This window comes from Euleptes europaea, chromosome 2, assembly GCF_029931775.1.
Source record: "Euleptes europaea isolate rEulEur1 chromosome 2, rEulEur1.hap1, whole genome shotgun sequence".
NCBI classification, from domain to species: domain Eukaryota; kingdom Metazoa; phylum Chordata; class Lepidosauria; order Squamata; family Sphaerodactylidae; genus Euleptes; species Euleptes europaea.
In genome coordinates, this window is record NC_079313.1 from 131,179,152 (window position 1) to 131,467,509 (window position 288,358).

Below are 288,358 nucleotides of genomic sequence, written 5' to 3' on the forward strand. Positions count from 1 at the left end.
ATTAGAAAGGAAAGACCCGTTGGTACATGTGATCTTGTATTACTTTTGACATCAGTGTTTCCAAATGGCAGAGATTCCTTACTGCCCATGGGGTCTGTGAAGGCCACAAAGAGTATATGAGCACATTAAGCTGCCTTATACTGAATCAGAGCCTTGGTCCATCAAAGTCAGTATTGTCTATTCAGACCGGCAGCAGCTCTCCAGGGTCTCCGGCAGGGGTCTTTCACATCACCTACTTGCCTAGTCCCTTTAACTGGAGATGCCGGGGATTGAGCCTGGTACCTTCTGCATGCCAAGCAGATGCTCTGCCACTGGGCCATGGCCTTTCTATCTAGTGGGAATCAGGAACTTGCAAGCCTGGGAGGAAATCTTCGGTTCATTTTGTAGACAGAAGCTTAACTGGTTTACTCTGGACCTTAGTTATCATCTTCAATTTCCTTTCCAGCAGAAACAAGCTACTGAGATTCTGCTCCATCTGCTTTTGTTTCGCACCTCTTCTGGTGCTTCTGAAAATAACATTGTTTCCCTTGCAGCACATTCCTCATTTTCCTAATGAACAAGCTGTTTACCCTTGTAAATCCCTGCCTTCATCGTAGACAAGAACAAGAAGAAGAGTTGGTTTTTATATGCCGACTTTCTCTACCACTTAAGGGAGAATCAAACCCGTTTACAATCTCCTTCTCCTCCCCTCCCAACAACAGACACCCTGTGAGGTAGCTGGGGCTGAGAGAGCTCAAACAGGTGCCCAAATTCATCAGACAAGCAGTGTGAGTCCCCTAAGTTTCCAGAAATGGCTTGTGTCATACACACCATTTCTGATCAAACACTTACCATTGCCATCCTGCAGGTGGGGCCTGGAAATGTCCTGGGATTGCATTTGATCTCCAGACTACAGAGATCAGTTCCCTTGGAGAAAATGGCTGCTTTGGAGGGTGGGCCCTTTGACGTTATACCCTGCTGAGGTCCCTCCCCTCCCCAGATCCCACCCTTCCCAGGCTCTACCCCCAAATCTCCAAGAATTTCCCAACCTGCAGTTGGCCATCATTTTAAAGTACATGAGGGGGAAAGGCCCTCATTTTGCTTTCCAAGTTGATTGGTAGGGCTGCCAACCTCCACTGGTGGCTGGAGATCTCCCACTATTACAACTGATCTCCAGGTAACAGATAATAGTTCACCTGGAGAAAATAGCTGCTTTGGAAGGTGGGACTCTATGGTATTATACTCCATTGAAGTCCCTCCCCTCCCCAAACCTCGGCCTTCCCAGGCCCCATCCCCCAAAATCGGCAGGTATGCCCCAACCCAGAGCTGACAGCCAAATTGATTGGGTACATTTCTTTCTGTTCTTTTTCCTTTGTGCCTCTGTTTGATACATATTGGGGGTAGATGTAGATTAGGGTTGCCAGGTCCCTCCTCTCCATTGGCAGGAAGCTTCTGGGTCACGCTGGGATGCTTCAACACTCAAACTCCCCAAAAGCTAGCGTTCGGGGGGTTTGAGTGCTAAAGTGTCCTGTCACTAGGATTGCCAGGTCCCTCTTCACCACCGGTGGGAGGTTTTTGGGGCAGAGCCTGAGGAGGGCGGGGTTTGGGGAGGGGAGGGACTTCAATGGCATAGAGCCCAATTGCAAAGTGGCCATTTTCTCCAATTGAACTGATCTCTATCAGCTGCAGATCAATTGTATTAGCAGGAGATTTCCAGCTACTACCTGGAGGTTGGCAACCCTACCTGTCACGATGTGGCGCTTCCAGGGGTAAACCTGAAAGTTACATAACCGCATTGTGCATGGCCGCAGGCATAATTGCCACTCCGAGGAGCCTGGTGGGTTGGCGGGCAATTGCCCGCCATTCCCAGCAACCTGGCAGCCCTAATGTACAAAGAAAACTTTTCTGAAGAATACAAAAAGTGAACATTCTCCAAAAACTAGAGACTGCTCTTGCCGGAGTGCTATCAGGACAGTATTGCTTCAAAGAAGACAGTAAACAACGTTTTCTCTTCAGGTCAAACTTTTCGTAAGCCTCTAATGAAAACTTCCCCTATCGAAGGCATCTCCGTCTGGAGACAGCCACAGCCCATTAAAGCTTCCTTTTCTTTGCACAGATGGCAATATACGAAGCTGAATTCAGCCCCGGGGCTGGGCGGAGAAGACGGAGGTGAGTTTAATTGAATGCAAAGCAGTTCAATAAACCTTCCTTACATTCTCAGCATTATTTAAGAATGGAAAGGCAGCCATTTGTGTGCAAATGAGGAGTTTCGATTTGGGGGCTTTATGAATCCCTTCGGTGATGGAAGACCAAGAGCAGATAACAGCATTTTGCATTTGTTTAGCCTTTTGCCTGGAAAACATCAGCAGCAATTGGGAAGGATTTAACCATGAGCAGACCATGCCTAAAGGCAACTTTGGTCGTTTATGCATGGGTACTTTCACTCACATTCGCCCCCGGTCTGTCTCTGTTGTTCCTTGGAGTTATGCATGAGTTTTGCCTCCATAAGAGATGACCTCGCTTCCAGCCCTCACAAAACCCCAGACCTTCCAGTTCCTCGGTTAATTCTTCCCTCTTCCCTGAGCTCAGCCCGGGTGAAATCCCTATGCATAAGGCAAAGTGCGGGACACCCAAGGTTGGTTTCTATCACAGAAAGCGTGCAGCCAATTACAAAGCAGAGTGTAAAAAGGCAGGGATTCAAATGCTTTCTGCTTCCTGAGAGCTCTTTCTGAGCAGATGAAAGGCTTTTTAAAACCAAGGCTTAGATTTCTCCCTCCCCTCTACTTTCAGATTGCTCTGTGTTTTGTTTTTCTCTTCTGGAAATGCTTTTTTATTTGGCAGTTGGGTTTTGGAGGATTTTCTCTCACAGTAAGTTCTACAAAGCAAGCCAATTACAAAGCAGCATTTAAAGGATTGTGGACTTGATTTGAGCTTAGAGACTACTGTGAAGGCATTTTTGGAGATGGAGTTCCCAAATTTTCAGGGTAACCTCAAGGGACCCTCCTTGCATTAACCCCAAAGTTTGGTGAAGATTGGGTCTTGGGGTCTGATTTTATGGGGTCCCAAAGGGGTCATCCCCCTCCTCCATAGAGAAGCAGTTTACACTGCTTCTCTATGGAGGAGGGGGGCAACCCGTTCTGTTTGAGTCTCCTTAAAGGTAAAGAAAATTGGGGTATAAAAACTAACTCTTCTTCTTCTACTACTACTACTACTGCTACTACATTTTAAAGGACTATTATTTTCTATGGGAGTAATGTGTTGTTCTTGTTTTGCTTCAGCAGTGTCCCAGTTATCCCAAGTCTCCTTCATATATTGTGCTAGCCATTTCCCTGTGGTGCAGTAGACCCACATCACTGAAAACCACTGTGATATAGTGGTGAGCATGTGAGAAGAGGCCCTCAAAGATCTCTGTTCAAATTCCCACTTAGCTGTCAAGCTCACTTGGGGGCCTCGGGCCAATCCCTCTGTCGTCTTGTACCACCTGTGAAGATAAAATGGAGGATTGTACAGGGCCCTAAACTCCTTGCAAAAACAGTGGAATGATAATACCATAGGAGTTCCATCCACATGGGTGGGGATAATTAATTTGCATTTACTTACCTGATCAATAGGGCTGCCAACCTCCAGGTACTAGCTGGAGATCTCCTGCTATTCCACCTCCAGCCGATAGAGATCAGTTCACCTGGAGAAAATGGCCGCTTTGACAATCGGACTCTAGGGCATTGAAGACCCTCTCCTTCCCAAACCCCCGCCCTCCTCAGGCTCGGCCCCCAAAACCTCCCACCGGTGGCAAAGAGGGACCTGCAACCCTACTGATCGAATCAGCTCTCTTTGTCACGCACTAAAAAGCCAGTGCTATCAATTCTTAAGGAGAAGACTGAGAGGGGATATGATAACCATCTTCAAGTACTTGAAGGGCTGTCATATAGAGGATAGTGCCGAGTTGTTTTCTGTTGCCCCAGAGGGTCGGACCAGAACCAACGGGTTAAAATTAAATCAGAAGAGTTTCCATCTAGACATTAGGAAGATTTTTCTAACAGTTAGTGCGGTTCCTCTGTGGAACAGGCTTCTTCGGGAGGTGGTGAGCTCTCCTTCCCTGGAGGTTTTTAAGCAGAGGCTAGATGGCCATCTGTCAGCAATGCTGATTCTATGAACTTAGGCAGTTCATGAGAGGGAGGGCATCTTGGCCATCTTCTGGTCACTGGGGTGTGTGGGGGAGGTAGTTGTGAATTTCCTGCATTGTGCATGGGGTTGGACTAGATGACCCTGGTGGTCCCTTCCAACTCTATGATTCTATGATTCTATAAGTCTGTTCCCAGGGCTAGAACATTCAGACAGACAGTGCACACCGGTATATGGGGATGTGTGTGAAGACAATTTTTTAAGTTCCAGGGAGGCAGAGAGCTTTTGGTATGGGAGAGAATGGGGGGAAAATTCACTGCAAGTTCCTAAGGGCCAGCCTTGGATACATTTAAGATTAAATTGCAAAACATACACAATGAAAAAGTATTTTAAGAACCAATTATACCACATAATAACATGTTCCTGAGAAGAAATCATATGTGCTCTGAAAAACAGGTGAGGGAAAACCACCTGCTCTACACACCCTCAAATGGTGTGATTTCAGTGAGACAGAAATTGAGCAACTTTGCATAGGACTGCGCTCTTGATGCTGGTTAATTGCTACTGGGTTATGCTTATTGAATTCCAGGCACACGTCTCAAACTCCGAAACGTTTTCAGCCTGCAGATCTGGAGGATCTGACCACTAAGTGGCACTGTTGGCAGCCTTCAACAAAACGGGCAATCTGAACTCTCAAGCACTGTCAAAGAGAAATCTGAAATGGCATTTCGGGAGGGTAAAACAAAAGTGTGATGACATTATAGGAAATGTCCTGCGTACCGTTGAATGCTATAAATCACCAACCCAGCCTGGAACAAAAGCATGCCCAGTTCCTTTGCTTGTCTGTCCATCACTCACGCACATATACAGAGTCACACATACTGGCTTGGATCCAGCGACGCGCTGGCAAAAACACAGACTTAGTGCCGCTCCACTTCCCCAAGATCTTGCGCTACTCTTAGCACTTTCCTCACTATATAGTATAATGGCCAACAAATGGTTGCACAAGATTTTACACAAACGGTAACCCAACTGGTCCTTTTAACTAGAGATACTGGGGATCGAACCTGGGACCTTCTGCATACAAAGCAGAGGGTCTTCCACTGAGCCACAGCCCCTCTCCTGCATTGAGAGCCAGCGTGGTGTAGTAGTTGAGCGGTGGATTCTAATGTGGAGAACTGGGTTTTATAGAATCACAGCAACATAGAATCATAGAGTTGGAAGGGACCACCAGAGTCATCTAGTCCAACCCCCTGCATGATGCAGGAAATTCACAACTACCTCCCCTCCACACCCCGAGTGACCCCTACTCCACGCCCAGAAGATGGCCAAGATGCCCTCCCTCTCATGATCTGCCTAAGTTCATAGACTCCGCATTGCTGACAGATGGCCATCTAGCCTCTGCTTCAAAACCTCCAGGGAAGGAGAGCTCACCCCCTCCCGAGGAAGCCTGTTCCATTGAGGAACTGCTCTGTTAGAAAATTCTTCCTAATGTCTGGATGGAAACTCTTTTCATTTAATTTCAACCGGTTGGTTCTGGTTGGTTCTGGCTTTGATTCCCCACTCCTCCACATGACTGGCAGACTCTAATCTGGTGAACCAGGTTTGTTTCCCCACTCCTCCACATGAAGCCAGCTGGGTGACCTTGGGCTAGTCACAGCTCTTAGAGCTCTCTCAGCCCCACCTACCTCACAGGATGTCTGTTGTGAGGAGGGGAAGGGAAGGCGATTGTAAGCCGGTTTAATTCTCCTTAAAAGGTAGAGAAAATTGGCATATAAAAGCCAACTCTTCTACTGCTGCTGCATTTATTTATTCTTGCTGACTGACTGTGTCATTTTCTCACAGTTTACAAGATTGGGTTCTGAGCAATGCACAGAGACAACCAGTCTGTGGGGGAAAGGAGGGGAGTAGAACTCCCAGGACTCTGCATGGATGCATATGCATGGAACAATGTGGTACACTGTACTGTACTATAATGTTTGAATACATGAAAGTAAAGGTAAAGTGAGCTGTCAAGTTGAAGCCAATTTATGGCGACCCCTTCGTGGGGTTTTCAAGGCAGGAGATTAGCAGAGGTGGTTTGCCATTGCCTGCCTCTGGAGAGCAACTGTGTTCTTCCTTGGTGGTCTCCCATTCAAGTACTAACCAGAAGGTCAGACCAGAACCAACGGGTTGAAATTAAATCAAAAGAGTTTCCATCTAGACATTAGGAAGTATTTTCTAACAGAGCAGTTCCTTGGTGGAACAGGCTTCCGCGGGAGGTGGTGAGCTCTCCTTCCCTGGAGGTTTTTAAGAAGAGGTTAGATGGCCATATGTTAGCAATGCTGATTCGATTACCTTAAGCAGATGATGAGGGGGAGGGCATCTTGGCCATCTTCTGGGCATGGAATAGGGGTCACTGGGTGTGTGTGGGAGGAGGTAGTTGTTAGTTTCCTGCATTGTGTAGGGGGTTGGACTAGCTGACCCTGGTGGTACCTTCCAACTCTATGATTCTATGAGGGCCAACCCTGCTGAGCTTCCAACCTCTGATGAGATCAGGCTAATCTGGGCTATCGAGGCTGATGAACACAAGCAAAGTTACCCAATGAAAAAGCTCTGTTTGCGAACAGCTCAACTGATAGACAACAATTTGACTCTTTGAGACCCATGAGCAGCTCTGAGCCCAGCCAGCAGATGTTCACGTGTGGTGTGTGTGTAAAGTGCCGTCAAGTCGTAACTGACTCATGGCAACCCCATAGGGTTTTCAAGGCAAGTGTTAAAGCAGAGGTGGTTTCCCATCGCCTTCCTCTAGTGCAACGTCTTCTTTAGTGACCTCCCAACCAAGTACCAACCCTGCTTAGTTTCCGAGATCCGACAAGATCAGGCTATACAATATTATTCCACATACCAGCTGTTCATACCACATACCAGCTGTATAATAGGGTTGCCAACCTCCAGGTATTAGCTAGAGAACTCCTGCTATTACAACCGATCTCCAGCCGATAGAGATCAGTTCCCCTGGAGAAAATAGCTGCTTTGGCCATTAGACTCTATGGCATTGAAGTCCCTCCCATCCCCAAACCCTGCCTTCCCCTGGCTCCGCCCCCCCAAATCTCCAGGTATTTCCCAACCCAGAGCTGGCAACCCTATTAACTAAAAGGGCTGTTTGCAGAAGCCTCTGGTATTTTAAAAAAATGTTTATGTTGGCAAAGAGGGACCTGGCAACGCTATGGTATAAAAACTATATAAGAACAGATGCTTGAATGTCTCCTGGTTTAGCTTACATTCTGTTCCCTAGTTGTGAACAAGAAGCCAGGGTTTTTTCCCCCTGCCAAAACAGTTAGGCTGCTGGTCATCAGTTCTAGCCTGTTTGCTTGCTTACTTTTCATATGTTCGGACTGAACAGTAGATTACAGCACAATTTGCATAATTTGATACATGTGCATTCTCATACGGCCCTATGGGAGCCCTGTTTTCTCCACTTCTCCATAGACCTCTTATTACTGCTCAGCGAACAATCATATAAATAAACAATGAAGCCAATCCACCAGTGATTATAAACACTATATTTTACGAAGTCTTACCATTTGGTGTTTAAGAAAGATATTTGGCGCCTGCCCATTTTTTCACAGCCTCGTTTGAGTAATAGTACCCCAATACATTGTTTCATTCCCTCATCTGACTATCCACAACCCTGGGGGAAAAGAAGAAGAAGAAGAAGAAGAAGAAGAAGAAGAAGAGGAAGAGGAGGAGGAGGAGGAGGAGGAGTTGTTTTTTATATGCCGATTTTCTCTACCACTTAAGGAAGAGTCAAACCGGCTCGAAATCACCTTCCCTTCCCATCCCCACAACAGACACCCTGTAAGGTAGGTGGGGCTGAAGGAGTGTGACAAGGTCACCCAGCTGGCTTCATGTGTAGGATTGGGAAAACTAATCCAGTTCACCAGATTAGCCTCCGCCGCTCATGTGCAGTAGTGGGAAATCAAACCCGGTTCTCCAAATCTTAGATGTTAAAAAAGAGGGAGGAGACTTTGAGTGAACTTCTCAAGCAACTGTGGTTTCTCCCAAGTTGTTGCATTTATTCGGCAAGGTTGTGAAAGTTTTAAGCATACAGCAGAAACTTTCCTTGGTAAGAATATGTTTCCATTAATGTCGTACGTGCCAAACAAACCAGGTCCATTTTAACCAATACCTTTGAAACACTGCAATAAACAACCGAATGCAGCATACTGCGAAAGCCCTTCTTTAATTTTTCACACATCTCTCTTAGCACAGAGGCCATTTATAAGCAGGAATACCATAGCACCGCCAAGAATGCTATTACCATGTTGGCTATTTGCACAGTACCCTGAAGCAAGACTGCGACTACGCTCCAGCAATTTGGAGCTGGAAATGGAAGATGTCGACCAAACAATTTGTTTGAATGAGAATAAATCACTCGATGGGGTCTTGTGTTTAGGAAATTTGTCAAGAGCTGGCCTACAGGCAGCTGCGTCCATGGAAAAGGTTACCCTTCTAAGGGATTACTTTATATCTCGAGGCTTCAGATTCCCGTGAAGTTCCCCGCCAAGGGAAATCAACGAACAGTTGCATTAACTGGAATAAAATGTTCCAGATTGCACCGCATGAGGGTATGACAAAGGTATGTTTTACTGGCATTCAGTAAGCTTCTCCCTAAGGTTCCAAGCGAATCTTTGTTTAAACCCTACAGAAGAGTTAATAGGGACGGTCTTTCTGGTGACATTTTTCTAAAGGATTTATGCCAATGTAACATTTGAGATTGGCTTATTCTCCATCGGAGAGATTCTTTTTTTTAAGCTCCAGATATATATGCACCTGAAAAGTCAAGCTAAGCGCAAAGGTCACAGAGGTTAGAAAAAAAATAGCATGGATTATGTATTGCAGTGGAAGTTAGAAAAAGTGAAGAACTCTTGATTATGTTTTCTCAGACTTGACGGAAGCATGACCTCGTGTTTTGAAGGGTTTGGGGGAAGAAAGACCTTTGACATTTTTGAATCCCTCAAGTAAAACTGTTCATTAGCTCTTGCTTTTCCTGTTTTAGTGTTCTTCTGTGTCAGAAGAAACCTGCCCATAATTTTAACAGGTGAAAGTTATTTGAGTTGGATCCTACTAGCTTTCTGGCTGGCAAGAAAAGGGAAGAGGGGACCTTTTTGACCTCTGAAAAGTCTACGCTGGAAATTGTGGGACATGCATGGACAAAAGCCATAGGGGACAGGGACTATAGTGAGGCAGTGAATGGGGAGGAATCGAGCGGAAAAGTTGGTAGGATCCAACCTTTTATGTTGGAAGGCCTTAAGAGGGGAGTGGATATGTTCACGGAGGAGGGGGCTATTCATGGCTACTAGTCCAAATGGATACTAGTCATGATATATAAACAAGCCCTTATGGCAGCAAGTACAGCGTTCATGATCCTACTAGTTGTGGCTCAGTGGAAGAGCATCTGCTTGGCATGCAGAAGGTCCCAGGTTCAATCCCCGGCATCTCCAGTTAAAGGGACTAGACAAGTAGGTGATGTGAAAGAGCTCTGCCTAAGACCCTGGAGAGCCGCTGCCGGTCAGAGTAGACAAGACTGACTTTGATGGACCAAGGGTCTGATTCAATAGAAGGCAGCTTCATGTGTTCATGTGTGTTCATGATCTAAAACCACATGCCAAATGCATTTTATCCCCCACCAGGCCTTCTTCAGTGGTCTAGTACTTTTACTCACCATGGCTAGTAGCCTCTGGTGGACCATTCCTCTATAAATCTAACTCCCTTTTAAAGCCAGTTATGCTTGCGGCCATAATTACATCCACTACTTCTACTGGCTGTTACTGTGTGTGTGTGTGTGTGTGTGTGTGTGTGTTAAGTGCCGTCAAGTTGCTTCTGACGCACAGCGACCCTATGAATGAAAGTCCTCCAAAATGTCCTATCTTTGACAGCCTTGCTCAGCTCTTGCAAATTGTGGGCTGTGTCTTCCTTTATTGAGTCCATCCATCTCTTCTTGGGTCTTCCTCTTTTCCTGCTGCCCTCAACTTTTCCTAGTGTGATTGTCTTTTCCAGGGACTCTTATCTTCTCATGATGTGACCAAAATATAATAGCCTCAGTTTAGTCATTTTAGCTTCTATGGTCATTTCAGGCTGTTACTACATCCACTTTATTCCATTCAGTTCAATATACACAAGCATAGCAATAATGTAGAGTAGGGTTTTCAACACTCAGAAAGCAAAAATCTAGCAAGGGACAGGTCAGCCTATGACTCACCCCCAAAGGAAGCAGGACCAATAGGGTTGCCAGCTCCTGGTTGAGAAATACCTGGAGATTTTGGGTGTGCAGTCTGAGGAGGGTGGGGTTTGGTGAGGGGAGGGAGTTCAAAGCCACTGAGTCCAATTGCCAAAGTGAACATTTTCTCCAGGGGTACTGATTTCTGTCACCTGGAGATCAGTTGTAATAGCAGGAGATTTCCAGCCACCACCTAGAGGTTGGCTATCCTAAGGACTAATGGGGTAAAGAGGTGGAGCTTAGGGCTTTTGGGGGGTGGAGCCCATGTGCCTAGGGTCAGAAATGAGGGGTCAAATGATCAAAAGGAAAGCCAACAGAATATACTAATTGTTCTAAGGTTCACAGCACTCTCTGGCTGAGGAGACATCAGGAGGAAAAGAGAACCTGGAAAAGCACCCAAAGACAGCTGCCGTGTTAAGACAAGCTGCTTCTGGGGCACAAAAAAATCTGGGCTGAAAATAAAAGTTGAAGTTGGCTGCTGCAAAAGTTTCAAAGCATGGTGCAGCAAATGCCTTTCCTTGTAAGACATTAATAAGGTTGCCAACCTCCAGGTACTAGCTGGAGATCTCCTGCTATTACAACTGATCTCCAGCCAATATAAATCAGTTCACGTGGAGAAAATGGCCGCTTTGGCAATTGGACTGTATGGCATCGAAGTCCCTCCACTCCTTAAACCCCACCCTCCTTAGGCTCTGCCCCAAAAACCTCTGTGACCTTAGGCAGATGATGAGAGGGAGGGCATCTTGGCCATCTTCTGGGCATGCACTAAGGGTCACTGGGTGTGTGTGTGGGGGGGAGGTAGTTGTGAATTTCCTGCATTGTGCAGGGGGTTGGACTAGATGACCCTGGTGGTCCCTTCCAACTCTATGATTCTATGATTCTATTATCCTATGATTCTATGGATGTTTTTGCCACCCTTCAGATTAGCATGGGATCAGGGGAGGTTGTTGTAACTGGGGGACCCATTTGGCAAGGCTCTGAGACCCTAGTCCTGCACCACCAGGGAAATACCAAAATTGCCTTGCAGTTAGAGAAGAAATGAGTACATAAGAACATAAGAAAAGCCCTGCTGGATCAGACCAAGGCCCATCAAGAGGTGTGTGGGGGGGAGGTAGTTGCGAATTCCCTGCATTGTGGAGGGTTGGAATTGACCCTGGTGGTCCCTTCCAACTCTATGATTCCATGATTCTATGATTCCATGATCCTGCCTCACTTTTATGGGATGCGCGACTCAAGAGAAAGTGGACAATGTGGGCAAGTTAAGTTTGATTTTTGTTTTTGTCTTTGCTGAGCAAGGCCACCAGAGGGAACCCCACCTACTTGTTAACACCAGTGAACAACAGTACAGGGGGTAATTTCAGAGGAGACCACCAGTGGGCGCCCACCTCAGAGATGTTGATGGGGTCCTGCCAACATTCAGCTGACCATTGGAGGTACAGATCCAAATGCTGGTATGGAGTGTCAGCTTGGGGTGGTTCTCAGCGTTCAGAGGTGACCCCTTAGGGCCTCAGATAGGGTGAGGCGACGATCACTGTGGCGAAGGGAAAAACAGGGTGAGCGAAGCCAGAGGGAGAATGAGAGGAGAAGGGTGTGGTTGGAAGGAGGAGAAGCCCAGAGGAAGGGGGTCGCAGACAGCAGCTAAGGTTGCCAACCTACAGGTGAGACCTGGAGTCCTCTTGGAATTTTGACTGAGTCCCCAGATTCACATCCACTCATCCAGGGCTCATCAGAAGAAGACTGAGACTGGGAAGGGCAGCCATGAAGGAGCTGTAAAAGATTCTGAAGTGTAAGGATGTGTCACTGGCCACCAAGATCAAGTTAATTCGTGCCATAGTATTCCCCATTACTATGTATGGGTGTGAAAGCTGGACAATGGAGAAAGCTGATAGGCAGAAAGTAGATTCCTTTGAAATGTGGTGTTGGAGGAGAGTGTTACAGATACCATGGACTGCCTCCAAAAACAAATCAGTGGGCTATAGATCAAATCAAGCTTGAACTGACCCTAGAAGCTAAAATGACTAAACTGAGGCTATCGTCCTTTGGTCACATTATGAGAAGACAAGAGTCACTGGGAAAGACAATCCCGCTAGGAAAAGTGGAAGGCAGCAGCCCTCAATTTGCAAGATCTGAGAAAGGCTCATGATGCATCCCTAGTCTCTCCAGGATCAGAGGAGTATGCCGAATATATTAGGTGCACTGGAACACAGGCAGGACAAGTCATCTTGCTTGTGGGCTTCCTAGAGGCACCTGGTTGGCCACTATGTGAACAGACTGATGAACTTGATGGACCTTGGTCTGATCCAGCAGGGCCTTTCTTATGTTCTGTGATTAGCAGAGAATTTATTCTGGATGCAACCCAACGGTTGCAACAAGTCAAGGGTCTAGACCCTGGTCCAGGGGCTCTTTTGCATCATGCACTGGTCAACCCCAACTGGCATAAACAGATCGGGGGGGGGGGGGGGAAATAAGCAGCGGAAGGGATGATCTCCTTCTCTGAGCTGATAAAGGAAAACATTCCACCAGGAATTTCCCTCCCTGTCACTGAGAATAGAAACACCAGCCAAAGCTGCAATGACCCTCCTTCTAGCCGACGGCCACGTCTGCTGCATGAAATTATCCAGCGAGAAAGAACCTCTGCTCTGAGCACCTTCTTTCTTCCAAATTCTCTGCAAGTCAGGAGCTGAATCGGGGATGCTGAGCGCTGCCTGGGGAGAAAGTCAACAATCCTGCCAGAAGAGGGGCGAGAGGGTAAGCAGAGCGTGAAAAGACTCAGCGGACGGGGCTGGGTCCTCCTTTGCCAGCAGTGCCAGGAAAGGTAGACAAACACTACGAGGCAATTTAGACCAGAGGCAGCCTTTCACATGAACCCATGAAGCTGCCTTATACTGAATCAGACCCTTGGTCCATCAAAGTCAGTATTGTCTACGCAGACTGGCAGCGGCTCTCCGGGGGTTTCAGGCAGAGGTCTTTCACATCACCTCTTTGCCTGGTCCCTTTAACTGGAGATGCCGGGGATTGAACCTGGGACCTTCCACATGCCGAGCAGAGGCACTAACACTGAGCCACAGCCCCTTCCCTTTCCAAACAGTGGAAACCAGATGGGCCTTAATCTCTGGCTTGGTCTCAATGCAAAAAAGTTTTCTGCCAGGCACTCATGGATAGGCCCAGCCAGCCATGATGGTTATTTGCACTTATTCTGCTGAAGTGTTTGAACACAACAGATGCTTTGTTTATGTCGACACAGGAACATCTGCAGATTTCCTGCTACCATCGTAACTGTCTCATGGCCCTGGCCTTCTTGATTTTACTACTGAATCAGTATCCGTATTTCTAGGGTTGCCAGCTCTGGGTTGGGGAATACCTGGAGTTTTGGGGGTGGAGCCTGAGGAAGGCGGGGTTTGGAGAGGGGAGGGACTTCACTGCCATAGAGTGCAGTTGCCAAAGCATCCATTTTCTCCAGGGGGACGGATCTCTGTCTGTAATAGCGGGAGATCTCCAGCCACCACCTGGAGGTTGACAACCCTACTTATTTCCCATGACATTAATCCAGGGAATTTGATCAGACAGGGTTCCCAACTCTGGGATGGGAAATATCTGGCGATTTGGGGGTGGAGCCTGAGGAGGGAGGGGAGGGACTTCAGAAGGGTATAATTCCATAAAGTTCATTCTCCAGACCAGTCATTTTCTCCAGAAGAACTGATCTCCAGATCCCACCTGGAGTTGGGCAGTCCTATTGGTCAAGGAGAATCTTCCAGATTATTGTGATAATGCTGAAGGTCTCAGCATGTCCATGGCTAGGATTACCAGCCTCCAGGTGGAGCCCAGAGTTTTCCTGGAATGACAAAGGATTTCCAGACTACAGATATCAGTTCTCCTGAATGAAATGGTAGCTTTGGAGGTTGGACTCTATGATATCACATCCCCACTGAGCACCCTTCCTGACACTGAGTGCCCTTCCTGACAGAGTGGTTCCTGAGTGGAACAGTTCCTTAGGGAGGTGGTGAGCTCTCCTTCCCTGGAAGTTTTTAAGCAGAAGCTAGATGGCCATCTGTCAGCAACACTGATTCTATGACCTTAGGCAGATCATGAGAGGGAAGGCATCTTGGCCATCTTCTGGGCATGGAGTAGGGGTCACTGGGTGTGTGTGGGGAAGGTAGTTGTGAATTTCCTGCATTGTGCAGGGGGTTGGACTAGATGACCCTGGTAGTCCCTTGCAACTCTGTGGTTCTATTATTCTAACTCTGCCCTCCCTAGGCACTGTCCACAAATTTTCAGAAATCGCCCAAGCCAAATCTGGCAACCCTACAATATTGCTGAACGCATTCAGCTCCACTGGGGTAAAAAAAAAAAGGGGGGGGGAAACTACAGCCCATTTATTTGCTCATTTATTTCATTCCCTAGTGCAACCACTGAAAGTTTGCTAATGTGAATTTTAGGGTTTCGGGCAAAGTATCTAGGAAAGCTTGAAGAGTTTTAGTAACTAACAGTAGTGTAATGTATTTAGTGGTGCAAGGACTATATGCTGAACTATTGAGCTACTGAACTGTTGAACTCAGCTGTGCTGAACTGTGTTGAGCTTGAGGCTCTGCTCCAGGCTCCGTCGTCTGTTTCTCGTATTGGACGGTGGACTTTGGCTGTCCAGTCACGGACTTGGGGGTGGTGGCTCCGGGTGGTTGGGAACTGTATATAGGTTGGGGTGTTTTGCAGTTAAGTTAGTTCTCTCTTCCCTGTTAACTGAATAAAGTGGTTGCTGTTGAAACACTGTCTCCGGCCTCGTGTGTAACCTACGCATATCATAAGTTGTAACAGTAGTACATTTTCTCTGAGAAGCATGAGCTGCTCTGGGGTTTCAGTGGATTTTGCCGAAAACAAGTCGAATTGGGAAGCCTCTCCTCAAGCACAATATCAGAAGAATTGGATGAGGAGAAGATAAAGTTCTGCTGACCCACAAAATTCCACAAGAGGATTAGGGGGGGGGGGAAATGAACATGTAGTGGGGGTTGGACTAGATGACCCTGGTGGTACCTTCCAACTCCATGATTCTATGAATATCCTTGGTCATTTATGCATGGAAGTTTTACCTGAGGTCGTTGCTCGCTGGACTCACACTTTCCTGTTGGGAGTCTCCAAGCTCAGATTAGGAAGTATTTGAATCCCCGCCCCTTGAAATGCTGCTTCAAAACTGGCTGTAGTGAGAGAAAAGTTCTCTCCTCCCCCAAACCCAATTGTTGCATAAAAAAGCATTTTAAGAACATAAAACAAAAAACGTAGCAGTCTGAAAAGAAGGGGGGGAGAAATCCAACCCTCGGTTTTTTAAAGGCCTTTCCTCTGCTCAGAAAGAGCTCCGAGGAAGCAGGAAGTATTTGAATTTCCACCTCTGGACATGCTGCTTTGTAACTGGCTGTGAGAGAAACCAAGCTTGCATGTCCTGTGCTTTAACTTATACATGGGGATTTCACCAGGGCTGAGCTCAGGGAGAGGGAAGAATCGGGTTAACAGAGGAATGGGAAGGTGCAGGATTTGTGAGGGCAGGCAGCGAGGTCATCTCTAATGTAGGGAAAACTCATGCATAACTCCAAGGAACAACTGAGACATGGGAAATCAAATAAAATGTATTTGAATGTTCCCGCAACCTCCCCTCAACATTTTGCTACTTCTCCAGGTCTGGAGCGTGGAAACATTTTCTTCCGAGTCAGACAAAGTGACCTTAGAACAACTCAATATGGGAGGCTAATTTTCTTCTTCTCTATTGCAGCTGCAGGGCTGAGGCTGGGAAAGACTGGTTTGCCTAAGCAAGTCCTCGGGTGAATTCACAGAGAGATAAGTTGAGCACCACCCTGACCTGGATGGCCCAGGCTAGCTTGATCTCGTCAGATCTCAGAAGCTAAGCAGGGTCAGCCCTGGTTAGTATTTTGATGGGAGACCACCAAGGAAGTCCAGGGTTGCTGTGCAGAGGAAGGCACTGGCAAACCACCTCTGTTAGTCTCTTGCCATGAAAACCCCAAAAAGGGGTCGCCATAAGTTGGCTGCGACTTGACAGCATTTTACACACACGTGCAAGTTGAGCACCAGGAACCTTTCCCAGCTCCTAACCCCACTGCACAATCTCTCTTAGGGATCTGATCCTTTCTTATCCCCCAAATCCACCTGACAGCAAACATGAAAAACCCTGATCCAGGGAGATATCATCTAGAAAAATGTTTACTGGGGTACAATACTATACCATTCACCAACCTGTTTCTGCAACTCCAGTTTGACAAATTCCTGGAGACTTGGGGGTGAAGCCTAAGGAGGGTTGTGTTATACCCTCAGCAGGGTATAAAACCCTACAGCCCACCCTCCGAAGGAGCCATTTTCTCCAGGGGAACTGAATTCTTTACTCTGGGGATCAGTTGCAATTCCAGGAGATCTCCAGGCCCCACCTGGAGGTTGGCAACCCTATTTCTGCTGCATGACCTTTCCAAGTAAAGCAGGGAAACCCTAACTGTTGCCCAAGAAGGTCGGACCAGAACCAATGGGTTGAAATTAAATCAAAAGAGTTTCCGTCTAGACATTAGGAAGAATTTTCTAACAGAGTGATTCCTCTGTGGAACAGGCTTCCTCGGGAGGGGGTGAGCTTTCCTTCCCTGGAAGTTTTTAAGAAGAGGTTAGATGGCCATCTGTCAGCAATGCTGATTCTATGACCCTAGGCAGATCATGAGAGGGAGAGCATCTTGGCCATCTTCTGGGCATGGAGTAGGGGTCACTGGGTATGTGTGGGGAAGGTAGTTGTGAATTTCCTGCATTGTGCAGGGGGTTGGACTAGATGACCCTGGTGGTCCCTTCCAACTCTATGATTCTATGAGTCTTTCCTAACCTTAGTCACATACAGCTGATATATTGGAGTACAGATTTTTTTTTGAGCGATCCACCCTAAAAACGTTCAATCCTGCCGAGACTCTAGCGATGCAAACCCTTTCCAAGCACCTCTGCCTGAGATGGACAGAGAAATGTTAAAGTGGGGATGTGTGTGTTTCTGAACCTAGGGAACAAAAGGATGCATAAAAACCTAAGTAAGATTTTAAGAACATTATCCTTATTTCGCCAGTAGGCATGTGATGTACACAGTGTTGGGTGCAGAACTGCCAATTCTCCATCACTCTCTCTCATCCTGGGGAATGAGAGAGAGGGAGGGAGAGACGGAGAGAGAGATTACTGTCCTGCTAAACCACATTAGCGCTCTTCACATCTGGAGAGTGCAGAAGCCGAAAGAATGAAACACACACAAAGAGCACGGGGGGCTGGGGAGGGAAGGCAGGCAAAAAAAGGATGCAGGAGCCGCTCGCTCGCTGCTTAGAGCTGCACTCGCCACCCAAAAGCGCTGTGTGTTTTTGCTGAAGATGCGCTGAAGCCAGGCAGCTTGAAATTATTCTTCTCTTTCTGTCTCTTACACACACACAGAGAGAGTCAGAGAGAGAGAGAGAGAGAAGCTCGACTGCAGGCTCCTCCTCCCCCTTGTTTGCAAAGGAGGACAAGTTTCCACTTTTCACTCGCCCTGCCTGGCAGCAGCAGCAGGGTGCCGGTCACACCCTCCACTCAGCCGACTGCTTTCAGGCAGTCTTCTCCCAAGCCTGGTACCCACCGAAGCTGGAGCATCCTTAAGGAAGCGTCCTCGGCAGCGCTGGAGGAAGCTTTCTGTCTGGCTTGGGGGAAGACACCATGCACCCGAACACAACTTCTTCCCTGTTCCCGCTGGAATCCCTGATGTCCCAGTTCTACTTCCAGCCCACCGACTACACGCTTCCCGCCACCGGGAACACCTCCAATGGCTCAGACCTCGGGGCCAGGGTGCCGGACGAGGAGGACCTGGACGTGAACACGGACGTCTACTCCAAAGTGATGGTCACCATCGTCTACCTGGTGCTTTTTGTGGTGGGGACAGTGGGCAACTCCATCACCGCCTACACCCTGGTGCGGAAGAAGTCCCTGCAGAACCTGCAGAGCACCGTCCATTATCACCTGGCCAGCCTGGCCTTCTCCGACCTGCTGATCTTTCTCCTCTGCATGCCCATTGAACTGTACAACTTCATCTGGGTCCACCACCCCTGGGCTTTTGGCAACGACATCTGCAAGGGCTACTACTTCTTGCGGGATGCCTGCACGTACGCCACGGCCCTCAACATCGCCAGCCTCAGCGTGGAGAGGTACATGGCCATCTGCCACCCCTTCAAAGCCAAGAGCATCATGTCCCGCAGCAGGACCAAGAAATTCATCAGCGGCATCTGGGTGGCTTCTTTCCTGCTGGCCATCCCCATGATCTTCACCATGGGGGAGGTCTACAAGTCGCCCCAGGACCCCGACTCCCTGATCTGCACCAGCGTGGTGGACACCCCCACGCTGAAGACCGTCATCCAGGTGAGTCCCTGTGCCCGATTCCTTGTCTGTTTCTGCGGCAGCTTGTCGAAACGGTGCCCGGAGGGCTCGAGCAGTATTTAATACCCAGAGATTGGGGATTAGTTAGCGACTCAAAACAAAGCATGGCGAGCAGACGCTTTTTTCCTCCCCCTTCTGTGGCCATAAGCTTTCCGCTGTCACAGCAGATGACAGCCGATCTCGAGAGCACGCTGAGTTCCTCGTGTCTCTCGGCTCTTCGGAGCCCTTGCGTGCTGCTTCTCCCAAATGACCAAAGCCAGCTTGGTTGAACTTTTGCAAAGGAACAGTTTGCATGGGGAGAAATGCAGCCGTCGCACGTTCCTAGTTTTAGGGTCACCCCTCGGAGTTTTTAAGCGGATGACTAGAGCAAGGCGAAAGGTGTAAGTGGCGGTCGTGTGGAGCGTACCGGTGTATCTGCGAGAGTGCCGGGCTGGTCTGTTGCTCCTTTTCCAAGTGTATGTCCTGTTCAAAGCTAGAATTGTTGCTTCGTAATGTGCGAATGTAACCTGGGGTCATAAGCAAGGGTGCGGTTTGTCCGCATTAAAAGAGATGTAGATGCTTTGCCAGGAAAAGCTGGATTCTGTCATCTGTATCAATTATACAAATTATGCACAGGTGCATGTTTTTTCTTCTTTTGGTTAATTTATTCCCTAATTTGGGCTTAATTGCACAATGCGCTCTGTTTTTTGCTGAGCGAGGGGGGCATAAATCATGCAGGGTTCTGGAATCCCACCTTCTGACTGTTGGAGATCTTATTCAGAAACTTACTGGGTTTCTGACATTTCACCAGGTTTTGCCCACACACAGTTAAGGACATCTTCCCTGTCAAAAGGCTAGAGACTTGCTTTCTAAACAGAAGATTCTCAAGAAGTTGCCTTTGGTGGTCAAAGTCAGACTGAGTACTTCGTACATGCTTGTGTCAAAGCAGTATGTACCTGTAAGCTCTGGTTAAAAGTCCTGGGTGTTGTTGATAGGTGTGAAAACACATTTGAAGTATTCGTTATTGTTGCATAGAAACACATTTATAGGATGTGGAATGGTATAGCATAGCCAGAGCTTGTAGGATCTTGGAAGCTAAGCAGGGTCGCTACTTGGATGAGAGACCACCAAGGAAGACTTTGTAGAGGAAGGCAATGGCAAACCACCTCTGCTTAATCACTTGCCTTGAGGGAGGGGCCGTGGCTCAGTGGTCGAGCATCTGCTTGGTGTGCAGAAGGTCCCAGGTTCAATCCCCGGCATCTCCAATTAAAGGGACTAGGCAAGTTGGTGATGTGAAAGACCTCTGCCTGAGATCCTGGGGAGCCGCTGCCAATCTGAGTAGACAGTACTGACTTTGATGGACCAAGAGTCTGATTCAGTATAAGGCAGCTTCATGCATTCATGTGCTTGGCGTGCAGAAGGTCCCAGGTTCAATCCCCAGCATCTCCAGTTAAAGGGACTAGGCACGTAGGGGATATGGAAGACCTGTGCCTGCGATCCCGGAGAGCTGCTGCTGATATGAGAAGACAGTACTGACCTTGATGGACCAAGGGTCTGATTCAGTATAAGGCAGCTTCATGTGTTCATGTGTTCAACCCTATAGGGTCTCCCTAAGTCGGCGGTGACTTGAGTGCTCTGTATACACACAAGCATTAATAGAACGCTGTAGCTTTGTCTTGGAAGGGTAAAAAGACATTATTTGTCTTCTGCTATTTTTCATGGACATGATCAGAGTCCAATACCACTTTCTAGACTGACAAGATGTCCAGGGTATAAGCTTTTGAGAGTCCAAGCTTTCTTCATCAGATACAAGTAGGAATAGCTACTTCCCACTTGTATCTGATAAAAGGAGATTGGATTCTCAAAAGTGTGTACCCTGGGCATCTTGTTGTTCTTCAAGCCCTTCAAATACTTGCTGTCTTTAACTATTTGAAGGACTGTCACTTAGAGAAGGGCAGGGAGCTATTCCTGTTGGCAGCAAAGGAGAGGATTTGCAATAATGGGTGTAAATTGCGGGAGGAAAGGTACCGGCTGTATATTAGGAAAAACGTGTTTTCATAAGAGTTGTTCAGTGGATTCAGCTACCTAGGGGTGTGGTGAGCCCCCCCCCCCACTGGCAGTCTTTAAGCAGAGGCTGGACAAGCACTTGTCAGGGACGCTCTAGGCTGATCCTGCATTAAGCAGGGGGTTGGACTAGATGGCCTGTGTGGTCCCTTCCAACTCTATGATTCTATGATTCTATGCTACTGGATTCGAATCCTGATGTTCTACTGCAGACCAACACAGGTACACATCTGAAACTTTCATGGGCATGTTATATCAGAAGGATAAACACACACGTGGAGGGGTTATTTTGAGTTACACTGTGAAATTCTACACTGACAAATTCTTGCAGGGCTGCTTTTCAGTAAGGTATATAATCGTATTCCCTATTACTATGTATGGGTGTGAAAGCTGGACAGTGAAGAAAGCTGATAGGAAGAAAATAGATTCCTTTGAAATGTGATGTTGGAGGAGAGTGTTACGGATTCCGTGGACTGCCAAAAAAACAAATCAGTGGGTTATTGATCAAATCAAGCCTGAACTGACCCTAGAAGCTAAAATGACTAAACTGAGGCTGTCGTATTTTGGTCACATTATGAGAAGACAAGAGTCACTGGAAAAGACAGTCATGCTAGGAAATGTTGAGGGAAGCAGGAAAAGAGGAAGACCCAACAAGAGATGGATGGACTCCATAAAGGAAGCCACAGCCCTCAATTTGCAAAGACAGGACATTTTGGAGGACACTGATTCAAAGGGTCACCATGAGTCGGAAGCGACTTGATGGCACTTAACACACACACACATATAATTATAAGTGACACACAAGCACCCAAATGCACGCCTTGAAGTACAGTGAAAGCACAGCTTACTTAAGAAAAACTGCAGGCTTTGGATTGAGCGGCCAATGGATGTCTGGGTCCAGTTTTCATCCACAAACTTTATTACTTGGAGTTCAATCTCAATGCACCCCAATCTGATGTAGGTGGACTTTCAAGTACAGTCCCGTTGAGCTCAATGGCACTTACTCACAGGTAAGCAAGTGCAGGATCAGAGCAGAGGGTTGGACGAGCACAAGCATTGTCAGGGATGCTCTAGGCTGATCCTGCACTAAGCAGGGGGTTGGACTAGATGGCCTCTATGGCCCCTTCCAACTCTATTATTCCATAATTTTATGCTACTGGATTCGAATCCTGCTGTTCTACTGCAGTCCAACACAGGTACACATCTCAGCGCACCCCAATCTGATGTAGATGGACTTTCAAGAACAGTCCCGCTGAGCTCAATGGCACTCACTCACAGGTAAGCAAGTGCAGGATCAGAGTCTTACATTCTCCATTCTGTGCACCTTTACTCGAAACAAAGGCTAAATGGGACAAAACATAGGGAGACTGCTGCATGAATCTATTTCAAGTTTTTCAAAGGCAAACAGTGCAGTCCTATGAGAAGTGACGCCAGTCTAAGCTTGTTGACTTCAATGGGCTTAGACTGGAGCAATTCACCCTAGGATTGCACTAAAAAATTGTCGCCTTTTATGTTTTCTTAAATGCTGAGCTGATCCATTCACATATCACCCGGCACCTTAATCAGTTTGGCCCTAAATCCCCACTAATTCTTTGGTAGAATTTACTCCCAGACAAGTGTACACAGAACTATAGCCCTACATCCTCGCTCGGTGCAAAAGGAAGACCGAAAGCATTCATGCGCTTGCAGGCTTAGCCTTGTGGATATCCAGTGAGCTTTCTCTTCCATTCCTAGGGCTGCACATCTGACAAGATTCAAGCCGTTTGTGGGTCGCACTGTGCCCCCGAGCTTCACAGAGTTGTGCGGGTTTTTTTCCCCTCAGTCCTCACATCAACTCTCGCCAATCTGCACGGTGCACTTCCAGGCCACGCAGAGCTGTTGCATAGGAAATCGATGGCTCGATCCGCTAAGCGGTTGAACCACAGTCCTCTTGGACTGAAGAGCATTGAATCCCCTGGAAGCCCTGCTCTTGAATCGGTTTGGGATGCAGGCCCAGAAGGAGGGGGAATTCGAGAACATCTTTGAAGATCACGCTTGACAGAAAGGACAAATCTTGCAGAAGTTTGCTTGTGTCATTCGAGTTTACTGAGGTGTGAACTTAAGTGCACGTAAAGTTTGAATCGATATCAGTGTCAGATGAGTCGAATCGCTTTTAGCTAGCGGGGGGGAAATGCATAGGCAGGCGGTGTCTCTAAAAGTAAGCACTTTATAGCTAAATGCTTGCAGATCTGTGGAAAACAAAGGCATTCCTCTATTCTGGCAATATACCCAAGGCCCAGGGAAGATGCCAAGAGAACACGAGGAAGTAACACCCCTCTCTTCAGGCCGAGGGAACCGAGCTGTTCCCAAGTGGTCAACCACATGAGAAGCAAATACGTACCATTCCTGCATCCACACACCTTTGGGTTATTGTGCTATTGTTGCACTACAGTAATAAATCACAGCTGGATTTTCCCCTAGGGCTGTTAAAAACTTTTTTGGTAAAATTCGGATTCGGCAAAATTCGGCCCGTTTTTATTCGGGAAATGCCAAAGTCCGAACTCTCCCACTTTGGGTCCGTGCAATTCAGCATGAGATCCGGAGTTCGGGGGAAAATTCGGCCAAATAAAGCCATTTCCACGGCTCTGGGGGAGGGGCATTTTTGGGGGTAGAGGTCCCAAATTTTCAGCGTAGCTTGAGGGGACCCTTCTTGCAAGAACCCCCAGGTTTTGTGAAGATTGGGTCGGGGGGGATGAGATATGGGCCCAGAAAGGGATCCCCCCTCCTTAATGTGCATCTCTGACAATGGGGGTTTGCAATTAGCAGAGCTTGCCGCCCACTCCCGAAGCTCCCAGTCCCGACAAACAGCTGAGCTGGGTGAAACAAGGGCGGGGCAGGTGCGAAGAAGTTTGCAAACCATGCAAAGCAACATGTTTGCAACCATGCAAACCATGCAAAGCAACACGTTTGCAACCATGCAAAGCAACATGTGATGCCTGGGAGTTTGCAAACCATGGAAAGGGACAGAAACACGCTAGCTAAGCATAAGGAGCAGGAGGGGTGGAATTTTCCCTTTTGCATCGGACTCGGGACCAGGCAGATGCATTCTTTAAGTCACAATTTGAAAACCAGTTTTGAGCAAGCATCAAAATAGACCTAACCGATCTTATGAATGAGGGAAAACCTGAGGACACACAACTGAAGCCCCCCCCCTCAAACCAGGGAGAGAGAGACTCAAGGGGGCACCCCCCCAGGCAGAACGGGCGAAAGCCCCCTTTGGCTTCCCCACCCACCCACAGAAACTGCTCCCTCCCCACACACACACAGACTCTGCTTCCCCCACACACAGAGAAAGAAAAATTATAGAGAAAAGCCCCAAAATGGGTCTTACTGTGGATGTCTTGTGTTCTATCTTTTTCGCACCTGCTCCGCCCTTGCTCCCCGCAGCTCAGCTGTTTGTCGGGGCTGGGAGCTTTGGGCGATGCACATTAAGGGTGGGGGGACCCCTTCCCAGCCCCATATTTCGCCCCCCCGATCCAATCTTTACAAAACTTGCGGGTTCTTGCAAGAAGGGTCCTCTGAAGCTCCGCTGAAAGTTTGGGGGCTCTACCCCCAAAAATGCGCCCCCTGCAGCCATGGAATGGCTCGAATGTGCACACGCTCCCCCCCAAGGGGGATCTCTCTCACACTCACAAACAGATACTCTCTCTTTCTCTCCCAGGGCCGCGCAGCAGCTGGGCTCATGCACTCAGTCGCGACTGATTGGCCAGCTTGGCCACTGATTGGCCGCGGGAGAATGCTGCTTACTAACTGACGGTTATGCTGCTGCGCCGAACCCTGAATTTGCCAAATTTATTCCCCGAACACCCCGAACTCGCTGAATTCGGCTCCCCATTTTCCCGCCTTTTTTGAGTTCAGTTCCATCCGAACTAAAAACCGCCGAATGAGGGGAAATTCGGCTGTTTTTCGGTTCGGGACAAACCGAATTGACAGCCCTATTTTCCCCATGTGGGCAAGACAATCCAGTTGCAAATGATTTCTGTGAAGCAGTGACAGTGAACATTAACCAACAGAGTGCCGGTGTGGCCCAAATCACCATCACAGAGTAATAAAAGGTTGAATTCTACCCAGGGTCGTTGCTACCATTAGGCGAACTAAGCGGTAACCTAGGGCGCAGACCTCAGAGGGGCACAGAACTGGCCTGAGGGGCACAGTTTTAAACAGGTTAGTTTCTTGAAAAAATGCAACTGATTATATATATATATATATATATATATATATATATATATATATATATATATATATATATAAATTTTAAGATAAGTACCACAACAGTGCTATGGAATATAATTAACTATAATGTCTTATACAACGTTTTGTAGGAATGCATCTGGCTTTTATTTTTTCTACAAGACATCTGTTTTTGAAAATTGGTTAGCAATGGGGGGCACAAGTAGTTAGCCTTGCCTAGGGCACAAAAAGCCCTGACCTGGATGGCCCAGGCTAGCCTGATCTTGTCAGATCTCAGAAGCTAAGCAGGGTCAGCCCTGGATGGGAGACCACCAAGGAATACCAGGGTTGCTGTGCAGAGGAAGTCACTGGTAAACCACCTCTGTTAGTCTCTTGCCATGAAAACCCCAAAAGGGGTCACCATAAGTCGGCTGCGACTTGACGGCACTTTATATACCCAGGGCACAAAAAAGACTGGCACTGGCCCTGATTCTACCACCCTTTTCAAGAACTCATAACAGGGATTCCAATCTATGTTAGTGCCTTAGGGAGCTACCACTTTATGAGAAACAATATAGGAGGTGTCGTGGCTAAGTGGTAGCGCATCCACTTTCCACACAGAAGGTTCCAGGTTCAATCCCCAGCAGCTCCAGTTAAAATGATCATAGAATCATAGTCATAGAGTTGGAAGGGGCCATAAGGGCCATCGAGTCCAATCCCCTGGCTCAATGCAGGATCAGCTTCAAGCATCCCTGACAAGTGTTCATCCAGCCTCTGCTTGAAGACTGCCAAGTGAGGGGGAGCTCACCACCTCCCTAGGCAGCTGATTCCACTGCTGAATTACTCTCATTGTAAAAAAAAAAAAATCCTAATATGTAGCTGGCATAGGGGTTGCCAACCTCCAGGTACTAGCTGGAGATCTCCTTCTCTTACAACTGATCTCCAGCTGATAGAGATCAGTTCCCCTGGAGAAAATGGCCACTTTGGCAATTGGACTCTATGGCATTGAAGCTCCTCCTCTCCCCAAAACCTACTCTTCTTCTTCGTATCTGTCGCCTGGAGATTAGTCATAATAGCGGGAGATCTCCAGCCACCACCTGGAGTGTAAGAGAATGGTGTTTATTTTTGGTTGCTTACTCACCACCTGGAGTGTGGCAACCCTAAGAAGAAGGCCTTTCTCTTCCATTCTCCCCAGAATGAAAGGAAGAGGAGGAGCAGACTTGGTCTGGGGCTAGGGGCACCTTTCGGGACTGCCACTTGCCACAACAGACTCCATGCTGTGGGGAGCCATCAGGAGGTGGGCAGGGGCAATAGGGTTGGTTGCTGCCCTTCCACCTCTGGCACCTAGGTGATCACCTAGATGTACCTGGTGGATGGGCTGGCCCTGAACGTGGCTCGCCATGAGCTGCAGAGTGAGTACCCTACTATAAAATAATCCAATGAAATAGCATTGCCAAGTCCCTCGTCAACACCGGCGGGAGGTTTTGGGGGCAGAGCCTGAGGAGGGTGGGGTTTGGGGAGGGGAGGGGAGGGACTTCAATGCCATAGAGTACAATTGCCAAAGTGGCCATTTTCTCCAGGTGAACTGATCTTTATCAGCTGGAGATCAGTTGTAATAGCAGGAGATCTCCAGCTATGACACTGGATCTCCAGCCAATAGAGATCAGTTCCCCTGGAGAAAATGGCCACCCTGGCAATTGGACAATGCATTATTGAAGTCCCGCTCCTTGCCAAACCCCCTCCGTTCTCAGGCTCTGCCCCAAAACCTCCCGCAGGTAGTGAAGAGGGACCTGGTAACCCTAGTTGGCAACCCTACAGTGAAATGAGACATGAAGCCAAGAAACCAAGCGGGATGAAAACACTCGCAACCAATATGGATGGAACAACAAGAAATGACAAAAATGCCATATTGTGTGTCCCTGTGCTGAGTGGAAGTAATTATTTGCTCAGCCTCTACCCACCTTAGCACCACAGAGATAGCCAAAAGGGGATCTTTTCCCACCAGCCCGAGTAAACGTTAGTGGCAGATTTACTCCAGGAGGAAACACACTGAATGTTTGTCCTGCAATGAAATTCCCTCGGGAACCTTTACAAGAAGTTCAGTAAGAAGCCTTTGCTATAGTTTGCGATGCTCCAGGAATTGCTTTATTGCAGGAGGTGTCTGAACAAACCTGACCTAGAGGTATTTTGTGCTATGAAACGGCAGTGCAATCCCAGTCCCAAAAATGACACAGCCAAGATAAGGGCAGCTGTGGAAGAAATCAGGGGATGAGGCTGGGATGAGGTCTTCTGGACTTAGGGTTGCCAACCTCCAGGTAATGAAGCGAAATAAAGGCGCCACTGTGCCTATGCCTTATAGGTTTGGAAATCAGCACAGTCAAGGCACAAAGTTACAAAATTGTATAATAGTAGTAGGATAATATATGTTGTTGTGTTGCACTTCTTGTAATTTGTCTTAATCACTAATAATCAATTTTGTAACTTTGTGCCTTGGCTGTGCTGATTTCCAAACCTCCAGGTAATAGCTAGAGATCTCCTGCTATTACAACTGATCTTCAGCCGATAGAGATCAGTTCACCTGAAGAAAATGCCCGCTTGGGCAATTGGACTTTATGGCATTGAAGTCCCTCCCCTCCCCAAACCCCACCCTCCTTAGGCTCCACCCCAAAAACCTCCAGCCGGTGGCGAAGAGGGACCCGGCAACCCTATCTAGACTACTAGGAGGGGCTGGTGGAGCCAGGAAAGTGAACGAAGAGATGTTTGAGAATGATTTTTTTTTTACTGTATTTTACTTCATTTATACCCTGCCTTTCTCCCTAGTGGGGACCCCAAGTGGCTTACATTGTTCTCCTCTCCTCCATTTTATCCTCACAACAATCCTGTGAGGTTGGTTAGGCTGAGGATGATTGGCTCGAGGTCACCCAGTGAGCTTCCATGGCAGAGTGGGGATTCGAACCTGGCCTTCCCAGATCCTAGTCTGACACTTTAACCACTAGACCACACTGGCTGTCAAAGGTCTTTTATGCATGGCTGTTTCACTCACTGTCACCCCTCCACCTGGGGTTGCCAACCTCCAGGTACTAACTGGAGGTCTCCTGCTATTACAACTGATCCCCAGTGAGCAAAACACGGGGAAACGCAGGGGGAGAGTGAGGTGACCTCTGACGGTCAGAAACAGTGTGCATAATAATCAACACAAAGACCTGAAGTCGTCAGAGGGGTGACCGCGAGTGAAACAGGCATGCGCAAAAGACCAAAGACGTCAAAGAGTGTCTCGAGGCAGGACTTTAAATTTATTTTATGTACTTCATTTATACCCCTCCTCTCTCCCCAGTGGGGACCCAGGGTGACTTAAATCATTCCCTCTCTTCCATTTTGTCACCGGGACGACCTCCTGTGGTAGGTGAGGCTGAGAGTGAGTAAGGGTAAAGTCACCAAGCAAGTTAGGGGACATGTTCTTAGAGGAGAAGGGTATTCGTGGCTACTAGTCAAAATGGATACTAGTCATGATGCATACCTATTCTCTCCAGGATCAGAGGAGCAGCATGCCTATTATAGGAGGTGCTGTGGAACACAGGCAGGATGGTGCTGCTGCAGCTGTCTTGTTTGTGGGCTTCGTTTGTGGGCACCTGGTTGGCCACTGTGGGAACAGACTGCTGGACTTGATGGGTCTTGGTCTGATCCAGCATGACCTTTCTTATCTTCTCATGTCCTTAAGTTTCCATGGCAGAGTGGAGATTCAAACACAGCCACTCAAATCTGAACGGGAGCCTTATGTGTCTGCTATTGCCCTTTAAGAACATCAAGAAGATCTATTCCCATATCCCCCAGGGGCATATCTGTGTCAGCTGTCAGTAGCCTGACCCTTCCTGGGGGCAAAATAGCATCCTTTTGTGTCAAATCAGTGTCATTTTGAATGCTGAGACAATGAGACGTTCCTCCAGGTGGAATACTGCTTTACCAAAACACACCCGGATTTGCTTTATGAAATTAGTAACAGCTGCAAGTTGCACAGATAAGTGCACTTTAAATGTCCAACATCAGGACAGAGATGAGAAGAGCTTGGGACATAAGGGCTAGAAACTTGAAATACCAAGCTGATCAGCAATGAGACAGGGAGCTTATGGAACCTATGAAGAGGGGTCATGCTGTCATAGCAATAAGACCCATGAGCTCATCAATGCTATCCTAAAAGAGCTGTCATGCTCAGATTTGAATGGAGGAGAGTCAGCACCCTACAAATTAGGGTGCTCTTGCTTAAATTGGATTTGATTGTGTGTGTGTGTGTGTGTGTGTGGTTGTGTGTCACTGTGTGTGTGTGTGAAGTGTCATTGAGTCACTCCAGACTTATGGCGACCCTATGAATGAATGACCTCCAGAACATCCTGTTGTTAACCACCTTGCTCAGGTCTTGCAAACGGAAGGCCGTGGCTTCCGTGATGGAGTCAATATCTCTCATGTTGGGTCTTCCTCTTTTCCTGATGCCTACAACTTTTCCTGGCATGACTGTCTTTTCCAGTGAGTCTTGTCTTCTCATAATGTGACCAAAGTACAATAAACTCACTTTAGTCATTTTAGCTTCTAGGGAGAGTACAGGCTTGATTTGATCTACAACTGACTGATTTGTCTTTTTGGTGGTCCACGGTATCCATAAAACTCTCCTCCAAATCCACACTTCAAATAAATCAACTTTCTTTCTGGTTTGGCAGTAGCATGTAGTTTTCCTGGGTGAGTCTGTCTGTCTGTCTGTCTGTCTGTCTCTCCTCCTCCTCCTCCTCCTCTACTTCTTCTTCTTCTTTATCTCCTGCCCTCCCTCCTTGCTTCCTCATCAGCTTGGAAAGTTTTCATGTCACAGCTTAAAGTATATGTTACTCAGAGTTCAGTGATTCTTTCATCTGCTTTCCTTCTGCTTTTATTTGTTGGTTTGGTTATCCAGAGCATCCTGCAGCAGGCTGTGTCACCAGAGACAAAAATCACGTGGCGAATTGCTGTCGAACCCTTTTCTCTCCGGTTCTTTTTTAGTTCAACATCTCCTTCTTCGGGGGTCTTTTTTTTTATAACCCGGGAGGGGAAATTTCTGGGTTTCCCAAATCTTCCCTCCACCCAAATCCATGCAGGTGAAAAGGACACCTGAGAAGTGTCATTTTGAGCTGGGAAAGGATGGGGCAGCCCTGGTCTCTGCAGACATTGTCTTCTTCTGCTTAATAGATCTGCACTGATAGGTCAGCCCTGGCTACCTACGGGGTTGGCATGTCCCCTCTACCCACTGGCAGGGGATGTAGGGATGGGGTTGCCAGATCCAGGCTGGGAAACTCCTGGAGATTTAGGGATTGAGCCCGGGGAGGACAGGGACCTCAGTGGGGTACAATGCCACAGAGCCCACCCTCCAAAGCATCCATTTTCTCCAGGGGAGCTGATCTCAGTAGTCTGGAGATGAGCTGTATTTCCGGGAGATCCCCAGGCCCCACCTTGAGGCTGGCCTCCCTAGTACCCATTTGTATCCGGGCACAATTCAAAGTTCTGGTTCTTACCTTTAAGGCCCCAAATGGCTTGGGGCCAGGGCAATTTATGTACCATCTCCTTCCATAATATCCAGCCCACCAGTTAAGGTCTGTAACCTTCTCTGTACGCTCCAGTTACTCCTGATTTTCTTGGGAGTTAATCCACAAGAACTGGAATCGGTTTGGGTGGGGTTCTTCCATACATCTGCCCCCCTGTGCATTTTTACAGTTATGGTGTTTTCAAAGGGGGTTTCTGTTGTCGTCGGTGTCATTATTAGTGGGGTCAGAGCACCCCCTCCCTAATTTTTTTAAATGGCCCTAATTGAAATAAAGCATCTTGCGGGGTAGAGGGTGTGGTTTAATGATGACGAGAGTCCAATCATTGAAAAGTGGGCTGGAGGTGGGCGGGGCGAAGAAAACCAATAGAAACCCATAACATCAAGGTAAAATTGATTGCAAAAAAGACGAGGGGGGGATCAGGGAGAGAGAAAACGGAAGAGAAAATTAAAGGCACAAAAATGCATGTGAAAATCAGGGAATAAGCAGAAGCAGTATGGGGCCAGAACAAATTGGGGGGGGGGACCATGTGGACAAGCCCTGCATCTTGAGCCTTGCTCTCTGCCCCCACCTTCAGAGGTGAAGCAGGTGGCAAGTAGAGATAGGGCCTTATTAGCAGTGGCCCTTCTCATTTAGAATTCTCTCCCCCTAAAGGTGCATCTGGCAGCAACGTTACTCTATATTACATTAGAGAGCCAGTGTTGTGTAGTGGTTATGAGTGGTGGTTTGAAGTGGCGGACTCTAATCTGGAGAACTGGGTTTGATTCCCTACTCCTCCACGTGAGCGGCGGACTCTAATCTGGTGAACCGGGTTAGTTTCCCCATTCCTCCACATGAAGCCAGCTGGGTGACCTTGGGCTAGTCACAGTTCACTCTGAACTCTCTCAACTCCACCTACCTCACAGAGTGTCTGTTGTGGGGAGGGGAAGATGATTGTAAGCCAGTTTGATTCTTCCGTAAGTGGCAGAAAAAGTCGGCATATAAAAACCAACTGTTCTCTTCCTCCTCCTTCTCTTTTAGATGTCCGACAAATTTCTGTTTACCCTGACTTGTAATAAGGGTGTTTTATCTATCCAGCTTTTTCAGGATCTGCTGCTGGACTGGTGTTAATTTTCATGGCTTGTTTGTCTTTTAAATATTGATTTTTTTAAAAAATTCAATTGCCACCTTGAGCAGGAGTCTGGTTGGGGTACCATAAAAATATTTGAGATAAATAAATGAATAAATTTTATGTAACCAGATGTGGGGCAAAGAAGCATAGAGCATTTGTGCAGAATGCCATGTGAGCATCAATACCGTCTTGTAAAAACTATTTTCAAAAAATAGGTTTGAACACAGAGTGATTCAAAGGTACTTCTTACAATGTCTGTTCTATAAGGCGTATAATGTCTTGCCAACTTAAATCTACAAAAGAGAACTCTTTTTGCAAGCTACTACCCTCCCATTCCCCTCTACATTTTCTCTGCTGGCACTTCAGGTGCTGTTGGACAATAAACCAGGTTGCTAGGGGGTCTCCCACTATAGTGGGAGACCTGGCAACTTAGGGTTGCCAGCTCCGGGTTGGGAAAAAGCTGGAAATTTTGGGGGTGGAGCCTGAGGAGGGCAGGGTTTGGGGAGGGGAGGGACTTCAATGCCATAGAGTCCAATTGCCAAAGAGGCCATTTACTCCAGGTGAACCGATCTCTATCAGCTGGAGATCAGTTGTAATAGCAGGAGATCTCCAGCTGGTACCTGGTGGTTGGCAACCCTAAACTAAAGGTGTCCCCCAGCAACCGGTATTCAGTGGCATGCTCCTCTGAACATAGACAGTCAGCCCTCCTGGCAAATAGCCATTGATGGGGAGAGGCCATGGCTCAGTGGTAAAGCATCTACTTGGCATGCAGAAGGTCCCAGGTTCAATCCCCGGCATCTCCAGTTAAAGGGACTAGGCGAGTAGGTGATGTGAAAGACCTCTGCCCTGGAGAGCTGCTGCCGGTCTGAGTAGACAATACTGACTTCGATGGACCAAAGGTCTGATTCAGTATAAGGCAGCTTCATGTGTTCAAGTGTGTTCATGTGATAAACATATCCTCCATGTCAAAAGTGTTTCCCGGGCACTTCTCTTCTGTCCGACCTCATGAATCTTGCATGATACTGGCTTCTCTTTCAAGAGACAATTACAGCTGTGAGAAGGCCCACCTGCTTTCCCCACTCCCTCATCTTCCTTCTGTTTTGAAAATGTCAAGAGCTGTCAGGTTAAACAAGCATCCGACTTCCTTCCTTCCTTCCCATCTTGGAAAAAAAACATATCTGCCTTACTTTGTCGGCTTTCTTCTCTATGGCAACAGACCACCATCTCACAAAAGAAAAGAAAAATTAATGAGTTACAGAAGGCAACGTAAAGTTTAAAATCAACCGAGTAAAAGGGTTTACTTCATCTCCAGAGCCCTGTCGAAAGGGAATTCATCCTTTTGGGAAACTCACATCTGTTTTACCTTCAGGAGACACTGAAGTGTGAAAACACTAGACACAAACGGATCATATTTAAAGTCTGCGTATCAACAGTTTCCAAGCTGTACACAAGAAAGAACAGCGCACCAGCCCTAAATAAAGTGAGGCTCTTCTAAATCCACTGAAACAGTATACCATAACCTCTTCTTAGGATATTGCACCATTAGTTAACTAACAGGTAAAAGGACACACCGCACCTGTGGTGTCCCTGTAAGATTAACTGTTCCAACGTTGCCTTCTTTCCCAGGGAAGGTAGTTGTGTCTCTAAATCAGGTGTGATCACAAAGCGACGAAACAAACAAAATCCTGGTCATGAAATGGTAACAGGATAGATTGAGCCTGAATTTGTAAACCGCTTAGACACCTGTGACGCTGGAGTCCCCGACTCGGTGGATCATATCCTATTGGACTGCTCATTCCACAGCAGATCTCGCCATTTAATGTTTAGCCACCTGCCAGATTCTCGAAGTACAAGACCAAGAAGTGATCTAATCCGCTTCCTCTTAGCAGACCAGGACAGGAATCTCACTGCTTCAGTAGCCTCCTTTTTGGCTACAGCCCTCACTGAGAGAATCTCCAAAGATCATTTGATTCAAGAGAGCTCAAACACACCACAAACTTTTAACTCCAATTGATAAACTATCTTTTTTAATGAATAATGATTTTATCCTATTCTTTTATGCTGGCTGTATGGCTTGTTTTACTATGCCAATAAAGGTATTGTATTTTTGTTGTTGGTAACAGGATAGGATTGCCAACTGGGAAATTGCTGGAGGTTTTTTTAAAAAAAAAAAATCTCCCAGACTTTGGGGAACTAGTATTTTTTTAAAAAAATATTATGTATTATTGTTATGGTTAAGCTCAAGACCTTTGGTCAAAGGAGCTAGTAAATAAATGGAATGGTATTTTTTTAAATGTGTTCACAACTGGTTTCATTTCCACACTTCAACCGTCAGAGTCTTCTGTTGATGAATGAAATGATATGCGTCTTCACGTGGTTGGGTGGTTGTTGTTTTTAATCTTCTGCTAAATTAAATAGTTTTACATTTTACCTGCAGGTATTGTTTTAATTTTGTTTAGTGCTGTTAGCTGTATTGCTTTTTAAAAATGGATTATGGTTTATTATTTTTAGCTTGGCACAGTATCTCAAGAGACTGAGTGCTACGAAGTAAGATATAACTTGTGTGGGGTGGGGAGCATCCCTCTTTTTCCATTTCTCTGCTCCTTTCTGGGTTAGCTTGTAGAAGAGAGCAATAACAATGCAATAATGAGAGAAGAATTTGAGATTGCAACCCACACGCTTGGCCAGTAGTAAATAAGCAGAGGTTCAAATGGAAACGCTAGCAACTTATATGACACTACTGTTCTAAGTCTCTTAGACGAGCTACCCTGTGTGCATGTTAAGTGCTGTCACGTTGCTTCCGACTCATGGAGACCCTATGGATCAATGTCCTCCAAAACGTCCTATCTTTAACAGCCTTGCTCAGGTCTTGCAAATTAAGGGCCGCCAGCCTCTTCCTTTATTGAGTCAATCCACCTCTTGTTGGGTCTTCCTCTTTTCCAGCCGTCTTTAACTTTTCCTAGCATGATTGTCTTTCCCAGAGACTCTTGTCTTCTCATAATGTGACCAAAGTACAACAGCCTCGGTTTAGTCATTTTAGCTTCTAGGGTCAGTTCAGGTTTGATTTGATCTGAAATCCACTGATATATATATATATATTGGCAGTCCACGGTATCTGATACACTCTCCTCCAACACCACATTCCAAAGGAATCTACTTCTTCCTATCAGGTTTCTTCATTGTCCAGCTTTCACACCCATACATAGTAATAGGGAATATGATGGCATGAATTAACTTGATCTTGTTTGCCAGTGACACATCTTTACACTTAAGAATCTTTTCTAGTCCTTTCACGGCTGCCCTTCCCAGTCTCAATCTCCTTCTGATTTCTTGGCTGCAGTCTCCCTTTTGGTTGATGATGGAGCCAAGGAATAGAAGAATGGTGAAAGGGGGGAATGGAGCAAGAAAGGTTGAGAACCACTGTTAAAAGGAGAACCAAACCGGCTTACAATCACCTTCCCTTCCCCTCCCCACAACGAACACCCTGTGAGGTAGGTGGGGCTGAGAGAGAGTGACTAGCCCAAGGTCACCCAGCTGGCTTCATGTGTAAGAGTGGGGAAACAAATCCAGTTCACCAGATTAGCCTCCGCCGCTCATGTGGAGGAGTGGATAATCAAACCCGGTTCTCCAGATCAGATTCCGCTGCTCCAAACCACTGCTCTTAACCACTACACCACTCTGGCTCTTAGCAAAGACTTAGCAAAGATTGTCAAAAGATTTTCTCTCAACTTTTTTTTTAAAAAAAAGCTTTTATTTCATAGTTTTTCCCACTCTCTGTGCTACTTTGCTTATTTTCGGGTGCTTTTCTTATAACAGGCTTTGTTTCTAGGACAGAAACCATGCTACACCATGCCGCCTTCTGTCCCCCACCTGGATTCTACTCAGATGTTTGAAACAATGGAAGGCTGTGATCACTGATCTCTTAGTATCCCACATTGAGTGAGCCTTGTTGGGGTGTATAAGGTAAAGTGTAAGATAGGGAATCTCTAAAAAATTGTTTCTAAGAAACAAAAACAAAGTAGCATGCCAGATGGGGGTCACTCAGGGTATTTCTCATTACGCGGAGTAGCTCTCATTCCAGGCCACCGAGCGAACATCCCAGCTGCATGTGCGTTATGGGTTGCCTCTTCCAATGCACAACCTCCGCTGCATTGGTTGCCTTGCGAATGGTATGCAAGTGTTTATTCTCTCCACGTGAGCCATAAAAAACCTGTTCCAAACCTATTAAAAATCATATTGAGGGTCAAAGCAGATGAGATACAGGAAGAGGCGTGATTAGATCTTCTCAACATTTTAAAAAATGCTAATAGAAGCCGTGTCCCAATTAGGAATGGGACCACACCAAGAGAAGAGGGGGGTTAAGTCTTGGGGAGTTCATCTTTTTTTTTCTCTTTGAAGATCTGATAAACATGGAAGGTAATGGTTTTGTTCAGTGAAACCACACTGAGGAACAGTTAAAATCCCTGCACAGCCCCAATCCAAGCCAGGCTCAACCTGGATTCTGTGTGTGTGTAAAGTGCTGCCAAGTTGTAGCCGATTTACGTTGACCCCAGCAAGGGGCTTCCAAGACAAGTGGGAAGCTGAGGTGGTTTGCCATTGCCTTCCTCCACAGAATCTTCCTTGGTTGTCTCCCTTCCAAGTAGTGACCCTGCTTAACTTCTGAGATCTGACAAGATCTACACCATGCCGCCTTCTCTCTTAGCATCCCATATTGAGTGAGCCTTGTTGGGGTGTATAAGGTAAAATGTAAGATAGGGAATCTCTAAAAATCCCTAGAAACTTATTAGGGGATCTTCCATTACACGACCAGAAATGGTGAGCAAACATCACTGAAAGAGGCAATGGTGAGGAAACATCATTGAAAGAAGCAAGCTTGGCTCCCACTACTGATTAGGTAAAAGTAATCCCCTGTGCAAGCACCATGGTGTAGTGTGTTAAGAGCTCTGGACTCTGATCTAGAGAACCGGGTTTGATTCCCCACTCCTCCACATGAGCGGCGGAGGCTAATCTGGCGAACTGGATTTGTTTCCCCACTCCTCCACATGTAGCCAGCTGGGTGACCTTGGGCTAGTCACAGTTCTCTCAGCCTCACCTACCTCACAGGGTGTCTGTTGTGGGGAGGGGAAGGGAAGGTGATTGTAAGCCGGTTTGATTCTTCCTTAAGTGGTAGAGAAAGTTGGCATATAAAAACCAACTGTTCTTCTTCATTACTGACCCATGGGTTGACACCACATTACAACGTTTATTAGGCAGACTATGGGAGTTTCCGCACTAATTGTTTATCATGTTTAATGAAACATCATATCTTTTTGTGTCTGCACCCTTTTCTCTCCATTTGGTCTTGGAAACTTTTGCCAAGCATTTAATGTTTGTGTTATCAACAAATGCTTATACTGCAAGACATTTACTTAGTTTCAAAGATGACTATCCCCGGGGTGTGGATGCTGGCCCTGGCTCCATGTTATTTTGGATGCATGCCAGGCCCCACTCTGTGTTCACTCAAGACAAGAATAAGACTCATTAAACCTTTCCAGTGTTGTATAACAACCTATACCTACCCACCCCAAATCTGCAATATACAGGGGTTCTGCAGCAAAGAGTGGCAAAGGTTCCTGGGTGGACCACTCAATCTTGAAAGAGTTCCCAGGTGGTAGAAAGTCTGAAAGCCATCAAGGGAAGCTGAAAGGTCACACCTAATCCAAGGACATTCAGTGATGCTACAGGGACTGTGCACTTATAAAGTTTTGGCTCTCTGGATAGGGATCCTAACAAACCAGTCAAAGATAGACAAATGGGAGAAAGCACAGAGCTGTGCCTCTGAGCAAAGGCGAATAGCCGAAACCTGAAAAAGCCGAGTATCTTTCGACTTTTAGGGGAATCTCCTATTAGGCTTTGGGCAGATTCCCAGGTTTTGGTATTCAGTCAACCAAAAACCCAAATATTGCCGAAACAGCTAATTTCAGGTTTATTTTTGGTTCAGGTATATCGATAAGCACAACCCTAGTGGTGGATGGAGATGTCCGGGGATTACAAGTGCTCTCCAGGCAACAGAGATCAGTTCACCTGGAGAAAATGGCAGCTTCAGAAGGTAGACTCTGTGGCATTATACCCTGTTGAGATCCCTCCCTTCCCCAAACTCCACCCCCCCAAATCTCCAGGTATTTCTCAATGCAGAGCTGGCAACCCTATCTCCGGACCACCATTTCCTCAGACTGTCAATGGCTCCTTAGAGTCTCAGGCAGAACTTTTCTCACCTTGGACTACCTTTAACATGATTTACATACACAAGTGAATGAGAAAGGGATATGGTGGCCAAGATGATAAGATGTATTGCGGTGCTTCACATTGTACCCAACTGAGGTCCCTGTCCTCCCCAGGCACCCCTCCCAAATCTCCAGGAGTTTCCCAACCTGGATCTGGCAACCCTACATCCCCTGTCCTCCACTGGTGGCCAGGGGAGGGGCCTGGCAACCCTACCTCATGGTCTGTCTTATCCAGCATCCTGTTTCATATAGTGCCCAGCAGTTGCCCTGAAAGGCCAACAAGCAGGGTACAGAAGCCAGGCATGGAGTCCAAGGCCTTCTACTGGTGTTGCTTCCTAGCACTCATATTCAGAAGTTTGTTGCCTCTAAATGTGGAGGTTCCCTTCAGTCACCATGGCTAGTAGCTAAGGGGAAGCTCCACTTTCAGATTAGGACTCAGGACTTTCTGACTTTTGATAGATTCCACAGTCTCCACCAAGGAAAACAGCACTGACTTTGTCAAAGGCTGAAGTGAACCTGCTGTTCTATCAGTAGGGTTGCCAGCTCAGGGTTGGGAAATACCTGGAGATTTTGGGGGGTAGAGTCTGAGGAGGGCGTGGTTTGAAGAGGGGAGGGACTTCAATGCCATAGAGTCAAAGCAGCCATTTTCTCCAGGGGAACTGATTTCTATCACCTAGAGATCAGTTGTAATAGCGGGAGATCTCCAGCCACCACCTGGAGGCTAGCAACCCTAGCTGCCAGTTATATAACTATCAAAGCTAATGAATATACTCTAAAGTTCTATTGACCTCCACGAATCTGCAGAGGTAGATCATTTTTTAAAATACAATTTTTATTATTTCAAATAACAACAACACGCACACAACGTTACAATATCATATTCATATGTGGCTCCTTATCTAAAACATATCTAGAACAAGATCTTTATTTGCATCCCAATGAGCAAAAATACTGTATTTTATAACATCATATCCCCCCTTATACAAAATTAACCATGTGACGCTTCATTTTTAATACTTTGAATTATATCAGCTACTACATAGGCTGATCCTTCTTAATTAATTCATGGCCCCTAAGGGTCTAGAGGATACCAATATCTATACAATGACCGGATCATGGGACTCATCTTAGTTCAGTACCCCATAATGAGCAGAACGCAAAAGTGCTTCAGTGTCTTGTTCCAGATGTTTTGTACTTGCATAGTCTGTGATTCCACAAGTACTTGCTCTTTGGAAAAAAACAGTAAGTGAAGGAGATGTTATCTGATTAATAGAAAAGCAAGTTTCAACGATTCGGCTGTCGAGTTGATGAATATCCAAGTGCTAATGTAATAGTCATCAAGTCTACTCTCAAGCATGAATATGGACTTTGCAAATATATGGGTTTTTAAAAAACGATTTTATTATATTAGTTTTTATTTCGTGGGACTACCTTGAGCCGATCCTTAAAGAGTTGGCTTATTAATTTCCTTAGTAAATAAATATGAACTCATGAGCTTCAACGAAGCCTAACTTTGGGGAAATAATCAAATTTGTTACTACCTAATTTCCCTTAATGGAAATTGAATTTAGTTCATGAATCCCAAATGTCTTCCTTTGCTTCAATCCTAATTACACAGATTCGTACTAATAAAGACACTAAATTTGCTAAATTTTCATTGGGAAGCATTTTCTTCTAATACATTTTGTTTGATTGTTTGCCCGTTTGGGAGAGAGGAAACACAGATTCGTTTTGCTATTTCCTCATTGTTCCAATTCCTCTGTGATCTTTCTATCCAGGCTTAAACTGGAGGGGTTCTGCACAATCCTCTCCTTGCTCGAAGGAGTCATCCATCTTGCACAAGCCCCAGGAGGAATAGAAATAAAGCTTCCGTTGATTGAAGCTCACATTGATGTTCCCTCAGTGCTGTAGAGAGAATCCACAATTTTGCATTAGCTTCCAGGGTCCCCCTTGGCTACGGGTTTGTTGTGTTTATGAGCATTGTCAGCCATCTGGAGTACTTGGAGGCAAGATAGAAATGGATGAAATAAAATAATGACCCTTCATACCCAGTGAGCTGACGTGGGAAGAAAAAAATGGAGCCTAGCCTTTCAGGCAAGGAATAGCAGGACATTGCATGGCATGGGTGCCATTCTCAGAAGGGAGACAAGAAATCAAAACAGGGATGTTTCAAGTTGAAACAGCAGGGGAAAGAAATTCAGAATCGTCCCTGCTCACATGGATTGGATCTGGCCTCAAGGGGAATTCGTAGGAAGTCCAAACATGCAACCCCTCAAATAGACCTCAAGCATCAGTTGATCTTGATATTCAAAATGCTTGTCATGACCAAGGTGTGTTTGAAAAAATGCACTTTCAATCCACTTTCAATGCACTTTAACAATCATTTGCAAGTGGATTTTTGCCAGTTCACACAGTAAAATTCAGCTGCAAAGTGCACTTAAAGTGGATTGAAAGTGTATCATTCCACATGTGTGAAAGGGTCCTATGTCACTAGGATGGTTGGCACATCCCCCCCTACTGCATGGCTATCCCCTACTGCAGAAAGCGTAGTTGTTAAGAGCAGTGGACTTTAATCTGGAGAACTGGGTTCGATTCCCCACTCCATAGAATCAATCCATCTCTTTTTGGGTCTTCCTCTTTTCCTACTGACTTCAACTTTTCCTAACACGATTGTGTTTCCCAGTGACTCTTGTCTTCTCATGATGAGATCAAAGTACGACAGCCTCAGCTGAGTTATTTTAGCTTCTAGGGCCAGTCCAGGCTTGATTTGATCTATAACCCACTGATATTTTGTTTTTGGCAGTCCATGGTATCCGTAACACTCTCCTCCAACACCACATTTCAAAGGAATCTACTTTCTTCCTATCAACTTTCTTCAATGTCCAGCTTTCACACCCATACATAGTAATAGGGAATACGATGGCATGAATTAACTTGATCTTGGTGGCCAGTGACACATCCTTACACTTCGGAATCTTTTCCAGCTCCTTTGTGACTGCCCTTCCCAGCCCCAAACTCCTTCTGATGAGCCCTGGATGAGTGGATGTGAATTCTTTCTTATGGCATAATGCTTTCGTTAAAGGAAAGGCCGTGTGATGTCACATCCCGCATGGACGGCAGCTGATCTCGGGAAACGTGCACAGCAATGCCCGTGAATGACTAATCCCGGCCTCTTTGCACCAAAGCCAGTCTCGCCGGCTGGATCAAAATGAAATAAGTCCTTTGCTTTCACTGCTTTACATAACCACTTGGCTTACCGAGCTTGGACGGGTCTTACGTAATCTTGAGTATGGGTCCGTTGATGATAATTTATTCAAGTCTTCTCGAGGACTGTCCGTGGCCTGGAGTAAAAAGAGCAAGGGTGTTGGTGGTGGGGAGGGGCCACAGAGTGGATCCTTTCGTCTGCTTTCTGTGGAAGTTTGCAAAAAACAAACAATCAGGAGAGGAAGTTATTTTTGCTGGTGCTGCTTCATGCAGGAAAACGAAGCGTGGCTTTAATCGTGAAAATGGCCGCTTAATTGTCTTGCTTTATTTCTCCGAGGCTTTGTTAGGGGTGTTCTTTAGAAGCCACCCCCGGTTTCACAGACGCTGCATTTTTCCAATGTGCTCTCCCATACAGCTGGAAACTGCTGGGACTAATGTGACCGTGTGAGTCGATCACATTTCATGCAGCAAAAGGAGCTGAAGTCTGTAACTGAGCACCTGAGCAATTCAAATTCTGCGCCGAGAAAAGCTGGATTGTGAGATCTGCATGAATCATGCAAATCACTGTGCCTAATATTTTTGACTTCCTTTCATTTAGAATCATAGAATCATAGAATGATAGAGTTGGACAGGACCACCAGGGTCATCTAGTTTAACCACCTGCACAATGCAGGAAATTCACAACTACCCTCCCCCCACACACCCAGTGACCCCTACTCCATGGCCAGAAGATGGCCAAGGTGCCCTCCCTCTCGTCATCTGCTTAAGGTCATAGTATCAGCCTTGCTGACAGATGGCCATCTAGCCTCTGCTTCAAAACCTCCAGGGAAGGAGAGCTCACCACCTCCCGAGGGAGCCTGTCCCACTGAGGAACCACTCTAACTGTTAGAAAGTTCTTCCTAATGTTTAGACGGAAACTCTTTTGATTTAATTTCAACCCATTGGTTCTGGTCCAACCTTCTGGGGCAACGGAAAACAACTCAGCACCCTCTTCTATATGACAGCCCTTCAAGTACTTGAAGATGGTTATCATATCCTCTCTCAGTCTTCTCTTCAGGCTAAACATACCCAGCTCTTTCAACCTTTCCTCATAGGACTTGGTCTCCAGACCCCTCGCCATCTTTGTTGCCCTCCTTTATTCTGATTTTGCTAGTTATGGTGGTGGTGGAAAGTGTCATCAAGTCACAGCTAACTTATGATGACCCTGTAGGGTTTTCAAGCCAAGATACTAACAGAGGTGGTTTGCCACTGCCTTCCTCTGCAGAGTCACCCTGGACTTCCATGTTGGTCTCCAGTACTAACCAGGGGCAAACCTGCTTAGCTCCTGAGATCTGATTAGATCGAGCTAGCCTAGGCCAACCAGGCCAGGGCCAGCTAGTTACAGGAAGGAATATATGACATAATCTGGATGCCCAGGGTAGCCTGATCTTGTCAGATCTTGAAAGCTAAGCAGGTTCAACCTTGGTTAGTTCTTGGATGGGAAACCACCAAAGATGACTGGGGTTGCTACACAGAGGCAGGCAGTGGCAAACCATTTCTGTTCATCTAGGGATGCCAGCCTCAAGGTGGAACCTGGGGATCCCCCGGAATTACAGCTTATCTGCAGACTACAGAGATCAGTTCCCCTGGAGAAAATGGATGCTTTGGAGGGTGAACTCTATGGCATTGTACCCCACTGAGGTCCCAGTCCTCCCCAGGTTCCATCCCCAAATTTCCAGGAGTTTCCCAACCTGCAAATGGCAACCCTACCCCTATCCCCCACCGGTGGCCAGGGGGAACCTGGCAACCCTACCATCTCTTGCCTTGAAAACCCTATGGGGTCGCCATAAGTCATCTGCAACTTAAGAACATAAGAAAAGCCATGCTGGATCAGACCAAGGTCCATCAAGTCCAGAAATCTGTTCACACAGTGGCCAACCAGGGGCCTCTAGGAAGCCCACAAACAAGACAACTGCAGCAGCACCATCCTGCCTGTATTCCACAGCAACTAATATAATCGGCATGCTCGTTTGATACTGGAGAGAACAGGTGTGCATCATGACTAGAATTCATTTTGACTGATAACCATGGATAGCCCTATCTTCCATGACCATGTCCACTCCCCTTTTAAAGCCTTCCAGGTTGGCAGCCATCACCACCTCCTGGGGCAGGGAGCTCCACAATTTAACTATGTGTTATATGTTGTCTGTTTTGAAACTTGTTGATGGCACTTTCCACCACCAGGGAGGAACATGCAGGAAGCTGAAGAATCCCACCCTATCTCTAGTTTCAGCAAACAATGCCTGTATGCTTTCATGCTTATCTCTGCAATCATAAGAACCAGAAACTTTTTTTAAAAAAGCTATAATTCTCAGAAAGGTGAATTCAGTGGCCAGTGGCATGCTATGTGCATTGCCTGTGCTCCTGGAATCACAGCCCTGACTGTGTAACGTGCCTCTAACATGCCCACTCCTCTGGAATTCATCTTTCCAACAAAATCCTCGGGAGTATTCCCAACAAAATATTGGGGAGGGGCTGTGGCTCAGCGTTAGAGCCTCTGCTTGGCATGCAGAAGGTCCCAGGTTCAACCCCCGGCATCTCCAGTTAAAGGGACTAGGCAAGTAGGTGCTGTGAAAGACCTCTGCCTGAGATCCCGGAGAACCGCTGCCGGTCTGAGTAGACAGTACTGACTTTGATGGATCAAGAGTATTATTCAGTATAAGGCAGCTTCATGTGTTCAGGTGTACTGCTGTGCTCTCTTCGGTCCTAACACTAGGGATGATTTCAAAGGTGTGACCAAAGCGAGTTCATCTCACTGCTTCTCCTTCAAGGCAGTCTGGGTTTAAAAGAGCTTTAAAAAAAAATCATCTTCTTGGGGTGAAGGATGCCAAGCTTGCCAGAGACCTTTCAGCTTTTAGCATGTCTTGCTCCTGACAGTCTTTTCCCTTGGTTCCACGTGCCTTCTCCGTTGCCCCCCTGTGAACGCCTCGCCTGCATTCTGCTTGCTCAGAATGCTGCCTCTCAAAAGGCCAGAACGAAAAGGAGGCCAGAGCAGCCTGAGGACTCGCTCTGAAAAAGGCAGCGCGCCATCGAGGCTGGCGTAAACTTCAACGACGACCTCCCGCATCTCTCTAGATCACACTAGGGGCTGGCTCTCTTCAGCAACCAGGAAATTAGGGGACCAAAGGACAGCCTGGATCGATGTAGAATCACCCGTGCATAAGCAAGGAGTCAGATCCAGCCATCCTGCAGCAGCAGAATAGCTGGTTTTTATAAGCTGACTTTTTCAACCACTTAAAGGAGAATCAAACCGGCTTGCAATCACCTTCCCTTCCCCTCCCCACAACAGACACCCTGTGAGGTAGGTAGAGCTGAGAGAGTGTGACTAGCACAAGATCACCCAGCTGTTGAGAAAGTTGGCATATAAAAACAGACTCTTCTTCTATAACAACACAGAATATCCTGGGACATGGCTGTCTACTCATGTGTCATACAAGTATGCATGCATTTCACCATTATTTGTTTATATCCGATCTTTCGGTGTAGTATATTGTTTGGACTTGAGTTGCTTTGAACATCATTCTCCCCCCTCCATTTTTCACAACAACCATCCTGTGAGGTAAGCCAGGGTGAGATTTTGTAACAGGCCCCAGGTCACCCAGTGACCTTCCATGGTAGAAGTGGGGATTCGAACCCAGGACTCCCAGGATTCTAGTCTGACCCTCTGGGCACTATATCATGCCAGCTCTTGAAGTAGCTACTGGAGATGTTTAGAGTTCTAGCTGTCTACGAGAAAGTGTGACACTTCTACTGCAGTACACACACACACACACACACACACAGTCTCATACATTTTTATTATTTTTATTGCTTTGCTCTCTCCCATCTTTCTTCCATTATGGAACTGTAAATGTCATATATTGGATTCCCAATGAGTCCCATTAAGACACTGGCCAGACCCAGATCTGCTTAGCTTCAAGAAGGTGACATGTACCCTCCATCCCATACCCTTGCGCTCTACATGGTGCGGCTGGCCTCTTGCAAAACCCTCACTTGACAGGTTGGCCATGAATGATTGCATATGGAATCCTGGCAGGAAAAGAAATAGGAGAGAAATGCCTCTCCCTGTTGGCCTATTAAAAAAAACCCTGCAGGAAACAAAGAGAGGCACTTCGTTTTACGTTGAAAAATTTGTTTGGAAAATAACACAGTCATCATCAAAAATGTATCGCCATACCATTTGATCTGATCGTAATGGTGAATTACTGGAGAGAAGGGAGACCATTCACCAAAAAGCTGTCAGAGTGAGACCTGGAACATTAAAGTTCAATATCCCGGAACTCCCAGGTTGTCTCTGAAATTCTTTGGAGAACCAAATAAAAGGTATCAGACAAAGAAAGGTTTCACCTATACATCAGCTCGGTGAGGGAAGGTGGCGTGGTAGTGCCTGATCTCGTTGGATCTCGGATGCTAAGCAGAGTCGGTCCTTGGAAGGAAGACTCTGCAGGGGAAGGCAATGGCAAACCCACCTCTGCTTCTGACTTGCCGTGAAAGCCCCTTGCTTTCTGTCGCTGTCCAGGGAAGTCGGCTGCAACTTGACAGCACTTTAAACACACATGCATCAGCTTGAATTGTTGCTATCCAAATGCCTATTTTAAACATAGATCATTTATGCATGGATGCTTGGGCCCCGTCTGACTCGGTTGTTCCTTGGAGTTCTGCACGAGTTTTCCATTCATTAGAAATGACCTCGCTGCCAGCCCTCGCAATGTCTGGGTCTTCCCATTCCTCTGTTAACCCTACTCTTCTCTCTCCCCTGAGCTCAGCCTGGCTGAAATCTCTGTGTAGAAGGCAAAGCACTGGACACAGAAGCTTGCTTTCTCTCTCAGCCAATCGTAATGCAGCATGTAAAGAGGCAGGGATTCAAATGCTTCCTGCTTCCTCGGGGCTCTTTCTAAGCAAAAGAAAGGCTTTTTAAAACCGAGGCTTGGATTTCTTCCCCACCCCCACTTCCTTTCAGATTGCTCCAATTTTTGTTTTTTTGTTCTTAAAATTATTTTTTATGCAGCAATTGGGTTTGGGGAGGATTTTCTCTCACAGTAAGCACTGCAAAGTTAGTCAATTACAAAGCAGCATTTAAAGGAGCGGGGACTTGATTTGAGTTTGGAGACTGCTGGTGCATAGATTCCCAACAGGAAATCTAGGTCCAGCCAGCAACGAACCTCAGGTGAAATTCCCATGCATAAATGACCATAGTGAGGGAGAGAGCACTATGGTAGGGGGATCATATGCAAGCATACCTCAGAGATATTGTGGGTTCCGTTCCAGACCACCGCAATAAAGCGAATCACTCAAATTCTTTGGTTTCCCAGGGCATATAAAAGTTATGTTTACACTAAATGATAGTCTACTAAGTGTGCAATAGCAATATGTCTTTAAAAAAAAAACAATGTACTGTTATAATAATGAAAAAAGTTTGAAATATTGCAAAAATTACCAAAATGTGATGCAGAATCATGAAGTGAGGACATGCTGTTGGGGAAATGGTGGCAACAGACTTGCTCGAAAACAAACTTTACAATGCTTCTCCATGGAGGAGGGGGATGACCCCTTCAGGACCCTATAAAATTGGGGCCCTGACACAATCGTCACCAAACTTTGGGGGTCATGCAAGGAGAGTCCATTGAAGCTACCATGAAAATTTGGGAACTCTGCCTCCAAAAATGCCTCCCCCAGAGCTCATCAAACAATTCCCATAGGGGAAAGCCTGGGGAAAGCTGAAGCCGAAAAAAGCCGAATACCTATTCGGCCGATTCGGAGATCAGCTATCAGGCTTCGGCTTTATTCCCAGTTTTAATATTCAGCTTTAATTAAACCCGAAAGAAGCCGTAAAGGCCTTTTTCAGGTTTATTTTAAGGTTTGGGTTTATCGATATGTGCAACCCTACCCACTATTATAGAGGATCTCCAGATGACCAAGGTCAGTTCCCCTGGAGAAAATAGCAGGTTTGGAGGGTGGATTCTATGCCATGATACCCTGCTGAGGTCCCTCCCCTCCCCAAGCTCCCTTCCCAAGCTCCACCCCTAAAATCTCCAGGAATTTCCCAACCCAGAGCTAGCAACCCTAGTCTCCCTGTGTCATGTGCATCATGATGTCACTTCCTGTCAAACCCCCTCTTTCCCCAGTGTTGTGGTTCTGTCTGAGATCATCCATCAGCTGCTTTTCAAAGCCCTGTTCGTTCGTTCGTTCGTTCGTTCGTTCCTTCCTTCCTTCCTTCCTTCCTTCCTTCCTTCCTTCCTTCATTCATTCATTCATTCATTCATTCATTCATTCATTTTTGTTTTGAACATTTGTTAGCTACCTTTCTACCTTGGGGAACTCAAGGTGGCTAACAATGTAAAAAAAAAACCATTGCATGTCTGAATTTCCAGTCTCCAGGCAAATTGCTGCAAGGAACTAGTCTCATAGGTCAGAGGCCACCACAGAGAAAGCCCTGCCTGCACTCATCTCTCCTCAGACAAAGGAGGCGTACAAAACATGGTTTCAGATGATAACGTTTATATGTGGGCAAGTTTGTAAAGGAAATTATTACCTCCACGTGTCAGGCTTTAATGAAGCAGACTGTTACTCCGGGTAGTCCTGCACCTTTTCATCCCACTCTCTTGAAACGGAAAGGAGTGTCTGTCATTTGACAAAGAGAGCCAGAAGGAGAAGATGAAAGGTTTCCTCACATCAGGGGCATCCATTTGAGGCACTTCCTTTGCTTCAACAGTACCTCATGAAAGTCACAGGGCTGGGCGACGGCAGCTCCTGTTCTGAAGAGACACATTGGCCCAGACACGTTGCATCTCCGATTGTTATCGGAGCTCAGTTTCCATCTGGGAAGTAAAATTTGTCTCGGCTCCGAGTTCCTGGCATTAGATAGAATCTGTGAGAAACCAAGCTATGGTGTGTAGTTTGGAGGAAAGAGCGGCACATTTAATGGTGTCTTCCCCGAGGCTCTCTCATGCCTCCCTGCCTTCCTTGAAGTAAAAATCCACCCCTTCCTTCCAGCTTTTCCTTCATAAGAAAGACAACCTGTCTCCCTGACGTTTCCATTGTCCATTTCTGGGGTTTATAATCAGCTCTACAGTTTTGCCTCATGGTTAGGGAAAACCATCCCTGAGAGCCAGTGTGGTGTAGTGAGAGCCAGCGTGGTGTAGTGGTTAAGACTGGTGGTTTGGAGTGGTGAACTCTGATCTGGAGAACCGGGTTTGATTCCCCACTCCTCCACATGAGCGGCGGAAACTAATCTGGTGAACTGGATTTGTTTCCTCACTCCTCCACATGAAGCCAGCTGGGTGACCTTGGGCTAGTCACAGCTCTCTCAGCCCCACCTACCTCAAAGGGTGTCTGTTGTGGGGAGGGGAAGGGAAGGTGATTGTAAGCCGGTTTGAGTCTCCCTTAAGTGGTAGAGAAAGTCGGCATATAAAAACAAACTCATCTTCCTCCTCCTCCTCCTCCTCCTCTTCTTCTTCTCCTTCTTCTTCATCTAGTGAAAAATAAACATAAATGGTTTGGATCATAAGGATAAGTAAGGGAGCTTGGCAACCAGCAGGAGATAGGGAGGGGGCAGGGAAGTGATGTCAGTACCAAGCCATAGTTGGCAACCCTAGCTCCACAGCAGAGGAAATCTAGCACACATAGAACACACATGAACACATGAATCTGCCTTATACTGAATCTGACCCTGGGTCCATCAAAGTCAGTATTGTCTGCACAGACCGGCAGCAGCTCTCCAGGGTCTCAGGCAGAGGTCTTTCACATCACCTACTTGCTTAGTCCCTTTAACTGGAGATGCCGGGGATTGAACCTGGGACCTTCTGCATGCCAAGCAGATGCTCTACCACTGAGCCACAGTCCCTTCTACACATGGAACTCATTCATAGAATCCAAGCCTGTCAGGGTTGCCAGCCCACTGTGGGGGCAGGGGGTACCCTTCCCTCAGCTGCCATTTCCTGCCGCCTCTGCGAGCAATGACAAGAGATATATTTTTTTTTATTTTAAAAAATGGCTCTTGGGTCTATGGCATGATGACACTTACAGGGAAAACCTGGAAGTGACAGTATACCACTCTAGGAATTGTGGGAAACTCTGTGGTTAAACCATAGCCGGTCAACTGTCATACCCTCATGTCCCCACCCTCCTGGTTTGCCAATGGTTGGGCCTGGCAACCTAATCCAATGACTGTCCTGGTAGAGTTGCCCCTCAGTTGGCAACCTCTTGGAGTCTGGGGGGTGGAGACTTACCAAAATTGGGCTCTATGATGCTGTGACATTACATCCGGTTGAGGAACTGGAAGCGGCATCACCGTGTTGTGAGGTGTTCTAGGGTTTCCCTGAAACCCAATGGTTAGGGACGCCAGTTTATGCCTGGCAACCTGTGAGAGGCTTGGCGGTGGGGACATGGAGGGCATGACGTCACGTGCATCTTTTTGCAACTTCCAGTGAAAACCCAGAAGTGATGTAGTGTAGCTATAAGTAAAATCATAGAATGGCCAGAGATTCCTAGAGGTACCCACCATCACTTCTGGGTTTTCACCAGAAGTGACATAATGGCCCTTGCAATGTCTCCAGGTTTTTAACATTTTCCCCCCACCAATACCAGTGGAGTGGTGGGCAACAGGGTTGGCGACCCTAGCTGTTCACGGCTCTTGGAAATGACGCATTTGTTGAGACTGCAGCTGTTAGACCCCACATAGGGTCCCATCACAACTGAGCGTTCCTTGCTTCAGAAAATGCTCTCTCCGCAGGGTGCCCTTTTCTTTACTTTTGCCCAAGGAACAAATGATACTTTGGAGCTGTCTATTTGTCCACTTTTCATGTTTGAAATTTGGACGCATTTTGGAGGGGGAGGGGCGGGTGATGCAGTTCTGAGGTGTTCAGGCCCAAATGCACTTAACTCAGCTGGCGTGATAGGCTGGAAGGAAAGAAAACTGCTGTGTGGGATCTTCCCGCAAGTGGGGAGGGGTAGGCAGGGGCACCTTCCCTCCTTTTGCCTCCCACTGCAGTGTGGGGAGTAGGGACAGGGTTGCCAACCTCCAGGTATTAGCTGGAGATCTCCTGCTATTACAACTGATCTTCAGTTGTCACCAGAAGTGACGTTATCGCATCGGCGCGTGTGTGCCATCCTCCTCCTCAGCCTCCCACCCCAAAAACCTCCTGTCAGTGACAAAGAGGGACCCTGGCAACCCTACTGATCCTGCATTCAGCAGGGGGTTGGACTAGATGGCCTGTATGGCCCCTTCCAACTCTATGATTCTATGATCCAGCCCTCACCTGGAGGTTGGCAACCCTAACAAAATCACATGAGCAGCCATAACCAATAGCATTAAAGGTAAAGGTCCCCTGTGCAAGCACCGGGTCATTCCTGACCCATCGGGTGACATCACATCTCGACATTTCCAAGGCAGACTTTGTTTGCGGGGTGGTTTGCCAGTGCCTTCCCCAGTCATCTTCCCTTTGCCCCCAGCAAGCTGAGTCCTCATTTTACCGACCTGGGAAGGATGGAAGGCTGAGTCAACCTTGAGCCGGCTACCTGAAACCGACTTCCGTCGGGATCGAACTCAGGTCGTGCGCAGAGCTTTGGATTGCAGTACTGCAGCTTAACACTCTGCGCCACGGGGCTCCTAACCAACAGCATTATATCCATGTAAACAAGCAGGGCCTTGGACAATGAGCTTGGCTAAAAAGCCAAAACCAACACCAAAGCAAACTACATTCAGATAGCCCAAATGTGCTGATGAGTGCCCAAAGTCACTGAAAACGGGGATGTTTTTTCAATATTGGTGACCAACAGAAAAGATACAAAACAAGGTAGGCCATCTTTTTGTTGAGCTCTGTCGGTGTGTGTGAGTGTGTGTGTGTTTTAACACATCCCCTTCGGAGCTTAGCGCAGAAGCCAAGTTGTTACGTGCTTTTTTCGCAAGGAGAGCGGCCGTTGAGTTGAAGCACTGAAATGGGTTTGTCCTCTTGACCTCAGCCACAGGTTTGCTTGCAGAACTCATATTCTCATTTTATTTTAAATAAACACCAACTCCTCTTTGCTTTAAGCAAACTGCTGGGGACATTAAAATCTCATCAAGTTCAAGGAGACGTAGAGCTTACCTTGGTGTCCTGCAATTAAGCTAGCGCTACTTTCTTCCATGATACGGGCATAAGGTGACTTGTCAGGTGAAGCTTCGTGAGTCGTTGAAATGATGGTTGGAGTCCATTAAAAACTTTTCCGCTGAACTGTCCTCCCATCGCCCCTTAATTAATTGGTCACATGGAGTGCTCTGCTCCATCTTTATTTCAACACACAATTACATAAAGTTTGCTACCACTCTTTAACCATTTTGAGATACTTTTCAAAGATCCCACCAAAATCCCCAGAGTATGGAGTAATCAAGGCAATAATGTTCGGTTGCCTGCTTCCCTCTGGTAATGGGCAGACTCTAGAGATGGGCTAAATCCTAGTGTGTCAGTGACATCACTTCTGGGTTTTTGCCAGAAGTGATGGTGTCACATACAAAAATGTCTTCCCCTCCATTTTCTGCCCTCTACTCATTTGAGTAGTGGATGAGTTGGCAAGTCTAACCACAGATGGTCAAATGTGGTGAGGGGACTGAAACACCATGTATGATGCCAACACCTCTTCCCTCCTTGACAGCCAGTGTGGTGCCATGGTTAGGAGTGGTGGACTAATCCAGAGAACCGGGTTTCATTCCCCACATGAGCGGCGGACTCTAATCTGGAGAACAGGGTTTGATTTCTCACTCCTCCACATGAGCAGTGGACTCTAATCTGGAAAACCAGGTTTGTTTCCCCACTCCTCCAAACCTGTTGGGTGACCTTGGGCCAGTCACAGTTCTCTCTGAACTCTCTCATTACTTGGTAGTCTCCAAACAAAATCCTAACCCTGCTTAGCCTCCAAGATCTAGATGAGATCAGGCTATTCAGGGACATCCAAGTTGGAGCAGATGAACAGAGGTGGTTTGCCATTGCCTGCCTCTGCATTGCAGCCCTGGACTTCCTTGGTGGTCTCCCATCCAAGTACTAACCAGGGCTGACCCTGCTTAGCTTCTGAGATCTGATGAGATCAGGCTAGCCTGGGCCATCCAGGTTAGGGTGGCCACAAGCATAGAGTGCTTTAAAAGGGAGTTATACAGATTCACAGAGGATAGGACCTGCCCATCAATGGCTTCTGGCACTCATGACTGATCTCCCACTACTACAACTGATCTCCAGCCAACAGAGATCAGTTCACCTGGAGAAAATCGCCACTTTGGCAATTGGACTCTATGGCATTCAAGTCCCTCCCCTCCCCAAACCCCCCTCCTCAGGTTCTGCCCCAAAAATCTCCCGCCGGTGGAGAAGAGGGACCTGGCAACCTTGCAAGCAATGGCAAAATTCTGCTTTTTAGCCATTAAGAGAAACGAACTCACAAGTAAGGAGGTGGATTAACAGTACCAACTTATATTGTAGCTGAATTTCGCATAATTCACTTATGGCAGCTATATAGTTATCCTCAGTTTATTTATTCAATCAAGGTTTTTAGTTTTTGGCTTTATACAGTTTTTCCTCTTTTTATAACCATTGCAATTTGTATATATGCTGGTCTTTGACTGTAACAATAAAGATTTAGATCGAGATATGTTTTTATCTGCCCGGCTGCATCCTGACTCTCCATCTTGGCTTGTAATATATTTGTGGAGCTTGCCAGGAAAGGGGGAGCTTTATTACACCTCACGCACAATTCAGGCCTTCATAGGGAGACTATAATCCTTTTTTAATTCCTCCGCGCCAGACGAGGAATAAATGGAGGCTTTCTCCAACTGGCCATCCACACAGCAGCGCACGGTGTGAGAGGCCCATGTTCAACTCCATTACTAACCACTACGGTAATTGTACTGGAGGGCTTTTCTTTCATTTTGGCCACTTTCATTCATACTCATTTCGGGGGTGTTGCGAAGTCTCACACTGAGCCGGCTTTTGGCTGGCTGGAATCCCAGCGGGAGACCTGTTTACACTTCTAGCTTTGCCTCTGACATTTTTAAATTTGCCGCAGCAGTGGTTTTTAGAGGCCGCCATATAGTTTGAGAGGGGGAAAAAATCGAAGCAGCATTTCAACAAATGGCTTGTTGGGGTGATCACCCCACCCCTCTAAACTGGTTTGTACATTTTCAGCAAATATTTACTTATTTATTGACAGTAGTCATGTCCCACCTTTCCTGTCGGGTGGCACCAAAAATACATGAAAAGCAAATGGATTTTTTTTCCATTTCACAAGGGCTGCATTTGCACGCCCAGTTTAATGGCTAGGGTCACCAGCTCCGGGTTGGGAAATCCCTGGATATTTTGGGGGTGGAGTAGGGTTGCCAGGTCCCTCTTCAGCACCGGCAGGAGGTTTTTGGGATGGAGCCTGAGGAGGGTGGGGTTTGGGAAGGGACTTCCATGCCATAGAGTCCAATTGCCAAAGTGGCCATTTTCTCCAGGTGAACTGATCTATATCGGCTGGAGAGCAGTTGAAATACCAGGAGATCTCCTGCTACTACCTGGCAGTTAATTGACAAAGTCAGCACGTAGGTGCTACCTGGCAGTTGGCAACCCTAATACTTAGGGTTGCCAGGTCCCTCTTCGCCACCAGCAGGAGGTTTTTTGGGGTGGAGCCTGAGGAGGATGGGGTTTGGGGAGGGGATGGACTTCAATAGGGTATAATGCCATAAAGTCCACCTTCCAAAGCAGCCATTTTCATCAGGTGAACTGATCTCTATCACCTGGAGATCACTTGTAATCCAATTTTTAAAAAAAAAAAAAAATTTTTTTAATCTAGCCTGCCCTCCCCAGCCGAGGCCAGGCTCAGGGCGGGTAACAACAATAAAATCCCAGTCACACACACACACACACACACACACAATTAAAAAGTTTGAAACAATAAAATATAACAAATTTACAAAGCATTAAAGCCGTAGATGGCACACGATTCTTGCAGCACCTGCTGTGTCAAAAAGGCAGGCGGGCCAACCTCCTCTAGTACAATTGTACTAAATACCAGAAAAGAGGGGGAGGGAAATAGGGAGGCCAGCATTGATAGAACCTGCGGCTGTCCTCAGCTGGCCTGGTGGAATAGCTCTAGGGTTGCCAGGTTGCTTGGATTGACGGGCAATCCATCTCTTGTCTCAGGAGTGGGGATTGCATGCACATGCTACTGCACCAGCAAATTGTGGGCCATGGCTTCCTTTATAGAGGCAATCCATCTCTTGTTGGGTCTTCCTCTTCTCCTGCTGCCTTCCACTTTTCCTAGCATGATTGTCTTTTCCAGTGACTCGTGTCTTGGACACATGAACACAGGAAGCTGCCTTATACTGAATCAGACCCTTGGACCATCAAGGTCAGTATTGGTCTACTCAGACCGGCAGCGGCTCTCCAGGGTCTCAGGCAGGGGTCTTTCACATCACCTACTTGCCTAGTCCCTTTAACTGGAGATGCCGGGGATTGAACCTGGGACCTTCTGCATGCCAGACAGATGCTCTACCACTGAGCCACAGCCCGTCCCCTATGTTCACATAATGTGACCAAAGTATGACAGCCTCAGTTTAGTCATTTTAGCTTCTCGGGACATTTCAAGCTTAATTTGATCTAGAACCCACTTATTAGGGTTTTTTTGGCCATTCACGGTATTTGCAACACTCTCTTCCAACACCACATTTCAAAGGAATCTACTTTATTCCTGTCATCTTTCTATAGTTTGTCTACGGTACCAAAAAAACTTTGAGCCAGTAAATTTGGACTTGTGGGTCACCATTACCAAAACGATGGGAACAGCTGTACTACATCAAAGTTCTTTCTTTTAGCCCACATACCCCCCTCTCCCGCCCCACTGTGTTCAGTGTAGCTTGTTCACCAAACATTTCTACAGGGGGGAAATCCATTTTTCTTTCACATCGTGGCTAATCTCTTACAGCTGCCTTAGGAAAGTCAGAACATAAATATTTTGAGTGCACAAAATCACACAGTTAATTACTTCCTTATCACTTTCCCCACTGGGTATACGGCCAATGCCTGCATTACAGTGCACAGAGTTGAATAATAACATTTTTTTGTACTGCTTTGCATGTCAATAGGGGCCGTCGTATTTTTTTCATGCATATAAAAATATGTACAGAGCGCATAAAAATAAGTACTTACTAGGGAAGCCATGTACTGTGACTCACTGTGGGCTGGTATTTTTTGCATTCTTCACACACTGTATCATTCAGTTTGTGGTTTGCATCAGATGTTGATCTTGTGATGTATTCCTGTGTGACGTGCATGTATTAGATGTAAAGGTAATAATTCTACTTGAGGTTCTTGGTGTACCACAGAAAGAGTAAAAGGGACGAGTAGGAAGGACTTCAGTGAAAGCCAGTGTGGCACAGTGTAGGGATTAGAAGGTTGGGCTAGGATCTAGGAGGTCTGGGTTCAAATCTCCATTCTGCCATAAGCTTCCTGGGTGATCTTGGCCCAGTCATTCTCTTCTCTACCTGGCAGGGTTCTTGTGAGGAACAAATGGAGAACTATGTCTGCTTCTTTGAGCTCCTTGGAAAGAGGACAGAATAAAAAAATGCACTAGATAGATAAAGTCAAGGAGGATGGTCAGGTCAAAGCAGACTAGCCACCGAGAGTTCCATGTGTAGAGCTCCCCAGACTTGTTTTCTTCAAATAGCCAGCACACAGGGATATTTTAGGGTGAGAGAACAGTGTAGGTGGACAGCTAAAATCCCCCCAGCACCACCATCCCAATCCCAACTGGGAACCCACACTAAATGAACACATGATGCTGCTTTATACTGAATCAGACCCTTGGTCCATCAAGGTCAGTATTGTCTACTCAAGACTGTCATTGGTTCTCCAGGGTCTGGGGTCTTTTATAGAGCTGTGACCATTCCCCCTCCCCCCTCCCCCCCCCTGGTATTTTTCGGGTTTGGCTTTAATAGACTCGGAAATTTTTGAAAAATCCCAAAAAGCTAAATTGCAATATCGGCTTTTCCTGAAATTTGAAAATTTGAAAATTTTCAGGTTTATTAAATTTGAAAATTTTCAGGTTTATTAAACCAGAACCCAAAAAATACACAACACAGAGCGGAATGCCGGGCTTGGCTAAGCCCAGCGTTCAGTTCCACAACACTGCCTCCGAAGTCCACATGGCCACCGCAGACCCAGCCAGTAGGCAAGTGAGGGGGAGAAGGAGGGAGGGAGGAGGAGAGGGGTTAAAAATGGTGGCAGGGCCAAAGCAGCCGCAAATATTGCTGAAAATATCAGCATTGTTCGATATCCAATTTTCAGCTCCCTTATAGTGCTGCCATTTTCGGTTAACCCCCCCCCCCCCAAAAAATACCGATAAGGTATTGTTTGGGGTTTTATTGGTTCAGCTTTAGCCAAATGCACACCCTAGTCTTTTATATCGCCTAGTACTTGGTCCTTTCAACTGGAGATGCTGGGACCTTCTGCATGCGAGCAGATTCTCTACCACTCAACTGCAGGCCTTCCCGTTATCTAAAAGAAAAGTGCTCCCATCTTCTCAGCTGGTTTGGCCCTTAAGGTGATCAGTGGGCTATGGAAGACAAGAATCTTGTTCCTTATCCTTTTGTAGAATCGAAGTGCGGAGCGTCTCATGTCACAGAGAGCAGGGCTGAGAAATGCTATTGCACCTTCCCACGTTGCATTTTCTTGATTCTGCTGCTTTTGATGATGCAATGATTAGTCTGCAATGTATTGACTTGGGTTTTTATTGCAGCTTTTCCCACTATTTATGCCATGTACAGAGCAATACTAAGCAGGTCTACTCAAAGTCACGCTGAAGTCTACCCAATGGGACTTACTTCCAGGAAAGTTTGCTTAGGATTGCATTGTTGCCTTTTGGTTGTTTATGCTTTTTATTTTGGGACCCATTATTCAATGCTGTTTTATTGTTGTTCTTTTTTATTATAATGCATTTTGCATTTAAAAAAACTTTGTGAGCTGCTCAGAGTGCTGTTTTGGTGGAAGGAATTTTTAAAATCATCATCATCAAAATGAATAATAAATAATAATAATAAACTCGCAGCCAACCTATGGTGACCACATAGGGTTTTCAAGGCAAGAGATGTTCAGAGATGGTTTGCCATTGCCTGATTGCCTGCATCTTCATAGTTGCCCTGGACTTCCTTTGTGTTTCCCATCCAAGTACTGACCAGGGCCAACCCTGCTTAACTTCTGAAATCTGACCAGATCAGGCTAGTCTAGGCTATCCAGGTCAGGGCAATGATTATTGTTAGTGGCTTCCTAGAGGCACCTGGTTGGCCACTGTGTAAACAGACTGCTGGACTTGATGGGCCTTGGTCTGATCCAGCAGGGGCTTTCTTATGTTCTTATGTTCTTATTATTCTTTACATAAAAATAAGAAATTAAATTATTATTATTTAAAGAAAAATTATTATTATTTAAAGAAAAATAAGAAAAGGTTTTGTTCTGCCCTTGAAAACATGAAAACGCTTTCCACACCAGCAGATGGGATGACGAATTGAAAGAGCTTCACCATTTCATCTCCCATCATCTGCTCTGACTGTAAATACAGAGTGGTCGCAACTAATTTATTTCGAGTGTGCACTTATATGGTTAATGTGGTTGCAATCGAGAGGCACTCGGTAGCACAGAGGACACATTTTCTCTTATGCAAAAGCGGCTGTGACATAAATTGATGGTGTTGATTTAATCCAAAGCCCCCATAATTAGCATCATGATAAAATATGTTCTGGGCCTGGGAATGCACCTTGGGAGGAATTTGTTTATAACCTCTGTTTGATTCACAGTCAGCACTGACTACACAATCTAAGCATCAGCCTTGCTGAAGATTAATATCCCTGCAGGGAAAGACACAAAAAATGGAAGCGGAAACCTACTGATTCAGACCAAAGGTCCGTCTAGTCCAGCCTCCTGTTTCCCACAAAGGCCAATCAGATGCCCTCAGGAAGTCCAAAAGCAAAGCAGGAAGGGAACAGCCTTCCCACACAGCCACACAGATGCACACACACCGTCCTAGGTTTCTCAGCAATTGGTGTTGAGTTGTATCCAACTGCTGTTGAGTTGTATGAGAGCCAGCGTGGTGTAGTGGTTAAAAGCGATGGTTTGGTGGACTCTGATCTGGAGAACCGGGTTTGATTCCCCACTCCTCCACATGAGCGGTGGAGGCTAATCTAGGTGAACTGGGTTGGTTTCCCCACACCTCCCCATGATGCCAGCTGGGTGACCTTGGGCTAATCACACTCTCTCAGCCCCACCTATCTCACAGGGTGTCTGTTGTGGGAAGGGGAAGGGAACACATGAAGCTGCCTGATACTGAATCAGACCCTTGGTCCATCAAAGTGAAAGGGCCAGTCAGTATGTGATGTGAAAGGCCTTGATGGATCAATGCTGGGATTCAGTATAAGGCAGCTTTGTGTATGTGAGACGGAGAACCTGTAGGGTTTTCAAGGCAAGAGATGAATAGAGGTGATTTGCCAACCTGTCTCTGTCCCTGGACTTCCTTGGTGGTCTCCCATCCAAGTACTAACCAGGGTTGACCATGTTTAGCTTCCAAGATCTACTGACATTGGTCTAGTGTGGGTGACTGACTACTTCACTGCCGGGTCAGGGAATGTAATAATATATGCACGCATACAATTGAGAACTCCTCAATTCCTACTTTTCCTCAGTTTTTTCTCATGAGGGAAGTGGTGCTCAACATGACATAAACAGAACATGCGATGAGGGAAGGGATTGGCAGCCTAGAATTGGCATTGGGGTAGTGCACAAACACCTGGTTTCTTTAAATGAAACAAAATCCTCTGGGCCAGATGAATTGCACCCAAGGGTACTCAAAGAACTTGCAGATGTAATTTCGGAACCTCTGTCCATTATTTTTGAAAAGTCTTGGCAAACAGGTGAGGTGCCAGAAGATTGGAGGCGGGCAAATGTTATCCCCATCTTCAAGAAGGGGAAAAAGGAGGATCCAGGTAACTACCGACCCATCAGCTTGACTTCTATACCAGGAAAAGTGTTGGAACAAATCATCAAACAGTCTGTCCTTGAGAATTTAGAAAGGATGGATCTGATCACTAAGAGCCAGCACAGGTTTCTCAAGAATAAGTCATGTCAGACTAATCTTATCTCCTTTTTTGAGAAAGTTACTACCTTGCTGGATCAGGGGAATGCTGTAGACATAGTTTATCTAGATTTCAGTAAGGCTTTTGATAAGGTTCCACAAAGTATTCTAGTTGACAAGTTGGGAAAATGTGGGTTAGATCCTATTATTGTTAGATGGATCTGCAACTGGTTGACAGATCGTACCCAAAGAGAAGTGACTAGTGGAGTTCCTCAGGGATCTGCGCTGGGCCCTGTGTTGTTCAACCTCTTTATAAATGATTTGGATGAAGGAATAGAGGGGATGCTTATTAAATTTGCAGATGATACTAAATTGGGAGGGGTAGCAAATACGGTAGAAGACAGAGCCAAGATGCAGGATGATCTTGACAGGCTGGAGAAATGTGCTAGAACTAATAAAATGCACTTCAACAAAGACAAATGTAAAGTTCTGCATTTAGGTAGGAAAAATCAAATGCATAATTATAGGATGGGGGAGACTTGTTTGAGCAGTAGTGTGTGTGAAAAGGATCTTGGGGTCTTAGTAGACCAAACACTGAACATGAGTCAGCAGTGTGATGCTGTAACTAAAAAGGCAAATGCAGTCTTGGGTTGCATCAACAGAAGTATAGTGTCCAGATCACGCGAAGTGATGGTATCACTTTACTCTGCTCTGGTTAGACCTCAACTAGAGTACTGTGTTCAGTTTTGGGCACCACAATTTAAGAAAGATGTAGACAAGCTGGAACGTGTCCAGAGAAGGGCAACAAAGATGGTGAGGGGTCTGGAGACCAAGTCCTATGAGGAAAGGTTGAAGGAGCTGGGTATGTTTAGCCTGAAGAGAAGACTGAGAGGGGATATGATAACCATGTTCAAGTACTTGAAGGGCTGTCATAAAGAGGAGGGTGCCGAGTTGTTTCCTGTTGCTCAGGAAGGTCGGACCAGAACCAACAGGTTGAAATTAAATCAAAAGAGTTTCCGTCTAGACATTAGGAAGAATTTTCTAACAGTTAGAGCGGTTCCTCAGTGGAACAGGCTTCCTCGGGAGGTGGTAAGCTCTCCTTCCCTGGAGGTTTTTAAGAAGAGGTTAGATGGCCATCTGTCAGCAATGCTGATTCTGTGACCTTAGGCAGATGATGAGAGGGAGGGCATCTTGGCCAGCTTCTGGTCACTAGGGGTGTGGAGGGGGGAAGTAGTTGTGAATTTCCTGCATTGTGCAGGGGGTTGGACTTGATGGCCCTGGTGGTCCCTTCCAACTCTATGATTCTATGATTCTATTCTATGATTTTGTAATCAGATGATCTAAACGTGCCTGCCTTGATCCCCCATCAGAACAAACAAAGAGGAACACATATGAAGCTGCCTTATATTGAATCAAACCCTTGGTCCATCAAAGTCAGAATTGTCTACTCAGACCGGCAGAGGCTCTCCAGGATCTCAGGCAGAGGCCTTTCACATCACCTACTTGCCTAGTCCCTTTAACTGGAGATGCCAGGGATTGAACCTGGAACCTTCTGCATGCCAAGCAGATGCTCTACCACTGATTCACAGCCCCTCGCCAAAGATGATTGAAAGCCGGTTTAATTCTTCCTTAACAGGTAGAGAAAGTCGGCATATAAAAACCAAGTAGGGTTGCCAGCTCTGGCTGGGGAAATACCTGGAGGTTTGGGGGTTGGCAGGGTTTGGGGAGGGGAGGGACATCAGTAGGGAACGATGCCATAGAGCCCATCCTCCAAAACAGCCATTTTGTCCCGGGGAACTGATCTCTGTAATCTGGAGATTAGTTGTAATAGCGGGAGATCTCCAGGCCCCACCTGGAGGTTGGCAACCCTACCTGCAAGTCATTTCAAGTGCCAAAACAGCTCCCCTCACAGCATTTTTAAAGAATTAATTTTGTTCTTTACTCTCTCTCTCTCTCTCTCTCCTCCAATAGCAATCCTTTCATATGAATACATGAAGCTGCTTTATACTGTATCAATCAAGGTCATTGTTGTCTGTTCATACTGGAAGCTGGTCTCTATGGTCTCAGGTTGAGGTTTTTCGTGTCATTTACTACCTGATCCTTTTAACTGGAGATGCCAGGGATTGAACCTGGGTCTTTCTGCATGCAAAGCTGATGCTCTACCACTGAGCCACCGGCCCTTCTCCATGGCTCTCCAGGGTCTCAGGCAGAGGTCTTCGCCTACTTGCCTGGTCCTTTCAACTGGAGATGCCAGGGATTGAACCTAGGGCCTTCTGCATGTCTACCAGATGTTCTATCACTGAGTCACCACCCCCTCTGTTCTTTGGAATCTAATGGTTTGACTGCCTCCCCAGCTAGTTCCCCTCTTTTGATACACCCATACTTCTTTGTTAATTTTTGTCTTAATATTTTTAGCAACTTGGTCCTCAGATATGTAATATGATTTCTGCTTGACTTATTGTTAGCTCACAATACGGCTTACCTCTGCTGTGTTTCTCTGTAACCACTTGCTCTTCTGTGAAGGTTTGCGGAGAACGTTATCTCCCTGACGGTTTTATTTTCTTATGCACTGAATGAAAAAGAAACATTATATTGCGAGAGCTTCCTAGGCATGATAAAGAGAACAATGGGCGCAACTTAGAGCAGGAAACTGGGAATATTAAACAGATGGATATTGTGCCTTTAATCACTCCAAGTAGTAAATGTCACATATCCACACGTAGCAATGTCATAAAAACTGAGTCAAGTTGAAATACTGGAGCTATAATGAATTCAGCAAGGGCACAGAGGACTTCAAAATGGTACAGTTGCCCCTTTGCACAGGAGTGAAAGCCTCATCTCTTCCCATCGATAGTAACATCAGGAAGCAGTCACTGCATCAAAGGTAACATCAGGAAGCAGCCACTGTTGAGGCTGTATCTGCTAAATGAGCCTGCTCAGTTGTTGAATGCATGGGTGGTCAGACTACATTAAGAATACCCCAAGCACAGGGGGAAGAGAGCCTACCTGAGGTATGTGTAGACTACCTGGGCTGATTACAGCATAAGCCCTTTCAAGATATTCTAACTGTGGAGAATGACCCTGCATGGGAGAGAGCGTGGAACACAGCAGCAAGATCTATCTCAGACTGAGGGGCATTCGTTGCAATGCATGTATAGTCATGGGGCTCACACTTGATGCACTTTTATATGTGTTATGTTATGTATGTATATCTGGTATGTTTTTATGCTGGTCTTGGACCGTATTAAACTCTCTTCGTACTTTGCATGTATAGCCTGAGTATGTTCACATGTATATGGTTCTCTCCACACAATGAAAATCCTGGCTTTTTCATGGTTGCCAATTCTGCGGTGTGAACCCAACGTGGGTGCACTTTTATATGGGTCGGAGTCTATATGCACATTCCACTGAACACGCTAAGTCATCTGTAGTGGCGATCCGACTCCTCCCCACCACGAGCATTCATTCTGGCCAGTTAGGACATCTGAACAAGGTGGCAGAGTTCCACCTTCTCTCCCGCCATCTTCTCCTGTGCTGTTCTGTGGCCTGCTCTTCAGCTCAGCCAATGAAAATCAAGACCAACCCAAGCACAGGGGCTACATAGATACAGAAGTGGCTCCAGCGTGAGAGCCAGCGTGGTGTAGTGGTTAAGAGCGGTGGACTCTAAGCAGGTTTGCTTCCCCACTCCTCCACATGAGCAGCGTACTCTAATCTGGTGAACCGGGTTGGTTTCCCCACTCCTCCACATAAAGCCAGCTGGGTGACCTTGGGCTAGTCACGGTTCTCTCCGAACTCTCTCAGCCCCACCTACCTCACAAGGCGTCTGTTGTGGGGAGGGGAAGGGAAGGTGATTGTAAGCCGCTTTGAGACTCCTTAAAGGTAGAGAGAAGCGGGGTATAAAAACCAACTCTTCTTCTTCTTCCAGGGATGGCCTTAACCAATGGGCAACAAGAGCAGCTGCCCTGGGCCCCACAGTTGGTTGGGCCCCAACTGCCCAGAACCCAGGGATGCCAGCCTCCAGGTGGGACCCGAGTATCCCCTAGAATTACAGCTCATCTCCAGACTACAGAGATCTGGAGATTTTTAAAGATAATGCTTCTCATACTGGGGTCTGAGGCCCCGAGAGATCTGTAAAAATATCCCACAAATCCTTTGTAAGGGATACTGAGTGAGCCCTTCTTGCATCCATCTAGCTCACTGGTTCCCAACCAGGGGTCCATGGACCCCCAGGGGTCCGCGAGAACTAAATTAAGGTCCGCGAAACAAAGTTATAAACCCATAATAAATTAATATTTTCAATTAAAAGTTCTCTATTATAAAAATATATTCAAATATTATTCTAAGTTTAATGTTTAACTAACAGTTATGATTAAAGTTTATTTTCAAATTCTCTGAATTTTTATTTTGAACCTTGGGGTCTCTGCACCGAACAAAAAGTCCTAGTGGTCCCTGGTCAAAAAAAGGTTGGGAACCACTGATCTAGCTAATGTGGAAAAAAAGGCCTCTCTGATGCCTTGGAACAGGAGCAGGGAACGTCCACCACATGGGAAGAGGACAGAATCATCTTACCTCTCTTTCAATGGGCAAGATTTCATACAGCTGCTGCCCCCTGCAGTCACCTACGTTACAGGCCACCTCAGAGCACTCATTAGAATACACTCTGATTGGTTCACTGTGAACCAACAACTCACTTTGATGAAGTCTGGTTAGCAGAGCATTATCAATAAGGAGGGTTGCCAACCTCCAGGTACTAGCTGGAGATCTCCTGCTATTACAACTGATCTCCAGCTGATAGAGATCAGTCCACCTGGAGAAAATGGCTGCTTTGACAATTGGACCCTCTCTTCCTCAAACCCCACCCTCCTCAGGCTCCGCTCCCAAAATCTCCAGGTATTTCCCAAACCGCAGATGGAAACCCTATCCATGAAGGAGGAAAGATAGGGTACAAATAGGGTTTCCAACCTACAGGTGGGCCCTGGAGATCTCCTTGAATTATGACTAATCTCCAGATGACAGAGATCAGTTTAGGGGAGGGGCTGTGACTCAGTGGTAGAACATCTGCTTGACATGCAGAAGGTCCCAGGTTCAATCCCCAGCATCTCCAGTTAAAAGGACTAGGCAAGTAGGTGATGTGAAAGGCCTCTGCCTGAGACCCTGGAGAGCCGCTGCCAGTCTGAGTAGACAATACTGACTTTGATGGACCCAGGGTCTGATTCAGTATAAGGCAGCTTCATGGGTTCATGTGTTCCCTGGAGAACATGGCTAATTTGGAGGGCGGGCTCTTTGGCACTATATTCTGCTGAGGCCCCTCCCCTCCCCAAAGCCCACCCTCCCCAGGCTCCAGCCCCCAAATCTCCAGGAATTTTCCAACTTGGAGTTGGCAACCTGCAGATAGAAATGTAATCACTATATCCATCCCCCAAGACTACAAATTGCAAGCAGCCAAACTTAACTTGAGTGGAATAAGAGCTACTGGCTTCAAGCCCGAGCACAGTTTAGGCTGTTTAAGTCCCATGGGCTGTGCACAACATTGCTGTCATGAACTCTGAAAAGAAAGAAGGAAACTGTCTTATCTTCCTCAGTACAGAACTGATTGCCTCTAGCAAAAAAACCCAAACCTAAGCCAAATAAGCTTCGAGGTTGGGGCGTGTGTCTGTTGGCTCCGTGTATGGTTCTTCCCGCCCCCGCCGGTTATTTAAAACTCTTTCTTTGACATGCTATTAAGGTGAACAAATGAGAAGTATCTGGAACCATCTTATCGGTTCTGCGCTCCAAAAACTCACTGTTCAAATAAACAAACATCACGTCTCCAGTTCCCTATTATTAGGCTGTGTTTGGGCATACTTGAAATGTCTGGTGGCGCAGAAGAATTAATGATGTACTCCTTTATTTTGTGGGCTGGATTTTTTTAAAGATAATAACTCCCCCCCCCTCCTTCTGCGAACTGGATCACAGCGCCTCGACTCTTGAAACAGCGGGCAAATCCCTTCTCATTTTTGAAAGCGGGGATTTGTCAGCGTCAGTAGAAGAATGCTCCCCTACCCACGCAGACCCGAAATGTGAACCGGGCGAAATAAGAATCCGCAGCGTGATGCATATTAATTGTGGACAGGCAAAGGGAACAAGAGGAAACTTTTGGAGTAGAGCCGCCGCTTATTTACTTATTCATGTGCCACCGAAGTGGCGCCTGATGCGATGTACAGCCAAATACATCACCAGCCTTCAAAAGTAAACCTCCAGCCTACAAACCTAATGAAGCCAGAAAAATATCAGCAAATTTCCAGTGACAAAAGGGGGGGGAAACACCTTCCAAAACACCTTCCAAAACACCTTCCAAAACTCCTTTACTCTGCTCTGGTTAGACCTCACCTGGAGTATTGCACTCTGGGCACTGCAATTCATGAAAGATGTAGACAAGCTGGAAGGTGTCCAGGGGAGAGCAACAAAGATGGTGAGGGGTCTGGAGACCAAGTCCTATGAGGAAAGGTTGAAGGAGCTGGGTATGTTTAGCCTGGAGAGGAGAAGACTGAGAGGTGATTCAATAACCATCTTCAAGTAGGGCTGTCAATTTGGTTCGTTCTGAACCGAAAAACCGCTGAATTTCCCCCAATTTGGCAGTTTCCGGTTTGGGACGAACCGAATTTAAAAAAAGGCGGGAAACGGGGGGAGCCGAATTCCCCGACTTCGGGGTGTTCAAACAATAAATTTGGCAAATTCGGGGTTCAGCTCCCGCCCCCCGCGCACCTTCACGGGGCTTCCCTGAAGGCACGCGGGGGCCCTTTAAACAGATCTGCGCCTAACCGCTGTTAGGCACAGATCTGTTCCCCCCGCGAGGAACAGATCTGTTCCGTGAGGAACAGAGGGGCTTGACAACCCACCGCCCCTCTTCCCAGGACTCCTGGGAAGAGGGGAGGGGTCTTTAAACCCCTCTGTGCTGCCTGCGCAGACAGTGCAGAGGGGCTTGACAACCCACCGCCCCTCTTCCCGGGACTCCCGGGAAGAGGGGCGGGGGTCTTTAAACACCTCTGCGCTGCCTGCGCAGACAGCGCAGAGGGGCTTGACAACCCACCGCCCGCCTTCCCAGGACTTTAAACCCCTCTGCCCCCCACGCGCCTTCAGGGGGCTTCCCTGTAGGCGCACAGGGGGCCCTTTAAACAGATCTGCGCCTTCCAGCTGGAAGGGTCAGATCTGTTTAACGAGCCCCCCACATGCCTTCATGGAAGCCCCGTGAAGGCCCGCGGGGGGCCGAATTTTCCCCCGAACTCCGGATCTTGCCCGAATTTCGGGGATCCGAAGCAGGGGAGTTCAGACTTCGCCACAGCCCTAATTTAAAAGGGCCGAATTTTGCCGAAGCCAAACTTTCCAGAATTTTTTTTTCAACAGCCCTATCTTCAAGTACTTGAAGGGCTGTCATATAGAGGAGGGTGCTGAGTTGTTTTCTGTTGCTCAACAGACCAGAACCAACAGGTTGAAATTAAATCAAAAGAGTTTCCGTCTAGACATTAGGAAGAATTTTCTAACAGTTAGAGCGGTTCCTCAGTGGAAGAGGCTTCCTCAGGAGGCGTTAAGTGCTCCTTCCCTGGAGGTTTTTAAGCAGAGGCTCAATGGCCATCTGTCAGCAATGCTGATTCTGTGACCTTAGGCAGATGATGAGAGGGTGGGCATCTTGGCCATCTTCTGGGCATGGAGTAGGGGGTCACTGGGGGTGTTGAGGGGAGGTAGTTGTGAATTTCCTGCATTGTGCAGGGGGTTGGATTAGATGACCTTGGTGGTCCCTTCCAATTCTATGATTCTATGATTCTGTTCTATTATTCCAGTGACAAAAGGGGAAAAAACCAACCAGCACAAAATGCCTTCCCAACATATCATGGGTTAACCACAGATAACCAGATTCCCGGTGCTCCATTGTCTTACAGTACTAGAATGTCATTCTTTCCTAAGCTTCACTCCTCTGGAATTTGGGTTTAGTTGGGAGAATTTCGTCAATTCCAGGATTTGAGCATGGAGAGATGACCACAGATTCCCTTTCGTTTCAATTTTTTCTACCCCTCCATTTTGTCTTGCCCCCGTTTTAACCCCCTCCCCCCAACACCTCCTTCCAGCCACCTATGGGATTGTCAGAGGATGGCAGGAATCAGCCTGACTAGGGTTGCCCGCTCTGGGTTTGGAAATACCTGCACATTTCGGGGGCGGAGCCTGAGGAGGGTGGGGTTTGGAGAGGGGAGGAATCTCAGCAGGGAATAACGCCATAGAGTCTACCCTCTAAAGCAGCCATTTTCTCCAGGTGAACTGATCTCTGTCATCTGGAGATCAGTTGTAATAGCGGGACATCTGCAGCTGCCTCCTGTTAGGGTTGCCAGCCTCCAGGTGGTAGCTGGAGATCTCTCGCTATTACAACTGATTTCCAGGTGTTTAGAGTTGCCAACCTCCAGGTGGTGGCTGGAGATTGCCCGCTATTACAACTCATCTCCAGGCGACAGAGATCAGTTCCCCAGGAGAAAATAATGATAATTAAAGGAAAATTTTCTTTTTTTTGCATTGTTTTAACAGTGCGCCAATTGTGGGGGGAGAGGCATGAAAGGCACAAGTGAATGGAACTCTATGGCAAAAAGGAACATGTTCACTTTTAACTATTTTAACTTTTATTGTAAGCTGCCTTGTTCATTTTTAATTATTTAACTATTATTGTAAGCCACCTTGAACTAATGGAAAAGTGGGATATAAAAGTTTTAATAAAATGAAACATAATAAATATTTAAAAAAAAAACAACTTCTGGAAATAATAAAAGGAACAGTAGAGATAAAATACAATAAATATATTTTAAAAACTGCTGGAAATAATAAATGGAGCAATAGAAAATCCCTACACCATCTGTTTCACTTTAGAATCAAGATCAGACAGTTTGGACTCTATGGCATTGCAGTCCCTCCCCTCCCCAAACCCTGCCCTCCTCAGGCTCTGCCCCCAAAATATCCAGGTATTTCCCAACATGGACCTGGCAACCCTAATTCTACCACCTGAGGATTCTACTGCCCTATTCTGCTGCATTATAGACTAAGCCTAAGGATTCTACTGCCCTATTCTGCTGCATTATAAACTAAGACTAAGTTCCAGCAAATTGACTCAATGTGTAAGGTTGCCAGCTCCAGGCTGGGAAATACCTGGAGACCTTTTGGGTGGAGCATGAGGAAGGTGGGGTATGGGGAGGGGAAGGACTTCAATGGGGTGTAATGCCACAGAGTCCACCTTCCAAAGTGGCCGTTTTCTCCAGGCGAACTGATCTCTGTAGCCTGGAGGTCAGTTGTAAAAGAAGGAGATCTCCAGCTACCATTTGGAGGCTGGCAACCCTACTCATGAGCCCAACTCAACTGGCAACCCTACTTATGAGCCCAACTCAACTGGCAACCCTACTTACGAGCCCAACTCAACTGGCAACCCTACTCATGAGCCCAACTCAACTGCCACCATCCTAAGAGCTGGGCTGCTTATTTTCATGAAGTGTCTGATTGAAAAGCAATTACTACACGGGGAAGTGGAAATGGATTACAGTGGAACACAACAATAGCTTCTTCTCTTAATTCCCACTTAATTAAAGTATTATCATTTAATCCACTGGGATATGAGTCGAACGAAGGGAAGAAAAGGCATTTCTGCGAGGAGAACCAGAAACTTTTAGAGATGAGTAATTTGGAACAGAAACTTGGGAAGAAGTAAAACATTAACCCAACCGTCTTTTCTCTCTCTCCTTACACTGGTTTTTCTGCAGCTTGGATGTTAAACAGCAAAACAAAAGACAAAGAGGATTCGCACCCACAGCGTGTAATAAACTCATTCACTGAGTTCACTTCCATGGAACAAAGGGTAGAATGTCTTCTTTGGCCTCAATCCCAAACTCTGTTATGGGCAAGAAATTCAAATGCATGCAACAAGGGATTTCCCTCACCATCTTTCATGTGGGGTGGGGGGAGAGAGAAGGAAAGGAAACTTTTCCTAGCCTTTCCCTCACAGTGGCTTGTAGGCTATTTTTAACCCCTTCCTGTAGTTTAAATTTATTTTTAAAAATGGCATGTGATTGAACAATCACAGGATTACTCAGCATAATCCCTGTTTATTCATACGTGACAGCCATTTTCTCATCGATTGCTCACATGTGCTTTGGCAGTCCTTATTTACTAGGAAGTAGGATTGCCAACCTCCAGGTACCAGCTGGAGATCTCTCGCTATTACAACTGATCTCCAGCTAGAGTTGCCAGGTCCCTCTTCTCAACCGGCGGGAGATTTTTGGGGCGGAGCCTGAAGAGGGCAGGATTTGGGGGGGGGAGGGACTTCAGTGCCATAGAGTTCAATTGCCAAAGCCGCCATTTTTCTCCAGGTGATCTGATCTCTATAGGCTGGAGATCAGTTGAATGAGCTGGAGATCTCCTGCTGCTACCTGGCAGTTGGCAACCCTAGATCTCCAGCTGATAGAGATCAGTCCACCTGGAGAAAATGGCCACTTTGGCAACTGGATTCTATGGCATTGAAGTCCCTCCCCTCCCCAAACCCCACCCTCCTCACTCTCCACCTCAAAAACCTCCCGCTGGTGGAGAAGAGGGACCTGGCAACTCTACTAGGAAGTCAGGGTCTAGGCAAGCCTGACCTCAGCAGTTATTGGAAGCTAAGCAGGGTTACTTGGCCCTGTCCCTGGGACACCACTGAGGAAGCCCAGGGTCGCTACACAGAGTCAGTAGGGTTGCCAGCTCTGGGTTGGAAAATACCTGGAGATTTTAGGGGTGGAACCTGAAGAGGGTGGGGTTGGGAGAGACTTCAATGCCATAGAGTCCAGATGCAAAAGTGGCCATTTTTTCCAGGTGAACAAGGGTTGCCAACCTCCAGGTTGGAGATCTCCTGCTATTACAACTGATCTCCAGCCAACAGAGATCAGTTCACCTGGAGAAAATGTCCACTTTGCCAACGGGACTCTATGGCATTGAAGTCCCCCCTCCCTAAACCCCCCTCCTCTGGCTCTGCCCTAAAACCCTCCCGCCGGTGGTGAAGAGGGACCTGGCGACCCTACCTCCTAGCTGCAAACAGAGGCCAGAGCTGTTGGGTAAAGGGTTGCAGATGGTGCAGGGAACTGAGCACTGACAGTCAGAGGGCTTGCAAACAGGGGAAGGGCACACAAACAGGTGGGGGCCGGGCATGCAAGTATGGGGGGTGGAAAGGAAGGCCCTGGAGATATGTAGATCAGGGCCCCTGGGCTCTGTCTGCCCAGGGCCCCAAAAAACCCAGAACTGGCCCCACAGGAGAAATAAGCTGATACCTTCCTACCTTCCCTGTATTTATTTACAGCAACTCTCAAGAAGACTAAGGGCAAAACCGATGCAATCAAATAACAAAAAACGTATCCTCTCAGCTTCGTCTTTGGGCTCTCTTGGGAGCCCGAGAGATGACTGATATGTTGAAAGTAGTATGTCCCCCTTGAATTCGAAATCCTCGCCCACTGACGGAAGACGATAGAGGGAGACAGATGGCGGTTGTGGGTTTTTGTTATGGTGGCTGTGGGTTTGGGTTTGGAACGGTTTTGACGAATCGTCTTTCTTTCCCCTTTTTAAATATTTATCATGTTTCTTGCAAAGAAAGGTGGGCAGTTTCGTGGTGTAAAAGAAAACGGAGCTGTCTGACCACAAAATTCCCCAAGAGAACATTGTAAATTAGGATGAGCTGCTGCCAGACCTAAAATAGTAGTAGCAGCTGCCTATATGCACCGCTAAAATAGAGGGGAAAGCACTGTGTACCACCCAGCTAGAGTGGTAATTAATTCAGTTAAATTTAATTCCTTTAAAACCTGAATTTGTAAATTTAGAATTTAGATGAAGTTTTAGTGACCGTTGAGTCCATGCATTTGCACGCACGCACTAACCCGTTTCAAGTTTGAAAAATCACTATTCTGTCTTTGTTTTTGCTTTAGACTGAAGGGATGGGACAACATCTTATGTGATAGTTCAATACAATAATAAATATTACAATTAGGGGTGGGCAAAATGGAAATCTTGAGCTGAAAATATATGCGGAAATAGCTATTTCAGTAGGGTTACTAGGTCCCTCTTCTCAACCGGCAGGAGATTTCGGGGGCGGAGCCTGAGGAGGGTGGGGTTTGGGAAGGGGAGGGACTTCAATGCCATAGAGTTCAATTGCCAAAGCGGCCATTTTTCTCCAGGTGATCTGATCTCTATCTGCTGGAGATCAGTTGAATTAGCTGGAGATCTCCTGCTACTACCTGGCAGTTGATTTCGGGGGCGGAGCCTGAAGAGGGTGGGGTTTGGGGAGGGGAAGGACTTCAGTGCCATAGAGTCCAATTGCCAAAGTGGCCATTTTCTCCAGGGGAACTGATCTCCTCGGCTGGAGATCAGTTGTAATAGCAGATCTCCTGCCACCACCTGGGGGTTGGCAACCCTGGCCATGCTGGATCAGACCAAGGTCCATGAAGTCCAGCATTCTGTTCACACAGTGGCCAACCAGGTGCCTCTAGGAAGCCCACAAACAAGACGACTATGATATAATACATACCGTTGCTGTCCACAACATTTGACAATGTAAGGAATGTCTCCAGTTTTCACTTTGGTCACCTTTTCATTTCAAGGTAATTCAAACTACTGTTGGTTGGTCATTGCCGGGGACAAAGTGCTTCCAGGGGAAGATGGGAGGTGGGACTTCGTCCCCAGCGAGGGCAGAGATGCATTTATCTCTTCTTCACCTCTGCATGTCCCAGGAGGTTGCCAGGCGACAGCTGTAGCACTTTCACAAAGCTCAGAAGCTGCCTTGTCCTCAGCCAGCCCTTTGACCGAGTCGGGAATAGGGTTGCCAGCTCCGGACTGAAAAATTCCTGGAGATTTGGGGGGTGGAACCTGGGGAGAGGAGAGTTTGGGAGGGGAGCAACCTCAGTGGTATACAATGCCATAGAGTCCACCTTCCAAAACAGGGATTTTCTCCAGGGAAACTGATCTCTATAGCCTGGAGATCTCCAGCCGCCACCTGGAGGTTGGCAGCCCTACCCCTGGCTAATCAGGAGCTGGTCATCCTACCTTGGCTCCATCAGGTCCCTCCATCAGGTGTAATGGGTAGAGTTGCCAACCTCCAGGTAATTAGCACAGAGCCAAGAGAATATAAATATATATAGTGCTACAATATATATACAAATATATCGAGTGCTACAAAATTACAACTATATACAAAATGTCTCTTGTTACAGTTATATACACACAATCCTGTATGATATATATGTCATTCAAGTTTTGTTCATATGTAACATTCAGTTATTGAAGTCCAATGCCGGTACCAGAAGAAATAGAAGAGGATATGGCTGTTTCGATTCTTCAGTTCTTCAGCAGTCCCACTTCCAATAATAAATCTCAATTTTGTAGTTCATATGTACACATTCTTCCAATAATGGATTCGAATATCAGGACAATTAACAGTTCCCCAAGGGGGTATAGTTGTAGTAAAATTATTTATCTATCCTGGTATATCAAGAGGAGTTAGCCAGTTCCCAAAAGGGATACAAAGTGTAGCACTCAATATATTCACACTTTGTTATATTCTCTTGGCTCTGTGCTAATTTCCAAACCTCTTTGGTACAAGTACAGAGGTGTTTGTTTATTTTAAGCTGTTTATTTTAAACCTCCAGGTAATAGCGGAAGATCTCCTGCTATTGCAACTGATCTCCAGCCAATAGAGATCCGTTCACCTGGAGAAAATGGCTGCTTTGGCAATCGGACTCTATGGCATTGAAGTCCCTCCCCTCCCCAAACCCTGCCCTCCTCAGGCTCTGCCCCCAAAACCTCCAGGTATTTCCCAACCTGGAGCTGGCAACCCTAACAGTAGCTCAAATCCCTGGGCAGTTAAACCGAAGCCTTTCCACGTTTCGCCCATTGCCCTTCGGGGTGTTTCTGAAGCCCTGAAGCAAACATGCTTCCATATCATTTTATTTTTAGAGAGCTTCGGTTACCTGAGGTCAAAGAGGAGCCGAGCCTCGGCATCTCGGCATCGGGAAGAGCTGTCATCCCACTTCCAGTCTAGCAGGAGTAACACACTGACTTATTTATGAGAGGAGCCGGCCTCTCTTGTTGTCTGCTATCCCATTGCGGAGCAAATAGGGATGTCGTTTAGCGATGCTCAAGTCTGCAGAGATAGGCTCGTGGGGTGGGGGACCGGGACTGCCTGTGCGAATCCTGCATATAAATGCAACCCTGAAAGCATGTGAGGACTTCAAGTGGTCCACTTAGCAGTATCAGGCATTTATGCATTTGCATTTATTTATTATATCCCACTTTCCTCCCCAGCTAGGGTTGCCAGGTCCCTCTTCACCACCGGTGGGAGGTTTTTGGGGCGGAGCCTGAGGAGGGCGGGGTTTGGGGAGGGGAGGGACTTCGATGCCATAGAGTCCAGTTTGCCAAAGCAGCCATTTTCTCCAGGTGAACTGATGTCTATCGGCTGGAGATCAGCTGTAATAGCAGGAGATCTCCAGGTACTACCTGAAGGTTGGCAACCCTACTTCAATGCCATAGAGTCCAATTGCCAAAGCAGCCATTTTCTCCAGGGGAACTGATCTCTATGGCTGGAGATCAGTTGTAAAAGCAGGAGATTTCCAGCCACCACCTGGAGGTTTAAAAATAGAATAGTAATACCTATAATGTATGTCTAGGGTTGCCAGTTCCCTCTTCACCACCAGTGGGAGGTTTTTGGGGCAGAGTCTGAGGAGGGCAGGGCTTGGGGAGGGGTTGGACTTCAATGCCGTAGAGTCCAATTGCCAAAGCGGCTATTTTCTCCGGGGGAACTGATCTCTATTGGCTGGAGATCAGTTGTAATAGCAGGAGATCTCCAGCTATTACCTGGAGGTTGGCAACCTTATCCCCAGCTGGGAGGGGAAAGTGGGATATAATATATTATAAAAGCACCCCAACCTGGCAGGCTTCACAGGTGTCTGGTTGCATATGTACCAGCCTGCGGTGACGATGAATGTATTTAGAGGAATGTGAGGGTTCCCAACCTCCCTGTGCAAACTCCATAAAATCACTTGCTCAGACGGTGATGCAGAAACAAGAAACTTTATTGGAAGCTTCAGAGAAGTATAGGCCTTACACTGGTAAAGTTGCAAGTGCTCACGATTTCACAAAGACAGAATTATAACCCCTACAGGGAAACAGGTGTCAAACGTATGTTATGGGAATCTACGAGATAATTGTGCATGGTACAAAAACATCAAAGACCTCAGAGAGCTTGTTAGTGCTATCTACCCACCAAGGCCATAGCTGGTGGGAGGGAGTCAGTGAGAGCAAGGGAGGTGGACGTGGGAAGAGGGAAGAGACATTCCAACCTGGGGCCTGTCAGACGCAGCGCCTGAACCAAGGAAAGGCAAAAGGCCTGGACTGCTTTTACGAGTCCGGGGGGGGGGGGAACACACCAGGCAAAGGCATACAGACCCTCACATTCTGCCCCCCTTAAGGCCCCCCTCCTCCGAGTCCGGGAGCACGAGGCTTGTCCAGATAGGCAGAGTGAAATTCTTGAACCAGGCGGGGAGCCGCCACATGGGGAGCGGCCACCCATTCATCATGGGCGGATCCCAGGTGCTTCCAGCGGATCAAATAGAACAGTTTTCCCTTTTTCAGCTTAGAGTCCAACACTTTAGAAACTTCAAGATGCATTTCCCCCCACACACACACACAACCGTAGGAATTTCGGACTTAGGGAGGGGGTGGAACTGAGGGGCAGCAACATACGGTTTAAGTAGGCTGATGTGGAACACCGGATGCACCCCTCGGAGAGACTTGGGAAGTTCCAACTCTACCGTGACGTCATTGATCACACGGGTGATCGGGAAAGGACCTACATACTTGTCACTAAGCTTTTTGCAAGGCCGAAGTGAACGTAGGTTCTTTGTGGAAAGGTAAACCTGCCCTCCCACCTTGAGTTCCCACCCCGGAGACCGATGTTTATCGGCCTGGTCTTTGTACTTGCGCTTGGCCCTTTCTAGGTTTTTTTGCAGCCAGGGCCAAGTGGTCTGCACTACTTGTACCCAATCCTGGACCTCCTGCACCCCTTCAAGTTCAGGAGTGATGTTAGGAGAACCAAAGGGCCCAAAGTCCTTTCCATAAACCACATGAAAAGGACTGAAACCTGTGGAGGAATGGGGGGCATTATTATAGGCATATTCAGCAAAAGGCAGTAGGTCCACCCAATCGTCCTGGTGGTAATTGACATAATACCTTAGATAGCATTCTACTACAGCATTGACACTTTCGGTCTGACCGTCGGTCTGGGGGTGGTAGGCTGAAGAGAGTCCTTGCTCTTCCACCCCCATGACTTTCAGGAAGGCCCTCCAAAATTTGGCAACGAATTGGGCCCCTCTGTCGGAGAGGACCTTCCTTGGGATCGAATGATGTTTCACCACGTGATTAATAAACAGCTTAGCCAACTTCTGGGCCAATGGTAGCCCCGCACAAGGAACAAAATGAACCTGTTTAGAGAATAAGTCTGTTATCACCCACAGTACAGTTTTTCCCCGACTTGGGGGCAAATCAGTGATAAAATCCATGGCGATCACTTCCCAGGGCATAGTCGGGGTTTCCAGAGGCTTTAAAAGTCCGGGGGGCTTTCCCATCCGTTTTTTGGCCGTGGCGCAGATGGGGCAGCTGCGCACGTACAACTCCACATCGGCTCTCATACCTGGCCACCAAAATTGACGCCGCAATAAATGCAAAGTCTTTACAAACCCAAAATGCCCCGCAAGTTTGGCCCCGTGAACCATTCCCAGCACCTCTTTTCGGAGTACTTCGGGGACATAAAGCCTACCCCCCTGCAACCACAAGGAGCCCTGTTGGTCGAGATGGGCGGGAAGAATCTGCTGATCCGCCTCCCTCAGAGAAGCGTCCCGGAGCCGCTGTTGAAAAGCCTCCGGGATTCCCTTGAGGGGAGGAACATCCTGGCGGTGGGACTGGGACCGGGTGGTTACTGCAAGTCCCGAGACTTCCCCTCTCTGTTCAGGGGTAAACAAGGAATCCACCGGCCTGTCAAAGTCATTGCAGTATTGGGGGAGTCTAGAAAGAGCATCCGCTAACGCATTGTCCTTCCCTGGCACATGTTTCAGGACAAAGCGGAATTTGGCAAAAAACTGTGCCCAACGAACCTGTTTCGCGGTGAGCTTTCTAGCCCCTTTTAAGGCCTCTAGGTTCTTGTGATCACTGCAAACCTCAAAAGGGATCTCTGCCCCCTCCAGAAAATGCCTCCAAATGGTGAGGGCATGTTTGACAGCAGCGGCTTCCTTCTCCCAAATGGCCCAGTTGATTTCGGATTGGGAGAACTTTTTAGAAAAATAGGCACAAGGTTTCAGTTGACCGTTCTCGTCCCGTTGCAAGAGGGGCCCCTCCCATGGCAACGTCAGAGGCATCGACCTGGACCACGAAAGGTTTTTCACAATCAGGGTGCGCGAGAACGGGTTCGGACGAGAAAAGCAGCTTGAGCGTATCGAAAGCCTGCTGGCAGTCCGAAGTCCATTGCAGCCTAGCAGAGGGCATGGCGGCTCCTGCCCCTTTCCCTTTTGTGCGCAGGAGCGAAGTGAGAGGGAGCGCTACCTGGGCAAAGTTAGGGATGAAGTTTCGGTAGAAGTTAGCAAAACCCAAAAACTGCTGTAAATGTCTGCGTGTGATGGGGGGGTCCCACTCCATTACCGCCCGAACCTTCTCGGGATCCATTTCTAAGCCTTGATGGGAAATCACATAGCCCAGGAAGGTGATGGAGGGTTGATGGAAATCACATTTAGAAACCTTAGCAAACAGTTTGTGCTCGCGCAGCCGCTGCAGGACCTCGCGCACCAGTTGTACGTGCTCCTTCATGGTTTTGGTATAAATGAGGATATCGTCCAAGAAAACCACCATCCCACGGAACAATAAATCATGAAGCACTTCATTAATTAATTGCATGAACACACTCGGAGCCCCCAAAAGTCCGAACGGCATCACTAAATACTCAAACATTCCAAAACAACTGGAGAAGGCAGTCTTTGGTTCGTCCCCTTCTCGTATGCGGACTCGATGGTAAGCCTCCACCAAATCCAATTTGGTGAAGATTCGGCCCTCTTTCAATTGTGCGAGAAGGTCTGGAATGAGAGGGAGGGGGTATGCATTAGACTGAGTGACAGCATTCAGTCTACAGAAATCAATACACAGTCTTAAGTCTCCCGTCTTTTTCTTGACAAAGAAGGCGGGGGCGGAGTATGGAGCCTTAGACGGGCGGATAAAGCCCCGCGCCAAATTGGTGTCCAAATAGTCTCGCAACACCGCCTTTTCATTAGGACTCATGGGGTAGACCTTCCCCTTGGATAATTTGCCATCCCCCACTATCTCGGTAGCACAGTCCGTTTCCCGGTGGGGGGGTAGTTCGTCGCATTCCCGCACGTCAAACACATCAGCAAACTGGGAATACTCGCTGGGAAGCTGGGGCAGAGGAATCCCGATAGAAGGGGCCCCTACGAGGGCGGCTGCGGGAGTGTGCAGTACTCGGTCTTTATCATGAAGTTCATACTGATTGCGGGGAAAGGTGAGCATCCGCTCAACCCAGTCTATGGAGGGATTGTGCCCCAGCGACCAATTCATCCCTAACACAATGGGTGCGGTGATGGGGGCAATGGTAAAATAAAGTCGTTCCCAATGCTCCCCTATAGCCATGACGACCGCGGCGGTGCGGTGAGTTACAGGTCCTTTTTTAAAGTCACTGCCATCCATCTGGGAAAAGCGGATGGGTTCAGGTAGCCGCTTTCGCTTAACGCGCAATTGTCGGGCAGCCTCTTCGCTTATCAGGGTGCGGGCACAACCCGAGTCAACTAGGGCCGTAAATTCTAACGTGGGCCCCCCTTTAGGCAGTGAGAGATTGACCTTTACATACACATTGTCTTCTTGAGCGCTTACCATCAGTGGAGCTCCTTGCACAACGTTCGGAGCGGTCTGCTGAGGAGCCCCCTTTACAGCAGACCGACGGCGTTTTTTGCCAGCATGTCCCAGTCCTCCTCCTCGCTGGAGGAAGCAGCTGCGGTATTTGTAATCCATGACTCCGATGAGTCAAAGGCTTCATTTGTAATCCGTGGCCCCGATGGGCCAGGAGAGCCCGAGGCTTCGACTTCGGCGCGTGCGTGCAAGGCCGAGGGTGCGCTCCTTCGGCTTGGTGCACCGCTCCGGCGGCGAGGTTGCCCCTCGGGAGGGGGCTTCTCAGGTTCGGTCGTGGTCGGACGAGACGGTCCTGGACGTCCGGGTCGGGAAGGGCATTGAGAAGCAAAGTGTCCTTTTCCCCCGCAAACGAGACAGACCCCGCTCTCAAAGCGTTTGCGGCGTTCGGTCACGGAGGGTCCTCCCCCCGAGGGGGGACGAGAGTCCTTCGGACCGCCGGGCCTGTCTCCACGGGTCTTGGTCTCCCGTCCGGTGCGTTGTCGGGACAGGAGCAGCAGTTGCTTTCGATTTTCGATGTCAGCGGCGTGACGAACCCACCCTTCAACATCGGGAGGGTTACCTTGCATGAAAGCCCAGTGTTGCAATTCCGGGTTCAAACCTTCGCGGAAACACTGCACCCTGGTAGCTTCACTCCAGTCCAAAATTCGACTCGAGAGCGACTGAAATTCGCTTGCATACTACGTGACAGATTTAGTCCCTTGGCGCAGTTGTTGCAAGGCAGTTTTTGCTCGCTCACCCAAATGCGGGTCCTCGAAACGGTGTCGAAGAGCGATCATGAAGTCATCGAGACTTCGCAAGACCGGGGAGCGGAGCTCATACTGCTGTACCATCCAGGCGGCCGCCTCACCTTGTAGGAGGGACGCCACATATTGGACCCGGGATTCTTCCGAGGTAAAAGTCCGGGCCTGTTCGCGCATAAAAATGTCCACTTGCACCATAAAAAACGTCAGCTGGTCACTCGACCCATCATACGTGATCTTCAGATCTCGGCGGGCCGGTGGAGCAGGACGGATGGGAGGTGCGGGGACCACAGGTGGGCCTGGTTGTTGCCCTCCGTCCGCCGGGGCCACGGGTGGAGTCTGAACCTTCAGGTCGTCCATGGCTTGAGCCATGTCCAGAATCACCGCGTTCATGGCATCCATCCGGTCCAGTAACTCCTGGCGCTCTTCCTGCCAGCGCTGCCGCTCCTCATCCATCTGGTGAAGCAGTAGGGCTTCCTTTCGGGCGGGATCGTCCTCGAACCCCAAACCGTGAACCGCAGTCCGTCTTGACCGCGCATCGCTCTGTGGGAGCGACCAATGCCGGGGAGACTCCAGCCAGGTATCCAAGCGGGTGGACTTGGGCTTTGTACTCAAACCCGATCCTGAATCAGCTCCACTGGGCGTTTTCCCAGTCGACTTCCCTTCCGAAGGGGCCAAGTCGGGCTGTTTGGGTACAGCGTTGTCCTTCTTGTCGTCGTCATCCCCATTGCCTGCCATAGCTGTCCAAGAACGGTACAGGAGCAGGACAACGAGGCAGAGACTTGCAACTTAATGTGAGGGTTCCCAACCTCCCTGTGCAAACTCCATAAAATCACTTGCTCAGACGGTGATGCAGAAACAAGAAACTTTATTGGAAGCTTCAGAGAAGTATAGGCCTTACACTGGTAAAGTTGCAAGTGCTCACGATTTCACAAAGACAGAATTATAACCCCTACAGGGAAACAGGTGTCAAACGTATGTTATGGGAATCTACGAGATAATTGTGCATGGTACAAAAACATCAAAGACCTCAGAGAGCTTGTTAGTGCTATCTACCCACCAAGGCCATAGCTGGTGGGAGGGAGTCAGTGAGAGCAAGGGAGGTGGACGTGGGAAGAGGGAAGAGACATTCCAACCTGGGGCCTGTCAGACGCAGCGCCTGAACCAAGGAAAGGCAAAAGGCCTGGACTGCTTTTACGAGTCCGGGGGGGGGGGGAACACACCAGGCAAAGGCATACAGACCCTCACAAGGAATAATGTAATGAAGAAGGTATACACCAGTGGTTCCCAAACTTTTTGGGCCCCCTCGGTTTCACAAACTCAACCCCAGCGCCCCCTACCCTATCCAACAACACAAGGACTCTAGATTAGATGTTTTTTCAGAAAAGAAAATTCAGTACCTTAGATATAATTTTTATTTCTCTTATAAATCCGATGGTCTGGACAGGGGTATTAACATAAGGATATTTAGTGCACTAAACAACCAGAAGAGGTCTAAAAGCTCCCATACTATCCAAACATCAGTTTATTGATTTAAAAGTTTTTATCTTCCATATCTGGACTGGTCAGTATAATTTTTTAAAACCTACTGAAAACTAAGAGTAAAAGGCAAGTTAAAATGTAATGCAAAAGTAATTCAAAAACAGCAACACCAAACAGTCAAAAACCAACAGTTGTCCAATGGTTAAAACCTTTAGATCTACCACATTTTTATCTTGCCTCTCCCCAAAGGGACTCAAGGTGGTGTGTATGTGTTCGTCTCTCCTCCATTTTAGCCTCACTAAAGGGGTAAGTTAAGCTAAGAGAAACTGACTGGCCTACCAATAGGGTTGCCAACTGCCAGGTGGTGGCGGACAAACCTTCGCCAATCCACCTGGCTGCCCGCCAACCAACTGAGGGTCGGCAGGCAATGCATACACACACGCCTGCCTGAGGCACCACGACACTTCCGGTTGTAAACCGGAAGCGCTGCATCGCAAGGGGCCGGTTACCTAGGGTTGCCAACTGCCAGGTAGTAGCAGGAGATCTCCCGTTAATTCAACTGATCTCCAGCCGATAGAGAGCAGATCACCTGGAGAAAAATGGCCGCTTTGGCAATTGAACTCTATGGCACTGAAGTCCCTCCCCTCCCCAAACCCCACCCTCATCAGGCTCCGCCCCCAAAATCTCCCACCATTTGTGAATAGGGACCTGGCAACCCTACGGTTACCACTCAAACTCCCAGTTTGAGTGGTAAAGGCCTCGTTGTTAAGGTTGCCAGGTCCCTCTTCACAAATGGTGGGAGATTTTGGGGTGGAGCCTGAAGAGGGCGGGGTTTGGGGAGGGGAGGGACTTCAATGCCATACAGTTCTATTGCCAAAGCGGCCATTTTTCTCCAGGTGATCTGCTCTCTATAGGCTGGAGATCAGTTGAATTAGTAGATCTCCTGCTACTACCTGTCAGTTGGCAACCCTACTCATTGTGATGCAGCGCTTCCGGGTGTAAATGCATCACAAGGGGCCTTTAACCTCTCAAAATGGGAGTCTGAGTGGTAAACGACCCCTTGCAATACGTTTTACACCCAGAAGCGCTGCATAGCAATGGGCCTTTTACCACTCAAACTGCCAGTTTGAGTGGTAAAGGCCTTGTTGCGATTCAGCACTTCTGGGTCTAAACCGGAAGTGCCGCGATCGCGCTGGCGCGGCCGTGCGCATGTGCATGCAATTTCTCCTCCGCCCAAAAAACCTCTTGCCAGAGCAGAGGACCAGCCTGGTAAGCCTACCTACCAAGGTCACCCAGTGAGTGTCAAGGCAAAGTGGGGATTTGAACCTGGGCCTTCCTAGGCATAGCCCAGTGCTCAGACTACTACACAACACCATATGTGTGACTCTACACAAACAGAGTGTAACTGATTTGGAAATGAATCTAAATTGTCCGTGAGTCTTGAGTTGCCAAGGTTCTAAGCTCTTCAGGCACAGTTCTGAAATGGATGCCCGGTGCGTGTGGCTTCTTTATGCATACCGTAATCCCCCTGTTGATCTCAAGAACATGCAAATGCACCCACGCAGCATCTCACAGAGCACGGTGCAGAGGAGGAAACACTTCACAGTTCAACATCTTCTCGGCGTAATCTAAACTACCCAAGGAGACTCTGCTCCGAGGAGCCAGAGTAGGTAACTGTGCACCAAACCCCAGGCATATTTCATCAATCTTGCTCTGTGCCGTCCTCCAAACATTTTGTGCCCAGCAGGAAAAACTTAATCCATTTGCTGGAAAGCTGCTGGTTTTTAAGGATGACTAATCTTCTCGACAAGGGCGATACCTGGAAGACGAAGATCCTTCCTGAGCCCTGCGGGGAGTATATATCACAAGTGGCAACTGCTTGTCTCGGAACATAAACTGGAAGGCAATCTGTTCCTGTTCCCTCTCTTTCAGCATCAATGCGATGCCATCGAGAAGCATCAAACCACGAGGTCACCGTATTGCAAGGGACAGGCGCCGCAAGGGTTGCCCCCAGACGAGTTCCAAAGTTACAAACTGATATGTTGTATGCCCGAACAACAATGTTACTTTCCTAGGATTAGTATTGTATTAAATGACGTACATGAAAAGGGGCATTGCTAGGGTTGCCAACCTCCAGGTGCTAGCTGGAGATCTACTAATTCAACTGATCTCCAGCCGATAGAGATCAGTTCCCCTGGAGAAAATAGCCGCTTTGCCAATTGGACTCCATGGCATTGAAGTCCCTCCCCTCCCCAAACCCTCCCCTCCTCAGGCTCCGCCCCAAGTGGCCATTTTCTCCAAGGGAACTGATCTCTATCGGCTGGAGATCAGTTGTAATAGCAGAAGATCTCCAGCTAGTATCTGGAGGTTGGCAACTAGGGTTGCCAGGGCTCCCCTCTCCTCCGGCAGGTGGCTTTTGGGGCAGAGCTGAGGGATCATACACATGCATGCGGCCACGCTGGAGTGCACATCCCTTCCGGTTTACACCCAGAAGTGATGCATTGCAAGGGGCCTTTTACCACTCAAACTCCCAGTTTGAGTGGTAAAGGGCCCCTTGCGATGCGGCACTTCTGGGTGTAAACACATTGCAAGGGGCCTTTTACCACTCAAACTGGGAATTTCAGTGGTAAAAGCCCCTTGCGATGCATTTACACCTGGAAGTGCCGCATCACAAGGGGCCCTTTATCATTCAAACTCACAGTTGTAAACCAGAAGTGACATGCCTAGGCGCACACTCCATTTGCCTGCCGACCCTCAGCTGGTCAGCGGGCATGGGGGGTGGATCGGCGGGGATTTGCCCGCCACCACCAGGCGCCTGGCAACCTTATTGGCAACCCTACTAACTGCACCCCTGCCTGGTTGGCCACCCAAAAAGCCAGCTGGGCCTGCTGTTGAATCTTTAACAGGAATCAGCAGGGGAAGCTTTTCACAGCTTGGCGGGAAGGATCAGCTTCTCCTGGCTGCTCTTCAAGCTTCTGTCAAAGGCACAGCTGGGTCAAAATTTGGCAAAGCACCCTTGATTCTGCCTCTCCGACCGGCTTACCACCTGTTCCTTGTTTTTATTGCAGAAGTCTCACGGGGAAAGAGAGCCGAGCTTCCACAGCAAAAAGTGACCCGAACTGGCTATGTTATACAGACGATACATTTTAATAAAGAACTGACAGCATTTTATCACTTCAGGTGTCCTTTTTGTAGACTCGCAATATGTTCCTTCATTTAGAGTTCATTAGGTTAAATTCTGTCCCGAGGGTCGCCAGCCAGCAGCTGGCAACCAGCAGAAGTCTGGGGCGAAGGGACCTGGGGGTGCTGTCAGCGAGGTGGCGTTACATCACTTCCTGGTAGGGCTGCCAGACCCCTTCCAGGGGGGAGAGTCCTTCATCCCCCAGTCACCACCGCCCTGCCACCAATCAGCTAGCTGGCAAGGGGGGAAATGGCATGGCAAACAGGGGAAGGACTCCGGCAGCATCCAAATGGACCAACATCGCTCCCTGGGCTCCCAGATGTGACATCAGCGTATTGCCACCAATAACAAGAACATGCTGGCATTTGAGCAGAAGTCTATTGCCAAACCATAGAGTTTTGCGCAAATGCTGGAGCATCCCTGACGTCACTGGCAACAAAGTAATGTCACAGCTTGGTGGGAAGTATCAGCTTCTCCTGGCTGCTCTCTAAGCTCCTGTCAAAGGCATAGCTACCTGGGTCTTCTCTGCCGCTGCTAAGCCTACCCACGCACCCCCCGCCTCCTGCTGGTTGCCAGGAGGGATCCGGCAACCCTACTTCCAGGGAAAAGCTGCAAGTGGGGAAAACCTGGAAGTGATGTCATGCCTGCTTTGGAATTGATGGGGCTTCTGATGATTCCTGGAGAGGGTTTTCCCCAGAAGTGACATCATGCTATCACACCAACATTGATTTTTTTCCCCTTCATTTTTCTCCTGCTGACTGACAAAGGGGTGATGGGCAATGGGGGTTGCCAGCGAGAGGTCTCCCATCCTAGCGACAGACCTGGCAACCCTATCTGTACCTAGGGTTGTCCTTCCAGAGGAAGAAGAAGAAGACTTGGTTTTTATATGCCGACTTACTCTACCACTTAAGGGAGACTCAAACCGGCTTACGGTCACCTTCCCTTCCTCTCCCCACAACAGACACCCTGTGAGGTAGGTGGGACTGAGAGAGTGTGACTAGCCCAAGGTCACCCAGCTGGCTTCATGGGTAGGAGTGGGGAAACCAACCCGGTTCACCAGATTAGCCTCTGCTGCTCATGTGGAGGAGTGGGGAATCAAACCCGGCTCTCCAGAGTCCACTGCTGAAAACCACCACTCTTAACCACTACACCACGCAGGCCAACTGACAAAGAGAGGAGAATGGCAGTGAATTTCACAGACCTTCCCAGAGCAGTCTTTCCTTTACTGTTTAGGCTGGAAATATAGCCCATCGTAAAGATGTACCCCGCGCTCGTTGTTCAGAATTTGGGTTGCCAACTTTTGAAGCTGCCCCTCCAGCAGTTTGATCTGCAGCCATTCGCAGCTGATGTTTTGCTCTCTGCTATAAGTAGCTTCACATGCTAACAGCGACCCTCTTTTCAAATGGTGAAGGGGGGCAAACAATTTGGTCCTTGGGTTGTTGACTACCCCGTTTGGTATCAACTTAAGCTGCAGGTTTTGGTGTCAGATACCCTCCATGGGCTGGGCTTTTAAGGATTCATAATATGCACTGCATTCCTCCTCAGCCTTCGTAGGATGCCCCATTACTATCAGGGTCAAATCATGTTGCCAGCTCTGGGTTGAGAAATATCTGGAGATGTTGGGGGTGGAGTCGAAAGCGGGCATGGTTTGGGGAGGGGAGGGACCTCAGCAGGGTATAATGCCCTAGAGTCCACCTTCCAAAGTGGCCATTTTCTCCAGGTGAACTGATCTCTGTTGCCTGGAGATCAGATGTAATAGCAGGAGATCCCAAGCCACAACCTGGAGGTTGGTAACCCTAAGGTCAAATGAAGATAAAGTTTCTTTTATTTTTGTTTCTTTTAATCTATTTTTTTAAAATCAAAACAGCACCAATTATGCTGAAAATAGGCACCAGATAGGGCTGCCAACCTCCAGATAATAGCAGAAGATCTCCTGATATTACAACTGATCTCCAGCCGATCGAGATCAGCTCACCTGGAGAAAATGGCTCCTTTGGCAATTGGACCCAATGGCATTAAAGTCCCTCCCCTCCCCAAACCCCGCCCTCCTCAAGCTCCGCCCCAAAAACCTCCTGCCGATAGCGAAGAGGGACCTGGCAACCCTAGCACCAGATGTACTTCCAAAGTTAGCAAAAAAAAAAAAAAGGATTTATAATTCAATTTCGAATGCAAGTCTTTTCAGTCTCCTTCCTGTCTTAACACCTCTGTTGTGATTATCTGTTGAAGTGGTGACTGTGATGTTGAACTGAAAGAGAATTCAGAATCCAAGACAATATCTGGGGCTCTTATCATTGAGAAAGGAGTGAGTTTCACAGTTCCATAAAGAGACACTGTGACATTGGAATGACCGTAGCAGCCTTGTGAGCATTTCTTTGGAAGTGTGTTCAATGGCGATTATAACCAAAGGTACATGTGTCCGGCCTTTAAAACTTAGGAATTCTTGGTCACGAAAGCATCCTGAGATAATACCTTCTGAGCCTCGACTGAGCCAGTAAGCCTCATAAAATGTTACGGAGGGCAGGTACTAACCCTTGCCAGGCTGAAAGCTGAGATGAAAGGATGAGCAGAGGTGTGTAATTTATCAATTGAGGATTGTGTTGGCTAAGTGTGTGGGCAGGTGATCAAATGTCTGAATGACATAGATAGATTAGGGTTGCCAACCTCCTGGAATTAGACCCGATCACCAGACGACAGAGATCAATTTCTCTAGAGCAGTGGTTCCCAACCTTTTTTTGACCAGGGACCACTAGGAGTTTTTTGTTCAGTGCAGGGACCCCCAAGGTTCAAAATTAAAATTCTGAGAATTTGAAAATAAACTTTAATCATAACTGTTAGTTAAACAGTAAGCTTAGAATAATATTTGAATATATATATTTATAATAGAGAACTTTTAATTGAAAATATTAATTTATTATGGGTTCATAACTTTGTTTCGCGGACCTTAATTTAGTTCTCGCGGACCCCTGGGGGTCCACGGACCCCTGGTTGGGAACCAGTGCTCTAGAGAAAATGGCTGCTTTGGTGGATGAAATGTATGGCTCCATGTCCCAAATCTCCAAGAACTTCTAGAGGCAGAGTTGGGAACCCTGTAAGATAGATAGATAGATAGATAGATAGATAGATAGATAGATAGATAGATAGATAGATAGATAGATAGATAGATAGATAGATAGATAGATAGATAGATAGATAGATAGATAGATAGATAGACAACCTCTTGAAAGTAGGCTGATGGGTGAAAATATCTAATTTAAGCCAGAGATGCTAGTTTTATATATATTTGCTGTTTTGTTAGGGAAGACAACTGAGGTATTCAGAACTTCAGGGGAGGGGCTGTGGCTCAGTGATAGAGCATCTGCTTGGCATGCAGAAGGTCCCAAGTTCAACCCCCGGCATCTCCAGTTAAAGGGACTAGGCAAGTAGGTGATGTGAAAGACCTCTGCCTGAGACCCTGAAGAGCCGCTGCCGATCTGAGTAGACAATACTGACTTTGATGGACCAAGGGTCTGATTCAGTATAAGGCAGCTTCATGTGTTCATGTATTCATGTGCTCTATGTTTCTATCCTTACAGACTTTTCTCTGTTGGGCATCCAACACTTCTTTCCGTCCCGCTGCTGAGATTAAGAATATTGTAAAAACAATGTGCAAGTTGTTTAAACTGGGTAAAAGGAGATCCATAGGTCAGGGGCTGAAGTCTCCTTCTAAAAGTATTATTTCATTGTCACAGTGGCAGTTATATTAACTTGAGCTCACAAAATAGGAACAATAAAATTTTATGCTGCATCCATGTATTAGCAACTCTGTAAAGAGCAGTCGTTTTTATGGCGCTTCTTTATTGAAGACTTTATATCAACTTTTTCTTTCATGGACAAGCAAAGATATTGTGCATAGTTGCGCACAAGGTGGAACGTGCCCACTGGGTCACCCCCAGATAAGGTTCTGCACCCCTCTCCTTGAGGGTGTAGTCATTTGTGTTGCGGCCTGGTTGCGTTGTGCTTCGTACCCTTGTTCCTCGTCAAAGATTGGCAGAAATCAGTTGTATTAGGAGGAGATCTCCAGCCACCACCTGGAGGTTTTGTTGTACCACCTGGAGGTTGGCAACCCTACCCGAGGCCACCACCATGTTCAGATTAGCCCTGAGACTCCAATATCTGTGCTAGCATTAAGCGGTGTTGCATGGTCTGTTCCTTCCAACATTCCCTCTCAATGGTAGATAGGTAGGGGAAAGTTTGAGAGAGCCAGCGTGGTGTAGTTGTTAAGAGCGGTGGTTTGGAGCAGTGTACTCTGATCTGGAGAACCGGGTTCGATTCCCCACTCCTCCACATGAGCAGCGGAGGCTAATCTGGTGAACTGGATTTGTTTCCCCACTCCTACACATGAAGCCAGCTGGGTGACCTTGAGCGAGTCACACTCTCTCAGCCCCACCTACCTCACAGGGTGTCTGTTGTGTGAGGGGGAGGGAAGGTGATTGTAAGCCCATTCTCCTCTTGCATCGGGACCATGAATAATCATTTTAAAGGGCGGATTTAAAAAAGCAGCTTTGAGCGAGCATCAAAATCGGCCCTGCATGAATGGCCTCCCTGTGTAAAGAAGTATTTCCTTTTGTCTGTCTTGAATCTACTGCCCATCAGCTTCATCGGATGCCCTCGAGTTCTAGTATTTTGGGAGAGGGAGAAAAAAGTTATCTTTGTCAACTGTCTCCACCCCGTGCATAATCTTATAAACCTCTATCATGTTCCCCCGTAGACGGCGGCTTCAGGCCAAAGATGCTTATTCTGGTATTCCTTCCTTGCTTCCCTCCCTGATTCAAATTCATCCCCACAACTTGATGCAAGCATAGATGAGAATTTTCCTTTCCTTTAGGGCTAAAATTAAAATGTTGCAGTCCTTAAAGTGCCTGCTGTTAAGTGAAACCATTATTGTTATTATTATGTAGGGGAATGTGCTGCTTTGGAAGGGATTTGGCATGCTTTATTGGGGAATGAAGAAAATGGAAATTAAAGGGGCTATATGGTTTACTGGGCATGTCACTAAAATATATTGCTCAAATTGGCCTCTCTACCAAAGGACTGGAAAGTAGGAAAACTAACACATATTTTTAAAATGGGTTCAGAGGAGATCCAGAAAATGACAGGCCAGTTAGCCTAAATGTCTGTTCCAGGTAAGATGATGAAGAAGAAGAGTTGGTTTTTATATGCTAACTTTCTCTACCACTTAAGGCAGAATCAAACCGGCTTACAATCACCTTCCTTTCCCCTCCCCACAACAGACACCCTGTGAGGTAGGTGGGGCTGAGAGAGCTCTAAGAGAGCTGTGACTAACCCAAGGTCACCCAGCTGGCTTCATGTGTAGGAATGGGGAAACAAATCCAGTTCACCAGAGTAGCGTCCTCCACTCATGTGGAGGAATGAGGACTCAAACCCAGTTCTCCAGATCAGACTCCACAGCTCCAAACCACTGCTCTTAACCACTACACCATGCTGGCTCAGAAGCTGTTATTAAAAATCAAATTATGAAGCTTCTGCAAAGGGAAGGCCTACTAGAATCATAGAGTTGGAAGGGACCACCAGTGTCATCTAGTCCAACCCCCTGCAGAATGCAGGAAATTCACAACTACCTCCTCCCCCCCCGCCACAAACACACCCAGTGACCCCTATTCCATGTCCAGAAGATGGGGGGGGGGGGACTCCAGGATCCCTGGCCAATCTGGCCTAGAAGAAAATTGCTTTCCGACCCCAAAGTGGTGATTGGCATTACCCTGGGCATGTAAGAAAGGGCCACAAAAGCCAAACACTGACGCAACCCTTCAATCCTGGGTCTCCCAGATACTAGCCCGACGTTCTTAACCACTACCCGACATTGACTCTAACGCTGACTATTGTTTAGATTGGTTGATCACAAATTGTTGAGTCCAGGACTAAGTGCAAGGATCTTTCTGCATGCTTCCTACGAAGGGGGACCTCTTGCTTCTGGTCATTACTAGCTAAGGGTAGATTTCCATGTTGAAGATTTTCTGTACCTTGGCTCCATCATCCACCAAAAGGGAGACTGCAGCCAAGAAATCAGAAGGAGACTGCGACTGGGAAGGGCAGTCATGAAAGAGCTAGAAAAGATTCTGAAGTGTAAGGGTGTGTCACTGGCCACCAAGATCAAGTTAATTCATGCCATCGTATTCCCTATTACTATGAATGGGTGTAAAAGCTGGACAATGAAGAAAGCTGAAAAGAAGAAAGTCGATTCCTTTGAAATATGGTGTTGGAGAAGAGTGTTACGGATACCCTGGACTGCCAAAAAAAAAACCAAATAAATGGGTTATAGATCAAATCAAGCCTGAACTGACCCTAGAAGCTAAAATGATTAAACTGAGGCTATGGTATTTTGTAGGGCTGTCAATTCGGTTCGGCCCGAACTGAAAATCAGCCGAATTTCCCTTGATTCAGCGGTTTTTAGTTCGGGAGGAACCGAACTCAAAACTGGCGGGCAACCGGGGGGGCCGAATTCAGCGAGTTCAGGAGTTCGCGAATAAATTCGGCCAATTCGGGGCCGTCAGTAAGTAGCATAACCTTCAGTAAGCAGCATTCTCCTCCCCCGGCCAATCGGTGGCCAAGCTGGATCTTCTTCTGGCCAATCAGTCAGGATTGAGTACTGGAGGAATCAGCTGATGTGCGGCCGGCCGGGGAAAGAGATAGAGAGAGGGAAATCCTCATGTGTGTGTGAGGGGGTGCTTGTGCACATTCGCTCCTTTCCGTGGCTGCAGGAGGTGCATTTTTTGGGGTACAGACCCCAAACTTTCAGGGGATATTCAGACAAGTTTTCTTAAGAGACCACCCAAGTTTTGTAAACATTGGGTCAGGGGGTCCCGAGATATGGGTTCCCCCTTTTTTTCTTTCCATGGCTGCAGAGGGCGCATTTTTGGGTGTGCTGACCCCAAACTTTCAGCGGAGCATCAGACAAGGCTTCTTAAGATACCCCCCAAGTTTTGTAAACATTGGGTCAGGGGGTCCCGAGATATGGGCTCCACCCCTTTTTCCTCTCCCCCCTTTTCCATTTTCGTGGCTGCAGGGGGCGCTTTTTTGGGGGTGCAGCCCCCAAACTTTTATCATAGCTTCAGAGAATCCCTCTTAAGAGACCACCCAAGTTTTGTAAAGATGGGTTCAGTGGGGGCTGAAATATCGGCTCCCCCCTTTTCTCTTTCCGTGGCTGCAGGGGGCGCATTTTTGGGTGTGCCGACCCCAAACTTTCAGCGGAGCTTCAGACAAGGCTTTTTAAGAGACCACCCAAGTTTTGTAAACATTGGGTCAGGTCCCCCCGAGATATGGGCTTTCCCCTTTTCCCTATTGGGATGAATGGATCACCCTCGAGAGATGCATACATATGGATCTTATATTGGATACAAATGGAATCATATTGGATTACCCAGCCTCCCAGCCCCTCCTGCTGGAACAGAAGACAGCCACAGTAAGACCCCTTTGGGGGCTTTAATCTATAATTTTTCTTTTCTGTGTGTGTGTGGGGGGGGGAAAGCAGAGTCTGTGTGTGTGTGTGGGGAGGGAGCAGTTTCTGTGGGTGGGTGGGGGAAGCCAAAGGGGGCTTTTGCCGGTTCTGCCTGGGGTGTGTGTTCCCCCTCCAGTCTCTCTCTCCCTGGTTTGAGGGGGGGCTTCATTTTTATTCTTCAGGTTTTTCCTCATTCATAAGATCAGTTAGGTTATTTTGATGCTTGCTCAAAACTGGTTTTCAAATGGTGACTTAAAGAATGCATCTGCCTGGTCCCAAGTCCAATGCAAAAGGAGAAATTCCACCCCCTCCTGCTCATTATGCATAGCTAGCTGCCTCTGTCCCTTTCCATGGTATGCAAACTCCCAGGTGTCAGGTGTTGCTTTGCACTGTTGCAAAGGTGTTGCATTGCGTGCTTGTGTTGCTTTGCAGTTGTATTGTTTTGCAAAATTCTTCACACCTGCCCCGCCCTTTGCATGTTTGCAAAGGTGTTGCTTTTCAGTTGTGTTGCTTTGCAAAGTTCTTAGCACCTGCCCCGCCCTTGCTCTCATCAGCTGTTTGTCGGGGCTGGGAGCTTTGTGCATGGGCGGCAAGCTCTGCTGAGAGATACACATTAAGGGTGGGGGGACCCCTTTCAGGGCCCATATCTCAGCCCCCCCCCCTGACCCAATCTTTACAAAACTTGGGGAGTCTTTCAATATACGTCCTTTGAAGCTCTGCTGAAAGTTTGGGACCTCTAAGCCCAAAAATGCCCCCCCCAGAGCCGCGGAAAGGCGCGATTGTGTTTTTAATGGCTTTATTCGGCCGAATTTTTTTTCCGAACTTTGAATTCCGCCGAATTGAACGGATCCGAAGTGGGGGAGTTCGGACTTTGGCACGTACCGAACCCACAAGGGCCAAATTCGGCCGAATCCGAACTGTACCGATTTTTTTTTTTTGACAGCCCTAGTATTTTGGTCACATTGTGAGAAGACATGAGTCACTGGAAAAGACAATCATGCTAGGAAAAGTTGAGGGCAGCAGGAAAAGAGGAAGACCCAGCAAGAGATGGATTGACTCAAACAAGGAAGCCACGGCCCTCAGTTTGCAAGATCTGAGCAAGGCTGTTAAAGATAGGATGTTTTGGAGGACTTTCATTCATAGGGTCGCCATGAGTTGGAAGCGACTTGAGGGCCCTTAACACATACAGATTTCCATACCAAAGTTTGCAGTTTTTTCTATGTGTGTAATCTCCCATGGGAAGGAGCCATGGCTCAGTGGTAGAGCATCTGCTTGGCATGCAAAAGGTACAAGGTTCAATCCCCGGCATCTCCAGTTAAAGGGAATAGGCAAATAGGCGATGGGAAAGACCTCTTCCTGAGACCCTGAAGAGCCGCTGCCGGTCTGAGTAGACAATACTGACCTTGATGGACCAAGGGTCTGATTCAGTATAAGCAGCTTCATGTGTTCATGTGTTCAAATATATACATAAAGAATGCTTTTCCAACAAATTCTGGTACCATACATAGGGAGACCACTGAAGCGCAGCTACAGGGTTTTGTTTGTTTTGATGAAGATTGCATTTAATTTTGAAATTCCAAGAACCTCCACTCATTTCCCCCCCAACCAAAAGCAGTAAAAAAAAAGCTGATTCAAGCTGCTAACCAGCAAGAGATTTGTTAAAATGCTGTCAGGCAGTTGGAATGAGCCTGTGACTTGCATACCTTTCGAACATCTGTCTCCATAAAGTGCAAATTGAGTTTCTAATGAAACACTCTCTACCTCATTTCCCTGACTGATGACATTTCTGAAATTTCACATTATTGGATAATTTTCCAAGCTAATTAATTTCACTGCCGGGGCTTCTTTTTCTTCCCTCACCGAGGCAATTTGCAAAGCAGCAACGGTATTCCTTTCTGTTGATCCACAATGCATCTCTTGTCATTAAGCGGATTAATCACTTGCAAAAACAAAATACGACCTCTGTGAATCCCTTTGCCCCTTAATTGAGAAAATTGAAAAGGATCAGCTGCAAAGTCTACTGTGGCTCATCTATGGTACAACTAGTTATGAAACGTCAATGTGTGGCTGGAAGCCCAACCTCCAGTGGGCATCAACGTGTCACAGAATCACAATTTCCCCCTTCCAGCTGGAACAAGAGAGCGGGGTAGTTAGGGTTGCCAACTGCCAGGTAGTAGCAGGAGATCTCCTGCTCATTCAACTGATCTCCAGCTGATAGAGATCAGATCACCTGGAGAAAAATGGCTGCTTTGGCAATTGAACTCTATCCAATTGAAGTCCCACCCCTCCCTGAAGAGCCTGAGTTATAGTATTAAGTCCCAATGACCATAACACAGGAAGAGGTTGATATTTCAAAGCAGTTTGTTTATTAAGCTTAATAATACATACCGGGTGGGAGCTTCCCAAATGCGCAGGACAGCTCGCACACCCTGGAACAAAGGATTGCCACAACATTTATAACCTCTGGTCAGGAGTGTTACAATATACGTAATATAGTGCATAGATACACAAAGACCCAATGATGGACACCTTTGGATTAGCATAGGCCTATCAGTGTGGGTTGAGGCGGGGATTTAGGTGGCTACATGATCTGGAACGAAGAAATGAAACTTAACATTTTTGGTGTCTTAAATCAAAGCTTGAGGCCCTGTTAAGGTGGCTGGCAGTACCAGGCCTGAAAGGATGATTTCACTAGCATCTGATTAATGGCTGCTAGTTTATGCTAACTCAGTGCTCACACAGGAGTGAATAGGAACCAAAGAATAATACTTGACCCCTTGGGGTATTGCCATTATATATGTGTGTGTAGAATATGGTATTGTGCTAGATGCTAACCCTTATACCCCGGGCTTAGCATCTTTATAAGTGTAAATATGCGGACTGAATATAAAAGCATATATTTCCAATACTAATGAAGATTATAGGCATTACATCCCCAAACCCCGCTCTCTTCAGGCTCCACCCCCACAATCTCCCGTTGGTTGCGAAGAGGGACCTGGCAACCGTAGGGGTAGTATTCTCTGCCTGGGAACAATGATGGAGAAATTCTCTGTAGACCCCATAGTGGAAATGTTATATTAAATTAAACCTCTTAATACTAGAACATGGGGTCATCTGCGGAAGCTGGAGCGGGAGAGATGCAAAACAGATAAAAGGAATGATTTCTTCACACAACGCATAGTAGATCAGATCAGATCAGATCTTTTATTTGCGGCCCTTGGCCAGATAAAACAAGATACATGGACTAAAATGGTCTTACCGACAAAGGTTTACAGTCCGAGTCTTAAGTCACTTAAAAATAATAATAATAATAGTAATAATAAATAAATAACATCCGAGTTACATCTGCCATTTGGACTAAGAGACTACTTGTCAGAATTAGCAAGGCTAATAACACAAGGCTAATAAGCTCCAGGTTGGGAAATATCTAGAGATTTGGGGTGGAGCCTGAGGAGAGCGGGGTTTGGGGACTTCAAGATCATAGAGTCCAACTGCCAAAGCAGCCATCTTCTCCAGAAGAACATCTCTGTCTCCTGGTGATCAGTTGTAATAGCAGGAGATCTCCAGCCACCACCTGGAGGCTGGCTACCCTGATCTTCTCTTCCACAAGGCATGAGCCTTCTCGGTAACATACATATTTAATAATCTATGAATAACAAAATGGCAGCCTTGTTTTCCTCCTGGCAGAGCGGGCTGGCCTCGCCCCCAGTTACAGGACGTGTGGCCCAGGATGTCACAGGCAATCACGCTTTCTCCCTTTCCTTCCCTAGTTTTGTCATAGCTTTTAGTCTCTTGCTTTCCTTACATGGGGAGATAAATGCGAAATGCACATTAGAGTGACAGTCGAGCCCCTCTTCCCCTTCTTGGAAGCAGACTTCTTTCGTTCTCTATCCTGAGCTTTCCGAGCCCTCTTTCTTCTACTCAGGCGGCAAATGTGGTCGGCGGAGGAGGGCAAGCGTTCTAATTCACAATGCGCCCCGGTTCAGAGGAAGCGTCAATTTCATTTAGATTTATGCAAATCAAAGAGGTTTTTTTAAAACTGCAATTTGAAACGTGAAGCGATTTGACAGGACGAGTGGGAATTTCCCCTCCCCCCCCAGTAAAAGGACTCGTTTGCGGTTTTAATTTCCTTCACAGATCAATGGAGTTAAGCATAGACGTAATTGCTTGATACCGAAACCATCCTTTTCCAAAGGAAGCAGCGGAAGCAGAACATACGCAACCCAAAATGAACAGATTTTGGAGATAGCGATGTTACTGAAGCAACAAAAAAGAGGCCCGGCCAATAAACAGGTGGTTGTAATATCTCACTTCGGTAGATTCAATTACAGTTGAAGGACAGAGAAAGGCCAAGCTGATAGGTTATCTCTGTCCTGCAATCCTGTAGCTGCCAATCAATCAAAGCAGGGCATACAACTCATCCGTCTAACATGCTAATTTAAGCCAATCAGGCCATTGTGATTGGCTTAAAGCATCCTCATCATTTCTGTATCCATTTAGAGAATCTATAAGCCACCTCTTGAGTGGTGATGGAAAGTGTCAAGTCGTAGCTATGGCTACGACTTGACACTTTCCATCACCACTCAAGAGGTTGCTTATAGATTCTCTATAAGAGTTAGGGTTGCCAGGTCCCTCTTTGCCACCGGCAGGAGGTTTTGGGGGCAGAGCCTGAGGAGAGCAGGGTTTGGGGAGGGGAGGGACTTCAGTGCCATAGAGCCAACTGCCAAAGTGGCCATGTTCTCCAGGTGAACTGATCTCTATGGGCTGGAGATCAGTTGTAATAGCAGGAGATCTCCAGCTAGTACCTGGAGGTTGGCGACCCTACACGAGGTCTCAATCAGGATCAGGCACGTGGGGCTGCTGTGCTGTAGGCTGAGGGTTTTCAGACTCCCACCTGGGAAAGGAGATCTTCTCTGGACTCCCCCCCCCCCGGTGATAATCAGCTGGACAGTGGGGAGACTTATGGGCAGCAAACCAGGCTTTGGGGGTGGACTCTAGGTCATTGTACCCTGATGAGGTCCCTTCCCTCCCCAAACCTTTCCTTCACCGGGCTCCATCCCACCCACCCCAAATCTCCAGGTATTTCCCCACCCAGCACTGGCAACCCTAACTGCACATCCTCCTCCATTCAAAAACAAAAGGATACAGTGCAAATCTGCATTGAATTGATGAATCATGCATGAACCACACCTAAAAAAGGATATTGAAGAGCTTGAGAAGGTGCAGAAAAGAGCAACCAAAATGATCAGGGGACTTCAGCAGCTGCCCTATGAGGAGCGGTTAAAACCCTTATTGCTGTTTAGCTTGGAAAGATGCCGGTTAAGGGGAGACATGATAGAGGTCTGTAAAATTATGCATGGTTTGGAGAGAGCGGACAGGGAGAAGCTTTTCTCCCTCTCTCATCATACCAGAATGTGGGGTCATCTGCTGAAGCTGAAGGGTGAGAGATTCAAATCTGATAAAAGGAAGTACTTCTTTACACAATGCATAGTTAAACTGTGGAACTCCCTGCCCCAGGATGTGGTGATGGCTGCCAACTTGGAAGGCTTTAAGAGGGGACTGGACATGTTCATGGATGACAGGGCTATTCATGGCTACAGGTCAAAAAGGAAACTAGTCATGATGCATACCTATTCCCTCCAGGATCAGAGGAGCATGCCTATTATATGAGGTGCTGTGGAACACAGGCAGGATAATGCTGCTGCAGTCGTCTTGTTTGTGGGCTTCTTAGAGACACCTGGTTGGCCACTGTGTGAACAGACTGCTGGACTTGATGGGCCTTGGTCTGATCCAGCATGGCCTTTCTTATGTTCTTATGCAAGAAACTGGCTTTGTGGTGCTTGCATAATAGAACTACAGCTTTCCCCCACGTTGCTAATATTCACAAGGATCTTCATCTAGAATGGCATCATACAGAAGAGGGGAAATCCCTAATATTTGGGCCGCCCCTCCTTTGAGGAGGAGGCCGTCTCTTCCGCGGGCGCGCATTTTATTCATTCTGATGTCCCTTTCAGTACAATCTCAGAAGACCTTACAGACGGAAGTTAGCCCGGGACTGCGGCACGAGGCAGGCAGTACATTTTTAATGACAGAAGGGTAGGCTCATGTGTTAATGGTGTGTTTCTGTGTAAATAAATCTGAGATGATGTTCCCCAGGGCGAAAGGAAGGTCTGTTTGCTTCCTTCACATCTTTATTGTTACATCCCCGCATCCCAATTACTGCTCAACTTATTCACTTTACCAAGGCAGCACATCTTTCTAGCTATGGGCAAGTCTGCAATGAGAATCACAAGACAGAATCCAGCCAATCTGCATACCGTGGGTTTAAATCGGTACAATTCCTTGGGCTTTCAACTTTCCAGGGTTGTGAGAAGTTTGGGATTCTTTGGTAAGGACTAGCGTGAGGGTGGGGATGTTGAAAGAAGCCGGGGGGGTTGATGTGGAGATGCCAGAGAAGAATAATCATGGCATGTGCCACTGAGAGACAGTTATCTGTGATAACAGAGGGCCACGCACTGGAAAATGCACTGGAGTGAGACACATAGGGTTGCCAAGTGCCCGGTGGTGGCGTTTAAAATCCCGCCAATCCACCGGGCTTCCCACCGACAAGCTGAGGGCTGGCGGGCACCACGGGCACGCACACACAACGAGCCTACGTCGATGTGGATGCTCTAGCAACTTCGGCTGAAACTCTATGGTTTCCGTAGAGTTTCAGCCGAGATTGATAGAGCGTCCGCATCACTTCTGAGTAAACCGGAAGTGACGTAGATGCGCGGGCGCATCATGCCAGGCGCACGCATGCACCGCAGGCTCCAAGAAACCTCCCGCCCATGGACCAACAGGACCTGGTAAGCCTAGTAGAGACACATAGGGTTGCCAGGTCCCTCTTCACCACTGGTAGGAGGTTTTTGGGGCGGACCCTGAGAAGGGTGGGGTTTGGGGAGATTAGGGCGGGGGGGGGGAACTGCTGTCTTAGAATCATTAACTGAAAGTCATCTGGCAACCTTATTTCAGAATAAAGCGATGTCGGAAAACTCAAATGAGAGAACTGGTCCTCTTTGAGAGTTTTGGGGAAATTAACATCCAGACATACAGATTCCCTTCCCACCCGGAGCGCCCAACTTCATATTTAGATGTCATCTTGATGTACGTTTCTTTATTGTCTCATATCTTCCCCAAATGCTCAGAGTTTAAAAATTCAGTGCATGCTAGCTGAGCTGTCAGATAAATTCCTCAGCAAGACGGACAGTGCGGCGTGTGCGAGCCAAAGAGGATGCAATTGGTAAGGAAGCCGCAGCGTTATGTGCCAAGTCGGTGCTCACCAGCAACCACTGCCCAGAAAGAGGAAACGAACATGCTCAGCCCACTGGAACAGGGCAAGCATGCTCATAGAGACAGTCCTCTGCACTGGCACAAATGAAAGGGTATTTGCTTGCAAACATAACAGTCATAGCTAGGGTTGTGCACATCAGTAATCCTGAACCAAAAATAAACCTCAAAAAGGCATTTTGGCTTTTTCCGGGTTTATTTAGGGATGAATATTGAAATAGAAAATGAAGAAGAAGAAGAAGAAGAAGAAGAGTTGGTTTTATAAGCTGACTCTCTTTCTCTTTACCGTATTTTTCGCTCTATAAGACGCACCTGACCATAAGACGCACCTATTTTTTAGAGGAGGAAAAAGAAGAAATATATTTTTCTTCTTTTTCCTCCTTTTTCCTCCTCTTTCCTCACCGCCTCCCTTCTCAACCAACTATTTTTAACTGATGTAAAGCAAATACTTTTTTTAAAAAACCATGAAGGCTACCTACTATCTGCAGGGGGTGGGGAGGCCCCTGTGAGCTGCCGGGCGCAGCGGGACCGGGCCGCCCCGGGAGCCGGCCAAGACTCCAGCCAGCTAGGGGTGGGAAGCCCCTGTGAGCTGCCGAGCGCAGCGGGGCCGGGCCGCCCCGGGAGCCGGCCAAGACTCCAGCCAGCTGGGAGTGGGAAGCCCCTGTGAGCTGCCGAGTGCAGCGGGGCCGGGCCGCCCCGGGAGCCGGCCAAGACTCCAGCCAGCTGGGGGTGGGAAGCCCCTGTGAGCTGCCGAGCACAGTGGGGCCGGGCCGCCCCGGGAGCCGGCCAAGACTCCAGCCAGCTGGGGGTGGGAGGCCCCTGTGAGCTGCTGAGCGCAGCGGGGCCAGGCCGCCCTGGGAGCCGGCCAAGACTCCTTCCAGGGAGCCGCACCAGCGAAGGAGGGAGAGGGAGAGAGCGAGGGCGCGCACGCGCCTGGAATGTCAAAGGGCCGCTGGCGCTGGAAACCTCCTGCTCCGCTTCCCCCGCCCTGGAAGGAGTCTTGGCCGGCTCCCGGGGCAGCCCGGCCCCGCTGCGCTCGGCAGCTCACAGGGGCTTCCCACCCCCAGCTGGCTGGAGTCTTGGCTGGCTCCCGGGGCGGCCCGGCCCCGCTGCGCTCGGCAGCTCACAGGGGCCTCCCACCCCAGCTGGCTGGAGTCTTGGCCGGCTCCCGGGGCAGCCCGGCCCCGCTGCCGCTGCGCTTGGTGGCTGGGAGGGGCCTCCCGCCCCCCAGGTGGCTGGCGGCTTCCTAGCCGGCTCCTGGGCGCGCCGGCTCTGCGCTGGGCTGCCACGGCCGGGCCTCTCCGCAGCTTTGCCCTTCTCCCCGGGGGCCGGATTCCCCCACATTCGCTCCATAAGATGCACAGAGATTTCCCCTCACTTTTGAGGAGGAAAAAAGTGCGTCTTATGGAGCGAAAAATACAGTATATGCTGATTTAAGGAAGAATCAAACCAGCTTACAATCACCTTCCCTTCCTCTCCCCACAACAGACACCCTGTGAGGTAGGTGAGGATGAGAGAGCTCTAAGAGAGCTGCAGCTTCATGTGTAGGAGTAGGGAAACAAATCCAGTTCACCAGATTAGCCTCCGCCGCTCATGTGGAGGAGCTGGGAATCAAACCCGGTTCTCCAGATCAGAGTCCACCACCCCAAACCACCGCTCTTAACCACTACACCACGCTGGCTCTTAAGCTAGCTAGCCAATTCAGCCTTCGGCTTTCCCAAGGCTTTTCTCTCTGAGAATTTTTTTAGGAACTCCTGTTGGGGCATTTTTAGAAATAGAGTTACTAAATTTTCAGGGGAGCTGCAAGGGATTCTCTTTGCATGAACCCCAAAGTTTGGTAAAATTTGCTTCAGGGGGTCCAATTTTATGGGCCCCCAAAGGGGTTGCCCCCTTTTCCATAGAAAAGCATTGAGGGCCCACAAATTCAGACCCCCTGACCCAAACCTTACCAAACTTCAGGGCCCATGCAAAGAGAGTCTTTTGCAGCTACCCTGAAAATCTGGAAACTCTACCTCTAAAAACTCCCATAGGCAAAAATGGACCTGAATTTTTTCTGGAAAAACTTTTTTAAAAATCTGAAATACCCATTTACCAGTGTGGGTATTTGGCTTATTTCAGGTTTCCCAAAAAAAAGAGGGTACAATAAACCCAATCCCGAAATTTACTGATTTTTGTTTTGTTTTTTGCATAACCCTAGTCATAGCTACTACCAAGTCTACAGCATGCACTACCAATAGGGTTGTTAACACCAGGTTGGGCAGTTCCTGGAGATTTGGAGGTGGAGCCTGCATGCATTTATTTTATTTTTTGCATTAATTTATTTATATCCCACTTTTCTCCCCAGTTGGGACTCAACACAGTTTAGAACATTATTCTTCCCTCCTTTTCTCACAACAACAACCCTGTGAGGTACGGCAGCCTGAGAGTCTGTGTCGGACCCGTGGTCACATGAACGCATGAAGCTGCCTTATAGTCAGTCAGACCCTTGGTCCATCAAAGTCAGTATTGTCTACTCAGACTGGCAGCGGCTCTCCAGGGTCTCAGGCAGGGGAGTCTCTTTAACTGGAGATGCCAGGGATTGAACCTGGGACCTTATGCATGACAAGCAGAGGCTCTACGACTGAGGGCTTTTGAAATAGGGTTCAAAAGCCTCTCCCCAGCGAGCTTCTGTGGTAGAAATGGGGACTCAAGGCCAGGTCACCCAGTGTCTTAGTCTCTAACCACTATACCATACTGCCTCTGGAGTGGGAAGGGTTTGGGGAAAGGAGAGACCTCAGCCAGCCATGTATAATGCCATGATTGCTCTCTTTAAGTATTTGAAGGGCTGTCACTTAGAGGAGGGCAGGGAGCTGTTCCTGTTGGCAGCAGAGGAGAGGACTCACGATAATGGGAATTTAAATTACGGAGCGGGGGGAGGTATGGGCTGGATATGGGGGGGGGGGATTTACAGCCAGAGTTGTTCAACAGTGGAATCAGCTTGCCAGAGAGGTGGTGAGCTACCCCTCACTGGCAGTCTTTAAGCAGCGGCTGGACAAACACTTGTCGATGCTCTAGGCTCATCCTGCATCGAGCAGCGGTTGGACTAGATGGCCTGTATGGCCCCTTCCAGCTCTATGATTCTATGATTCTACAGTCCACCCTCTTAAAGAGCCATTTTCTCCAGCGGGGACTGATCTCTTCATTTTTAAAATCAGTTATAATTCTGGGAGCTTTCCAGTTCCCACCGGGAGGTTGGCAGCCTTTGTCTTGGGTTCCAGAGGGAACTTGTAGTCCTGTATGTATTTCCTTGCTCACTGAAGCCCAGGAAGGAATCTGCAATGCAGGCGCTGCCTCCTTTAGAGGTTAGATTGTCTTTGACGATGGGACCCTCTATTCTCTGTTCCAGCCCAGTGTTTATGGAACTCATTAGCACTTGAGCTCCCCTCCATGCAAATGTCTGGCCCATTTGGGCTATTACGACAACTCTTTTGAAAGCAGCCTTTTAACCCCCAAGGGTGAAGGAGTTTGCTTGCAGCCGTATGGTTCTCTCAACTGTTAAGAAAATGCTGCCAATCCGTCTTTTTAAAAGCAGTTTTAATGTCTGTTGTGTGGGGGGTTAAATATCGCTTTCCGTTAAAGAGCTTGTTTAAGTTGGAAGGTGGGTTGTAAACCCTCCTCTCTCGTAAATATTCCAGGCAGATTATCCGGGCTGTCTAACCGTGGTCTTGGAATTTTCTTTCCTGACGTTTCGCCAGCAACTGTGGCAGGCATCTTCAGAGTAGTAACACTGAAGGACAGTGTCTCTCAGTGTCAAGGGTGTAGGAAGAGTAATATATAGTCAGAAAGGGGTTGGGTTTGAGCTGAGTATTGTCCTGCAAAAGTATTGTCCTGTAAGTATCAAGATAATGTGCTAATGAGGGTATGGTATGTTAATATGGAACCATTGTATCCTGAAGTGATCTGTTAATGTGTGTAATCCAAAACTAATCTGTATGGCTATTGTTGAATGTTGTCTTTGTCTGGAGGTTTTTCAGGGCAGGAAGCCAAGCCTTATTCATTCTTAAACTCTCCTCTTTTCTGTTAAAGTTGTGCTGATGTTTATGAATTTCAATGGCTTCTCTGTGCAATCTGACAAAATAGTTGGTAGAATTGTCCAGTCTTTCAGTGTCTTGGAATAAGACCCTGTGTCCTGTTTGTGTCAGTCCATGTTCAGCCACTGCTGATTTCTCAGGTTGGCCAAGTCTGCAGTATCTTTCATGTTCTTTTATCCTTGTTTGTATGCTGCGTTTTGTGGTCCCGATGTAAACTTCTCCACAGCTGCAAGGTATACGATATACTCCTGCAGAGGTGAGGGGGTCTCTTTTGTCTTTTGCTGATCGTAGCATTTGTTGTATTTTCTTGGTGGGTTTAAACACTGTTTGTAGGTTATGTTTTTTCAAAAGTTTCTCCATCCTATCAGTGACTCCTTTAATAAATGGCAAGAATACCTTTCCTATGGGAGACTGTTTTTCTTGAGTTTTCTGATTTTTGTTTGGTTCAATGGCCCTTCTGATTTCATTCTTGGAGTAGCCGTTTGCTAGCAGTGCGTGATTTAGATGGTTAGTTTCTTCCTTGAGAAACTGTGGTTCACAGATCCGTCTTGCACGGTCCATTAATGTTTTGATTATTCCTCTTTTCTGTCGGGGGTGGTGGTTGGAGTTTTTGTGTAAGTAGCGATCTGTGTGAGTTGCTCACACAGATCGCTACTTACACAAAAACTCCAACCACCACCCCCGACAGAAAAGAGGAATAATCAAAACATTAATGGACCGTGCAAGACGGATCTGTGAACCACAGTTTCTCAAGGAAGAAACTAACCATCTAAATCACGCACTGCTAGCAAACGGCTACTCCAAGAATGAAATCAGAAGGGCCATTGAACCAAACAAAAATCAGAAAACTCAAGAAAAACAGTCTCCCATAGGAAAGGTATTCTTGCCATTTATTAAAGGAGTCACTGATAGGATGGAGAAACTTTTGAAAAAACATAACCTACAAACAGTGTTTAAACCCACCAAGAAAATACAACAAATGCTACGATCAGCAAAAGACAAAAGAGACCCCCTCACCTCTGCAGGAGTATATCGTATACCTTGCAGCTGTGGAGAAGTTTACATCGGGACCACAAAACGCAGCATACAAACAAGGATAAAAGAACATGAAAGATACTGCAGACTTGGCCAACCTGAGAAATCAGCAGTGGCTGAACATGGACTGACACAAACAGGACACAGGGTCTTATTCCAAGACACTGAAAGACTGGACAATTCTACCAACTATTTTGTCAGATTGCACAGAGAAGCCATTGAAATTCATAAACATCAGCACAACTTTAACAGAAAAGAGGAGAGTTTAAGAATGAATAAGGCTTGGCTTCCTGCCCTGAAAAACCTCCAGACAAAGACAACATTCAACAATAGCCATACAGATTAGTTTTGGATTACACACATTAACAGATCACTTCAGGATACAATGGTTCCATATTAACATACCATACCCTCATTAGCACATTATCTTGATACTTACAGGACAATACTTTTGCAGGACAATACTCAGCTCAAACCCAACCCCTTTCTGACTATATATTACTCTTCCTACACCCTTGACACTGAGAGACACTGTCCTTCAGTGTTACTACTCTGAAGATGCCTGCCACAGTTGCTGGCGAAACGTCAGGAAAGAAAATTCCAAGACCACGGTTACACAGCCCGGATAACCTACAAGAACCAATGAACTCTGACCGTGAAAGCCTTCGACAATATTCCAGGCAGAATCTTGCAAAAGGGTCTGTTGAGTTTAGGGTTACCAACAAGTGGGATCCCAGGGCAGGGGATAGCCATGAACACATGAACGTATGAAGCTGCCTTCTACTGAATCATACCCTTGGTCCATCAAAGTCAGTAGTGTCTTCTCAGACCCACAGTGGCTCTCCAGGGTCTCAGGCAGAGGTCTTTCACATCACTTACTTGCCTAGTCCTTTTAACTGGAGATGCCGGAGATTGAACCTGGGACCTTCTGCATGCCAAGAAGATGCTCTACCACTGAGCCATGGCCCCTCCATCAGCAATAGTGTGACACAGCTTTTGCGGAAAAACCCAGAAGTGAGGTCGTGCCTTTCTAGGAATCACTGGAAACACTATGGTAAACCATAGACTTTTCAATGATTTCAAGGGAATAGAGGAGTGACCGCACTTCTGGGTCATTTTTTTCTCCCACTACCACTCAGAAAAGCAGTGGGAAACAGGGTTGCCAGGTCCCTCTGGCAAGTAGTGGGAGTGCGAGTACAGGAAGCAGTGGTCAGCGCACATGATGACGTTACTTCGGGTGCTGTGCAGGAGTGCTGGCAGCGCACTGGGGGGCGCTCTAGCATTTGCTCCAAAAACTCATTAGGCTCCACCCCCAAATCTCCAAGAATTTCCCAACCCAGAGCTGGCAACCCTAGTTCCAGTGTTTGGCATATGTCTGGGCCTTGCCTGGGTCCTCACTGATAGGAAGGGAATCAAAGGGACTACTTCAAGCTAGACCATCTCCAAAAGCCTCTTCCTACTTGGAGCATCAAGAAGGTTCATCAGGGTGGAAGGGTGTGAGCAGCAGGGTTTCCACCTCTGGGTTGGGAAAGTCTGAAACAACTGGGGGCGGAGCTTGGGGAGGACAGGGTCTAGGAAAAGCAGGGACCTCAGTATCAACCCGACATAGCAGCCAATTTCTCCAGGGGGAACTAATGGCTGCAGTTTGGAGATCTGTTGAAATAATGGGGGATCACCGGGACCTACCTGGAGGTTGATGCAGGCCTCATTCTTCTGGGATGCCGACGGAGCCAGTAAAGTCCGCCTAGGGTTGCCAACCTCCAGATAGTACCTGGAGATCTGCTATTACAACTGATCTCCAGCCGATAGAGATCAATTCACCTGGAGGAAATGGCTGCTTTGGCAATTGGGCTCTAGGGCACTGAAGTCCCTCCTCTCCCCAAACCCCGCCCTCCTCAGGTTCCACCCTGAAAATCTCCAGGTATTTCCCAGCTTGGAGCTGGCAACCCTAAGTACACCTCCTTTCCATGTCACCACCATGGGAACATGAGAAGCCACGAATTATGTAGAAGGAGTCTGCACTGGTGGTTTCCATATGGGGATGGTGTGGCTTCCCCATTGCTGCTGTAGCTTTCGGTACGGTACAGCAAGAATGGGACTTCCACATGGCAGGTTTCCCTGCCATTTCACTTGCCCCATTCCCCTGGCAGTGGGGGCGGGGGGGCGTGGCTCCATGGTAGAGCCTCTGCTTGGCATGCAGAAGATCCCAGGTTTAATCAACTGCATTTCCAGTTAAAAGGATCAGGTAGGAAGTGATGTGAAAAAGTGGACATGTTCATGGAGGAGAGGGGTATTCATGGCTACTAGTAAAAATGGATACTAGTCATGATGTATAACTATTCTCTCCTATGCCTATTATATTAGGTGCAGGATAATGCTGCTGCAGTTGTCTTGTTTGTGGGCTTCCTAGAGGCACCTGGTTGGCCACTGTGAACAGACTGCTGGATTTGATGGACCGTGGTCTGATCCAGCATGGCCTTTCTTATGTTCTTATATTACCTCTGCCTGAGACTCTGGAGAGCTGCTGCCAGTCAGAGTGGACAATACAGACCTTGATAGACCAGTGGCCTTTCACAGCATGGTGTAGTGGTTAAGAGTGGTGGTTTGGAGCGGTGGACTCTAATCTGGAGAACCGGGTTTGATTCCCCACTCCTCCACATGAGCGGCGGAGGCTAATCTGGTGGACTGGATTTGTTTCCCCACTCCTACACATGAAGACATCTGGGTGACCTTGGGCGAGTCACACTCTCTCAGCCCCACCTACCTCACAGGGTGTCTGTTATGGGGAGGGGAAGGGAAGGTGATTGCAAGCCGGTTTGATTATTCCTTAAGTGGTAGAGAAAATTGGCATATAAAACCAACTCTTCTTCTTCTGAGTGAAGAGAGCTGGGGGTAATTGCTGGGGGTAATTGCTGGCCCCGCCCTCTGCTGTTGGCATTGAGGGGTGGGACTGAGAGTTGTTCATTTAGAAGCCTGCGCTCGCCACAGGCGCAAGCCTTTGGCACGAGCCGAAGGGCGAGAGCACAAGGGCTCTTGGCCTGGGGGCCGTGTCTGGGGGTCTTGAAACAAAGTTTGTATTTGTAGTTTACTCTGAAACCGGGAGTGTCGTGAAGCTTTTAGTAGGGTTACCATTGAGGGAGTGTGCAGAAACCATACCATGTCTGCAATGAATCAAAGCGGAACAGCTGGTGAGAGAGTGGAGGCAGTGACTTGTAAGGTTTGTGGAATGTTTGTTTTCCTACCCGAGGGTAACTGCAATTACACATGCAGTAAGTGTAAGTTGGTGGTTCTACTGGAGGAGAAAGTAAGGGGACTTGAGGCACGCTTGTCTACACTGCGGAGTATAAAAGAGGGGGAGGAGTACATGGACCAAACTCTTGAAAACCTCTTGGGAGGGCAAGAGGAGGAGGGCCAAATAACTCAGGGAGGGGGACCCATCTCAGGAGGAGAATATGTGGAAGAGTGTTACCCGCAGAAATAGGAAAGTCAGGAGACATTCCGTTCCTCTGCTGCTTAGCAATCGGTTTCAAAACCTCCCTTTAGATGCTGAGCCTGGATCATTGGAACAAAGGTTCAGCGCCCAGTCCTCTCTGGTCTCTCAGGTTCCTGTGGATGACAAGACTCAAACTTCTGCTCCTCAATGTAGGAACAGACGACTGTTGGTTATTGGGGATTCCCTACTGAGAGGGGTAGAGGGTAAAGTGTGTCGACCGGACTTGTTGTCTCAAGAGGTGTGTTGGAGGAGAATATGTGGAAAAGTGTTACCTGCAGAAATAGGAAAGTCAGGAGACATTCCGTTCCTCTGCTGCTTAGCAATCGGTTTCAAAACCTCCCTATAGATGCTGAGCCTGGATCATTGGAACAAAGGTTCAGCGTCCAGTCCCCTCTGGTTTCTCAAGTCCCTGTGGATGACAGGACTCAAACTTCTGCTCCTTAATGTAGGAATAGACGACTGTTGGTTATTGGGGATTCCCTACTGAGAGGGGTAGAGGGTAAAGTGTGTCGACCGGACTTGTTGTCTCAAGAGGTGTGTTGTCTGCCGGGGGCGCACATCCGGGATGTGATGGAAAGTCTGGATAGACTTGTTAGAGTGGTTCTCAATCTGTGGGTCACGACCCCCAAGGGGATCGTGCCGTGTTTTCTGGGGGGTCACCACCACTGTCCTGGGACAGCCCCCATCCCGGCGAGGAACCGGCTGACCAACAGAATTGCAGAGGGTAGCACATACGCAAGGAAAGACAGTTCAAAAACTTAACAATGGGAGGGAAACAATCTTAAATAAGCTGCCAAGAGGAAGGACCTGTGGTCTAAGGTGTCTCTACACTAATGCACAGAGCATGGGAAATAAGCAGGATGAACTAGAACTGTTAATAGTACAAAGCAAATATGATATAATAGACATTACGGAAACCTGGTGGGAAGAGTCTCATGATTGGAATGTATTAATTGAAGGGTATAACCTATTTTATAGAAATAGACCAAATTGGAAGGGGGGAGGAGTAGCATTATACGTTAGGGATGATTACACCTGCGAGGAGATCCAGGTCTTAGACACTGGAACCCACTTGAAACCATCTGGGTAAAAATTAAGGGGGAGAAAAATAGTGATGTCATTGTGGGGTTATATTATAGACCCCCAAGCCAGACTGAGGAGTTAGATGATGCTTTCCTGGAACAGATGTCCAAACATTCAAAAAAGAGATGTAGTAGTAATGGGAGATTTCAGTTATCCTGACTTCTGTTGGAAGGCTAACTCTGCCAAAACGACTAGGTCCAACAAATTCCTCACTTCCCTTGCAGACAACTTCATAGACCAAAAAGTGGAAGAAGCGACAAGGGGAACAGCCATTTTGGATCTGATCTTAACCAATAATGATGACTTGGTTTATGGGGTAGAAGGTGGGAGTGACCATGTTCTCCTGGAGTTTGTTAAACAGCAGAAAGGAGAAGCAAGAAATAGTCAAACATGTATTCTAGACTTTAGGAAAGATGATTTCAATAAATTTAGGGAACTACTGGGTGTGATCCCATGGGTGATAATGGAGCAGAGGATGCAATAGGGGAATTACAGCATAGTATAGAATCTGAGATAGTACGAGAATACCTGGCTACTCTTGATGAATTCAGGTCTCCGAGGCCAGATGAACTGCATCCAAGGGTGTTAAAAGAACTGACTGAAGTGATTTCAGAACCACTGGCAATAATCTTTGAGAATTCATGGAGAACAGGAGAGGTTCCAGCAGACTGGAGGAGGGCTAATGTGGTCCCCATCTTTAAAAAGGGGAGGAAAGATATCCCAAACAATTATCACCCAGTCAGCACTTAGAAAGAAATGCCATGATCACTGACAGTCAACATGGGTTTCTCAAAAACAGGTCATGCCAAACTAATCTGTAGATGTAGTGTACCTTGATTTCAGTAAAGCCTTTGATAAAGTCCCCCATGATCTTCTTGAAACAAGGCTAGTAAAACGTAAGCTGGACTCTGCTACTGTTAGGCAGATTGGTAATTGGTTGACCAAGCGAACCCAAAGGGTGCTCATTAATGGCACAACTTCATCCTGGAGAGGAGTGACTAGTGGGGTACCACAGGGGTCTGTCCTGGGACCGGTACTATTTACTATTTTTTATAAATGACTTGGATGATGGAATAGAGAACATGCTAATCAAATTTGCAGATGACACCAAGTTAGGAGGGGTAATTAATACCCCGGAGGATAGGGTCAGAGTTCAGAATCACCTTGATAGACTGGAGAGCTGGGCCATAAGTAATAAAATGGATTTCAGTAGGGAGAAGTGTAAGGTACTTCACCTAGGCAGAAACAACATAAGGCACAGGTACAGGATGGGAGATAGTTGGCTTGACAATAGTACATGTGAACGAGATCTGGGAGTCTTAGTGGACCACAAACTGAACATGAGTCAACAGTGTGATATGGAGACTAAGAAGGCCAATGCAATTCTGGGCTGCATCAATATGAGTATTGTGTCTAGATCAAGGGAAGTAATACTACCACTGTATTCTGCATTGGTCAGACCTCACTTGGAATACTGTGTCCAGTTTTGGACTCCACAATTTAAGAAGGATGTTGACAAATTGGAGCGTGTCCAGAGGAGGGCGACCAGAATGGTCAGAGGACTGGAATCCATGCCCTATGAGGAGAGACTTAAGGAGTTGGGTTTGTTTAGTTTGGAGAAGAGAAGGTTGAGGGGAGACATGATAGCCATGTTTAAATATTTGAAGGGATGTCATGTTGATGAAGGAACTAGCTTGTTCTCTGTTGCTCCAGAGACTAAGACATGGAGTAATGGAGTTAAACTAATAGAAAATTGATTCCACCTAAACATTAGGAAGAACTTTCTGACGGTGAGGGCTGTTCGGTGGTGGAATACACTGCATTTGAGAGTGGTGGAGTCCCCGTCTTTGGAAGTCTTTAAGCAGAGGCTGGATGGCCATCTGTCGGGAGAGCTTTGATTGTGTGATCCTGCATTGCAGGGCGAGGGTTGGGGTCACTGGGGATGTGGGGGGGGGTTGTTGTTAATTTCCTGCATTGTGCAGGGGGTTGGACTAGGTGACCCTGGTGGTTCCTTCCAACTCTATGATTCTTCGGCATATGAAAACCAAGTCATTGTCGTCGTCTTCTTCTTCTTCCTCCTCCTCCTCCTCCTCCTCAGTAAGGAAGGGGTCCATTGAAGGTCTATGGGAGAGACCACACTCATTTTCCTCACTGCCGCCACCCTATGCAATATAAAACTGTGATTCTCCTCGGGTTTCCACTTGCCTGTAAATAAAAAGCATCAATGGCCCCATCAAGAGCAGTCATGTCTAATGGAACTTGTTCTCTGTTTTGGTGGCATCATTAGTGGTAAGGAGTAAAATAAATCGGTCCCCATCTCTTGGGAGTAACCTTGGCAGGCAAGATCTTCTTTTGACATGACGGCTGCCAGCTGCCGAGATTCTGTTTCATCCCTCCTCCTCTCTGCAAACACACACACACACACACAAAAGAAGGCAAGAACGATGGGAAAGAGTCACCAACTTTCCGCCTCTGAATTTTCCAAATGTCAGAAGTGCTGAGGACTGCATCGACATTCATTAAAACACCTCGAGGGAGGAAAGCGGGGACAGTTTGGTTGGGATATAGAATTAATTGTGATGGGCGATGGATGGCTGCCCTGTGGCAAAACAAAGACCAGGATTTTTTTTGGGGGGGGGGGAGGAACAAGCTTAATGCCTGGATGCATTATTGAGCCCAGATCAGCCCAATTCAGCCATCATCATGAAGGAAGGGGGGGGGGGTTGGGAAACTGTTGTGAAGGAATCGACAGCTGGTAAAAATGAAGAAGGGTTGGTTTTGATATGCCAACTTTCTCTACCACTTAAGGGAGAATCAAACCAGCTTACAATCACCTTCTTTGCTTTCTTTGAGAGAGGAAAACCATCCATGGCAAAAAGAAACTTGTCATTGAACTAGGGTTGCCAACTTCCAGGTGGTGGCTGGAGATCTCCCGCTATTACAACTGAATTCCAGGCGACAGAGATCAGTTCCCCTGGAGAAAATGGTCGCTTTGGCAATTGGACTCTATGGCCTTGAAGTCCCTCCCCTCTCCAACCCCAGTCTTCCACAATGGCCAAATAAATAGAATTTATTTTAAGATAATTACTAATAAAGATAATTCTCTGTGACCAAAAACAGAAATAGAAGTCAAAGACCTCTTACTTCGTGTCTTGCTGCCAGGGTCAGGTTCTTGTATCTTTGGTGGTATCTTACAATAAATTCTATTTGACATATTAATCATAAACACATCAGTTTTAATGATCACTGATCAGACAGAGCAGTTTCATGGCATTGTAGGGTTGCCAGCTCTGGGCTGGGAAATTCCAAGAGATTTGTGGGGGGGGGGAGCCTGGGGAGGGTGTGGTTTGGGGAGGGAAGGGACTTCAGCAGGGTATAATGCCATACAGTTCACTCTCCAAGGCAGTCATTTTCTTCAGGGGAACTGATCTCTATAGCCTGGAGATAGGGTTGCCAGGTCCCTCTTCGCCACTGGCAGGAGGGACTTCAATGCCATAAAGTCCAATTGCCAAAGCAGCCATTTTCTCCAGGTGAACTGATCTCTATAGGCTGGAGATCAATTGTAATAGCAGGAGAGCTCCAGCTACTACCTGGAGATTGGCAACCCGATCTAGAGATCAGTTGTAATTCTGGGAGATCTCCAGCCACCACTTGGAGGTTGGCAACCCTATGACCCCCCTCAACTCCCCCCTCCACACAGTACCACATTCCATCTGCAACTCATCTTTAAAATGTGGTCCTTTGGCATGCTTTGGAAAAGGCCTGATTCATGCTACAGCCGCGCCAAGTCACCTAATGGTGGAATTATTTATGAATGGTGGGAGAGCACTTCGGGCTGGGAATCACACAGGGAAACGAGGTTAAATGGTCTGTCCACGAAACCATCCATATTTATAGGGCTCAGCTGGTGGTCCGTCAAGCTGATTTCCCGACACTCTGACGGCTCTGCAGATCTCTTCGTCGGCAGGAGGGAGACGGATGCTCCACATCCGCTGTCACCAGTTGTTTCTCTCTGGCAAGCAATTATTCAAAGTATAGGCTAAGGAAGTGGAGAAATCATTTCAACAACCAAAAATAGCCCTTCCATCAGCAAGCAGGTTAATTCTGCCAGTGATCCTGCCCATGATCCTATGGTTAGGTTTAGAGATGTCAATGGAACAGAACCAACGGGTTGAAATGAAATCAAAAGAGTTTCCATCTAGACATCAGGAAGAATTTTCTAACAGAGCGGTTCCTCGGTGGAACAGGCTTCCTTGGGAGGTGGTAAGCTCTCCTTCCCTGGAGGTTTTTAAGCAGAAGCTAGATAATTACTAATAATTAGTATTATTATTATATTTTAATTAGTAATAATAATTATTAGTAATTATTATTATAATTAGTAATAATTAGTATCTGTCAGCAATGCTGATTCTTTTTTTTCTTTTTTTATTATTTAAATTTTTGTGTTTTTGCACAAATAAACATGAAAAGAACAATACATAGATTTACATAGACCAAAGGGGGAAAAAACATAACAAGACTACATAAACCAAAGAAAAAAGCCATGCATTAACTTCATTTGCTAACCCCAATGGGGGCATAACTACAGTCCATTAAATTCTCTGCTTATTGAAACACAAAATATTGGTTTACCTAATTAAATTCTTTATATTACAGTCAGAGGTTTTCCCGAAATGAAGTAACAAATTACCCCACACCTTACTAAATTCTTCCTTCACCTTACAACCTTGAATTACTCTGATATTAGAAGTAATTTTTTCCAAAATCATAAACATTTTTATTTTCTGTCGCCACCTGTCCAACGTAATATTTTCTGCCGTTTTCCAATTTGCAGCAATTACCAACCTTGCTGCTATAATCAAAAAACTTACTAATGTTTTCTGTATACAATTCCCATTTTCGTTCAAAAATAGATTCAAAAGAGCAATCTGCACTGTGGGTTCTATTTTTTCTTTGGTAATTGCCTCAATTCCCTTAAAAATTTCTTTCCAGAATTTTTGTATGACTGGACAGTCCCACCACATATGAATAAGTGTACCAATTTCCAAAGGTCCTCTCCAACAATTCCTATCTACTTCCTTATTTATAAGATGTAATTTTTGTGGGATAAAGTACCATTTCTGCAATACTTTATACCATGTTCCGGAATTTTCATGGATACCGATTTAAAAGGGGGTCTTTTAAAAATTCCCTTCCAATGTTGATTCTATGACCTTAGGCAGTTCATGAGAGGAAGGGCGTCTTGGCCATCTTTTGGACTTGTAGGGGGTCACCGGGGGTGTTGGAGGGATGTAATTGTGAATTTCCTGCATTGTGCAGGGGGATGGACTAGATGACCCTGGTGGTCCCTTCCAACTCTATGATTCTATGGTTCATTATCCATATCAAGACAATTCCCAGAAAGGACCTCGGCGATAAATCCAGGCCGACCTAGGATGCCAGAAAGCAGGGGATACCAGGGACTCTCGTCCCAGAGATTAGAGGAAAGACTACCAGCCCAACCTCAAATGCTAAGTTTCTAAGGGCATGGTAGGGATACCAGGTCCCCTCTGGCAACCAGTGGGGGACAGGGTTGGACTTACCTGGTGGTGGGGGCCCTCACCGGTGACATACTAATATCTCATACTAATATCAGCACATTGCCAGCAATGCTGGGGATGCATATGGTTTAACAATAGAGTTTTGCCCAAATGCCAGAGCACCCCCACCCCCAGTGTTGTCCAGAAATGAACTGACCTCACTTTCAGACACATGGGAAGTGACATCAGCATGTTGGGATGCTGCTGACATCCACCCCATTTTGGTGCCATAGTTAAATTGTGGAACTCCCTGCCCCAGGATGTAGTGATGGCTGCCCACTTAGAAGGCTTTAAGAGGGGAGTGGACATGTCCATGGAGGAGAGGCGTATTCATGGCTACTAGTAAAATGGCTCCTAGTCATGATGCATACCTATTCTCTCCAGGATCAGAGGAGCTGGCCTAATATATTAGGTGCTTTGGAACACAGGCAGGACAATATTGCTGCAGTCGTCTTGTTTGGGGGCTTCCTAGAGGCACCTGGTTGGCCACTGTGTGAACAGACTGCTGGACTTGATGGGCCCTGGTCTGATCCAACACGGCCTTTCCTTATGTTCTTATGTTCCCCAGGGCCTCGTAATGCTAGTGCATAGTTTAAAAAAATTTTCCTCTAACAGGGAGCATTCAAACATACAATCCCACAGCAATGATCACTATGGTCAGTGGGCTTTTCGTACAATCCTATACAGAGTTATTTCAGTTTAAATCTGTTAAAATAAATGGGCTTAGACTGAAATAATTCTGCTTAGGATGGTCCTGATAACCACTCTTGTGTAACCTATGATCCAGCTCTGAGTATCATTGTCCATTAGGAATGTGAACTCAGAAATTCCTGGCGATTTTGGGGCTGAAACCTGGGGAGGGCAGGCTTTGGGGAGGTAGGGTTGCCAACCTCCATGTACCAGCTGGAGATCTCCTGCTATTACAACTGATCTCCACCTGACAGAGATCAGTTCACCTGGAGAAAATGGCCGCTTTGGCAATTGGACTCTATGGCATTGAAGTCCGTCCCCTCCCCAAACCCCACCCTCCTCAGGCTCGGCCCCCAAACCCTCCCACCAGTGATGAAAAGGAACCTGGCAACCCTATGGGGAGGGGAGGGACCTCAGCAGGGTACAATGCCGTAGAGTCCACCCTCCAAAGCAGCTATTTCCTCCAGGTAGGGTTTCCAGGTCCCTCTTTGCCACCGGGAGGTTTTTTGGGGGAAGCCTGAGGAGGGCGGGGTTTGGAGAGGGAGGGACTTCCATAGAATCCCATTGCCATAACAGCCATTTTCTCAAGGTCGACTTATCTCTATCGGCCAGAGGTCAGTTGTGTCAAGAAGTTGAGGTCCCTCAGATTCTTGGGTTTTATCATTTCCTTGGTTCAGGCCTGGAGGCCTATGAGTTTTGTGCTGTTGGGACTTTGGAGCAGTAAAACGGTTACCCTTTGAAAGCTGCTTTAGGGGAGAGAGCCAGATAGGCATCCAGCTGTTTCTAGTTAAAGTATCCTCTCCCCTTTCTGGAATGCAAGGCTGTTATGGTAACTAATCGGTCAGCCATTATCTTAATGTTTGTAATGACATTCAGGTGTAGGGGGGTTCTGCAGGCTTCACCACCCGAATGCATTAATTAATGGGGCAACCTTCTGACCAAGCAATAACCCCAAATCACTTTCGTTTTCTGATTGGCCTTTTATGAGCTCAGGCCGTTGAGAAAACGACTATAGAGACAGCCCAGTCCTGCGAAAATCATGCTCGTGGGGGGCACAGCAAGAAGGCTGTGCAGGCGGCATCACAACCCATTTGATTTTGGCCCTAGAGGGGGGAAACTCTGGTCAACTTGACGTGCTTGGAGAAACTTTGGACAATTTGTGAAACTCTTGAATGCCGGAAGCATGTTTGGAAGTTGGTAACTGTAAACCTGATGCAAGAAATCTTTGCCAATCCTTTTGAATCAAAAAGGCTTTTGAATGTATTAGTTAGCTATGCTAAATCATTTTGTTATTTTCTTGCTTAAAACTTCATGACTTTTTCTTTCCTGTAAACCAGCATAAATCTTATAAATAAATTGTTAGCCTTTAAATGGATTGTGTGTTTTGACTCTGGGATTCCAAGCCTAAATCTAAAGTGCCTTATGTGTGAATGTGAAACCTACCAAAAACCTAAGACATTTTTTGGGAGTGTAATTTTTCCCTAGCAAGGCCTCCACCGTGCAGGGTAAGCGTTGCACTTAACTTTTGAAGTGAGATGGGAGGGGATTGCCCTTATCCTTTCCCTGGAGCTCAACCTTTAGTAAAGGGCTGGTGGCAGCTACTCATTAAAGTTGGGGTGGAGACCCGGAGCTTAATGTTTTGTCTTTTTGGGAAACTTTAGACCAAACCAAAGCAGCCCAACTGGTGGAGGCTGGTTGGAGCTCTTTGACAAGTTGTAATGGCAGGAGATCTCTAGCTAGTACCTGGAGGTTGGCAACCTTACCTCCAGGGGAACTGATTTCTATATTCTGGAGATTAACTGTAATTCTGGGAGATCTCCAGGCCCCACATGGAGGTTGGCATCCCCATCCCATCCCATCCCTGCAATAACTGCAAAAGGGTTTGAGTAATATTCTGAACTGCTGTCATGTCCAGTTATAGCACCGTAAATCTAAACAGCACAGGAGACCACTTTATTTTTAATTCTTTTAAAAAAACAAAATCTAAAACTAAACAAAAACCAATTAAGCAAGACTAAAACATCTCAATCTAAGCAATAAGCCAGAGTAGATGTACTGCATTTCCACAAACACCCTAGTAAAAAAGAGGTCGGTCACTGAATAGTGTCAACAAATCCACTGCCATAAAATGAACTTAATATTTTCTTAACAGTGAAATGCCCATTTCTGACTACGTCTTGCGGGTATAGGAGCCATGTCTATTTAAGTGAACACAAACTTGTTAGAGTTCATTTGCAGTTTCTCTGCTTAGGGCCTTTTTGGTATTGGTGCCACATCTCTGAAATCTCCTCCCTGGTGATGTTAATCCGGCACCCACGTTGCTGTTGCTTGCACAGGAGGCAAAATCCTGAGATATTGCCTGCCCTTGCTCATCAATGGTTTTGGTTCCTGCTTTTAAATGTGTTTCAGGGTGTCGATATTTGCTTGTTTGAATAGCAACGTTGATATGCGATTTTCAGTAGAAAAGCAGAATACATGTATTTTAAAGGAATAATAGATGTGATTACAGCATGCACCCAGATCTGTGTGTGGGGTAAAAGACGGGGTGGGGAGAGACAAAAATCCCCTTTTACTTTTCCTGAGTAGTACTCACAGTTTTTTTTCTCTTTTTTTTACTGGAATGAGTTATTTATGGACTCCGAATCTAAACTACAGAAAAACAACCGAGGTAAAGTATTGGGAGGGAAATTATAGGCAAAGGGAGAGCTGGCTCCCCTCCCCTCTTACCAGATACACACACTCACACCCCAAGAGAGTATATATTAAACTGTCTCCCTGACTAATATATATGGGTCTGTGATAGGGTTGCCAACAGTCCTGGAGAAAAGGGTCCCTTTAAGGGAAGTTTAATGTGTGGAAATGGGCAGCTGAAGCTTTTCATGTCATGGTGGTAAATAGCATCATCTCCTAAACCTAAACAGCATCTAGGGTTGCCTGGCAGCGCTAGGGTTGCCAGGTCCCTCTTCACCACCGGTGGTAGGGCGGAGCCTGAGGAGGGCGGGGTTTGGCAAGGGGTGGGACTTCAATGCCATAGAGTCCAATGGCCAAAGCGGCCATTTTCTCCAGGGGAACTGATCTCTGTCGGCTGAAGATCAGTTGTAATAGCAGGAAATCTCCAGCTAGTACCTGGAGGTGGTTAGGAAAAAAAACACCTATGCTATAATAATCAGTTAATGCAAACAAATAGCACAGAGCTCAAAGGTATATGCAAATTACAAATTTATATAAACACAATTATCACAAACTAATACTACAGTGTTAACTACCACCCATGTGATGAAGCCCCTAGGGGCGAAAACGCGGACGTACAATCCGGAAGCCGTTCCTATTTACCCTTTCTGGCGGAGAAGATTTTAATCTCAACAGGGTTTTTTTGCGAACTTAGCCTTATAGGCATAGAATATGTTTGCCTATCGTTAATTGAACATGAAGAATGTTATGAAGCTGCATGCTTATGTAGAAAACCCTTTGTAAATAATTTGCGTCGTTCTTAGTAATCACATGGGTGGTAGTTAACACTGTAGTATTAGTTTGTGATAATTGTGTTTATATAAATTTGTAATTTGCATATGCCTTTGAGCTCTGTGCTATTTGTTTGCAGTACCTGGAGGTGGGCAACCCTACCACACGGGGCTTGGCAGCCCTATCAGCATCCCATCAATCGTTTCTTAAAGAGACAGGGCATTTTCCTCTAGGTCTGTTGGAAACCCTCATCTGTAGGTAACACACATAGTGAGGTCCTCAGGCAGTGTCCCATTTTAAGAATTTTTGGGAAGTCGTCAGATTAATTAAGTGTGAAGGCAGACATTGTATTGTTCCGTGTGCCCCAGTTTTCTGAGCAGTGAGAAGTTCCAGGGTTAGTGTTCACCTGAGTTGGTTCTCCTTGGAGAGAGCGATGGAGACTAGTGGCATCTTTGTAGGATTTACTTAATTTCAGATTTGAAGGTAGAGCCTAGGTGGAGGCATGAAGGCACACCTGTGCTGTCAAGTCACAGCCGATTTATGGAAACCCTGTAGGGTTTTCAAGGCAAGAGACTAACAGAGGTGGGTTTGTCCTTGCCTTCCTCTGCAGAGCGACCCTTGGTATTCCTTGGTGGTCTCCCACCCCAGTGCTTAGCTTCTGAGATCTGAGGAGATCAGGCTAGCCTGGGCCATCCAGGTCAGGGCGGAGGCTCCCCTACTAGGCTGCAAATCTGCTACTTCACATTAGATTCATGGGGGTGGGTAGAGATACTGCACCTCAAAGGTGCCTCAGCCAGTTGACAACAATGGCTCTCTGCTTCTGTCCTCCAGAATCTCAGCTGTGCTTCCTTTTCCCCCCGCAAACACTTATCTGTAGGGTTGCCGATCTCCAGGTACTAGCTGGAGATCTTCTGCTATTACAACTGATCTCCAGCCGACAGAGATCAGTTCACCTGGAGAAAATGGCCGCTTTGGTGATTGGACTCTATGGCATTGAAGTCCCTCCCTGCCCCAAACCCCGCCCTCCTCAGGCTCCACCCCAAAAACCTCCCACCAGTGACAAAGAGGGACCTGGCAACCCTAGTTTCCAATCTCCAGGTGGTGGCTGGAGATCTCCCGCTATTACAGCGGATCTCCAGGCGACAGAGATCAGTTCCCCTGGAGAAAATGGCCACTTTGGCAATTGGACTCTATGACATTGAAGTCCCTCCCTTCCCCAAACCCTGCCCTCCTCAGGCTCCGCCTCCAAAATCTCCTGGTATTTCCCAACCCGGAGCTGGCAAGCCTAGCTGGGCTAGATGACCCTGGAGATCCCTTACAACTCTATGTTTCTATGATTCTGGGATTTAGTGACTTCAGTGCAGGTTTAGTGACTTCCAACAGTCCACAGCCCATGGCCAAGGACTGGCAAGCAAGTCACACTTGCTGATGGTGGCGCGAAGCGATGTGCAGAAGGAAAAAAGGAACATGTTCTCTGCCTCTTAAGAGATGCTCTTTTATCTGGACACCTCTGGATTCAAATGAATCAAACTAATCGAATCAGTGGCTACAAGAATCAAACTGCCTGAAGTTAATGAAATGAGAGTTCCCAGTGAAAGCCCAGTGGATTTTTGTATGAGATGAGTCGCTCCTGATTTATATTACCAAAAAAGAACCAGACTCTCTTAAAAGCAGAATATTTGCTGCATAATTGCAAAATCGGTTTCCGTAATGATTCCTGCCGCTGGTGGTGATGCAGGGCAAATTGGGGGGGGGGGAGAGAGCCTTTGCCATGAATTGAAGCCTGATATTATCCTCATTGGGGGGGAGAGCCAGCATGGTATAGTGGTTAAGAGCGCTGGTTTGGGCTCTGATCTGGAGAACCGGGTTTGATTCTTCACTCCTCCACATGAGCGGCGGAGGCTAATCTGGTGAACTGGATTTGTTTCCCCATTCCTACACGTGAAGCCAGCTGGGTGACCTTGGGCCAGTCACAGTTAGAGCTCTCTCACCTACCTCACTGGGTATCTGTTGTGGGGAGGGGTAGATGATTGTAAGCCGGTTTGATTCTTCCTTAAGTGGTAGAGAAAGTTGGCATATAAAAATCAACTCCTCCTCCTCCTCCTCTTCTTCACCTGCATTTCCCTGGAGGTTGGCAACCCTGGGTGTGGGAGCTATGAAGGGAAATCGCTGCCTGGGGAACCATGCTGCCTCTTTCTTAGGGTTGCCAACTTCCAGGTACCAGCTGGAGATCTCCTGCTATTACAACTGATCTCCAGCCGATCGACATCCGTTCACCTAGAGAAAATGGCTGCTTTGGCAATTGGGCCCAAACCCCGCCCTCCTCAGGCTCTGCCCCAAAAACCAGTGGCGAAAAGGCACCTGGCAACCCTACCCTTGCTAGTCCTGCGGGAGTCCACTGTAGAAGAAAAAAGAGCCCAGAGATGTCCTGAAACCAAGTGGCAACCCAGACAAGGATCATCTTTAATTTCCCTCCTTTCGCTTATTTAACGTTTGAATCCCTTCTTTTTTTAAAAAAAAAAATTCCATTTGTCGCCCATTTCCTGACTTTGCATGGCTTGCGTGTCTTGTTTCTCCCTGACATCTAAGATGATGAATTGCCACACTGTCCTCTGTAAATCTGTGTTTATTTCAAGCCATATATATATATATATAAACAAATGAACAACACATTTGTTTCTTTTAAGATTACAGAAGCATCTTGATTTTTAAGGCTAACCGGAATGTACTGCTAATAACAAGCAACGGAACTGTGAATAACCTCTCAGTGGTTCATTAGTGATACAACGTCGCCAGCTTTACAAGAAAATGTAAACTGTTTGTTCGGCTGAAGAGTGGTTATATGAGTGGATGGCCTGTGAAGGATGCCCCCGAAATCTGGGGACTCCAAAGCCCAGTATCCATTGCCTGTAAGTTGCCAACCTCCAGGTAGCACCTGGAGAGATCCCGCTATTACAATTGATCTCCGGGTGATAGAGATCAGTTCCTCGGGAGAAAATGACTGCTTTGGAGGGGGGGCCTCTATGGCACTATAGCCTGCTGAGGTCCCTCCACTCCCCAAACCCTACCCTCCCGCAGTGGATGGGGGGACCTGGCAACCCTAATTACCTGCCTGTAAAACCTGGGACTAGGGTTGCCAGCTCCGGGATGGGAAATACCTGGAGATGTTTGGGGTGGAGCCTAAGGAGGGCGGGGTTTGGGGAGGGGTGGGACTTCAATGTCATAGAGTCCAATTTGCAATGCAGCCATTTTCTCCAGGTGAACTGATCCCTATCGGCTGGAGATCCGTTGTAATAGCGGGAGATCTCCAGCCACCACCTGGAGGTTGTATTCACAAAGAGTAATTTCAACTGTGAAATTTAGGTAGTATTCAAATAACACAGTTGTAGGCTTGTTATAGTTGATAAGAACTATATTATAATATATTTACTTCATATATTATAACTCATATAGCATTAATATTACACATTATTGATTCATAATGTAATAGTTGTAATGCCTTTTGGAAAATAAAATTAAGATGCAACAGAGTGCCTAAGTTCTTCTCTTATACAATAACTTAAATAAAGAATAACTTTTCAACAGCAAAGTCCTTAATTAGTTGCCTTGTTGTCTTCTTTGGTGTAGAGATAATTTCTCTTTGAATGTCCTTGTTGATTAAGGGTAGAACAGGATGCCGGTTACTTTTGGCTGTTTCCAATTTTCTTCAGTCACCCAAAGGACATATATTCCAATAATCCACAATAATCCAATTGTCTGGGTAGTCAAAGTGTCTGGGGGTATTCCCAATTAACACTTTACTGTTGAAGTAAATATAGCTATTAATATACACAATTTAAAAAAAAACATATAGCTTATATAAGAAATTATACTTATATCATATAATACAATTTCTGACCCAGCAGCTTGTGAGGTATGGACCTGACAAGAGTCTTTCTTGTTCTTCAGTCAAATTATTATTAAGCAACTCATACTTAAATACATAGAAGTGAAGAAGTATTCCAGGTGCTGGAATCTTCACTTCTATATCTCGGGACCCCCTGACCCAATCTTTACAAAACTTGGGGGTTCGTGCAAGAAGGGTCACCTCAAGCTACGCTGAAATTTTGGGACCTCTACCTCCAAAAATGCCCCCCTAGAGCCGCGGAAAGGCACAAATGTGTTTTTAATGCCTTTATTCCTGTGGGTGATTTTTGGGGGGGACCCCTTCCGGGCCCCATATCTCGGGACCCCCTGCCCCAATCTTTACAAAACTTGGGGGTTCTTGCAAGAAGGGTCTCCTCAAGGTACGCTGAGATTTTAAGACCTCTACCTCCAAACATGCCCCCCCAGAGCTACAGAAAGGTGCAAATGTGTTTTTAATGCCTTTATTCCTGTGGGCGATTTTGGAGGGGGACCCCTTCCGGGCCCCAAATCTCGGGACCCCCTGACCAAATCTTTACAAAACTTGGGGGTTCTTGCAAGAAGGGCCCCCTCAAGCTACACTGAAATTTTGGGACCTCTACCTCCAAAAATGCCCACCCAGAGCCGTGGAAAGGCGCGAATATGTTTTTAATGGCTTTATTCAGCCGAATTTTTTCCCGAACTCAGAACTTGGCGCCGAATTCCCTGGATCCGAATCGGGCAGTTCTGACTTCGGCATTTCCTGAATCAAAACAGGTTGAATTTTGCCAAATCCGAATTTTACCGATTTTTTTTTCAACAGCCCTAGTTGCTACAGCGTGAAAACCAAGTTGCCTGCCCCCTCTCTCGCCTTCATTTTTTAAGGCAAGAGGGAAAAGACAGGCCCCAGAATGTTTCTCAAGCACAATCAGCAACGTCAGTAACTGGACTGAATGAAGCAGATTGTTAGGCTACAAGTCCTTGGGGTAAAAATGTTCTTTTTCTGCCAGCATTTGGATGGGTTTAATTTGCCAGTTGCTTCTCCTCTTGTTTTGCATGCTGAGTTTCTGGGAGTGTTGCATGATGAAGATAAGGGTACTGCTCGAGATGGTAGTGCATAGGGTTGCTGGCTCTGTGTTGGGAAATACCTGGAGATTTTGGGGGTGGAGCCTGAGGAGGGCAGGGTTTGGGGTGGGGGACTTCAATGGGGCATAATGCCATGGAGCCCTCCTTCCAAAGTGGCCATTTTCTCCAGGGGAACTGATCTCTCAGGGAGGGACTAGGAAGCAGATAATGGGACCAAGCATAGAAATAAAATACTGTGTGTGTGTGTGTGTGTGTGTGTGTTAAGTGCTGCCAAGTCGCTTCCGACTCATGAAGACCCTATGAATCAATGTTCTCCAAAACGTCCTCTCGTCCTTAACAGCTGAGATCTTGCAAATTGAGGGCTGCCCGCAGCTTCCTTGATAGAGTCAATCCATCTCTTGTTGGGTCTTCCTCTTTTCCTGCTGCCCTCAACTTTTCCTAGCATGACTGTCTTTTCCAGTGACTCTTGTCGTCTCATGAAGTGACCAAAATACAATAGCCTCAGATGAGTCATTTTAGCTGCTAGGGTCAGTTCAGGCTTGATTTCATCTATAACCCACTGATTTGTTTTGTTTTGGGTTTTTTTTGGCAGTCCAGGGTATCCGTAACACTCTCCTCCAACACCACATTTCAAAGGAATTGACTTTCTTCCTATCAGCTTTCTTCATTGTCCAGCTTTCACACCCATACATAGTAATAGGGAATACGATGGCATGAATTAACTTGATCTTGGTGGCCAGTGACACATCCTTACCCTTAAGAATCTTTCCTAGCTCCTTCACGGCTGCCCTTCCCAGTCTCAATCTCCTTTTGATTTCTTGGCTGCAGTCCCCCTTTTGGTTGATGATGGAGCCAAGGAATAGAAAGTCTTGAACATTTTCAATTTCCTCATGGTCAACCTTAAATAAAATACTAGAGTAACAAAAGCACCTTGGTTTCCAGTGTGAGTTGGGAATTTCATTGTATGTATGTATGTGATGAACAAAGTCTATGGCCATTTATGCATGGTAATTAGCAACCGTTCCAGGCTGAATTGCCCTGTATATATATATATATATATATATATATATATATATATATATATATATATATATATATATATATATATATATATATTTTACGCTGAACCGTCATTTCGGAAGTGACTGCAAAGCCAGCGCATACCTGCTTCGCATTACTTAAGAGCCCATTTAACGTGACCTTTGGTGTTTGCCCCGAAGAATCCCCTCAAGGAACAATGCAAAATAACAGCGGCGCGTTAGCTATGCACATGCTAATGCCTATGCAAACAGGAATGAAGGAGCAGGCGAGTGGGGGGTGGAATTTCTACTTTTGCGTCGGGACCTTGAATAGGCATTTTTAAAGTCACATTTTAAAAAAGAGCTTTGCGTGAGCATCAAAATTGACCATGCATAAATGGCCTTTGTTTCCTGATTTGCCTGCTAAGCAAAGTGAAGCCTATTCCTGTGTGTGTGTCAAGTGCCGTCAAGTTGCAGCTGATTTACGGCGACCCAGAAGGGTTTTCAAGGCAAGAGACGGACTAACAGACCTTGGAGAACTGCTGCCAGTCTGAGTAGACAGTACTGACCACAATGGACCGGTGGTCTGATTAAGTAGCTTCATGTATTCATGTAGATAATTCCAGGAGGGCCACCGAAGAAGTCTGTAGCAGCAAAATAAAAACTGGAACGGCACTTTAGAGATGAAGAGATGTTACTCCAACATCTGTTTTCAGGAGCCGGAGCTTGCTTCAGCAGATGTGACATGTCACTCGAGCCTTTGACTATTATTCAGAAATGTGGGGAAGGTTCTGTCCTCCTTAAGCCAAAACGGTTCAGCTCCCGCAGAGCTTTGCTAATTGGTTTCTCACTAGGAGATAATGCAGGGCTGGCAATCGCAAGGCCAAGCGAAAGAGAACTCTCTCGAAAGAATGGGAGAAACAGACGCTTAATTGGCTACGATGGAGATGGCCAGGAAAAAACACCCTCCGGATCTTTCATTTGAGAAATCTAGGGTGAGTGATTGCCCGGGGTTCTTTTCCCTTCTTCTGGCATCCCTCTGTAATGAGTTTCCCACATTTGTCATTCTCAGTTTGTCACAGTGTGAAATAACTGATAGTTTGCCAAGGTGGCCTTCAATTAGTAATCTTGGGAAAACTTTCCCCAAGTAGGGTTGCCAACCTCCTTGTACTAGCGGGAGCTCTCCTGCTATCACAACTGCTCTCCAGCCAATAAGAGATCAGTTCCCCTGGAGAAAATGGGTGCTTTGGCAACTAGACTCTATGGCCTTGACGTCCCTCCCCAAACCCGCCCTCCTCAGGCTCCACCCTAAAAACCTCTACGCATTTCTCAACCCCAAGTGAATCCAAAAGGATCAGCCTGACAAGAGAAAGAGATGGGGTGGGGGGTGTTGTTAGGGTTGTTAATTCTGAATTGGGAAAGACCTAGGGTTGCCAACTCTGGGTTCACAATACCTGGAGATTTGAGGGTGGAGCCTGGGAGAGCTGGATTTAAGGAGGGCAGGGACCTCAATAGGGTATAAAGCTATGCTGTCCACCATCCAAAGCAGTATTTGATCTCTTCTTTTGTATTCTTTCATACTTCCCTACTTTCATACTTCCCACCCTTTCATTTAATCTTTCCTCATGGAGGTGTGTGAGCAAGGTTATTCAGCTTCTACAGTAGATCCATCCCAAATCAATCCCAGTATGTATCAGAACCTCCGTACTGGGTATGAGAGCCACTGTGGTGTTGTGGTTAAGCATGGTGATTTGGAGCAGCGGACTCTGATCTGGAGAACTGGGTTTGATTCCCCACTCCACATGAGCGGCGGATGCTAATTTGGTGAGCTGGATTTGTTTCCCCACTCCTACCAGCTGGGTGGCCTTGGGCTAGTCACACTCTCTCAGCGCCACCCTACCTCACAGGGTGTCTGTTGTGGGGAAGAGAGGAGAGGGGATGGGATGGTGATTGTAAGCTGGTTTGATTCTTCCTTAAGTGGTAGAGAAAGTCGGCATATAAAAACCAACTCTTCTTCTTCTTCTTCTTTGTTTTCTCTCCCCACCATTTGACTATCTGAAGTTTTGTTTTAAATGTCCTCCAGACCTTTGAAGATATTTTCAGAGGGTAGTCATGTTGGTCTGAAGTAGAGCAGCTAGGTTTTGTGTCCAGTAGCTCCTAAGAGACCAACAAGATGTTGGGGGGTATGAGTTTTCGAGAGTCAAAGCTCCCTTTGTCAGAAACCATCAGATACGTACGGAATGAAGGAAACTTTGACTCTTGAACATTTATACCTCAAAAAAATCTTGTTGGTCTCCAATTTAACTGATCTCCAGACTTTTGGAGGGAGGAGAAAGACAAGCCATTCTTTTCAATTACACTTCTAAAATAAAGTCTTAGCTCGGGTCAGATTTCCAGCTCTGATTTGATGTTCTGTCATCCGTCTTGGTGGGGCCTGCCACCGGCCTGATAAGGCCAGCTCTGAAATTTCTGACAAAGGAAATGGGACAGCCACTCTCCAGAACCCCTTGATTTAATGAGAAAGAAAATTCACGATTTCTTCCAAGGAGATTTACGCTTTTGATCTTTGCAGCTGTCGTGCCGCTCTGACTGCACTCGCCGGTGCCAAGATAAACTTCACACCGAGTTTGATGCTTCCACCTCCTCATCTGTCTCTTCTCTTCTTATGTTTTCGATTATCTCTCAGCCCAGTTTCCTTTCAGATCAACGTTTGGTGGGCTGAGAGGGTTCCTCTGTTTTCATTGCCACCGATGAACTGCACAGGTGTGCTGTCTGCACCCAGATGATGCCATTCTATCCACCTACGACAATTTCAGAAACAGAGAGGGACCATTATGGCTTTTTCTCATCAGCCGCTTTCCCTCTCAGGAGTTTCTTCCCTTGAAGGCCTTTGGATGTCTCCTAAAAATGGAGGGAGAGAGACAGGTAGGGTTGCCAATGCCAGGTCCCTCTTCGCCACCGGCAGGAGGTTTTTGGGATGGAGCTTGAGGAGGGCAGGGGTTGGGGAGGGGAGGGACTTCAATGCCATAGAGTCTAATTGCCAAAGTGTCCATTTTCTCCAGGTAAACTGAACTCTATCGGCTAGAGATCAGTTGTAATAGCAGGAGATCTCCAGCTAGTACCTGGAGGTTGGCAATCTTAGAGACAGGCAGAGAAAGAGAGAAGTCTCCCCCGTCCCAAAGGCTTAGAGGGGCTCTTGATATTTCAGTATTTTGCCCTGCGGTTCTTGGTTTCATCCCCACCCCTATGTAGGGTTGCCAGTTCTCCCGGCCACCAGCAAGTGGGGCAGGGGACTTACTGGCAGCAGGGGGGAGGCCTGGTGTCGCAGCAACATCACTGGTGCAGCAGTGATGTCATTTCCAATGTCCACTGGAAGTGACGTCATTATGTTGTGGGAGATGCAGAACATTCTAGTATTTGGGCAAAAACTCTAAGGCAGAAGCTGTTTTTACCATACAGTTTTTGCCCCCATACCAGAGAGTCCGATGTCACCAGAGATGTGATGATGTCACTTCCGGTGCATGCCAGAAGCGATGTTGCTGCATCACCAGCAATGTCACAGCACACATTGAGCTACCCTCTCCCCACTGCCAGGAAGTCCCCCACCATCCAGCTGAGTGGCAGCAGGGGTGGCAACTGGGTGACGGTAGGGTTGCCAGCTCCAGGTTGGGAAATACCTGGAGATTTTAAGGTGGAGCCTGAAGAGGGTGAGGTTTGGGGGAGGGGAGGGATTTCAATGCCATAGAGTCCAGTTGCCAAAGCGGCCATTTTCTCCAGGGGAAGTAGAAGAAGAAGAGTTGGTTTTTATATGCTGACTTTCTCTACCACTTAAGGGAGACTCAAACCATCTTACAATCACCTTCCCCTCCCCACAACAGACACCCTGTGAGGTGGGTGGGGCTGAGAGAGCTGTGACTTGCCCGAGGCCACCCAGCTGACTTCGTATGTAGGAGTGGTGAAACAAATCCAGTTCACCAGATTAGCCTCTGCCGCTCATGTGGAGGAGTGGGGAATCAAACCGCTTCTCCGGGTCAGACTCCACCGCTCCAAACCACTGCTCTTAACCACTATACCACGCTGGCTTTCTATCGCCTGGAGATCAGTTGTAATTGCGGGAGATCTCCAGCCACCACCTGGAGGTTGGCAACCCTAGTTGGAGGGCTTGCCGCCCCTGCCCCCACCACTGCTTACTGATCCCAATCTTACAATTTATAACAGGTTTGAGGGAGGGGAGGGGACTCAGCCAGGTATAATACCATAGATTCCACTCTCCAAAGGATTCATTTCCTCCAGGGGAACTGAGTGATGTGGTCTAGAGATCAGTTAAATAGCAGGAGATCTCCAGGCCCCACCTGGAGATTGGCCACCCCACTCCCACTCCATTCTCTGCAGCTCCAGCACACAATTCCAAACACACAACCTCCGGCGAATTCCCTCTGACTCATCCTGTCTCATCTTAATCTCCACCCAAGGCCATCTCTCCTTCAATCCCAAGCGAGCGTTTCCAGTTGCAGTTGACTGCAGGCTGCAATAGATACGTCCATGATTCCTCGCTAGCATTGCCCGCTTGACTGCTGCCATCCCTTTGGGCCCAGTGAGATCATACATGGATGACTCTTCGCCTCTGAACCCTTCCACGCTAACCTTTATCTTTGGTCCTGGGCATTGTTTGCTCACCCATTTGTTCCGCAGGATTCACACGACATTCCTCCCAAATAGTTTGCAGTTCCAAATGCTCTCTGTTGTCTTCCTGTTGAGCCAGCGTGGTGTAGTGCTTAAGAGTGGTGGTTTGGAGTGGTGGACTCTAATCTCGAGAACTGGGTTTGATTCCCCACTCCTCCGCATGAGCAACGGAGGCTAATCTGGTGAAGTGGATTTGTTTCCCCACTCCTACACATGAAGCCAGCTGGGTGACCTTGGGCCAGTCACACTCTCTCAGCCCCACCTGCCTCACAGGGTGTCTGTGGTGGGGAGGGGAAGGGAAGGTGATTGGAAGCCGGTTTGAGTCTCTCTTAAGTGGTAGAGAAAGTCGGCATATGAAAACCAAGTCTTCTTCTTCTTCTTCTTCTTCTTCTTCTTCTTCTATAGAGATCAGTTCTTCTACTACTTTTAAAAAACAGTGCTAATTTGTAGTAATTTTCAGCTTCTAATGCAATTGCATTGCATGTTTTCAGAGATAAACTGGCAATGAGATATTCTCTCACCTGGTGTGGAGGAGTGAGTGTCGACAGCGTAGCCCTGTGTTGCTTATCTCCACAACCACAAATTCAGCCACCTGCTTGTGTGATAAACAAAGATTCAACCTCCCTTCAACAGGCGGAGACTTTCCATCCTCTTCTTCCTCTAGCATACATTTTAATTCCAACCTTCCCTCAAGGAATTCAGGGCAGAATGCACGTTTCACTTATCCTTTTTTTATTTTCACACCTGCGAGGTAGAGGATTGTCCCAATATGAACTTCATAGCACAGGGGGCTGTAGGTTTACCAGTCTCAAGGTGGGGCCTGGAGATCTCCTGGAATTCTAACTCGTCTCCAGGTGACAGAGATCAGTTCCCCTGGAGAAAATGGTTCTTTGGAGGATGGGCTGTATGGTATTGTACCCCAATGAGGTCTTCTGAAAACCCACCCTCTCCAGGTTCCACCCCCAAATCTTCAGGAATTTCCCATCCCAGGGGGGGCAACCCTAGTGGAGTGTTGAACCCAGATCTCCTCTGTCCAAGGCTAACGTTCTAACCACTGTACCACACTGTCTCTTCAAATTCACCTGTACTGTGTGTTTTTCGATTTCTCAATACATGTAGCTGTAGAAGCTGTTCAGTGACCTTTTTCTGCAGTGGCACAAAAATGACATTTGAAAAAGTTAATCTTAATAGTGAAACTCAACATAAGAAGTCGGTGCAAACATGGATCTGTTTTCCAGAGGGAAGAACAGAAATTAAAAATATGGATATTTGAACTGAACCGGATAGCTTTAAAAATTCAGTCTCATACCTAATACCCATCTACAAAAACTGGAAAAGGTTGCCCCTAAGCATTTCTTCCCTGCTCTAGTCAAGCCAGTTACATTTTGCAGTGTACTTTTGCTTCTTGACTCCCTTCTTTGCAACACCTTTCCCACCTTCTGACCAGTATATAAGGACTCAGAGATCTCCATTCCTGTTTGTATCTGATGAAGGGAGCTTTGACTCTTGAAAGCTTAGTCTGTAGAGCCTGTAAGGCGGAGTTGTTCGGCCAGGCCTTCCATTGAGGACGGTCAAGGCCCATTTTCTACCACCTGTTAGCAGTGCTGCCTGTTTTTACAGTAGTCGGAGATGTTGGTTGCTGGGTGCCAAATGATCATGTTTTATTCGCATGTCTGAGCTAGGATGCTATTTTATGGATTGTATTTTAAGATTTTGCAACTACGTCTTATCTCTATTGATACATTGTTTATTGAACTTCAGCCTCTCTCCTGTCTGCCTTTCTGGCCTCCCTTGCAGGATGGTTGTGATTAGTACTGGGTCAATATACGTGAAGCATGTGGAAAACTCTGAAGTGCTATATAAATGGGACTACACGTGAAAATTACTCTGAAGCGTCAGATGCCGCAGAATGCTTTCTTGTATTGTAAAGATTTTGTATGTTTTACCATTGTTGAATGATTGGTTATTGAACTGTTATGAGTAGGGTTGTATATACTGATAAACCCGAACTGAAAATAAACCAAAAATAGCCATTTTGGCAATATTCAGGTTTTGGTTTTACTGAATGCCAAAACCTGGGGATCTTCCCGAAGCCAAATAGGTTATTCCCAAACAAGCCAAATTAATATTCGGCTTCTTCAGGTTCAGCTATTCGCCTTTGCTCAAAGGCATGGCTCTGTGCTTTCTCCCCTTTTTCTATCTTTGAATGGTTTTGTTAGGGCCCCATAGTTGGGGCCCTTTTGAGGTCGGGGTCATGTAATCAGAGCCAGCTTGGTCTGACCAACCATTCAGTGGGTTGATGTGGATGAAGCATAATGGTTTCTTAAAAGATGGGGCTCACCAAGTCCCATCCAGAAGGATATACCCTCCAACTAAAAAGTGCCCGCTTCGACTGCTGCTACTACCAGGCTTCTGAAGAAGACTGCTAACCTGTGCGAATGAGCCATCTCCTTCACAAGAGTGGCCATGGTCATGACTTCGGTTGGCTCTGATTTCACACACCCACCAAAAAAACCCTGCTCTGAAACTGAAGGCCGCCCTGAGTAGAAGCTTTGTTTCCCTGCACCATGATCATCTCTTGAAATCAGATTTTTGATGACCATAATAAAGGACAGTTCACGTGATGTCATTTGCCACCAAAAGAAACGTTTTCCGTGCCTTATTTTTCTTGCATTTAAGCTGTTTTCCTCAGTTGGGAAGCTAATTTGCATGGACATCATGCTATGCGCCCCAGATATGAAGGGAGCCCCCAGACTTTGAGGCGCCAGCCTGTCAGTCAGCCCTTTCTGTCAGTCCTCGGCAACACTGAACTTCTGAACCTAAAAACCGATGGACAGCTCGGCTCGCAAATGCCTGGATGAATGGAACGCCCCCTTTGCAGGCCCATAAAGAACCCCTGTCCCAAAGTTCACCAAACTTTGGGGACCGTCTAAGGAGAGTCCCTTGCAGCCATGCAGCAAATCTGGGGACTCTGCCTCCAAAAATGCCCCCACAGGAGCTTTAAAAAAATCCCCATAGACTATAATGGAACTGAATTTTTCGGTAAACATGGTAATAAGCCGAATAACAATATTTACTGAAAAAATCAGGCCCAATAAACCCGAACCCGAAATTTACCAAATTATTATTATTATTATTATTATTTGCACAACCCTAGGTATGAGCCACCCCTAGTCCTGAGACCCAGGGGAGGAGCCGGGTATAAGTCTAAAATAAATAATTACCCCAAAAATCTTGTTGGTCTGTAAGGGGCTACTGGACTCAAATCTAGTGCAGTCCAAAGCACCTTTCTAAGGCCATTGACTTCAACAGATGCCAACTCTTAAGGGTGCCAACTCTTAGGACAGAACAGTCATTTCCTCTGAAGTAATGACCAGCTCATGGGATGAGATTCCCTTTAGAGAAGCCCCACACAGGAAGACACAGGAGAGTTTCAGCATCCGTCCCCTGGGACATAGTGATGACATCACGGTCATGCACCAGAAACGAGAAGCCAAATCTATACCTAATCCAGAGTCCGGATTAAATTCCGAGTGTCCAGCAGATGTCCAGGAAATTAATCCAGTTTTTCCCCAGATTATTTTCAGAGCAGACTCTGCAGGATCCACCCATCTCTAATTGAAATCCCATCCTCTAAAGTGTTTAACCCTTTGCTTGACTCAGTGGAACTTAACCATGAAAACCTCTCCCCCCACATGTCCCATCTAAAATAGTTGGGAGCAGAATGTAAAAAAAGGGGGGGTTAAAAAAATTAGAGTGAAATTCAAGTCCAGTAGCACCTTAGAGACCAATAAGATTTGAGGGGTATAAACTTTTGAGAGTCAAAGCTTCCTACGTCAGATTTGTCAGATATCTGATGAAGGGAGCATTGACTCTTGAAAGTTTATACCCCAAAAAAATCTTATTGGTCAGGAAGGTGCTACTTGAAACACCTTAATCTTGCTTTTCTACTGTAGATCAACATGGGTACTGTCCCATAAAATATTGCCCTCTCTAAACCTGAGAGTGGACAGGGAGAAGCTTTTCTCCCTCTCTCATTATACTAGAACACGGGGTCATCTGCTGAAGATGGAGGGCGAGAGATTCAAAACAGATAAAAGGAAGTATTTCTTCACACACCGCAGAGTTAAATTGTAGAACTCCCCGCCCCAGGATGTGGTGATGGCTGCCAACTTGGAAGGCTGTAAGAGGGGAGTGGACATGTTCATGGAGGAAAAAGCTATTCATGGCTACTTGTAAAAATGGATACTATCCATGACACATACCTATTCTCTCCAGGATCAGAGGAGCATGCCTATTATATTAGGTGCTGTGGAACACAGGCAGGACAATGCTGCTGCAGTCAAGTTGTTCATGGGCTTCCTAGAGGCACCTGGTTGGCCACTGTGTGAACAGGATGCTGGACCTGATGGACCTTCGCCTGATCCAGCATGGCCTTTCTTATGTTCTTATGATAAATAGGGTAGGTAATTTATTTAAGCAATTCAAAGCAAATAAAATGCTGAAACTTTCCATTTCTGGCTTCAGAGCAGTACCTTGAAACAAGCCTGCCAAAATGAGCACAGTTCAGCTCTCATGAAGGAGAAAGAAAATAACTTCTCTCTGTTTCTTACGATGGACGAGCCATGAGTACGAGCTGCCCCATGTAAAATGCTATTCTCTGGTCCTTTGTGCAGGAACTTCAGGCTTACTTAGGCCAAGGAGAGAGCAAAACAAAAGCCTAGCGGTTAGTTATTTCATAAGAACTGGAAATTACTCAGTTCCCAAGGAAATAATTCCATCTCACAAATGTAACCAGCGAGTCAACCGATTTGTTTTTCGGCTCCCGCTGTCACCTGCAGGGTAAAAGAGGGTTAGTGCCTCGTTCCTTCTCGCCAGCAGCAAATAAGGCACTATTGGCTTGATTCCAGTGAGGAATTTAGGACTCAGCCTTCTGACATTGACGAGCAGCCAAGACAGGATTAGCCCCATCTATTCCTGTGCTCTTCTGCTAAATGTTTCAGCTGACATTTTCACTGCAGATATGTTACTGCAGAGTGTAGAGGTGCCCAGGATTGATTGCAGTCTCACACCGAAGAAGTTGCATCCGTGTCTGTGGATTCAACCGCTGATTTAAGACCATTTCTCCTATTACAGTTTTAGCTAGACCTAAGAAAGTAGGGGATTTGCAGAAACCATCACAACCTACATGCCTCCCCTTAATGGCAAGGGGTAATACTGAGAAGAGCCCTGCTGGATCAGACCAGTGGTCCACCTAGTCCAGCATCCTGTCTCACAAAGTGGCCAACCTGTTCCTCTGCTGGTCCAACAGCAGGGCATAGAGGCCAAGCCTTCATAAGAACATCAGAAGAGCCCTGCTGGATAAGACCAGTGGTCCTTCCGGTCCAGCATCCTGTCTCACACAGTGGCCAATTGGTTCCTCTAGAGGGCCAGCAACAGGGCATAGAGGCTGAGGCCTTCATAAGAACATCAGAAGAGCTTTGCTGGATCAGAGCAGTGATATTCAGAAGTTGACCGCCTCTGAATGTGGATATTCCCTTGAGTCACCATAGGTAGCAGCCATGAATATCTAATCCCTTTTTAAAGTCATCTGTGCTGTTGGCCATCACAACATCAACTGGCAGTGAATTCCACATTTCAATAACTCATTTAGTAAAGAAGTATTTCCTTTTATCCATCCTGAATCTATTGCCTGTCAACTTCATGGAGTACCCACTAATTCTAGTATGGAAGATGGGGGGGGGGGAGAGATCTCTCTATCCATTCTCTCCACACCATGCATAATTTTATAAACTGCTGCCATGCCTATCTCCTAGGGTTGCCAGCTCCAGGTTGGGAAATACCTGGAGATTTTGGAGGTGGAGCCTGAGGATGGTGGGTTGGGAAGGGCAGGGGCTTCAATGGAGTACATTGACATAGAGTCCACCTTCCAAAGCGGCCATTTTCCCCTGGTGAACTGATCTCTATCATCTGGAGATCAGTTGTAATCCCAGGATATCTCCAGCCACCACCTGGAGGTTGGCAACCCTGATATCTCCCCTTGTGTAACGCACAAGATGCATAAAGCAACATCAAGTTGCAGCCAGTGTATGGCAACCACTCATGGGGTTTTCAACGCAAGAGATGATGGTTTACCATTGCCTGCCACTGCATGGACGTCCTTGGTGGTCTCTCATCCAAATATTGACCAGGGCCAACCCTGCCCAGCTTCCAAGATCTGATGAGATCAGGCTAGCCTGGTCCATTCAGGTCAAGGCGTAGCTCCCATTAGCCATCTTTTTTCTAGACTGAAAAGTCCCAGATTCTTCAGCCTTTCCTTATAGGGAGGATACTCCAACCCCTTAATCATCTTGGTCACCATCTTCTGTACTTTTTCCAGCTCTGCAATATCTGTTTTGAGAAAGAGTAGCCAGATCTATACACAGTATTCCAAATAAGGCTGCACCATATATCTATAAAGGGGCATTATAATGAGAGTTGTTTTCAGTCCCTTTCCTAATAATCCCTATTGGTTGAGGGTATGGTGCTCCTACCACACAAGGCCTTAGCACCAAAGATTTTATCCTCCACCAGGCACCCAGGATAGGGCTACCAGTTGTCTCAAGGCAAAGTCCAAAGGACTTGGGGAATGGAGGATCCTGACAGGTCTCTTCCTGGGACACAGACAAACATTAAAGTGGTAACCAGGCAGTACCCAGTGGGTCACTGGTTTCTGCTCATGCTTGAGCTGAATGGGAGTGGCAGCTTGGTAGCTGACAGAATTTGATGTTTCAGGCATAGTCCTTTGACGGTTTAAGAACATAAGAACATAAGAAAAGCCATGCTGGATCAGACCAAGGCCCATCAAGTCCAGCAGTCTGTTCACACAGTGGCCAACCAGGTGCCTCTAGGAAGCCCACAAACAAGACGACTGCAGCAGCATTGTCCTGCCTGTGTTCCTCAGCACCTAATATAATGGGCATGCTCCTCTGATCCTGGAGAGAATAGGCATGCATCATGACTAGTAGCCATGGATAGCCCTCTCCCCCATGAACATGTCCACTTTCCTCTTAAAACCTTCCAAGTTGGCAACCATCCCACATCGTGGGGCAATGAGCTCCACAATTTAACTATGTGTTTATCCTCCACCAGGCAACCAGGATAGAGTTTATCCTCCACCAGGCAACTAGGTTTCAATCCTGTCTACCTGACAGATGGCAGAAAATTGTCAGTGGGGAAATGGCCTCATCAGCTCGGAATGTGGACAGTTGGTAACACACTACGCCGTGAAGGACTGAGATCTTGCAGAGCCCGCAAGGTCCCCTTGCTCAAGACAGCACATGTACAGACCCAGAGGAGAACTGGATCATTCAGATGTGCATTGGCAAACAGCAGACGGGCCTGTACATGTGCTGTCTTGAGCAAGGGGACCTTGCGGGCCCTGCAAGATCTCAGTCCTTCACGGCGTAGTGTGTTACCAACTGTTTTCATGGTGACTATGGTCCCAGCTGCCCTGAGATCATTGACAAGTTCCCCCTGTGTAGTTCTGGGCTGCTTCATCACCGTTCTCATGATCATTGCAACTCCACGAGATGAGATCTTGCATGGAGCCCCAGACCGAGGGAGGTTGAGGGTTAGGGTTAGGGTTAGGATCTGGCTGGTTGATGGGGGATCAAATACTTATTTCCCTCATTATAATGCACATCAATCTCTGACTTTTGTCTTCTGGGTTTCTGGGGGTTTTCCGGTTGTTATTCTGTCTCTCACAGCTACAACAAACCTACCATTAAAATTAAGGACTGGTCATTTCTTCGTCAGAGGGCAAACGGGCAGATTTAGCAGGGGATCAAATACTTTTCCCCCTCACTGTACACATGCATGTGAAGCTGCCTAATATTGAATCAGACTGTTGGTCCATCCAGGTCAATATTGTCTATTCAGACTGGCAGCAGCTCTCCAGGGTCTCTCACATCCACTGGTACCTAATCTTTTTAACTGGAGTTGCCGGGGATTGAACCTGGAACCTTTTGCATGCAATGAAGAGGCTCTATCATTGAGCCACAGCCCTCCATGTAAGTTGGAGGAAGGCTCCTACCACCCATTATGGTGGAAGCCACAACTAGGGGGGAAATGGCAGAAATTGGATGTATATGTTGATTCACCATTAAGCAAACTGTGGATAGCAACACACATATGGCACGCAATAATGACTCAGACTGGTATAACACTGATTAGAACAGGAGACAAGACGCATAGTTGAGTCACTAGCTGATAGTAAGAACACCATGCACAAGGCAATGATTTGGATCTGCATTGCAACCACATGTCTAATTTTGAGCACGGGGTCCTGAAAATGCTAGGAGAATATGTGGGAGGTTGATAATATCTATGGAAATAAAAGGACGGGTTTCTCACGTCTGTAACTGGGTGGCAGAGCGAATAGATCAACCGGCCTGTTGCAGAGTTTGAACAGCAGTGGCAACTGCTGATTATACTGGAATATTTAGATGTGCCAGAGAGTTGACCGTTTTGGGCAAAGAAATCCGCCTGTCCATTGCAGCTTGGCCAAAATCCTGACAAGTTTTACTGCTAACAACCCCAGTTTAATGGTCTGGGAGATGCGCAGTAAATGGGCCCGATATTATAAATGTTTCCGAGTTTTAAAAACTGTGGCAAGCCTATTAATCTTCCGAGGCGCCTCTCTCCCGCAGCTTCATTTCATCTCACAGTTCTGCGGTGATCATAAACAATTCCAGCCCGGTTCTTGCTGTTTACGGCCGCTCCCAAAGCCCTCGGTTAAACGATTTCTGCACAGAGAGAACATCGCTCATCTGCCTCTGTGTTTCATAAGAAGAAACCACAGGTTCTCAAAAAAGGCTTGCAAGTATGGCAGTCAAATCAATGTATCTTATTTATTTTTATTTTTTGCTGTCAAGTCACAGCTGACATATGACTACCCCACAGGGTTTCCAAGGCAAGAGACTAACAGAGGCGGTTTGTCATTGCTTGCCTCTGCATCGCGGCACTGGACATCCTTGGTGGTCTCCCATCTAAATGCTTGCCAGGGCCGACCTTGCATACATGGTTGCCAACCTCCAGGTAGTAGCTGGAGATCTCCTGCTATTACAGCTGAAATCCAGCAGATAGAGATCAGTTCACCAGGAGAAAATGGCCGCTTTGGCAATTGGGCTCTATGGCATTGAAGTCCCTCCCAAACCCTGCCCTCCTCAGGCTCTGCCCCAAAAACCTCCTGCCAGTTGTGAAGAAGGACCTGGCAACCCTACTTGCATAGCTTCTGAGATCTAATGAGATCAGGCTAGCCTAGGCTATCCAGGTCAGGGATGCCAAGCAATAGGAGGGGAAAAACTGACGGATTAGATGAAAATCACAGATTGGTCTAAATGGTGCCGAGTTGTTTTCTGTTGCCCCCGGAAGGTCGGACCAGAACCAACGGGTTGAAATTTAATCGAAAGAGTTTCCATCTAGACATTAGGAAGAATTTTCTAACAGTTAGAGCAGTTTCTCAGTGGAACGGGCTTCCTTGGGAGGTGGTAAGTGCTCCTTCCTTGGAGGTTTTTAAGCAGAGGCTAGATGGCCATCTGTCAGCAATGCTGATTCTATGTCCTTAGGCAGATGATGAGAGGGAGGGCATCTTGGCCATCTTCTGGGCATGGAGTAGGGGTCACTGGGGGTGTGGGGGGGAGGTCATTGTAAATTTCCTGCATTGTGCAGGGGGTAGGACTAGACGACCCTGGTGGTCCCTTCCAACTCTATGATTCTATGATCCTATGATCATGCCTCTACAACTTATGTTTCTAAAGTACTGGAATGCAGATCCCCCTCCACAGGCAACAACATGGTGGTAGAAGAAAGCTCTCGACAAGAACAATCACTGTCTTCAAACCAGTTTAATGTAAATAAGAGCAATAATTCCTCATTTATTTCAATTTGCTGTTTGCAGTGGCTTCTATTGGATTCAACCACTGATTAATTTCCTCCCCTTTTGCTTTCTCAAAAATAAATGCCACAGACATTGGATTTTAGAGGTGATATAACATGGATTTGTGGTTCCATCAATTCTCATCTGTTGGGGCAGAGGTTATTGGCTAATTGGATCACCGGCTACAGCGACCTGTCATGAAAATTTACACCAAAGAGACCGCTTCCCAGCAGAGATGGGATAAAGCTGAGAATCGGGAGAACCCGTGCTATAATCAAAATAATGAGATGAATGAGCCAGCAGCTGCGAATCAGATATTATTGATGTTTCAAAGTGTTACCTTGCGCCATGGAAACCAGAAAGCATCTCGCTGGCTATTTGGTTAATGAGATCAATTGAATGGCTTATTTTAATCAACACATTGTGCCACCAACTTCAGTGAGGCCTTGATAACAAGGGATTTGGTCCCCTCTGGCACTCAAAGTCTTGCTGCCTGGACCCATGCCTCTGATGTAGAAGAGGCTTGTTTTCCTCTGTCATTTACCTGCAATTTTCTGGGTCCCTGGATCTCTTCGAAGAGAAATAGATAATGCAGAGAGTGGTTAAGAGCGGTGGTTTGGAACGGTGGAGTCTGATCTGGAGAACCGGGTTTGATTCCCCACTCCTCCACATGAGCGGTGGAGGCTAATCTGGTGAACTGAATTTGTTTCCCCACTTCTACCCATTAAGCCAGCTGGGTGACCTTGGGCTAGTCACACTCTCCCAGCTCCACCTACCTCATAGGATGTCTGTTGTGGGGAGAGGAAGGGAAGGTGATTGTAAGCCAGTTTGATTCTTCCTTAAGTGGTAGAGAAAGTCAGCATATAAAAACCAACTCTTCTTCTTCTTCAGGCCAGAAGCAGAGTGTAAAATGTTTAATAGATAAAACATTTCATTAAAGCCTGGATTAAAAGGAATATCATAGGCTGGTGCCTAAAAGAAAGTAAGATAGTCACCAGGTGAGCCTCAAGGGGAGTTTATTCCAAAATCTAGGTGCCATCACTGAAAAAGCCATGTCCCTGGGAAGTATGCATTTTATTAATGTTAAAAAATCATTAAGGTTAGTGTGGTGAGAATTTTTATATTAAACATTAGTTTGACTTAAGAAGAACCATCTTTTTACCTTAATATTATAACCTGTAGCTTAGAAGCCACATGAAGACCTGACTATGGCTTTTAAGGGGGCAGACCCCTAGCTGACCCCAAGCTTCAACTAGGCCCCTGACCTTAAAGGGTACAGGAGATTGCATTACTAGGAGTTAGTCAACCAAAACACATTAGGTGCCCCAAATCATCTTTAGGGATAACAAGGTCATTTAGACAGGCAGCAAGTTGTCTGCTTACGCATGGGGGAAATTGTTTTTGTACGCGGGCTGACGGGCGAACAAACAGTTGTCAGGGACCCTGAATCTGGGAAACTTATTTTGGAACAGGATATTTTCCAAGCAAGATTAGCCATGATTTGTGAAAACCCATCTCCTGAAGAATTTGGACGGAGGTGTCCGGTTGGGATCCCCTTCTCACGGTTTAGCCTATAAAAGGCTAGTCCAGTTGCCCAGTCCTTTGTCCTTCTCAAAGAGAGACCAGGCTCCACAATTTGTGGTTGCCATCTCTGTCTCTTCTTTGGAACAACCCAGAGTACTCTGCTAGTTGTTTGTCTGTCAACTTGTATGTGGGTTTGTTAAACTCTGTCATATATATTGTCGAAGGCTTTCACGGTCAGAGTTCATTGGTTCTTGTAGGTTATCCGGGCTGTGTAACCGTGGTCTTGGAATTTTCTTTCCTAGGAAAGAAAATTCCAAGACCACGGTTACACAGCCCGGATAACCTACAAGAACCAATCTGCCATATATATTTAGTCAAATATTTGCTTCTTTCTTTGCCTTATATTCTCTTGTAAGTCCAATAAAACTGCATGGTTTACTGATATATGTTTGGTGTGCTGTTTGAGAGTATCTTGTGTGTGCAAGGTTTATCTTTCCTATCTAATTCTCTGGGCTCTACTTTTGGTAAGTAAGCAGGCAGAGAAATCCAATCACAAAGAACCCGGAGGGGGAAGCAGAAATTCCCCCCACAGTTAGATTTACTGCAATGAACTTTATGTGAGACTGCTCTGAAAACTGGTTGGAAAATTCAGCTGGTCTAAACCATGGCAGTTAGTCAGGGGTCTATGCAAACCACCTCTGAACGTCTCTTGCCTTGAAAACCCTACGTCATCACCATAAGTCACCTGCGACTTGACAGCACTTTCCACCACCAGGCATATGAGGTTCTTCTCCATGCTCTGATGCCAGCCCTGTTGAATTCATAAAACGCTGCAGTGTAGAGTGTTTGATGGGTTGTGTCCTGCCAATGAAAAGGAAGAAGACTGAGAGGGGATATGATAACCATCTTCAAGTACTTGAAGGGCTGTCATACAGAGGATGGTGCTGAGTTGTTTTCTGTTGCCCCAGAAGGTCGGACCAGAACAGACGGGTTGAAATTAAATCAAAAGAGTTTTTGTCTAGACATTAGGAAGAATTTTCTAACCATCAGAGCAGTTCCTCGGTGGAACCGGCTTCCCCGGGAGGTGGTGAGCTCTCCTTCCATGGACGTTTTTAAGCAGAGGCTAGATGGCCATCTGTCAGCAATGCTGATTCTATGATCTTAGACAGATCATGAGAGGGAGAACATCTTGGCCATCTTCTGGGCATGGAGTAGGGGTCACTGGGGGTATGGGGGGGAGGTAGTTGTGAGTTTCCTGCATTGTGCAGGGGGTTGGACTAGATGACCCTGGTGGTCCCTTCCAACTCTATGATTCTAATGAGAAAGTTCTCAGTACATTTGAAATAAAGCAAAGTGTCATGGCCAGCCAACGTGGTTGCTGATCACAAGATCTCTTTTGTCTGTTCTTTCTTTTCTCACTCAGGTCAACGCTTTCATCTCCTTTGTCTTCCCGATGGTCGTCATCTCCATCCTCAACACCATCATCGCCAACCAGCTCATCGTCATGTTCAAGCAAGCCGCGCAAGAAAACCAGGTGTGCACAATTGGAGGACAGCAGACCATGCTCAGCATGTCCATGGAACCTGGCCGTATTCAAGCCCTGAAGCATGGAGTCTGTGTCCTAAGTATGTACCTCTCGGGCTGAAACACTGTTCAAAACGTCAAGCTTTCTTATGCAGTAAAACTCCTCGGGAGGTGGTGAGCTCTCCTTCCCTGGAGGTTTTTAAGCAGAGGTTAGATGGCCATCTGTCAGCAATGCTGATTCTATGACCTTAGGCAGATCATGAGAGGGCATCTTGGCCATCTTCTGGGCATGGAGTAGGGGTCAGTGTGTGTGTGGGGGGGAGTTAGTTGCAAATTTCCTACATTGTGCAGGAGACTAGATGACCCTGGTGGTTCCTTCCAACTCTATGATTCTATGATTCTTCCATTTTCCCTCTTCCTGTGAGTATATTTGTGGGGGGGGGGGTTTGCAGGATGGAAGACTTGTTGAAGAGTGGCTTAAACAACCACGTTTATACCTTTCATTGCTGACATCCTCTTCACAGTTAACTCCTTTAACGGGCCATTTTTCCTGATCTTTAAGGATTCATTCAGGTAGCCCCAAACACCATTAAAGGTTAGATGATGAATATAAATCACTTGGCACTAATTTCCTAACGTCTAAGATTAGCGCCAGATATGGTTTAGCATGCAATTAAGAAAATCAGCAAGACATTCTTGAAATCGTTTTTCTTTTTTTCTCGAGCAAAATTAATGTTATCAAATTGCAAATGACATAAGGGAGTGTGTAGAAGAAAGATCCCTGCAAGAAAGATCCCTGCGGCCCTGTCGTGCTCAAATTTACCTCGGGGGTCTGAGCTTGTACCTGACTTTGCCTCTGCTATCATTTTTGAAACATGGCCATGAGAACTAGAAACTTGATGGTTTTCTAAACAAAGGCTAACATACTTGACACTCTAGAGGACTAGATAGATTCCCAGTCTGAGCAATGATATCTACAGTAAACTGTATAATTTTCCACACAGAATTCCAGGATCTCTGGGTTGAGTTCTAAAGACTGATGAACAGGGTCAGTTTGTGGAATACGTTTGTATAACCTTGGTCTTTTGTGCATGGCTGTTTCACTTGCTGTCAGCCCTCCAACGACTTTGGGTGTTTGTGTTGATTATGCATGCCGTTTCCAACCATCAGAGGTCACCTCACTCTCCCTCTGCCTTTCCCCATGTTTGAACCGTGTTCAGATTCAAGATAACGTGGGCAAAACATGGGGAAATACATGGGGGAGAGCAAGGCAACCCCTGACGGTCAGGAATGGCATGCATAATCAACACAAAGACCGAAGCTGTCAGAGGGGTGATGGTGAGTGAAACAGCCGTGCATAAAAGACTCTTCTCTTCTCACTGAGATCACCCATTCATAGGGTTGCCAACTTCCAGGTACTGTCTCAAGAAATAACAAACAGCACATAGCTCAAAGTCTATATATATTAACAACATACAGCACAGACAAGGAAGACTACTCTAACCCTAACACTAACTGTTCAAAAACACAGTACATATCACACAATACAAACAACCAACAACAAAGTGCATACAAAAATATTCACACCCCTCCCCGATTGTCCATAACAAAAAGCTTGTGAACAATCCGAGACCGTTTCAAGCAGTACAGTTCTAGGTGATGTGCAAGCAGACTCGTCCGTTGCCACCTTAGCACTTTGAGAACTCCGTCTTGTAACACTTGTAACACTTGCTTAGTTGGTGAGGGAGACCGACGACATCCTGGAAAAATCTCACAGGGGTAATAAACCAACTGAAAGCACTGTTGTAAAAATTGTAGGAACACGTATCCTAGGTAGTTGACACGTTTCACCAGAAAGGCTTCTTCAGCCTAGAAAACATTTTTATTGCATACCGCATACTAATGTCCATGCTAGTATATTAAACAATCTTCTAATTCATATGAGGCATGTACATTCCTCCTAAGTAACAAAATTCTTCTACTTAAAAATATCAAGTATTTATTAGATTAAAATGTATAAAATATATAATAACCACCTACCTATAATCCTTAATACGACAGCAAAAGCTTTTCCCAACAGATTTCCCAAAATGTTACGTGGTGTTTATTACACCCAATGTATGCACAGCGAATAGAGAGTTTCTCCTCCACATGAGCGGCGGAGGCTAGTCTGGTGAACTGGATTGGTTTCCCCACTCCCACACACGAAGCCAGCTGGGTGACCTTGGACCAGTCACACTCTCTCAGCCCCACCTACCTTACAGGGTGTCTGTTGGGGGGAGGGGAAGGGAAGGTGATTGTAAGCCGGTTTGAGTCTTCCTTAAGTGGTGGAGAAAGTCGGCATATAAAAACCAACTCTTCTTCTTCATCCTTGCTGAGACCGCTCCAAACCACCGCTCTTAACCACTACACCATGCTGGCTGAAGGAGCTGGTTGAAGGAGCTGGGTATGTTTAGCCTGAAGAGGAGAAGACTGAGACGGGATATGGTAACCATCAAGTACTTGAAGGGCTGTCATATAGAGGAGGGTGCCAAGTTGTCGGACCAGAACCAATGGGTTGAAATTAAATCAAAAGAGTTTCCACCTAGACATTAGGAGGAATTTTCTAACAGAGCAGTTCCTCAGTGGAACAGGCTTCCTCGGGAAGTGGTAAGCGCTCCTTCCCTGGAGATTTTTAAGCGGAGGTTAGATGGCCATCTGTCAGCAATGCTGATTCTATGACCTTAGGAAGTTCATGAGAGGGAGGGCATCTTGGCCATCTTCTGGGCATGGAGTAGGGGTCACTGGGGTATGTGGGGGAGGTAGTTGTGAATTTCCTGCATTGTGCAGGGGGTTGGACTAGATGACCCTGGTGGTCCCTTCCAACTCTATAATTCTGTGATTCTATGAGAAGTCCTTTTCTTTACTAGATTCAAATCCAGTAGCACCTTAGAGAACAAGGTTTTTGAGGTCTTCAAGAGTCAAAGCTCCCTTCCTTGGCATCTGTCAAAGAGAACTTTGACTCTTGAAAGCTTATACCCCGAAAATCTTGTTGGTCTCTGTGTTGCTACTAGACTCACGTCTAGCTGTTCTACTGCAGACCAACGTGGTTACCTTCTGAAACTTTTCTTTACTGACCACCTGCTTCGCTTCTGACAAATGGGAAGACATAAAGTAGGACCAACAACGAGGATCTTGGGTAGGTTCATCAAATAACCAGATCCCCATATCAAATGCTTTCCCCTTTCCATCCGGAGAGCTTAAACTACCAGGGCTTGGTTGGTAACTACCCTCCCAAGTCTCTGTCAGACACCTTAAAACGAAGCCGAAAGATGAGATACATGAAGAAAATACGTCCGGAGGCGATTGTGGAAAAGCTTTAAGGATGAACATGCAGCTGAAACATTTGATTCACATTAGGGCACATTATTCATTCAGGAGCCCAAGTTGCAGGCGTGATGGATTTAGGACTCCTTACGCAAGAGTTTGCTGAAGTTGTGGATCATCAACATGACAAAACTCAGCTCCACAGATCTCATAGACTCTAATTGCTTGACCAGTCAACATCACTTAGGCGGAGATTTTTGTGTCCTGCTCGACCTTTTCCTGCATCACCAAGATGTTGAAACAGAAGGTGCTTCCATTATAGTATTAGCAGCTGTCCAACGTGATAGGCGAGCCCTGTGGCGCCGAGTGTTAAGCTGCAGTACTGCAGTCAAAAGCCCTGCTCACGACCTGAGTTCGATCTCAACGGGAGTCGGTTTCAGGTAGCCGGCTCAAGGTCAACTCAGCCTTCCATCCTTCTGAGGTCGGTAAAATGAGCACCCAGCTTGCTCATTTTACCTACTTGCTGGGTATAGATGACTGGGGAAGGCAATGGCAAACCACCCCGTAAACACAGTCTGCCTAGGAAAGGTTGGGGTGTGACATCACCCCATGGGCCAGTAATGACCCAGTGCTTGCACACGAGACTACCTTTACCTTTAACATGATAAAAAGGTAAAGGTCCCCTGTGCAAGCACCTGGTCATTCCTGACCCAATGGGGTGATGTCACATCCCGATGTTTCCTAGGCGTACTTTGTTTATGGGGTGGTTTGCCAGTGCCTTCCCCAGTCATCTTCCCTTTACCCCCAACAAACTGGGTCCTCATTTTACTGACCTCGGAAGGATGGAAGGCTGAGTCAACCTTGAGCCGGCTACCTGAAACCAACTTCCCTTGGGATCAAACTCAGGTTGTGAGCAGAGCTTGGACTGCAGTACTGGAGCTTACCACTCTGCACCATGGGATGTAAATGTATAAAGTGCCGTTAAGTCGCAGCTGACTTATGGCGACCCCTTTTTGGGGTTTTCATGGCAAGAGACTAACAGAGGTGGTTTGCCAGTGCCTTCCTCTGCACAGCAACCCTGGACTTCCTTGGTGGTCTCCCATCCAATTACTAATCAGGGCTGAGCCTGCTTAGCTTCTGAGATCTGACGAGATCAGGCTAGCCTGGGCCATCCGGCAGCCATTATTTTCTTTAGAAGACTCTATTTGTAACTTTCAGGACCACGGAGAGTGCTCATTAGACAAGCAACTTTTCAAGTCATGGTTGATAGCCATCCCTAAGGTGATTAAATAAGTAATCAACAAGGATTTAAAGAATAGAATTCACTGCCAGTGGAGGAAGTGATGGCTATGGGCATAGATGGCTTTATTTATTTATTTAGATTTATATGCTGCCCTCTATCCCGGCCAAAGCCAGGCTCAGGGTAGCTAACATCATTAGAACACACAACTGGGGGGGGGGGCAACCCTAAGACCCCATGGGTTCCCAGTATGGTGTTCCTCTACCCTCAGAGGGCTCTGCACTTGGTCTCAGTTGTTTTGGGATCTGCTTTTGATGAATGGGTGTTCCTTCGAGTTCCTTACTGCTTGGTTCGGGGTGGGGGTGGGGATTCATTCCAGGCTTCATCCAAAGTTGAAAACAATAGGGTAACCATTATGTATTCCCAGCGATGTATTAAGAGTTTGAAAATGTTATAAAAAGCATCGCTTTAAAGGGGGGTTTGGATGCCATGGCTAAAAAATGGTTGGAAGACGTCTTCACAGCTAAAGAGGCCAAACAAAGTGCAAACAGTATTTTTTATAACAGTTTCAAACTCTTAATACATCGGTGGGAATACATAGAAAGTGCGAACAGTATTTTTTATAACATTTCCAAACTCTTGATACATCGCTGGGAATACCTAGTGCAGTAACAGCCAATGTCTCCTCCAGTTCCTGACAAGTTCAATACACTCCAGGAGTCATTCGTCCACTTAGTTGCCTCAAAATGAGAACAGGGCTCCCAGGACCTCACCAAATTAAAAGCTCAGGTTCTGAAATGGGTTTCTCCGCTCTTCGGAAATAGAATCTGTCTTTGCCTGTGTCGTGCACGGTAGGTTTCCGAAATAACTATCCAATCTTTCAGTTTGATATAACTGATGTTTTCCTGGTGTGGAATGAACTCCTGCTGAACAGCTGACACTCAGGCATCCCCCACTATCAGAGACAGAGAAATTAGTGAAGTTCAAACAATTCAGAAAGTACCAGTGAAAAGCCACTTGGATCTTTCATTTACCCAAATACTCAACAGGTAGAACAAGATCATAGAATCAAAGAGTTGGAAGGGACCACCAGGGTCATCTAGTCCAACCCCCTGCACAATGCAGGAAATTCACAACTACCTCCCCCCCACACACCCCCAGTGACCCCTACTCCATGCCCAGAAGATGGCCAAGGTACATAAGAACATAAGAAAGGCCATGCTGGATCAGCCCAAGGCCCATCAAGTCCAGCAGTCTGTTCCCACAGTGGCCAACCATGTGCCTCTAGGAAGCCACAAACAAGGTGCCCTCCCTCTCATAATCTGCTTAAGACCACAGAATCAGCATTGCTGACAGATGGCCATCTAACCTCTGCTTAAAAACCTCCAGGGAAGGAGAGCCTACCACCTTCCGAGGAAGCCTGTTTCACTGAGGAACCTCTCTAACTGTTAGAAAATTCTTCCTAATGTCTAGACAGAAACTCTTTTGATTTAATTTCAACCCATTGGTTCTGGTCCGACCTTCTGGGGCAACAGAAAACAACTTGGCACCCTCCTCTGTATGACAGCCCTTCAAGTACTTGAAGATCTTGAATTGCAGGGGTGCTCATGTATGAGAAGAAGAAAAGCTGGTCATATACCCTACTTTTCTCTACCTTAAGAAGTCTCAAAGCGGCTTACAATGACATTCCTTTTCTCTCCCCACAACAGGCAACTTGTGAGGTTGGTGTGGCTGTAGTGGTGTAGTGGTTAAGGGCGGTGGTTTGGAGCAGTGGACTCTGATCTGGAGAACCGTCCGGGTTCGATTCCCCACTCCTCCACATGAGCGGCGGATGCTAATCTGGTGAACTGGATTTGTTTCCCCATTCCTACACATGAAGCCAGCTGGGTGAACTTGGTCTAGTCACAGTTCTCTTAAGAGCTCTCTCAGCCCCACCTACCTCACAGGGTGTTTGTTGTGGGGAGGGGAGGGGAAGGTGATTGTAAGCCGGTTTGATTCTGCCTTAAGTGGTAGAGAAAGTTGGCATATAAAAACCAACTCTTCTTCTGAGAGAGTTCAGAGAGAACTGTGACTGGCCCAAGGCCACCCAGCAGGCTTCATGTGGAAGTGTGGGGAATCGAACCCGGTCCTTTAGATTAGAATCCGCCACTCTAAACCACTACACCACGCTGGGTCTCACTGGCTGGGGGAAGTGAACTCTGTTATACCTGGAAGTGGGGAAAAAATGTTCCCTGTTACATTTACACATATTTTTCAGCAGGTTCAGATCTCTAGTTCTTGCTGTTAGTTTTGCAGATTTGTTGGCATTGTCTATGTGCAATACAAACACACAATGTATGACACATACATATACACAGAGAGAGATAAGCATGTATTTTCCTATATGTTCCTGCCCATATGTTCAGTTCCCATATATTCCTGCCCGGGAATTAAGATCACAGGAATAGGCCCTCCTTACTGTCCCATCAACCAGAGAAGCTCATTTGGTGGGTATATAAGACAGGGCCTTTTCAGTGGCATCCCCACAATTATGGAATTACCACCCCCAGGAGATGCCCTTGTCCCCCTCACTTTCTTTAGAAGACAGTTTTATTTAGGACTGCATTTGGTTAAGTTTAGTAGCAGTCCTGAGTAGTTCGATTCCCCACTCCTCCACATGAGCAGTGGACTCTAATCTTGGTTTCCCCACTTCTACACATGAAGACCACTGGGTGTCCTTGGGCTAGTCACACTCTCTCAGCCTCACCTACCTCACAGGGTGTCTCTTGTGAGAAGGGGAAGGGAAGGAGATTGTAAGCCAGTCTGATTCTTCCTTAAGTGGGAGAGAAAATTGTCATATAAAAACCAACTCTTCTTCTTCTTGACTTTAAAATTACCATTTTATGTTTTAAGTTGTTTTATTTGATGTGTTTTATCTCTGTTTGTAAGCCACCTTGAGCTCTACAAGAGAGAAAGGCAGATAATTAAAGTTTTAAATAAATAAATAAATCATATTGCTCATTTGTAGACGCACAAGAAAAAGTTTGGCATGAAGAAGCCCAAAACAGCACCAAAATAAAGAATCCCAGGTTTGATTTGCACATGGGAGGTTCTAACTCGGAAAAGAAATTCTCAATTTGGAACAGGAGAGATTAGAAGTTTAAACTCTTCTCTGCTGAAAAACTCACCCCAGATATGCTATTTTGTGTACCATCTGAATGAGGTAGTGTTGTGTAGTGGTTAGAGAATGTTTGACTCAGATCTAGAAGACCTGGGTTCAGATTCCTGCTCTGTCATGAAGCTCTGTCATGAAGCTCTTTAGGCCTGTTGTAGCCTAACCTACCTCAAAGGGTTGTTGCGACAATGAACCGTGAGAAGGAGAACAACGTGCTGCTCTGAGCTCCTTGGAGAGAGAGAGAAACAGACAGACAGACAGACAAACAATGATAATGTAGATCTTGATGTATGTGGATTTTGAATTGTCATACCGAATTAATCTGTTTGTGACTTTCAGGTTGGTAAATTGCTTTGTGTTCTGTGTTCTAGAAGAAAAGTGCCGTAAAAATATTCTAAATAAATAAATAATAGGCAGACAAGTGCACCACACATACCAGTTCTAACATTGCAGTGAGCAGGAGGTTGGACTAGATGGTCTCCTAGGTACCTTCTAACACTTTATGACACATTTTCAGTGTAATACTAAGGAGAGTTGCTCCAGCCAAAGCCCATTCATTTCAGTGGGCTTAGACCAGAGTAACTCTGCATAGGACTGCTGCATGTTCCTGATTTTTGAGCATATGCAGCCTATAAATATGATTAACTGAGAACACTTCCCCTACTGTTTCTACTGCTTTGCCATAAATAACTAGATGTCAGGTGTCTTTTTGGCTTGAACTTGCATTGTAGTAGTGATGCTAGTCAGCTAGACAAGCCAGCTGTTAGACTGATCACGGAATACTGCTGCTGCTTAACATAAATCATGACCCAAATCATTGTTTGATTTTTTTTTTAAAAATGTTTTAACAAAAATACAGATTACTAGAGAGTCTGAACTGTATTTTTATCCATTGTAGGGGCTGTTGTGATCGCCTTTGTGGTTTGCTGGCTTCCCTATCACGTCCGGCGACTTATGTATTGCTACGTGCCAGAAGATCAGTGGACAGAGTGAGTAACTTTGTTTTTTTAACATTAACTACAAAATGTTTGAAGCAACTACAGATGTATGAGAGCCAGCGTGGTGTAGTGGTTAGGAGCGGTGGACTCTAGTCTGGAGAACCGGGTTTGATTCCCCACTCCTCCACATGAGCGGCGGACTCTAATCTAGTGAACCGGGTTTGATTCCCCACTCCACATGAAGCCAGCTGGATGACCTTGGGCTAGTCACAGTTCTCTTTCTCAGCCCCACCTTCCTCACAAAGTGTCTGCTGTGGGGAGAGGAAGAGAAGGCGATTGTAAGTTGGTTTGACTCTCCTTGAAAGGTAGAGAAAATCAGCATATAAAAAACGACTCTTCTTCAAATGGCAGTACCAACAGCGCAGCGCTGTCCCCCTCCGCTGGCTCCTGACTTCATGGGAGAAGAAAGCAGCTAATGCTCCATCCTGCTACCAGCGACTAGATAAAGGTAAAGGTCCCCTGTGCAAGCACCGGGTCATTCTTGACCCATGGGGTGATGTCACATCCCGACATTTTCTAGGCAGACTTTGTTTACGGGGTGGTTTGCCAGTGCCTTCCCCAGTAGCATTCAGGAAGACTTGGTACCCAGGCTTGGTACCCCTTGACATAGTAGTTGTGCTGATCAAAATGCTATTTCACACATTGCTGAATATTATATGGGTGATGTTTGCTGTAGTTCTGTTACGGAGAATTGTCTCACCTCTAAGGGGAGTATTTATTTTAAAACAGGCATGTGGAAACAAAAGCCATTTATGTATGGCTGTTTCCTCGCGGTAACCCTGCCAACTACTTTGGGGCTTTGCCTTGATTATGCATGCATTTTTCAACTGTCAGAGGTCGCCTCGCTCTCCCCACATGTTTCCACATGTTTTGCCCAGTTCTTCTGGATGCTGGCTAAACAGGAATCCAGAAAAGGTGGGCAAAATGTGCAGAAACATGGGGGGAGAGTAGGGTTGCCAGGTCCCTCTTTGTCACAGGTGGGAGGTTTTTGGGGCGGAGGGCAGGGTTTGGGGAAGGGAAGGGCTTCAATGCCATAGAGTCCAATTCCAAAGCGGCCATTTTCTCCAGGGGAACTGATCTCTATCGGCTGGAGGTCAGTTGTTATAGCAGGAGATCTCCAGCTAGTACCTGGAGATTGGCAACCCTAGGGGAGAGCGAGGCGACCTCTGATGGTCAGAAAATGCATGCATAATCAAGACAAAGCGTTGAAGTAGTCAGTGGGGTTACTGCAAGGAATCAGCCATGCATAAATGCCGAATCGTCTCTTTGTCACAAAATAATGAATTAAACCACTAAGAGCCAGCGTGGTGCAGTGGTTAAGAGTGGTGGTTTGGAGTGGTGGACTCTGATCTGGAGAACAGTGTTTGATTTCCCACTCCTCCACATGAGCGGTGGAGGCTAATCTGGTGAACTGGATTTGTTTCCTCAATCCCACACATGAAGCCAGCTGGGTGACCTTGGACTAGTCACACCATCTCAGCCCCACCCGCCTCACAGGGTGCCTGTTGTGGGGAGGGTAAGGGAAGGTGATTGTAAGCCGGTTTGAGTCTCCCTTAAGTGGTAGAGAAAGTCAGCATATAAAAACCAACTCTTCTTCTTCTTATCTGATGAACTGAGTTGGTTTCCCCACTCCTACACATGAAACCAGCTGGGTGACCTTGGGCTAGTCACACTCTCTCAGCCCCACCCGCCTCACAGGGTGTCTGTTGTGGAGATGGGAAGGTTTGATTCTTCCTTAAGTGGGAGAGAAAGTCAGCATATAAAAACCAACTCTTCTTTTTCTAAACCACAGGGCTGTATTGAGATAACTATTCTCTCTAATGGCCAATCTCTTACATGTAAACAGCAATCTGAGTGAACAGGTTGGAACTTTATTCCAGATGTCAAGTGAAAACTTTATATCCCAGCCAAAAACCACTCAATGTTGTCTATTTAAAACCAGTCTAGACACTCTTGAAATGACTAAATATAAAATAATCACAATGATGCAAAAAAAAAAAAAAACCACGTCCATTAAATTAGAAATAGAAAAGCATCTGTTTCATCTCTTATCCTTCTCAATCTTAAATTTAAGGGGTAAAATACCATTTCTAAGATTGTCGCCAAAGCATTGTCAGAAAGTTGACAGTCTTATACTACTCACGTCTCAATCAGGGTTTTTTAAAATGTAGCTACCTGATACATGCTCAATTACTTGAACCTCACATGACTTAAAACATGTACTTCATCTCCTCTGAAGGTGTGAGATAAGACCACTCTGAGTTTAGAATTTCCTTTCCCGTAGAAATACTTGTTTCCAAACTGTGACCTACTCATTTCTTAATTTAGTTCCTGGCATGAAGCCGTCTCTTCATAATTCTCTTCCTCAAGGATAGAAAAGAAACAGTCATGCGGACACAGCAAGAAACTAATCAATGTTTTCAGAAGTTTTCAGGCCTGCTTTGTTCAATAGTCTATACCATTAACAGTTAGGGCACATTTGCTTATTTATTTAAAATATTTATTAGCTGCCTTTCTTCCTTACGAAGCTCAAGGTGGCTTACAATATAAACAAAATACATAAAACAGAGTTCATAAAACCAAAATTTAGAATCACAATTTAGGACTGCTTTAATCAAACACAGTCCTAAATAAAACCATCTTCAGCTGTCTTCTAAAGATTAACAGTGATGGGGCCAGGCGCATCTCCCTGGGGAGGTTGTTCCTTAATTGTGGGGCTGCCACTGAAGAGGCCCTGTCTCATGTACCTACCAAACAAGCTTCTTTGATTAATGGAACAGTCAGGAGGGCCTCTCTCTGTGATCTTAATTTCCAGGCAAGAACATATGGGAGAAGACAGTCCTTCGATACCCCCATCCAAAGCCTTTTAGGTTAATCGCTTACAGCCTTTAACAGTCAAAACCTTTAAAGGTCAAAGCCTTTAAAGGTCAAAACCAACACCTTGAATTGAGCTCGGAAGTGATTGAGTAGCCAGTGCAATTGCAATTGCAATTGCAATAATAATAATAATAATAATTGCAATAATTTAATTGCTATTGCTATTGCTATTGCTATTGCTATTGCTATTGCAATAATAATAATAATAATAATAATAATAATAATAATAATAATTTATTGCAGTCATAGACCAGTAAATATCATACTGCATTGTTATGTTACAAATCCAAAATCTAAAACCTTACATTTAAAAAATTGGTAACAGGACAAATAAAATACAGATAAAATACTATCAGCTGTGTAAAACTTGTAGCAGAATTACTATACTTATTAAATTTCCTTATCCTCTCTGTGAAGAAATGGGAGACGTAAAGTACCCTAAGCTTAAGAGCCTGTCCTATGTTCCAACATCTGATAGGGCATGTATAGAGAGAGGGACAGAGGAATTGCGTTTCTCCCAGTTGTTTTGAATCCCTTGCTCAATCTGTTGCTGTGCTAGAAGTATCCCTGGAAATGTTTTACTTTTAATAAATAAATAAATAAATAAACTTTGAATGCTGACCATAGTTCTCTGCACCACATAGTCCTCCACCAGCTTGGAACAGGCTATTGGAAAATGGGGGGGGCTAGGAGGGAGGAAGGCTGGCCGTTGGCAAGCAGTGGCGACCCCAGGCAGTATCTTGTCTCCATGGTGCCCAGAAGTGGGGCAAGCAGGAGACACCGAGGCAAGGCCTCAGGGTTTGAGAGGGACGCTGGGGGAGATCCTGACCCCCACCCCAGTGGGCAAGTCCTACAACGGTCAGGTGGTGGCAGCGGTTACCCAAAAGGAGAAAGAGGCAACCCCTTCCAGGAGAGGTTGAGAACCCCTGGGAGAGGGCAGGAGTGGAATAGGGCCTGAGAACCTGAGCAGGCCCGTTCCACCACACTCTCCATCAGCCCTTTTCTTGCTCCGGGCTTTTATCACACCAGCACAAAAATTGGCCATTTGTTTCGACATCATGGGGTTTTCGTCAATTAATAATTTATCCAGCCATACCTGCTCTGTAGGAGGAGCCCCGTGGCGCAGAGTGTTAAGCTGCAGTACTGCAGTCAAAAGCTCTGCTCACGACCTGAGTTTGATCCCAACGGAAGTTGGTTTCAGGTAGCCGGCTCAAGGTTGACTCAGCCTTCCATCCTTCCGAGGTCGGTGAAATGAGTACCCAGCTTGCTGGGGGTAAAGGGAAGATGACTGGGGAAGGCACTGGCAAACCACCCCGCAAACAAAGTCTGCCTAGAAAACGTCGGGATGTGACGTCACCCCATGGGTCAGGAATGACCCGGTGCTTGCACAGGGGACCTTTACCTTTACCTTTACCTACCTGCTCTGTACTTTCTGCGAATTTAACGATTACAGGATGGACAAACGTAACCCTCAGACCACTACAATATGGGCATCAAAAAAAGACATGCTTCAAATTGCTATAATATTGAGGTCACATCATTCCAGTAAGTGACACAGACTAGCGGTGTAGCCACGGGACAGTTCTGCCCGCCACAATCTTCCCTGTTCAGCTGATGGTGTCTTTCTCTTTCTTTTCCACCAGCTTCCTGTTTGACTTCTACCACTACTTTTATATGCTGACAAACATCCTCTTCTACGTCAGTTCAGCCATTAACCCGGTCTTGTACAACCTGGTGTCGGCCAACTTCCGCCAAATCTTCCTCTCGACGCTCATGTTTGTGTGCCTGCCCTGGAGAAAGAAGAAGAAGAGAACAAAGTTCAACAGGAAATCCAACAGTATCTCCAGCAACCATACCTTTTCTAGCCAAGTCACCAGGGAAACCACATACTAAGACCTGGGCATTGCCAAAGGAAGGAAAGAACGAGCGTCTCAATTCAAGACTGAATGGGACCTTGCAAAGAGGGCTGTACCGCTTTGTGACATGGCCTCCAAATTCACCATAGCATGAATGTGTTTTGCTGGTCGTCATACCTTGGAACGAGTAGATGTTCGTTCTACCAGTTCAATTTGGGGTTATTTTAATGCATCGGCCTTTGCCTCTTGTGAGTAACGTCTCCATGTTTTGTAACTTTGATCTGGCATAAAAGTCATCTGTGATGTCATCGAGGAAGCCATAGCCGTTATTGAGTCAACGCTGGCCAAGCTCGAACGCCTTTTTGTCCTGCAATCCATTGATGTCTCCATGTACAAGAAAATTTACGAGAGGCTACGAGAACATTGAAAAGATGGAGATCACCTCTTCTGGTGGCTCTGAGATTGTAAAATGACATGGAGGCTGGGTAGTTGCTTTTGTCGAGGGGTTGTTTTTTTTAGCGAGAAGGAATTGTTGGGTTTTTGGGGGGAGGGAAAGGGAAACATATCCAACTAGTCTTCGTAGAAAAAGGAATGTAAACTGTTCAATTAAGAAGGGCATGCGCTACTCAGGGAACGAGTCTATCATCGTGTTTAAGGAATTTGATCTGAATTCAGTTGAGTACAGTGTGTTTGGGAAAACCAGTCTGGATTCCCATTTTTTTTTCAGAAGGTAGAATGCCTTGGTTGGTCCACGGTGCCATCTTGGGTTTAGCTTTCAAGAGCAACATTTTGTGTGTGTGCTTTTTGACCCAGGACGCCATCTTCTTTTGTTTTGAATGTGCCTGTCATGGAGGGAACTCGCTCCTTGATAAATGCCTCCAGTCATTGCTACAAGATTTAAGTATCTTTACATGGAACAGCAATGCTATTGGCAAAAAGGTGGTGCCCGTTGGTAGAGGGTACCAGCATCTTTTGCTTACTGTTGAAATAGACTTGGGGTTAGGGAGATGTGCTTGGCTTGGATGCACGATCCACTTCTAGTGCTGTGACTGGCAGGTGTGCAACCTTTGTATTGGTGCCAACAACATGTTCTGTGTTGGGCTGAATGTAGGGGCAGAGAAGGCTCTGCTTAGAGAACTTGACAGTGGAAGAACAGGGAGGGATGAGACAGGGAGTTAGAAAATGGTACATGAAATTGTATACGGGGGCAAGTAGCCCATAGCCGAGCAGGGTTGTGGCTGTGGCTCAGTGGTACAGCTCCTGCTTGGCATGCAGAAGACCCCAGGTTCAATTCCTGGCATCTCCAGTTATAGGGATCAGATAACGGGTGATACTAAATACCACTACCTGAAACTTTGGAGAGTAGAAGATAACTGACTTTGATGGACCAATGGTCTGACTTAGCGGGAAACACTAAGCTTCTGCAAAAGTTGTAGAGCAAAAGATACTGACTTAGATGGACCAAGGGTCTGGCTTAGTGGGCAGAACTCCCACAGTCTAATGAGGCTTCTTCCAACTTAAGTGTCCCTTCTGTTGGAGGAAGAGCCTCTTAGGTTGGCTCCTTAGTGGATTAGTAAAGATACAGGCTAGTATGAGGCCTGGGAACATGTGTAGATTAAATTAGTGGGAGAGACAAAACAGGAAACATATGGCTGAAGGAACAGGCTTTCAGGAAACATGTGGCTGAAGAAATGAGTATGGAAAGTTTTCAAGGACAAGAAGGGTGTGACTAATAGACATGATTGGAGCTGTTTCAGGCCTATAGAACTTCATGATTGTCTTTTTAATATTGTTCATCAGTATAGTAATCCAGAGTTCATCTGTGGAGCTCATGAGTATGCATGGTCATCTGCTGATGGAATCCTCACAAAAACCCTGGGAGATGGGTTAGGCTGAGAGAGTGTGTCCATGGCTCAGCGGCATTCCTTGTTCAAGAATTTTAGGTGTTTGGGAAAGACCGTCCTTTGCCTGAGACTATGTAGAGCCACTGCCTCTCAGAGAAGATGAAGACGAAGACGAAGAAGAAGAAGAAGAAGGAGGAGGAGGAGGAGGAGGAGGAGGAGGAGGAGGAGGAGGATAAATTGGTTTTTATATGCTGACTTTCTCTCCCACTTAAGCAAGAATCAAACTGGCTTACAATCACCTTCCCTTCCCCTCCCTACAACAGACACCTTGTGAGGTAGGTGGGGCTGAGAGAGCTCTAAGAGAACTGTAACTAATCCAAGGTCACCCAGCTGGATTCATATGTAGGAGTGGGGAAACCAACTTGGTTCACCAGATTAGCGTCTGCTGCTCATGTGGAGGAGTGGGGAATCAACCTCAGTTCACTAGATTAGAGTCCACTGCTCCTAACCTCTGCTCTTAACCCCTACACCCCAGGCTGTCTCTCTGTACTGAACCAGATGCTTAGAAGGTAGTGTCATATGCATGTTAGCAACTTGCCCATGTCACCCAGTGAGCTCTGTGGTTGTGTGGGAATGTGAGCCCCAGTGCCCATGTCTATCCACTATACCACATCCACTTTCTTTCTTTATCAGAGAATATGGTGATCTTCTAAGAGGCAAATTCAGCTCTCTCACACAAGAAGCTCATAGAATCATAGAGTTGGAAGGGACCACCAGGGTCATCTAGTTCAACTCCCTGAACAATGCAAAAAATTCCAAACCACCTCCCCACACACACACCCAGTGACCCCTACTCCATGCCCAGAAGATGGCCAAGGTGCCCTCCCTCTCATGGTCTGCCTAATATATGAGCTATATAATTATATTAGCTATATAATTGCCCTGTATTTTCCTTGCTCCTGTATTTCTAGGGTTGCCAATGTCCAGGTACTAGCTGGAGATCTCCCGCTATCACAACTGATCTCCAGCTGAAAGAGATCAGTTCACCTGGAGAAAATGGCACTTTGGCAATTGGACTCTGTGGCATTGAAACCCCTCCCCTCCCAAACCCCACCCTCCTCAGGCTCTGCCCTAAAAACCTCCCACTGGTGGTGAAGAGGGACCTGGCAACCCTTTGTATTTCCCATCATTTTCTCTCCCACCGGCTGGTGAGCTGCAGTGTAGAGCAAGCAAAGCTGAAGGATAAGAAGGCACCATGTGTTCTCGACAGCTTTCATTCCAAACATCTCCAGCCATTTGGCAATGCAACAGTACAGCAGCTGACACAAAGGCAAAGGCCAGCCGCTGAGATGCTCTGAGAGGTGTTTGTAGCTCCTGGGCACGAGCGTATGTGATAGTCCAGCTCCAACCAAATCAAAATGCTGCAATGCAAAATCAGCAGCTGCACATGGTGTATCTGTTGCTGAACCGTACCACTAGAGACCCCAGGTAGAGGTATCAAATGTCTGAATGCTTTCTACACATTAAAGAAGAAACATACAATAGTTCTCTGCATGTTAAAAAAAAGAGGTAAAGGTAGTCCCCTGTGCAGGCACTGGGTCATTCCTGACCCATTGGGTGATGTCACATCCCGACATTTACTAGGCAGACTTTGTTTATGGGGTGGTTTGCCATTGCCTTCCCCAGTCATCTACACTTTACCCCCAGCAAGCTGGGTCCTCATTTTACCGACCTCGGAAGGATGGAAGGCTGAGTCAACCTTGAGCCAGCTACCTGAAACCGACTTCTGTGGGGATCGAACTTGGGTTGTGAGCAGAGCTTTTGGGTGAAGTACTGCAGCTTACCACTCTGCCCCGCAGGGCTCTCTCTGCATGTTAGCTTCCACAAATTCCAAAAGGGAGGAAGGTGAACACATGAACACATAAAGCTGCTTTATACTGAATCAGACCCTTGGTCCATCAAAGTCAGTATTGTCTACTCAGAGTGGCAGCAGCTGTCCAGGGTCTCAGGAAGGGGTCTTTCACATCACCTACTTCCAGATGCTTTTAACTGGAGGTGCCGGGGATTGAACCTGGGACCTTCTGCATGCCAAGCAGATGCTCTACCACTGAGCCACAGCCCCTCCCCAAAGGTGGCTAATAAATGTTTTAAATACATAAATGGAATAAAGGTTCTAACCTAAGGCTTCTTGCATTGTGATATGTTACTTTTCAATGTGCAGAGAGTTATTACATAAAAGAGTATTATTTTAGACATTTGATTCCCTCACCTAAAATGTGAAATTATATAATTCAGCCATCATGGTGTAGTGGTTAAGAGCCAGCGTGGCCTGGTGATTAAGAGAGGTGGACTCTAATCTGGAGAACCGGGTTTGTCTCCCCACTCCTCCACATGAAGCCTGTAGTGTGACCGTGGGCTAATCACAGTTCTCTTCGAACTCTCTCAGCCTCACCTACCTCACAAGGTGTCTGCTGTGGGGAGGGGAAGGGAAGGGGACTGTAAGCCAGTTTGATTCCCCTTAAAAGATAGAGAAAATTGGTGTATAAAAACCAACTCTTCTTCTTCACTTAAATTGTATGGGGCTGCAGGTTAGGTGTTTTTTATTGTTGTGGGTGGGGGTTCCTCCCCCCACATGTTGAATGCTAGGTCTGGGAGGCTCGGTTTCAAATCCGTACTCTGGTACAGAAACTGGCTGGCTGACCTTGGGCCAGTCTCTCTCAGCCTAACCTACCTCACAGGGTCATGGTTGTAAAGATAACATGGAGGAAGCGAGAACAGTGTTGACAGCTGTGTTGGACCTCTACCTGGATGACAGCTTGCTTGCCGCTACTGGTCTTCTATGATGTGCAGCCGTAGCGATGTGTTGTATGAGCTCTAGATAGACTGTTGGTTGGAACAGGGTGAACATGAGGCCCAATGGGCCTGCATGAATTATGTGGCACCACAAGGTGACCCAGAATCCTCTGCAACATATTGCAACATTCACCCAAGGCAGATGTGCCAGGTGTTCCTAAGTGGACAAATGGATGGGGAAAAGATTCACTGGTCATTTATGCATGGGAGTTTTACCTGAGGTTCATTGCATGCTGGACTCACACTTTTCTGTTGGGAATCTATGCACCGGCCATTTCCCAAGCTCAAATCGAGTCCCGCCCCTTTAAATGCTGCTCTGTAATTGGCTTACTTCACAGTGCTCACCGTGAGAGAAGATTTCCTCCCCCTCAAACCCAACTGCTGCATAAAAAAGCATTTTAAGAACAAAAACAAAAAATGGAGCAATCTGAAAGAAGGGGGGGGGGAGAAAATCCAAGTCTCATTTTTAAAAAGCCTTTCTTTTTCTCAGAAAGAGCTCCAAGGTAGCAGGAAGCACTTGAATCCCCGCCTCTTTACACACTGCTTTGTGATTGGCTGTGAGAGAAGCCAATCTTCTGTGCTTCCCCCTGCTTGCCATCTGCATGGAAATTTGAGCTGGGCTAAGCTCAGGGAAGAGGGAAAAGTCTGATTAACAGAGGAATGGGAGGACCCGGGTTGGTTTTGCGTTGAAACAGCGTCGAGCTACCAAGGAATGGGATATCGTGCATACTGAAAAGTTAGATCCTGGCTGAAACAGGGAATAAAGACGGTTACCGCGACCATGCATAAATGACCATTGTTGGTAGAAAGTTTGGAAATAAATTGATTAGAGAGATGTCGTCTAAGGATGGATGTTACAACTGATTTGGGTTGCTTACGGGCAAGCTAGGTGAACAGTAAAAATGAATTGTCCAGGACAACCCATGAAGGTTTATTGTCAGTGCTATGAAGGTTGTCTGAGCAGGAGTCAGACATTGGTTTAATGGCAGGGAGCTCTCCGTTTGCATGCCATTGAGTGAGGCAGACCTCCCAGCCTAATTAGATGTTTCTAATTTTCGCTTCGGATGAGAAAAGAAGATGAAAAATTCAGGGAAGCGAAGCGAGAACAGATGGATCGCGTTTATTTTAACAGTCCGCCACATGACTTCTCAGAAAACGCATTTTCCAGGCTTCCCTTCCTCTGCTCGGTTTCCCTGAGAGCATCGTCCGTTCGACAGACTGCGAAGTCGGGCTCCGCAATGCATTGCGCCCCCCTTAAATTCCCTCCCAACCAGATTGTCTCTCCAAAGGTCCGGCATGCATCCGGGCGGATAAGGCAGTGCCCTTCTTCTCGTCTTCGGTACAGCGTGCGAGATTTCGCTTCAGTGACTCTGTTCTTCAAGAAGCAAAATGCAACAGAAGGGCAGATGGAAGGCCTAACGGGGACACAATGTGTAAACAGGGAAATAAACAGATGCTTTCATTGGCTGTGTCAAATGGCTTTTCAGAACATAGGACAAATGCCTCGCTTGCTACTGCTGGATACCGTTGTTGGCTTCGATCAAACGTCCTTTATGTAGGGCAACAGATTTTTTTTTCATAAGCAGACTTTCATGCAAATTGCATGACATGGCAAAAGCTTTTCATGCGCAATAATTTTGAGTCGTGTTCCAATCTTTTTGTCGAGTGTGGTACTTCATACAGTAAATCTGTGGCAAACTAAACCAACAAATAGCAAATTGAAAATCGCTAAGGAATATGCCCCACTGCTGAATACAAAATGAACCATTTTGGCCATTTATTTCAGGATCCTGTTTGGGGTAAGGGTGCCAGAAAAAATATATGTAAAAATAAAGGGCAGCTCTTCCGTTCCATAGTTTCAGAGGGTGGCCATGTTGGTCTGCAGTTGGAGAGCCAGTGTGATGTAGTGGTTAAAAGCGGTGGTTTGGAGCAGTGGACTCTAATCCGGAGAACAGAGTTTGATTCCCCACTCCTACACATGAGCGGCAGACACTAATCTGGAGAACTGGGTTGTTTTCCCCACTCCTACACATGAAGCCAATTGGGTGACCTTGGGCTAGTCACAGCTCTCTTAGAGCTCTCTCAGCCCCTCCTACCTCACAGGGTGTCTGTTGTGGGGAGGGGAAAGGAAGGTGATTGTTAGCCAGTTTGATTCTTCCTTAAGTGATAGTGAAAGTCGGCATATAAAAACCAACTCTTCTTCTTCTAGATTTGAGTCTAGTAACATCTTAGAGACCAACAAGGTTTTCAAAGTATGAGTTTTCAAGAGTCAAAATTCCTTTCATCAGATACACAGTGGATACCTGATGAAAGGTGCCTTGACTCTCAAAAGCTAGTGTGTATGTAAAGTGTCATCAACTTGGCAAGAAACTAACAGAGGTGGTTTGCCATTGCCTTCCTCTGCATAGCAACCCTGAAATTCCTTGATGGTCTCCCTTCCAAATACTAACCAGGGCCAATCCAGCTTAGCAGCCAAGATATGACAAGATCAGGCTAGCCTGGACCATCCAGGTCAGGGCTTTGATAGCTTATACCCTGAAAATCTTTAAGGTACTTCTGGACTCCAAACTAGATGTTCTGTTCCATCTATTTCTTCTTCTAGGTTTGAACTATTATCACACTCTGTTCCTGAAGTTGCAGGGCAAGGAACAGCATTAGAAATAAGTAATTAAAATAACTGGCCCTGGGTGATTATTTTAATAACCGCTAGAAACGCCCCCTCACCCTTGGCCACCAAAAAAAAAATGCCTTAATAAAAACGTTTTGGGGAAAACTATGCTTTATGAGAAACACGGGGCTGCCAATGAAAACAGCATCTCTGTGTCATGTTCTTGCCTTCTTTTTTGCAAAGAGTAGTAAAGCCTGTCTCATGTCCTGATGTCATCATTTTGTACATTGCCACACCCTGCCCATATCATTGGCCGCCATTGGTGGACATAGGAAAATACACAGTGTAATGACATCAGAACACTGGATACATTGTTCTGCATGATACAAAAGAAGCCGACACAGGGATGCCAATTTTAGCAGCAACCTCAAGTCTCTTGTAAAGTGCCATTCTGCCCATGACTTGCTTCCTGGACATGTTCTTGTTCAGAATTTGCTGGGCCTCGAAAGTCCCAGCACTGTGGAACAGCTGCTAGTAATGTCTTGTTTTGTGCCCTTGCTATTCAGTATGAGAACATGGAGGGATACACAACACAGGTTCTCCCTGTGGTCCGCTGAGATCTCAGTCACAATAGAGATGGACGTGGTCTTGGAGGTTGGCAACCTGTAAGGGGCAGTGAGTTTTTAGAATAAGGGATTTCCAACAACCCCATTTTCGGCAGATTAGAAAGTCACGTTTTTCAGAGCTTAATACACAAAAGAGAAAAGGTATCGTAGGTCATTTATGCATGGGAGTTTTACCTGAGGTTCATTGCTCGCTGGACCCTGACTTTCCTATTGGGAATCCATGCATCAGCAGTCTCCAAGCGCAAATCAAGTCCCCACCCCTTTAAATGCTGTTTTTTAATTGGCTTACTTGTAGTGCTTACTGTGAGAGAAAATCCCCCCCAACCCAATTGTCACATAAAAAAGCATTTTAAGAACAACAAAAAATGGAGCAATCTGAAAGGAGGGGGGGAGAAATCCAAGCCTTGGTTTTAAAAAGATTTTTTTCTGCTCAGAAAGAGCGCCGAGGAAGCAGGAAGCATTGCAATCCATGCCTCTGGACATGCTGCTTTGTAATTGGCTGTGAGCAAAACCAGGCTTGTGTGCCCCGCACTTTGCCTTATGCATGGGGAATTTCACCCAGGCTTTGCTCAGTGAAGATGGAAGAGTCGGGTTAACAGAGGAATGGGAAGTCCCGGGATTTGTGAGGGCTGGCTGCATAACTCCCAGGAACAACCGAAACAGACTGGGGGGCGAACGTGAGTTATAGTAGCCATGTATAAACGACCAGAATTGAAGTCTGCTAAGAAATCACATTTTCTGTCTTGGAAGCCATAATAATTGACGGAGGGGAGCTGTGGCTACTTGGATGCACAGTACAAAGGTCTTTGTCATTTAGATGGCAAATGATAGGGATTTAATTATACGTTAAAGTATTGTATTTTTTTTTTATTTGCTCCACTTTACCTCGGGGATCTTTTTTAAAGTAGAAAGGTAGCGTCCAAGTGCCCAAAATCAATAAAAAAATTCCTCCCATGCTGAAGTCAGATGTGAGGGAGATCTGACTGCGACATCCGTCATCCCATTGATCACCAGGGTTGATTTGGCTGATCTGGCTGGCTGGGCACATATCCCCTTCCCCCCTCACAGTTCCATGCGTGCCCCACTGAAGCTCCATTCTCAGTAGAAGAGGATGACCATCCCAGATTTCCAGTATTTCCCAACCTGGACCTATGTCACATCCAGTCTGGCTTTCAGCCTTGGTTTGATTCCCCACTCCTCCACATGAGCGGCGGAGGCTAATCTGGTGAACCGGATTGGTTTCCCCACTCCTCCACATGGAGCCAACTGGGTTACCTTGGGCTAGTCGCACTCTCTCAGCCCCACCTACCTCGTAGGATGTCTGTTGTGGGGAGGGGAAGGTGATTATAAGATGGTTTGATTCTTCCTTGAGTGGTAGAGAAAGTCAGCATATAAAAACCAACTCTTCTTCAGATAGAATGACTGTACCATTCTTCAGTCAAGGATATGCGGTCGATGCACTCCCCTGCTAGAGCCTCCAAATTTCCAAGGCTGAAGGCCAAACTAGATGTGACATAGGGTTGCCAGGTCCGGGTTGGGAAATACCTGGAGATTTTGGGGGCGGAGCCTGAGGAGGGCTGGGTTTGGAGAGGGGAGGGACTTCAGTGCCAAAGAGTCCAATTGCCAAAGCAGCCATTTTCTTCAGGCGAATTGATCTCTATCGGCTGGAGATCAGTTGTAATCCCAGATCTCCAGCCACCACCTGGAGGTTGGCAACCCTAGTGGGCCGCATCCTCATGGCTGCCACAAGGATACCACTGCCATTCTAAAGTCACTTAAAAATTCCATGTGGGATGGGGTTGCCAGGTGCTCCCAGGAACCCCGGCAGGGAGCTGAGGTGGGTTGAGATTGCAAGATCCAGGTTGGGAAACTCCTGGAGAATTGAGGGTGGAGCCTGGGGAGAACCAGGACCTCAATGGGATACAATGCCATAGAGTCCACCCTCCAAAGCATCCATTTTATCCAGGGGAACTGATCTCTGTAGTCTGGAAATCAGCTGTAATTCCAGGGAATCCCCAGGTCCCACCTGGAGGCGGGCATCTGTAGCTGCGGGCCCAATCTTGATCAGGCCCACAACGCAATGCTCTTGTTCCCCATGCCTTTTCAAGTGCTGAAACTGTGGGGATGCAGATGTTTCGGCACTTGAGAAGATGTGGGGGAAGAACTCCCTGCCCCAAGATGTGGTGATGGCTGCCAACTTGGAAGGCTTTAAGAGGGGAGTAGACATGTTCATGGAGGAGTGGGCTATCCATGGCCACTAATAAAAATGGATCCTAGCCATGATGCACACCTATTCTCTCCAGGATCAGAGGAGCATGCCGAATATAGTAGGTGCGGTGGAACACGGGCAGGATGGTGCTGCTGCAGTCGTCTTGCTTGGGGGCTTCCTAGAGGCACCTGGTTGGCCACTGTGTGAACAGACTGCTGGACTTGATGAGCCTCGGTCTGATCCAGCAGGGCCTTTCTTATGTTCTTATGAGGAACTAGAATGCCTCAGCTCACAGATTTTTAAAATGATTTTAAAATACCGACGATATCCTAGTGGCCGCCACAAGGACGCTGTCACATCTAGTTTGATTCGTAGTGCCAGTGGTTTAAAAAAGGTTCTGGGGCTACAGCCGGATGAGTTCTGGTTCAGATGAAATCCTGCCAGCACTTTCCTCTTTTATTACAACGTTCCACCTTTGTGCTGGCAAACGCATCTGTCCGTTCAATACGACAGCCCTGCGTGCGTCATCCTTGTGGGGGGAAAACTCAAATAACTGCCCGTTTTAAAGGGGGGAAATACAAGAGTTCTCCTGACGCTGTGTTATTGAGGGGTTTGCTTTATTTTTATTTTTTTACAAAATCCTTTGACAACGAGAACAAAGAATTCGAAGGAACGAATGCACCAGTACACCTGCTGACAGCTTTCGTGTCAAAGGGAGTGTGGGAAGGGAGTTCATTTGCCCGTTCCCCGACGTACCAAACCAAAATGCTATGAAGATGAATTTTTAGCTCCAACTGTAAGGAATAAGCAACTTCCTGGTTAATATTTGTACAGTATGGTACTATTTTGTCATGCGTTGATCTCAAGAAATAAAGAGCCGGGGGTTTGTTTTTTGGCTGATGGTGTTTCAGAGGCTTGACTGCATCCGTACCAAACTGCCGTAGTTTGTGGTTTAATGGTGGAAAGATGGGTTCTAAAAGAATACATCTCCTCCCCCCCTTCAGAACTTCACAAGGAGGCCAGTTTTAATAAGCAACGATGAGTGGGGCTTGAAGGGTTAAATGCCCTCTTCCCTTCTCACATAGCCCAGGTCCAAATTGTGGCTGCACACGCACTCAATTTACTTTTTAGAGGATGACAAGAGACCTGTCGGGCTCTCACCCCTACAATCATAGAACTGGAGGAGGCCATAGAGGCCATCTAGTCCAACCCCCTGCTCAATGCAGGATCAGCCTAGAGCATCCCTGGCAAGTGTTTGTCCAGCCACTGCTTCAAGACTGCCAGTGAAGGGGAGCTCACCACCTCCCTAGGGAGCTGTCGAACAACTTTTACTGCCAATTCCCCCCCCCCTAATATCCAGCTGGTCCCTTTCTGCCCGCAATTTAAACCCATTATTGCAAGTCCTATCCTCTGCTGCCAAACAGGAACAGCTCTCAGTCCTCCTCTAAGTGACAACCCTTCAAATGCTTAAAGAGAGCAATCATGTCCCCCCTCAACCGCCTCTTCTCCAGCCTAAACTTTCCCAGCTTCCTCAGCCTTTCCTCATAGGGTTTCGTTTGGTCCTGCCCACAGAAATGGCTCTTTGGCATTCAAATTTGTTTGTTTGTTCATTTATACCCTGCCTTTGTCCCCAATGGGAACCCAAAGTGGCATACTTCGTTACCCTCTCCTCCATTTTACCTTCACAACAACCCTGTGAGGTAGGTTAGGTTGAGAATGTGTGACTGGCCCACGGTCAACCAGCATGCTTCCATGGCAGTGTAGTTATTCAGACCTGGGTCTCCCAGGTCCTAGCCTGACACTCTAACAGCTACATTATACTGGGTTTCAAATTCAATCCTTAAAACTCCACTTTGGGTTTCAATTGACACAGAGTGTTGATATAGGGTTGCCAGCTCCAGGTTGGGAAATACCCGGAGATTTTTGGGGTGGAGCCTGAGGAGGGCGGGGTTTGGAGAGGGGAGGGACTTCAATGCCATAGAGTTCAATTGCTAAAGGGGCCATTTTCTCCAGGTGAACTGATCACTATCGGCTGGAGATCAGTTGTAATAGCAGGAGATCTCCAGCTACTACCTGGAGGTTGGAGCAAAAAAGGCACGTTTACTATAAAAGTCAAGCTGAGAGAAAGTATAGTAAGGGCTCTATAAATGACATACAAACTCTTATTCTATAAGCCAGTGAATTTAGTGACAAAAGTGAAAAAATTACATACAATCTAATAAAGGAAACTTATGAAAATAACTATGAGGGGACAATAAGCATATGAACAGTACAAAATTCTAAGAGACTAATAAGTCATTGAATGAGATAAGCCAAAAAAATATATTTTTGTATTGTATTGTATTGCCTCACATGTACTCATAGTTATTTTCATAAGTTTCCTTTATTAGATTGTATGTAATTCTCTCAACTACCTGGAGGTTGGCAACCCTATGTTGATAGATACACTTCTGCCACCTAGAACAGAAGCAAGAAGGCAAGCAGCTTTGAGCAGAAAGCAAAGCTTTTAGTTATCAGATGGCAAGGGACCCGCCGACAGATGCCTACATTCTTATTTCAGTTCTAAAAATTACATACCCGCGCTTCATGAAAGAAAATGGCTGTCGTCCACATTTTTTTGAGTAAATCGCGCTCCCTACAGAAGATGTTTCCCAAAGACTCCATTAGCATTCATCTATGAAATCATAATTTCTCGACGATGCTCGTACCTAATCCTTTCTCTCTCTGCCCCCTTGCCCTATGGAATGCCTGCTTGAATTGCAGATAAGCCCGCAACAGATTTACGGAGACGATTTCATCAGTAAAGGGCATCCCACGCCCGGGCAATGCATCTCGGGGAAGTGATTAGTACGGCAGGCCTTGGCTGGCTTGCGGAACACGATACAAAGCATGAAGTGAGCAAAACTCCTCGAGGGTTGTGCAGCTCGGAATTAAATTCAATTAAACAGAATGTTCCCTGCGAGCTTGCCAGGATTATTAGCATGAGCGGGTGCGCAGCGAGAGGCCCTCGGAAAAAAAAGCATCGAGCCCGATCGCAAAAGCATGGAAACGGAGGGAGGAAGGCTGGGCGAATCTTTGAGACCTGCAATTACCCATTGTGGAGGAGGGTGTAGCTAGGATTGCCAGCTCCGGGTTGGGAAATAGCTGGAGATATTGGGGGAGGGCAGGGTTTGGGAAGGGGAGGGACGTCAATGCCTTAGAGTCCATTTGCCAAAGCGGCCATTTTCTCCAGGGGAACTGATCTCTATCGGCTGGAGATCAGTTGTAATTAGGGTTGCCAGGGCTGGGTTGGGAAATACCTGGAGATGTTGGTCCAATTGCCAAAAAAGCCGTTTTCTCCAAGAAAACTGATCTATCTCGGCTGGAAATCAGTTGTAATAGCAGGAGATCTCCAGCCACCACCTGGAGGTTACCACTCAAAAAGAAGAACCTAGGTTGTTAGAATGATAGTGTTAGGTTGTTTTTGTTAAAATACAAGCCCTGGAGGTTGGCAACCACTGATTTTCAGTTTAGAGAAGCCCTTGAGATTGGCAAACACTCTTTTCTCCAGGTCATTCCTGGAGGGTGGCAACAGAGGATTTTTTTCTCCAGGCCAGCCCTGGAGGTTGGGAACTGGGTTTTTTCCTCCTCAGGTTTGTCCAGGAGGGTAATAACAATAGAATTTATAACTTGGATTTTGCAACTTGATTCACATTATAATAGGTTGTTTTTGCTAGAACACCACCTGGAGGTTGGCAACCCTAGTTTTAATGGCAGGCTCTCTCCAGCTACTACCTAGAGGTTGGCAACTCTAGATGTAGCAATGTGGGGCGCGCTGGCTCGGGCCAATCGCGCGAGCAGGGCTTAGGAGCCTTCGCCAGGGACTCAAGCTCCTAGGTTTGCCCCTGTTTACTATCCTAACTATGTACATACATAACAGAACTGATCTCTACCAGCTGGAGATCGGTTGTAATAGTAGGCAATCTCCAGCTACTACCTTGTGGTTGGAAACCCTAATTATACCCCAATGAAGTCCCTCCCCTCCCCAAATCCTGCCCTCCTCAGGTTCTACCCCCAAAATCTCCAGGTGTTTCCCAACCTAGAGCTGACAACCCTAGATAAACGTGATAGATAGGGCTGCCAACCTCCAGGTACTAGCTGGGGATCTCCCGCTATTACAACTGAGCTCCAGCCGAGAGGATCAGTTCCCCTGGAGAAAATGGCCGCTTTGGCCATTGGACTCTACGGCATTGAAGCCCCACCCCTCCCCAGACCCCGCCCTCCTCAGGCTCCGCCCCAAAAACCTCCCGCCGGTGGCAAAGAGGGACCTGGCAACCCTAATAATAGACAGCTCTGGCTGAGTGGCAACTCTGTAAATCTCTTGCACGGATCTCCTGCCTTTTGAAGACGTCACCTGTCAGGTTCATCCCTGCGGCGGCTGAAAGGATGAAATCAGCTCCCAGCCTCACTTCGGAATCCTCTCCTACCATCCCTAGCAACGTCTCCTGCCTCCAGCCACCTGCTTTGCTCTGGGCAAACACCAACAGTGAAAGGCACTTCACACATATCCCTTACAATCATTTTGAAACCACTTGTCAATGGCTTGCTTGGGAGAAACAACCTTGACAAAACATGCGGCGCCTTTTAACCTCCTTGCTCTAGACATGCTCCCAGCATGTCCCTGCCTGTACCAAAAGACAAGGGCTTAGCATCTGTTAAGCGTGTAGGAGAACGTTGAGCCCTGACATGGGCGGGAGGGTGTCATCCCAGTAACACCAACCGGGGAAACGTTGCCTCCCTCAGTTCTCTCATGTCCTCAACGGCCCCATCCTAGTATCACTTGGGCAGAAAGGGCATTTCAGGTCATTGTCTTCTGGAAAAGTTCCTTATATGTGGAAGCCAGGTCCTGGCAGAGCCCGCATGGTGTAGTGGCTAAGAGCGGTGGTTTGGAGCGGTGGACTCCGATCTGGAGAACAGGGCTAGATTCCCCCACTCCTCCACATGAGCGGCGGAGGCTAATCTGGTGAACTGGATTGGTTTCCCCACTCCTACACGTGAAGCCAGCTGGGTGACCTTGGGCTAGTCACACTCTCTCAGCCTCACCTACCTCACAGGGTGTCTGTTGTGGGGAGGGGAAGGGAAGGTGATTGTAAGCCCATTTGAGTCTCCCTTAAATGGTAGGAAAAGTCAGCATATAAAAACCAACTCTTCTTCTCTGCTGATACAGAATCAATCAGCAGTAGGGTTACCAGGTCCCTCTTTGCCACCAGCAGGAGATGTTTGGGGTGGAGCCTGAGGAGGGTGAGGTTTGGGGAGGGGAGGGACTTCAGTGTCATAGAGTCCAATTGCCAAAGTGGTCATTTTCTCCACGGGAACTGATCTCTGTCGGCTGGAGATCAGTTGTAACAGCAGGAGATCTCCAGCTACTACCTGGAGGTGGGCAACCCTAGCCAGCAGTGTGACTGGTGTTCAGTGTGGTGTAGTGGTTAAGAGCGGTGGACTCTAAGCTGGAGAACCGGGTTGGATTCCCCACTCCTCCACATGAGCGGCAGACTCGTATCTGAAGAACCGGTTTGTTTTCTCCACTCCTCCACATGAAGCCTGCTGGGTGATCTTGGCCTAGTCACAGTTCTCTCCAGACTCTCTCAGCCCCGCCTACCTCAGAAGGTGCCTGTTGTGGGAAGAGAAAGAGAAGGTGATTGTAAGCTGGTTTGAGACTCCTTAAAGGTGGAGAAAATCCGGGTATAAAAATCAACGCTTCTTCTGGTACAAATACATTGAAAACTAGTGCAATTCACTTTGGGGACAAGAAGATCTGTATACCTTAATTAGTTAGAAAACACCTCTATCCACTACATTGGATTGGTTCCTAACTACTACCAGTTTGGCTTGCACCTTTGTCACCTCCCCTTCCAAAAACTAGACTAGATTCCAGGGGGTTGTGGGACCTGCACAAATTAATAGTCAGGGCTGGAGGGCTGCCATGGGGAGGACGGAAGGAGCGATGTCTCTTTTCATCAGTGCAATTCCATTATATTGTCAGAAACTTAGATTCCCATCCCTTGTTTGCTTATTTCTTCTCTACTGGAAAAACAGGTGAAGAACAAGACAATGTTCTAGTTTATTGCATTATCATCTCTTTACCCAGTCTTTGATACCAGAGGCACTCACTAGATTAGAAAAGAAATCACATTTCATAGCTTGGTACACAGAAGGAGTGAAGTATCAAGTCCTAGCTTTGATGGACTGCAGGGCAGTATCTCTTGTTTATTGTACAAATTACCGGGGGGGGGGGGGGAGAGAGAGAGAGAAAGAGAGAAAAAGAGAGAGATCATTTATCAGAACATGCTTCGGTGCATTTTAATACCCGTCTAGACCGTAATGCCAAGAGTCAGAACAACATAATGTTGTTTTGTACTTGCGAGCAGCCCAAGTCATCCCTATCACACGTTCCCAGGACAAAGATAACGTCTGAATGGGACAATCAGACACACACATTGCACATTTCCCAGCTGAAGCAATTGTTGGCAAGTTTTGCAATTTAGGATCGCAGGAATTTCTATAAGTCAATATTTGTTCATTTGTTTTCAAATGTGTAGCCCACCCTCCCCAGCAAGCCGGCTCGAGGGGGTGTAACATCATTTAAAACCTAACTATCATATAGTAATAAGAAGAAAACCAACAAGAAAACCAGACCTTAAAACTAGGATCTGCCAGCCAGGTTTGGGGGGGGGGGAGTTGATAACTTTGAATCTGTTCATTATTCATAGACTTTTTTTTAGCTCTCAGAAGTGGAGCCGCTACCTATTCAAATAAAACTGTCACACAATTATGATGTATTCTCGAGTTCTTCCCAAGAAGAATTTCAGTCTGGATCAGAGCAGATATATGCGGGTTGTCGAATGACGCAACGCTTCCCAGAAGGTTCCAAAGCGCATTTTGACATTTTAATCTTCTCTCCCTGGTTACCATACAACACACTCGGATTCCCTTGGGAAGAAGCAATCCAGAACCAGAGCAAAATAAACTGAGTTTGGGTTCACGTGGCAATTTATCTAGATAGGGACATAAGAAAAGCTCTGCTGGATAGGGCTGCCAACCTTCAGGTACTAGCTGGAGATCTCGTGCTGTTACAACTGATCTCCAGCCGATAGGGATCAGTTCCCCTGGAGAAAATGGCCGCTTTGGCAGTTGGACTCTATGGCTCTGAAGTCCCTCCCCTCCCCAAACCCCGCCCTCCTCAGGCTCCACTCCAAAAACCTCCCACCAGTGGCAAAGAGTGACCTGGCAACCCTACTACTTCCCCACCCGCCAATTATATCAGTGGATTGTTGCCTCAGTACATGAAGAGTCCATTTCATCTTCATGGCTAATAACCATCGATGGGTTTATCTAGAGATCTATTTCCAAAGTGCCCCCTGCCTGCGGATACTTAAATCCACAGCTAGGGGGCACACTTCCCCCCCCAACAGGTTTTGCCACAGTCTCAGGGGACCCCCTAGGTCTGCAGAAAAATCCAACAAGTTTTTAAAAAATAAATGGGGGGTTAATTCCCCCCCCAAACTAAATTAAGCATTGTTTACATATGAGTAGACAACACTCTTACCCCCTTGGTGGTTGTGGTGTGGAGGAGTGTGGGAGCTGTCGGCAGGCCAGCCCCCCCACCACCCCACCACCCCATCATTGTATGGTAGGGTTGCCAGGTCCCTCTTCGCCACCGGCGGGAGGTTTGGGGGGCATAGCCTGAGGAGTGCGGGGTTTGGGGAGGGGAGGGACTTCAATGCCATAGAGTCCAATTGCCCAATCAGCCATTTTCCCCAGGTGAACTGATCTCTATCAGCTGGAGATCAGTCGTAACAGCGGGAGATCTCCAGATAGAACCTGGAGGTTGGCAACCTTACTGTAAGGGGATGTTGAGAGAGAAATGGCACAACTAGCCATGAGGATTGAAGGGAGCATCCTTATGTAGTTTACACTTGGCTAAACCCACATAACCGTCAAGAGGAGCGGCCCGGGTTTCAGCAGAAGAGGAGATGATAGCTCCTTTTCAGGTAATAACACAGAATCCTCCAGTCTATCTAGCAGGGCATCCTGTAAGGATTACTCCCTAAGACCAAGAAATTATCAGAACTACTATGTTGGGGGGAGGGAGTATTTTCCCCGACGCAGGAGAAGGAATCTGAAGACCTGATAGTCAACTTATCTGACTACACCCTCACTGAAGTAGAACATAAGGTACTAAATTTAGGTTTAGGTTATGTGCCTTCCCCTCAATATTCGGGCACACAGACACACATTGATCTTTTTAAGTTAATTAGGTTGATCAAACTGAAAGATTTCTTTAAGGATAAAGGCACTGACAAGGTGGGCTTTAGAATTAAATCTACCTTCACACCACCCACTCAAAACCCTTTGATTGAAACCTTTCACCATTTAGTCCTACGTGACATACAGAAACTTGAGGAAAAGAAAAAAATCTACTATAAAAGTAACCTTAGTGAACAAGAAAAAAATGCATTAGATAAGTTGGCACAAAATCCTTTTATCGTTATCAAGCCCGCCGATAAGGGCGGGGCCACCGTAATTCTCCAAGCACAGGATTACGACAACAAATGCCTTAGGCAGTTAAACCAATTGGACTTTTATGAGGAAGTATCGCAACACCCTACCAAGTCCGTTTTGAATATTGTCAAAACAGTTGTGTTTGAGGCATTATCACTGGACTATATTACTAAACGTGAGGCAGGTTTTCTGTATAATAAATACCCTAAAATGCCGATCTTTTATGAGCTGCCCAAGATTCACAAAGCCATAAATCCTCCTCCTGGAAGACCGATAATTTCTGGAATTAATGGTATATTAGACCCCATCTCAAAATTTCTTGAGCACCAGTTACATAAATATGCAAAAGAAACATCTTCTTTTATACTTGAGACAGGCCATTTCATTCAGCAGATAGAAGGCAAAATAGTCCCCACAGATGCGGTTCTAGCCGCATTTGATGTTGTATCACTATACACGAATGTGCCCCTAAACGAGGTTAGGACCATCATAGAAGACAAATTAAATGGTCGGGTAGATAAAAATCCACCCACGCACTTTCTGATGGATCTTTTGGACCTCCTCTTTGAAAACAATTATTTTAGATTCAAACACCTATACAGGCAGGTGAAAGGGGTTGCTATGGGCTCTGCAGTGGCGCCATCTGTGGCGAATATCTATATGATTGATTTTGAGTCATTATATATTTTTTCCAATGATGTATTATACTATGGAAGATTCATGGATGATTTGGTAATGATAATAGATAAAGCAACTTTAATCTACTTTCTAGAATGTTAAATGCTGCAAATCCTAACATACGATTTGAGTGTAAAATGCATACTCACAGCATTAACTTTTTGGATGTTAATGTAAATAAGAACAATGAGGGGAAAATATGGATTTCACCATATAAAAAACCAACCGATAAGATGGCTTTGTTGCATTTTAATTCCAATCACCCAGGCCAGGGGTCTGCAAACTGCGGCTCCCGAGCAGCATGTGGCTGTTTGGCCCGTTGAGTGCGGCTCTCCGAACTTGGTTTGGAGCCCCTGCTCTCGCACCCGCTCGCGCCAGCAGCTGGGCTGCGGAGCCGGCGCGCCTGAGAGAGAGAGAGAGCGAGAGAGAGAGCAGGCGAGCAGGCGCGCTGTCTCTCCCCCCCCCCGCCCGCCGTGGAGAATGGCCAGGTCCCCCTTTCCCTTGCTCTCAATGGTTGGGAGGCTAAAGCCTCCCCTCCCCTCTAGCCGCGCAATTGCTGGGCGGGCGGCTCAGCGGTTCCTCCCCCCCCCCACCGCCCTCCTATCAGCTGTTGGGCGGGGTGGGCTTCCTTTGGTAGACCTGGCCTCCGGCTGAGTCCCATTGGGAGGCCAGGTCTACCCACTGGCTTTCTTGGCAGTAGACCTGGACTCCGAGGAGGGGGAAAAGTCCCCCTTCAGAGGCCAGGTCTACCAATTGGCTTCTATGGGCCTCCGGAGGCCAGGTCTACTGCCAAGAAAGCCAATGGGTAGACCTGGCCTCCCAATGGGACTCAGCCGGAGGCCAGGTCTACCAATAGGCTTTTATGTCGGTAGACCAGGCCTCCAGACGAGGACTCCAGACGGGGAGGGGGAAATGGCAGGGACTTACAATTTATTTTTTATCAATAAATAAGATCACTATTAAGTATGATATCAAGTTTTATTCAGTGTACCTATAGTTTAATTAAGACTTAAAACTTTAATTAAAGTTTATTAAGTTAATAAACAGTGTACCTACCTATATAGTTTAAGTTTAAGAAATTTGGCTCTCAAAAGAAATCTCAATCATTGTACTGTTGATATTTGGCTCTTTTGACTAATGAGTTTGCCGACCCCTGACCCAGGCCATCTAATACACAATTTGCCCTATGGCCAAATGCTGAGACTCAAAAGAAACTCAACCAAATGTGATGATTTTGAACACTCAGCCTTCCAACTGAAGGCAACACTTGAAAAGAGAGGCTATCCTATACATCTAATAAACCAAGCTAAAGATCGAGCTGATACTCGACCACGTGATGAATTATTCTCACGTACAAAACAAGCCCACAAAAGACTAATTTCTTCCTTCCAATACACTCCATTAATTGGGAGTATAAGAAGGATAATAAACAAGCATTAGCATGTCGTTTCCTCCCTCCCGGATTGCGCTGAACCACCATTATTGGGATACAGAAGAACCACGTCCCTTAAGGACAGATTGGTGCACACCGATAGAATCGATCCCCCTATGGATAACAGCAGAAGGGGCCATTTTCGTTGCGGTTCGTGTGTCATGTGTGCTTATGCCTTACCTGTTAAAAGTTTTACTTGTACCAAAACCGGATTCAAATTTGAGAAAGATCGTACACTAATTGTAATTATTTTAATGTAATTTACGCCCTTATTTGCCCATGCCAATTAATTTATATAGGCAATACCAATTGATCGCTGAAGCTACGGATTGCCAAACACAAGTCGCGCATTCGTAATCGTGTATTAGAGGCACCAGTGGTTTCTCATTTCACTCAATTCAAACATCGAGATACTGACTTGAGATTTTTCGCTTTATGGCAATATCAAAAGAAGCAGTTTGCTAGGGATAACATTGATAAAATCTTGAACCAACAGGAGGCCCGCTTCATTACTATGTTTAATACGGTAATTCCCAATGGATTGAACGCTACATGCGATTACTCAGCATTTCTGTAACGCCGCCTCTGTGTTAATTGAACCACTCCCAAGTCCTCATTTTCCTACAAATAATTGTATGATTCCACTGAAAAATATCCAACATGATGTTACTGTAACACTGATTACGAAGCATCTGTCACGATGAGTGTAAAGACGTGAAAAGTTGTTCGTGAGTCTCTTACTTTTGTTGTTAAAAATATGGAGGGTTGATGCATGTATATATTTCCTTAATAAGCCAATAACACCTTTTGTAAAATAATATCTTTAATAATTATAATAGAACCATCGTTGGAATATACTACTTAAAAGGAACTACAAAAGCCTTGAAAATCTTCAAATGGCTACAGCAAGATGCAAAGTCAAAACAAGCAGCCTTCAAAAGAAAAATAATTATTTTCAATAAGACTTTTATACTTACCAACTGAAGAAATTTGATTTGAAACAGGACACATACCGGAATCATGTCTTGTTGTGTTCTTATTATTTGGTCCTTATTATTCGCCGTTTTCTGGTATGATTGATGCTGTATATGCACATGAGAATAGTCACAGCCATGTGTAATTTTTTGTAACTTGAATTACTAACTGCAGAGTCATTGTGTAGTAACAAACTGCAAACTCATTGGAGGTTACCGCACTTATATTCCCAGCGATGTATTAAGAGTTTGAAAATGTTATAAAAAATACTGTTCGCAGTTTCTATGTATTCCCACTGATATATTAAGAGTTTGAAAACATTATAAAAAATACTGTTCACACTTTGTTTGGCCCCTTTAGCTGTGAAGACGTCTTCCAACCATTTATAAGCCGTGGTATCCAAAAACCCTTTTAAAGCGATGTTTTTTACAACATTTTCAAACTCTTAATATACCGCTAGGAATACAAAGTGCGGTAACCCCCCATTATGAAGTAACAAATGACTAATGTATTATAGCTACAGATTCTTTTATGTTTGTGTGTTATTGGTTTATATTTTTTTATGAATTCTTGAGCCATAGTGACTGCACACTCTTGATTAACTACAAATATTGCAGCCCAAGTATATAATTTTTGTAATCTCCAGGTGGTGGCTGGAGAGCTCCCGTTATTACAACTAGTCTCCAGCTGAAAATGGCCGCTTTGGGAATTGGACTATGGCAATTAGGTCCCGCCTCTCTCCAAACCCTGCCCTCCTCAGGCTCCACCCCAAAAACTTCCAAGTATTTCACAACCCGAAGCTGGCAACCCGAAGCTGGCAATGTGCTGTTGTTGGCCCTCCAGAAGAACTGATTGGCCACTGCGTGAGACAGGATGCTGGACCACTTGGACCACTGTCTGATCCAGCAGGGCTCTTCTGATGTTCTTATGAAGGCCTCAGCCTCCATGCCCTGTTGTCTGACCTCCAGAGGAACTGACTGGCCACTGCGTGAGACAAGATGCTGGATTAGATAGACCATTGGTCTGATCCAGCAGGGCTCTTCTTATGAGTTAATATCTCTGTAGGAGAGAAAGGTTGTTTTGCTGGGGATAAATCAACTGTCTCCTTATCCCAAGTATTGACTACTTCATAGATAGAGCATAATCAGGGCCTTTTGTATGGCAGAGCAATCTCTCATGAAGGCATTTCAGGGGAAATCCATGGCTCAGTGGTAGAGCATCTGCTTGGCATGCAGAAGGTCCTAGGTTCAGTCCCTGGCATCTCCAGTGAAAGAGACCAGGCAAGTAGGTGATGTGAAAGACCCCTGCCTGAGACCCTGGAGGGCCGCTGCCAGTCTGAGTAGACAAAACTGACTTTGATGAACCAAGGGTCTGATTCAGTATAAGGCAACTTCATGTGTTCATGCGTGTTCATGAGTGCCAGCCGAAGAGAATAGGACCTCCACATGAACACAAATGAAGCGGCCTTAAACTGAATCAGACCCCTGGTCCTTCAAGGTCATCATTGTACACTCAGATTGGATGTGGCTCTCCAGGGTCTCAGGCACAGGTACTCCACATCACCGCCTACCTGTTCCTTTTAACAGCAGATGCCGAGGATTGAACCTAGGACCTCCTGCATGCAAAGCAGAGGCCATTCCACTGAGCCACAGCCCCTCTCCAACTCTGATCACAAAGAAATGTGCAAGAGAAAAAATATAATTCAAAGACCCCAGGGGCAGCGAAAGACCTCAGCTCGGAAATGAGCAAAAGGAAGAGTTGCAAACAGCTTCATTATTTATGGCATTTGAAATATTGCTCGGCTGCTCTTTTGGTAAAATGCCCGAGGTGGCTCACAAACATTATTAAAATATTACAAGACCCAAATACAATAGCTGAAAACATTAAACAATGTCCATGTTCCACATGGGACTGCCCTTGAAAATAATCTAGAAATTACAACTTGTGCAAAATGCATGCAGCGCTTCTGTACCTTGGTGCCAGTTAGAGCATATGTGTTGGGCCTGGGTGGAGAATACTCTGGTCATTTATGCACGGGAGTTTTATCTGAGGTTCGTTTCTCACTGAACCCACACCTTCCTGTTGGGAATCTATGCACCAGTAGTCTCCATGCTCAAACCAAGTCCCCACCCCTTTAAATGCTGCTTTGTAATTAGCTTACTTTGTAGTGTTTACTGTGAGAGAAAATCCCCCCCCCAAAAATCCAATTGCCAAATAAGAAAGCATTTTAAGAAGAAAATCTGCAAAGGGGGGGGGGGAGAAATCCAAACCTCGTTTTTAAAAAACCTTTCTTCTGCTCAGAAAGAGCTCTGAGGAAGCAGGAAGCATTTGAATCCCCGCCTCATTACATGCTGCTTTGTAATTGGCTGTCTGCTTTCTGTGATAGAAACCAAGCTTGGGTGTCCTGTGCTTTGCATTATGCATGGGGATTTCACCTGGGCTGAGCTTGGGGAAGAGGGAAGAATCAGGTTAACAGAGGAACAGGAAGGTCCAAGATTTGTGAAGGCTGGCAGTGAGGTGGATGAAAAGCTCATGCATAACTCCAAGGAACGACCGAGACAGATTGGGGGCGAACGTGAGTGAAAGCTCCCATGCATAAACGACCTTGGTTTTCCTTTTACATATGCAAATTATATCAACCGCTGCGGTTGTTCTGGGAATAGCCTTCCGGAAGACATTAGGTGTCCCCTTTATTGCAGTTCCAGAAATTATGCAAAGATGGACATTTTTACAAAGGCATTTACTTATGTGAATTTTTTTTAATTACATTTATTGTTTTAATTTTTTAAGACACTTTGAGCTCATTGACTTAAATAAATAAAAGAAACATGCATCGGTAGGACCAGTAGATTAAAAAAATGAAAAAGTAGAAGTTGCAGATAAACTATGGGGGGGGGGGGATGAAAGTAGAGCAGAAGTCCTCACCAGTCTTTCCACAGCACTGATGAGAAGCACTGATGAGGACGCCTTCATTGATAAGAGCATGCTGGATCAGACCAAGGTCCATCAAGTCCAGCAGTCTATTCAACCAAGCGCCTCTAGGAAGCCCACAAACCAATGCAGCAGCATTATCCCGCCTGTGTTACAAAGCACTTCAAAGACTGTGTTTCAAAGCACTTAATAAATTGGCATGCTCCTCTGATCCTGGAGAGAATAGGTATGCATCGTGACTAGTATCCATTTTTACTAGTAGCCATGCATACAGCTCTCCTCCGTGAACATGTCCACTCCCTTCTTAAAGCTTTCCAAGTTGGCAGCCATCACCACATTCTGGGGCAGGGAGTTCCACAACTCAGAGCTCAGGTTGATATGGAAGGAGGAGGTCCTTCAGGTACGCTGGCCTCAAACCACTGAGGACATCCAAACCTTCCACTTTCTCTCCCCCTCCTTCTCTGCATCAATCAGTTTGGGGGACATCAGACAAGCCAGCGCAGAAGTACCTGGCAACCCAGAGTTGCTAGGTTCCTCTTCGCCACTGGCGGGAGGTTTTGGGGGTGGAGCCTGAGGAGGGCAGGGTTTGGGAAGGGGAGGGGCTTCAGCACCATAGAGTCCAATTGCCAAAGTGGCCATTTGCTCCCGGTGAACTGATCTCTAGCACACAATAATCTCTAGCTTGGCAACCGTATGACGCTTTGAGAAAACGAGTTCAAGACGCATGGCCCAGAACACTGAGATGAGGTCACCCAAAATGCAACAGGCAGATTAGCCAAATGGTGGGTGGGAGTCTACAAATTACACCTGAGGCTCACGCAGGTGGCGTATACCAAAGTGACAGAATAGCACTTAACAGCAAACTACAACAGAGACATGCCATGCCGACGTGTGTTTTTTCCCACCACTGCTGGTAATGGGCAATGAGAGATGCCAATAGGAGGCATCTGCCCGTAGCAGGAGGCCTGGCAAACCCAATTTCACCTCCCAGATATCAGACAGAAAAGTAATATTTCATCCTCAGCATGAAGAAAAGTTAAGGATAATAAATATATATAATTTATTATTATATACTTCTGAGGCCATTGGTTTTTACAGCAGCCTGTTGCTTTGAATAACATTCTTCATTTCTTTAGCAAAAAATGAGAGCTCAACTATTCTTGATTGTCCAGAAATTCGCTTATCTCCACCTCGACATGAAAGCAAAAGCATTCCAATTAATTTCCACGTTGTCTTTTCTCTGCCCTTATCTCACTTCAGAAGAACTGAGCCAAACACGCTGTCTGCTAGAAAGTGTAAGCGAAGCAACCAGGGATGCGTCGCTAAAGGTCCGTGGCCTCTTCAGATCTCCTCTGTGCCACTCAGAAATTATTCCAGAGACTTTTTGTGGTTCCTTCCTGATGGTGCGCTGAAAAGTGAACATTCAGCACAGAAATAAAAATGGGTTTATCAGGAGGTTTACTATATTGCTGAACGGATAAAGGGCCCCCGCTGTCATTTTCACTGACGGGGATAATCGCTGTGGAGATGCTGGCTATCAGCCATGCACAGCTTCTAGTATTAATATTCCAGTAGTCAGATATCCAAACACAATACAAATCCATATGCGTTACTTTCTGGTCCACAGCCCATAGGGTTGCCAACTCTGGGTAAGGAACTACCTGGAGATTTTGGGGGGTGGAGCCTCAGGAGGCAGCCATTTTCTCCAGGGGAACAGACCTTGGTTGTCTGAAGATCAATCGTAACAGCAGGAGATCTCCAGCCACCACCTGGAGGCTGGCAACTCTAACAGACCACTATCACCCAAGCCTGGAGTAAAAGTTTTTCCGCTTTCTACTAGTGCCCCTCATCCCTTAGCCTGCTTCCTTCTCAAGCTTCTGAGCCCCCCAGAGCCAGCATTCAACATGTGGGGGAAAGAACCCCCACCACAACAACCCAACAAAAAAAAAAACCCCACGCCTAACCTGCAGCCCCATACAATTTAAACGAAGAAAAAGAAGAGTTGGTTTTTATATGCCGATGTTCTCTACCTTTTAAGGAGAATCAAACTGGCTTACAATCACCTTCGCTTCCCCTCCCCACAACAGACACCCTGTGAGGTAGGTGGGGCTGTGAGAGTGTGACTAGCCCAAATTCACCCAGCTGGCTTCATGTGTAGGAGAGGGGAAACAAACCCAGTTCACCAGATTAGCCTCCGTTACCCATGTGGAGTAGCGGGGAATCAAACCCCGTTCTCCAGATCAGAGTCCACCACTCCAAACCATTGGTTTGCACTCATTGGTTTGCAATGTGTCTCTTCCCCTTAACCTAGTCAAAGTTGTGTGAGTTAAGTGCTGTCAGCTACTGACTCATGGCAACCCTATGAATCAATGTACTCCAAAACATTTTATTGTTATCAGCCTTCTTAGGTCTTGCAAACTGAGGGCCATGGCTTCCTTGATTGAGTCAATCCATTTCGTCTTGGGTCTTCCTCTATTCCTGCTGCTTTCCACTTTCCCTAGCATTATTGTCTTTTCCAGTGACTCTTGTCTTCTCATAATATGATCAAAATACGAAAGCCTCAGTTTACTCATTTTAGCTTCTAGGGTCAGTTCAGGCTTAGAATCATGGAATCGTAGAGTTGGAAGGGACCACCAGGGTCATCTAGTCCAAACCCCTGCACGATGCAGGAATTTCACCACTACCTCCCCACACACACACCCCAGTGACCCCTACTTCATGCCCAGAAGATGGCCAAGATGCCCTCCCTCTCATCATCTGCCTAAGGTCATAGAATCAGCATTGCTGACAGATGGCCATCTAGCCTCTGCTTTAAAACCTACAGGGAAGGAGAGCCTACCACCTCCCGAGGAATCCTGTTCCACTGAGGAACCGCTCTAACTGCTAGAAAAACTGCTTGATTTGTTTTGTTGCTGTTGCTGTCGTTGTTTGGCGGTCCAGGGTATCCGTGGCACTCTTCCAACATCACATTTCAAAAGAATCTACTTTCTTCCTTCCAGCTTTCTTCATTGTCCAACTTTCACACACATACATAGTAATGGGGAATCTTCCTGGATTACAGCTCATCTCCAAACTACAGAGATCAGTTCCCCTGGAGAAAATAGCAGCTTTGGAGGATGGACTCTGTGACATCATACCCTGCTTGCGGTCCTCCCCTCCCTGGGCTCCACCCCTAAAACTCCAGGAATTTCCCCACCATCAGGTTGCCAGGTCCCTCTTTGCCACTGGTGGGAGGTTTTTGGGGCGGAGCCTGAGGAGGGCAGGGTTTGGAAAGGGGAGGGACTTCAATGCCATAGAGTCCAATTGCCAAAGCGGCCATTTTCTCCTGGTGATCTGAACTCTTGCCTGGAGATCAGTTGTAATAGTGGGAGATCTTCAGCCACCCCCTGGAAGCTGGCAACCCTACCAATCCGTCCGCTCATCATCAAGGTCAGTATTGTCTACTCTGACTGGCAGGGGCTCTCTCTAGGGCAGTGATGGCGAACCTTTTAGTGACCAAGTGCCCAAACTGCAACCCAAAACCCACTTATTTATCGCAAAGTGCCAACACGGCAATTTGCCCCCGCTGCCCAGCTGGGCGGCGCAGAGTCGGGGGAAGGGGGGGGGCTTTGAACTGCTCCACGCAGAGATCTCCTACTATTATTACCTGGAGGTTGGCAACCCTAAGCATATAACAGCCGTGCAATACCCAACAATGTGGGGCTGCTGCTCCGCTGTATCCAAGTATAGCACACCCTCAAGTTAGTGTGTGCCCTAGAATTGCACTTAAAACGCCATGGTAGGGTTACCAACCTCCAGGTGGCAAGTCTAGGAAATAAATGGAAAAGAACACCTATGCTGCAAAAATGTGTGTCACAACCCAAGATACAGCACAAGGCTCTACTGCTTACAGCAACTGTGAACACAAGTATAAATACCAAAAAAGCGTGCACTTGTTTCAAATAGTATTGTTTAGTAACAATATACACTTTTCAGTACATGAATTACAATGGCAATAAATATTCCTATGTCAATATAATATTATTACAATACAAAGCCACAATACATGAACAACTTAGAATTAAATAGAACAGCTATAGTAAATGTGTCTTCATCCCATGCAAGTGTATTAAAGTCTCCCAACAGAATTAATCCAGCAATAGCAGCCTAAGATGGTAACAGGCATACACAAAAAGCAATAAGCACAATTAAATAAGCAATATCAGCCAAGATAGTTGAATAACAAGCATGCACAAGAAGCAGTAAGCACAAAGTTAGAAGGAGGGGGGGGGAAGGGAAACAGGAGCTCCCTTTCTGTGCTTGCAAGTAATGAGCCAAACGGTTCTGTAGATGTTAAATCCTCTCTGTGAGGAACACACTGAAGCCTGTGTCAGTCTAGGGGCGGTGGGAAGGCAGCAAGGTCTCAATGGAAATTAATAATGAGGGAACACTTACTAGTTCTTCTGAATTAAAAAAATAAATGTGAGTGCTCTGTGCACGCTGTAGACGCGCGCTCCGTTTCGCCTGCTGTGGAGCAGGGAGAAGGAAGTATGTGATGACGTCAGCGACAGGACGAAGAGATCTCCCGCAAAGTAATTTGCAATGAGACAATAGCTAGCAAAGCTGCGGCTGGCCATAAAGATTGTAAAGTTAATGATGGCAATTAAGCTGAAAAGGGGAGAAGGCACCTTCAAAGGAAGGTAGAAACGCCTGGAGGAAGCAGCGACTCATCCGAAGGCAGCCTGCCAGTAAAGATGAATAACAATCCCGGTGTGGCCGGGAGCCCCAGGAGTCCGGGGAAGGGGAGGCTTTGAACTGCTCCTGACAGCGCTGAGTAGTTCAAAGCTCCCGCGGCCCAGCTGGGCGTCGCAGAGTCCGGGGAAGGAGGGGCTTTGAACTGCTCGGGGCAGCACGGAGCAGTTCAAAGCCCCGCCGAGCTGGGCGGTCCGGAGTCGGGGGAAGGGGGGGGCTTCTTGACTTACCAGCGCGTGCCCACAGACAGGGCTCCGCGTGCCAAGTCCGGCACGCGTGCCATAGGTTCGCCAACACGGCTCTAGGGTCTCAGGCGAGGGTCTTTCATTACTTCCTCCCCTTATTATCTGGAGATGCTGGGGCTTGAACATGGGACCTTCTGCATGCAAAGCAGGTACTCTATCGCTGAGTCTTGGCCCCTACCCATACGTGGAGTTTGATAGAATTCAGTGTGTCATGAAATCACTAAGCGGCATAGTAAGTAAGGTTGCCAGTGAAATGCCTTAATTACTTAATTGCCCAAACAAAATAATTCAGGAGAGGTTATCAGGGATAAATGAGGCAAGAGTCCAGTAGCACCTTAAAGACTAACAAAAATATTTTCTGGTAGGGTATGAGCTTTCGTGAGCCACAGCTCACTTCTTCAGATACAGCTAGAATGTGAATCCATCGGTCTTTAAGTAGAGGAACAGTATGTAAATGTGAATAGCAGGCTTGATTGGATTAGGTGTGATATGCAGAAGAGCCTGTGATGTCCAGGGGAGAGATGGGTGTGGAGAAATCAGCATTGGTAATGGGCCATGAATGCAAGGTCTTTATTCAGCCCAGGTAAATGCATTGACTTTAGTTTGAATATCAACTGTAATTCAGCAGTTTCTCTTTCCAATCTCCCTTTGAAATTCCTTTGTAAGAGAACTGCTACTCTTAAATATGCAACAGAATGTCCTGGAAGGTTGAAATGTTCACCCACTGGTTTTTTAATATTGTGGTTTCTGATGTCAGACTTATGTCCATTTAATCTTTGTCTAAGAGACAAAGATTACAAAGATCACATTTACATACTGTTCCTCTACTTAAAGACCGATGGATTCACATTCTAGCTGTATCTGAAGAAGTGAGCTGTGGCTCACGAAAGCTCATACCCTACCAGAAAATATTTTTGTTAGTCTTTAAGGTGCTACTGGACTCTTGCCCTTTTTGACTACTGCAAACAGACTAACACGGCTACCCACTAGGGATAAATGAGTCTTTGATTAGGCCAATAAAAGAACAGTGCGTGTGGATCTGTTCTCAAGAAAGCGTTAGAACAGTCCACCCCGAACAAAGAAAGACATCATGTTTTATAGCCATGAAGATGGACAGCACAGATTACAATTAGAGCCGATACATAATAGAGTCGTAGATGCTCTCATTTGCACGTCCTATGAGAATGGTCTGAAGGCGTTCACTTTAGCTGGCCCTATGATTCCTAATGAAGAAACGAAAGTTAACATTCCTTTCTGACACTTGTGGTGTATTCAGTCACTTGGCTTTAGGCCTGGTTAAGGAGCCTGGCTGTACCAGGCCTGCAGGATGAGCTCACTGACACCTGATTCACAGTGGCTGCCAGCTTATGCTAACTCCTATTCACACCTAGTGACTATGAACCAAAGATTTGTTCTCTTGCCCCTTATACATGGGGCAATGCCTTTACATTTGTGTACAGACTATATGTATGTGCCTGATGCTATGCTCTCATAGCTGAGCATGGCATCTCCTAATCCTATGTGTGTGTATACATGTGAAAGAATATATATTTTCCCATAAATGAAGCTTATAGGCACTTCACCAGCTCCAGGTTGGGAAATACCTGGGGATTGTTGGGGCGGAGCCTGAGGAGGGCAGTGCTTGGGGAGGGGAGGGGAGGGACTTCAATGCCATAGAGTCCAATTGCCAAAGCGGCCATTTTCTCCAGGAGAACTAATCTCTGTTGGCTAGAGATCAGTTGTAATAGCAGGAGACCTACAGCTAGTACCTGGAGGTTGGCAACCCTACCTGACCAGGAGTTGGCAACCCTAACACACTACTAATTCCCAGGTAGCTAAATAAATCAACATCCTTAAGCAGATAAGCATGCCTCCTTTGGGTCTTCTTGTTAGTTCAAAGCAATTACAGGCTAAGGTGATCCCTCAGTAACTGATCTGCAGAAGGCAGAGCCTTTTTGTGCCTTCCAAATGGCTTATTGGAGTTGGCAGCGTTGACCTCAGAAGGCTAATAACGTTGTCATCTCTGCTGTTTGTTGGCACCGAGCGAGGCCGACGCATTCTGTCTCTCGCTAATTTGGGCAATTTCTCAAGAAGCGTGGACTCTCCGCTGAAAGCTGCACACGGGATCCTTTCTTCGCTGGGTGGAAAGGGCTTTCCTACTATTTCAGCCCAGTTCCTTTTCCAAGAGCACAGTATTGTTTCAAAAATGCTTCTTTGTTTTTTTCTGTTTAATGCTTTAGTTGGCACAAGGCTGCAATGTATCTAGTCTGAGCTTGGTGGGGAAATGCAAAACTGTCAACTGAGACAGGAAGACCCTCGCTTGAAGCAATGATGGATCTCTCTTCTTTAGATTTCATTTTCCCATGTGCCAAAGGAACCCATGATTCTTTACTTTGCCTTTTCTGTTTCCTTGCACCAAATTTCCCCCATAAAATGGACACATTTTGCAATAACGTGAGAGATGGCTGGAGCAAAAACAGGAAAGCAGCTTAGGATCCAGGAGACTGAGGGGGGAGAACAGTGAGGGACTGTGGCGCAGTAGTAGAGTATCTGCTTGGCATGCAGAAGGTCCCAGGTTCAATCCCCAGCATCTCCAGTTAGAAGGACCAGGCAGTGGTGATAAGAACATAAGAAAAGTCATGCTGGATCAGACCAAGGCCCATCAAGTCCAGCAGTCTGTTCACACAGTGGCCAACCAGGTGCCTCTACGAAGCCCACAAACAAGATGACTGCAGCAGCATCCTGCCTGTGTTCCACAGCACCTAACATAATAGGCATGCTCCTCTGATACTAGAGTAGGGTTTCAAACCTCCAGGTAGTAGCTGGAGATCTCCTGTTATTACAACTGATGTCCAGCCAATAGAGATCAGTTCTCCTGGAGAAAATGACCACTATGGTAATTGGACTCTATGGCATTGAAGTCCCTCCCCTCCGCAAACCCCGCCCTAAGGTTTCGCCCCCAAAAATCTCCCACTGGTGGCAAAGAGGGGCCTGGCAACCCTATGCTAGGGAGAATAGGTGTGCATCATAACTAGTAACCATTTTGACTAGTAGCCATGAATAGCCCTCTCCTCCATGAACATGTCCATTCCCCTCTTAAAGCCTTCTAAGTTGGCAGCCATCACCATATCCTAGGTCAGTGAGTTCCACAGTTTATGTGATGTGTAAAACCTCTTCCTGAGACCCTGCAGAGCGGCTGCCAGTCTGAGTAGACAATACTGACTTTGATGGACCCAGGGTCTGATTCAGTATAAGGCAGCTTCATGTGTACAAGGCCCAACAAAGAGAGATGGTATGCTTGCAACTCTCCTGAAGACCATAGCTGTTGCCCAGGAATGAACTTTGACGCAGAAGAAGAAGAGTTGGTTTTTATATGGCAACTTTCTCCACCACTTAAGGAAGAATCAAGCTGGCTTACAATCACCTTCCCTTCCCCTCCCCACAACAGACACCCTGTGAGGTAGGTGGGGCTGAGAGTGTGACTAGCCCTAGGTCACCCAGCTGGCTTCATGCGTAGGAGTGGGGAAACCAACCAGGTTCACCAGATCAGAGACCACCGCTCCAGATTACCGCTCTTAACCACTACACCACTAAATTATAATATCCTAGAAACAGTGTCTTGGGAGAAGGAAGGAAAAGAGAGACATGGATAGACGACACAATATCTTTTCTTAAGGACTGGAACAAAATGTCTGCTTGACACAAATACATGCCAGCAAAACGGAAACGCGGGAGTAAGAAGGTACATATCACACACTCCTCCATTCCTGCTGTAGGAGTCTATTGATATAAATATTCACTGTCAGCTCCACATGTCATTTTGCTAAGATAGGCAGTGGAAGAAGCATGGAAGGGGGGCTGAATGTGCACTGGAAATAGGATTGCCAACCTCCAGGTACTAGCTGGAGATCCTGTGCTGTTACAACTGATGTCCAGCTGATAGAGATCAGTTCTCCTGGAGAAAATGGCTGCTTTGGCAATTGGACTCTATGGCACTGAAGTCCCTCCACTCCCCAGACCCCGCCCTCCTCAGGCTCCACCCCAAAAACCTCCCACCGGTGGCACAGAGGGACCTGGAAACCCTAACTGGAAACAGAGAAGGGCTTTCTTGTCCGCCTCGGCCGGCGACAGAGGTCACAAAAAAGGAAGAAAACAGTTATCTTTAACTGTGTAAGGACACAGTGCAAAGAGTGTCCTGATCCGAATTTCCGAATGTCCTGATCACAACTAAAGTGCAAAGAATCCCAGTAAAGTATAACTATTTCTGAACGTCGGAGAGTGTGTTCTACTTTTACTGTTGGTATTCCCCCCTCCGATTAAAATGCCAAGATGTTTTCTTCTGCTAACAAGACCAAGGTATTGAATGGCATTTATGTTAGCACAGTTGAATGCCTTGCCATCGTTTTAATGGGAAGATGCCAAGGTATACCCTTCTCTAATAGATTATGTCCCTGTGGTTCAGATCGAATAGACTCTATTGACAAAACAGTATTGGATCAGGGGCCCCCAAACCTTTATATATATATATATATATATATATATATATATATATATATATATATATATATATATATATATATATATATATATATATATATATAATTTTTATAACATAACTCAACAAAAAACAAATCAAACAATTACAATAATAAAAAGAAAAATACCAAAAAAATACAAGAGTATCAATTATATAATCTACTTAATATGATCTACTTTAAGATTATAGATTTCAAAATACCCTTTTGACCCTCCACCCGCCATAATAAAGTGACCCATCACCAGACTTCCGGAGAAGTGTCTAAACAGTTTAAAGATTACTCTGTTAACAATAATATATATTAAAAAAGTAAAACGAATTTCTATAATTCACTAACTAAATTAGTAATATCCATTTTTGCCAGTTTATCCCCCAAACCTTTTTGAACCTGTGGGCACATTTGGAATTCTGACCCAGCCTGGCGATCGCAGCGACAAAATGGCTGCTACAAAATGGCTGCCGCAGGAGGCGGAGCCAGCCACAAAATGATTGCCGCAGCTTAACTTCGGTAACACAGTACAGATCCTTGGGCTGTGGTGGCAGCTGCTGCCACGGCGACATTTTTTTTTTAATCGGCACAGCCAATCAAATCTCCAATAGTCAATCAGAAGCCTTGCTGGGCAAAAGCCATACCTGGCCCCACCCACTACCTGAAAATATTTAGCAGGCACCACGGCCCCCATGGGCACCACATTGGGGCCCTCGGTATCAGATTGTCCTGTATTTTCAGATTTAAGATCAAACTTAATTCTCCCATTACTTGGAGCTTACTTGGATTCGCCGGATAAGAAAATGCCTTGCTTATTAAGAGATGTAGAGAACCAAGTTGGCCAAATATTTGGTGGCAGCACATTTTACCTGATTGTGTGCTCCTGTTCCTGACGATGGTTGGTAAAAGGTAAAGGTCCCCTGTGCAAGCACCGGGTCATTCCTGGCCCACGGGGTGGCGTCACATTCTGACGTTTCCTAGCCAGACTATGAGGCTTATCGCACTCACTCCAGGGAACGTTTCTGAACCCTTTAAAACCCGGAGCATTCCTTCCCGCACGCACCACATTTTCCCGTTGTCATCATGAAGCCGTTTTGGAGCCATATAATGCCCGCTGTTTCCCAAAACAGTTAAAAACTGAACCCCGTTCCCATGACGTTTTCTCCTTGGGTGCGATAACGCCAAGTCCTCTCCTTGCGTCCTCCATTTTTTTAAATCGGCACAGCCAATCAAATCTCCAATAGTCAATCAGAAGCCTTGCTGGGCAAAAGCCATACCTGGCCCCACCCACTACCTGAAAATATTTAGCAGGCACCACGGCACCCATGGGCACCACATTGGGGCCCTCGGTATCAGATTGTCCTGTATTTTCAGATTTAAGATCAAACTTAATTCTCCCATTACTTGGAGCTGGCTTGGACCACAGTAGGGACAATTTCAGCTGTGCACACTCGTTTTGACTGGTTTGTGGTTGGACTGTTCCATCACTCAAGCTTGAGCGGGTGGATTGTTTTGCCGAGCACCCTCCAGACCACAATGGCGAATTTTCTGTTCTCTCCCTCGCCTCAACTGGGATTTCATGTTTAGTGGAGGGGAAAATAAACTTTCTTACCCTCCGAATAATGTAAGCAGCACCCTCCCCCCCTTCCCCACCCCCAATCACATCCTCCCATCCTCCAACTTTGGGCCATTATGCACGGGAGGTTTCGCCTTGGATTTGCCGCTCCCTAGATGCACGTTTTTCCCCATCCGATTTCTCAGAACTCAAAAATAAGCCCCCGTGCAGACTTTTGAGAATTCGGATGAGAAAAACGGGCATCGAGAGCGCGGCAAATCCAAGGCAAAACCTCCCGTGCATAAATGGCCATCGCCAAGGTTTGTGCGAGAACTACAGGAAGGGGGGAGTGAGCCCATTGCCCTATCGTCCGGATGCACTGACGATACAACGCAGGCGTTCTGAAATGACGAGGGGGCAGGTGGAGAGGAGCCCAAGCGATGTCATGATTAGGCGGCACTCCTCCACGCCCCCTTATCTTTTGGGAGCGCTCTTTTCATTGGAGGTGCGCTCAGAAGGCAAGCGTTTCAGAGACGTCTCTGGACGTTAGAAAGGACAGAAGGGCGGGAGGAAAATAGCAACTCGCATCGAGCACGAACGCTCTTTAGGTGTTTCCCCCCCGTTTCCCAGACATGGTGCGATAATACCCTGTTTACGGCAAGAGTGGGGAACCTTTTTCCCGCCAAGGGCCATTTGGATATTTATAACATCATTCGCGGGCCATACAAAATTATCAACTTAAAAATTAGTCGACCAAGCCCCAAGCAAGCAGCTGCCCCAGATGACCCCCCCCCCAGCATGGGCAAGCAGGCAGGCATCCAACCGGTGGCGCACTCACCCACCTGGTGGCACAGGATGGTCTGTTGCACCAGCCGGGCGTCAGCCCTCTTGTAGTACAGAGGGAATATGTTTCTCCATGGCTTGGGTGGGAAAGGGTTAACACAGTTTCTTGGGCTGTCCTAACAGCTCCATAGCTAATGACTCTTCTGCAAGGGGGGGGAAAGGGTTATTTTTCTCGGCAAAACAAACTCACATCCACCTTGAATAGAGGCTATTCCTATACGTGGGAGGGGGCGGATCACCAGTCTTAGATCCTTCTGAGCTAGAGATCTGCCAGGACCCACAAAGGGCCAGACCAAATGATTTTGAGGGCCTTAAACAGCCCCCGGGCCTGACGTTCCCCACCCCTGGTTTATGGGGTGGTTTGCCAGTGCCTTCCCCAGTCGTCTGCACTTTCCCCCCAGCAAGCTGGGTTCCCCCTTTACCGACCTCAGAAGGATGGAAGGCTGAGTCAACCTTGAGCCGGCTACCTGAAACCCACTTCCGTTGGGATCGAACTCAGGTCGTGAGCAGAGCTTTTGACTGCAGTACTGCAGCTTACCTCTCTGCGCCATGGGTTGAAGGAACAGTTATTGGATTGGACTGAACAATTTCTGAATGTCCTAATGACAAATAAATTCCAGTAAAGTATAACCGTTTCTGGATGTCCTAATAACAAATGAATTGACGGCCTGCCAGCTAAATAAGCCACTGTTTCGATATCTTCTTCAGGATTATTTTTTTCTGTTGGAGTCTGGCCACACGCAGTTGCTACTAACTGTTTATGAAAGACAAGACTCAAAACATCTACGTGCATGGTACATCTAAGTGGATTCATTACACTAGAGAAAATAACAGTTGCTGTCTATATCAGCCAATCACAGAAGAAAAAATGGACATTTTAATCATAAATCTGTAATTAACAAATTGGCTTATGTTTTATTTGTTACAGATTTATGATTTAAATGTCTCTTTTTTCTTCTGTGATTGGCTGATATAAACAGCAACTGTCAAAAGTAGAGAGAAAGGGAAAGATGCAACAAAAAGAAGTTAAAATTCTAAAAATACCTGTGATCCAATCTTTCATGTACTGCTGTGAAAACAAAGAGGCCAGGGTAAATAAGAATTGCGTCTGCCACACTTATATGTCAGAAGGGTTGCCAACCTCCAGGTACTAGCTGGAGATCTCCCACTATTACAACTGATCTCAAGCCAGTAGAGATCAGTTCACCTGGAAATAATGGGCGCTTTGGCAATTGGACTGTATGGCATTGAAGTCCCTCCCCTCCTGAAACCCCGCCCTCAGGTTTCACCCCTCCTCAGGCTTGTTAAGTCTATATAGCTTATTTCACTCTATATTTGTAGGATTGTAATCATATAAGCGTGTTGTGGGACATAAGTGTTCATTGTATATAATTGTAAATAATATCATGTTCGGTACCACTTATTTGTTTGTATAGGTTTTGCATGTTATTAGCTAGTTAGGTATTTCTTAGATTTTTGTCACTCCTGTATAAATATACTCTGTGTTTGCTATAAAATATCATGTGTGCTGTTATTTTGATTGAGTATCTCTCAGTACAGCACCGGGTGATTGTTATTTTGCTTTAGTACCTGGAGGCTGGCAACCCTACCCCGACCCAACGCTGTTTGCAATGGAAGCTAAGCTTGTGTGGTGATTAGGACTAGGTGCTAAGTGTTGGACTAGGACCCGGGAAACAGAAGAAGCCAGGGAGTTAATATTTCCCCATAAGCTATCAAATTAGTCAAAAAGTTGCTCCCACCCACCCACCCTAGACATGCAGGATAATAAATGCTAATCTGCATGAGTAACAGAAGTTAGAATTCGTTTATTTACGTATTTATTTATCTATTTATACCTCTCTTTTCTCCCAAAGCGGCTTACATCTTTCTCCTCCGTTTTATCCTCATAGCAACGCTGCGCAGTAGGTTAGGCTGAGAGTGTGATAGTCCCAAAGTCGCCAAACAAGCTTCCACGGTGCAAGTGGGGATTTGACACCTTAACCACTACAACACACTGGCTCTCTACATGACAGTACTGGTACAAATAAATCAGTGGTGCCATAGAGAGAGTGGTGCCATAGACTGGTGCCATTCTCTTTGAACACATGAAGCTGCCTTATACTGAACCAGACCCTTGGGTCCATTGAAGTCAATATTGTCTACTCAGACCGACAGCGACTCTCCATGGTCTCAGGAAGAGGTCTTTCTCATCACCTTTAACTGGAGATGCCGGGGATTGAACCTAGGACCTTCTGCATGCCAAGCAGATGTTCTACCACTGAGCCACAGCCCGTACCTATGTCTTCCGACAGACATTTGTGATTGATGATTTCATACCTGAATTTGCTCCAAATAATTTTTTACAATAATCTGAATCCTGCTTGTCACCGTGGGCAACTTCATTCTTTAGCTTTGTATTTGATGTTTATATGATGTGATGTGAAAAGAGGACCCCGTACGCAGATGGCCTGCTGTGCTTTGCTGATCAATCCAATCCGATTCCTTTCGTCTTTCAGACTAAGATGTGAAATCTTAAAGTACTTATGTCAAATGTAGCTCTTTCTAAAGAAAAGATTCTATATACACTTTTTGTTCCCCAACTGGGGGTAAAATGACCTTGGCTCAGGGCACAGGGAGGAGGGTGGGGACATCATGTGAACATTTAGCCCCCACAGCTTTGAAAATGGCCTGGGGGAGGAGAAGTCCCACCCAGAAAGCCAGCGTGGTATAGTGGTTAAGAGCAGCGGACTCTAATCTGGAGAACTGGGTTTGATTCCCAACTCTTCCACATGAAGCCTGCTGGGTGACCTTGGGCCAGTCACCCAACAGTTCTCTCAGAACTCTCTCAGCCCCACCTACATCGCAAAATGCCCATTGTAAGCCGCTTTGAGACTCTTTAAAGTAGAGAAAAGCGGGGTATAAAACCAACTCTTCTTCTCCTTCTCATCCTTCTTACCAGTAACCAGTAGAAGGCAATTGCAGAAGCAGGTAGCAGTTGGGTTGCCAACCTTCAGGTACTAGCTGGAGATCTCCTGCTATTACAACTGATCTCCAGTCGATAGAGATCAGTTCACCTGCAGAAAATGGCCACTTTGGCAATTGGATTCTGGCATTGAAGTCCCTCCCCTCCCCAAACCCTGCCCTCCTCAGGCTCTTCCCAAAAAACATCCCGCCGGCGGGGAAGAGGGACCTGGCAACCCTAGGTAGCGGGGTGTTTAGTGATGTGGCAAACAGGCAGTTGCTGATTGGGTTGCCAGCTCTGGATTGGAAAATCTCTCGAGTTTTGTGAGTGGAGTCTGGGGAGGGCTGGATTTGGGGAGGGAACTCAGGAGGATGGGAAATTCTTGGAGATTTGGGATGGAGCCTAGGGAAGATAGGATTTGGGGCAGGGAGGGACCTCAGCAAGTTGTAATGCCACAGACTCCACCCTCCAAAGCAGCCATTATCTCCAGGTGAACTGATCTCTATAATCTGGAAATCAGTTGTAACTCCAGAAGATCTCCAGGCCCTTTGAAAATATAAAAACCAGCAGTAATTGGGACCTGTAATACTAATCAGAGCCCATAAGTATCTTGGACGCCAGAGGGTAGAAGTCAAGGAGAAAATGGATGGCCCTTAATTGACAAAGGTGAAGATTAATTTCAGCTGAAGCACTAGGGATAGATGTGATAGAAGCCAAAGTCGGTAGGCACAAATGGGTTACCCAGTGATTCAAGGACAGGTAGACCTCCCCTCTCCCCTCATTTTTTTTGTACTGCACATTCAGACTGAAGGAAAATTCTGCATCCATTTCTGACTAGGGTTGCCAACCTCCAGGTACTAGCTGGAGATCTCCTGCCATTACAACTGATCTCCAGCCGATAGGGATCAATTCCCCTGGAGAAAATGGCCGCTTTGGCAATTGGACTCAAGCATTGAAGACCCTACCCTCCCCAAACCTTTCCCCCCTCAGGCTCCGCCCCAAAATCCTCCCACCGGTGGTGAAGAGGGACCTGGCAACCCTATTTCTGACTGAAGTCAGAGGAGCAGAGGCAAATATTTGAGTGGTCTCCAGCACAAAATACTCTCTGCATATATCGAGTTAGCATGTAAAGAAAAGTGCTCTAGGCAGCTTTCTAGCAGTGGATCAGGTTGAGGACATAAATTAAAATAAAGATCCACCAGAGGAAACCTTTCTATTAGCATACAAGCCACCCATCCATTTATTTTATTTAGGCTATTCCAATGCCCCCATTTCAGCATCCTGCTCGAGGCAGCTTACAATTAAAATAGTGTAGCAATATAAACATTAATGTCCATCCCTGTCCTACCCACCCCGCCACCCACCAAAGGAAACGAAGAAACTAATGTTTTCTAATTTGCTGAAGTCTGAATGTATTATGTTCCTTCTCCCATCCCATTCTTTTTACAGATGACAGCCAACGAACCTAATTATGCCAAGCATGAATTCAGACAATGGCTGCCTAATAATTGATTCACTTTCCATCTGTCTAATTATTCACTAATGAAGCTATTCATTTTTTTTTCTTTTATGGGAAATGGAATGACATATGTTATGCCATGCATTTTTGAAACTGGCTCCTTTTATAGGCATGCCCAAGGACAAATCTGCAGGTTTCTCAGCAAGGCATGAGTAATTTTTTTTTAAAAAATCACATCCTTACCTATTTTTCTACAATAGGATAGCACCTCCATTTGCATGGATTCAATCCCTGTTTACATGACAACATTCATTAGAGGCAGAAGAAGTTAAGAATGAAGGGGGAACGGAGACCACTCAAGTAATTAAGCCAATTCGTTTCTGTGTTTGCCTAACCTCTGCATCCCCCCATTTCGCCCAGGGCTTACTGAGACATATTTACAATCAAAAGATAATGCAAATGCAACTGTAAGTAATACACCTAATGAGCCACTTTTCTGCATATAGAACTACCCAAAGGAGGAGTTCCCTAGCCACCGAAAAGTTCAAGGTGGAAATTACATTGCACAATACTTGGTGGAGTTATAATTATCAAAACATACAGGGAATAAAAATTAGATGCATATCATTCAGTTGAACAAGAAAGTAGAAGACTTGGATAGTGAGAGAAAGAACAATATTCAACACAGAAGAATACCATGAAGAAATAAGCAGTGAAAATTGTTTCATTTTTAGCATATTTTTCATGGAGCAATAACCTTCTAAAAACATACAAGGCAGCACACAACAGGCTGTTGTAGAAAATGCCAGATCTCCTGAATGTATGTACTGACCTCCCATTTGTCTGACAGTTCTAGTAGGGTTGCCAACCTCTAGGCACTAGCTGGAGATCTCCTGCTATTACAACTGATCTCCAGCCGATGGAGATCTGTTCACCTGGAGAAAATGGCCGCTTTGGCAATTGTACTCTGTGGCATTGAAGTCCCTTCCCTCCCCAAACCCCACCCTCCTTAGGCTCTTCCCCCAAAATCTTCAGGTATTTCCCAACCCGGAGCTGGCAACCCAACTTATGACGCTTTTCTAATTCTAGTGAATTGCCTCTCTTTTACACCTGTGCAAAATTAGAAAAGGAACTTGAGTCCCAGACTGCCGCCTGCAAAGGAAAAGTTTTTCTACTTGATTGATGTGTGCTGTGTGACACATAAAGCTGCCTTATACTGAATCAGAGCCTTGGTCCATCAAAGTCATTACTGTCTACTGTGACCAGCAGCAGCTCTCCAGGGTCTCAGGCAGAGGTCTTTCACATCACCTACTCGCCTGGTCCCTTTAACTGGAGATGCCGGGGATTGAACTTGGGACCTTCTGCATGCCAAGCAGATGCTCTACCACTGAGCCAAAGCCTCTCCTTCCCTTAACTGGTGACTTAGTGTGGGATGTGGATGTAGTTGAGCCAGTTGGCAATAGTGATCACAATGGCATCAAATTTAATTTATATGTAAGTGGGAAAGTGACTGGGAAATCTCACACAATTACCTTTGACTTTAAAAGAGGGAACTTCTCTAAAATGAGAAAACTGGTAAAGAGGAAGTTGAAAAGAACGGTTAAGAGGGTTAAATCTCTTGAAAAGGCTTGGGGGTTACTCAAGTCCACATTACTAGAGGCTCAGCTAGCTTGTATACCGCAGGTCAGGAAAGGTAGTAATAAGTCCAAGAGGTCACCACCATGGCTAACGGGTAAGGTGAAGGAAGCAATCAGGAAAAAAAAGTCTTCCTTCAGAGACTGGAAGGCTTGCCCAAACGAGGCGAACAGAAACAAACACAAACTTGCAAAAAGGAAATGAAAGCAGATAATTAGAGATGCAAAAAAAGATTTTGAGGGGCATATTGCTAAACACATCAAAACAAACAATAAGAAATTCTTTAAGTATATTAGGAGTAGGAAACCAGCTAGGGAAGCGGTTGGACCACTGGATGACGATGGGAATAAAGGAACTCTAAGGGAGGATAAAGCGATTGCTGAAAAACTAAATGAATTCTTTTCATCTGTCTACACTGTTGAAGATACAGGGCAGATTCCTTCTCCTGAACAGAGATTTTGGAGAGGGGAAAATGAGGAACTGAGGCAAATAGTGGTAACAAGGCAGGAAGTCCTAGAACGTCTAGACAAACTGCAAACTAACAAGTCACAGGGACCAGACGGTATTCATCCTAGAGTTCTTCAAGAACTCAAATGGGAAATTGCTGAACTTCTAACAAAGATATGTAATATGTCCCTTCGATCAGCCTCTGTACCAGAGGACTGGAGAATGGCCAATGTAACACCCATTTATAAAAAAGGTTCCACGGGGGACCCAGGAAATTACAGGCCAGTTAGCTTAACGTGTGTTTTAGGTAAATTAGTGGAAAGCATTATTAAAGATAGAATTGTCAAGCATATAGAAGGGCAAGGTCTGCTGGGCAAAACCCAACATGGCTTCTGTAAGGGTAGGTCCTGTCTCACTAACCTATTAGAGTTTTTTGAAAGCGTCAATAAGCATGTGGATATTGTGTATTTGGATTTCCAAAAAGCTTTTGACAAAGTCCCCCACCAAAGACTGCTAAGCAAACTTCATAGTCACGGGATAAGAGGACAAGTCCTCTTATGGATTGAGAGCTGGCTGAAAAATAGGAAGCAGAGAGTAGGAATCAATGGTCAGTTCTCACAATGGCGGGACGTGAGCAGTGGGGTGCCTCAGGGATCTGTGTTGGGACCGGTGCTTTTCAACCTGTTCATCAATGACCTGGAGTTGGGGTTAAACAGTGAAGTAGCCAAGTTTGCAGATGACACCAAATTATTTAGGGTGGTTAAAACAAAATCGGACTGTGAAGAGCTCCAGAAGGATCTCTGCATACTGGAAGAATGGGCATTAAAATGGCAAATGAGATTCAATGTAAGTGTAAAGTGATGCATATTGGGGCAAAAAATCCCAACTTCACATATACACTGATGGGATCTGTGCTGGCAGCGACAGACCAAGAAAGGGATCTTGGGGTGGTAGTGGATAGCTCAATGAAGATGTCAACCCAGTGTGCGGCTGCTGTAACAAAGGCAAATTCCATGCTGGCTATAATTAGATGAGGAATAGAAAATAAAACTGCTGATATCATACTGCCCTTGTACAAATCTATGGTGAGACCACACTTGGAATACTGTGTACAGTTCTGGTCACCACACCTAAAAAAGGATATTACAGAGCTTGAGAAGGTGCAGAAAAGAGCAACCAAAATGATTAGGGGACTAGAGCAACTGTCCTATGGGGAGCGGTTAAGACGCTTAGGGCTGTTTAGCTTGGAAAGAAGGCGGCTGAGGGGAGACATGATAGAGGTCTATAAAATTATGCATGGTTTGGAGAGAGTGGACAGGGAGAAGTTTTTCTCCCTCTCCCATAATACTAGAAAACGGGGTCATCTGCTAAAGCTGGAGGGCGAGAGATTCAAAACAGATAAAAGGAAGATTTTTTCACAGAACGCATAGTTAAATTGTGGAACTCCCTGCCCCAGGATGTGGTGATGGCTGCCAGCCTGGAGGGCTTTAAGAGGGGAGTGGACATATTAATGGAGGAGAGGGGTATTCATGGTTATTAGTTAGAATAGATACTGGTCATGCTGCATACCTATTCTCTCTAGTATCAGAGGAGCAAGCCTATTATTTTGGGTGCGGTGGAACACAGGCAGGATAATGCTGCTGCAGTCTTGTTTGGGGGCTTCCTAGAGGCACCTGGTTGGCCACTGTGTGAACAGACTGCTGGACTTGATGGGCCTTGGTCTGATCCAGCAGGGCCTTTCTTATGTTCTTATGTTCCCTTGGAAGCTGTAGCATCTACTTCTTGTGTAATTGTCGGTATGAATTAGTACAAGCAAGAAAATGTCACTGTACGTTGAATTTTCACAAGCTTCTTGCTATTCCAGCAATGAATATAGAGAGTCACACAGTCGTGACATGTTCTCATATATCTTGCCCATCCTGTATCATTTTTCTTATTTCCCAGTTTTGCCATTCAGAGAGACAAAAAGTATATATTACTTTCTCCACACCGTCTGCTAATTTTTTTTCTAGGCCAATGTGAAGTGCCAGAGAAGTACTGGAGGGAAGGCGGTTAAAAGGACCCTGACTAACTTTATCAGGCAGCTGAGAACTGTGACCGCACTTCAAGAAACAACTGTTATCAGAGGTGGGAAATCTAATTGTTATTTCCTTCCTAGGCCTCTTTAATTTGTCTTCTGCTCAAGGCTTTGAAATGAAATCCTGACTGAGCTGAATATAGTTATAGATGTCAAGTAAAGTTAATTGTATGTTTCCCCGGCCTTTGAAAGGTGGGTCAGCTTTCCTAACCAGTTGGGATAGAATCATAGAGTTGGAAGGAACCACCAGGGTCATCTAGTCCAACCCCCTACACAATGCAGGAAATTCACAACTACCTCCCCCCTCCCCACATCCCCAGTAACTCCTACTCCATGCCCAGAAGATGGCCAAGATGCCCTCCCTCTCATGAACTGACAAACGGCCATCTAGCCTCTGCTTAAAAACCTCCAGGGAAGGAGCGCTTGCTACCTCCCGAGGAAGTCTGTTCCCCTGAGGAACCGCTCTGTTAGAAAATTCTTCCTAATGTCTAGACAGAAACTCTTTTGATTTAATTTCAACCCGTTGGTTCTGGCCCGACCTTCTGAGGCAACAGAAAACAACTCAGCACCCTCCTCTATGTGACAGCCCTTCAAGTACTTGAAGATGGTTATCATATCCCCTCTCAGTCTTCTCCTCTTCAGGCTAAACATACCCAGATCCTTCAACCTTTCCTCATAGGACTTGGTCTCCAGACCCCTCACCATCTGTGTTGCCCTCCTCCGGACATGTTCCAGCTTGTCTACATCCTTCTTAAATTGCGGTGCCCAAAACTGAACACAGTACTCTAGGTGAGGTCTGCTTTTTCTTTTCTTTCTTTCTGGTTGTCATCGTAGCTGACTTATGGCGACCCCGTAGGGTTTTCAAGGCAAGAGACATCCAGAAGTGTATTTGCCATTGCCTGCCTCTGCATCATGCCCTTGGTATTCCTTGGAGGTCTCCCATCCGAATACTTGCCAGGGTCGAGGCTGAGAGTGTGTGACCGGCCCAAGGTCACCCAGCAAGTTTCCATGGCAGAATGAGGATTCAAACCTGGGCTTCCCAGATCCTAGTCCAACACCTTCACCACTACACCACACTGGCTCTCTATCTTGCCTGCTTACGGTGTATAAATTAGGGTTCTCATCAGCTATCTTTAGAGCAGCACAATGTATGTGTGCCTTTACTGAGGTGTTCAGAACAATGTCATGGTCCCTTAGGGCTGCTAGGGTTTTTTTTTAACTTTGGAAATGGTGACCAAGCCAGAAAGGCGGGGGGCGGGGGCTGAACAGTAATGTAGAAGGTGCCAAATTCAGTCCCTGGCATCTGCAGGCAAAAGGTCTAAAATAGTAGGCTTTTTTGAAAGACCCCCCCACCCAATTTCAGAATCCAAAGAGCCACCACGATCAAAGTAGACAATATGGACCAATGATGAGACACGGGGCATAGGGTTGCCAGGTTCCTCTTCGCCACTGGCGGGAGGTTTTTGGGGTGGAGCCTGAGGAGGGCGGGGGTTGGGGAGGGGAGGGGCTTCAATGCCATAGAGTTCAATTGCCAAAGCAGCCATTTTTCTCCAGGTGATCTGATCTCTATCGGCTGGAGATCAGTGGAATTAGCAGGAGATCTCCTGCTACTACCTGGCAGTTGGCAACCCTAACCGGGCACTTTCACACATCCTGAATAAAGCACTTTCAATCTACTGAACTTTAACGATCGTTTGTAAGTGGGTTTTGCCGTTTCACACAGTACAATCCATCTGCAAAGTGCAATGAAAGTGGATTGAAAGTATATTATTCAGCATGTGTGAAAGCACCCTCAGTATAAGGCAGCTGGACTGTATAAGGGCAGAACTGGAGTAGAAACCTATGGCTAAAACATATGACACTGCCTGATACTAGGATTGTGCACTTCAACAAATTTCATATCCATTATCATTACTTCTGGAGTTTCCGAAGTGTTTTGGGTCATTTCGGGTATCTCTGAGCTGACCCCAGTCAGCTCATTCTGGATTTAATTTAGGCTCGGGGTATATTCGAATGCACACCCCTTCCTTATATCTAATCAGTAGGCTTGCCAGCTCCGGGTTGGGAAATATCTGGGGATTTTGGGGGCGGAGCCTGATTAGGGTGGGGTTTGGGGAGGGGAGGGACTTTGCCGGGGTATAATGCCATAGAGTTCACCTTCCAAAGCGGCCATTTTATCCAGGTGAACTGATCTCTGTTGTCTGGAGATCAGTTGTAATAGTGGGAGATCTTCAGCCACCATCTGGAAGCTGGCAACCCTACCAATCCGTCCATTCATCATCAAGGTCAGTATTGTCTACTCTGACTGGCAGGGGCTCTCTCTAGGGTCTCAGGCTAGGGTCTTTCATTACTTCCTCCCCTTATTATCTGGAGATGCTGGGGCTTGAACCTGGGACCTTCTGCATGCAAAGCAGGTACTCTATCGCTGAGTCTTGGCCCCTCCCCATATGTGGAGCTTGATAGAATTCAGTGTCATGAGATCACTAAGCGGCATAATAAGTAAGGTTGCCAGCTCTGGGTTGGGAAATACCTGGATATTTTGGGGGCGGAGTCTGAGGAGGGCAGGGCTTAGGGAGGGGAGGGATTTCAATGCCATAGAGTCCAATTGCCAAAGCGGCCATTTTCTCCAGGGGAACTGATCTCTGTTGGCTGGAGATCAGTTGTAATGGCAGGAGATCTCCAGCTAGTACCTGGAGGTTGGCAACCCTAATAAGCTACACTTTCTCTGACACATCCTCACTCCTTTCTGAAATATGAGGAGAGTGGTACACAGTTACATTAGGAAAGGGCATTCACGTAGGAAAAAAGTGTACTGCAAATGCCCCATTCATTACCTGGGTACTTTTAATGAAATAGAACACAAATATCAATGAATGAATCAATATATTTGAATGGCTCCTGGCAGTCTGCTTTTAGAGCGCTGATGGGGCCAAGGGAGATGGGAGAGAGAAAACTGTCATGACAGCGTTGACAACCAGAAAGGTTCCCCATTGAAACCAATGAAAATGGACGGGAGTGGTAATTGAAGCAAATGATAACAAACATGATGAAAACCAATATAACTAGAAATAATAAGAATGGTGATGACAAGGAATGAAGACCAAAAACAAGTTTACAGACCCTTAACTTATATTATAGGGAGCCAGATTGGACAAGATGTCCACAGATCACTTGGTAGCCAGAATAATAGAATCATAGAGTTGGAAGGTACCACCAGGGTCATCTAGTCCAACCCCCTGCACAATGCAGGAAATTCACAACTACCTCCCCCCCACATACCCCCAGTGACCCTTACTCCATGCCCAGCAGATGGCCAATATGCTCTCCCTCTCATGATCTGCCTAATCTGGTGAACCGGTTTGGTTCCCCGCTCCTCCACATGAAGCCAGCTGGGTGACCTTGGGCTAGTCACAGTCTCTCAGCCCCACCTATGTCACAGGTTGTCTGTTCTGGGGAAGGGAAGGGAAGGTGATTGTAAGCCGGTTTGATTCTTCCTTAAGTGGCAGAGAAAGCCGGCATATAAAAACCAACTCTTCTTCTTCCTCTTCTTCGATCATAGAATCCCAGGGAAGCAGGGATCAGAGCAGAAGTAAGTCTGATCTGCCCACCTACCCACCATGCCATTCCTCCCATGGCAGTGGGTGTCAATGGCAGGGCATAAAGCCCTAATGTGTATTGTCCAGTAGGGTTGTCACTAGGGTTGCCAGGTGCCTGTTTATGGCATGCAATTGCCCGCCGCCCCACAGCTGGCCGGCAGGGGAACCATGCCAGCTAAAGGGGGGGGGGACTATCCCCACACAGGCATGTATGGCAAAATAATGTCCCTTCTGAGATAAACCCAGAAGCACCGAGGACGCTCTAGCTTATCCCTCAAAAAGCTCTATGGATACCACAGAGTTTCAAGAGGAATGTGCTAGGGCGTCCCCGCCACTTCTGGGTTTACCCCAGAAGGGACCTAGAGATCTCCCATTATAACAATTGATCTCCAGACGACCAAGATCAGTTCCCTTGGAGAAAATTGCTGCTTTGGAGGGTGGGGTCTATGGCATTATACCCTGCTGGTGTCTCTCCCTTCCCCAAACCTCCAGGTATTTCCCTACCAAGAGCCGGCAACCCTAAGTCCATAACAGTAGGCTGAGATTGTATCTGGGAAATCGACGACACAAAAATTGAATTCTACAAGCCAATGTCTCACCTACACTGTCTGCACTCTCCAAGCATCCTTCTGGGGCTTGTAGCTTTTAGATTAGCATGATGTGACAGGTTACGGTGGGGGGGGGGAGGTTAAGAATTTAGGTCAGAGAAATGATGAGGTTAGGAATCTCTGCACTGAGCAGAATCGTGTGGTACATCCACTCTGGGACTGTACCACTTCAAGAATGTAATGGGTGGGGGGGACCAAGTGCTTGAATGCTCCCCCATTTAAATTCTCCGCCCAAGAAAAGATATTAGTATCTTTTATGTATACCGATGTTTCTCAGAGGTTGTTCTTGGAATGCTGTTAGGGCATTTTCTGTATAAATGTCATGCTGTTTTCTTGCATTTTAGTTTCAATGATGATTTTTAATCTGCTGCATTGGATATTTATTTACTTTTTGCCAGGTTCCTACTGCTTTTAGTATTTTTTGTGTTGTTTTTCAAATGTCTTTGGGGTGTGCTTTTTAAACTGTAAACCACCTGATGTACTCCTTGAAGTCGAAGGGAGGGATATAAACTATTTTGTAATGGCTTTTGGCTAAAAGGCTTTCTTATTTCTAATACACTATCCAAATAACCAAACAATTAAGAGAAAAGGCTAGGCTTGACCCCTTCTTCCTGCTTTGCAAGAAAGTAGTAATTATATATTTAAAGAGAAAGGGGTTGTTTATGCATGGGTCCTTCCAATCACGTTCATTCCTCGTCTGTCTTGGTTGTTCCTTGGAGTTATGCATGAGTTTTCCCTCCATTTGAGATGACCTTGCTGTCAGCCCTCACAAATCCTGGACTTTCCCATTCCTCTGTTAACCCAATTCTTCCCTCTCCCCTGAGCTCAGCCCGGGTGAAATCTCCGTGCATAAGGCAAAGTGCGGGACACGCAAGCTTAGTTTCGCTCACAGCCAATTACAAAGCAGCGTATCCAGAGGCAGGGATTCAAATACTTCCTGCTTCCTCCTTCCTGGGAGCTCTTTCTGAGCAGAAGAAAGGCTTTTTAAAACACAGGGTTGGATTTCTCCCCCCCCCCCTTCTTTTCAAATTGCTCCTTTTTTTGTGTTATGTTCTTAAAATGCTTTTTATGTGGCAATTGGGTTGTGGGGGGACTTTTCTCTCACTACAGCCAATTACAAAATAGCATTTCAAGACCCTCAAGGACTCTTATAAGACTCCCTGGCTCCAACATTTTGAACTTAAGCTATCGCTTGTAAATTTGAAGATGGAAGACCTTTACTCTTCTTCTTCTTATCAATGCTAGATAAGAGTTACACTCATTTTGATGCTCGGAGGACATGTTCTCCACTTGCCCTGGGCCTGTTATCTAAGGGTAATCTTCCTTCCTATATGGATTCTCTGGTTAGTCCAAAGTTATGTAGAATCTTTATGCATTCAAGATTTAATTGCCCTTTTTCAATGGTTTTGCTGGGCCGTATGCTAAAGATCCCTTTTTCAGACCGGCGGTGTCCCTGCCCTCTTCAGCCAGTGGACTCCTTGGTACATATCCTTTTGCACTGTCCTTACGTATACCAATTTAGGCCAAAATGGATTATACCATGTTTTAACAAATGGTCCACATTTTCTTGAGCAACTTTGGAGCAAAAGGTTCGGTTCCTCTTAGAGGACTCTGACCGTCAGCATTAGGGTTGCCAACCTCCTGGTAATTCGTACAAGAATATGCTACAAATAAATGCAAAAACAGTTTGTATTGGAAAGACCAAGCAAACAACAACAGCAAAGAGCTATATACAAGGGTGAATGATCACTTCAGTGAAGCACTATGTACATAAATTGCTATCAGCATATACCACAATATAGGTTCATATTTTGTGTCCTAAATACAGGTAGATGTCTGATGGATGTTCATCTTACTGAAGAACAAGGTGGAATGCTGGGATACGATCATTTTGGAGTCTTCTTCAGTCCCACATATTTCACCATAAGTGTATGCATTCACCTATATTGTTGTATATGCTGATAGCAATTTATGTACATAGCACTTCACTGAAGTGATCATTCACCCTTGTATATAGCACTTTGCTGTTGTTGTTTGTTTGGTCTTTCCAATACAAACTGTTTTTGCATTTATTTGTAGCATATTCTTGTACTAATTTCCTAACCTATGGTAACAGTACAGAGGTGTTTGTTTTTTTGGTAACCTCCTGGTAATAGCTGGAGATCTCTTTCTATTATAACTGATCTCCAGCCAATAGAGATCCTTTCCCCTGGAGAAAATGGCCCCTTTGGCCATTGGACTCTATGGCATTGAAGTTCCTCCCCTCCCCAAACCCCGCCCTCCTCAGGCTCCGCCCCAGAAACCTCCCGCTGATGGAAAAGAGGCACCTGGCAATCCTAGTCAGCGTACCTATTTTGTTGCTCGTTTTTTGGAGGCTGCAGAGAAGACACGAAGGGAGGCGTTTTTAGAGATGGGTCTTATTTCAGTTTCATGGTTTTATCATTCACAACCTTGATCTAAGAGCAGGGGGAAAGAAAGAAAGGAGGAGGCAGAATTTCAAGGGGCGGGGATTCAAAAGTTTCCTGATTTGAGCTTGGAGACTGCTGGTGCAGAGACTCCCAGCAGGAAAGTGTGGCTCCAGCGAGCAACAGACCTCAGGTAAAACTCCTATGCATAAACAAACAGAAGAGAGAGAGAATATGTTAATCTGCTCCTAAGCGTAGTAAAACCCGTCTTTTTTGGAAAAGGTCTCAAGATCACATTAACGTGACCCAGGCTAGCCCAAACTGGCCAGCTTGTGTTAGCGAGATAACAATGCCCTTTAAAATTCTTGCCTTCTATCAAGGCCTGTCACTCTGCGTTCCTGCCTTTTGCCAATTCCCAGTGACACTCTTAGCTAGATACGTTGAACCCGAGGGCTCGATGTCACCAGCTTTATTTTGTTTGACATGAATTGGATGCATTAAGTAAGCCCCACAGGGTTGAGAAATGCTAACGTCTCCGTGTGGGGGGTGGGTGGGGGGGGAGACTCAAACAAAAAAAAAAGGCCTTGCAATCCTAATGGAAGGAGCCAGAACTAAGGAAGTGTTGATGAAGCAGAGGGCTCATTATACAGTGCTGTTAATCTGCATAGTGCTCCTCAGAGGGGAACGAAAAAGTGGTTCTGTTCAAGGCGCCCAATAATCAGGGGTGTGTAAGGTTGCCAACCACCAGAGGATGGCTGAAGATCTCCTGCTATTACATCTGAAATCACAGAATCATAGAGTTGGAAGGGGCCATCCAGGCCATCTAGTCCAACCCTTCTTAATGCAGGATCAGCCTAGACTAGAGCATCCCTGACAAGTGCTTGTCCAGCCTCTGCTTGAAGACTGCCAGTGAGGGGGAGCTCACCACCTCCCTAGGTAGCTGATTCCACTGGTCCTTGGTCCATCGAAGTCAGTATTGTCTACTCAGACTGGCAGCAGCTCTCCAGGGTCTCAAGTGGAGGTCTTTCACACCACCTGAACACATGAAGCTGCCTTATACTGAAGCAGACCCTTGGTCCATCAAAGCCAGTATTGTCTACTAGGACCAGCAGCGGCTCTCCAGGGTCTCAGGCAGAGGTCTATTTGCTTCACCTACTTACCTGGTCCCTTTAACTGGAGATGCTGGGGATTGAACCTGGGATCTTCTGCATGCCAGGCAGACACTCTACAGCTGAGCTACAGACCCTCCCCCCTTTTTAAAACTTTTTTTTTTACTTCCCAAGGAGGATCCAAAGCAGTTTGCAAACCTATTAGAATACAATTTAAATAAGCAAGCAATTTCAGTGCACAAAATGCATTTGAAATAAACAAACCAGGGGGGAGCCCAAAATAATCTAAACACCACTGCTTATTTGTGGGGGGGGGGGAGAAAAGGTGCCAGTACTCATATGTATAAGGTTGCAGGAATTTCCACCAATTCCTCCCCTCAGATTGTGAGAGGGCCCCAAGAATCCCTGAGTCAGAACTTCCAAACCACAAAGGAAATATTTCTTCACACAGCGCATAGTTAAATTGTGGAACTCCCTGCCCCAGGATGTGGGGATGGCTGCCAACTTGGAAGGCTTTAAGAGGGGAGTGGACATGTTCATGGAGGAGAGGGCTATCCATGGCTACTAATCAAAATGGACAATGAAGAAAGCTGACAGGAAGAAAGTAGATTCCTTTGAAATGTGGTGTTGGAGGAGAGTGTTACGGATACCGTGGACCACCAAAAAAAACCAAATCAGTGGGTTATAGATCAAATCAAGCCTGAACTGACCCTAGAAGCTAAAATGACTAAACTGAGGTTATCGTATTTTGGTCACATTATGAGAAGGCAAGAGTCACTAGAAAAGACAGCCATACTAGGAAAGGTTGAGGGCAGCAGGAAAAGAGAAAGACCCAAGAAGAGATGGATGGACTCAATAAAGAAAGCCACATCCCTCAATTTGCAAGACCTGAGCAAGGATGTCAAAGATAGGACATTTTGGAGGACATTGCTTCAAAGGGCCGCCATGAGTCAGATGCGACTACTTGACGGCACTTAACACACACACACACACAATCAAAATGGGTGCTAGTCATGATGCATACCTATTCTCTCCAGGATCAGATGAGCATGCCTATTATATTAGATGCTTTGGAACACAGGCAGGATGGTGCTGCTGTAGTCGTCTTGTTTGTGGGCTTCCTAGAGGCACCTGGTTGGCCACTGTGTGAACAGACTGCTGGACTTGATGGGCCTCGGTCTGATCCAGCATGGCCTTTCTTATGTTCTTATGTTCACCCCCAAGCCCCTTGCCCATCACCAGCCCACCTCGAACACTCTTTACTGCACCATATCCTCAGCCTGTCTCTCCCCACGACAATAGAGGTACTTGGACAACCCCCTCTCTCCCAGTGATAGCCACTGGAATAAACAGACTTCTTCTCTTGCATCATAGAATTCAAGGAGGTTTGTTTTGGGTTCTGGAGCAGGTCTTCTGTCCAGGCACTGACCAAACCCATACCAGCGTGGTGTGGTGGTTAAGAGCAGTGGACTCTAATCTGGAGAGCTGGGTTTGATTCCTCCCTCCTTCAAATGAGCGGCGGACTCTGATCTGGTGAACCAGGCTGGTTTCCCCACTTCTACACATGAAGCCTATTGGGTGACCTTGGGCTAGTCACAGTTCTCTCAGCCCCACCTGCCTCACAAGGAATCTTTTGTGGGGAGAGGAAGGGAAGGCAATTGTAAGCTGGTTTGAGTCTCCTTAAAGGTAGAGTAAATCAGGGTATATAAACCAACTACCACTACTACTACTCCTCTTCTTCTTCTTCCAATTTAGAGTCAGCAAGTCTGCTTTCTCAGGTGCCTTTCAACCATTCCAACACCTTTGAGGTACCCCAGTAAATGTTGACCTAAATGTAATACTGGCCTGATCTCATCAGAGCTCAGAAGCTACACAAGGTTGGCCCTGGGTAATACTTGGATGGGAGACCACCAAGAAAGTCCAGGGTTGCTACACAGAGACAGGCAATGGCAACCCACCTCTGGATGTCTCTTCCCTTGAAAACTCTGCATGGTTGACTTGGCAGCATTTTCCACTACCAAATGTGATATGTCCCAAAAGTAAGGAATTTGTTTCTGGGACATCCACCAGATTTGCCTGTGATTATCACCCTTTCTACATTGCAAGGGATAGCGATTTCTGGATTTGAAACAGAAAAGTGTGGGCCGAGCGAGCTTCGAACCCCAGGTAAAACTCCCATGCATAAACGACCCTTGAGACACTTAAGATCCTCACTTTAAAAAAAAAACCCATTTTGGGAAGGAGAATTTAGTTTTCTTTTTCCATTGTCTTGCACAATTCGTTGAAGAACTTTAGAAGGTGGATCCTTTGTGTTGTCTCTCCAGCGCCATTGTCTCCATCTGTCACAAAACGTCAGCTGTCAGTTCCTCTCTGGATTGGCATTCTTTATGGATGTGGAACGAAATTGCTTTTACAAGAGGACGAGATGGCAGCAGACTTCGCTAAACTGTCACACAGCACACATCAATCGAGTAGAAAATCTTTTCCTTTGCAAGCAGCAGTCTAGGGCTCAAGGTCCTTTTCTGATTTTGCACAGGTGTAAAAGAGAGGCAAGTCACTGGAAATAAAAAGGAGTCATAAGTTGGGTTGCCAGCTCAGGATTGGGAAATACCTAGGGATTTTGGGGGCAGAGTCTAAGGAGGGTGGGGTTTGGGGAGGGACTCCAATGCCATAGAGTCCAATTGCCAAACCAGCCATTTTCTCCAGGGGGACTGATTTCTGTTGCCTGGAGATTGGTTGTAATAGCGGGAGATCCCCAGCCACCACCTTACGTGATGTCCTCTTGTTATTTAAGTTATGGCAACATTGTTTGATGTATTCAAGATGTGAGAGTGTCATATTGTATCATAGTAATTACTAACTGTTAATAGTACTTACCTGAGAATATATTCAATTTGCACTTATTGCACTTACCTGATGGTTAGCCTAATTTTGCAGTATTTTTGTTGTACTTATGTAACACAGCATTTTTATCCCCTTGTGTGGCTTGACAACCACCTATAGGTTGGCAGCCCTATTTGTAAGCCGGTCTTTCTGATGACCACATCTTGTTCTTTTAGATGGCTTTAAAATGCGATTAGAAGAAGCTGTGGAGAACTGATCCATCAGTGGCTGGGCTAGGGTTTCCAGGTCTCTCTTCGCCACCGGTGGGAGGTTTTTGGGGTGGAGCCCGAGGAGGGCGGGGTTTGGGGAGGGACTCCAATGCCATAGAGTCCAATTGCCAAAGCGGCCATTTTTTCCAGGTGAACTTATTTCTATTGGCTGGAGATCAGCTGTGATAGCAGGAGATCTCCAGCTAGTGCCTGGAGATTGGCAACCCTCGGCTGGGCTTTTATGCATTCTTAGTTTCCTCACATCTATCTTCCTGTTTCTGGGGGTGGGGTCCAGTTCTGCATCCGTTTTGCTCCCTCTAGTGGTCAATTCGATATGACACCGATTTTTATCAAGAGCAAAAAGCTGCTGATTTAAACTGCAGGGAGAAACGCTTCATTTTGAGCAGTGTGGTGTCGAATTGACCATCAGAGGGAGCAAAAGGTGTGCAGAACTGGGGGGAAAAACAGGAAGTTAAACGCAAGGAAACTGAGAATGCATACGAGCCCACTGAGCCTGGCAACCAGCGGGAGAATTGGGGATAAGGACATGGTGGGGGGCAGTGCCGTGAGCATCATGACATCACTTCCAGGAAAACCTAGATGTGACACTGGTAGCTCTAGGAATTGCCAGAAACGCTATGGTTCTACCAATTGTTTGCAGCAATTCCTAGAGCTATCACCGTCGCCTCTGGGTTTTCCCCGTAAATGACGTCATCATGCTTGCAATTCTGGTGAATTAGAAAAAATATTTCCCCCAATGGGAGCTCAGGTTGGGGGATCCCCTACCTTGACTGGGGCCTTGGCAGGCCGAACACTATGCCTCTCAATATTAGTTGCTGGGGCAAAAGAGATATGACTCAGAAGGCAGGATATGCAAGGATTCCTGCTTCCAAGCCATATCCCCTAACCATAAGCACCTGGTAAGCATCTTGGAAGCTCCATTCATGGGGTTGGATCCAGTCAACTTCTTACCAAAGCTTGCCCTATTCCTCTCTTTACCAGAAGAAGAAGAAGAAGAGTTGGTTTTTATATGCCGACTTTCTCTACCACTTAAGGGAGACTCAAACCAGCTTACAATCACCTTCACTTCCCCTCCCCACAACAGACACCCTGTGAGGTAGGTGAGGCTGAGAGAGCTGTGACTAGTCCAAGGTCACCCAGCTGGCTTCAGGAGTAGGAGTGGGGAAACAAATCCAGTTCACCAGATTAGCCTCCGTGGCTAATGTGGAGGAGTGGGGAATCAAACCCAGTTCTCCAGATCAGAGTCCATCTCTCCAAACCAGCACTTTTAACCACTACACCATGCTAGCTCTCTCTGCCCCACACAACTTCTATCATGCAGGTCCCGCGATCCCCGACATAGTCTTTTTTTAATGGTTGAAGGGGGGAACCCTCAAAGGTTCCCCTGTTATCTCACCAAGCTTGTTATCGAGTACAACCCTGTAATTATTATGTAACAATCATATGGTAGGTGGCATACATCACACTGACAGGCTTCATTTTGCTGATGGATCACAACTAGCATACGGACACGAGTAGCCATGGGAAATTAGACAGCTAACTACTCCGAGAGGAGGAGGGCATTCCTTCAAACTGACTCTCGACAAATTTATTTGGAGCTGGGTTGGGGAGAAATGAGCGGAGTTTGTTTCTCGGTAAATGTGCTCAGGATCCAGGCATTTTAGTATTTGAAAGTGGATTTAATTTGTTAGATTTATATAGTGCCACATTGTCCAAATGGAACTTCCCAGCAGCGTACAAAATCCCGACAGTTCAAATGAGTTAAAGCAACTCATATGTGTGTTTGTGTTAAGTGCCATCAAGTCGCTTCCGACTCATGGCGACCCTATAAATCAATGTCCTCCAAAACGTCCTATCTTGAATAGTCTTGCTCACATCTTGCAAATTGAGGGCCGTGGCATCTTTTATAGAGTCAATCCATCTCTTGTTGTGTCTTCCGCTTTTCTTGCTGCTGTCAAACAACTCATATACTACCATAAAATCCCAATAAGCCATTAAAATTACAGTGTAACAGAACAGTAGCAGCAGAAAAAGGCCCACTGCCAAAAACAAATTGATTAAAAAAATCAAAATAATCAAAATAAGACTGCTGATACAGTACAGTAACTAAAGGTTACACAACTTTAAGGATGACAATGAGGAAATTGAAATTGTTGAAGACTTTCTATTCCTTGGCTCCATCATCAACCGAAAGGGAGACTGCAGCCAAGAAATCAGAAGGAGATTGAGACTGGGAAGGGCAACCGTGAAAGGACTAGAAAAGAGTCTTAAGTGTAAGGATATGTCACTGGCCACCAAGATCAGGTTAATTCATGCCATCGTATTCCCTATTACTATGTATGGGTGTGAAAGCTGGGCATTGAAGAAAGCTGATAGGAAGAAAGTAGATTCCTTTGAAATGTGGTGTTGAAGGAGAGTGTTACGGATACCATGGACAGCTGGGGTGTGTGGAATCAATGGGTTCTAGATCAAATCAAGCCTGAACTTTCTCTAGAAGCTAAAATGACTAAACTGAGGCTGTCGTACTTTGGTCACATTATGAGAAGACAAGAGTCACTGGAAAAGACAATCATGCTAGGAAAAGTTGAAGGCAGCAGGAAAAGAGGAAGACCCAACAAGAGATGGACTGACTCAATAAAGGAAGCCACAGCCTTCAATTTGCAAGATCTGAGCAAGGCTGTCAAAGACTGCTGACCTTGATTTTCTTCAGCATGGTGTAGTGGTTAAGAGCAGTGGTTTGGAGCGGTGGGCTCTGATTGGAGAACCGGGTTTGATTCCCCGCTCCTCCGCATAAGCTGTGGAGGCTAATCTGGTGAACTGGATTACTTTCCCCACTCCTACACACGAAGCCAGCTGGGTGACCTTGGGCAAGTTTCAGCTCTGTTCGAGCTCTCTTAGCCCCACCTACCTCACAGGGTGTCTGTTGTAGGGAGGGGAAAGGAAGGTGATTGTAAGCCGGTTTGAGTCTCCCTTAAGTGGCAGAGAAAGTCGGCATATAAAAACCAACTCTTCTTCTGCTTCTGCTTCTTCTCCAGGGAAACTGATCTAGATGCAACCTAGAGGTGGAATCATAGAATCATACAGTTGGAAGGGGTCCATACAGGGCATGTAGTCCAACCCTCTGCTCAATGCAGGATCAATTTCAACAGGGTCAAAATGTTCTGATAGGTAAGCTGGATCTTCTGATGATGTTCTGGAGCACTGTAGGCTAGATTCTAGGATAGTTAGGTGGATAGGGAACTGGTTAGAGATCCGCCTCTGTCTGTCGGCACCACCCGAGCACGGAGTTCTGTGCTGCTTCTTCCGCTCGTGCCCTAACGTGACCCTGCAACGCAGACGTGATTTGCAGGGGAGCCGGGATGTTTGTGCTTTTGGCAAAGCTTCACACCACCCAGCCTGAAATATCAGGTCATGTGACGGAGCCTGCTCCATCACTTTGAATTAGATGAACCAAAGGGACAGGGACAGCGTTCGCTTGCGACTGCCGCTTAGCGTGCATGCATCGTGGGATAATGGGCTGCTGTCAGCAAAGGAAAGGCTTTCGGAACAGACACGGGGGGAAAGAGCTCATACGAACATAAGAAAGGCCATGCTGGATCACACCAAGGCCCATCAAGTCCAGCAGTCTGTTCACACAGTGGCCAACCAGGTGCCTCTAGGAAGCCCACAAACAAGGCGACAAACAAGACATCCTCCTATGATCCTGGAAAGAATAGAGATGCATCATGACTGTTATCCATTTTTACTAGTAGCCATGAATAGCCCTCTCCTCCATGAACATGTCCACTCCCCTCTTAGACCCTTCCAAATTGGCAGCCATCACCACATCCTGGGGCAGGGAGTTCCACAATTTAACTGCGTTGTATGAAGAAATACTTCCTTTTATCAGTTTTGAATCTCTCACCCAACTGCTTCAGCAGATGACCCCATGTTCTAGTATTATGAGAGAGGGAGAGAAGCTTCTCCCTGTCCACTCTCTCCATACCAGGCATAATTTTATAGACCTCTATCATGTCTCCCCTTAACCACCTTCTTTCCAAGCTAAACAGCCCTCACAGGGCAGTCTTCCTCTTCCACTGGGGAAGAAAGGAACTAAGACTAGGAGAAGAAGAAGAGGAAGAAGAGCTGTTTTTTATACTCCTAAATTATCTACCTTTAAGCTGTCTCAAAACGGCTTACAATCTCTATCCTTCCTCTTGTCTCTGTATTTTTACCCAAAACGCTAATCTCAGGGAACTTCTTTCCTTTAGGGTGCTTCCTTCTCTTCCCGCCTTTGTGCTCTCTCTCTCTCTCAGACCCCCCATGCTCTCTTTAAACCTCTCTCCATCGTATTGTTAGATACCTGGACTGCCTATAATGCCTTTCCTATCACAGGATGGATTTCTTTAACAATAAAGGTGTCAGGCTGCTATCTCGGTTTCGTTATTGCCTCTGTCTCTGCGCTGTATTGTCTGCCCCCCAAGGTCGCATACCTAGGCCTGGGAACTCAGCTCCTGGGAAACTGTATTCAGCCTATGCGTGTAATCTCCCGCCTTTCCTGCCTTATAATATCTCCCAGCTAGTGAGTCTCTCATAGCTGTCATTTTATTCGTTTGCACTGTATGCCTGTTTGACCAGTAAAAGCCATCTGTTTGGACTCTATATGACTTTGTGGTGATTTCTGGTTCTGTGGGCCAAGGGCTGACATTATGACAGCTATCTATCTTCACCATTCTACTAGCCAGGCTGGAGCCCAGGGGGGTTCGCCTGCCACTTGGATGGGAGCTGTGCAGCTCTCCAGGTGATCTACTACCCTGGAGCCCTTCTCTGAGGACCCTACTCTGTTACAAGACTTAATCGCTGAACTTTTCCGGACGACCCGAGAGGTTTGCCGCTTGAGGGGACTGGTACAGGAGCAGTGGCAATCTCTTACAGGACGTCTCTGGATGTTAACGTCGGAGGATACTGATGCTCGTTTAGATCTTCAGGACTTGGATCAATTACTGGACGATGCCCGATTGGCGACTGAGGATTTACAAATATTAACTGGACTTTTGGATAATCTTATTTCTCGAGAAACTCTTTCTACCATGGCGGGAGCCCCGCCGGAGGGTTTTTCCCTGATCCCGGATGCAGCCAGCTGTCAGGCTGAGGCCAAGCGAGTCGCTATTAGCACCGCTCTTCTCCTTGTGGAATGTACAAAGGACACCCCGGTAGCCACCTTGGCTCAAGTTTTGACCCCGACCTTTGGAGCCGAGGCACCCGCACTGGCGGTTCGAGTACAACCTCTGCTGGGCGGGGAACCCGACCCCATACTCTTACTCCTCGAGACAGAACTTTTGCCGCGCATTACGGCAGAGACTGCCCTAAGACTTGAGAACGCCAAAGTTCTTGCGGATCAGCAAGCCGCCGAAGCGGCTAAGGTCGCAAGAGAGAGAGAGGCTGCGGAAGCAGCCAGGGCGGCTGCAGCAAGGATTAGGAATCAGGCGAACGTGGACACGCGCCCCAAGGACTATGTACTAGGGCTATCAGGTCTGTCTTTTTCCCCGGCGTTTGTCCCGTCGCGCGCGACCCAACGCGCACGCCGTTTGGCTGACCGACATCGAGACTCAGGAGAGTCTGAAGACGAGGATTTATATGGGGATAGCTCTCAATGGGCCACAAGCTTCCGAACCAGTAAGCCTCATCTTACTGGTGGCCCAAGTGAGGAGGTTCATCTCTTACGAGCCCAGAATCGGGAGCTCTCCGACCGTGTTGATCAACTCCAGGAAGTAATGGAACTTATGCTTCAAGAGAACAGGCAATTACAACAAACCCTGATAGCTCAGAGACAGCCCGTTCCGATACCGGGTCAGGGGGTACCCGTACAGCCACCCGCTAATGTGCCTGCTCCACCCTTGCCTCCTGGAGCTCCTGTTGCTCCTCCGCCCGGACCACCCGTGCAACCACCCGCTAATGTGCCTGCTCCACCCTTGCCTCCTGGAGCTCCTGTTGCTCCTCCGCCCGGACCACCCGTGCAACCGGGTCAACCCGCGCCCGGCCCTTGGAAGCAACTCAAATTGAGGACTACGTATGACGGATCTCTCGAGACTTTGCCTTGTTTCTTGCATCAAGTGGACAGTTATATGCGAGAACAAGGTCAACTTTTCCCCACGGAAGACAGCCGGGTGCGTTACGTAGCTTCCCTTCTGACAGGCAAAGCGGCTGACTGGATGGTCCTCCAGTTTGACACCCGCTCTCGTGCTATTCGTTCCCTCAACAACTTCATGACTGCCCTGAGAAGGAGGTTTGAGGACCCCTTCCTGGGGGAAAGAGCCAAAACGGAACTCTTACAATTAAAACAAGGCTCTGCTACAGTTCGAGAATTTGCCGATGAATTTCAACGACTGGCAAGTAAAATTGTAGGTTGGCCCGAGACCACCCTGATCCATCATTTCAGGGAATCCTTGCATCCTGACATTCTGAACTGGTCTTACATGCGGGGCGATCCCGATACCCTCGAAGACTGGATCCTATTAGCCGAGGAAGTGGAAAGCCGCCGCCGCTTTATTTCTCTCGTCCGTCAAAAGCACAAGGAGAAGGGCACCCAAAAGCCTCAACCCAAGGCACCACTGCTCGTCCCACGAAATCCCCCACGTCCGCCCCAGGAACGTGAAGCCCGATTTCAGAGGGGTGCCTGTCTTACTTGCGGAGAAATGGGCCACTTTGCAGCCGTTTGCCCACGCCGCCAGGAATTATTTCGTCCCAGCACGACAACCCGCGCCCGAGGTCGTCCACCACGCAGAGGCACCGCGGCCACCCGCAGCGCAGCTCCGGGAAGACCCACACCCTCTGCACTCCATGCCGGGGACCCAGCCTCCCTGCCTACTACCAACGACCCCGCCGGGTCTCGGATTACAAGTGCCCCATTGGGGGACAACTTTCCCTCTTCGGATGAGGAAAATCCTTGGATTTCTCCAGCCTTAAACCTGGAATCTCCCCTCGACTTGTCAAAAAACGGCTCCGGTCTGTGGTGAATGGAGCATCTCCACAGACCTCTCAGGATCTTCCTATCAAACCGAATGCTCCTACCAAAATCAAAGAAGTGGACTCCACCGTCTACGTGGATGCAGTTTTACAACAACTTAACGGTGGCCCACAAATCCCCGTCAAAGCACTAATTGACTCCGGTTGCTGTCGCACTCTCATAAGCGAAGCCACGTTTGCTGCACTCAGAGCCGACTCTGAGGCTTTACCCGCCCCCGTCCAATTTGCCCAAATGGACGGGAGCCAATTCCAGGGGGGTCCAGTTGATCACCGCACCATAGGGGTGGCAATGGGAATTGGTTCCCACTGGGAACAAATAGACTTCACTATAGCCCCTATCCGATTTGAAGTGGTCTTGGGAATTAACTGGATTAAAGGACATAGTCCCAGTATTGATTGGGAAACAAACACTATCTCCTTCGCTAGTCCCACCTGCGACCAGCATCGGCAAAACTTTGCTCTGCCATATCCGCCCGTTCCAGCATTAACCTCTACTGCCCCAGCACCACCGGCTCTACCCGCTGTATACCGGGACTTTGAAGATGTCTTCGACCTTAGGGAATGTGATGCCTTACCCCCCCACCGGGCCTCAGACTGTGCGATTGAAGTAGTAAAGGACTGCACATTAACCAAGAGTAAGATTTACCCTATGAGCGCTTCCGAGCGCACTGTCCTCCGGGACTTTTTGGACAAAAACCTCGCCAGAGGGTTCATTCGCCCTTCGAATGCCCCAAACTCGGCCCCCGCGTTTTTCGTCCGGAAAAAAGAGGGCGACCTTCGCCTGTGCATTGACTTCAGAAAGCTCAATGCGGTTACCCAGACCAACGCCTATCCTATCCCATTAATATCAGATATTTTGGGACAATTACAGGAAGGCCGTGTGTTCTCTAAATTAGACTTGGTGGAAGCTTACTACCGAGTCCGTATCCGCGAAGGGGATGAACACCTCACTGCCTTCTCTAGCTGTTTCGGAATGTATGAATTCCTTGTGATGCCGTTCGGATTAAAAGGGGCCCCGGGGGTCTTCATGCAACTCATCAATGAAATCCTACATGACCTTCTATATCGTGGGGTGGTGGTCTACTTAGATGACATTCTCATTTATTCGAAAACTATGGACGAGCATGTGACTCTGGTCAGGGAAGTTCTGCAACGCCTGCGTAACCATCAACTTTTCGCAAAACTAGCTAAGTGTGAATTTCACCAAAGCAAACTCACGTTTTTGGGATACATCATCTCCCACCAAGGTCTTCGCATGGACCCCGCCAAAGTCCAAGCCGTCCTCGATTGGACTCCCCCCACCAACCGTAAGCAAGTACAGCAATTTCTGGGATTTGCAAACTTCTATCGGGGATTCATCCCTAACTTCGCCCAGGTGGCTCTACCCATTACGGACCTACTGAAAACTAAGGGAAAAGTAAGCTCGGCTGCCTTGCCCTCCGCAAAAATCCTATGGACTGAGCAATGCCAAGCCGCCTTTCTGGCCCTCAAACGCCTCTTCACTTCGGAGCCGGTGCTACGGCACCCAGACCCAAATCAAATGTTCATTGTGCAAGTCGATGCTTCCGATGTAGCCATGGGAGGGGCTCTCCTCCAGCAAGGACCGGATGGTCTTCTTCACCCTTGCGCTTACTTTTCAAAAAAATTCGCGCACGCTCAATTAAACTGGCCCATCTGGGAGAAAGAGGCCTCAGCAGTTCATCATGCACTGACTCTATGGCGGCAATTCTTGGAAGGGTCTAAAGTCCCCTTTGAGGTTTGGACCGATCACAAAAATCTAGCTGCCCTCACGGGGTCCCATAAGCTATCGGCGAAACAACAACGGTGGGCGGAGTTCTTTGCTCAGTTCCGTTTCACCCTGAAGCACGTCCCTGGGAAGCAGAACGTTCTCGCGGATGCCCTCTCCCGTTTACCACAATATCCGGTAAAACTCGAAAGACCCACCAACTCTCTGTTCACCCCTATGCAACGTGGGGCCCTACCTATGCTGGCTGTGCAAACTCGATCCCAGCATCAGCACACCTTACCCAACTTGCAAGCTCCGCCAGCCCAACCGGCTGCCCAGCCGCCACCGCAACAAACCGGAGTTCCCGCCCCTCCTACCCCTCCGACCGCCCAGCCGCCTGCTGTCTGCTCGCCGCCGCACGTAAGCACTAGCCCCATAACTGTTTCTAAGATCTCCATGGCCGACGGGGGGGCCCCCTCCAAAATCCCCATCTCCGAGTCCTTTTTAACTGTCCTTCGGGACCAGTGCCTTTTAGAACGTTCCGCTCATACCCTACCTCCTGGTGTTTTGGAACAAGGAGGGTCCTGGTACAAGGACTCAAAATTGTATGTACCCAAAGCTCTCCGGAAGGACGTTTTACATTTAGCTCATGGAGCCAAAACAGCTGGGCACTTTGGGTTTCTAAAAACCCTTCACTTATTGCGCAGACAGTTCTGGTGGGGGGGAATGCGTTCCGACATTGACTCCTTCATCCGCAGCTGTCCCGTTTGTGCCGCTGCGAAACGATCGCAGGGCAAACCCCCGGGACTGCTACAACCTCTTGAAACGCCCAGCAAACCTTGGGAAGTGATTGCTATGGACTTCATGACTGATCTCCCTCTCAGTGGGGGTAAAACTGTGTTGTGGGTTGTTACTGATTTGTTTTCTAAGCAAATACATTTGATTCCATGCGCAGGGATCCCCTCTGCTCAGAAACTGGCCCGCCTCTTCGTGACGCATATCTTTCGTTTACATTCGTTTCCGCGTAAGATAATTTGTGACCGCGGAAGTGGTTTCGTTTCTAAGTTTTGGAAAGCTTTCCTCAAGTTGGTGGGAGTGGAACAAGGGTTGTCTAGTGCATACCATCCTCAAACTGATGGTCAAACTGAACGTGTCAATGCTGTACTTGAATGTTATTTACGCTGTTATGTTAACTACCACCAGGATAACTGGGTGGAACTGTTACCTTTAGCAGAATATGCCTACAATAATGCCATGCATCAATCCACAGGTTTTAGCCCGTTTTTTGCTGTGTATGGACAAGATTTCAGTCCCATCGCTCCTGCAGATGATGTAGAGGGAGAGGGGAACCCCGACATTGCCTCCTGGGCACACGCCCTCCGTACCACTTGGCCCTGGCTCGTTAGCAACCTCGACCGGGCCAAACGTAAATACAAAGCGCAAGCTGACAAACATCGCTCCCCCGGGGGTGATCTGCAAGTGGGTGCTTTGGTTTACCTTTCCACCAAAAATCTCCGTTCCACCCAACCGTGCCATAAGCTCAGCGCCAAATTCATTGGCCCTTTCCCCATCACCCGGGTCATAAACCCTGTCACGGTGGAACTGGCTCTCCCCAAATCCTTGAGGCGTGTGCATCCTGTTTTCCACATAAGCCTCCTTAAACCCCATGTTGCTTCTCCACAGTGGCATCCGGACCCACCTCCTGCGCAACCCATCATGGTGGGGGGGGAAGAACACTTCGAAGTCTCCAAGATCCTTGACTCCCGTGTTCACCATGGCAACCTGCAATATTTTGTCCGTTGGAAACATTTCCCCCCTGCCTATGACGAATGGGTGCGCGCACGGGATGTCTCCGCCCCCGACCTCGTCGACGCCTTTCACATTGCTTACCCGGATAGGCCAGCCCCCTTGCGAACTGGGAGGGGGCCTTGAGGGGAGCAGAATGTCAGGCTGCTATCTCGGTTTCGTTATTGCCTCTGTCTCTGCGCTGTATTGTCTGCCCCCCAAGGTCGCATACCTAGGCCTGGGAACTCAGCTCCTGGGAAACTGTATTCAGCCTATGCGTGTAATCTCCCGCCTTTCCTGCCTTATAATATCTCCCAGCTAGTGAGTCTCTCATAGCTGTCATTTTATTCGTTTGCACTGTATGCCTGTTTGACCAGTAAAAGCCATCTGTTTGGACTCTATATGACTTTGTGGTGATTTCTGGTTCTGTGGGCCAAGGGCTGACAAAAGGTCATTTATGCATCGGTACTTTCACTCACGTTCTCCCTGGTCTGAATTGGTTGTTCCTTGGCGTTATGCTTGAGTTTTCTGTCCATTAGAGATGACCTCGCATTCACTCCTCGCAATGTCTGGGTCTTCCCGTTCCTCTGTTAACCTGACTCTTCCATTTCCCTGAGCAAAGCCCAGGTGAAATCTCCATGCAGAAGGCAAAGTGCAGAACACGCAAGTTTGGTTTTGCTCCAGCCAATTACAAAGCAGCATGTCCAGAGGCGGGGATTGAAATACTTCCTGCTGTCAGCCCTTGGCCCACAGAACCAGAAATCACCACAAAGTCATATAGAGTCCAAACAGATGGCTTTTACTGATCAAATAGGCATACAGTGCAAACGAATAAAATGACAGCTATGAGAGGCTCACTAGCTGGGAGATATTATAAGGCAGGAAAGGCGGGAGATTACACGCATGAATACAGTTTCCCAGGAGCTGAGTTCCCAGGCCTAGGTATGCGACCTTGGGGGGCAGACAATACAGCACAGAGACAGAGGCAATAACGAAACCGAGATAGCAGCCTGACATTCTGCTCCCCTCAAGGCCCCCTCCCAGTTCGCAAGGGGGCTGGCCTGTCCGGGTAAGCAATGTGAAAGGCGTCGACGAGGTCGGGGGCGGAGACATCCCGTGCGCGCACCCATTCGTCATAGGCAGGGGGGAAATGTTTCCAACGAACTAGATATTGCAGATTGCCATGGTGAATACGGGAGTCAAGGATCTTGGAGACTTCGAAGTGTTCTTCCCCCCCCCACCATGATGGGTTGTGCAGGCGGTGGGTCCGGATGCCACCGTGGAGAAGCAACATGGGGTTTGAGGAGGCTTATGTGGAAAACAGGATGCACACGCCTCAAGGATTTGGGGAGAGCCAGTTCCACTGTGACAGGGTTTATGACCCGAGTAATGGGGAAAGGGCCAATGAATTTGGCGCTGAGCTTATGGCACGGTTGGGTGGAACGGAGATTTTTGGTGGAAAGGTAAACCAAAGCACCCACTTGCAGATCACCCCCGGGGGAGCGATGTTTGTCAGCTTGCGCTTTGTATTTACGTTTGGCCCGGTCGAGGTTGCTAACGAGCCAGGGCCAAGTGGTACGGAGGGCGTGTGCCCAGGAGGCAATGTCGGGGTTCCCCTCCCCCTCTACATCATCTGTAGGAGCGATGGGACTGAAATCTTGTCCATACACAGCAAAAAACGGGCTAAAACCTGTGGATTGATGCATGGCATTATTGTAGGCATATTCTGCTAAAGGTAACAGTTCCACCCAGTTATCCTGGTGGTAGTTAACATAACAACGCAAATAACATTCAAGTACAGCATTGACACGTTCAGTTTGACCATCAGTTTGAGGATGGTATGCACTAGACAATCCCTGTTCCACCCCCACCAACTTGAGGAAAGCTTTCCAAAACTTAGAAACGAAACCACTTCCGCGGTCACAAATTATTTTACGCGGAAACGAATGTAAACGAAAGATATGCGTCACGAAGAGGCGGGCCAGTTTCTGAGCAGAGGGGATCCCTGCGCATGGAATCAAATGTATTTGCTTAGAAAACAAATCAGTAACAACCCACAACACAGTTTTACCCCCACTGAGAGGGAGATCAGTCATGAAGTCCATAGCAATCACTTCCCAAGGTCTGCTGGGCGTTTCAAGAGGTTGTAGCAGTCCCGGGGGTTTGCCCTGCGATCGTTTCGCAGCGGCACAAACGGGACAGCTGCGGATGAAGGAGTCAATGTCGGAACGCATTCCCCCCCACCAGAACTGTCTGCGCAATAAGTGAAGGGTCTTCAGAAACCCAAAGTGCCCAGCTGTTTTGGCTCCATGAGCTAAATGTAAAACGTCCTTCCGGAGAGCTTTGGGTACATACAATTTTGAGTCTTTGTACCAGGACCCCCCTTGTTCCAAAACACCAGGAGGTAGGGTATGAGCGGAACGTTCTAAAAGGCACTGGTCCCGAAGGACAGTTAAAAAGGATTCGGAGATGGGGATTTTGGAGGGAGCCCCCCCATCGGTCATGGAGATCTGAGAAACAGTTATAGGGCTAGTGCTTACGTGCGGCGGCGCGCAGACTGCAGGCGGCTGAGCGGTCGGAGGGGTAGGAGGGGCGGGAACTCCGGTCTGTTGCGGTGGCGGCTGGGCAGCCGGTTGGGCTGGCGGAGCTTGCGAGTTAGGGAAGGTGTGCTGATGCTGGGATCGGGTTTGCACAGCCAGCATAGGTAGGGCCCCACGTTGCATAGGGGTGAACAGAGAGTTGGTGGGTCTTTCGAGTTTTACCGGATATTGTGGTAAACGGGAGAGGGCATCCGCGAGAACGTTCTGCTTCCCAGGGACGTGCTTCAGGGTGAAACGGAACTGAGCAAAGAACTCCGCCCACCGTTGTTGTTTCGCCGATAGCTTATGGGACCCCGTGAGGGCAGCTAGATTTTTGTGATCGGTCCAAACTTCAAAGGGTACTTTAGACCCTTCCAAGAATTGCCGCCATAAAGTCAGTGCATGATGAACTGCAGAGGCCTCTTTCTCCCAGATGGGCCAGTTTAATTGAGCGTGCGCAAATTTTTTTGAAAAGTAAGCGCAAGGGTGAAGAAGACCGTCCGGTCCTTGCTGGAGGAGAGCCCCTCCCATGGCTACATCGGAAGCATCGACTTGCACAATGAACATTTGATTTGGGTCTGGGTGCCGTAGCACCGGCTCCGAAGTGAAGAGGCGTTTGAGGGCCAGAAAGGCGGCTTGGCATTGCTCAGTCCATAGGATTTTTGCGGAGGGCAAGGCAGCCGAGCTTACTTTTCCCTTAGTTTTCAGCAGGTCCGTAATGGGTAGAGCCACTTGGGCGAAGTTAGGGATGAATCCCCGATAGAAGTTTGCAAATCCCAGAAATTGCTGTACTTGCTTACGGTTGGTGGGGGGAGTCCAATCGAGGACGGCTTGGACTTTGGCGGGGTCCATGCGAAGACCTTGGTGGGAGATGATGTATCCCAAAAACGTGAGTTTGCTTTGGTGAAATTCACACTTAGCTAGTTTAGCGAACAGTTGATGGTTACGCAGGCGTTGTAGAACTTCCCTGACCAGAGTCACATGCTCGTCCACAGTTTTCGAATAAATGAGAATGTCATCTAAGTAGACCACCACCCCACGATATAGAAGGTCATGTAGGATTTCATTGATGAGTTGCATGAAGACCCCCGGGGCCCCTTTTAATCCGAATGGCATTACAAGGAATTCATACATTCCGAAACAGCTAGAGAAGGCAGTGAGGTGTTCATCTCCTTCGCGGATACGGACTCGGTAGTAGGCTTCCACCAAGTCTAATTTAGAGAACACACGGCCTTCCTGTAATTGTCCCAAAATATCCGATATTAATGGGATAGGATAGGCGTTGGTCTGGGTAACCGCATTGAGCTTTCTGAAGTCAATGCACAGGCGAAGGTCGCCCTCTTTTTTCCGGACGAAAAACGCGGGGGCCGAGTTTGGGGCATTCGAAGGGCGAATGAACCCTCTGGCGAGGTTTTTGTCCAAAAAGTCGCGGAGGACAGTGCGCTCGGAAGCGCTCATAGGGTAAATCTTACTTTTGGTTAATGTGCAGTCCTTTACTACTTCAATCGCACAGTCTGAGGCCCGGTGGGGGGGTAAGGCATCACATTCCCTAAGGTCGAAGACATCTTCAAAGTCCCGGTATACAGCGGGTAGAGCCGGTGGTACTGGGGCAGTAGAGGTTTATGCTGGAACGGGCGGAAATGGCAGAGCAAAGTTTTGCCGATGCTGGTCGCAGGTGGGACTAGCGAAAGAGATAGTGTTTGTTTCCCAATCAATACTGGGACTATGTCCTTTAATCCAGTTAATTCCCAAGACCACTTCAAATCGGATAGGGGCTATAGTGAAGTCTATTTGTTCCCAGTGGGAACCAATTCCCATTGCCACTCCTATGGTGCGGTGATCAACTGGACCCCCCTGGAATTGGCTCCCGTCCATTTGAGCAAATTGGACGGGGGCGGGTAAAGCCTCTGAGTCGGCTCTGAGTGCAGCAAACGTGGCTTCGCTTATGAGAGTGCGACAGCAACCGGAGTCAATTAGTGCTTTGACGGGGATTTGTGGACCTCCGTTAAGTTGTTGTAAAACTGCATCCACGTAGACGGTGGAGTCCACTTCTTTGATTTTGGTAGGAGCATTCGGTTTGATAGGAAGATCCTGAGAGGTCTGTGGAGATGCTCCATTCACCACAGACCGGAGCCGTTTTTTGACAAGTCGAGGGGAGATTCCAGGTTTAAGGCTGGAGAAATCCAAGGGTTTTCCTCATCCGAAGAGGGAAAGCTGTCCCCCAATGGGGCACTTGTAATCCGAGACCCGGCGGGGTCGTTGGAAGCAGGCAGGGAGGCTGGGTCCCCGGCATGGAGTGCAGAGGGTGTGGGCCTTCCCGGAGCTGCGCTGCGGGTGGCCGCGGTGCCTCTGCGTGGTGGACGACCTCGGGCGCGGGTTGTCGTGCTGGGACGAAATAATTCCTGGCGGCGTGGGCAAACGGCTGCAAAGTGGCCCATTTCTCCGCATGTAAGACAGGCACCCCTCTGAAATCGGGCTTCACGTTCCTGGAGCGGACGTGGGGGATTTCGTGGGACGAGCAGTGGTGCCTTGGGTTGAGGCTTTTGGGTGCCCTTCTCCTTGTGCTTTTGACGGACGAGAGAAATAAAGCGGCGGCGGCTTTCCACTTCCTCGGCTAATAGGATCCAGCCTTCGAGGGTATCGGGATCGCCCCGCATGTAAGACCAGTTCAGAATGTCAGGATGCAAGGCTTCCCTGAAATGATGGATTAGGGTGGTCTCGGGCCAACCTACAATTTTACTTGCCAGTCGCTGAAATTCATCGGCAAATTCCCGAACTGTAGCAGAGCCTTGTTTTAATTGTAAGAGTTCCGTTTTGGCTCTTTCCCCCAGGAAGGGGTCCTCAAACCTCCTTCTCAGGGCAGTCATGAAGTTGTTGAGGGAACGAATCGCACGAGAGCGGGTGTCAAACTGGAGGACCATCCAGTCAGCCGCTTTGCCTGTCAGAAGGGAAGCTACGTACCGCACCCGGCTATCTTCCGTGGGGAAAAGTTGACCTTGTTCTCGCATATAATTGTCCACTTGATGCAAGAAACAAGGCAAAGTCTCAAGAGATCCGTCATACGTAGTCCTCAATTTGAGTTGCTTCCAAGGGCCGGGCGCGGGTTGACCCGGTTGCACGGGTGGTCCGGGCGGAGGAGCAACAGGAGCTCCAGGAGGCAAGGGTGGAGCAGGCACATTAGCAGGTGGTTGCACGGGTGGTCCGGGCGGAGGAGCAACAGGAGCTCCAGGAGGTAAGGGTGGAGCAGGCACATTAGCGGGTGGTTGTACGGGTACCCCCTGACCCGGTATCGGAACGGGCTGTCTCTGAGCTATCAGGGTGTGTTGTAATTGCCTGTTCTCTTGAAGCATAAGTTCCATTACTTCCTGGAGTTGATCAACACGGTCGGAGAGCTCCCGATTCTGGGCTCGTAAAAGATGAACCTCCTCACTTGGGCCACCAGTAAGATGAGGCTTACTGGTTCGGAAGCTCGTGGCCCATTGAGAGCTATCCCCATATAAATCCTCGTCTTCAGACTCATCTGAGTCTCGACGTCGGTCAGCCAAACGGCGTGCGCGTTGGGTCGCACGCGACGGGACAAACGCCGGGGAAAAAGTTAGACCTGATAGTCCCAGTACATAGTCCTTGGGGCGCGTGTCCACGTTCGCCTGATTCCTAATCCTTGCTGCAGCCGCCCTGGCTGCTTCCGCCGCCTCTCTCTCTCTTGCGACCCTAGCCGCTTCGGCGGCTTGCTGATCCGCAAGAACTTTGGCGTTCTCAAGTCTTAGGGCAGTCTCTGCCGTAATGCGCGGCAAAAGTTCTGTCTCGAGGAGCAAGAGTATGGGGTCAGGTTCCCCGCCCAGCAGAGGTTGTACTCGAACCGCCAGTGCGGATGCCTCGGCTCCAAACGTCGGGGTCAAAACTTGAGCCAAGGTGGCTACCGGGGTGTCCTTTGTACATTCCACAAGGAGAAGAGCGGTGCTAATAGCGACTCGCTTGGCCTCAGCCTGGCAGCTGGCCGCATCCGGGATCAGGGAAAAACCCTCCGGCGGGGCTCCCGCCATGGTAGAAAGAGTTTGTCGAGAAATAAGATTATCCAAAAGTCCAGTTAATATTTGTAAATCCTCAGTCGCCAATCGGGCATCGTCCAGTAATTGATCCAAGTCCTGAAGATCTAAACGAGCATCAGTATCCTCCGATGTTAACATCCAGAGACGTCCTGTAAGAGATTGCCACTGCGCCTGTACCAGTCCCCTCAAGCGGCAAACCTCTCGGGTCGTCCGGAAAAGTTCAGCGATTAAGTCTTGTAACAGAGTAGGGTCCTCTGAGAAGGGCTCCAGGGTAGTAGATCACCTGGAGAGCTGCACAGCTCCCATCCAAGTGGCAGGCGAACCCCCCTGGGCTCCAGCCTGGCTAGGAGAACGGTGAAGATGAGAGATAGCTGTCATAATGTCAGCCCTTGGCCCACAGAACCAGAAATCACCACAAAGTCATATAGAGTCCAAACAGATGGCTTTTACTGATCAAATAGGCATACAGTGCAAACGAATAAAATGACAGCTATGAGAGGCTCACTAGCTGGGAGATATTATAAGGCAGGAAAGGCGGGAGATTACACGCATGAATACAGTTTCCCAGGAGCTGAGTTCCCAGGCCTAGGTATGCGACCTTGGGGGGCAGACAATACAGCACAGAGACAGAGGCAATAACGAAACCGAGATAGCAGCCTGACACCTGCTTCCTCAGAGCTCATTCTGAGCAGAAGAAAAACTTTTTCAAACCGAGGCTTGGATTTCTCCCCCACCCCTTCCTTTCAGATTGCTCCATTTGTTGTTGTCGTCGTCTTAAAATGCTTTTTTTATATGGCTATTGGGTTGGGGGGGATTTTCTCTCACAATAAGCACTACAAGTAAGGCAATTACAAAGCAGCATTTAAAGGGGTGGGGACTTGATTTGAGCTTGGAGACTGCTGGTTCACAGGTTCCCAGCAGAAAAGGATGGATCCAGCCAGCAATGAACCTCAGGTAAAACTCACAAGCATAAATGGCCAAAGAGCATCCATTTCCATCTTAAAGCAACAAGCCTTGGGTGAACTTTTCCCCCCCTAAAAGCGGCTTCCCACTTTTGCTAGAACGCCACCTGCTCCTGCTGACAGAGCTGCCAGTAACCTCTCCCCCATGCCACCAGATGGCTTTTTTAAAAAAGGTTATTGCCACAATAGTGTTATAACGCTGTACTAGTATAGCAAGTAATGATTTTTTTTTTAAAGCTGGCAAAAAGTTCTCTGGTAGCATGGAGGGGGGAACAAATGGCAGCCATGAAGGAATGAATGACAGTGTTACACAATGTTAATGTGGTTACACAAAGTAGGTTACACAAATCTGAGCATACCTATTTCAATTTTCTACTGTAAAGAATTTTATTTGAGACAAGGAAGGAGAACTCACCACCTCCCGAGGAAGCCTGTTCCACTGAGGAACCGCTCTGTTAGAAAGTTCTTCCTAATGTTTAGATGGAAACTCTTTTTATTTAATTTCAGCCCTGTTGGTTCTGGTCCGACCTTCTGGGGCAACAGAAAACAACTCGGCACCATCCTCTCTATGACAGCCTTTCAAGTACTTGAAGATGGTTATCATATCTCCTCTCAGTCTTCTCCTCTCCAGGCTAAACAGCTCCAGCTCCTTCAACCTTTCCTCATAGGACTTGGTCTCCAGACCCCTCGCCATTTTTGTTGCCCTCCTCTGGACACGTTCCAGCTTGTCTACATCCTTCTTAAATAGTGGGGTCCCAAAACTGAACACAGTACTCTAGGTGAGGTCTAACCAGAACAAAGTAAAGCGATACCATCACTTCGTGTGATCTAGACATTATACTTCCGTTGATGCAACCCATGATCGCTACAATAGTGTTATAATGCTGTACTAGTATAGCAACTAATTATTATTTTTTAAGCTGGCAAAAAAAGCTGGTAACATTGGGTGGGGGGACGAATGGCAGCCATGAGGAATGGATGACAGTGTCAAAGTTCCTTCTAGCAGAAAATTGATTAGCATGGTTACACAAAGTAGGTTACACAAATCTGAGCAGACCTATTTCAATTTTCTGCTGTGAAGAATTCTATTTGAGACAGCTGCTCTCATCCGGCATTGCTTTCTCTCTTTTTTTCTTTCTAATTTTTTTTTCCTTTACTGGCCTCCTTTGATTTATGGCAAACTTTCGGGACAAACGTTTATCAAACTCTTTCAAATATCCGTTTCAAGGACTACAAGCTGAAGCAAAAATGGATTCGGCTGCTCAGAAGCCCTTCTGCCGGCAGCAGATCCGGCCATAGTCATTCCATTGCCTGCTGATTCTTGAACTGAACAACCTGCCAACAGACACAATCCTGAAGTATACATTCTCAAAACAAAATGTTAAAAAAAAATCCCATTGATTACATTAGCTAGTTTCCCCTTCCCCCCTCCATCACATTTCATAACAAGGTGTAACTTCATCTTCTGGTCGATTAGGTAAGCCTCATGCCACCTTCAGTAGCCAGAGGCAAATTTTCTGTTCTCAGCCAATAGATCCAAAAATTCTTGGCATCAGCTCTGGCAATTCTCTCTCAGCTAATTCCTAACCTGTAGGCACTGTTTACCGATGGGTGCTATTTACTCTCATGCCATGAAAAGCTTCCGCTGCCCATTTACATAGATTAAGACTCTGTTAAAAGGACAGGACAGTTTTCTCCAGGCCTGTTGGCAGCTGGTGAGAGCTTCAGGAGCAATGACATGGGAAGTGGTGACACAGCATCCTTTGCACTGCAACGTCACTTCCAGGGAAAACCCAGAAGTGACTTCAGGTTGCTCTAGGAATTGCCAGAAACTCAATGGTTTTACAATAGGGTTTTTGATCACTCCTAGAGTTACTCAACATCGCTTCCAGGTTTTCCCTGGGGGAAACCCGGAAGTGACTTTAGGTAGCTCTAGGAATTGCCAGAAACTCTATGCTTTCACCATAGGGTTCCCGGTAATTCCTAGAGCTGCTTGACATCACTTCTGGGTTTTCCCTGAAAGTGATGTCGCGGCGCACAGGATGCTCAGTTGTTTTTGTTTGCATTCTTCTTTGCCACCTCTTGGAGTGGCAGTGGGGAATGAAGGTTGCCAGCAGGGGGGCCTCCTGGCAGCCCTAGTTGGCAACCTCAGCAGGCATCTGTGCTTCCACGTAGGTATACATTCACATTTGTTGAATGTTCCACATTGAACACTCATATGTTTGAATGTTTGAAGGTACTTGAAAAAATGTACCCAGTTTCAGGTCAAACCCAAGGAAAATACACCCATCACTAGTTTAAAATGCCTCCCATATATTGTAAACAAGCACGAGGGGGGAAAGGAGGGAGTTCTGGAGTATGGCATGTTTTATCATAGTGATTAAATTGTCAAACCATCAGAAGGTGTACCAATCCACCTGAGTTTGCGATGCGTGCTGGTAAACATACCTTAGTGTGCTCTCTGACATGGTAAATACCAGCTGTGGTACGGCAGGTGCAGATTCATGAGAAATGCATGAAGCTAAGTAGGTAAAATTACTCGGGGGCATCTTTAGCACCAAAAAAAAAAAAAAAGCAGTACGTGAATCAGGCCTGAATTTAACCGTGTTGTGGCCTTCTGCCTGCAGAAAAGATCGTTCGTACTCTGTGAAGCAGGCTGCACAAAAGAAAGTGGAGACAGATATGCCCCTAGAGTTGCCAGGTTCCCCCTTGCCATCGGCGGGGGGGGGGTTAATTTGCGAGTGCACAGCGGGCGCAGCAATGTCCCTTCCCGGGTAAACCTGGAAGCACGTTCCTTAAAAACTCTAGGGAAACCATAGAGTTGTTTGGAGGAATGTGCTAGAGCATTCCTGTCAACGCCAGAAGTGATGGGGATGCTCTAGCATATTCCTCCAAAAACACTAGGGTTTCCATAGAAAACCTTAATGGACATTTAAACATCTCTTAATGTTCAATTATGTATTGTAATAACTGTAAGTTACAATGATGAAGTTTGATAATTGTTAAGCAGCAAGGCATTCCTGCTAGCTTTATATACACTGCTTATTGCTAATTGTCCTTATAGTTTTGAAAAACTCAAGGACATAAAAGATTGCATAATTCAGTGACTGGCTTAATAGCTTTTTTTGCCATAAGAGCTCAGCAATTTGATTCCTTAGCATCCTATTGGGGCACTAATTGTTTGTATTTGATTACTAAAACCTCCAGGTACTGGCTGGAGATCTCCTGCTATTACAAGTGATCTCCAGCCGATAGAGATCAGTTCACCTGGAGAAAATGGCCGCTTGGACAATTGGACTCTATGGCATTGAAATCCCTCCCCTCCCCAAAACCAGCCGATAGAGATCAGTTCACGTGGAGAAAATGGCCGCTTGGACAATTGGACTCTATGGCATTGAAGTCCCTCCCCTCCCCAACCCCCCTCCTCAGGCTCCGCCCCTAAAACCTCCCGCCGGTGGCGGAGAGGGACCTGGCAACCCTATTCATAGCTGAAAATCAAATGACTGCCAACTCTTTCCCCAAAATGCTTCTTGGACAGTGTTTCTGTCCCCTACTGTTTGACTGGAACTAACAACGCTGGTCTCCAAATGTGTGTGAGCACACAGTACCTCCATTAAGATCAGCAAGAAGAACCATCTCATTTGATACATTAAAGTGAGTTTTTTTCTCGTTCTCTTTTTAAGCTCACAATCAAAATGCCATTAAGAGGTTTCTTTTTATATCTCACGAATTAAGTCAGGGCGTTCCAACTTTTTTGTGCATAAGGCGGGAGATGGATCCCAGGTACAAAATAAAACAAGGCATGTAAGTCTACAAGAAGTACATCTCTTCTGTCATGGAAAGCATTAACTTGAAAACCAATGAAGAAAGAAGTGGCATTTGCGTAGTGCAGGCTAATTGGTTTAAGCCCATTAATGTTGGAAAGCAGTTTTCCTTCTTAAAAATTAGATTGTTGTTTAATACAGGGCCCGGTGCTAATGAACACGTCATTTGTCATGTCGATTTAGTATGTCACTAAATGCTACAAGAGACAGGAGGTGCTGTGTCAAAATCCACCTGTTTGCTTTCTAATGTCATTACAGCAGTGCCCTTTCCCTGTTCCACAGTGGCAGTCAACATTACAGAGAAACACACAGCATAACAAAATCAGGACTTGATAAAAGTTGCTCTTCAGACGAGTACCTGCTTAGTCTGGAGAAGAGGAGGCTGAGGGGGGACATGATTGCTCTCTTTAAGCATTTGAAGGGCTGTCATTTAGAGGAGGGCAGGGAGCTGTTCCTGTTGGCAGCAGAAGATAGGACTCGCAATAATGGGTTTAAATTGCAGGCAGAGAGGTACCAGTTGGATATTGGGGGGGGGGAATTACAGTAAGAGTTGTTCAACAGTGGAATCAGCTACCTAGGGAGGTGGCCAGCTCCCCCTCACTGGCAGTCTTTAAGCAGAGGCTGGACAAGCACTCATCAGAGATGCTCTAGACTGATCCTGGATTGAGCAGGGGGATGGACCAGATGGCCTCTATGGCCCCTTCCAACTCTATGATTCTACCTCCTGGCACTAGTATTCAATGGCTAACTGCCATTTCTAACTGATATTTTCTCTAACCAAGCAGTTCCCCAGTGGAACAGGCTTCCTTGGGAGGTGGTAAGCTTCCCTGGAGGTTTTTAAGAAGAGGCTAGATGGCCACCTGTCTGCAATGCTGATTCTATGACCATAGGCAGATCATGAGAGGGAGGGCACCTTGGCCATCTTCTGGGCATGGAGTAGGAGTCACTGGGGGTGTGGGGGGGCGGTAGTTGTGAAATTCCTGCATTGTGCAGGGGGGTGGACTAGATGGCCGGGCTGAGGACAGGGGGAGAAGTGGCATGTTGAACTGAGGAGGAATCAGCCGGAGAAAGTGTGCTGCGTCGCCGGGGAGTAGGACGGGGGATGCCCCAATGAAGGGGGAAATCTGGGACCTCGCGGTGAAGGACGGGTGGCGGCGGAGAAGGAGGAAGGGACGGGGCACCAGGTGCAGGATGAGTAACACCGAGGACTGGAGCTGGCGTGGGGGAATGGAGGGGGCCAGAGATTCCCTCTCCATTCTGTGCTGACGGAGTCTGCTGAGCGGCAGCACAGGCTCGGAATTGATTGCTGTTAAGGCAGGCAAACTTTTGGAGTCTGGCACAAAGTGAGGTTTGTAGGTCTTGTCCCTTTAAGAGGAATTTCTAGACCAAACTTGGTTGCATATTGAGGTTTGTCCCTTAGCTCCCAGAACAGGGAAAGGTATCATCTCTGGTGACCTTTTCCCGTTCTGGTCATAAAGTGGTCCTTGAGTGAAAGTAGAGAACAGTCCAGTGAGCCTTCTGGGGGGCACTGTGTATCATCATCAAGTTTTAGCTGTGGCCAAGCGATTTTACAGAAGAAGACAAATTGTTTTTTAGATAACAGTTGTGCACTTTCCAATTTTTTCCAGCATTAGACAACACAAGTCATGGGGTTGCGTTCTTTGCTTGACGCACCCCCCCCCCATGCTCACAGGCAGGAGATTTTCTGCGATTCGTCAATCATGACAAGTTGTTACAGACCTCTGAGCCTTACGCTCTGACACAATGTCTGCTCTTTCAACCCCTCTCCCGCTTCACCCGTGTATCTCTAAGCACAGTTGAAACCTAAGAGTCACCATGCAGGTCGGCTTATACATTCATTCAGACAAGAAACACAGGGAAAAGGGGTGACCATAGAGTAGGGGGTCTCTTTTGGTCAGACAGTAGAGCTGGACTGATAAACAGACGGGCAAGCAGACCAACTCCCACGCGGGATGCTTGGAACTTCAGCCAAATCCCCCAGTCAACGCCCCCGTATGGGAGTTTGTGTTCAGGAACCCACAGCTGCCTCAGACATTCAAGGATATAAAGAGATATGTGTGTGTCCCAGTATTTCCTTCACAATATACTCACAAAATTATTTCCCTTCAATGGTGGTGGTCTCCAGATGGCGGCACTGGCTTTCTGCAGGTTCCACTGGATCTGCCGTCCCGAGGATGATCTGCGTTCTCCCTGACTAAATAGTCTGGTCGCGCTTGAGAAAATCAGGAATCCCCTAGGAGGCTTACTCCAGGGAGTCTATGAAAAGCCAGGGCAAATCCTAAAAGCGGATTTCCCTCCCCAACTTGTTTTTGATAGAATAGGCTTTATCTTATCACGTCGGGGTCACCATTATGTTGCGCCTGGAAACGTTATCCAGGAAAGACTCCAATCAAAAGATAACGTCTGGAGATCAGAAATTACGTTTTACATCTTTTACTATTTAATTGTACAAAGTTAAATTAGTACATACTGGGATCAAGACTCTACCAGCCTACAGTTCGAGAGAGGAAGCCCTCTCTCTACCCAAGAACAACCAGAGAAAATCACACTGCCCGTTGTCTGAGCCTTTCCTTTATACAATTCTATGCAGCAGTTCCTGAATTGATACATTGGTTCAGTTCCCATGTTGTAATCCCTTTAGCAATACAATAGACAAAACGATTCTGGATGGAACCATCTCTGAAGCAGAGACGTGCGAAGGTTCCTGTACTTGGCAACATTCAGGAACTCTATGTTAGTGTATGTACTTATGCTTATGCAGACAAGCAGGCAGAGAGAGAGAAACGGAGGATGGGGGGGTTACTTCTGACCCGCATCCATTTATATGCGTGTTATGTCTAGAAGCACGTGTCTTGCACTCCGTTTATGTATACAGAGGCAATGCAGAGTGCTACAGGTGAAACTACCTTTCAAGCGAGCACTACACAACTCTACGATTCTATGCCTCGAAATCTGGAGGTTCCCTTTAGTCACCATGGCTAGAAGCCACTGATAGACCTCTCCTCCACGAATCTGTCTAATCCCCTTTTAAAGCTGCCTGTCAGCCTTATTTTACCTCATTATTGTGAGGGCACAATAATGGGCTATGTATGCTGTCCACAACTTCTTGGTGGAAGGGAAGGATAAAAATGGATTGCTGGCCAGATAGACAGATATGATACAACCACTATAAACAATGAACAGGAAAGAAATGAAAGATTACAAACATTAGAAAGAACATGATCAAAGCCATGCCAGATGTTACATGGGAGAGAGGAATCACAGGAGTGCTCATTTCAGTGGTAACCCTGTGTTTGTTGCCATATTCACTTCTGCCCTTTGAGGGATCTTACCTCCAAATAAAGTCGCTTGCCACGCAATCCTAAACAGAGTAACACCTTTCTGAAGATTTCACTGTTAAGGACTGTAGCATTAATAGACTATAGTGACAGGATCTTCGGACTGATACACAATGTTTTTGCTCAGTGACACTGGAACAACTTGAACACAACATAATTTAATAGCTGGAAACCAATGCAATCTCATGGAGATTGTGCTCAGCCTTGGCAGCTAGTTGTAACCTTCAGATTTAAGGTTATATGCATTGGATGTCCAGTTGCAGAAGGAAAACAAAAAGGAATGGCTACCTCCATCTTGTTCTTCTTGAGGGGTTACCCTGATGCATTTGCTTCACCAACACTGGAAGAAGATTGCTGAACTAGACGGAAGCACAGTCTGGTTAACCCATTCGTACCTTGTTAGGTGGGTTTGCCTGTCCCGGATAAAAATACTGCTGTAGGGTTGCCAAATCTGGCTTGGGAAATTTCTGGAGAATTGGGGGTGGAGACTGACAGTATATACTGACAGACTGCAGACAGTGAGCAGATGGAAATAATCTACTTGACAGTTTATTGACAGCTGTAGTCACATGACTGTAAAATGATGTAGTCAGAACAGGCCTGAACAGGTTGAGACTGATGACTCAGCAGCTGCCAGTTGATTGGTTAATTGACTAGGCAGAATTGTATATAACTGTACAAAGAATGCATGTATTCACTCTGCTACAAATAGAGTGTCTGGCGGAGCACTTTGTCGGAGTATGCCAGAACTTGCTTGTATGTATTTATTGCACCTGTAAATAAATGTAAAAATACCACTTATTCAAACTGTGCTGACTCTGCTGTCCTCACTTGAGCCTGGGGTGCCAGCCAACCTAAACTACAGAAGCCGTCAGAGACTGGGAAGGGCAGGGCTTGGGGAGGGACTTCAGTAGGGTATAATGCCATAGAGTCTGCCCTCCAAAGCAGCCATTTTCTCCAGGGGAACTGATCTCTGTTGTCTGGAGATCAACTGTAATCCCAGGAAATTGCCAGAGAGGCCAACCCTGTGTGTTTGGACGATTCAGTCCATGTTTAGTCTTGCTAGATTCGAGTCCAATAGCACCTTAGAGACCTACAATATTTCCGGGCTACGAGTTTTTCAGAGTCGAAGCTTGCTTCATCAGATACAAGTAGAAATGGAGATCCTGAAGTCCTTCTGTCCTAGTGAGAAAGCGGGAGAGGTGCTACTGGATTAGAATCTAGATCTTCTACTGCAGACTGATGTGGCTACCCTCCGTAAATATCTGGAATTTGTTACTGCTTCTAGATGCAAAGGTAGCAGTTGTAGTCAAGACAATTTTATCACTACACATGTGTTACTGATTTGACCCGGGACTAGGATTGCCAGCTCTGGGTTGGGAAATACCTGGAGCCTGAGGAGGGTGGGGTTTGGGGAGGGGAGGGACTTCAATGCCATAGAGTCCAATGGCCAAAATGGCCATTTTCTCCAGGTGAATTGATCTCTAGCAGCTGGAGATAAGTTGTAATAGCAGGAGATCTCCAGCTAGTACCTGGAGGTTGGCAACCCTACTCTATCGCCTGGAGGTCAGTTGTAATAGTGGGAGATCTCCAGCCACCACCTGGATGTTGGCAACCTACGTATCCGGGACCTACGTTTTTCCAGCAACAGTCACACTGCATTATTCATTATTCGTTATTGAGAAGTGAACCAGGCCTTTCTGCCTTCAGACAATGGAATTTAGGTTTCCCTTGTTCCAGGTTTAGAGCTAGCGTGCTGTAGTGTTTAAGAGTGGTGGTTTGGAGCGATGGACTCTAATCTTGAGAACCAGGTTCGATTCCCCACTCCTCCACATGAGCGGCAGAGGCTAATATGATGAGCCGGGTTGGTTCCCCACTTCTACACACAAAGCCAGCTGTGTGACCTTGGGCTAGTCACAGCTCTCTTAGAGCTCTCTCAGCCCCACCTACCTCACAGGGTGCTTGTTGTGGGGAGGGGAAGGGAAGGGAAGGTGATTGTAAGCCGGTTTGATTCTTCCTTAAGTGGCAGAGAAAGTCGGCATATAAAAACCAACTCTTCTTCTTCTACCAATGCATCAAAACAGGGTCTGGAGAGAATGGAAGGCATCCATCAAATGCTCTCCTAGGGACCTCACCAGTAGGCTAGAATTCTTAATCAGATGCCATTAATGTCACATTGAAATTCATCGGCTTTATAATATAAAGCACATGGGGAGGCACAGCTACTGAAAATATGGTATCCATGTGTATCATTGCCAGCGAACGCCATTAGCTACTTCTATTCCCTTAATTAGATTTTTCTAAAGCAACCCCTTTGGAGAGTATGAAAGAATAATGAATGAGTGGTAGACGCTCTCCGGTTGGTGTTAGTATTGACGTTGTTCATTGACTCTTCCCCACCACCCCAGAAACAATGTGCAATATTTCGTTAAGGGAAAGGTGATTGCAGTCTGAAGTACTATGAAGACTCCCCGCTAAATAACAGGGGAAAAATTTCATGACTTGTACTTTGCTTAATAAGAAATTAGCTGCAAGGAATGTAGCTGACACCTTGGTCAAGCACAGTGAAGAGCCATTCTTTTAAGAAACAGTCACACTGATTAGTTCTTTGGTGGGGAAATGGGAGGAGGGGTAACGAAATCTCACAATAGGCATGTTGGAGGCGAACGACTCTGTACTGTCTCTTAGCCTCATACTGTAGAGCACTGGTTCCCAACCGGGGGTCCGTGGACCCCCAGGGGTCCGCGAGAACTAAATTAAGGTCCGCAAAACAAAGTTATAAACCCATAATAAATTAATATTTTCAATTAAAAGTTCTCTATTATAAAAATATATATTCAAATATTATTCTAAGTTTAATGTTTAACTAACAGTTATGATTAAAGTTTATTTTCAAATTCTCGGAATTTTTATTTTTAACCGTGGGGTCCCTGCACCGAACAAAAAAGTCCTAGTGGTCCCTGGTCAAAAAAAGGTTGGGAACCACTGCTGTAGAGAGAGGGTTGCCAGGTCCCTCTTCATCACCGGCGGGAGGTTTTGGGGCGGAGCCTGAGAAGGGCGGGGTTTGGGGAGGGGAGGGACTTCACTGTCATACAGTCCAATTGCCAAAGCAGCCATTTTCTCCAGGGGAACCGATCTCTATTGGCTGGAGATCCGTTACAAAAGCAGGAGATCCCCAGCTAGTGCTTGGAGGTTGGCAACCCTATATAGAGGGGGTGATAGATAGGTCAGGACCTGTGCACAGGGTTGCCAGATTGACAGAGCGGGGATCGTGCACGTACACAGCTGCACACAATGCGATTACATCACTTCCAGTTTGGGAGGGTTGAGTGGTAAAGAAGCCCTTCGCAATACAGCGTTTCCGGGTTAGGGTTGCCAGGTCTCTCTTCACCACCGGTGGGAGGTTTTTGACCTCTGTGGAGGGCAGGGTTTGGGGAGGAGAGGGGCTTCGATGCCATAGAGTCCAATTGCCAAAGCAGCCATTTTCTCCAGGGGAACTGATCTCTATCGGAGTTCAGTTGTAATACCAGGAGATCTCCAGCTAGTACCTGGAGGTTGGCAACCCTATTCCAGGTGTAATCCGGAAGTAACCTGATCGTGTTGTAGAGCCAGTGTGGTGTAGTGATTAAGAGAGTTCGTTTGGACTGGTGGACTCTAATTTGGTGAACTGGGTTGGTTTCCCCACTCCTCCACATGAAGCCAGCTGGGTGACCTTGGGCTAGTCACAGCTCTCTTAGAGCTCTCTCAGCCCCACCTACCTCACAGGGTATTCTGTTGTGAGGAGGGGAAGAGAAGGTGATTGTAAGCCAATTTGATTCTTCCTTAAGTGGTAGAGAAAGTCGGCCTATAAAAACCAACTCTTCTTCTTCTTGAGATGGACGGGGGCCTCAGTAGGGTCCAATGTATAGAGTCCACCCTCCAACACAGCCATTTTCTCCAGGGGAACTGATCCCCATAGTCTGGAGAAGAGCTGTAGTTCCAAGGGATCCCCAGGTCCCATCTGGAGGCTGGCACCCCTAGGTGTAACTCCGCTTAGGATTTCTCCCTAACTTTCCAATATCCGCCATTTTTCAGCAACTGCACCAAGGTCTACAACGCAGAACAAACCCCCATCCTTTGGAAGGTCATTTCTGTCCACTTCGGAGCTAGTCTGGTGTGTCAGAATTGTGTTTGCTTGATCGTTATAATCTCAGTTTAATCTTGGGGCGAGGAAAGAAAGAATGCAATAGAGCTTTATATATATATATTTTTCAAATAAATCCTCAAGGCTTCATTTAAACTAATGGAACTTCATAATCTAGATCCGTAATAGCGCTGAACCCTGGATGGAGGATTTAGATACTGGCATCCATCAAAGAGAGGAGTATTTGCCATAGGCTTGAGAACCTATGTGCAGCCAAAACAAAAATCTTCCTTGCAGAATGTTTGGATTGTTCCTTGCAAAAAAAAAAAAAAACACTTTGCGGAAGAAACTTCTGAAATGACAGTTTGATTTCTGCACTGGGAAACGTAGCCTGAAATATTTCAGGCACACAGACACGAAAATGAGGAAACGCAGCATCCTTCACACATGAAGCTGACTTAAACTTACTCAGACCAAAAGTCCATCAAGGTCAATATTGTCTACTCAGACTGGCAGTCTATCTCCATAGTCTTTCACATAACCAATTGCCTGATCCTTTTAACTGGAGGTTCCAGGGACTGAAGTTGGGACCTTCCGCATGGGGAGTGGTTAGAACGCTTAGGGGTGTTTCATTTGGAAAGAAAGGGGCTAAGGGGAGACATGACAGAGTTCTATAAAATTATGCATGGTGGGGAGAGAGTGGGCAGGGAGAAGCTTTTCTCCCTCTCTCATAATACTAGGACGCGGGGGTCATCTGCTGAAGCTGGAGGGTGAGAGATTCAAAACTGTAAAAGGAAGTATTTCTTCACACAACGCATAGTTAAATGGTGGAACTCCCTGCCCCAGGATGTGGTGATGGCTGCCAACTTGGAAGGCTTGAAGAGGGGGGTGGACATGTTCATGGAGGAGAGGGCTATTCAGGGCCACTAGTCAAAATGGATACTAGCCATGATGCATACCTATTCTCTCCAGGATCAGAGGAGCAGCATGCCTATTATATGAGGTGCTGTGCAACACAGGCAGGATAAATTTTCAGTCGTCTTGTTTGTGGGCTTCCTAGAGGCACCTAGTTGGCCACTATGTGAACAGACTGCTGGACTTGATGGGACTTGGTCTGATCCAACATGGCCTTTCTTATGTTCTTATCTTTGACAGCCAAATGTAGCATGTTTAGCCGTGGCAAACAGTTGCTCCAATCCCTGGGTCTGTTTGGCTCAAGCCACACAATTCAGCTGATGAACAGAAGCTGCTTCCTACACTCCTTCCCGAGTCCTTGCCTCGCATCATTATTTTCATCTCTTAATAGTTGTTATGTAACTCTCGCCTACAGCAAATGTTCGCGATGTCCAGGGAATTTTCCGAGCAAGTATCATGGCAATGGGAAACGGGGTCTCCGAGACTCCCTGCCTGATGGAGAGCGGATTATCCCAACGCAGCGCCTCTGACAGAAGCGTTTTTCCTTCTCAGACCGGCTGGATCAGTCCGGGGTAAGAGATGGGGAATGTCAGATGGGCCGAACGATAACGTGACCCCTCTGGCCCTCTCGATAGTGCAGAAAAAAAGCACGCCTTCGATGACATTAGCAGATGTCAGATTCTAATTTCGCCAGACAAGCCAAGCTCTTGTCTGTGATAATTCAGGATTTCATAATCATCCAGATAAATACATCACCATCAACATTTGAACATGAAAAAAGGAGGGGGAGCAGTCTTATGCTCCGATTCTCAGGGCTCGCTAGTGTAGGATGTTTGTTTCACGCAGAGAAATGGGAAGAGAAAGGCTGACCTGCCCACCCCGTCCTTTTTGGGTTCTGCTCCCCACGAGATTGTAGAAGAAATTGGTAAGACGCAAAATATGGACATGCAACCCTATCTGGGTCTGAGGCAAATCCTAAAGGGATTTGCTGTCAAAAAAGTTGGCCTAAAGGGAGCCAGCGTGGTGTAGTGGTTAAGAGCGGTGGTTTGGAGCCGTGGACTCTGACCTAGAGAACCAGGTTCGATTCCCCACTCCTCCACATGAGCTGCGGAGGCTAATCTGGTGAACTGGATTTGTTTCCTCTCTCCTACACATGAAGCCAGCTGGGTGACCTTGGGCTAGTCACAGCTCTCTCAGCCCCACCTACCTCACAGGGTGTCTGTTGTGGGGAGGGGAAGGGAAGGTGATTGTAAGCCGGTTTGATTCTGCCTTAAGTGGCAGAGAAAGTCGGCATATAAAAACCAACTCTTCTTCTTCTTCTTCTTCTGGTAAAGAAGTAGAGACTATCCCAGAAATGGTATAATTATGCTGTACCCTTTAAAAATAAAAGAATAAGGTAACCTGAAGGCAGGAAACAAAGAGATACAAATTGGGGAAATGATCTCCAAAGGAAGGTCCCTCACTGTCTATGGCTGCCAACCTCCAAGTGGCATAGGGTTGCCAGCTCCAGGTTGGGAAATACCTGGAGATTTTGGGGTGGAAGGTGGGGTTTGGAGAAAGGAGGAACTTCAATGCCATAGAGTCCAATTGCCAAAGCAGCCATTTTCTCCAGGGGAACTGACCTCTGTAGATCAGTTGTAATAGCGGGAGATCTCAAGCCACAACCTGGAGGTTGGCAACCCTAGGGTGCCACCTGGAGATCTCCCGCTCTTAAAATTGTTCTCCAGATGACCAAGATCAGTTCCCCTGGAGAAAACGGCTGCTTTGGAGGGGGGCCTTTGTGGCATTATACCCTGCTGAGGACCCTCCCCTCCCCAAACGCCACCCTCCCCAGGCTCCACCCCCCAAATCTCCAGGTATTTCCCAACCCAGAACTGGCAACCCTATCACTGCCTCTCCCTCGCTTCCCTGCTGTTCAACTGGAAGCTGGGGAGACAGGCAGGCTTGGCCAAAATGGGATGGCAGGAAAGGGCTCTTTTCTCTGGTCTTGGCGTGTGAGGGAAACCTTGATTTCTGAATGTGGCATGTGAGTGGTGGAATCGGCATGGGGAAAGAGGAATGAGGAAGCGGCTGTGGGCGCCTAAGGGGGTTTATAAATATTAAAATGTATCTACAAAGTATGACAGAACTTGGCTTCTATTGGGTTTTTTTATCAAGTGCATCTTCTAACATTAATCACCAGCATGGTTAGTACAGCCCTGACCAGGATGGCACAGGCTAGCCCGCGCTTGTCAGATCTCAGAAGCTAAGCAGAGTTGGCAGTAGTTAGTACTGCAACTTGGCGGCGCTGTCTACCCCCATTGTTAATACCATGACTACCACATTTTCCCTTGGTTCTCAGCCTTTTGAAGGAGCGATGTGGTCCATTTAACGTTAGAGAGAGATTTGGAGGGGGGCTGTATTTGCAATTGGGGACAGTCATTGTCCGCCCCCTCCTTCTTGAAGAATGCCAGCAGAGCAACGAGCCAGCGTGGTATAGTGGTTAAGAGCAGTGGTTTGGAGCGGTGGACTCTGATCTGGAGAACCGGGTTTGATTCCCCACTCCTCCACATGAGCGGCGGAGGCTAATGGGGTGAAATAGATTTGTTCCCCCCCCTCCTACACATGAAGCCAGCTGGGTGACCTTGGGCTAGTCACAGCTCTCTCCGAGTTCTCTTGGCCCCTCCTGCCTCACAAGGTGTTTGTTGTGAGGTGGGGAAGGGAAGGCGATTGCAAGAAAATGTTTTAACTCGATATGTTCATTATAAAAGGTGCCTTGTTAAACCGAGCTTTTGCCTGAAATGTTGAAGACTTATTATTAGAGTTTTGAATAACCTCCCGTGGCAGCCATTCTGTGGTTGGCTCCACCTCCTGTGGCAGCCATGTTGGCTCCTCCTCCTGTGGTACCCACCAACACCCTGCGCCAGAATGCCCAACGTGCCACAGGCTGAAAAGGGTTGGGGACCCCGCCTTCGGATCATAGCCTGACACATCTTTCTGAAGATGTTCTGAAGAAGTGACCGGTGGCTCACAAAAGCTCATACCCTGCCAGAAATTTTGTTAGTCGTTGCGGTGCTACTGGTCTCTTGTTCTTTTCTACTGACGCACCTTTGTTCGGTATCCATGCTGACGGACAGTTCTGAGATCAGTAGCACCTTAAAGACTCACAAGAATATTTTCTGGTAGGGTATGAGCTTTCGTGAGCCACAGCTCACTTCTTCAGAAAGCTCATACCCTACCAGAAAATATTCTTGTGAGTCTTTAAGGTGCTACTGGACTCTTGCCCTTTTCTACTACTGCAGACAGACTAACACGGCTACCCGCTGCGAATTAAGTTCTGAGATCCTAAGCCTGTGTGCCGTTTTCTGTTATTTTTGTTGGTCCTAATAAAAGGTACAGCTTGATTTTGAGGGTTTTGCTTTGGACCAATATGGGTAGGGGCAACTTCTAACATCGTTGATTTGAAGCCAACCAAGGTCATCTTCCTGAAGCATGCTGCCCTCTAGAGGTCCATTGGTATGTTGCAGCTGTATATCCATCCTAGCCGCGGCAAATTGCTTATGTGCATAGGCAGAGCCTCCTCCCTTGGAGGTTCAGTTTCCTGATTCCTCCCACCTCAAATTCTGGGAGTGTTTTTGTTGAATTATAAGATGGAACACTGATCCAATGGTGGCTTCTTGGTCAGAGCATTTGTCCATTAAGGTCTGTATTGACTGAGTAGTAGTGACTCTCAAGCAGAGGTCTTTCACATCACATGAATACTTGAAGCTGCCTTCTGCTGGATCAGACCCTTGGCCCATCAAAGTCAGTATTGTCTACTCAGACCGGCAACGGTTCTCCAGGGTCTCGGGCAGAGGTCTTTCACATCACCTACTTGCCTGGTCCCTTTAAATGGAGATGTCGGGGGTTGAACCTGGGACCTTCTGCATGCCAAGCAGATGCTCTACCTCTGAGCCACAGCTCCTCCCCTCATCATCTACCACCTGATTCTTTCTTTTTTTAAGTGGAGGTGCCAGGGACTGAACTTGGAACCTTCTGTATGCAAAGCATATACTCTTCCACTGAGCCACTGCCCCTCCCAGATGGATGCTAAGCAAAGATGATGTTGGCTATGAACTGACCGCTTGCCTCATCCCCAAGAGATACTAAAATCAGCCAGGAAACTTGAAGGTTTTGAGAACTCCAGATCTCTTGCATTGACTTCACCTCTTTTTCCAGTTTGATGGCTTCATTGCCATGGACTCACCACCCCATCCAGAGCACTTATTGGTGGAAAGCACCATCAAGTTGCAGCCAACCCATGATGACCCCATAGGGTTTTCAAGGCAAGAGACTAACAGAGGTGGTTTGCCGTTGCCTTCCTCTGCATAGCTACCCTGGCCTTCCTTGGTGGTCTCCCATCCAATTACTAACCAGGGCTGACCCTACTTAGCTTCTGAGATCGGATTATATCTGGCTAGCTTGACCCATCCAGAACAGAGCAGAGCACTTTTAAGCCTGAGTTTACTTAATAATCTGTGATGACAACTTGCATTTGTTTAAAAAAAATTGTGGTTGCTTTTAGATTAGCTAAACCATGTGACGGGCTGCAAACATGTAAGCTTCATGGCAGAGTGGGGGTTTGAAAGCCTGTTTCCTGAGTCCTAGTACAACACTGTTGCCACTACGCCACACTGACTGTTCTAAGAGCCAGCATGGGGTAGTGGTTAATGGAGATGGTTTGGAGCGGTGGGCTCTAATCTGGAGAGCCAGGTTTGATTCCCCACTCCTCCACATGAGTGGCGGACGGTAAACTGGTGAACCAGGTTGGCTTCCCCACTCCTCCACATGAAGACAGCTGGGTGACCTTGGGCTAGTCACAGCTCTCTTAGAGCTCTTAGACACTTACCTCTGTTGTGGGGAGAGGAAGAGAAGGCGATTGTAAGCAGGTTTGATTCTTCCTTAAGTGGTAGAGATAGTCAACATATAAAAACCAACTCTTCTTCTTCTTCTTCGCTGCCTCGAGCAGGATTCTGAAAAGGCAACATAGAAATATCACACATATTATCCCAATTAATAGGGTTGCCAGGTCCTTCTCCTCTGGTGGGAGGCTGTTGCATGAAAGCGCGGGTGCGTGCATGCGCCGACGCACACACGTCACTTCCGGTTTAGAACCAGAAGTGCTGCCTCGCAAGGGGGCTTATACCTCTGAGTGGTAAAGCGGCCCTTTACCACTCAAACTAAGAAGTATAAGTCCCCTCGCGAGGCGGAACGTCCGGTTCTAAACCGGAAGTGACGCACGCGGTATGCACGCGCGCATGCACGTTTGCCCACCGACCCTCAGGTAGTCGGTGGGCAGAGGGGCAAATTGCCGGGGGGTTGCCCGTCACTAGCGGGCACCTGGCAACCCTACCAATTAAGCATAATTTTTTTGCAAAAAAAAGAGACAGGGCAGCTAATTTTACCCCTCAAAGGCCTCTGCAATTATTCTTACCTCCCTGCCACTGAAACCGCTGGCTTATTCTAAATGGAAAAGTGTGAATTTCTGCTCCTGCAAGGCAGGGGAGTTTCTCCCGCTGACTTGAGCAGAGGTGAAAGGGGATTGTGAAGGAATTCATCATCACACACACACCTGTCGCTGAGGAGCCTTGTGAAACCAACGGCCTCCCGCTATTTCACCGGCGTGAGGCAGATGGAACCGGCAGGTCCTGTGTGAAGCATCTTTGTGCGTTTTTTTTCCAGAGATCCAATATCACAATGCCGTCTCTCCAGCGGTGCCTGAAGAATTGTTGGGCCCATTGGCTGAACATGTATGAGTCACGGTAACCCTGTTACCGCTTTCTAAAAATGAGCAGGCTCAGGCCTTCTGGGAAATTGCCCTCCGTCCCAGAATTACAACTGTGGTTGCTAGCTCCGGGTTGGGAAATACCTGGAGATTTGGGGGCGGAGCCTGAGGAGGGCAGGATTTGGGGAAGGGAGGGACTTCAATGCCATAGAGTCAATAGAGAAAGTGGGGGGACCAGGTGGGGACTCCGTCTATAGCGCTGCAAATGTCCAGTCTGACTTTGCCCGAGAGGACAGTAGCTAAATTATCTCCAAAATGCTAGTTTTCTTCATGCAAGGAGTTCTTTTTATTGAAAAACGCTGTAATTGTGACAGCCAGTGAGGTGTAGTGGATAAGAGTGATGAACTCTAATTTGGAGAACTGGGTTTGATTTCCCACTCCTCCATGTGAGCGGCAGACTTTAATCTGGTGAACTGGGTTTGTTTCACCATTCCATTACATCTGTGTGACCTTGGACTCAGCCGCAGTTCTTTCTGAACTCTCTCAGCCCCACCTACCTCTCAAGGTGTCTCTTGTGGCAAGGGGAAGGGAAGGTGATTGTACATCACTTAGAGATTCCTTAAAGGTCGAGAAAAGTAGGGTATAAAAACCAACTCTTCTTCTACTGCTGAGGTCTGAAATGGTTCTCCTCCAGAAACCATGTATTACCCCATGTGCTTCCTAGACTACATTTGCAGATTGGTTTTGTGCATCCCAAGAGTCAGAAAAAATATTCTGAAAATATGAAAAGGAGTTTTTGAAAATAGTTAACAAGAGACTAGAGGCATTCTGGTATCCCAGTTTTATAGATTGGCTAGCCTAGACGGTGGCATTTCATCAGCAGCTCAGTATTCAGCACAGTGGAAATTTGAATGACACTCTAAACATGAACTCAGTGAAGGGTAAGATTATTATATTTACCATTTCACAGGGAAACAAAAAAAAAAAAGAGTCAGGGCTCTACCACAAAGTAGGACATCCCTTTGAACGAATACAAGCGCTGAATATCTCTCTGGATTTTTGCTTGTTTATTTGATACTTGACCTGAAGTCGGAGAAGAAAAAGCAAGCTGTCCTGGGATGATCCGAAAGTAGCTATGCTGATTTAGAAGTAGGTTACCAAGAGCTAAAATTGAGGTAACATCTTAAGACTGGGAACCTTTGAATTTTGACTGACTATACTAGCCTGGCTAGGCAGAAGGACCAGTTATCTACCCATGGGGAGTTTAGAAATGTAACTTGAGAGATAAAAGGGAGTATATATCAACTGATATATTAAGGTAGAGGAAGTAATGAAGGACGAAATGGCCGTCTTCCTTGCCTGTCTGACATCTGCTGAATAAGCATATTGCTGTAAAAGAAAGCAATAATAATAGATAGAAATATTTATATACTTACCTGTTAATCCTATTTGGTGAAATTGTATTATGCAACTATTTTGGATGCTTTTGTATTTAATTGTTTGTTGGGGGATGACTTATTGGAATATAATTGAGAGTATTGAATGTATGGTTTCTGTGTAAATTTTGGTTCAACTAATATATACAAAGAAGTGTCCATCTGCTACCACCACCTGGAGGTTGGCAACCCTAACTGAACGGCCCGGTATACTCTCCTCCAGACTTGCACATCTGCCCCTTCCTGTCATCTCGCAGAAAGGGCGGCACTATCTCAAAAGGATGGATGCGACTATAAAACGTCCAACAGTGATGCCCGAGCACCTCTCCTTGAGTAATGTGAGTGCCCTTGTGGCGAAAGGAATGATTGATACTAATGATATCATTGTCCCGTCCTGTCCTCGTTCATCAAAGAACATCTCTTCCATCCCTAAAGCCAGCCTGAGGAATAGATGCTGCTCAGACAAGTATGTCACGGATCAGCAAGCCAAGCTAAACAGGGCAGAGGTGGAAGCAGGTAAGGATCTCCGTCCCTTGATTCATCAGGCCCCTGACTGATGCCAAGCTTTCTGTTCTGACAAAGCAGAGGTTTTCCTCCATCCACCCACATTCATTCAAGGCTAATGGTTGGTTCACACACATTGATATCATTTTGCTTTCTCTTAGGGTTACCAGGTCCCTTCATCACCGGTGGGAGGTTTTTGGGGTGGACCCCGAGGAGGGTGGGGTTTGGGGAGGGGAGGGACTTCAATGCCATAGAGTCCAATTGCCAAAGTGTCCCTTTTCTCCAGGGGAACAGATCTCTACCAGCTGGAGATCATTTGTAAGAGCAGGAGATCTCCAGCTAGTACCTGGTGGTTATCAAAAAAGCCAGCACGAAGGCTCCTGATAAATGACAACTCTACACACTTTTTTGTCATTTTTCAACATGCTATATTGACATGAAATTCAATTCATTTTGATCAACATTAAATTCAATCTATCTCTCTACTTACTTGTGTGTGTGTAAAGTGCCTTCAAGTCGCAGCTGACTTATGGCAACCCCTTTTGGGGTTTTCCTGGCAAGAGACTAACAGAGGTGGTTTGCCAGTGCCTTCCTCTGCACAGCAACCCTGGTATTCCTTGGTGGCCTCGCATCCAAATACTTACCAGGGCCGACCCTTCTTAGCTTCTGAGATCTGACGAGATCAGGCTAGCCTGGGCCATCCAGGTCAGGGCCTCTGCTTACTTACTATATATAATATACAGATGAATGTACCTGATGGTTGGCAACCCTACTTTCTCTACAGTTGATCAATGCCCTGTACAGTGGACCAATCCATGTAGGGTTGCCTGGAGATCCCCTGGAATTAGAACCGCTCTCCAAACTACATATATCAGTTCCCCTGGAGAAAATGGCTGCTTCGGAGGGTGGACTTCATGGCATTAAACATTGCTGAGGTCCCTCCCCTCCCCAAACACCACCCTCTGCAGGCTCCACCAACAAATCTCCAGAAATTTCCCAACTGAGAAATGGAAACCCTAAATCCATGAGATACAATGGCACCAAAATTACGGAACTCCCTCCCTCCCAAAGGATATTTGTCTGTCCTCTTCTATCACTGTCTTCCACCAGCAGGTATAGCCTTTTTGTTCCATCAAATGTTCCTTCAGTGATGCCTAAGAACATAAGAAGAGCCCTGCTGGATCAGACCAGAGGTCCGTCTGGTCCAGCATCCTACCTCACACAGAGCCAACCAGTTACTGTAGAGGGCCAACAACAGGTCATATAGGCTGAGGCCTTCACAAGAACATAAGAAGAACCCTGCTGGATCAGACCAATGGTCCATCTACTCCAGCATTCCATCTCACACGGTGGTCAGTAGGGTTGCCAGGTCCTCCCTGGCTACCAGAGGAGGGTGGGGGGTAGGGTTGCCAGATCCAGGTTGGGATTTGAGGGTGGAGCCTGGGGAGGACAGGGACCGCAGTGGGGTACAATGCCACAGAGCCCACCCTCCAAAGCATCTATTCCCCCACTCTTCCACCTGAAGCCTGCTGGGTGACCTCGGGCCAGTCAAAGTTCTCTCAGAACTCTCTCAGCCCAAGCAGAGGCAGACAACGGCAAACCACCTCTGAACAGCTCTTGCCTTGAAAACCCTACGGGGTTGCCATAAGTCAGCTGTGACTTGACGGCAGACACACACACACACACACAGAGAGAGAGAACGGTGAACATTTCAGACAAGACAGGAAGTATAGAAGCAGCTGTTTTTGCCAATTGGTGGAGGGGGAAAGAGGCAAGTCAGAGACTCAATTAAATCTGAAGAGATCTCTTATAAAAGGAACGAGAAGAACTGTGACATACAACAGAAGAAGAGAATTCCGGGCATAGGCAGCAAGAAAAGAGAATTGTGATTTTATGGAGGCACAAATGCTTCTCTTGATGGTGAGCAGCTGTTAACTCCCCCCTCGGTTCACTCGATTTCCCATCTGCTGAAATTCTGTCGATTAATTTAGACAGCCTGGACTCTGGTGGGGTAGCTTGAGTAAGCCTTTAAGCACTGGGCTATGGATTTGTGCACCTTAACGTTGGGTGTCTTTATTTGTAAATCTATACCAGAAGATGCAACAGCATAAGTTTAGTTCACTAGGAGCAGCTTCAATAACCACCATAGTACACAAACAGAATCATAGAATTGGAAGGGACCACCAGTCATCTAGTCCAACCCCCTGCACACTGCAGGAAATTCACAATTACCTCACCCCCCACAACCCCAGTGACTTATACTCAATGCCCAGAAGATGGCCAAGGTGCCCTCGCTCTCATGATCTGCCTAAGGTCATAGAATCAGCCTTGCTGACAGATGGCCATCTAGCCTCTGCTTAAATACCTCCAGAGAAGGTACAGCCTTTGATGCGATAGCATTGGTCAACTACACAAGTTTTGAACTATACATAAAAAGATCCTGACACCCAATTATATGCTTAAGAATTTTTTTTTTCTGTAAAGTCACAGCTGACTTGTGGCAACCCCATAGGGTTTCAAGTCAAGAGACGTTCAGAAGTGGTTTGCCATTGCCTGCCTTTTGCGTCACAACCCTGGTATTTCTTGGAGGTCTCCTGTCCAAATATGGAAGAAGAAGATTTTGTTTTTATACCCCACTTTCCTCTACCTTTAAGGAGACTCAAACCGGCTTTCAATCACCTTTCCTTCCTCTCACCATAACAGACACCTTGTGAGGTAGGTGGGGCTGAGAGCGTTCGAGAGAATTGTGACTAGCCCAAGGTCACCCAGCTGGCTTGATGAGGAGGAGTGGGGAATCAAATCCGGTTCTCCAGATTAGAGTCCACCGCTCTTAACCACTACACCAGGGGTGGGGAACGTCAGGCCCGGGGGCCGTATAAGGCCCGCGAAATCATTTGGTCTGGCCCTTCGTGGGTCCTGGCAGATCTCTAGCTCAGAAGGATCTAAGTCTGGTGATCTGCCCCCTCCCACTGACAGGAAAAGCCTCTATTCAAGGCGGATGTGAGTTTGTTTTGCCGAGAAAAGGAACCTTTTTCCCCCCTTGCAGAAGAGTCGTTCGCTGTGGAGCTGCTAGGACCGCCCAAGAAACTGTGCTAACCCTTTCCCACCTGGGCCATGGAGAAATGTATTCCCTCTGTACTACAAGAGGGCTGGGGCAGAATTGGTGACAATGGAGGGGTTAAAAGAGGCAGGGCCAGAATGGGGTGAGTTTTTAGTCAGTGTGTCCTAATTTCACCCCTGCAGGCAGAGGTAGCAGGAGCCGGCTGAAGAATCCGGCCCCAACCATGCAGAGCAGGAGCAACTCCAGCGTGCGGCTGGACGGCTATGTCTGGCAGGTGCAATAGACCATCCTGTGCCACCAGGTGGGCAAGTGCACCACCGGTTGGACTCCTGCCTGCTTGCCCATGCCAGGGGGGGGTCATCTGGGGCAGCTGCCTGCTTGGGGCTTGGTTGGCTAATTTTTAAGTTGATAATTTTGTATGGCCCGCGAATGATGTTATAAATATCCAAATGGCCCTTGGCTGAAAAAAGGTTCCCCACCCCTGCACTACACCATGCTGGCCAGGGCTGACCCTGCTTAGTTTCTGAGATCTGATGAGATCAGGTTATTCTTGCTGGGTCAGGGCCATTTGCAGCCGGCTGGGTCAGTGAATTTGCAGCCGGCACTGCCAGTGTATGAAGCAGCCTTATCTCTCTCAAACTGGAATATTTAACCACTAATGGAAGCAGAATATCTGGAGAGAGAGGAGTGATCAAGGAACATCTGCAGACACCTTCAGAGAGAAAGCGGGTTTCCATGGTGGCTTGCTGTACATCTCTCTTGTTTCAAAAACCTCAGCATGGGGCTACCACACAATTCCAGCACCCTGGGGCTTGCTCAGCAAATGCTTCGTCAAATGGAGGTGTAATTAGCAATCATAGTGAGGTGCATTGCAAAAAAACAACAACCCCTCTCTTTGCAAAGCGCTGGCATGTCCGTCTTTAATTGAACAAGTGGGTAGAAATGGAGACAATGTTGATTGGAATGAAGAAAGTTTGGGGGGGAGCCGAAGGCGGCGGAATCGGTTTCAGGATGCGGCGCCTTCCAACATTTCATCCTAGGCAATGCTATTGAGCAGCAGAAATAGCTATAACTTAAAGCAGGGGTGGGGAACCTTTTTTCAGCCAAGGGCCATTTGGATATTTATAACATCATTCGCGGGCCATACAAAATTATCAACTTAAAAATTAGCCAACCAAGCCCCAAGCAGGCAGCTGCCCCAGATGCCCCCCCCTGGCATGGGCAAGCAGGCAGGAGTCCAACCGGTGGTGCACTCGCCCACCTGGTGGCACAGGATGGTCTATTGCACCTGCCAGGCATAGCCGTCCAGCCGCACGCTGGAGTTGCTCCTGCTCTGCATGGTTGGGGCCGGATTCTTCAGCCGGCTCCTGCTACCTCTGCCTGCAGGGGTGAAATTAGGACACACTGACTAAAAACTCACCCCATTCTGGCCCTGCCTCTTTTAACCCCTCCATTGTCACCAATTCTGCCCCAGCCCTCTTGTAGTACAGAGGGAATACATTTCTCCATGGCCCAGGTGGGAAAGGGTTAGCACAGTTTCTTGGGCGGTCCTAGCAGCTCCATAGCGAACGACTCTTCTGCAAGGGGGGAAAAAGGTTCCTTTTCTCGGCAAAACAAACTCACATCCGCCTTGAATAGAGGCTTTTCCTGTCAGTGGGAGGGGGCCGATCACCAGTCTTAGATCCTTCTGAGCTAGAGATCTGCCAGGACCCACGAAGGGCCAGACCAAATGATTTTGCGGGTCTTATACGGCCCCCGGGCCTGACGTTCCCCACCCCTGACTTAAAGGATGAAAGGACTGGAAAAAAATTAGCTACGGACAGAGTAATTTGGGGGGGGTTATCACAAAATTAAAAAAAAAATCTGAAGGCTCAGAATGACAAGCTAAAAGGCGGGTGGGGGGTAATTAAAAAAAGTTCTAAGATCTTCCTCCGCTCATGTGGAGGAGTGGGGAACCAAACTTGTTCTCCAGATCAGAGTCCACCTCTCCAAACCACCGCTCTTAACTGCTACAACGTGCCCGCTTACTGGGAAGTAAGCAGTGGGGTCCCACAAGGATCAGGACTGAGGCCAGCCCTCCCACACACAATTAGGTTCCCCCACCGCCTCTCAGGAAACTAGGGAGGGATCACTGCCTCTTTCTCTGTGCCATAGCTCCGATCAGTACTCCCCCCCACGTTGCTTTTAAAAGTCAGTTACAGTCATGTTACTCGGGTGTTACAAGTAATCTGGTCCCTTTCGTCCAGGATCTCCAGGTATTCAGAGAAACTAGCCAGTAGGTGACTGTTTCTCCTGAGGAGTTTGGGGGGGGGATATTGGGAAAATGTCTTTGAGCTGCAGAAACATGTTAAAAAATTGAAACGGTAATTAGTAATCTGGGGGGGGATGTCTCAAACAGCTGTTCCAAACTGTGCCCAGGGAGCGTGCAATTGACATACAAACAGTTGCGCTACCCTGTTCCCCTTGCAAATGGCAAATGGCTATTAATAACCAAACGAAGTGCTTTCCATGTTAAACCGTCGCAGGTGGCACGGCTTGCCGTGCGGCGAAACCAAACGTTTTCCAGCGGTGGTGGGAAAGTACCGTCAAGTCACAGCTGACTTACGGCGACTTCATGGGGTTTTCAAGCAACGAACAGAGGCGGCATGGCATGGCCTACCTCTGCATAGCAACTCTGGACTCCCTTGGTGGTCTCCCATCCAAGTACTCTTTCTATCCGGACGTCCGATACAAGCTAACTTCCCCTCTCCTCAATCTAATAATGGACAGCTCTGAGGAAGGGAGACTGAGGAGTCTCCTATGGGAAGGATCAGACCAGAGGGTGAAGCAAGTAGCTAAATTCTGTATATAAGATCTGTCAGACAAAGCTGGGGCTTGGTAATTTAACTTAAAGGGGAGAATGTTTTATTAATTCAAGGTCTGTTTAAATTATAGAAACTGTCTACGAATCGTATATCCTATTGTTTTAGTTACTGTATATTCTCCAATTTTAATTCTGTAACTAATATGAATGTTTTTAACGGCATTTGCCGTATTAATAAATGAATCTGAATATGAGGTGGCATGCCATGGCCTACCTCTGCATAGCAGCTCTGGTCTGGACTCCCTTGGCAGTCCAAGTACTGACCAGAGCTGACCTTGCTTAGCTTCTGAGATCTGATGAGATTGGACTAGCCAGGGCTCTCCATGTCAGAGCCAATAAAACATTAGTCATGGAAAATGCTGTCAAGTCACCGTCAACTTATAGGCTTTCAAGGCAAGAGACGTTCAGAGGTGGTTTGCCATTGCCTGCCTCTGCGTAGTAACTCTGGACTTCTATGGTGGTCCAGGGTTGGCTGTAATCTGGCAGCATTTTCCACAATAAATTGGCCTTGACTTGGTGGCATTTTCCACCACCGCTGCCTCCTAGGGTTGCCAGGTCTGCCCTAGCCACCAGCGGGGGGATAGGGGGTAGAGTTGCAAAATCCAGGTTGGGAAACTCCTGGAGATTTGGGGATGGAGCCGGGTGAACACTTGGACCTCAGTGGGGTACAATGCCACAGAGTCCACACATCCCCCCAAAGCATCCATTTTCTCCAGGGGAATTGATCTCTGTAGTCTGGAGATAAGCTATAATTCTGGGGGATCCCCCGGTCCCACCTGGAGGCTGGCATCCCTACAGCCTCCTGAGGTGATATGATAACCATCTTCAAGTACTTGAAGGGCTGTCATATAGAGGATGGTGCAGAGTAGTTTACTGTCGCCCCAGAAGGCCAGACCAGAACCAACAGGTTGAAATTAAATCAAAAGAGTTTCTGTCTAGACATTAGGAAGAATTTTCTAACAGTCAGAGCGGTTCCTCAGCGGAACAAGTTTCCTCGGGAGGTGGTAAGCTCTCCTTCCCTGGAGGTTTTTAAGCAGAGGCTAGATGGCCATCTGTCAGCAATGCTGATTCTATTATCTTAGGCAGACAATGAGAAGGAGAGCATCTTGGCCATCTTCTGGGCATGGAGTAGGGGTCACTGTGAGTGTGGGGGAGAGCTAGTTGTGAATTTCCTGCACTGTGCAGGGGGTTGGACTAGATGACCTCGGTGGTCGCTTCCAACTCTATGATTTTGAAGCAGCACTCACTACCCTATGTCAGAATTCCAAAGGTGGCCACCGGTTCAAAGAGGTTGGGGCCCTTGCTTTGTACTTTCCTGTTCCTCTGTGTAGTAAATGCCCCCTTGAGCTCTGCTGGCCCGAATTTCCCGTTGCATTTGAGGCGGGGAAATTTCCACATTGCGTGGCAACCCGATCTTCTGATTATGCTCAATTGGAAGCATTCATGTATCAACGTAAGACATGACAGAGCAGCCTATTACACTACTGCAATTCTCATTCTCCTGATAGCAGCGTACCCAATTAGTGTATCTCAAGCATTTTAAAGAAAAGTAGGTATTTGAAAAAAAAATTAGAAGGAGAATTTTGAGCTTTCTCTTTCACGGCGGCGATCTCAAGTCGCTCAGACTGGGCATGCTGGTTGCATTTTAATAATCGGATGCTTAACTAGTTTCCACGCCTTGATGGCAAAGCTAAAAGTATCAAACTGAAGCAATTTTCTCAATGGGAAGGGGAGGCCCTGTTCTCATTCAGCTGTAACTGCATCATTTAGCGGCATTATTGTGTGTGGGGAAGAGAGGCCGAGATCCATTCTCAAAAGTATGAAATTGGTCTGCGGCAGCTCTTCACACGGTGGGGGTGCATCTCTCATTCAAGAGTAGGGCTGCCAACCCTCCAGGTAATCGCTGGGGATTGCCTGCTATTACAACTGACCTCCAGGCGACAGAGATCAGTTCACCTGGAGAAAATGGCCACTTTGGCAGTTGGACTCTATAGCATTGAAGTCCCTCCCCTCCCCAAACCCCGCCCTCCTCAGGCTCCGCCCCAAAACTTCCAGCTATTTTCCAACCTAGAACTGGCAACCCTATTCAAGTGGCCCAGGTTCCCTGTCACTGGTGGCCTGGAGATATATCTCATAACATAAGGCTTACTACCTGTTACTTTTCCCGAGGAACCTCTTCCTAATTCCAAAAGGTAGCATCCCCATGTTTTGTGTGATGCTTTATAACCTCAAAGGCAACTTTGATATGCTGGAAGTACATTATATCCTTACTCCTTAGAACTCAGGACATTTTACATAGTTCTCCTTTATTTTGTCTTCACAACAACACTTTGAGGTAGGTTAGGAGGAGGAGGAGGTGGTTTTATACCCCGCTTTTGTAAACCTGAAGGAGTCTCAAAGTGGCTTACAGTCACATTCCCTTCCTCTCCCCACAACAGACACCTTGGGGTAGGTGGGGCTGAGAGAGTTCAGAGAGAACTGTGACTGGCCCCAGGTCACCCAGTAGGCTTCATGTCAAGGAGTTGGGGAATCAAACCCGGTTTACCTGATTAGAGTTTACAGCTCTTAACGCTACAGCATGGTGCAGTGGTTAAGAGTGGTGGTTTGGAGCGGTGGGCTCTAATCTGGAGAACCAGGTTTGATTCCCCACTCCTCCACATGAGCGGCGGAGGCTAATCTGGCAAGCTGGAATTGTTTCCCCACTCCTCCACATGACGCCTGTTGGGTGAGCTTGGGCTATTCACAGCTCTCTTAGAGCTCTCTCAGCCCCACCTACCTGACAAGGTGTCTGTTGTGGGGGGAGGAAGGGAAGGTGGTTGTAATCCGGTTTGATTCTCCTTTAAAGGTAGAGAAAGTAGGCATATAAAAACCAACTCTTCTTCTTCCTCCTCCTCCTTTGAAATAGGTTAGGCCCAGAAAGAGTGATTAGCCCAAAGTCATCCTATAAGTGGGGGATTTGAATCCATCCCTTCCAGGTCCTAACCCAACACATTACGTAGCGCTGGTGTGCTTCCATGCTGTAGCTGCTCCTACATTAGGGTTGCCAACCTCCAGGTGGTGGCTGGAGATCTCCTGCAATTACAACTGGTCTCCAGCCGATAGAGATTAGTTCACCTGGAGAAAATGGCTACTTTGGCAATTGGAATCTATGGCACGAGAGCCAGCATGTGGTAGTGGTTTGGAGCAGTGGAGTCTTTCCTTTCCTATTAGCCTTAACTTTGTGAAGACTGACAGTTTTTTTCTCTGCAAACTGCAACACCGAGAGTTTTTTTCTGTACAGTTTTCCATGTATTGTAAATAGAAGATAGCCAATTTAGTTACTCTTTCTCCTTCTTGTTATCTTTAAACTAGTTAGAAAATGTATTTCTAGTAGAAAATCAACAAGTGTAAATAATTGCATATATCTCCTAGTGCACCACCGTTCAGTGTAGCCGCTTCTCACAAGTAGAAACAGCAAAACCAATATAGCCCCCAGGTGTTTCCAATTTCCGTGGCTGTCACCTTTTCATCCAGCCCGTTTTTAGTGTAGATGTATGGCTCCTTCATTCCCTTTGATTTTTACATTCTCTGGGCCTCCAAACCACACTCCAAGCAAGTCCCAGCGATCCCAAGTTCCTGAGTTCCAGCTCGTTCCTGTTTCCAATCCACTGTTCCAGCCTCCAACGTTCCTGCGATCCAGTTTTTGTGCTGGCCTCTGCACGATGTTCCAGAGCCAGCAAAGGGGGGGATTGTTACGATATGCATTGCCTAAACTCCAGCCCTGGTCTTGGCAACTACCCCAGAGACTCGCTGAACTGTCAAAGCACCATCAGCCCGTTGCCCTGGGCTAGTGCTCCACTGCAACACCAGGCTTTCCAGGACAAGAGACCGGGTCACCTCTGCAGAACCAGCAAAAGAGAAGCCATGATCCTGATTGCCTCTTGATCCAAAGGGAAGCCATTACACCGAAGCGAGAGCATCACGTCGCTCTCCTCTGCATCCCTCCCCTCCCGTATCCTGTGGGAAAACATCCGCCGCTATCTACATGAAAGACTGTTTTGCTGCATCCCTGAAGTGTAAAGATGTACAGCTTCCTGACATGAGAAAACGGAGAGCAATCTCGGAGATGTATAAATCATTGGTGCCAGCTTAGCAAACAAATTGCCACTTTGCCATCTCCGGTCCCGAAGTCTTTGATCCCTCTTGTTTTAGAAAGGAGCCATTTGGGAAATCTCATTTTTTTCCCCATCCCCAGAGAAGGGTATATTTTGCCCTCCCCAACAAGGTAGTCAGTTCAGATCTTCCCCTTTTCTCTGCCCTCTCTGGTGACTTGACTGGCTCAAGACTCTGATACATCCCTCTCCCAGCCCCTGCTGTATTCTGTCTCTGTACTTCTATGCCACGGATTTTGGACATCTTCAACTCCTAAATTGGTAAAGTATCACCTAATTAATAACTTCCTCGAATTTCTCTAGTCCTACCTCCTTTTATTCTTAGTTTCTTGTATGTATGTATTTGCAACATTGAATGAATGAATATACATAAACACCTTTTAATTTGGAATTCCTTGGTCTGTCTTTATTCTGAGAGTCGTTGAAAACAACCCTGGTCGACAAAGGGAGATTTCGCTGTATAAATAAATATTGTTGCTGCTGCTCATGCTAATTTCCCCAATCCAAGAGCAGTTTTGGTAACACTCCTCCACAGGAGTGGCAAAGGCTAATCTGGTGACCTGGATTTGTTTCCCCACTCCTACACACAAAGCCAGCTGGGTGACCTTGGGCTAGTCACAGCTCTCTCAGCCTCACCTACCTCACAGGGTATCTGTTGTGGGGAGGGAAGGTGATTGTAAGCCGGTTTGATTCTTCCTTAAGTGGTAGAGAATGCCGGCATATAAAAGCCAACTCTTCTTCTTCTTCATTGAAGTCCCTTCCCTCCCCAAACCCCGCCATCCTCATGCTCCACCCCAAAAACCTCCAGCCGATGGTGAAGAGGGACCTGGCAACCCTATCCTACGTGCCTACTTGCGCCATGGCTTCTGAAATTACTGTTTTGTGGCTCAGGGAGAAGGCCAGTCTGAAGTAGACCCCATCCTGCACAGGTAACACGAGATATCGCTCTAAACTACCCCTGCACATGGTAGCTGATGGTAACATTAAATCTTTCCTACTCGTGCTTTCAGGGGCAGACAGGGCTCTCGAGTAACTGATGGTTTATTCCGCTTGCCAGCTAGCTGTGTTGTGAGTCAACCTCACAAACTCAAAGACAACCCTCTAAAGGCATCATGGGGAACACACACGAGTCTCCCCTCACCCCCCAACAAACACACACACAAAAGAAAGTATCATCCAGCCACAAAGTTTTGGCAGAACTTCTTATCCAAAGTGCAGACGATGCTTTGGGAACTGCCTCCAGCATCCTTATCTGTTAAACTCGGACACTTTCTGTTGGCCGATAGGAAGATGGAGGATGTGTTAAACAACCCAACTGCTTGTTTATGGGGCACAATTTCTGATCGTTGTTAGATGTGCTAAAACCTGACCTATGTAGGGATATTGAGAGCAAGCATGGTATAGTGGTTAAGAGCAGCAGACTCAAATCTGGAAGAACCGGGTTTGATCCCTCGCTCCTCCACATGAAGCCTGCTGGGTGACCTTGGGCTACTCACAGTTCTCTCTAAATTCTCTCAACCCCACCTACATCAACAAGGTATCTCTTGTGGGGAGGGGAAGGCGATTGTAAGCCAGTTTGAGACTCCTCAGAGAAAATCAGGGTATTAAAAAACAATTCTTCTGAAGAAGAAGGAGAAGGCGAAGAAGAAAATTTGGTTTTTATACCCTGATTTTCTCTTAAGGGCGAATCAAACCAGCTTACAATCACCTTCCCTTCCCCTCCCCACAACAGACACCTTGTGAGGTAGGTGGGGCCGAGAGAGTTCAGAGAGAACTGCGAGTAGCCCAAGGTCACCCAGCAGGCTTCATGTGGAGGAGTGGGGAAACAAACCCAGTTTACCAGATTAGTAGGGTTGCCAGGTTCCTCTTTACCAACAGCGGGAGGTTTTGGGGGCAGAGCATGAGGAAGGCAGGGTTTGGGGAGGGGGGGACTTCAATGCCATAGAGTCCAATTGCCAAAGGAATGTCACCTGCTCAATAGTTCCTTTTGTTGTCAGGGGAGATGGAACTCCATGTCACCCCATCACATGGCTCCTGTGACCCTGAAACAAAATCACAGCTTGTACTGCAAAGGGAAAATTGCGAGCGCTTTTCATATATTTCCCAAATGTTACCATTTTTCAAGATTGGCTTTGCAGTCCACAGCCGCACACATTGATGTTCCCTGGAGATGAGGTTTCAAGTCAGCTGTGAAATTCAGCATTCTATTTTCCAATTTCACCTCCAAGAAGTAACGTGTCTGGAGCAAAATCAATACCATCAGCCAAATGCTGCATCCCGAGGACATCAAATTCCATCCACTCAATTTGAGGAGAGCAGATAAGGACTTGTTTGCACAATCCATTATCATGAGATAACTACTGAATTTGCACCTAATCCCTGGCTTGATTACCCAATCAGATCTACAAAGTTCCATGGACCTGTGTTGTTCTGAAATATAAAACCAAACAGAAAACAGGTAAAGGTAGGGTTGCCAGCCTCCAGGTACTAGCTGAAGATCTCCTGCTATTACAACTGATCTCCAGCCAATAGAGATCAGCTCACCCGGAGAAAATGGCTGCTTTGGCAATTGGACTCTATGGCATTGAAGTCCCTCCCCTACCCAAACCCCGTCCTTCTTAGGCTCCACCCCAAAAACCTCCCGCCGATGGCGAAGAGGGACCTGGCAACCCTGGGTAAAGGAAGACCTCAGAATGTCAGAAAAATGAAGCTACACGGTACCAGAGGTCAATGACAAGAATTCAAAGGGGGAAAAAGAATTTTGCAAAAAAATTGTATAAAATTTATGAAAAGTGAAATACAAACATAAATATATTTGTGTCACAATATGACAGACAATTCCTCCATACACCAATATCTAATGTGTGAAAATACTTAAGAGCTACCGGTATTTACAAAGTCACACATCAAGAAATGAATTCACAGTAAGTGATAAGAACATAAGAAAGGCCCTGCTGGATCAGACCAAGGTCCATCAAGTCCAGCAGGCTGTTCACACAGTGGCCAACCAGGTGCCTCTAGGAAGCCCACAAACAAGACGACTGAAGCAGCACCATCCTGCCTGTGTTCCAAAGCAGCTAATATAATAGGCATGCTCCTCTGATAGTGGAGAGAATAGGTACGCATCATGACTAGTATCCATTTTGACTAGTAGCCATGGATAGCCCTCTCCTCCATGAACATGTCCACTCCCCTCTTAAAGCCTTCCAAGTTGGCAGCCATCACCACGTCCTGGGGCAGGGAGTTCCACAATTTAACTCTGTGTTGTGTGAAGAAATACATCCTTTTATCTGTTTTGAATCGATTAAAAAATAGGGAACTGGCAACCATACCCCTGGAACACCTCCCAGGACACCAGCATGGGGAGATATGCCGGGGAGATGCAGAGATTCCCAGCAAAATTTAAAGGCTCATAGTTAGCTATATTAAAAATTAAATTTCAGGGGAAATAATTATATTTTAAACCTCATCGTATATTATTTTTATTCATTTATTTACAGATTTTATACTGCACCATTCTGCCTTCATCTGGCAACCAAGGTGGCTAACAGATTTAAAACATACACTGGTGGAGGATTGGGGAGGGGGTGAAGGTTGCCAGATCCAGGTTGGGAAACTCTGGGAAATTTGGGGATGGAGCCTGGGGAGGACAGGGACCTCAGTGGGGTACAATGCCATGGCGCCCACCTTCCAAAGTATCCATTTTTTTGAATGAAGAAGAAGAAGAGTTGGTTTTTATATGCCAACTTTCTCTGCCACTTAAGGAAGAATCAAACCGGCTTACAATCACCTCCCCTTCCCCTCCCCACAACAGACACCCTGTGAGGTAGGTGGGGCTGAGAGTGTGACTAGCCCAAGGTCACCCAGCTGGCTTCATGTGCAGGAGTGGGGAAACAAATCCAGTTCCCCAAATTAGCATCCGCCGCCCATGTGGAGGAGTGGGGAATCAAACCTGGTTTTCCAGATCAGAGTCCACCGCTCCAAACCACCGCTCTTAGCCACTACACCAGGCTGGTTCGACACCCCTTTGACTGGCTCAAAACAGCCACCTCTTGACACTCTTTCTTATATATATATATATATATATATATATATATATATATATATATATATATATATATATACACACATACACACATACACACACACACACACATATATATACATATGTGTGTGTGTGTATATATATATATATATATAATATTAGATGTTTTTTCTTCAGACTGTATAAATGTTAAGAGTTCTCTTATGCACAAGTGAGGCTACTTTCTGTCTCAGTCTAGCAACAATATAAAAGGAGGCCTATGAAGGAGACATTTCCTGTGGAATTACCCTCTATCATTACATCCAGTCTATAGCATTATGGCACTATTATTGGGTAATTGCTTAGTTGAGTTCCTTATTCTGGAGGAATCACAGTTCGAACCTCATCAAAGAAACAGTACAAAACAATTGGAAGATGGGTGGCTGACGCAGACATTGGTCCTTTGACAAGGAAACTGCGAAACTGATCCCAGCCTTTGCTTAAGAGGAAGATTTATCTTATTTCCAGCTGGAAATGACACTCATTAGCTGGGTCACAATTACCCTGAGAACATTCACCCAGAGATTAAATTGAAATGCACGTAAGGCAAAGGGGTAGGGTTGCCAGCTACGGGATGGGAAATATCTGGAGATTTTGGAGGCAGAGCCTGAGGAGGGCGGGGTTTGGGGAGGGGAGGGACTTCAGACCATAGAGTCCAGTTGCCAAAGCAGCTATTTTCTCCAGGTGAACTGATCTCTATCGGCTGGAGATCAGTTGTAATTTTAAAACATAAACCTCTGTGGAGGATAGAGGGTTTGCAGTTAGTTTTGCCAGGTCCCTCTTCACCAACGGTGGGAGATGTTGGGGGCAGAGCCTGAGGAGGGCAGTTGCCAAAGCAGCTATTTTCTCCAGGTGAACTGATCTCTATCGGCTGGAGATCAGTTGTAATAGCAGTAGATCTCCAGCTAGTACCTGGAGGTTGGCAATCCTATTTGCAGTTCATGCAGTAAAGCAAGAAATGCAGGTCAGGGTTGCCAAGGGGTGCAAGATGGGTTACAGTTCCACAAAACTTTTCTTTTTTTTAGAACTATTTCTACATTTCTCTCTAAGTTAGTGTTGTGCTAAGTAGTGCTTCTCCCTTCTAATTTGTTGAAGCCATAGGGCTTAGAAGGATGCTGCCCTGTTTAGGATTTGCACTGCTAGTTCTTCAGCTGGAAAAATGAGAACAAAAACCCAACCTGGAAGTTGGCAACTCTAGCGATCTACAACTTTATTTTACTAGCCCAAAAGTTTTGTCTGCAGCTTCTTGAACTTGCAGGGCCTTGAAAGAATGAACAAACAAAAAAAGTTTCCATCAAATGGAAGAAATAATATAACTCTGCGGGAGCTTAATATATTATAATCAAGAAATTCAATCATCCTCCAAGAACTGTAGTTTTGCAAATGCTGATTTGGAGATACTTTCGAAGACGGGAAGGAACAAGCTGGCCGCTAATGAACATGATGAGAATAGCGCTGGTTGGAATAATCACAGGAACCTGTAAATGAACAATGTTCAGAAATGATTGTGGGAAATCAGGCCACAAATAATAATACTGTGAGATTAGAGACTAATAATATTTTAAAAATAGAATGACAATGCAATCCTATGCCAAGTCATCTGCTGTTTAAGCTCATAGAACTAGACTGGAGTTACTCTGCAAAGGATTGCATTGTGAATCTCTTTTTCTTAATTGCCAAAGGGAATTTTTACGTCCCACAATAGATTACAAAGCCAAAGTGGAGAGCATGTGTGTGTGTTTTTTTAAATGAAAGAACTGTTAGCAGCTTTAAATCCTAGTGTCGGACTGGGATATGGAAGACCTGGGTTCCAATCCCCTCTCTGTCACAGAAGCTCGTGGGATGACCTTTGAACAATCACATACTCTCAGCCTAACCTAGCTCACAGGGTTGTCGTGAAGATAAAATGGAGGGAAGGAGAACCATGTAAGCTGCTTTGGATCCCCATTGGGGAGAAAGGCAGAGTATAAGTGGAAGAAGAAGAAGAAGAAGAAGAAGAAGAGTTGGTTTTTATATGCCAACTTTCTCTACCTTTTTAAGGAGAATCAAACCAGCTCATCCTTCCACACCTCACAACAGTCACCTTGTGAGTAAGGTTGCCAACCTCCAGGTACTAGCTGGAGATCTCCTGCTATTACAACTGATATCCAGCTGGTAGAGATTAGTTCTCCTGGAGAAAATGGCCACTTTGGCAATTGGACTCTATGGCATTGAAGAATCAAACTGGTTTACAATCACCTTCCCTTCCCCTCCCCACAACAGACACTGTGAAGTAGGTGTGGCTGAGAGAATGTGACTAGCCCAAGGTCACCCAGCTGACTTCATGTGTAGGGGTGGGGAAACTAATCCAGTTCACCAGATTAGCCTCCGCTGCTCAGGTGGAGGAGTGGGGAATCAAACCAGGTTCTCCAGATCAGAGTCCACCTCTGCAAACCACCGTTCTTAACCACTATACCACGCTGGAAAAAAATTCTGCGTAGTTTTTAAAATCTGGTCCTAGCAAGCCTCTCAAAAGGACAAACATGCATTTGAAAATCTGCAATAAAGAGAAAAGTGCTTAGATTTGGGAAGGGATGCTATGTACAATGAAATCTTATCCAGAAACGTTAATCAGACTAAGCTCAGTGGGGAATCCTAGCAGGGAAGGGGAATCTTGGGGATAAGGTTGCCAGATACGGGTTGGAAAATACCTGGAGATTTGAGGGGTGGAGCCTGGGGAGGGTGGGGTTTGGAGAGGGGAGGGACTTCAGTGCCATAGAGTCCAATGGCCAAAGCAGCCATTTTCTCCAGGGGAACTGCTCTCTATTGGCTAGAGATCCATTTTAATAGCAGGAGATGTCCAGCTAGTACCTAGAGGTTGGCAACCCTATCTCAAGGAGACAAGTCCAGCCCCTGGGCTGTATGTTTGACACCCCTTACTGTAGGGTTTTCAAGGTAAAAAGACGTTGTGTGCTCCTATTGGACAATGGTCTTAAGCCACCAAAATAATCATGGACGTGGTTTGCTCTTGAGATCCCATTGGACAATGGACTACTACCGGCCAATTGCGGACTAGGGGGGCGTGGCTCCAGGTGGTTGGGTTGAGCATATTAACCAGGGTGTTGAGCCCTTCAAGAGTGTTCCAAGCAGTTCTGTGCAATTCAAGAAAGTTACAGTTGAGATCACTTCTAGAGTGTAAATAACCGGTTGTGTTGGAACTCCGTCTCCGGTCTCATGCATCACCCTCATGTATATAACAGATCTTATCAGGGTTCAATAACTTAGAACTTACCCTCCAAAGCAGCTATTTTCTTCAGGGGAACTGTTCTATGTTGTCTGGAGATCATCTATAATTCCGGGACATCTACAGCCCCCACCTGGAGGTTGGCAACCCTAGAGGAACCCCTTCCTCCTCCATCCCACGGCCCCAATCCAAACCAGGACCCTGCGCGTTAGTTATTTGCCTTTTCAAAATACAGAAAAGATGGGATTACAAATCTCTCGGTGTCACGTCCGTTTCGGCTCAGGAATAAAAACTGTTAATCACCTCTCTTATTATAAGTATGGTCTACGTCATGTCATCGACAGTCAGGAGAACGTAACCTGCAAAGTCTTGCGTGGTGATATGCTGCCCGTCTTTGTCACTTTTTGATGAGCATCATTACTGTTAATGGCATAATTAGGAGGTTCTTTTTAGCATCCTACTATACCTCATTAAACCGTTCAGAGTGGAACAGAGGAAGAATCCTGACTGAAAGGCCTAACTTATCAAATATCTAATGAGGACAATGTGTGTGTGAGAGAGAGAGAGTGAGTGCGCGCATGCGCAATGGCCTTGTTTGTCATGTACCTTAAGTAACCTCTGCTTTGGGACCATCCGAGCCACCAACTTTTAACATAATTTAGATAATTCCCGCTTGAGTTCAAAGAACAGATCTGCGACACCACCTAAGATATTCAAAAGAAAGTTTATCCTTTAAAATAAAAATAAAATAAAAACCAACTCTTCTTCTTCTTCTTCTTCTTCTTCTTCTTCTTCTTCTTCTAAGACTAATATTTGGTATCTAGTTAGCATTGCACTTTTATTATCCCAAAGTTTATTTTAGGGTGGAGAAGTGATTCTTTTTCCATCAGCAGCCATTTGCAAGCTACAGGTGTCTGCAAGATAAGAAAAGAGCAACCAAAATAATCAGGGGACTAGAGGAACTGCCCTATGAGGAGCGGTTAAAACACTTAGGGCTGTTTAGCCTGGAAAGAAGGTGATTAAGGGGAGGCATGATAGAGGTCTATAAAATTATGCATGGTTTGGAGAGAGTGGACAGGGAGAAGCTTTTCTCCCTCTCTCATAATACTAGAACACGAGGTCATCTGCTGAAGCTGGAGGGTGAGAGATTCAAAATTGATAAAAGGAAATATTTCTTTACACAACGCATAGTTAAATTGGGGAACTCCCTGCCCCAGGATGTGGTGATAGCTGCCAACTTGGGAGACTTTAAGAGGGGAGTGGACACGTTCATGGAGGATAGGGCTATCCATGGCTACTAGTCAAAACGAGTACTACTCATGATGCATACCTATTCTCCCCAGGGTCAGAGGAGCATGCCTATTATGTTAGTTGCTGTGGAACACCGGCAGGATAATGCTGCAGTCGTCTTGCTTGTGGGCTTCCTGGAGGCACCTAATCGGCCACTGTGTGAACAGACTGCTGGACTTGATGGGCCTTGGTTAGGGTTGCCAGGTCCCTCTTTGCTACCGGTGGGAGGTTTTTTGGGCGGAGCCTGAGGAGGGCAGGGTTTGGAGAGGGGAGGGACTTCAATGCCACAGAGTTCAATTGCCAAAGCCGCCATTTTTCTCCAGGTGATCTGATCTCTATCGGCTGGAGATCAGTTGAAATAGCAGGAGATCTCCTACTACTACCTGGTGGTTGGCAACCCTAGCCTTGGTCTGATCCAGCAGGGCTTTTCTTATGTTCTTAAGATGCTTCCTGGTGTTGGGGACTGTAGACCAATGATGGCGATTCTCTCCTCCCATCCCAGGGCTCAGGATGGCATGACAACCAGCTCTTTAATTAATGCAGGTTGCAGAGTTGAAAATCCCTGCACGTTTTGTGCCCCATATTGGCTGATTTAAAAATTCAGGTGCCTAGTTCCATTTGAAGTCTGTGGGATTTGAGCACCCTGACAATACAATCCTAAACAGAGTTACCACCTTCTGAGCCCACTGGCTTCAGAGAACTTAGAAGGGCATAACTTTATTTAGGATTGCGCTGTAACTCTGCACAGGGTCACCATTCTTGCCATTAATTTGCATCAGTCTTCATTGGCCTTTTCACAGTGATTGAATTGATAGTGGATAGTTTTTAAGTATCTGTTGCCTTCGTACAAAAAATAAGTTTAAGAGCATAGATGAAAAGGCTTTTTTCTTTCTTTCTAGGGAAAGGCTTGGCAAGGTTTGGAATCCAGAGGTTGAAAAAGCAGCAAGAATTTGGCATCGTGTTCTGGAATCGGTAACCCTGTTTCAGGGAACGGAAGATCAAACAGGACGCTACTAAATAAGGCTCGAAAGCGAAATGAAGCTTTCTGCTATAAATCTTGTACATTCAAGATTGAGGATAATGTTTGTCCCTGGATCCTAAATTGATGATAATGTTTGTCCCCTGTAAAACGTTTTGGGAGGGAATTAACTGACTCAATTACAACGTTCATGCTTATTGAATAGGGATCCTTCCAGGGTGGTGTAGAATGTTGGATTGGGAAGACCTGGGTTCAAATCCTTATTCTGCCACAAATCTCTCTGGGTGATCTTGGGCCACTTACTTTCTCCTTCTCAGCTTGACCTACCTCACAGGGTTGCTAGGAGGATATAATGGAGGAAAGAAGAACCAGGTATACCACCCTGAGCTCCTTCGAAGAAGGGTAGGATAAAGACTAACAGTGCAATCCTACACAGCGTTAAGCCCTCCAAATACCATTGACTTCAAATCAGTTAAAATAAAAACATTGGCTTTAGTAGAAGGGTCAGCACAAGCCAATAATTAAGTGTTTAAAATTGTCCAAAGTGGCTCGCAAGAAAATAGCCAAAACGGCACGACTTGATCAAATTAGAACAATAACAACATAAAGATTAATAAAAGCAGCAGAGAGCCAGTGTGATGTAGTGGTTGGGAGTGGTGGACTCTGATCTGGAGAACCGGGTTTGATTCCCCACTCCACTTGAGTGGCGGATTTTAATCTGGTGAACGGGGTTGGTTTCCCCACTCCTCCACATGAAGCCAGCTGGGTGACCTTGGGCGAGTCACAGTTCTCTCAGAACTCTCTCAGCCCCACCTATCTCACAGGGTGTCTGTTGTGGGAGGGGAAGGGAAGGTGATTGTAAGCCAGTTTGAGACTCCTTAAAGGTAGAGAAATGGCAGGGTATAAAAACCAACTCTTCTTCTTCTTAAAAGCAATGGCCAAAGATCAAGTAAAACCAGAGCACACTGTCCATTAAATACTCGGAGGATATAAATGTTCTGTCCTGGATCCTAAATTGATGATAATGTTTGTCCCCTGTAAAACTGTTTGGGAGGGAATTCAATAGACAAGTTGGCATTAGCCCACCAAACACCTGAAGGCTGGATTTAAATACCTTTGAAGCTGATTTCAGAGGCGGGGCAGATTCATTTCAGAGTTGGAGCAGATTCACAGATCGGGTGGAGATCAGGAGGTCCTTCGGGCGCCTTGGTCCCAAACCGTTTTGGACTCCAAACATCAAAACCAGCACCTACAATTGCTCCCCACGTGGTCTGCCCGCTTATACTATTTGACAACCCCTCGTCTTTCTAGAGCCTCCTGTTTAGCTAGACTGAATGCTATCCCCTCTATGGTTATGCAAGGCAGAATTTTGAATATACCACATCCAGAAAGGACCTGTCCTTGCCCTTAACTAGCTCATGCCCTCTTGGAATGCCGCTTTTATGAGCAACTTAGATCACGTTATATCTCTCCCCTTTTAACATATAAATCAAATGCCTCTGTGTCTGACATAATGCTTTTATTAAGTGACAGGGATCCCAAGGCTACATTGTCAGTGGCAAGATTTATTGCAGTCCTTATATCCCTCAAACATTAGATTTAAAATTACGCTGCTCTAGATCAATGGATCAAGGAGCTTCTAAGGGATAAAAGAAAAGGACAATTGTGCCCAGGAAGGGGAAACAAACTGGATAGGATCCAGGATAGGATTTTTAGCACTGGCAAAGTATGTTCAAATTGGGGGATTGCATGACAACAGCGGTAGAGCACGTCTGTGGCAGAGTCCCCTGTTTGACAGAACTGGCCACTGATTTGTCTCAGTACTAACCGACTCTTTATGGTCATTTATGCATGGGTACTTTCACTCAAGTTCGCCCCCATTCTGTTGCTGTAGTTCCTTGGAGTTATGCATGAGTTTTCCGTCCATTAGAGGTGACCTCACTGCTAGCCCTCACAAATCCCAGGACTTCCCATTCCTCTGTTAACCCAATTCTTCCCTCTCCCCTGAGCTCAGCCCGGGTGAAATCCCCCTGCATAAGGCAAAGCATGGGACATACAAGTTTGGTTTAGCTCACAGCCAATTACAAAGCAACATGTCCAGAGGCGGGGATTCAAATGCTTCCTGCTTCCTCGGAGCTCTTTCTGAGCAGAAGAAAGGCTTTTTAAAACCAAGACTTGGATTTCTCCACTACCACCCCTTTCAGATAGCTCCGTTTTTTGTTCTTAAAATGCTTTTTTATGCAGCAATTGGGTTGGGGGGGGATTTTCTCTCACAGTAAGCTCTACAAAGCAAACCAGTTACAAAGCAGCATTTAAAGGGGTGGGGGCTTGATTTGAGCTTGGAGACTGCTGGTGCATAGATTCCCAACAGGAAATGTCGGTCCAGCAAGCAACGAAAAACTCCCATGCATAAACGACCAATAACTGCAGCTGTGGCTCTTGTAGCACGTCTCTTATAGCTGTATCCTTAGGGACTAGCAGCACAGACTTAATCATGATGGGGAAACTGCTAGTGCTGCTGGAAGCTAAGGCATGGTTGGCCGCCTTTAAGTTACAACTTAAGCTGCGCTTTAGCACCGAGGGGCTCCTAGCTTCTCTGAAGCACGACCCTTTTAAATCCTCATGGCAAAAAAACCTTAGATGAGAAATTGTCATTGTTGGGCTTCTTGCAAGATGCGTTATTAGATCTTGGGGAAACTGAAGCTTTCACCAAAATTAAAAAGCACGTTAAAGAACTTGATTATAACAGCACTACGTTTCGCGCTCTCCGCGTTTGTTCATCTCAGTTTTTCGGAACAGAACCACCACACGGTTTGCCCGCTTATACTTATTATTTGACAACTCCTCGTCTTTCCAGAGCCTTCTGTTTAGCTAGACTGAATGCTAACCCCTCTGTGGTTATGCAGGGCAGAATTTTGAATATACCGTATCCAGACAGGACCTGTCCTTGCTCTTCTGGCTGCATTGACTCATTAGCTCATGCCCTCTTGGAATGCCGCTTTTACGAGGTACTCCGATCACGTTATATCTCTCCCCTTTTAACATATAAATCTACTGCCTCTGTGTCTGACATAATTATTAAGTGACAGGGATCCCAAGGCTACATTGTCAGTGGCAAGATTTATTTCAGTCCTTATATCCCTCAAATATTAGATTTACACTGCTCAAGATCAATGGATCAAGGAGCTTCTAAGGGAAAAGGAAAGGGGGGGACTGCTAGAGAATACAGCCCTTTCAGCATCATGAAACAGTGCTATAATGCCAGCGTCACCGGCAGATCCTTTCTGTGACACATGTTTATCAACTTTCCTTCAATGTTAGCACATTGCATCCAGGAAGTGCCAGAGGAGTGATTATCTTCTCTGTAATCCCAAATATTGGGTACACTCTTTTTCTTCTTATTATTATTAGGCAGGCAGGCATAGAACGGCATCTGTGTTGCTTAGGAGATTAGGTGCTCCTGCGGCTTGTTATTAATTTGAAATCTTACTCCGCCACATGACATTCTAATAAATAAACAGCATAAATAAGTGCGGGATCATAGACACAGAATGACTACTCCAGGGGAGTTAAAGAACAGCAGGCGCTAAAGCTCCACGGCATTAAGGGCTCTCTTTCCCCACAAATTACCTTATTAAGGAAGGCAGGGGGGGAAGGAGGGGGGGAATCCATTTGCCAATGAACACAGTCATACATCCGAACGGTAATTCATACCTTAGGGAGAACATGAAGAACTTGCCCATCACGGTGACAGCTTCTGTTTAAACAAAGCCAGTTAATGGAATTGGGAGCGAGTTAGATAAACATCACAAATGGGGGGGGGAAACACAGAACATTACACAGAATATCACTAGAGGAGCGGGGGTGGGGAAGGTAGTTTTGAATGTCTTGCGTAGTGCGGGGGGTTGGACTAGATGACCCTTGAGGTCCCTTCCACCTCTATGTTTCTGTGCTTCTAATATCAGTAGCCCATTCCTGGGGCTGCTAGCCACACGTTTGCCCTGTGCCAACTGCCCCTCTTGCTTTCTTCATCCTCCAAATGTGTCAAGGTGGACTTTCCATTTCCCCCCTACAAAAACGACAGAAATGTTTCTACATCTGGGTAACAAAAATGAGAAGCACACATATTGGATGGGGGATACACTCCTGGGTAAGGAGGGAATTGCGTAAGTTGCTTTGGGCCCCCATTGAGGAGAAATGTAGGGTATAAATAAAGTAAATAAATGAATACTGTTTTCTGTATTATCAGTTTTGTTTTGTTTTTGATGTTAAGCACAACTGCGGTGCTAGGCTATTGGGTGTGGGCAGTCAAAACTCTACTGAATGTTCTTCAAACAACTGCCCCTTTCACTTTTCTAGTTTTCTCTTTCCTTCCAGTTTAACCAGTTATGTCCAGCTTCACTAACAGCCTAACAAAGTTACTCTTTTGGAATAATTACTTTCTCTCGGGGTATTGAAGGTCTATCAAACCTTTCCCCCCACTGTTTGATTAGTGGTTTCCTCACATGAACACATGAAGCTGCCTTATCCTGAATCAGACCCTTGGTCTATCAAAGTCAGTATTGTCTACTCAGACCGGCAGCTGCTCTCCAGGGTCTCAGGCAGAGGTCTTTCACATCACCTACCTGCCTAGTCCCTTTAACTGGAGATGCCCGGGATTGAACCCGGGACCTTCTGCATGTCAAGCAGATGCTCTACCACTGAGCCACGGCCCCTCCCCAAAAGTGATCTAGGCTGACCCTCACATGAACACATGAAGCTGCCTTATCCTGAATCAGACCCTTGGTCCATTGAAGTCAGTATTGTCTACTCAGACTGGCAGCGGCTCTCCAGGGTCTCAGGCAGAGGTCTTTTGCATCACCTACTTGCCTAATCCCTTTTAACTGGAGATGCCGGGGATTGAACCTGGGACCTTCTGTAGCCAAGCAGATGCTCTACTAATGAGCCACGGCCCCTCCCTCTGAAGCACTCCTTTTCACTTAGAATCCAACCACACCTACTGCTCATTATTTTTTGTTAATATAAATTATTGTTAGTTTGTACTTACACTATTACAAGCATAAACAAATGACAGATGAGCAGTGGCTTGAACTCCCCAAAAGGAACAAGAATTGGTAATTAACCAATGATTTATGAATGCCAGAGGACAGTCATCTGGCTGCAAGAGAATAGGAAGAATTAATTATACCGAAACAAAGTAATAAATGGGAAATTGCAGTGAGAAATGGGACCATTGTTAAATGGGATGTACATCCAAGTTGACATCTAGTAAAATTTTAGCTGGGGGGGGGGTTGAAATAGGGAATATGATGTTACATTCTTTTGGGGACCCATATTAATTATAAGAACATGAGAAAAGCCCTGGTGGGTCAGACCAATTGTCCCTCTAATCCAACAACCTGTTTCACACAGCGGCCAGCCAAACTATTTGTTTTAGCCCAACAGGTCCAAAGTCCTTCTATGGAGATTAGCAGGAGAGGAAGAATCTGTTTGCTGGGGAGCTAGATGAAAATGTCTGGCCTCTTATCATGGATAAGGTAATTGGGAAAACTCTGTAAGTGCAAAATTCATTAGTAAAGGGGAGATTGAATTTAGTATAACTGGTATTATTGTTATAATGATATTATTTTCACAGGGCTATGACTTTCAAGCTGCAGATTGCAATCTGGTTACTGTGAGTATCGGGTTTCTGACACACAAAATGGCCAAGCAGTCCCAGATTTCTGAATCAATCGATGGCCATGCAGGAAAACTGATTTGCTGTCACATTTCAAAGTTGCTGGGTTTTATAATTTCAGCCTGTCCTTGTGCAGTCTAGGCTTTCCAAGTCTGGGTTGGGAAACGCCTGGACGTTTAGAGTATGGAGCCTGGGGAAGGCAGGGTTTGGGGAGGGGAAGGACCTCAGCAGGGTATAATGCCACAGAGTCCACCCTCTGAAGCAGTCATTTTCTCCAGAGGAACTGATCGCTGTCATCTGGAGATTAGTTCCAGGAGATCGCCTGGAGGTTGGCAACCCAGTCACTTATGCAATAGCTGTTTCTCACCTCAATATCCACATTTACTCCCTCCATTTCTTTCCTACCTCTTTGCCTCTCCTGCCCCATCAGTTGGGACCACACTAGAGGCATGTAGCACAGTAGTTCATACGGGCACTTCCAAGTTTAGGATTGTAGAAATAAGCCAGAGTCCAGTAGCATCTTAAAGACGAACAAAAATTTCTGGTTTTCATGAGCCACAGCTCACTTCTTCAGATACAGCTAGAATGTGAGTCCATCTGTCCTTAAGTAGAGAAGAGTGAATTAGACATACAATGGCAATGTAAATGTCAAAAGCAAGTAAAAGACATTAGCAGGTGTTATTGGATCAGGTGTGATATGCAGAGGGGTAGTAGGCGTGGAGAGATTAGCATTGGTAATGAGACAGGAATCCCAGATCTCTATTCAGTCCAGGAGAATGCATTGTCTTGAGCTTCATTATTAGTTGTAATTCAGCAGTCTCTCTAATCTCCCTTTGAAATCCCTCAGCAGCCGAATGTCCTGGAAGATTAAAATGTCCCCCCACTGGTTTCTGAATGTTGTGGTTTCTGATGTCAGACTTATGCCCGTTCAGTCCATTTGTCACAAGGACTGGCCTGTTTGTCCAACGTAGAGGGTGGAAGGGCATTGCTGGCATGAGATGGCATAAACCACGTTAGAAGATGAACAGGAGTATGAAGATGCGATAGAAATGGCTGATGTTACTGGGCCCAGTGATGGGTGTTGCTAGGATCTATAAGAGAGCCAAGTTGGCACCTTGGTTTCTTGCAGGCCTTGGTACCGGACTCCATGCTACTGTCAAGTAGTTTATCATTGCGGGCGAGAAGTTGTTTTAGGTTAGCAGGCTGTCTGCAAGCAAGAATGGCAACAAGTGAAGTGACCTCTAATTAAGGACTGGAGGGAAAAACTATGGTTATATATGCGGATGGCTAAATTAACAGATTCCCTGCATGGGAAGGATGTGGAAGATTTTAAAACTATGTGGTCAAAAGCACTCGCATACTGGGATAAACTGGCAAAAATGATTTTTTTTTATTATTATTATTTTTAAATATTTTATTATTATTAATTAGTATTGTGAACAAGTTGTAGATTCAGTTTTGTAATTCAAATTATTGTTAAAATGATTTATTAATAAACTGTTTAGACACTTCTCCGGAGGTTCAACACGGTGGTGGGAGGAATTTGGGTACGCTGGTGGAGGGAAGTGGGAATATAACGGATAAGATAATTGTAATAAGAATGTAATAACTGTATGTTTGGAGGGAGGTGGGAATATAACGGATAATTGTAATAAGAATGTAACAACTGTATGTTTGGGGTTTTTTCTCCTGTGAACTTTATTATAGATATATCATTCTGATTATGTAGCTATCTATATTGTTACATTTTTTCTTTTTCTTTCTTTCTATCCTTTATTGTTTGTATTTTGTTTTTTTTCCCGTGTTTCAAAATTTATTAAAAATCTTTAATAATAAAAATTAAAAAAGGATCTGAAGAACCTGAGCATGTGCAGAGTGCACAATCCCTGCCCCAGAGGCTTTACCCACGGCTGGAAGATCCTGCCCCCAAAGTTCCCCGGGGAGTTCCCTCCAGGGGAGAAACATCCTGCCCCCAAGGTTCCCCAGAGAGTGTTCTCCAGGCAGCAAGAGCATGTGCAGAGTGCACGACTGCATGCCCCGCGAGGCCCGGCGAAGGCTTCCGGGCAGGGCAGGGCAGGAGGCGAGGGCGGCCCAAAGGGCGGGGCGCGGAGAGCCTCCTCCGCCTCCTCCGCCAGGGGGCGCTCCGCTCCCGGCCGGGCCGCCTCCCCGCGCTCCCAGGCCGCCGCCGCCGCCGCCATGATGGGCGAAGCGGAGGCCGCGGCGGCGGCGGGGGGGTCCGACGCCCAGCCCCCCGGCCCCCCCGCCGCCCCCCCCGGCCCCGGGCCGCCCTCCGCCGCGGCGCCGCCCGAGCCGGCCCCGCAGGCCGCGCCCGAGGAGGCCGCGCCCACGCCGCCCGCCGCCGGCCCCGCGGCCTCGGCCACGGCCGGCCCCCCGCCGCTGCCCGTGCCGCCGCCCCCGCCCGCGCCGCCCGCGCCGCCCGCGCCGCTGCCCGTGGCGGTGGTGTGGAGCCCCGAGGTGGAGGTGTGCCTCTTCCACGCCATGCTGGGCCACAAGCCCGTCGGTGAGAGGAGGGGGAGGGGGAGGGGGAGGGGGCGGGTGGGCCTCGCGCGGAAGCCGCGGCCTCGAGTAGAGGCGCCGGCCCGGGGAGGGGGGGAGGGAGCGGGGTGGGTCTCTGGGCGGACCTGTGGGCAAAGACTACGAGTTGTGGAGTGGGCCAGGGCGGGTCTGTGTGTGTACGCTTCTTTCTTTCTCTTCCGCTCTTTCTTTCTTTTTCTTTTCTCGCTCTTTTTCTTTCTTTCTTCGCTCTTTTTCTTTCTCTTTCTTTTCTCTTTTTCTTTTCTCGCTCTTTCTCTTTCTCTCTCTTTTCTTTCTCTTTCTTTTCTCGCTCTTTTTCTTTCTCTTTCTTTTCTCTTTGTTTTCTCTTTTCTTTCTTTCTTTCTCTTTCTTTTCTCGCTCTTGTGCTTTCTTTCTCTTTTCTCTTTCTCTTTCTTTTCTCACTTTTTCTTTCTCTCTTTCTCGCTCTTTCCTCTTTCGCTCTTTCTGTCTTTTTTTCTCTCTCCCGCTTTCTCTTTCTTTTCTCGCTCTTGCGCTTTCTTTCTTTCTTTTTTCTCACTCTTTCTCTCTTTTCTCTTTCTTTCGCTCTTTCTGTCTTTCTCTTTTTCTTTTCTCTCCCGCTTTCTCTTTCTTTTTCTTTTCTCGCTCTTTCTTTCTTTCTTTCTTTCTTTCTTTCTTTCTTTCTTTCTTTCTTTCTTTCTTTCTTTCTCTTTATTTCACTCTTTCTGTATTTCTCTTTCTTTTCTCGCTCTTGCGCTTTCTTTCGTTCTCTTTTCTCGCTCTTTCTCTTTCTCTCTTTCTTTTCTCTTTTGCTTTCTGTCTTTCTCTTTTTCTTTTCTCGCTCTTTCTCTTTCTCTCTTTCTTTCTCTTTCTTTCGCTCTTTCTGTCTTTCTCTTTCTTTTCTCGCTCTTGCGCTTTCTTTCTCTTTCTCTTTCTCTTTCTTTTCTCACTTTTTCTTTCTCGCTCTTTCCTCTTTCGCTCTTTCTGTCTTTTTTTCTCTCTCCCGCTTTCTCTTTCTCTTTCTTTTCTCGCTCTTGCACTTTCTTTCTTTCTCTTTTCTCACTCTTTCTCTTTCTCTCTTTCTTTCGCTCTTTCTGTCTTTCTCTTTTTCTTTTCTCTCCCGCTTTCTCTTTCTTTTTCTTTTCTCGCTTTCTTTCTTTCTTTCTTTCTTTCTTTCTTTCTTTCTTTCTTTCTTTCTTTCACTCTTTCTGTATTTCTCTTTCTTTTCTCGCTCTTGCGCTTTCTTTCGTTCTCTTTTCTCGCTCTTTCTCTTTCTCTCTTTTCTCTTTCTTTTGCTTTCTGTCTTTCTCTTTTTCTTTTCTCTCTCTTGCGCTTTCTCTCTTTCTTTCTCTTTCTTTCGCTCTGTCTGTCTTTCTCTTTCTTTCTTGCACTTTCTTTCCTTTCTTTCAAATTTGTAGCACTGGCCATTGTATTTGTGCTTCCTAACCCTAACAGTAATATTTGTCTGCATGTGTGATAGGGGAAAAGTCCAAAATACGATTTCCCAGCACGTTTTTATAAAACCTTTCTGTGATACTTTTCTTCTAGTCAAGGTACACTGTTTGTTTATCTGGAGCTTTTATTTTTATTCCCACCCTTTTCCCACGAATGCTGCACTGACTGCCTTTAATCGTCTCCTCCTCCATTTCACAACGACCCTGTGAGGTAGATTAGTAATAGAAAATGGCCCTCCAGTATGGGTCAGCCACTGTGATTCATGGCCGAGTGGGGATTCGACCCTGGTTTCTCCCAGCCCGTTGCTCTGACTGCTGCACCACTTCTGAGTTTCTCCCCATCCTTCTAGCATGTGCTGTCTTGATGCTTGGAAGGTTAGGTGTGCACCCCTAAGCAATTAATCCAGGTTACAAGAGCGTGGTTTTATGAAGGTCGTTAATCGTTTGTCCAAGATGAGAAACCTGGAGACCAAGCCCTACGAGGAAAGGCTGAGGGAGCTGGGAATGTTGAGTCTGGAGAAGAGGAGGTTGAGGGGGGACACGATCGCTCTCTTTAAGTATTTGGAGGGCTGTCACTTAGAGGAGGGCAGGGAGCTGCTCCTGCTAGCAGCAGAAGATAGGACTCGCAATAATGGGTTTTAATTGTGGCCGGGAAGGTGTGTGTGTAAAGTGCCGTCAAGTCGCAGCCGACTTATGGCAACCCCTTTTGGGGTTTTCATGGCAAGAGACTAACAGAGGTTGTTTGCCAGTGCCTTCCTCTGCACAGCACCCCTGGTATTCCTTGGGGGTCTCCCATCCAAATACTAACCAGGGGTGACCCTGCTTAGCTTCTGAGATCTGACGAGATCAGGCTAGGCTGGGCCATCCAGGTCAGGCCAGAAAGGTATATTAGGAAAAACATTTTTTCCATATGAGTTGTTCGACAGTGGAATCAGCTGCCTAGGGAGGCGGTGAGCTCCCCCTCACTGGCAGTCTTTAAGCAGAGGCTGGACAAGCACTTGTCAGGGATGCTCTAGGCTGATCCTGCATTAAGCAGGGGGTTGGACTAGATCAGGGCTTCTTAAACTGTTTCCGCTTGCGACCCTTTTTCGCCCGAGAAATTTTTACGCATGTAGGTATATAAAATACGTCTACAAATCAAAACATTTACTGATAATTAATCATAAAGAAATTTATTTTAAAACAATTCTTTGCTATACATATAATTTTACCATTAAAGACAAAAGCAAATTTGCCTACTGTTGCCAAATTTTTCATGGCCCCCACATTCAGTTCCGCGACCCCATATGGTCACGACCCATAGTTTAAGAAGCTTTGGACTAGATGGCCTGTATGGCCCCTTCCAACCCTATGATTCTGTGATGCTAGAAATGGGTAGATCCCATTGAGATTGGTGGGATTAATAGCCTAGTTTGACTGCAATCCTGTGCATGCTTCCTTTGAGAACAAAGCATCTTTGAATTTGTTGGGACTTACATTTGGAAGATGCATAAGATCATACTGTTTGTCTCATTCCCTCTCTCAAATCCCCCATGCATTTTTCCTGAAAATTGGTGGGGGGGGGAGGTTGAAATCGTGGGGAAATTTTGCTGTGGTATGGTATCTTTGGTATGGTATCTAAGAGCCCCGTGGCGCAGTGGTAAAGCTGCAGTACTGCAGTCCAAACTCTGCTCACGACCTGAGTTCGATCCCGATGGAAGTTGGTTTCAGGTAGCCGGCTCAAGGTTGACTCAGCCTTCCATCCTTCCGAGGTCAGTAAAATGAGTACCGAGCTTGCTGGGGGTAAAGGGAAGATGACTGGGGAAGGCACTGGCAAACACCCCATAAACAAAGTCTGCCTAGAAAACGTCGGGATGTGACGTCACCCCATGGGTCAGGAATGACCTGGTGCTTGCACAGGGGACCTTTACCTATATGGTATCTTTAGACAGAACATTGAATACAATGGCTGAATTAAGTTCTTATGTATGTCCCCTTCCCCTATCTATGTGTACTCAGAGAAGCTGATGATCTTGTTAAATGCAGAGACAATTTGTTTTTTGGTTCTTGTAGGTTATCCGGGTTGTGTGATTTTATTTTATTTATGTTATTTGTTTTATTTATGTTATTTATAGTATGCCTTTGTCTCTGGAACGCAAGGCGGATTACACAGAAAAGTCAATACAGTCAACAGGGTGGGACATCCAGTAGACAATGAAATAGGATTTGACTCGTAGGAATCAGGAAAACAACCAGAGGTGTGAAGCCTGGCAGAAGTATTAACATGACATGTTAAATGAATGCAAAAAATTGCATAGTAGGAACCTACTTACAGCAACAAACATTGCAGACTATACACAGTGGTATAGTCTGCAGGCCAGAATCCTTGACTCCAAGCTTTAGACCTCTCCTGGAAAAGAAAACTGAACGAGTCCCTTGTGGTCTGAAATGCTGCAGCCCCTCAATGGGTGCTTGGAAATTGAAGCTAAAATGCACTTTTTTTGGCTTTTCTCTAATGCAATTTTGGTGGATCGGGGGAGTTAGAGCCATTAATTTTCAAGTAGGGAAGACTGTGGTCCTTGAACATCTGTGCTTCTCATACAGTGTTTTTATCCCCTGTGAGCAGGAGAGGTGCGTTGTTGGAGTCTTGCAAAGAAGTCCGCAAAAAGCACTAGCTCTGCAAATGTTCATTAGGCCGCTTCCCACGTATACCTACGTTAGTCATTCGCAGCAACAGAAGGAAAAAAAATGAAGTGCCAATTATGCGTAGAAGGTTCTCTGCCTTGAAGCAGTTCTTACCTGCCTCTGGCAAGGAGATGACAGGCTGTGTGTACAGGTCATCTGTATTAATGCTTTTTGAACACATGAAGCTGTCTTATACTGAATCAGACCTTTGGTTCATCAAAGTCAGTATTGCCTGCTCAGACCGGCAGCGGCTCTCCAGGGTCTCAGGCAGAGATCTTTCACATCACCTACTTGCCTAGTCCCTTTAACTGGACATGCCGGGGATTGAACCTGGGACATTCTGCATGCCAAGCAGAGACTCTACCATTGAGTCACAGCATTCTTCTTCAAGGGGCTTCTAGGGAGGAGAGCCAGTGTGGTGTAGTGATTAAGGTGTCAGACTAGGGCTTGAGAAACCCAGGTTCAAATCCCCACTCGCGCCATGGAAGCTTGCTGGGTGACCTTGGGCCAGTCACAGACTCTTAGCCCTGACCCTGGCAAATATTTGGATGGGAGACTTCCAAGGAATACCAGGGGCATGACGCGGAAACAGGCAATGGCAAACTATCTCCGAATGGTTGGCTTGAAAACCCTAAAGGGGTCACCAAAAATCAACTTTGACTTGACAAAAAAAAGACAAAAAGGAAATCCAAGTCTCTTTTTAGGCCAAGGTGAGAGGTAATGTTTAATTTTTTGAGAGCCAGTGTGGTGTAGTGATTAATGAGTTGGACTAGGACCTGGGGAACTCAGGTTCAAATCCCCACTAGTGCCATGGAAGCTTGCTGGGTGACCTTGGGCCAGTCACACACTTTCAGCCCTGACCCTGGCTAGTATTTGGTTGGGAGACCTCCAAGGAATACCTGACTCATGATGCAGAGGCAGGCAGTGGCAAACGACCTCTCAATGTCTCTTGCCTTGAAAACCCTACAGGATCGCCATAAATCAGCTGCAGTTTGATGGCAAAAAAGGGGGAGAATTGGTGTATGAGTAATACAACTTGTGGGGTTTTGTCCTGTAATTGTCTCACTTTTGTTCCCTTTTTGTTTAATTTTATTGTCCATCTACTTTGAGATGTTGTCAGTGAAGGCAGATTGGTGTCGCTATTGTGTAGTGTGATGCAAAAATGCCCCTCTCTGAGTGCGACGGTTCTTTTTCTCTTCTCCCACTCCCTTTCCCTCCTTTAGGTGTGAACCGCCATTTTCACATGATCTGCATTAGAGACAAGTTCAGTCAGAATATTGGGAGGCAGATCTCTTCCAAAGTCATCTGGGATCATCTCAGCACTATGTATGATATGCAAGCACTGGTGAGTGTGGCCTGCCAAGAAACAAGCTGGTGCCTTGCAGTAGGTCTGCCTGTTGGAGACCTATTTGCTACATGCTGAACCTGGTCCCCATGTGGCTCGACAGACCTAAAGCAGGGAGCGCCAAGGTGATGCCCGCCAACACCTTTTCAGGCACTCGCGAAGTGGTTTTAGGAAGTTGGCGGGGCCAGGTAGGGCTTTTGCCCAGCAAGGCTTCTGATTGACTATTGGAGATTTGATTTGCTGTGCAGGTTTTTAAAATGTTTCTTTGGTGGCACCTACCACCACAACACAAGACTCTGCGCTGTGTTACGGAAGTTAAGCTGTGGCAATTCTTTGGGGTTGGCTCCACCTCCTGTGGCAGCCATTTTGTGGCAGCCATTTTTGTTGCTGCACCCACCATGTTGTGTCAGAATTCCAAATGTGCCTGCAGGCTCAAAAAAGACCCCTGACCTAAAGAATGGGGCAAGGTTCAGACAGGGAGCATGATCTGTGGACTCTGATCTGAAGAACCGGGTTTGATTCCACACTCCTCCACGTGAGCAGCGGAGGCTAATCTGGTGAACTGGATTTGTTTACCCACTCCTACGCATGAAGCCAGCTGGGTGACCTTGAGCTGGCAGACACTCTTAGCCCCACCTACCTCACAGGGCATCTGTTGTGGGGAGGGGAAGGGAAGGTGATTGTGAGCAGATTGGTAAGCTGCAGTGCTGCAGTCCAAGTTCTGCTCACAACCTGAGTTCGATCCCAACAGAAGTTGGTTTCAGGTAGCTGGCTCAAGGTTGACTCAGCCTTCCATCCTTCCGAGGTCGGTAAAATGAGTACCCAGCTTGCTGGGGGTAAAGGGAAGATGACTGGGGAAGGCACTGGCAAACCACCCTGTAAACAAAGTCTGCCTAGTAAACGTCAGGATGTGACATCACCCCATGGGTCAGGAATGACCCGGTGCTTGCACAGGGGACCTTTACCTTTACCTTTTTACTTGATTCTTCCTTAAGTGGTAGAGAAAGTCGGCATATAAAAACCAACTCGTCTTCTTCTGCAGACCTCGGGGGTTCCCCACGTTTGCAGAAACATGTCAGAATCTCCCCCCAAAAAAGGAGGGGGTGTTAAATTTCCCCAAAGAGAAGAACATTGTCTACGCTTGCTTTGGTGGTGGCCGTGGGACAGGCAGAAGAGCAGGAGCCATCTAAGATGGGTGGATGAGAGAGGAAGAGATGAGATGATGTTGCTGCCGCATATGCCAAGCAGGTGGGATGAGGGGAAAGCCAGAAAAGCTACCAAGTGTGCTGGGAAAACAGGAGGGGAGGAGCTGGAAAACTTCCCCCTCCAGCTGTGTGAACCAGGCCGCTATTGGTGGCATCGGCTTTGCAGGCAGGCAGGCTGATTAGTGAGCAACGGGGCGGGGGGGGGGGAGGAATTCCTCCCTCCACTAGTTTTGTGGGTCCCTGCTTGTTCTAATATATTTCTGATGTGTGTGGCCTGCATACCCCTTCCATCTTTTTAGGGTCCTACCAAATAGTTACGTTCCATAAACTTCATCCCTTGCTGCATGATAGTTCGGATCCAATTAAAAACAAAGCAGGTACTGTTCTTGGGAAATGAAGCATATTTCTGAACTGTTTTGTTATACAGTTTTATTTTATCTCAGGTAAACACATTACTCTTCCTTTTGTATGTTTTAAAGACAGCTGCCATATTGTTTAGAAAGTAAGAATGATTGGTATAACCGTTTTATTTAAAGTTGTTGTTTTTAATTTTAATTTCAAAGCACGAGTCTGAGATTCTTCCCTTTCCCAACTCAGAAAAAAATTTCATCCTTCCTGAAGAAATTATTCATGAGGTAAAAGAAGGTAAGATTTGGTAGCAGTGTTTTTAAATACCAATATTTCTTAATACTTGGTATTTATATAATAATGGCAATATTTGGTATGGAGACATATTAAAATTCAGTCACTTGCTCACCATGCCTCAGCTAAGCCTTTATTTGAGATTTTCCAATCTATTTGTCTGCTTTTAATGCTTTTATAAATAGGGAAGTCTGATACAAAATATTATTAAAAATCAGATTACTATATTACTTGAATATGTTAATTTTGAGTGTTGCAATTAATGTGAAGTATATTAGCCTGCCACTCCACTAAGCAACATTTGAAGTCTTTCTTCTGCCTAAGAAACTTCCTTCCAACCAAAATGTGTTTTTTAAAATGATATTTTGGGGAGTACTTTGGTCTTGTTGGGCCGTGGGTGATTACATGGCAGTGACAGCCAGTGGGTGACAGCCAGCGCAGTGTAGTGGTTAAGAACGGTGGACTCTGATCTGGAGAGCTGGGTTTGATCCCCCACTCCTCCACATGAGCAGCAGATTCTAATCTGGTGAACCAGGTTTGATCCCACACTCCTCCACATGAGCAGCAGACTCTAATCTGGTGAACCGGGTTTGATTCCCCACTCCCCCACATGAGCAGTAGATTCTAATCTGGTGAACCAGGTTGGTTTCTCCACTCTTCCCCATGAAGCCTGCTGGGTGACTTTGGGCTAGTCACAGTTCTCTCCAAACTCTTTCAGCCACAACTACTTCACAAGGTGTCTCTTGTAGGGAGGGGAAGGGAAGGTGATTGAAAACCAGTTTGAGACTCCTTAAAAGTAGAGAAAAAGTGGGGTATAAAAACCAACTCTTTTTCTACATAATAGACTATAAGAACGACGATTGATTTAACATTTGGGTCTTACGGTCATACAGTGAACTAATAAGCTTGTGCTCCTCGTCTGTGAAAGTTTCTTTGTTTCAAAAATAAATGCTTGAAATATTTAGTAAAGTCCTCTCAGGTTCCACAGGATCAAAAATGGTCACAGCATTGAGCCTTCCTTCTACCTTCTTTATGGCATGTTCAAAACATTTTCAGCTTTGGTTGCTGTTGTCAGCCTCTGTCCTAAGCTTTCTAGACTTCCTCTTACAAGTGATTTGTGAAAATCTGGACATGGGGTTGGGGGAGGAATCCCCTTTAATGCAGTGAGAGATTGTTGCCATGAGCACAGTTAGCAAGTCCTGTACGCTGTAATACAAGTAAGAGGAAATTGAACATATTATCAATGCTTGCTGTCCCATCATGTGCTCATAATCATCTGTATAGGTAAAGTGATGATCAAAGATGATGTGAAGGAAGAAATAAAGGAAGAGATAGAATCTCATGCAGGCCCCGAAGACGGTAAGAGTGATTAATTTTAGTCCCTGAAAGACCTGGTCATTTATAAGATCTGTAATTTTCCTGAGTTGTGGTTCGTAACCATGTCATATAGGGGCGACTCCTATTTTTAATACAGCTGGCATAGCGGAGGGAAAATGGCCGCTAGTGGGTTGTAAAATACAGCTGCTTCCTCTGCCGCTGGCTGGGACAAGGAGGAGAAAAGATACTACGAAAACGCGTTGCCAGTTTGCAATTAGATTGGGACCCTGGCACAAGAATTGGTTGCCCCCTGTGATTTGCCTGATCCCTAGTCTGCAGCATAGTCTATATGTGGCTTGTGGGGAAATCACACATCCTGAATCAGTGCACCAGACATCCCCAAGTCTTCTGTATAAAAGCACCCTGGGAGTCATTTCCTCTGCTGCTTTGGAAAGAGGCAGGAGCACTCCTAATGGCCACATGGTCCTGTATTCCCCCGCCCCCCCCCAAGCAGCAGTTTTGTTAAGATTATTTTGCTTTAGTGCATGGAGGAGAGGGCTATTCTTGGCTATTAGTAAAAATGGCTACTAGTCATGATGCATGCCTATTCTCTCCAGGATCAGAGGAGCATGCCTATTATATTAGGTGCTTTGGAACACAGGCAGGATGGTGCTGCTGCAGTTGTCCTGTTTGTGGGCTTCCTAGAGGCAGCTGGTTGGTCACTGTGTGAACAGACTGCTGGACTTGATGGGCCTTGGTCTGATCCAGCATGGCTTTTCTTACGTTCTTATGTTGAGGCTTTAAGAGGGGAGTGGACATTTTCATGGAGGAGAGAGCTATCCATGGCTACTAGTCAAAATGGATACTAGTCATGGTACATGCCTATTCTCTCCAGGATCAGAGGAGCAGGCCTATTATATTAGGTGCTGTGGGGCAGAGAACATAAGAAAGGCCCTGCTGGATCAGACCAAGGCCCATCAAGTCCAGCAGTCTGTTCACACAGTGGCCAACCAGGTGCCTCTAGGAAGCCACAAACAAGTCGACTGCAGCAGCACCATCCTGCCTATGTTCCACCACACCCAAAATAATAGGCATGCTCTTCTGATACTAGAGAGAATAGGTATGCAGCATGACTAGTATCCATTCTAACTAATAGCCATGAGTACCCTTGGTTTTTTTATATATATATATTTGAGATCAGGTTGGGGGGCAACTCTTTAGAGGGCCTTTCTTCATGGCACCAAAGCTCTGGAACTCCCTCCCCAGCCATGTTAGTCTGTCCCCTTCTGTTGCTGTCTTCCGCCAGTGGGTGATCCCTGCTGCCTAGCCAACATTTTTATGTTTGACTATGTTATGTTTTATATGTATCTTAACTGTTTCATATTTGTGTTTTAACTCTGGTTTTGAACTCTTTTTAAAATTGTTTGAATGATGTATGTTTGGGAGGGGTGTTGATTTTAATGGTTTTATAATGTAATATAATTTTAAAAAATTGTTAGGGCAGAAAGATGGGATATAAATGTTGTAAATATAATAAATAATATTGTCAAAGGCTTTCACGGTCAGAGTTCATTGGTTCTTGTAGGTTATCCGGGCTGTGTAACCGTGGTCTTGGTATTTTCTTTCCTGACGTTTCGCCAGCAGCTGTGGCAGGCATCTTCAGAGGAGATGATGAGAGGAGATGTCCTTCAGTGTTACTCCTCTGAAGATGCCTGCCACAGCTGCTGGTGAAACGTCAGGAAAGAAAATACCAAGACCACGGTTACACAGCCCGGATAACCTACAAGAACCAATAATAAATAATGATGGAACAGCACCTGTTTGATTGCAGACAGTAGCTCCATTGGTGGAACCAGCGCCTTTAGGTTGTAGTCATAATAAAGATATTGTGCGATACTTATTCTGTCACGTAATTGTTTTAATCTTTCTTCAGTATATGCATCTATGGGAAGCCTGGGGAAGACAGCTGAAAAGCCAGGCACCAAGGAGAAAGAGAGGTCCTCCTCCGAATCTGGATCCAAAGAAGGAGGAGATAAAAGGAAGCGGAACAGAGTCACCGAAAAGGTCTTAAATGCAAACAGCAATCCTTCCAGTCCGAGCGCTGCAAAACGACGCAGAACGTGAGCGATGGTGGAACAAGACAATAGCGCGTTTATCTCCAAAACCTGGGCAGCAGACAGTTTGTAGCCTGTAGTTAGCAAAAAGGAAAAAAAACCAGAGTGGTAAATGCATAGGCCTTGTGGATAAGCATGAGTTTGGCCGTCTCCCCTGAGAAGAGAGAGCTTGGTGATCTGCAAAAAGCAGCTGAACGGTGTCTTTATCCTCAAAACTTTGGGATGAGTGGGAGTCTGGCGGCTTTACCAGCTGGTGTGTTTACCGAGCGAGTCAGGCGGTGGAATTTTTTACATACCAGTCCCTTTCTATATACTTAGCACCGTTCTTGAATCCGGTATTTGTAGGGGAGGGGAAAGGAGGTACGGTTCTTGAACAACTCAGACGGCTGCTCTTTGAGACACATTCGTGCCATGCACCGGCATTGCTCATTTTCACAACTGCAACATTGTCTTAGTGGGTTATCGCTCTGTGAGAAACCAGCTAATACCAAACGCCAGAGTATTTCACTGGAGAAGTGTTTGAGTGTTCTTTGCTTCTGTCGTACAAAGCTTTGTCTCTTGAAAATTGCAGGTGTAAATGGCTGTTCGGATTGTAGAAAAGTGTACCATTAAGCGGGACAACGAAGGGGCTGTTTCTAGATAGAATAGCTCCTTAAATGTCTTAAAAATCAGGGCAGCCAATGTTGTTTGGTGTCCGGGCTGCACATTATCTGCAGGAAGCTTAAAATAAAATATGATGTGTGAAACAAAAGGTTCAGCACAAGCTGCGAGGAGTCGACAAAATGGGTTGTTGCCTCAGATTCTCGTACT

General features: G+C 46.7%; 2 protein-coding genes across 2 annotated transcripts; both read left to right on the forward strand.

Annotated features, from left to right (window-relative positions):
• Nucleotides 1-18,061: 18,061 nt before the first annotated feature.
• NTSR1 (neurotensin receptor 1) lies at nucleotides 18,062-155,075 on the forward strand. Its single transcript, XM_056845377.1, has 4 exons — nucleotides 18,062-18,757; nucleotides 141,416-141,617; nucleotides 150,115-150,205; nucleotides 154,735-155,075. Exons 1-4 carry the CDS (start codon nucleotides 18,062-18,064, stop codon nucleotides 154,982-154,984), a joined length of 1,239 nt encoding a protein of 412 aa, XP_056701355.1. The 3' UTR covers nucleotides 154,985-155,075.
• Nucleotides 155,076-276,711: 121,636 nt separating this feature from the next.
• MRGBP (MRG domain binding protein) lies at nucleotides 276,712-287,571 on the forward strand. Its single transcript, XM_056845349.1, has 5 exons — nucleotides 276,712-276,814; nucleotides 282,149-282,270; nucleotides 284,039-284,120; nucleotides 285,402-285,476; nucleotides 287,368-287,571. The coding sequence occupies exons 1-5, from the start codon at nucleotides 276,793-276,795 to the stop codon at nucleotides 287,556-287,558; spliced, it is 492 nt and encodes a 163-aa protein (XP_056701327.1). The 5' UTR covers nucleotides 276,712-276,792; the 3' UTR covers nucleotides 287,559-287,571.
• The last annotated feature ends 787 nt before the right edge of the window (nucleotides 287,572-288,358 follow it).

Coding starts and splice junctions, on each gene's coding strand:
- NTSR1 (XM_056845377.1), top strand. CDS start 18,062: ATGCACCCGAACACAACTTCTTCCCTGTTCCCGCTGGAATCCCTGATG. Junction 18,758..141,415: donor CGCTGAAGACCGTCATCCAG/GTGAGTCCCTGT, acceptor TTTCTCACTCAG/GTCAACGCTTTCATCTCCTT. Junction 150,206..154,734: donor CCAGAAGATCAGTGGACAGA/GTGAGTAACTTT, acceptor CTTTTCCACCAG/CTTCCTGTTTGACTTCTACC.
- MRGBP (XM_056845349.1), top strand. CDS start 276,793: ATGCTGGGCCACAAGCCCGTCG. Junction 284,121..285,401: donor TATTCATGAGGTAAAAGAAG/GTAAGATTTGGT, acceptor TCATCTGTATAG/GTAAAGTGATGATCAAAGAT. Junction 285,477..287,367: donor TCATGCAGGCCCCGAAGACG/GTAAGAGTGATT, acceptor ATCTTTCTTCAG/TATATGCATCTATGGGAAGC.